The sequence below is a fragment of the Triturus cristatus genome, chromosome 4_2, assembly GCF_964204655.1.
Source record: "Triturus cristatus chromosome 4_2, aTriCri1.1, whole genome shotgun sequence".
NCBI classification, from domain to species: Eukaryota; Metazoa; Chordata; class Amphibia; order Caudata; family Salamandridae; genus Triturus; species Triturus cristatus.
Genome location: NC_140586.1, coordinates 76,794,434 through 77,082,791, shown reverse-complemented (window position 1 = coordinate 77,082,791; position 288,358 = coordinate 76,794,434).

Sequence of the window (288,358 nt, the reverse complement as noted above, 5' to 3'; positions counted from 1 at the left end):
GTAGTCACAGCGAGGTACGTAGTGACGTCGGTACGAATCGTACTTGCTGGGCCAGAAAACCCTGCTGAAATACGTACGGACGTCGCATACAAGCAGTTCCGGATCGGAATCGCGGGTATTTTTTTTGCTGTACGGTCTTTTGTACGATTCGTACAGAAAAAGGCTTTCTGTACGAATCGCACTTCCTAGGTTGTGGAATGAGTTTCCCTGGTACGAGTCGTACGGAGAAAACGCTCCGTACGACTATTCGTACTGCCTTTTTCTATGATTGGAATCGGCCCCCATGTGTTGAAATAGATATGAGATGTACTAAAATTATATGAAACACTTTAAAATAAACATGAACATTGATGGAATCAATATGATCTATTCCCAAATGCACATGACATGCTTTGAAATTAATATTAACCAACGTTGAAATAAATATCACCTACATTGAATTGATCATGATATATATTGAAATGATTATGACCCCTCTTCAAAGGAATATGACATGCATTGAAATAAATGTGGCTTATGCAGATATATGAATATGACATGCACTAAAAGTATGGCATGCACTGAAAGTAATATGACCTCTGATTTATAGAATATGGAATGTCAAAGGCAAGCCCGTCTTCAGCTGGCTGTTCCTGGACTGTGCCCAGCACAAGAAACTCTGGTTCGATCACCCCCCCCCCCCCCCCCCCCCCCCACGTACCCTGCAGCACTCATCTGGTCACTGAGCCCGGGACGCTGCTACCCCCGCTGCTGCCACGCCACACAACACAGTAGGAGCCTTCATCTGTACCCACCGAGGTTCACACATCCCACACAAGCAACACCAACACCCCCACCCAATACGTCATGCTTCAGCAAACCTTCAGCTCAGTACTCACTCCAAAGTCTTCCTGTTGCTCAGAGTAGATGGTAATCTTTGCAAACTACTACAAGAACACTGTCACTCCCCCCATAAATTGTTACAGCACTAAATCATAAAATATACAGTAGGTCAATGTTAAGATTTAAATTCATGTGCCAGACAAGCATTTAATTGTGTACCTATTCAAAAAGGTACTGGATGAGCACCATACAAACAACCTGCACAGGCTAATCTCGTCATGTGGGCCTCAGCCCTCTAAAGCTACCCATTCACTTGGCACATCATCACCATCCTAGTACTCCCCTTCCTCCACAATGACATCCTCTGTAAGTTGTATAATGACAGAAGGAGAGGTGATGGCTACAGTGACTGCATTTTGTGCCCTAGTAGTAGTAGATGTATTTTATGACACTCATGTGGTGGACAATACCAGGGCATGGGAGTCTTCAACTACTGTGAATGTAATGCATGTTGGAGCAGTGCTTACAGGCAGGGAGTCAGGCAGGCTGACTGTGGTTTGAGTGGCAGGTAATGGAGAGCTGAGTGGTAGTGTTTATTAAATGTCATGACACTAGCAACTCAGGACATGCAACGGATATGGCATTATCCTACAAATGTTATCTGAATATAAGCTATATTGAAGCAAAGTTTATTCTGCTACCACCTTCAAATGCAATGCCTAAAATGTCAAAGGAATGCCGCCTACAGACCCTGCCTCCCCTATTTGTCATGGGTGATATCTTCCCCAACAGTACACTGCTGGCATATGTTCTCATTCCTTATACCTTAAGGGAACATTACATATGGTGACTCCCAAGCATTGCACTGTGGCATGGCCTTTGTTTCTCATCTGGTTACCACATGTCTGATATACCTGCTAAATGCAACTATATATTTAGCACTTGGTAATCTTGCATCATGAATCCATCATAAGTGGGTATGTACCCCATGACATTAGTGTTCCGTAATGCACATATTTAATTGGAATTTGTTGGTTGGTGCAAGTACAGCCATTCTGCGTTATAATAAACAATATCATATATCCTAATCTTCTCTTGCTTCAGTCAACCTTAAATGCCCTCAATATTGGTAAGGCTTATCACGTTGTGAATGTGCACTTCCAAGGGAGTCAAGTTTAATACTGCTGCATCTCCCCCCTTAGTTGCAAGACTCTCAAGTCTACCTTTTAAGAGTAGGTTCTCTTCCAGGGGATCCTCATCAATCGTCATAAGCAGTTGAATATTCCCGCCCATGTGCGGGGACCCCGGAAAATATAGAAAAAATATATATGAAAACATATATATACAGCTCTACATATATACACATATCATTTTTTTCTAAAAACAAACAATGCTGCCTTACATACACCAACAGGCTAAGCAATGCTGTGAAAACTTGTCTTTGCACTTATACAAATACACCAGGAAGACAACAAAAGGCACTTGAACTGCTTTTAATGAACAGCAGAAAAGAGGTCCTGCAAAGAGAAAAAAAGGCAGGCATTGTTAGCCCATAGGCTGCATTTTAACTTTAATAGCTTAGAAACTGAAGCAAATGTAGAGAATCAAAAAACTGGCACCGTGCCTGTAAGGCAGCCATGACCCCTAGCTGCCCATCATGCCTCAGGGGGGACAGTTAGGTCAGTTGTTCTTTCCGGCTCCTTCAGTCAGGACCCTGGTTTATCAGCTCCACAGATGTTTAACTTTCCTGTCAGAAATTATATTCTTTTTCCACTTAAAACCCTTTTACATGGACATTTTACACCTTTTGGAGTATTCCTCTACCTTTTTTCAATAGTTTGGCATTTTTTATATCTCAGAAATGCCTTCTGTTGGAAATGGTCATCCCTAAACTTTTTGCCTTCCTCCTGTATTTTTTCTGACCTGTTTGTGTTGATTTTAGGACTCTGGGCACTTTACCACTGCTGATCAGTGCTAAAGTACATATGCTCTCCCTTTGTAAATATGACATGTGAATTGGTATATCCATGATTGGCTTATTTGGTTTACCTGTTAGTCCCTTGTAATGTGGCCTGTGGGTGCCCAGGGCTGGTAAACCAAATGCTGCTGGTGGGCCCTATGGTAGGGTGCGTTGTATGTGTAAGGTAGGACATGCTCTGATGTGTGTAGCATGTCCTGGTAGTAAATTACACCCAATTTCGTTTTTCACTACTGTAAGGCTACCTGTTCTCCATAGGCCAGAATGGGAGGTTTGGCTATTACATTCTATAGTCCTAACTGACCCATAGAACATGGTAGAAAAACGAATTTAGTATGCCTGAGCTCAGAATATTAAAATACATCTTTTAGTGAAGTTTATTTTTATATTCTGTGTTTGAAAATACCACTTTTAGAAAGTAGGTATTTTCTTGCCTAAGCCTTCCAGTGTGCTCTGCTGTTATGTGTATTGACTGTCTGGGTTTGGAGTGACAGGGCTGGGTAATTCCAGGAGACAGGGTGAGGTGTCCCAGTGGTGAATAGAGAGATCTGCATCTAGATGGGTGGGAGGAGTTGCACCTGGGATCTGAATAGGGCTGTGCCTTCCCTCACAATGCTGGCTCCACCTCCTATGGTGCGTCTGATGTCTCTGCCCTGCACCCTGAAAGAAAAGAAGCAGCCTGGTAAACAAAGTGCTCCAGGACTGAGCAGAACTGGTTCTGGCTGGGTTCAGTGACTTGTGACTCTTTAGAACAAAGACGTTTGGGGTATAAATATCGGTGCTGAAACCCCTACAATTTGTATTGCCCCTGGATCTCAAGGCCAACCTCTGTCCGTGGAACTGAAGAAAGCTGCAGGAGAGGACTGTCCTGCTGTTGTGTGCTGTTCCCTGGATTGGCCTGCAGTAGTTTTCATTAGACTGGAAAAAGGAGGGAAAAGGAGCTGTAAGAGAACTTTTTAATCTTGAACCTGCAATCACCCAAGGGCTAGAGAGAGTGCTAGCCCCCTGGCTGAAGTCTCAGGACCAGTAGACTTCATTTTGTCGCTAAAGCCTCAAAATTATCGCTAAAGCCTAAAAATCATCGCTACACTTACAGAGCGTAAAGAAAATCATCGCATCGCTGCCGCTGAAGGCTCGCTGGCCTGATCATCGCCCCGCACGTTTGCGGCCAGAAAATCATCGCTACAGCTGCTGAGCGTAAAGAAAATCGTCGCATCACTGCCGCTGAAGGCTCACTGGCCTGATCATCGCCCCGCACGTATGCGGCCAGAAAATAATCGCTACAGCTGCTGAGCGTCCGGAAAATCGTCGCATCGCTGCCGCTGAAGGCCCGCAGGCCTGATCATCGCCCCGCACGTTTGCGGCCCGAAAATCATCGCTACAGCTGCTGAGCGTCCGGAAAATCGTTGCACCGCTGCCGCTGAAGGCCCACTGGCCTGATCATTGCCCCGCATGTTTGCGGCCCAAAAATCATCGCTACAGTGGCTGAGCATCCGGAAAATCGTCGCTAACCCCCGTTAGCGATCGCCCGTGACCAAAGCGTGAGGAAAAACATTGCTAACCCGCCTGAGCGACATTTCTTGTGGATTATTTGACAACATCTCAGAACTGTGAGTAAAAAGGGTCGCAGAGACCATTGCCCTGAACTGAGCTTTACCTTCCCCATTTGAACTATTTTTGCAGCATCCAGAGAGAACTATTTTTTTGTACAGTATTGTGGTTTCCTCGTTATTTGGTCTTGTGATAAGCCTCTATATAAAGATAACTATTTTTTGATACACTACCTGTGTTGTGTCCCTTTGTAGTGTTCCTCACTGTATTTGCTGTGTATGATCTTCAACGCTTTACCCACTGCCTCTGAGATTAGCCTAACTGCTCGTGTTACGTTACCACAGGGTGGAGCAGGGGTTGTCAAGGGGGTGCAGCCCTTCACTCTGACTTAGAAAGAAGGGTCCCTGCTTGGACAGTGGCCATCCACTGCCAACCAGAGACCCCCATTTCTAACACCTTCCCTTTTTGATCCTTGTCCTTCCTGTGGCAAAAAGAAGGCCAAAACAGACTCCCACTCTGTCTGTATTCTGTCTGTATTCTTTGCCTTCCGGAATCTCATGTTCCTGAGACTTGCTAACATGGCCAGTCTTTATCAAGATGGACTGTCAAGGACAGAGAGAGTATTCACCTTTATGGCCTTTCTGAAAAAGGTAAAGTTTCTGCCTCTAGAGGCAGGTCTCCTGTGAGACAGAAGAAGAAGAATACAGCTGTCGAGAATACATCGGCTCGTTGACAAAGACTTCCAGACATAGAGGTATGTCATCAGCGACTAATCCTCCGCCATCCTCAACCGGGCGACGATCGACGTCGAGGAGTCGCTCTACGTTGGTGTGGGATTGCCCAACGTTGAGACACCGCTCTCCGTCATCGCCATCGGTACGGCGTTGGACGTCGAGGCGCAGCCCTCCGTTACCGTCAACCAGGCGGTGGTCACTGTTGAGGCATAGGTCATCTACGAGGTCCAAAAAGGATTCGACGTCAAAGCAGACCCCTCCATCGCAGCCATTGATGCTCGACGTCGAGGCCAAGATCATCGGCGACGTCAAGAGGAGATTCGACATTGAGACAGACTCCTTCATTGCAGTCCACAAGACGCCGCTCAATGTCGAGACCTAGATCAACGGCGTTGAGGGGTTCGACGTCGAGGAGGATTTCACCATCACCTACCTACACCTAGTACGACGTCGAGACTTGGTACTCCGTTGGATACTCCTCGTCCAACGTCGCAGCACAAGTCTCCATCGAAGGGACATCGGTCGACGTCCAAACACACACGACCGGTGTTGAGGCAGAGGTCTCCTTCATTGGATTTTTAGGTCTTAGTGGCACATAGTCGCTCGTCTTCGAGACATTGACAATTATCGTTGTCGTCACACCACTCGACCTCAAGGAGACGCCACTCCACGTCAAAAGACCACTCGGAATCTTCAGTGTCGGCTGCAGGATCCCTTCAAGTCATCCTGCACGTCGAGAAGCTCATCTTCTCTGCCTCCAGAACTGCTGGTACAGAAATCCACCCTGCAGATCACAGTTCCAGCTACACAACGAGAGGAAGAACACAGATCTCCCTCTGTTCACCTCTCTCCCAGGTGGCGTCTCCCGGATCATAATTGGCAGAAAGAGCCTTCAACACAGGTTCAACAGCCATTTAACTATTCAAGCCCTCTGCATGGATCCCCTCTGGCCCGGATGGTGCAGGCAGCTGACCGATCACCCACCACACCATCCAGGGGCCGCCAGAGGAACAAATATCCGCCATGTAAATCTGCTTCTCATGGACATCCTAGGAGATGAACATTACCCTTCTGGTCGTCCTCCTCGACCCACTCCTCCAAGAGGGATTATTCTCCCACTCTTACGGGCAGTCCACCCCACAGAGTGTCACCTGTTGATGACATCAAAACCTTCCATAATGTCCTAGCTAAAGGAGAACAAAAGCTACACATAGAGATGTCTGCACCACAGACATTTGCATCAGTTATATTTGAGACTCTGCATCAGAAGTCCGCATTGAGGCCTTTGCTACTACTAGTTCCTGGTCTTTTACTACCAGTCATGGACTTTTTACTCCAGCTACAATAAAAACAGCTCCAGCAAGGATCCTAAAGAAATACAGACCAGCAGAACAAGATCCCCTGTTCCTCAGGTCAGATCCTCCACCGGATTAGATGATTATTGCGGCCGCAAGGAAGACCCATGCGGTGGCTTCTTCGTCAACGGTCCCTCTGGACAAGGAGAGTATAGCCCAAGATTCTTGGGGGAGAAAAGCTTGCAGCTCTGCAGCAGCTTTTTTTAAGGTTTCCAGTGCAGCTGCTCTGTTGGGCCATTATGATAGAGCATTGTGGGACTCTCTAGAACGCTTCAAAGAAAAACTGCCCAAAGAAGACCATCAAGACTTTGGGGAGATTCTCCAAGAGGGAGCCCATGTGGCCAACCAAATGATCAGTGTGGCAGCTGATGGGGCATGTTTAGCTGCTCACTGGTATTCGCTTGGGGTATGCGCAAGAAGATCCTCTTGGTTGCGCCTTACAGCTTTGAAATCGGAGACCCAACAACGCATCCTGAATCTTCCGTTCTCTGGTAATTCATTGTTCGGTTCTTACACTGACGAGGAGATGGCCATGATGAAGTCTGATTTGGACACTCTAAAAGCTGTTGGTTTACAGAAAAAGAGTTCAGACGGCGGTACAGGCCTTGCAATCTATCAGAGGGTACAAGACCCATAATGGTCCCATAGGCAGTACCATCAGACCAAATCTCATTATCAGGGTTGTCGCTTTGCCAGAGGTAGAGGAGCACCCTGACAGTCCTCCTTAACTGCCAAGAACGCCGGCAAGCAATGAAAGTTCACTTCCTCTGTCGCCGTCACTCACTCCAGTGGGAGGAAGTATTTTCGGACATGTAAAAGAGTGGCGCGAAATATCAAACGATTGGTGGGTGCTGAATATACTTCAAAGTGGTTATACACGGGGCGTGGCCAAAATGGCGTCTTGTAGGACGTGCCTACCCATCGCTCCTGCCACAGGCCCAGGCCCGAGACCTTTAGCCCCATAGTACTTGCCCAAAATCCGAAGCGACACCACTTTCACTCACCCGGTGTTGTCCGGGGCTGCTCCGACCCCGAGTGCACCTCAGCAGAGCAGCGGGAGCCTGAGTTATGGAGCGCCGCGGGCCGGGGACCGCCGCGAGCCTTGGCGCTGCCGAAGTGCAGGGGCCTCCGCGGCCTGGAGGATGGGGGCAGTCCCAGCCGATTCTGGAGCGCCCGGGGAGCGCTGCGGAGCCCGAGACTGAGGGGGCGAGCCGCGCCGCTCGAAGCTGCCGCGGGAGGCGGTACATCTGCCGAAGAGACACCTGGGCAGTTCCTGGGCCCGACTGCGTGCCCGCATTCCCGGCGAGATCTGCTTTGCGTGGAGGCCGGCCCCCTCCCCCTCTTTGCATACGGTCACGTGGTGGCTGCTGGCTGGCTGGTGCAGCGCCAGGCCCAGAAATCGGAGGTTGCTGGGGTGCCTGCCCTCCGTAGCCGCAGTGGATCTGGAGTGAGCGGCGAAGACCTGGAAAGCCCTGGTGGTGTCCGCCGCAGCGGTGGACACGAAAGGAGGTGAGCGGGGGTAGTGCCGTGCTGCGGCGGAGGAGCCTGGTCCGCCGCGAGAAGGGTTGCCCGCCCAGACCTGAGCGACTGCGCACCCTTGACTAGCGGAGGGAAGGAGCTGTTTGAGTTTCGGAGGGACTGCATGTGATGAGGAGGCGCGGGCCGCGGACACACGGCTGCCATACTGTCTCTGAAGGGCCACACAGGTGGAGTGTGTGGCCTTGTCTGGAGATCCCGAATGCTTCCTGGTGCGGCCCGCTCCTGCCTGTGATCCTGAGCTGTGAGTGGCCAAGACTGTATCGCCTCCTGTGCGGAGTGGGGTCCTCGGCTGGGGCGTGCATCTGCTCTCTAGTGCCCTGTGTGGACCCTGTTCCCTCCTGCTGTTAAGAATTGTGAGCGCCCGCGACTGCATTGTCCGCTGTGCGGGGCGGAGGCCACTGGCTCACGACAAGATGGTGGCGGCCGCCAAACAACGCAAGGAGAGATCGGTGAAGGAGCTTCTTCTTAAGCCAGGGCCGGAGGGACCGGAGACACCACGGCCGAAGGGGTGCTCCCCATCGGCGAAGGGACAGTCTGGCGTTGATGGCCCAGTCACACAGAGTATCCTCGAATCCTTGTTTGCCACTCTCACTGTAGAATTCCACACGATGAAAAAGGAACTGTCGGCAGAGCTTTGTGAGCTTCGAAGAGACATTGACTCAGTGGGGGAGTGCGTAGATGACCTGGAGACCAGTACTGCAGCTAGAGATGAGGAGGTAACCCATCTTCAACAAGAAGTTCTCCGCCTCCGAGAACAGCAACTGGACCTCCAAGTGCACGCCGAGGATTTGAAGAACTGCTCCAGGTGGAATAACATCAGAATCCGGGTGATCCCGCAGGGCCTGGAGGGAGATGACATCGAGGGCTTTGTTGAAGACCTCTTCTGACATATCCTGGAAGCCCCTGCGGACCAACGGATCAAGCTGGACCGGACGCACCGAGTAGGGCCTCAACGGCCAGCCACAGCCCCGTCTCCTGACATTCTGACCTGTGTCCATAACTTTCAGCTGAAGAAGTGCCTCCTGCGAGAGGCTCGAGCGAATCATTCAGTGGAGTATCGCTCATGCCGGCCCCTCCTGTTCCAAGATCTGGCAGCTTCCACTCTGTAGAAGAGGTGGGAGTTCCGGCCCATCGCTGAATTTTTCTGCTCCAATGCGGTCCCTTACTATTGTGGGCACTCATTCCGGATCATTTTTAAATGGGACGGCAAGCTGAGACAGGTGCGTTCTCTCCAGGAGGCGAAATCCCTTCTCCATCTGCCGGACGTGGACGACACCCTCTCGGAGAAGGCAGTGTCCAAAGGGCCCAAGCAACAATGCAGGAAGATGGCGAAGAGTGGGGAGATCTCCTTCACGTGCCCGGCCAGATTCAGAGACCATGGCAGAGGAGCGCAGGGCAGTCCTGGACTCACTAACCAAGGACTCCCAGGCAGCAGACTGAGATCATGGGGTTTGACCTGTATGACTAGCTCATTGCCGGCATTGTATCGCCTTATTGTCCTGGGTCGGGGGGGGGGGTTGGGGCGGCGGGTGGTTCCTGCAGTCCGTCTTACGTTCCTCCATGGGGTTGAGAGCTCAGGACATTGGTAAACCTTTACAGTTTTTTACTCACTGTTTTAAGTTTGGGACTGTTTCGTTGGGGTTCCCTTCCTTCCTCTTCTGGCCCTGGCGACATGGGTTCCATCATCCAACTTTGGGCATGGGTGAGTGGCGCACATGTCATGGCAGATTCATGACTTCTCTGGGGATGGCTAATATAAAAGTAATATCCTTGAATGTCAAGGGACTCAACAATCCCGTTAAACGCAGAACCATTTTGTCATATTTGGAGGGATCTGACGCTCACATCTGTCTTTTACAGGAGACACGTCTTTTACTCGCAGACACACATAGGCTGTGTTCTAGAGCCTTCCCCCATCAGGTTTTCTCCTCTAGTACCACAAAAACAGCAGGAGTGGCCATCCTGGTTTCCAGCAAATTCCCTGGCCGCGTGGATGACAAACTGGTGGAGATACAGAGCAGGCTGCTGGCGTACTCCTTTACACTCGGCACTACCACTTTCTCAGTCGCCACTATCTATGTTCCCAATGATGGCCAAGAGGGGTTTCTGCGGGGTGCAATACATGATTTATCCGGCTTATCGGAGAGATCGATTATATTGGGGTGGGGGTTTTAATGTGGCCTTCGACGATTCACTTGATAGATCGGTACAGAGGTGGGGCCAGACCGGGACATTATCAGCCTCCGGGGTGCGTTTGGTAGAGGAGGCGGGGCTCACAGACACCTGGAGACTTTGTCACCTACAATCCAGGTAATACACTTTCTACTCACACTCACACAAGACCTACGCCGGATTGATTATATACTCACCTCTGACATGCTGACCCAGCAATTGCATTCTGCCGACATATCCCTGTACCCCCTGTTAGACCACTCTGCGGTACAAATCACGTTGACGTTTCGCCCTGATCGTTCCTCTCGCAGATTCTGACGCCTGTGCAAAACCATTCTTCAAAGCCCACTTGTGGTCCAACAGGTTGAGTCTTGCATCGCTACTTATCTCGCACTGAACGACACCCCTGAAACACAAGCGATGACCCTCTGGGAGGCTCTGAAGGCGGTGGTCCGGGGTGAGCTTCTGGGTATAGCAGCCGCGGATAATGAAGCTTGGCGTGAGAAGAGGGAACAGCTTACTGGGGAGGTGGCGGAGCTGGAGCGCATCCATCAGTGAACCGGGGCTCCTCTGGTTTGGAGACAACTCAAGGCAGCCCGGGCTCAGTTGGCAGGCCTTGATGTGGACAGGGCCGAGAATGCGGCCCTTCGGTTAAAACACGCATTTTTTTTGTGGGGGGCGACAGAAGTGGTAGGCTGTTGGCTGCTAAACTCCGTGCGCAGAGGCAGCGGTCATGTATCTCCGGGATTTTAGATCAGCAGGGACAGGTTCTTGACACCGACCAGGACATCGCGGACGCCTTTCGCTCCTTCTACGAGGCCCTGTATACAGCGCAGTCGCTATGCACCGAGGGTCTGGCACCCTGAGACGGCGAAACTCACGCAGCATCACGCTGACGAGCTAACTGCCCCCATAAGACTAGAAGAAGTTATCGCGCCCGTTTCTCGCTTGAAACCCCACAAATCCCCGGGGCCGGATGGCTTCTTTGCTGTCTTCTATAAGAAATTCTGCCCGGTCTTAGCTCCCATCTTGGTCCGGCTTTTCAATTCTATAGGACCGGAGGCGACTCTACCCTCCACCATGCTGGAGGCCTTGATCACAGTCATCCCCAAGCCCGGTAAGGATGGCCGTCTCTACTCCTCATTCCGTCCCATTTCACTCCTTAATGTCGACCTAAAAATATTCTGGCCCGGAGGCTCTCTTCTCATTTTCCCGGACTGATAGACCCTGATCAGTCTGGGTTTGTACCTGGCAGATGGTGCTCGGACAACACCAAATGGCTCCTCCATCTCGTAGACCGCTCTGAGCGATTCCCGGCGGAGCGAGTGATTTTCTCAGTCGACACCGAGAAAGCGTTCAACAGGGTCCACTGGCCCTATCTTCGCGCCACCCTATCTCGCTTTGGGCTTCCGGACCGGTTTATCCAGTGGGTGTTTTGCAGTTATGAGAACCCGGTCACTATGGTGCGAGTGAATTGAACCACCTCGAACTCCTTTCCTGTTCGCAGAGGGACGCGGCAGGGCTGCCCCCTGTCGCCACTCCTTTTTGCTCTTTATATGGAGCCTATGGCTCAGAGGATACGCTTGGACCCGTTCATCAGCGGCGCACAGTTTGGTGGGACGGAGCACAAGTTCAGCCTATACGCGGACGATGTGGTGGCCACTTTTGAGCGATCTCTTGAGTCCTTTCCGGCCTTGCTGGCAGAGCTCGACAGATTCGCCTCTGTCTCTGGGTTCAAGATAAACGTGCATAAGTCCCAAGCACTAGCCCTTGCACTAACACCCGACACGCTACAACTTCTGTAGAGATCCTACCCAATCCAATGGGCCTCCGAATCACTCCCTTACTTAGGGATACACATTGCAGCGACTATGGACTCTACTAAATCGCTGAACTACACACTCCTGCTCCGGCGTGTCCGGGAGTCTCTCTGGAAGTGGCGGCCACATGCACTGTCCTGGCTGGGCCGCATAGCTCAGTGAAAATAGTGATCTTACCCCAAATTTGGTATGCCTTCCATACATTACTAGTGGTCCGCCGACAGGGGTTCTCCACTCCTTGCAGCGGGACATGGAACGCTTTATCTGGCGGGACCAACGAGCTCGCATGAGTAGAGACTTGGCTTGGCGCAGCCCCGACGAGGGGGGTTTGGGGATACCGGATCTAGCTGTTTATTGGCGGGCGGCACAACTGAGGGCGCTGGTTGGATGGTCCCGCCCGGAGTCCGAAAACCACTGGCTCTTTATGGACCGCTCGTTGGCCGGTAGATCTCTCTGGGGTGTCCCCTTTTTAAAGCGAAATGGGAGGCCTCGCAATTTGTACCTTTCGGAGGTAACCCGTCCTGCTCTCTTAGCCTGGGATAGAGTCGCCACTAGCCGGGACTTAACCTCCTTCCCCTCTCCACTCACGCCTATAGTACACAACCCAGACTTTACACAGGGGTTGGATGATGCTGGGTTCCGTCGCTGGACGGAGGAGGCTAGCCGGTCTATTGGCCATTTTTTTGATCTTGAGGGCATCAGATCCTTTTTGGATATGCGCAGGGACCTGGGCTTACCCGAAACCGAGCGATACCTGTACCTGCAGATTCGGCTTTGGGTTCTCCAGGAAGAAGTGCGAGCGGGCGCGGAGAGGCACCTCACCTCCTTTGAGAAATGGCTCCTCACCTGGCACACGGACGCACACCTTACCTCGGACTTATATAAATTTGCGCGTCCTCCCCAGGGTGAGAAGAAAGCCCCAGGACAACTAAGATGGGAGAGGGAGTTAGGTAGAGAGTTGACACAGAAGGAATGGTCCGCAATATATTATAGAGCCCGCCATACTGCCCGCAACATAGCTTTCACTGAGACCGCCACTAAAGTGGCTTACTACTGGTATTTGACCCCTGAACGCTTGCACCGCGGCAACCCCACTCTGGAGAGCGTGCGGCTCTGTAGGTACTGTCATCCACATTCTTTGGGACTGTCCCCTGCTAGGAGACTATTGGCAGTAGACTTTAGACACCGTTGATTCCCACTTCGACACTTAAATCCCACGCTTCCCAGCGTACGTCCTCCTGGGCCTTCCTAACGCACTCACCTTCCCCCTTAAATCCAGACGGGGCAAACAGATGGCGTTAGCGTTGGGGGCGGCAGTCCAGAATATCCTCGCACACCACCGACACAACTTGGCTGGATTCATAGACTGTGGGGGATATTGGGGATGGAGAAAATGCCGCTTACTTTAGCTCGCCCGACAGCGTCTTTTCATGATCTCTGGGAACCATTCCTCACACTTCTCTCCTCCGAGTTCATAGCGCTCACATGCCCCAAATACCTCCCACTCCTACGACTTACAGACCCACCACGCTCACTCCCCACCGCCAACACCTAACAGCCCATGCCACTACTCTACTCCAGGCACATGCCTGACACCCATGATTCCGAGATTTCCACAGCCGAGAAGAGGGAAGGGAGGGAGGGGGGTTGGGGGTTCTTGTTGTGTTTCCCTGTTGTTGTCTCGCCATGCCACATATACAGTTCCATTGCCGGATTGCAATCCGATGAATATGAGGCACCCACTGGCCTGTTGCACTTGTTTTTGAAATGCAATAAAAGAAACTTTAAACAAACAAAAAATGGTTATACACTACGTTTTCGTGCTCCTCCAAAGTGCATCCCCCCAATGAAGTCAAGAGTTCACCAACTACCGCTGTTACGTTGGGAGGTATCCACTCTCCTACAAAAATTAGCCATAGAAACAGTTCTCTCATCACAGCGAGGAAAAGGGGTAAACTCTAGGTACTTCCTGGTGCAAAAGAAGGGTCAAAAAGAGAGTTTCAGGCCTATTCTGGACCTACATTTCCTACACAAAAGCATCCAAAAAGAAAAGTTTTGCATGCTGGCGCTCCATCAAATATATCCACAACTTCAAAAAGGGGATTGGATGTGCTTAATAGATCTCCAGGACGCTTACTTCTATGTCCCGATTGTACTACGGCACAGAAAGTTTCTGCGCTTCATAGTAGGCGCAAAACATTATCAATACAGAGTCCTACGGTTCGGCCTGAAATCTGCACCTCGAGCATTCACAAAATACATGGCAGTAGTAGCTGTGGCTTCACGTTGACAAGGTCTGTTCGTCTACCCATATCTCGATGACTGGCTTCTGAAGGGCTCATCTCCTCAAATGGTGAAAAACCACTATCGAATATGCCTGAACTTACTGCAATTCCTGGGCCTTCATGTGATCATGGAGGAACCAATTCATCAGCCCACTCAAAGAATTCACTGCCTGGGGGCTACTCTGGACTCCAGCATATGAAAAGTGTTTCCTTCGGAGGAGAGACTGTTTTCAATCCAGCAGAAGTGCAATCTCCTTCTTCAAGTTCATCAGCCCTCAGTTCGACAAATTGCATCACTTCTGGGGTCGATGGCATCTTGCATTTTTCTGGTTCCCAACTCCAGACTGAGAATGAGGCCTCTACGACAGGATTGGGAGACAAATGGGCTCAAACATCGGCATGATGGGAAGACAGGATTCTTCTCTCCCAGTCTGTGTAAGCATCCATTCTCTGGTGGACTCATTGAAGAAATCTCTTAGTGAGGATACCTTTCCACCAACCTCCTCCAACTCAATCCCTGATCACAGATGCCTCTCTTCAGGGTTGGGGAGCACACATAGGTCTTCTACAGACTCAGGGCACGTGGTCGAACAAAGAACAATCGTATCATATAAACATGTTGGAACTGCGAGCAGTACAACTAGCCCTCAAGGCTTTCTACCCATTGATACAATCAAAGTCAATTTTAGTACAAACGGACCACAATGTTCTATCCAAACAAGCAAGTGGGGGCTCACTCTCGCCCTCTGTTCCCGGAGGCTCAGGCGATCTCCTGGGGAAACAACTCTCTATCACAGCTGTCCAACTGCCAGGAGACCAGAATTCACTGGGGCATTCCCTGAGCCGCCACTGCTTTCCGCTTCTTCCTCTCATCCCAAAGGTAATAACCAAACTCACACGCTCCAGGATGAGAATGATTCTCATAGCACCAGACTGGCCACGGCAGTGGTGGTACCCGGACCTGCTACAACTCTCCGAGTGTCCAAACAGGAGGCTTCCGTGCAGCCCGGACCTTCTGTCCAAAATGAACGGGAGGATTCATCATTCCAACCTTCCCTCGCTAAACTTGGCAGCATGGCTCCTGAGGTCCTCCAGTACGGCCACTTAGAACTCCCTCAGGACTGTATGAACATTTTGAGGGAATCCAAAAGACCTTCCACCAGACATTCATATTCTTTTAAATGGAAAAGATTTTATTTGTGGTGTATAAGTAATGGTTTTCAGCCTACTAAGGGTCAAGAGGAGGTAGTTTTACCTTATCTCGTACATTTGACAAAATCTGGTCTAAAGTTTAACTCCATTAAGGTGCACTTGGCTGCCATTAGAGCCTACAGAAAGGCTCCAAATCGACCTTCTTTCTTACAGCTCCAGGTGGTTAAGGATTTCCTTCAGGGTTCAAAGAAAGTTTCCCCCCCGGTCAGGCTTCCCCCCCCCCCCCCCCCCCAAACCCCCCCTTGTTGATCCTGGTTCTTTCTAAACTGATGGGGCTCCGTTTGAACCTGTTCATAAGGAGACCCTTCAGCATCTCACATGAAAAGCTGCCTTTTTGGTGGCAATTACTTCAGCTTGTAGAGTAAGCGAAATTCAGGCGCTCTGTTCCAAAGAACCGAAGGTGGTGTCGGATTTCCATGTCAACCAAACGATCTCATTGCCTTCTTTTTTTCCCAATCCATCTATGCCAGCAGAAAAATCTCTTAATTCTCTTGATCTAAAGAGAGTTCTGAAATTCTACTTAGATAAATCCAAGACCATTAGAAAGTCTGATCAGTTATTTCTAAACAATGGTGCCATCAGAACAGGTTTCCAAGCCTCCAAGTGTTCCATCTCCAGATGGATAGTGTCTTGCATCAAGCTGGCATATCAATTGGCAAATAAATCCCTTCTGGGTTCTCCCAAAGCACATTCCACTAGGGGAAAGGCAGCCACAGTGGCTTTTCTACACAATGTACAGAAGGCTGAGATCTGCAAAGCAGCCACTTGGAAATCAGTACATACTTTCACGAGACACTATTGTCTCGATTCTGAATCCAGAGCAAATACTTAAGTGTGCTAAGCCTCCTTGTGGAATTTGTTTCAATGCTAAATTCACTCCAATTGGTTTCTTAATTTTGCTGTTTTTATACTTCTCATTTGCCCGTAGGAAGAGAGGATGGGCTTGCTACTTGATTTAAGTGCTTATGACTATTGATGAGGATCCCCTGGAATAGAAGGATAAGTTACTTACCTGTAATCCTAGTTCTCTTCCAGGGGTATCCTCATCAAAGTGATAAGCACTTGAATATACTGGGGTGGCGTGGTGAGCAACATAACGATGGATTAAACCCAGATCTGTGACTGGGGGTGAATGTTTTGCCAATGTGCAACATTCCGTCCATCATCTTGTGTGTTTTGCTGTTTGCCCTATGTGGGAAGGGTATGCCCAAACGTGGGTCCCGTGCTCACTACGCCACTGGAGTCAAGCTATCCTGGCTGAAGAGGGGTGAAACCCCGAAACCGGTCCTAGGATGCTTGAATCCGGTCCTGGGAAGACATGGCTTGGCAGTTCAGGCTGGATTGTTCCCATGAGGCACAGGGTCAAGACTGATTTAAATATGGCCATGTCTGAACTGGGGTGACGTGGTGAGCAAAATAACGATGGATTAAACCCAGAGCTGTGACTGGGGGTGAATGTTTTGCCAATGTGCAACATTCCGTCCATCATCTTGTGTGTTTTGCTGTTCGCCCTATGTGGGAAGGGTATGCCCAGACGGGGGTCCCGTGCTCACTACGCCACTGAGTCAAGCTATCCTGGCTGAAGAGGGGTGAAACCCCGAAACCGGTCCTAGGATGCTTGATTCCGGTCCAGGGAAGACATGGCTTGGCAGTTCAGGCTGGACTGTTCCCATGAGGCACAGGGTCAAGACTGATTTGCATATGGCCATGTCTGAACTGGGGTGGCGTGGTGAGCAAAATAACGATGGATTAAACCCAGATCTGTGACTGAGGGTGAATGTTTTGCCAATGTGCAACATTCTGTCCATCATCTTGTGTGTTTTGCTGTTTGCCCTATGTGGGAAGGGTATGCCCAAACGTGGGTCCCGTGCTCACTACGCCACTGGAGTCAAGCTATCCTGGCTGAAGAGGGGTGAAACCCCGAAACCGGTCCTAGGATGCTTGACTCCGGTCCAGGGAAGACATGGCTTGGCAGTTCAGGCTGGATTGTTCCCATGAGGCACAGGGTCAAGACTGATTTGCATATGGCCATGTCTGAACTGGGGTGACGTGGTGAGCAAAATAACGATGGATTAAACCCAGATCTGTGACTGGGGGTGAATGTTTTGCCAATGTGCAACATTCCGTCCATCATCTTGTGTGTTTTGCTGTTCGCCCTATGTGGGAAGGGTATGCCCAGACGGGGGTCCCGTGCTCACTACGCCTCTAGAGTCAAGCTATCCTGGGTGAAGAGGGGTGAAACCTCGAAACTGGTCCTAGGATGCTTGATTCCGGTCCAGGAAAGACATGGCTTGGCAGTTCAGACTGGACTGTTCCCATGAGGCACAGGGTCAAGACTGATTTGCATATGGCCATGTCTGAACTGGGGTGGCGTGGTGAGCAAACTAACGATGGATTAAACCCAGATCTGTGACTGGGGGTGAATGTTTTGCCAATGTGCAACATTCCGTCCATCATCTTATGTGTTTTGGTATCCCCATCAAAGTCATAAGCAACCCACCCACCTCCCCGGGCAAACGAGCCAAGATTGTCATCTCTTTGTACCCTGACCTCCGGGTCTCCGCAAAGAACAACTGACCTAACTGTCACCCCTGAGGCATGATGGTAAGCTAGGGGTCATGGCTGCCTTAAAGGCACAGTGCCACTTTTTTGATTCTCTACATTTGCTTTCAGTTTCTATGCTATTAAAGTTACAATGCAGCCTATGGGCTCACTATGCCTGCAGTTTTTCTCTTTTCAGGACTACTTTTCTGCTGTTCATTAAAAGCAGTTCAAGTGCCTTTTTTTGTCTTCCTGGTGTATTTGTATGAGTGCAAAGACAAGTTTTCACAGCATTGCTTAGTCTGTTGGTGTATGTAAGGCTGCATTGTTTGTATTTAGAAAAAATTGAAATATGTATATATATAGAGCTGTATTATATGTTTCATATATAATTTTTATATATTTTCCGAGGTCCCCGCGCATGGGCGTGAATATTCAAGTGCTTATCACTTTGATGAGGATACCCCTAGAAGAGAACTAGGATTACAAGTAAGTAACTTATCCTTCTAGGCACAAGGTTTGAGGTCTTTATACCTCTTCTTGCAATCTTCCTCTGGCCGGGTGTGAGAGGAGACCCCATTGACATTCTGGGTTATCTGCTGCCTGATCAGCCTTCCTACCTCAGTCATAAAAGTTTAGAGCAAAGGGTTCATGAGCCGGAACTTCTCTATCGCAACCTGTAGTTCTTTCACAATGAATCTGAAATTTCTCATGCGGTGAAATGCCATGGTAGGCAGATGGCTAGGTTCTAGGAATGGATGGCTGTTTCCAGCAAAGGACTCAAATGGATTGAAAATCCTTAAAATGGCTGCCAGGAGACGTACTGTTTGAAGCTGACTTTCACGAATGATGGATGCATCCAGTACGGTGCTGTGGTGACTCAGGGATGTAATCAGATGGCTTTTCTACACAGTGGCAGTGGAGCTGGCTAGCAAAAATGTCATGTCTTCTGAAGTTATTTCCTGGTTACATGGTATCTCCTTGCATATGAAATAATTCCGTCTGGTAATAAAGACTCGTAATTCAAGGTATGAAATGTATCAGCTGTGGTAATATTTCTCAGTGTTTCTGATCCTGTGGGACCTGAGGAAAGTCATAATTCTGGGGCTCGTTCTAAAATTTAGCAGGCCAAGTTGGAAATATCGGGTGTGGTATCAAGACTCCCGATGTGTGTCGCTCTCATAATCAAGGGCCTAGGGTGGGAAATGTGGTGCTTACAAATAGACTGCATGAGGAAGTTAAGCACGTGGGACAGTCACTTTGTGTTTGGATCTCATATGTTTGCAGCACTTAGTACCACTGGATAACGACATACAGTGCAGTGAAATTGACATGCATTGAGTGCACATGGATACAAACGTTAAACATTTGGAGCTCCTGGATATGCAATATGAGGCACTAAGACCTAATAAACATGCAGAGTGAAGAGATGGAATACATTTGCATACTATGTGAGAGATGAAAGAGGAGGAGTGAGGGATAATGAGTGAGCAGTGAAGAATGGAGGATAAGGAGTGAGAGATGAGAGGAAAGATGAGGAGTGAGGGATGATAGGTGAGTATTGAGCAGTGAGAGATACGTTATGAGGATGGTTGGGTGAAGGAGGAGGAGTGAGGGATAGGGAGTGATAGGTAAGGGTTAAGAATCAAAGAATGAGGGATGAGGAATCAGAGTCAATGAGGAAAGGATAAGGAGAGAGGAATGATGAGCAAAAGAGGAAAGATAGGAAATGAGAGTTGGCGAGTACGGAATGAGAACTGATAAGTGACTAAGCGTGATACCCTAAAACAAAGCTTTACTAAATGGCTATAAATCTTGTGCTTTTTAACCGATTTCTAGAAAACGTTGAGCTGGAAAATGCATCTGATTACCCAATTTGTATTAACATTTTCATTGAGGGATTGGAATCTCCCAATATTTCCCATATAAAGCAGGCGTCAGACCCTCAGTATGAGTGTCCTAGATGTGCCCTGTTACGCCAACGCCTAGGAGTTACCATTACCAGGGGTACTTCTAACTTCAACTACTAGTGTAGAGAGTGCTCATTGGGTCTTACTGCTGTTGTGTGGGTACACTTGTTGTAGGTTCGCTTGGCAATTAATGAACCGAAAACCGCGCAAAGTGATTTTCACTGTGAGGTAGGGGTGGCTTGGCATGGGAAAAGGTCCAGTGTTTTAAAACCCTCTAGCATGATATCCAATTCCATGGAAATGGGGCGTTTGCGTTACCTACGTGCTTCTTCGCGCCTAATTGGCGCGTTTTCCGCACTGCTCGAGCGTACCACCTCATCATGCCATGCGGATAGCGTGGGGCATCTTGTGGATTTCCATCACATGGTGATAGCACGTATAGCTAGTATAAGGGCAAGGTCCATGAAGCGAAGTTGAACTTTTTGGGTGCTTGTGCGCCTGTGAAGACCCAGTAGGCATTCAGTTATATTGTCACCAATCTGTAAGTGTGTAACCTCCCCCCGCGCATTACGAACCCCCGCCCAGTAATCACGAAGATGCGAGCAAGCCCACAGCATTTGAACGAAACCCACCTCCTCAGATCTACAACGGGGACAGCGGTGTTGGGTGTCCGGAAACATGCGGTGTAGTCGCTGCGTGGTTAAATAGGACCTGTGCAGCACCATACTTTGTATGAATTTAAATTTGGCGTTGCGGCACACTCATTTGGGGTGCTCCAGAATGCTTGCCCATGCCTTATCGGACAGTACACCATCAGTAGTTTCCACCCATTTCGTTCACAGGTCATTGAGTGGGACGGACGCCTGTGCCCGAATACCAATGTACAACCATTTGATAAGGTGACGTCCCTCCCTCAAATAATGTAGCGTGGAGACTAGTTCATTTGGCGGAGGATCTTGTCGCTGAGGAGCCCAAGTCTTTTTTACAAAGTGGGTTACAGTGCCATGTGTTAAGTAAAGGTGACCTGGTGCACCTGTGGCCTGCACAAGATTGTTGTGATCCAGGAGGGTGCCATCGCCGACCAAAGACCCAACCGTGTCCATGCCAACTTCCGACCAGGCTAGTAGTCTTGGACTCGTGAGCCTGCCACCAGGGGTTGGTAGCCCCAATAGTGGGATGTTTCCAGCGTAGTGAGGGAATTTTTCCTTTTGGGAACAATAGAGTGTGTAGTGACCCTCACTCTATGTCCCGGGCTGTATATACTATTTCATGCAGGTTCCTGCCCGCCATCCAATAAGATAACCATTGAAGCTGACAAGCATAATAGTAGGCCCTAATATCAGGTACCCCTAGTCCTCCCATATGTGGTTCCAACTGTAATTCTTTTAGGCTCACCCTGGGTTGCCCAGTCCCCCAGATAAGATCCAGCAATAAAGTGTTGAGGGTGCGAAATGTGGACTGAGGAACTAGTAGTTGTGTCATAATTCTTTATTAAGAAATTAAAAGGTATGTAATTTCCCAGAGGTATAATACAACATTATAGACCAATATTGGTCTAGCAAGATTACATGTATAACATAATATAAAATTTGCAAAAGAAGAAAAATTATATATAAGAAGAGAGAGGAAGTGAGAAATGGAATAAAGGACAGAAAGCTAATAATTGAAATAAGAGAATTGTGCATAATATGCAAAGAAATTTTAACTGATTATAATCATGAAAAACGTTCGACAAAATAAATTATGAAACGAATATATGTATTTAGAGCCACTAAATTAATACATGCATGAATATGTATTATGATGTATCTTAGGATGGTGCAAGATAATGAAGATTAATGAATAAATAGGTAGATATATAAATAGATAAGTAGATAGATAAATAGATAAAAAAGTAAATAGATGATTGGGAAAATTGGTGAGCAAAAGGGTAAATGAAAAAATGGAAGAATGAATAAATAGAGAAGTGAGAAGAAAAAAAAATCAAGTCATCTCGTTACTCAGGAGTAAGAAGGTAAGGATGGATAAAAGTAAAGAAGAGAGAAAACAAGGGGGAGAGGAAAATAGAGGGGGAAAAGAAAAGAGAAAGGAAAAGAGGAAGAAAAGACAGTAAGAGGAAAAGATTCAATAGTCTCGGAAAAAAGGGGTCCTCATTAGTTGAAATATTTCTTCTTGATCCTGTAGTTTATATATTACGCGTTTATGTGATTCCGTCTGAATCATTACGACCATCCAATCCTCCTTGGATGGAGGGTTAGGTGATTGCCATAATCTTAAGATACACATTTTGGCAGTAGAAAGTGCAGTATGTAGTACGATACTTCTAAGATCATGCAACAAAATATTAGTAGGTGTAAGGAAAAGTGTAAGAGGAATAGTTTCCTTTACCATTTCTCCTATTTGTGACCAGAAAGTTGAATAGAGGGACATTCACAGAATATGTGGAGAAGGTCACAATTGTTTCCAGAACATCTCCAACATTTAGATTTTGGTGACAATCCTCCTTGTAGCAACTTTGATGGTGTCCAGTGCCACCCATGCAAAGTTTTAAAAAGACAAAATTCCAGACGTGCTTCACGAGTTCCCTTGTCCAGAGTCTCCAATATTTCTGGCCAGGCCTCTTCGTCTATGGTAATATGTAGGTGTTCCTGCCATTTGTCGCGAAGAGCTTTAAGAAGTGGTTGTGAGTATAGGTGGTTAATTAGAGTACAATATAGTCCCGACATTACACCCTTATGTTGACCCCAAGTATGAAGATAATTCAATATCGGCAATGGTTCTATTGTCCAAGGAGAAGGACCAAGACATCTCCTCAGACAATGTTGAAGTTGTAAATACCTTGAAGCCTGATGTAAAGGAAGATCAAATTCTTCACGAAGAAGACCAAAGGATTTCAATTTACCGTTTATTACAATCTGATCTATCATCAGGATTCCTCTTGATCTATCAGTCCAGGAAAGCGCTCGTTCATTGATACTAATACTTTCATTCTTCCATATTGGGGCTTTAGAGAGCAAACAATGGGCAATCCCTAAAACGCAAAGCACATGTTGCCATGCTTGATATGTAGCATGGAGCACAGGGTGTGAAGGGGAAGTTCAAGGTTTACGAGTGCTGTATAAGAAATTAAGACCATCATCACATTCAAGTATTGAGTGATCTGTTATGATCCATTGTGGAGAGTCAGTCACACCTGGGAGTAAATAAGCCAATTGTGAGAGTTGTAAGGCTAAAGAGTAATGCTCCAACGATGGTAAACCTAAACCACCATGGGAGCGACGAGCCATCAGTTTAGCAGCAGATAAACAAGGATGCATAGTTCCCCAGATAAAAGACCGTATACAGGAAGTGTGCTTAAGGGTATTAAAATCTGAAGCATCCCTAAGACATAAGTAAAGCGAGGTAATGTGACCATTCTTACCGCCTGTATTCTTCCCCACATAGAGAAGCTCAAAAGTGACCATTTGGCAAACTCAGTTTCCATCTGCGCTATAAGAGGTGAAAGGTTGTCTGAAACTATCCCCTTTTAATTGAGACGATTTCCAGCAAAATAGATAACTATTTATTGAAGCTTTTGTGTTACAAGCAGAGATTGGGGGATCTTCACTTTTGTCCCAATCCACCTTATAGCCAGAAAGGCTGAAAACTCATTAATAAACACGAGTAAGTTTGATAAAGAATGGGAGCGATCCTTAAGAGTGAGAAGGATATAATCAGCATATAAGTATAATTTTGATACTCCTCCCGCTACAGGTATACCCCAAATCTGCGACGAATGGCGAATGAGAGAAGCAAGGGCTTCCATCTAATAAGAATAAGAGGGCAGATAATGAGCAGCCTTGGCGGGTGCCTCTTTGGATTGGAATGGGATCAGAGAGAAAACGTCCCCACTTGTCCTGGGCTGTGGGATTGTCATATAGTAAGTGAACCATAGAACTAAACTGATCTCCTACACCAAAGCGTTTCATATGGGCAAACAGATAACACCAGTCAATGCGATCAAACACTTTCTCTGCGTCGAGAGAGAGCTACAGTATCTTCCGTTAGTTCCCTTGCGGACCATAAAGTATGAGCTAATGTTCAGAAATGATTTCTGGATGAACAACCTGGGACAAAGCCAACCTGTGAATGGTGTATTAAGGAAGGAATAACTTTGCAGAGTCTCGCCGCAAGAATGCTTGCCAAAAGTTTAACATCGCCATTTATTAACGAAATAGAGTGATAACTACCACAAGCAAGCAGGTCTCTGTCCAGCTTGGGAATGACCGTGATTAATTCCTTATTAGAAATAGGACTAAGAGAAGAAGTCTGGACAGCTTCATGGAAAGCAGAATGAAGAGTGTCAATTGTTTCTTCCCCAGACCGTTTATAATAGTCCGCAGGGAACTGTCCTCACCTAGGGATTTATGATAAGGTAGTTTGGAGATGACTGCAGCTATCTCTTCCTTAGTGAGAACACTACTAAGTAATTGTCTGCCCTCATCTGTAAGACATGGAAGGTTAGTTTTAGTAAGGTATGTAGTTATTTGATCTTCAGTTGCTGGGTTTTCAGGAGTATAGAGTTTCTTATAAAAGGATACAAAAGTGTTTACTATTTCTTGCGATTTAGTGAGAATTTCACCCGATTCTGTACATATTTCTGGTATAGCCATAGAAGCTTTGCGTTGTTTAAGTAGTGCTGCGAGTAATCGTCCTTCTTTCTCGCCTTGTTCATATTGTCTACCTATTAGACGCTGAAGAGCATATTCTGGTTTGGAAGTATATATATTATTAAGTTTCATGTTAGCTTATTCTAGGCTTTTGCGATAAGTTAAGGTAGGGCACGAACTATATAGACGAGTAAGAGAAATAATTTGAGCCTCAAGTTCAACACGGCGTAGAGATGCTGATTTATTGCCCTCAGCTGTATCTCTCATTAATTGTCCTCGAATAGTTGCTTTTGCAGCTGCCCAGACTGTTCTAGAAGAAGAAACTGATGATTTATTATTAGTTAAGTATTCAGAAAGATGAGAACGTAATTGGGTTTTGCCTTGAGGCGAACGGTACCTTTGAATGTTCATGCGCCATGGTTTTCATCCTGGGGAGGTTAAGCCTACTACTGGGCGAGAAGAACTGGAGAATTATCAGAAACATCGGCTTCTAAAATATGGGATTCATTAGTAAGTGCTACTACTGAATGAGAAATAAAGTAATCTAGCCGGTATTGTGTGCCGTGAGCAGAGGAAAGAAAGGTATATTCTTGGTCTGCGGGATGACAGAGGCACCAGTGGTCTACTAGTCCATGATCCGTTATTATATCACCCAATAAAGCTCTGTCAGCAGCGTTACATCTGTCTAAGGGGCATTTTCTATCTCAAATCGCATCACTGGCCAAATTCCAGTCGCCATCAATGATATAACTGGATGTACCAATCTCTACAAGTAGATGATTTAGGTTAAGAAAGTAGGAGCGTTTAGCGCCTGTTGGGGCATATACTGAGCCAACACAGAAAACATTTTCCCTAATTTTTAGCTTAGCGAAAACGTATCTGCCCTCAGGGTCAATCCAGGTTTTAACGATTGAGAAAGGTAGGGATTTGTGTAAAAGTATAGCTACGCCACACTTCCCTGGCTGATTCGTCTCAGAAGGGGTTGTGTAGTCAATGAATAACTTTTCGACCAATTCTCGCTGTAACTTAGATGATTCCAGAGCATTGAGGTGAGTCTCCTGTAAGAGAGATATATCAGTTCCTTTCTTTTTTTTAGATAAGGGAGTATGTGTAAAGGATGGGAGGAAGAAGAGGGTGTGTTCAGTGCCATATGTGCGTTGGAAATATAAAGAGGTTGGTTTGAGAGAAAAAAGTAATGTAAGGAATAAGAGATGTTAAATTATAAAGGTGGGAAAGTGAAGGAGGAAATAAATTGCAGAAATAGAGGTTACATAAGTGTTGGGGAAATAAGAGAGAGGAAAACAGGAGATAGTATAAAATAAAAGAAGAGACCAAGTATGGGGAGGAGTAAAAGAAAGGAGAAAATATGAAGAAGGTAAATAAATTCCGAGTAAGGAGAGAAGTAAAGGGTAAGTAATTTCCTAGAAAATATAAGGAAAATAAAGGGTTGTGAAAATCACTTAAATATTATATATAGAAGTAAGCAATAGCAAGAAGAAGAAAAAAACAAGAGAGAATATAAAGGAAGAGTAGTAGATGTGCTGCACAGGATAATACAGCACTAATGAGATGGATCTGTTTACTGCGAGTCTAGACTTACGGGCTATTCGCGCCGTGGGAGCCCCATCCGGCAACAACGTCAGTGGTGAGGGGTGTATTCGTAAAATAATATTAATAGTATTCCAGTAATAATATAGAGTTCAGAATTCAGATTGAAGAAAGAGACATGGGATGAATATCATGAGTGTAAGAAAGATGTCAAGAAAAAAGAAAGGAAGAGAAGTAAAATGAGTGAGTAGGAAAGAGAGGTCAACTCAGAATGAAGTTGCCAAATGTATGGTACAGAGGGAAACTATGCATATTATAATAACATTAGTTAAATATTAACATATAGAATTATTATCACATTTAGGTATAATCATATCAAGGTAATGTCACCATTTAATTAAACAGTATAATAAGTAAATATTGAGACAATTAAATATGGAATATCATTATATATAAACAATGTAATAAGTACCAGTTAAACAAAGGAAAGGGGAATGAAAGATACCTATATAGGGTTGATAGAGGAGGGGCGTGATAATGCTTATAGTTAATATTAAATTATTATTTTTTAATTTATTTTTACAGATTTTATTGGGTCTTGAACAGTGATACAATAAAGGACTTCTGATTACAATTACAATGAGGCAAAATCCCTTGGCGTAGGTGTTCATTACTTCCTGTTGTGGACTGGGAAATCGCTTCAGTGGCCCAATTCCCACCCCCCGGCAACCCCCTGCATAGTGGTAAAACAGTATAGTTCTTTATTAATACACAGAGTTCGCTTCCATTGGTCCTTGTATTCTCTGTTCAACATCAACCCACCAACAACTAGCCCCCCACCCTCCCCTCCTCCCAGGCGTGTCACATATAATCAACCTCGTATTTTTTTACACCAGGGTTGTCCTATGCTTTCCTCTGCCGTCTGCCATTGTGGGTCTGTATTGCTGGGCTATCAGTTGGGGAGCAATTGAGCTAGTCTGCTCGAGCTAATATTCGGCAACCAACTGGATTTAGGGTGGGCTTCATTGTCGGGCCTCCTCCACTAGATTGTCGTCCCTCTCCCCATCCGGGTGCTTTAGGAGCTCCACTAATGCTACCCATGCCGTGGCTGTTTCCAATGTTTTCTCACTCCCCGTCCTTTTTTTGCTATTTGCAATCTGACTGCCCTCTCGCATTCTGCCCATTTAATCAATTATTTTTGCCATCTGGCTATGTTAGGGCCTCCTCTCTCTTTCCAGTGCCTGGTGATATCCCTTTTATCTAAAACCAGCCCCAGATCCAACAACTTACTTGTCACCTTGTTCCTGGCTGTGTGGGGGAACCAGCGCAGCTGGCAATACCCCGGTGTTACTACAATCTCTATCGGTCATGCTCGCCAAGACTGTGGTTACCCCTTCCCAGAAGCTTCCCAGGTTTGGGCAGTCCCAGAACATATGCGGGAATTCTGCCCCTTCCATATTGCAGTGCCAGCAAGTGGCTGTTTGCGTGGCAAAGTATTTATTAATCTTCCCCGGGGTGAGGTACGCTCTGTGCAAAACATAGAAATGCACCAATTGGAACCTAGCATTCCTAGTGCTCTTCCATGCTCTCTCCACTAGCTCCCCCATGCTTTTTCGGCATCCGCCTCCCATTTTTGACGCAAATCAGTCAGGGGTAATAGTGTTTCATGTATTTTGCATCTATAGAGGCATGTGACCACCTTTAACGGTGCCTGCCGATGTTACCATGTATTGGCACCCCGCTGACGTCTGGGGGTTCTGTGAGTCCCTCCCACCAGTGCTTCCAAATGGCCCCCGTGAGGGCTGAATGTAGTCGAAAATCCCCCCTGGTAGAGTGCATCTCTCATGGAGGTCATTAAATGAGATCATAGCGCTCTCTTCGTATAAATCTCCTAACGTGGATATTCCCATCTCCTCCCAGAACTCCAGTCTCCCCCGTGGGGTAGAGCCTCACACTAGTCAATGGGATTTCCAAGGCGTAGGGGCGCCTTAATCTGTGCTCATTGCAAGGTACTATTCCAGCATTTGCGCACTGTTTTGAATTCAGAGGGCACGGCGTGACCCAGTATAAAGAGCATCAGCAGCACCTGAGCTGGTAGGCTCAGGGTATCATCTCCCTGGTAGTCCATCCCCCTGAGTCGCCCCGCCACCCACTTTGTGAACCACTGCAGCTGCGCCGCAAGATAATAGGTCTTGAAGTCAGGTACAGCTAAGCCTCCCACCGCTCTTGGTCTCATAAAGGTGTTGAGCGCTATCCTCCGTCTGCCATTTCCCCATAAGAACCCCAAGATCATGGTTTTGTGCTGGGTAAATAGTCGTGCCGGTATCCAAACTGGTAACGCTCCACAGTAGTACAAAGGTCTTGGCAATGTCACCATTTTTAGGAGGGCGACGAGGCCAGCCACCGGAAGTGGAAGGGTCTCCCAGAAGTCGAAGATACTTTTGGTACCCCTTAGCGCTCTCCCTATGTTGCCTTCCAACAGATCCCCTTGTGCATGGTATATTTGTATGCCCAGGTATGTATAAATAATAATAAATCCATGACAGCTTTGTAACAATTGGTGTCAAAAAGGTAATCATGCATGTATGTAGTTGATAATCCTAATATCTATAATGAAAAATATAAACAACACCTATAGAAAAGAAAGAATATAAGCAAACAGGCTATGGAGAAAATGTAAGAATCTATAAGGGTATATAGATATTAACCTATAATATGAAAATTCCAATTGTTAAAACGTTTCATAGGATAGCAATAATGGTAATTATTATTAAATATTTTGTAAATAGCTATTATAACAATTGGACATTACTATATTTAAATACCAATATAGCATAAATAGATATATATTATCGCAATTAAATATCAAGACAATTGAATATTAAACAGTTAAATAGTTAATTAACAACATACTTATTAGTTAAGCTAAAGAGAAGGTGGAAAAAGTGTGAGGAGGAAGTGAGAGAGAAAGAGCATAGTAGTATTTATAATTCATAAAAATGATATCAAATGCATAACAATTATTCTGAAGTTCATATCTATAGTCAGTTATCTTTATGCTTTATTTGAAGTAAAAAGGCAGTTAAAAAAACTCTGAGGGTGAAGAAATATTAGCATATGTATATATCAGGAAATGCTGGAAGAGAAGTGTAGTATGAAAAAAGAGATTCTAAAAGAGATAGTTTCTAAGAGAGAAAGTAAAAGTTCAGATACTCATCTAGCCGTCGTCTTTGGAAGGCAAATGTGGCAGAAAATGTCCATCAATCCGACGATATAAAGAGATGATATATTTAACAAAAGATGAAAGCGTGTTCTTCTTAAATGGAGAAGGGAAAGGGCGCAAAAATAGGATTTAATTAGACAATGTCTCTTTTTGTTTTCCTTTCCCTTTTTTCGTATTCAGGAAACATTCTCCTCTGATGAAGAGGGTTTGAGTGGAGAGCGTGATTTGTCCCTGTCTCTTTCCTGTGTGAGAGTAGCTACTGTATGTAAAGCCTGTGCACGATCTCCCAAAGGACGGGTAGTTCGATCTAAGTCTCGACCTCGACTCTGAGACCGGCCTGGATTACAGCGAGGTCCACTTGTAGAAGCTGTTGTGTTGAAAAATGAGGGTTGAGATCCAGATGTTTGTGAGGACGTCATACATTCCATGTTCTGAGGAGAGAGATTGTCCAGGACGTTACCAAAGTCTTCTGGATTAAAGAACTCCTTGGAGATCCCATCTGGTAATTCGTAAACGTGCAGGTTCAAAGAGGCCATATTTGATATCGAGTTGATGTAGAAGTGGTCTTGAAGAAAGTAAATCTTTGTGTCGATCATTAGTTTCTTTGGAAAAATCCGATCTCATACCCTTTGTGTCGTAGAAAACAGACAATGAGCGTACGCGGTCATAGATTTTTCCCTGTTTTAAGTGGATCAATGCGATGAGCTATTTGCATTTCTAGTGGTGGATCAAAGGTAAGGCCTGTGATCTTTGGAAGAATTTCTCTGAGAAAAGATTTAGCATCTGGACCTTCTATCTTTTCTGGAAAGCCAAAATGACGAACATTATCTCGGCGATTTCTGTCTTCCAAGTCTACCACCTTACTCCTTAGGAAGATAAGTTCTTGATCTCGGTCCGGAATGGAGTCAAGGTGACTTTCTACTGCGCTCATCCAAGCAGTAAGATAATCCACCTTTATTTGGATTCCAGAAATATCTGTGCTTATGGATTTGGTTTCGGCTGTGAGTGCAGATATAGAGGTTTCCAAGCCATCTAGACGATGGCCTTATAGCAGATATTTCATGTAGGATTCGCTCCATGGTGGAATAAGTTGAGGATGTCATCATAGGGTTAGGTGCTTTATGAGCCAAAGAAGGTATACCACTTATATCCGTGTTGGAATGGCCTTGATTTAGAGCTTCTGAGAAGAGTAGCTGTTTAGTAGATTTTCCAGGTGTCTTACCGGACGGCATCCCCAGACTATCCGTGTCAGTTTTCTGGTATTTGCAGCAGTATGAGAAGGAGCCTTGGGACCGATAATCCCACCAAAGCAGCTGAGAGTAACAAAGAGAGTGACCCAACCAGTGAGAAATGTCACAGGATATAAAGAATCAAAGGCAACTATCTGGACTGCAGTAATAATTTTACCAGTAATAGGAATTGAGTAGATCAATAATTCAAGAGGAGCGAATAACAATGGAAGGCCAGCAACCAGTAGTCAGTATGTAGTCTAGGTGACTTGAAATATACTGTGATAATGATGATAGAAAATTCAGTATCGCTGCCTTGTATTTTAGATGTAATATGTTTCTGGATTAGAATTTCAGAGAAGAGGAATTATGACTATCCTAGGACAGCATTCACATCAAAAGAGCCAGTCAGGGTTATTTTCAGGTAGGCGGGCTCAAGTTTCACAGTTGAGACATGTCTCACTAAACCATATTCATAGTGCAGCAGTTCGTTATTACTCAGAAACTCTGTAGTCATACAGTAAAGGGTGGAATATATAGCATTAAGGAGTATCTCATAATTCAGGAAATGGGTTCATAGAAAAGACAGCTGAAAAACCACAAAGTGAGTGACAATGTCAATGTGGAAACGGATAAAGCTGCTTGAAGAGGCAGGTGTTGCTCCGTAGCTTTGGAATTAGAGAAAACTCAAAAGGCGTGCGGGTGTGGTGTACATCCCCTGAAGAAAAAATATGGGCGGCAGCTCCAGGAACCACTAAGCTGAAGCAAAATATTCCCCTTGTCTGACTGAGCTATATAGAAGAGAAGATAAGCATCTCAAAACAAATGTCCTTAAGAAATTGTTTGTCTCCATTTGGCCATAAGCATAAATTAGCAGTAAAGAGCATGAAATCGCCTCAGGAGCTTCCGCCTCACAATAACAGCGAGCCAAACTAAAACCCAAGTTGCTGTTTAGTGTGTTACTCAGATACTTCGCAGACGCTTTCAATGATACTATGCAATATTCACCTCAAATCCATATGAGATTAGATCTCATTGCCTAAAGAAAAAGCACAGGCGGCAGTGTCTCAGGTTATCAAACCGAAGCAGCGCTTTCCCCTCACCTGACTGAACCATTCAGAAGATAAAAGAGGTATCCCAAAGACGAGTGCTATCCTGGGAAAGCTCGTCCTCCCCTGGCCATCAAAATGAAGCAGCAGCAAGAAACACAGTCTGCTCAGGTGCTCCTGTCAGAAGGCAACCTCGTTCAAAGGTAGCGCAAACCGAGACAGGTCCGTCTCATCGACGCAGCAGCATTACGACAGGTTCCGGAAGCTCCTCTGCTTTCCATGTCTAGGGACCATTATGTAGTTCCAAGTTCATCACAACAGTATCTGCAGCTGTTCAGTTGACTTTTGCCAGAAGATTTGCCATCATTTTCCCTCCAGGGAGTACTTTGCATCATTGAGCTCCGGAATTAAGCAGCCAACTTGCTCCGTGGCCAGACCACGCCACCTCAAATGTGCATTCTAAAGGAAACATGAACTTTACTCCAGTATTGGATCTGTCATGGATTCACAAGCTTGAATCATTCTCCATCGTTGAGACGGGAGTACCCTTCGGAAGCAGTGCAATGATATACAGAGACTAGAAAGACCCTAGTCCCCTCATTTAAGTAACCTATCCTAGTCATTTTTAAAAAAGAGACTAAAGTTAATTTCCAATCGATCAGGTTGCCACACCCTCTACAACACTCCTGTGACAAGTTCCAGTCCCTCCGATTTTCTGCCACACGTCATGTGAGGGAGTCTCCAACTGAGCTCTGCTCAGTTCTGCCTGCTTGTTCCAGTGCTAACTGAGAGTTTTTCTCTTTATTTTTGTGTGTGTGACATATAACCTTTCACTTTACCACCTGCTTCAGATCTGACTTAAAAATGTCAGAACTAGCCAAGAAAGGTCTTTTTTGACCCTATGGGACTTTTGGCTAGAAAAATCTCTTTAGATGATCCACAGAAAGATGTACTGCTTTTACCCATCACTCAAAACCAAGGATTGTAAGGTATGTCATACCTTTTCATCTAAAACCCTAAAAGACAGAGAAGGGAGGTTTCTCTTGTGACTCCAGAAGCTTAAACCGGAAAAAAACCTTGTTTCTGATGATGGTAATGAATATTCTTCATCCGCCTCAAGAAAACTTAAAACAACAGAGAGAAAGAGACAGTTCAGAATCTCATTCTCTGCGTGAGCCTCCTAAAATAAATCTTTAAAAAAGACCCACCATGGGTCTCATAAGGGGAGAAGTCCATCTATGTCAGTCCAGGAGGAACAACTCAAGGGTCATAAGGAGCAAACTTTCTCTTCAAAAAGGTCTGAAAAATCCATGTCTGTGCCTTCTACGTCTATGACTCAAATTCTCCACAAGTTTAAAAAACTGCCGTCTGAGAGATTACTGAATCTATAGTGACTATCATATCACTTTCGTATGGAAGACATCAGTAGTGACTTTTTAAATGATCACAACATCTTCTCAACCTATAAGTCGAGATAGAAGCACTGGACGCGCATGTATTATTGCATCAGGATTGTATAATTATAAACATTACTTCTGCCATATCGTGGAAATCATAATTGCCCTGAAGAAGTTCTCCTGTGAGAACGAAATGCGTTAGCTGTGTTTTCTAAAATAAGAAGATTACAAATAAATAATAAAGAAGAATATTCAATTACTCGACGGATCCAATGTGGACTATTTGATTGTACTAAGTTGAAGTGGTGCAACCATGATATAAGTTTATCAGCCTATACTAGATAACTCCAGAAGGGAAAATTGGGCGGCAAAGGCCATCGTCAATGACGAACTACAAGCATTGGCTACACCCTGCCTCCTACAACATATCTCGGAGAGAGGATATCCAAGCAGTTCCACCAGTGGAAGGAAATAACAATGGAACAATGGATATTAGATCTCATTCAAGTTTGGGCACACATTGGAATTCATTCAAAAACTACCCCCGACCCTGCCTTAGAAGTCCACGCAAAAACATCTACAACTCCTCAAGCTGAAAGTCAAGACCATACTCAGAAAAGAGGCCATAGAATGAGTACCTGGAAGTCAGAAAGGGAAAGGTTTCTATTCCCATTTCTTCTTTGTCTGGAAGAAGTCAGGGGAGTGGCGACCAATCCTGGATCTGAGAAACCTAAACACCTACCTCAGAAAACAAGTGTTCCAGATGGTGACTCTTCAGGATATCCTGCAACTTCTAAAGCATATATGACAACAGTAGATCTCCAAGATGCATATGTTTATGCCCCATTCACCCACAGCACCAAACATATCTCAGATTCACAGTTGTGGTAGCCATTATTAGTTCAATCCCTCCTATTTGACCTCAAATCTGCCCCTCACATTTTCATAAAGTGCTGGGCACCATTAGCAGCTTTCCTGAGACAAAAGAAACGTCAAGTGTTTCTTTACCTCGACGAGTGGCGGGTTAAAGCACCTTCCCACCAGGCAGCAAAGAGGTCAACCACCAACTGCATCCACGCATTCAACAAGCTGGGCCTTACATTAAATCCACAAAAATCTACTCTCCAGCAATTCAAAAGGATAGCATTCTTAAAGGCTATCCTGGATACAGCAGGCAATGAGGCGTATCCCATGCCAGAAAGACAAATGAGATTGGTAACTCTGCTACAACTACTACAAAGAAAAAAGTCACTTTCCATTCACCTCTACAAGTGGGTGATGTCATCTTGCATGTCTCTAGTTCCATTCTGCCGCCTGTGGATGTGTCGGCTACAGGAAGAATCTGACATGGAGTGGCTTCAAATAACAGGCACTTTCGACCACCTCATCCAAATCACCCCAGGCATGATCACTGCCTTATTGTGATGACTCAAAGAATAAACATTTCATATAGGTCTGATCTTCATACCCCATGCTTCTCCATTGGGAACCACCACAGATGCTTCCTTAGAGGATTGAAGTGCTAATTGCAGGATCTGCATAACAGCACAAATAGGAACCCTCTCAGCTACTTCTGCACATCAATCTGTTCAAACTCAAGGCAGTACATATAGCCTTGCAAGCCTTTCTTCCCAGAATACAAAATTTGGCAGTGCTCCTCCTCACAGACACCACCATGGCCATGCACTACATCAACAAACAGGGTGGCACAAGACCTGTTATCCCAAGAAGCATAAAAGATTTGGGAATGGTCGATCCATCACAAAGTGCATCTGAGAACAGAACATGTCCCAGGGCAGTAACCTACAAAAATAGCCACACTTTTATGCAGCACTAGTACTTAGAGTTTACATTTGACAGTAATGCGGTAGTGGGGCAAGCGGTATTACAACATCTTTTCCAGTGAAGGTGAGCCATTGTAATGAGTTATTCCCACCATCCTCTACTAAATTACACACATTTTATATTGTTTCTTTATATATATGAATGGCTATATATCTATGTATATACAAATGTATTTTATCATTCCTATTCAAAATGTGCTATTCAACTGCTATTTAAGCTGGTTCATTAATGTGCGTCTATGAAAGATCCAATACTGGAGTAGGAAATTATGTTACTTACCTGAAACTGTAGTTCTCCAGTATTGGTATTTTTCATAGATTCACATGCGACCTACCCTCCTTCCCTGGGAGGCTTACCTTCTCTGTCATTTCACATTTATTTAAACTTGTGCTGTAAACATCTGAGGGACGGAAGCTTCTCAGAGGAATGTTCTAGTGGATGTGGCAACCTGGTTGGTTGAAACTCAAGTTTAGTCTCTTTTTTAAAAACGACTAGTAAATGTTACTAAACTGAGGGGCCTATGGCCTTTCTAGTCTATCTTTATCATTGAACTGCTTTCTAATGGTCCGTGGGACTCCCATCTTGATGATGGGGAATGATTCAAGCATGTGAATCTATGAAAAATGCCAATACTGGAGAACTACAGTTACAGGTAAGTAACCTAATTTCATAGTAATGGTAACCGGCTCATTATTATAAAGATTGTATGCTGCAGTGCAAATATATTTATTTTTATGAAGGTTGAAAGACACACGTTACTATTTTTTAAATGCATTTAAATTGCAATGCCCAACGGGCCCCACGAGGGGCTCAGTGCCAGAAACCTTTAAAGGACCACGTAAGGCAAGAAACATTTGACCCTAATTCTCATTATTGCTTAAGCTGTCAAGGTTCATAGTTCATGTCAAGGGGAACAATATATTAAACCTCATTAGGTACCGTTTAGACATTTTTTATCACCCAATTTACCACCCTACCCCCACTGCAACTTCACTAGCACTCTCCATCACAGCATCTTACTTTAAAGATCTCTGGCAAACATCCCCCTCGAGGGGCCCATTGGGCATCGCAGCGCCAGCCCAACAAGAGCTGCCCGATGATAAAGCATGACACCCTTCTGGGTGTTAGAGGGCTATTGCTTCTGATCCCCCCGATCCAGTTGATCAGCCATCTTTCCGACCAACAGCTTCCCTCTCTTCTTTTCTGCTTTGATGAGGAACTGCACACCTTTGTGGTATACGTTACTTTTAAGGAGCATGTGTGCTGGACCTGATAATTCGCTCCTTGTCCCTCCTTATTCTCCATGTAAAATTATTTTATTAAACTCTGCATCACATAAAGATATTTGCAAACTGAATCCACCTCTAGTTCAATCTTAACGATTTGAAAGGTGGATAAAAATGTTCTATTTTAGGTCTTATGCAAACATAGGACAAATAGTGAAAACTAAGTATACTTCATTTTTTAGACTGGTGCCAAATTTTATCGGGCCATAACACATACCATTTGCAGTGCTGTAAAAAAAAAAGGGCTCAGTGCATTTTTCTGCAAAATAATTTAACTGCACTGTGTATTACATAAATATTTATGCTAAATGAAGCAAACAGATTCGGAAATCATTGCATAAAGGTATGCTCTATCTCCTTATAAATCATTACACACATGTAATATCAGTTTTAACCTAGTAAACATTGATTGTAGATTAATCAGTTTATGATCAAATCTCTTTTTTATTGGCAGACAGAAAGGACAAACACTTATACAGCAAGCCACCTACAACCCAAACCGGGCCGAATGTGAGGTTTAGCTACATGCGGTCAAGATAATTCCAAGTTTAAGAAGCATTATCTGATAGAGACTTCTAGCTGCAGATTCCTTACCTTTGAAGTCCCCAGGCGTCAGGCTGGATCCAGAAACTTTTTCTGAGCAATACCTCTTGCGCGCAACGTCAGGTGGCTCCATTCAGCTCTGCGTGACATCGTTGGCGTCGGTTATGACGTCGTGTTGCCTATATAGTCGCCAACCAGGTGCGCAAACGTCAGTACTTTTCGTTTTTTTTATGCCAGAAGCGCAGAGCCATGAAGTGACTGATGTAAACGTGTGCAAAACTAGGGCCCTGAAAGGGGAGTAACCCTAGACCTACTACATCAGTCCCGCAAAGCGAGGAAGCATAGGTGGGGCTGTAAGTAATCTGTAGCTTGATAGAGTCTCTACCAGATAATGCGTTACCGAAGGTAAGTAACTTGTTCATCTGATAGAGACTTCTAGCTGCAGATTCCTTACTTTTGAATTAGATACCCGAGCCATACCATCCCGGCGGTGCGTTGCAGACTCATGACCTAGACTAAAAAGTCTTCCAGGATTGAACGGGCAAAGTGCCCGTCCCTGCGCACTTGACCATCAAGGCAATAATGTTTTGCGAACGTGTGCAGTGATGCCCATGTCGCTGCCTGACATATGTCTTGAACTGGGGCACCCCATGCCAAGGCCGTAGTTGCAGCCTTTCCCCTGGTGGAATGTGCCCTTAATCCCTCAGGGTGCTGCTTCTTCGCCAAGGCATAACAAATTTTAATGCAGAGAACAACCCACTGCCTTTCCCTTCTTTACTCCCACATACCCCATAAAGAGTTGGTCATCCAATCAGAACTCTTTTGTGCGGTCAAGGTAGAACGACAACACTCTTTTGGGTCCAGTCGATAGAGACACTCCTCTTCCTTAGAGGTATGTGGGGGAGCCAAGGAGGTGGGCAAAGTAATGGAGTGACCCAGATGGAATGGGGTCACAACCATAAGAATGATACCCTGGTTCGAAGCCCTGACTCATCTTGTGTGCAGGGCAGTAACTTCAGAATATGCAAGTCAAATGGACACGTCAGTTCCTTGAACTCTTTGGACAGGATGGAAATGAATGAATTCGTGGATTTCTCTGGGTGTCTAGTTTTAAAAAATGTATAGGTTTGCTAGGTTTCCCCAGGTGCCGGCAGAGCTAGGGTTCAAAATCCACAGCTAGGCACTTTGCAAAAAAAGGGTCAGTTTTCACTGTAATAATGTGGTGTGTCCATGTTGCGTTTTGGGGTGCTTCCTGTTGTGGGCACTAGGCCTACCCACACAAGTGAGGTACCATTTTTATCAGAAGACTTTGCGGAATGAGGGGTGGGTAGAACTTTATGGATCCACGCAGATTCCGGAACTTTCCATCACAGAAATGTAAGGAAAATGTGTTGTTTTGATAAAGTTTGAGATTTGCAAAGGATTCTGGATAACAGAACCTGGTGGGAGCCACTCTAGTCACCCCATCCTAGAATCCTCTGGGTGTCTAGTTTTCAAAAATGTTTAGATTTGCTAGGTTTCCCCAGGAGCTGGCAGAGCTAGGGTTCAAAATCTACAGATAGGCACTTTGCAAACAAGGGTCAATTTTCACTGTAAAGATGTGGTGTGTCCACGTTGCATTTTGGGCTGCTTCCTGTCGCGGGCACTAGGCCTACCCACACAAGTGAGGTACCATGTTTATCGGAAGACTTTGGGGAATGCTGAGTGGGTGCAATTCTGTGGATCCTCGCAGATTCTAGAACTTTCCATCACAGAAATGTGAGGAATATGTGCTTTTTGACAAAGTTTGAGGTTTGCAAGGGATTCTGGGTAACAGAACCTGGTGAGAGCTACTCAAGTCACCCCATCCTGGATTCCTCTGGGTGTCTAATTTTAAAAAATGTATAGGTTTGCTAGGTTTCCCTAGGTGCCGGCAGGGCTAGGGTTCAAAATCTACAGCTAGGCACTTTGCAAAAAAAGGTCAGTTTTCACTGTCAGTCAGTCAAAATATCTTTATTCGGCTGACTTGCAGCCATTAAAGAATGCATCATAAAAACCATTTAAAAACATGACTTAAAAATATGATACAGACAATGGATAATATACTGTAAAACAGTAGTAATTCATAGTTAGGATGTAATGGGAGTAATTCAATAAATTGGTATTTCTACAAAAAAGCTCTATAAGCAGGAAACAGTACATAATAGACTTCTTGGGGAACCCCCATCCCGTGGGCCATAAGATCCAAAAATGAGTCATTAAAACAGGACAAAAGGGATAATTTCCCAACAATGTTGCGCAAGTAAACGGCTGCAGAAATGTATCTGTAAATCATTAAACAAGTAAATTCATCATTTAAAAGCTTGAGAGGATATAAAGCTGGCCAGCACTTCCTAATGTTTAAACATTTTAAAAGAGGAATAATAAAATCACGCCTTGGCTTGATATAGAGTTGACAAAAGAACAAAAAATGAAGCGTACTGTGTAGACTTGGAATCACAAGGGCACAGATCCAGTTTAGCATCACAATACGCTTTGCGGGGATAAGAGACTAGAAAGTGCGAGATGCCAAATCTGAATCTGATTAGATAAAACAATTTAGCATGACTAAAATAAAAAGAGAGATAAGGCTCAACACCTGGAGAACGTACTAGAAGCGAATGTTCCGAGACTCTCTTTTTTACCATCTCTGGGTGCTCACTGGATGACTTTAAACAGGTCAAGAGATCCTTTTTCAGTTTGTTTTTTTGGATCTTGGCAATATTAGCTGGATTATAAAAACAATCCACCAGCCCCAATGACTAGCTGGTTTTTTTATGTAGCTGAGCGAAGGTATCTTCAGCATGTAATCAAGTTTAAGACAATCTAAAATAATCGCATGATTAAGGGCTGGCTCTTCCTTCGCCGAAATTGAATGCCACAGTAAAATTGGTGCAATTTGTATGCGAAAAGACAAAGGGGTCAAACCAAGTTCACCATGACAAACAGTGGCAGGAAGACTACTGGGGACTGTCAACAAGCGTCTCATGAAGTTATTCTCAAGTATTTAGAGAGGCTCCGGATTACAAGAGTCCCCTGCTCCAGCCCCATACAAAATAACAGAGCACGAACGAGCCTTATAAATATCAATTATTGTATTGATCAGTCTTGTGCCTAACTTCTTCGTGACTCTAAATACCGCCTCCGGGTTTTGGTTAAAACTACTGACCCTTGTTTCGACCAGGTGGTGCCAGATACTTTTCGGATCGAACGGGATTCCCAGGTACAAAAATGTTGGGACATAGGACAGCTTTTCATTGTTAATAAAGCATGATTTTAAAATGGTGGGGGATTTACCCACCACCATGGTATAGGATTTCGCTATGTTAGTCCTTAAATCCGGTTTGTTCATAAAATCATTAAACCTGGTCACTAACTTCTGTAGGCCCACACTGGTTCTAGACATTAGGACACAGTCATCGGCAAAAAGTAATGCTGGAAGATTTCTAGTGCCTATCTTGGGGGCATCCACGTTCCCATGGTTAAGATAGCTTTCTAAATCATTAATATACAGGCAAAATAAAAAGTGGGCAAGGACACAGCCTTGACGAACCCCACAATTCATTTTGATGGGAGCAGAGAGTTCCCCACCCACTCTGTACCTGACCCTCCCAGTCACATCTTGATGCATTTCGGCTACAAAATGGACTAAGGATGGTTCAATGCCCAGATCCAAAAAACATCCTATAATCTCCCTCTCTGCACCCAGTCAAAAGCTGAGGTAAGATCCATAAACTTGAGATAAAGAGATCAGGGCTTGGATATTGTGTACTTGCTTATGACCAGGTGCAGATTAAAACATTGTTCGATTGTTCCCAGGCCCCTCCTGAAGTCATATTGTACATCCAAAAACTTCCCGCTTTCGGTTACCCAGGACTCCAACCATTCTAATATGACCCTACCCATCAGTTTACAAGTACAGTCAAATAATGAGATGTGCCGCTAACATTTTGGGTCCGACCTATCCCCTTTTTAAAAATGGGAACTATTATTAAGGATCCCCATGATTTGGGTGGGGGGGGCATGGGATGCTATGCAACTTAAAATATTAGTCAACAGAGGGAGCCATAGGGCGGGGTTGGCCAAAAACAGATCGGCAGGGACGCCATCAGGGCCAGGTGCCTTATTCTTCACTGTTTGATTTAATGCCCTTTCAACATCATTGAGCGTTGGTTGAACCAGCTCTAAGGTCCCATCATTTAGGCTGGGGCAGTACTCATCATTGGCACTATATAGACTGGAGATGTGCTGTACCCACACATCAGGCATAATTGTGGTATCAATACTGCTATTATGGGAGCTTTGGAAGAAATCGGAGTTGACAGTTTACCAAAATAGTCTGGGATCTTTATTTTGACATGCTTACATGCAGTTGTTCCCAGGCCTCTTTTCTTATTTCCAATTTACGTCTCCCTAAAGCCTTTTTATATTCGTTTCGAAGATGTTTTACCGCTAAATCGTCCCGATTTTTTTTTTCAGTGCCTTCACAAGATTATTATGGGATTGTGAACAGTCACTGTTAAATCACTTACATTTTTTACGATGTCTTGATCAAGTCACTTTGTAAAGCAGCATTAATGGTCTCAGTTATTACGGCAAAAGCCTTTAACATGGATGGGGGATTTGCGTTATCTTCCAGGCACTCTAAGATTTGTCTCATATTAGTGATCAGAATCTGTTGAAGAACGGAATCTGGATCAACAGTAGACCACTTGCGCAATAGTCCCTTATTTATATTATAAATTATGGGGTGTAGTTTGTCTCCCCCTGAGGTAGTGCCAATTTGGGTCTCTAAATAAATGGCCAATGGAAAGTGATAACTGAAACAAACCTTAAGAATGGTACAAGCCACAGATTGGGGTTTAAAATATTCATAAAGGGTAATGAAATCAATTAGAGTGCCTTGACCTCTGCCCGTAAAGGAAATAAGATCCAGGCCTAATGGTTGAATGAGATCTACTGTGAAAAAACGAGATAATTTTGAGAGCAGCAAATTAAAAATGTTCCCACATGGGTTATGATAAAAGTGGCAACCACCATCCTTAGCCCCATCTAGTAAAGAACATGCAGACTGCTTTGATAAGGGACATAATGTGCAATTAAAATCACCCCCCCCAAAGAACAATAAAATCTGTATTTAGCTCCTGTATATATGTCTGCTTAGTGAGATCTCTAAATAGCAGTATTATTTGAGACAAAGTTATGATAAAAATGATCAACAAGCAGGGCCACATTCTGTTTCAAAAGAATAATTATTATTTGGAAGTGTGGTGAGTGGAGCTGGGTTTTACCTACTCTGCCTGACAGTGTTGTCGCTACCAAAGTTAATAAGCCACCCTTGAGATGGCCACCCAGTGCTACATTGGCCGGATTATGTATGCAGTTATAACCATTGATAACAGCTGTCTCTCTCGTCCAGGTTTCTTGGAGGCATATGATAGTATAATCTTTTATGAAATCAAGCCATGGGTCAGATTTCAGCTTGTTCGACAAGCCAGCAATATTCCAAAATAGGCTACCATGAACAATTATGCTATTATGACTGAGAGGTGCTCCCTCGTTACTTGTGTGTGCAAGTATTTCACAGTCGCCCTGGAATTTCTGAGCTATATAAGGGGACATCTAGTACTGCTCAACTGGTGAAATATTATCAGATTCCACCAATGCTATCCTTCTTGAATCAGAGAGGACAGGGCTGCCTACATGGGCCGGATCATTAAACACTGATTTAACAAACCCACCAGTACTACCCTCTGCATTTATCTTGTCTTGGTCACAGTTAATAGTCAAAGCAGTTCCCTGCGCCCTATAGTGCAGTCAATCCACATGGTCAAGAGGGGGAAAAACGATTAAAAGATGGAATAACAAAATTATGCAAAGCATTGCAAGTTATATGCTGTGACCTCTGCTCTATGGCTGAACTTGGTTTATAAAAATATCCAAGGGGTACCGCCATAATGGGCCACTGAGTGAACTAATGACCGATTTCAAAGTTGACAACAAAATCACCTAAGTCCGTTTTAGGTTGTCTGCCCACCCATGAGACTCGTTCAACATTATTTATGTTCCGGAATAAGGCTTCGCTATTCGGCAAGTCTGTGGCTTTTACTAGCCAGTGTACAGTTTTATTCCTTAACTGCAACTAGTCTTCCTCCTTATTGAATGTATGATGTTACAACTCAGTTTTTACATTGCCACATCCTTTCCGCTGCATTCTTTTACATCGCATTTTTAGAAACTACCTTTACAACGCATTCCATTACATCACATTATACCATTACAACGCATACCATTACATCACATTTAAGGTAAGTGTTGGATAGTGTAGGGGTAATTATTACTATTCTAACTCCAGTGAGTGCAACAAGGTAAGTGTTGGATAGTGTAGGGGTAATAATTACTATTCTAACTCCAATGAGTGCAACATTAGGGTAAGTGTTGGATAGTGTAGGGGTAAAAATTACTATTCTAACTCCACTGAGTGCAACAGTAGGGTAAGTGTCGGATAGTGTAAGGGTACTATGCGTTGTAATGGTATGCGTTGTAATGACTTGCGATGTAATGCCTGCGTTGTAGTGACATGCATTGTAATGACATGCGTTGTAGTGACATGCGAGGTAATGGCTGCGTGTTAATGACATGCAATGTAAAGGATGTTGCGATGTAATGCCTGCATTGTAAAGGTAGTGCGATGTAATGCTTGCGTTGTAAAGGTTGTTTCCCTCCTTATTGGGTGACAAAGGTGGTACGTTCTTGAGTACTATCACCAATTGAGTTGTTTCCTGTGGAAGGTGGAGAGTTCTATTGTGACTTTTCCTTGATTCAACGTGGTGACTGATTTAAGGGTTCTGGCATCATTTACCTCATTTACAATTGTTGAATGGCCTCCAACCTCAGCAGATGCTACATATGTTTGAGATTGAGAAGTGTGAGGTAAAGTATTAGTGTTAATAGCGGAGCAGAGAATTGAAGTCGGGTCCAAATCAGGGAGCGCTAACCTCAGGGGGGGCAGAGTATTGCGGCGCAGAGACAAAGATTCAGAGTCTGTTGCATTGTTAGACCCAGTGGTTATGCTGGAAAGGCTGGAGCCAATCAGAATTTTCAATGACATATCAATGCTATTAAGAATACTTTAAAAGGGTCAAGAAGGGATTTCACTACTGTTTCAAGAGAACTGAAAACCTGTGCATGCAACAGTAAGTCTCCATTGTCATAGAAACCTACATCAGCTTCCAAATCAGGAGCTCTTACTCTCTTCCTCGCGGTGGGCTCCAATGTTTTGTTCCAAGTTGCAGGTAGCAATACCTCTCTCTTTGATTTGTTACTTGCCCTTTCCTTTTTAATGGGGGGGGGCATAAGGTGTCAAGGGAGCAGTATTGGTATTAGGAGCTTCCGGATCGTTGGGTGTTATAACAACTGTGGGTGAAATGGAGCCCCTAGGTCGTTGACTCTGTAATGGGCTTACTGATTCTACTAGTGAGCTTGTGTGTAATGCCCGCTTTGTAGCTCCCAATCTCTCCTCCACACATTCGATCTCACTATTAATGGCCCCCATGGTGGTGGTAAGGAAGCTAGTAAGGGTGGAAGTTAGTGGACGGTCCTTAGCCGGAGGCATAGTTAATTTACGTTTCCCCATCCTCTTACCTGTGGTAACAAATACCCCACCAGGGGTCGAGCCTGTATCAACAAACCAAGAGACGGGGCCCAGCACAGCCTCGTACAGCCGCAGACGGGCCTGCCCTTGGCCCGGGCACAGCCCGGGTGCGCCTGCGTGCATCTTGCACTGCGGGAGCCCTCCTTCGCTTTTCTAGCACCTCCAGGCACGCAAAAATGATAAGGTCGGTGGCGGCAGGAAGACGGGTTGCAGGCCGGGTCTTGTGGTCCCCCAGCGGGCAGAGAACAACAGGTACGGGCATCCCACTGTAAAAATGTGGTGTGTCCACGTTGCGTTTTAGGCTATTTTCTGTCGCGGGCACTAGGCCTACCCGCACAAGTGAGGAACCATTTTTATCGAAAAACTTAGGGGAACACAAAATTGTAGAGCAACTGTTATTACCTATTGACTTTCGATGCATTTCTGCCTTCCAGATGGAAGACAGTGTGTAAAAAAGAAGTCACTTTGAAAAATGTCCTAAAATTTGCATGCTAGTATGGGTACCCACAATTTCGGAGATGTGCAAATAGCTACTGTTTCTAAACTCTATATTTTGTTCCCATTTCAGAAATACATAGGTGTCTTTGATATCTATTTTTCACTCTTTATATTTTACCAAATGAATTGCTATATACCCGGTACACAATGAAAAACCATTGCAAAACGCTGCTCAGTTATCAGCTCTGGGTTCCTCAGCTTTTTGGTGAACCTACAAGTCCTATATATCCCTACAACCAGACTCATCCAGCGTATGTAACAGTATATTGCTTTAAAAAATCTGTCATACTTAGAAGAAGTTACAGGTGAAAACGTTGGCACAAATGGCTGTTTTTTTTTATTCGTTTTCAATTTTTCTTGAAGGATCTATACAAATGACCCCTTGCTGAATTTAGAATTTTGTTTTCTTTTTAGAAATGTATAGTTTTTCGGGATCAATTATTGCTTTCACACCCATTTCTACCACTAACTGAAAGGAGGTTGAAAGCACAAAAAGTAGCAAAAATTGGCTATATCCCAATAAAATGCCAAAACTGTATAAAAAGTTTTGGTTTTTGACAAATGTCTGCCTGTCCCTGAAAGCTGGGAAGATGGTGATTTCAGCACCACAAACCCTTTGTTGACACCTATTGCAGGGAAAAAAACAGACACTTTCTTCAGCAGCACTTTTCCCCCATTTTTCAAAAAACAAAAACAAAATTTAGCTGTATATTGGTGGATTTCTGGGTCCCCTCCAGGGGAATCCACAAGCCCTGGGTACCTTTGAAATCCCCATGATGTTGGAAGAATAGGAAGCATATTTGGCGTGGATAACCTATATGGACAAAACGTTACAGGGGCCTAAGTACGAACTGCCCCTAATAGCCAAAAAAAGGCTTGGCACGGGGGGAGGGGGGGGGGGGGGGGGGAGTAAAGGCCTAACAGCAAAGGGGTTAGAAAACAATTTGAAAAATACAGAAATCTGCAAACGCAAAATCCAATCGTTCTTTTGCGCATGAGAACTGAAGATAATAAATCAGAGTGTCTGAAACATGGGCCATAGGAGTTATGTCCATCAAGTTTTTACTGCATATTTTCTGATAAGGGGCACCTACCCTAGTTGGGGCATCTAGGGGGCATACCAGGCACCATAGGGACAAGACTAGGGAGGACTGGGTTGGGTTATGGGAGGGATGGGTGGGTCCACTGGAGTAGTTGGTTCAGATTGAAGTGGGGGTGGGTCCACTGCCGTGGTAGGCTCAGACTGGGGGGGCGGCTGTAGTGAGGAGGGCTTGATGGAGAATAGGATGGACTTAGTTTTACCATTTTTGGGATGGTATAACCCTTAATGGTAGGTAAAGTAAAAAGGAGGGTCTAAGTTTGGGGGGGGTTCGGTGCTGGAGGTACTGGGCTAGTCGGGGAAGTGCGGGTTGGCGGAGGTTTTTGGGACTTGGGAGATCCGGAGGATTTACGGGTGGAGGGTTGTGGGCTTGGCTTGTTAGAGGGGGTGGGGCGGCAGGTTTAGAAGTCAGGGCTGGGGGGTGGGTTGCCTCTTCTTCTTGGGAGGGGGTTTTGATGGGTTGGTAGGGAAGAGGCCATGGCCACAAAGGGAGACTTTCTGAGCAGAGTGGGAAAAGGAGAGGAAAGGGTAGTTGTTGTGGAGGCAGAGAGTTGTGAGGTATGCAGAGTGGCTGTGGATGCATGCATGTCGTCTGCTAGTGTGTCTGTGGTAGCGAGTGTGTTGTCTGTCTCCTGAGTTTGTGTGTGTGGGTTTGCCCTTGTGTCTGTGTGCTGTGTGTGGCTGTTGAGGTGTGTGCATGTGTGTGTGTTTGCGTGTGCTTGGGTAGGGAGGGTAGTTGGGTCAGTGGATGGGAAAGAGGGAGGGGAGGGACTGCTGGAGCTGGGACACTGCTGTTGTCCTTGTGGAAGCCAGAGCCTGATTAGATCGGTGTTGGGCAGACATGTCAGAGTGAATGCCCTCCAGGAATTACATCATTTGTATCAAAAGAGTAGTATGTGCATGGAGGACATTCAGCACTGAAGTCTGCCCCACAGAGATCTGCCTCAGGATGTCAATGGCCTCCACACTGATGGTAGCTGGGGAGACAGGGGCAGGGGGTGAGGTGCCTGATGTGAAGGAGACGGGTCCCCTGCCATGGGACCAGCAACGGAGGGTGGAGATGGTAGTGGTGGTGGACTCCGATGTTGAGGAATCATCCCCTTTCTCCTCCACCACCAGGGAGTCATTACTGGAGCTTGAGTAGTTCTCAGATGTGGCAGATGTTGTTGCAGACCTGCCCTCCGTGTGACTCCTCACATCCTCCCTGCCAGTAGATCCATCCATGTCCGACTCCACACTGGACCCAGACTGGCAAACTGCACCCACTACATCCGTGGCACTGCCTCCTACGCTGGCTGGTGCTGATGCTGTGGACAAAAAACATATATGTCCTTGTGCAACAAAACTTGTGCTCATGTAAAGCGCTCTGATACCTTATATCTTCGGGTCTAGTTCGCGCTATATAAAACTCTAAAAATAAAAGTAAAAATAAGTCATCTGTATGTACTTGACACCTAGGCAACATCACAGATCCTCACAGTTCAAACAACTACTTCATTTTGACTAGTTCCATTATCTTTTGATACATTTACATACATGGAACTTGTCAGTCTGCAAGTTAACCATTGCTCCCTCACACATGATGTTAACTGTAACATTGTGTGTATCAACATCAAATGCCATCAGCACAATGTCAAATACGCCACTATGTAGCAGTTGATTTATTGTCTTTTGCCCCTGACTGTCTTGTGTCATGACATACCTGTCTTATCTCCTGCAAGGGAGTTCAAAGCTCAGAATGGGAATAGGATTCACACAATTTAATTTAGACATGGTATCCCTAGTCATCAAATTGGTAACCATTGGCTGTAATGTCACAGATCAAATGACATCCTTGTGAAACGTTAAGAATGCATACTCTTTCATGAGTCATGTCACTCAGATAACAGTCATTGTGCTAATTTGTCCTGTAACTCAGGTTCTCTACTGTTGGGTCACACATCAGGCACTTATTCAGGAGACACCAAGGTAGTAGGAATAGCTAGGGTGAGAGGCACATGGCCCGTTGTCTTGTGCCATCTATGCACAGTGTCATGAAGATGTAGTGCACAATGTAAACAGCTCACCAATTACAGATGTGAACAATGGTCAACATACTTCCAAGTCCGATGACTGCATCTTCACAGTGTTTCTGGTGGAACACCATGCCACTGGCCCGTCTGAGTGCATTGTCTGTACAGACTATCACTACTGAACCACCATCCTTCATGAGTCCAGTCAACACTGTGTACCAATGCTGTCTGGAATGCAGCAGTCCTCATTTGTAGGGACCAAGTCTGAATGTCCCTCACTTCCATTAGACATATTGCACACTTCTTACAGCTTAGATTGCTCTTCTTTTACATCTCATTTTGGTGACTTACTTCATATGATGCATATTTTACACTTCTGAGGCCGACAGTGATGCATCATACACATGGTTTACAAAGCTCCAAGTGTGTATAGTCAATAACATTTACACACATGGCAACTGTTGTGAAGGTGTATCTAACATCATACCTCACATTTTCAGCCATGTTTCAACCACTGACCACCTGTGTCTGACAATGAATGGCATGTGTTGTCACTGTTACAGAGTCAGACACATGGACTCACTCATTTGAATTGAGAGAATGAAATCTTCCACACAATCATGTAACAGGCCAGTGTGACAGATGACCAGAGTTAGCCAAACTCACAAAGGTCTCAATATTGATGTCACCTGCTCCAATAACAACATGCTTCACAGATTTGTGGAAACCACATTGAGAACAGGTCATACATTAGTGAATGTACTGGCACTTGTTGGTCAATTGCATTACTCCAGAAGGTTGCCTCCATGCACATGTTGTGAATTTTGGTGATGACATGAGCATGGCACTACTGTCACTTCACTGAACATAACTGACTCACATCTCTCTGATGAATGGGACATTATTGGGCATCGAATTAACCTTGTGCATGTGCATTTTACATAAAACTGATCAGTGGGTTTTGCTAACTTACAACCTGTAAAAGGGGCAGCAGGCCAAGGTACTGTAACATGCATGTTTAACAAAGTTGTGCGACATGGCACATACTCAGCCCCTCCTTGCTGCTGTCTATCTTTCAACTGGCCATACAGGTCAGGAAAGACCACCGCCAAGATGCAGAGTATGGGGGGGTCAGTGTTCGGCACCCGCCCCTCTTGCCTGGTCGTGACAGGCCGAGTTGGACTTCTGTGATCTTCTTGGTCCAGCCATGAATGTCCAGCCACCTCTTGCGGCAATGACGGACGCACCAAAGCTCCAACCCCACGGAGCGCGCATTCCGGGCGATGATCTTCCACAGCTCGGCCTTTTCATAGGGGTTGACCTGTAAGGATGACATGGTGAAAGAACCTTAGCTCACATTCAACATGTTTCTGAGTCAGACACCTGTACACATTAGTCAAGGTCAGTTTGGAAACAATGTTTAATGGGTAGGCATATGACATTCTGTGCAGTTGTCCAGGATTCAATAATGACTCACATGAGAACAGTGATAAGTTGTTTACACCAGTACACAGACTTCTACAGGACTGTACCACCCCAAAACAGTTATCTACACACTTTTACACTTACATAAATTAGTTTACATGCTTGCCAATGAGATTCCTAATGGTAGTGCAGCATGGTGATTGCACATGCCCAATGACAATGCAGTGTGATTAACACTCACCTGCTCATCTTGTTTGCCATAGAGCTGGCTGTACAGTGGCAGAAGGGTGTCCAACAGGGCCAGGTTTTCCTCCTCGCTGAAAGCTGGGGCCCTGTCTACTGTACGTGCCATAGTAGCCCCCCAAGGATGTGGTAACAGCAGCAGAAAGATGAAGAGGTGCAGGAATGATGCAGGTAGTGCAGGCAAGTGAAGTCTCTAGGGAACAGACAGACATATATCTAGAAGGCGGAGGTGGTCTTAAATCCCTGCAAAGCGAAAGGTTCGTGTCGGTCACATTATCCAAATCGGTCCAATGCACAACATTGCTTGCAGACGACATGCCTACGGCAACATTCAAAAACGTAACATCTGAAACGATTGCTTTGATACATTGGTGATGGTAGGTTACCCGGTTTCCACGCGATGGGGGCACGAACAGAAACTCACGTCGGTCACCATAACAACCAACAGCCAATCGCTGTGACCAAATTCGTTGGGATGCGGCCACCGCGTACTTTGAATACTCATCACGTCTTTCACCATAAAATCTAACAGCCAATGGGTTAAGATGTGGCTACCACGTCCTTTCAATAATCGTTCGGCAGGGCAGACACTAGCATAATTGATGTGTTTTTGTGCAGTATATGTGTGTAGACAGATTTTTCATGATGAGATTGACCTTTGAAAAAATATCTCACACTCCCATGAGGAGATAATCTTGAAGGGCACATGACACACTTTTTTTTAGGCTAATACCAACATTATGACAAATTTACTCCTTTTACCCTCCTAGGCTTGAACACTGTGCCAATGAGTTGTGGAGTATACACATGTGTTTACTTTACATGTTCACCTCTTTTGTGGACTGTGTGACCCAATGTGCATTCTGTTAGATTCCTGACTGTAAAAGTTGGGTGTGTGAAGTCATGGATAAAGCATTTAGATTTAAATGAGTAGACTGTGATATTAATAAGCCACACCAGCTTGTGATTGTTATTTGAATTACTAGTGTGTCTTTGTGTTCCAGACTTAAGTGGATGATGGGGTAATATATTGTACATCTACATTGTTCATGTTCTGTGTATGTGATTGGATGTGTTTGACAGACATGACAGTGTCCACACTGTGACAGTGGTGTGCATGATTCTTATTGTGATACACTGTGTGTATCATGTGTCCCACATATCTGGTCTTACATGATCCCATTGTGGGTACCTTTCAACTATGTAATTGTTGTCACAAACATATATATTGGATAATTTGATGAGGAGTTGTGGAGTATGTGATGCTTGATCACATGAACGGTGACAGACAGTAGAGACTTTTCACAGTACAGCACTCTAATTGCTGTGTCTGGCAAGGGTATTAATGCTGTGATTTGTATCTCGGGTTAGTCTTTTTCATAGAAATGTGTATTTCCAATGTTCTATACCTTCATTTGTGTTCAACATTAATGTTCAGTTTGTCTCAATGCAAATGCTTTGTACATTGTAAAGTGACTCCAACTCTGTTTACACCCTACATATAGGTATCGCAGACTACCACCAGTCTACAGGCCCTTTCCCGATCTCCAAATCATGGCGGAACGACATACCATCACCAGGCCAGTTATTGAGGAGTTGGCAGAGCAGTTGGCAGCGCATTTGCAGCCTCGACGTACATATCCTCTTGCGCTTACCCCCAAGGTGAAGGTGATTGCAGCCCTACATTTCTTTGCCACAGGGTCATTCCAGTATAGAGTGGTAACATCTGGTGGCATGTCCCGAACCATGTTTAGCCATGTCCTTCGCGAAGTGTTAGAGGCATTGCTACAGTACTTTGACCTGTACATTCAATTCCCAAAACCTGCAGAGTTGATAGAGATCAAGGGTGAATTTTTTGCCTTGCGACGAATAGCACAGGTCATTGGATCTATTGATGGCACACACATTGCTTTAATACCACCCAAGCAAATGAGCAGACATACCGCAACCGCAAACATTACAACTCTGTCAATGTCCAGGTGTTATGACTGACTGACATGTTGATATCCCACGTCTGCACACGTTTCCCTGGCTCTGTACATGATGCGTACATCATGAGGAACAGTGTCATCCCCGATTTGATGTCGCAGCTGCAACTAGACCGTGCCTGGCTTGTTGGTAGGTGACGTATGTTTATGTTGCAGTGTGTGTTGTTTGTATGTCAGATAGTGCTCTGTCAGACAGCTTAAGTCTTTTCTGTGTTCAATTTAGGAGACTCTGGATACCCCAACCAGCCTTGGTTTCTGACACCACTGCGTAAGCCTGTTACCCCTACAGAGGTTCCGTTTAATGAGGCCAATGGAAGGACCAGGCGTGTGGTGTAGCGGAATTTTGGCCTACTGAAAACCCGATTCGGCTGCCTGGACCACACAGGAGGAGCCCTTCAAAATGCCCCATCAAAGGTGTGTAAAATCATCACAGCTTGCTGAATGCTACACAACCTGGCTATAAGGGAGGAAATACCTCTGATACAGGATGACAGAGACCAGCATCCACCAGTGAGGGAGGATCCAGGACTGGGACATGTTGTCAGTGGTGAGGAGGAGGAGGACTTGGATTTGCGACATCAACTCATCCACAACTTTTTCACATGAGTGTAAGTATTCAATGAGAGGAAGTGAAAAACCCCAAATGTTTGCTTGTGTGTTGCTGGTGTACAATGTGTATGTATGCGTGTGAGTGTATGATAATTAACATGATTTTTTCAAATGAAATGGTTCAATTAAGTTTGTAGGTTTACAGGTACAATGCTAACATGAATCTTAGCTAGTGTTCACACAGACAAATTTGTGCTTTTGTTGAAAATCTCTTGTAAATTTGGCCAACATATTCATGTGTTCCTGACTCTGTTCTATGTTTCTCCTTACCAGGGTACTTTGCCTTGTCGTCTGCAGTCTTGTGACCACCCAGACCCATGATGTAGTGACATATTCCAACATTGAACTGTATTTGAATTCTCAGGCACGCACTTACTTCCGACCTGATGGTCGTCTTTTTTTCCTTTGTGCTTTTTGACACAGTGTGATGTGATCTTATTTTGTGTGAATGCGCCAGGTTGTGTCTGGAGAATAAACATGTGCTCCACATTGAGGTGTGCCTTGTCTTTTTTCAAATATCCAAATGTTAGGTACGAAACTAAACATGTTCCATGATGATCTGTTTTGCTGACAATGATTGTTGATTGTGCTTGCACATGGTGCTAGGTTTTTAGGTAATAGACTTCCATTGAATCTGTACCATGTCCTACAGGTTGTGTGATAACCTGGCTGTGTCTATCTATCATGCTGCGATAAGGTACATTTACTCACAAGCCAGTATTTAAATTTATGAAGGGATTTGTTACAAATGTTTTTGGCATTTCCTTGTTTGTGATTTTGGGCGTCATTACAATTAGTAGATTTGGGATTTAGATGTCACAACATAAGCTAGTATTTTGTGCAAAGTGATTTATTTTAGTGCATGACATTATGAAATCCTTCCACACCATGGTGGAGTGCGCAACAAAAACATAAAACACTTAGTGTAGATAGAAGTTGGCAGTGTTTGTAGATGAATTATTCCAAAGTAGATCCACAGTTATTTGAGTCCTTAGTCCAACTTAAACCCTCCATCCAATGTTCAATGACAGTCAACAAAGTGAACGCCTGGCACACAATGGAGGATATCAGGAGCAGGTTGTCACTTCCTGGGGGTGATGCATAGCCATCAGTCTCTCAAGGATTCTTCTTTGGACGACCATTTCCACGTTTTACGGGGGGGCACTCAGGTGCAGTCAGAGGCGGTGCAAGGGGCTCTCCGCCAGAGTCCACATCCCTCCCTGTGGTTGGTACAAATGTTGTGGGCACACAGGGAAGTGAGGACATGTTGGTGGCAATGTGGCGGAGGCAGTTGAGAATGTCCCTGTGCACTGTGGTCAAGTCATCAATTTTGGTCATGTACATGTCCATTTTTTCATAGTGGGCTGCCTGCTGCTGTTGCATGGTCCTGAGGATCCCAATGACCTGGCCAAAATCTCCGGGGCAACCCTCATATGCTTGGAGGATTCTGGATAGGTGTGGGTGTTCTTTATCAGCAGCCCCCGCTGCATGACGGCGCAGGTCCACATGTCCCCTTCCACCACCCCTACCCACCGAGGAGGCACAGTTGGTGTTGGCCCAGTCAACACTGAGCCTGCTTCCTCGTTGATAGGGATGATGTTGTCCACCAACTCCAGAGTGCCCTGTGTTGCTGAGCTGTCAGTGGTGGCTTGGGCTGCTGTGTCCGTCACGGTAGGGGACAGCTGGGTGTTGTCAGCTGATGCTGGAGTGGTCGCAAAGGATCCTGAGGTACTCGCTGCTGGTACTGTGGGGTGACCCACACCTCATGGGCCAGGTCGTTCTCTTCCAGGGGATACTCATCAATTGTCATAAGCACTGAATAATCCCCACGCACATGCGGGTACCCCGGAGCATATGCAAAAATACATATATATGTGTATGTTTAGCTAAAAAAAAGTACCTTCAAACATACATATATACATGTATACATATATAAACATGCAGCCTACCATAACTCAAATAGGCTAATATGCCAAAATTACATGGGTTTTTCATTAAAAAGAAAATAATTTCATATAACCTTTCCATAACAGGGAACACACACTCCTTTAGTGTTCCAACACAGCCCTTTATTTTCAGAGAAAATGACAAGTAATCTCAGGCAATTAGCCCATAGGCTGCATAGATGAAAAAACATCACAGTAATAAAACTGGCACCGTGCCTTCAAGACTTCCAAGAACCTGCAACCGTGCCTTTAAGACCTTCAGGAGCACCCTGCTCGCATCATGCACCACAGATGACAGTTCCGTCAGTCCTTTTTTCCGGCTCCTTCTGTGAGGATCCTGGAGCATTGAGCTCGTAAATGTTTGATTATTCCAGTCAGAAATTGGTTTATTTAGACTTTTCCTACCTTAGGCTTACCTCAGAGCGTGTCTGAATGTACTTGCAGGATGCAGGATGCCTGACACTAGGCACTGGTGTTTGACTTTACAACAAGTCCACTAATGGCCTTGTGCTCCACACACCAGTTCCCACTCTCAGGCATTTTGTTGTTACATTTGCACTCACTATCAGGTAAGCATACTTTGTGGTAGGCCTGTAGGGCTTGGTGGGAGGGGGAGTGTAAGGACCTGTTGGTAGTTGAGTAAAAGTCAGAGACCAGTGTCATGCATCCTTTTAGTACATTTTGAGACACTGTGGGCTAGCTTAGTTCCTGTTGTGCTGTGTGGGATGGGTGGGTACGTGTATGTTGGACAGGGCCTAAAGTGATTTGTAGCCATTAGAAATACTTCTATTCCAACCAAGCCCGGCTAACTCCTCTGAGACTATGGCTAACTGGCAGTGAGGGGAAGTGTACTAGCATGGACTCTAGCATTGGAGCATGGTGTTAAACTTGAATTCAAATCCCAACAAGGCCTGGTGCCCCAAACACCATGCAACAGTGTCAGCCATCTTGGTAGTGCACTTCCACTTACTGTCAGGTAGCCATAGGCCCAGATGAAGTGTTTGGGATGGTTGGTTGGAGGAGTGTTTGCCAAATACTCCAACTCCAATCAGGCTCTGTCCTACACACACTTTTCCACCCTGAGAAAACTGACCACATGGCTGTATGGTTCCATGACAGTGTTGGAAATGTATTATCAGGATGTGTGACACTTGAGCCTGGTGTCTGAGATGGGCACAAATAACATTAGTGCTTTGTTGTCCACACAACAGTCCCCAGTGGGAGCCATCTTGCTAGTACGCTTGCAAATACTATCAGATAAGCATAGTTCAAGGTGGTCTTGTTGTGCAGTTTGGAATGAATATTGTTTGCACTGATTCCATGTCCCATAAGGCCCTTTCCTCCACACACCTTCCTAGGTAGCCTAAACAGCACACCTATAACAATGCCTACCTCACAGTGAGTGGCAATGTACTATCAAGATGTCTGACACGGGTGGGTGTTGTCATGGTTGACCACAACTCCCACCATGGACTTGTGCTCCAGACACCAGTCGCCAGTGTCAGCCATCTTTGCAGCACATTGCCACTCACTGTCAGGAAAGCAGAGTCCCAGGTTAGATATTGGGGATGGGTAAGAAGTTGTGTGTCTGACAGAGCCTGATTGTAGTTGTAGTCACAGCAAACACTGCTTCTCCCAGCCATGACAGACAAGCTCATCTGGGCCAATGGCTACCTGACAGTGACTAGAGGTGTACTAACAAGATGCCTAACATAGTTGCATGGTGTTTGGTGCACAGGACCTTGATGTAAGTTGACTTCAAGATCAACACCAGTCACCAATGTCAGCCACCTTGCCAGTACACTTCCCCTCACTGTTAGGTACGCATAGGCACAGAGGGGTTAGCAGGGCTTTTTGGGAGGATGAGTATTTGCAATGGCTAGAACTCCCATCATGCCTTGTCCCCCACACACTTTCCCACCTAGCACCAAAAGCCTACATGTAACTCAGCTTCCCTGACAATGAGTGGGAATGTACTTGCAAGATGTCTGTCACTGATGACTGGTGCCCATTTGTCCACAACTCCCAGCAGGGCGTAGTAGTCCAGACACCAGTTCACAGTGTCAGCCATTTTGTAAGTACATTTCCACTCTCTATCAGGTAAGAATGGTTCCTGGGTGTCTGTACTAGGCGGAGGAGTATTTGCACTGACTTCAGTTCCCATAATGCCCTGTCCTCCACACAGCTTGCCAGGCAGCCCATACAGCACACCTGTAACTATGCAGTCCCTGAGAGTTGTCGGAAACGTACTGGCAAGATGGCTGACCCTGGGACCTGGTGTTTGTGGCACAGGGCCATGATGGTATTTGCCTTCAAGTTCAATATCAAGTTCAATATCAGGCAGCAGTGTCAGCCATCTTGCAAGTAAACTTCCTGACACTGTCAGGTAACCCTAGGCCCAGATGAGCTATTTGGGATGGGTGTGAGGAGGAGTGTTTACTGTCACTGCAACTCCTATCAGGCCTGCACCCCCCCCACCTTCCCACACAGCTCATACAGCACACCAAAGAGAGTGATGTCCTGACAATGAGGGGTAGTGAACTCTCAAGATATCTGACAGGGGTGCCTGTTGTCTGAGTTGACCACAACTCCCATCATGACATTGTGCTCCAAACAGCAGTTTCCAGTGTCAGCCATCTTGACAGTAAATTTCCAGTCACCGTCAGGGACAGCATAGTCCCAGTTATGCTGTTTGAGCTGGGTGGGAAGGTGGGTGTAGGCACGGGCCTGATGGGAGTTGTGGTTACAGCAAACACTCCCTTTCCCAGGCAGTCCAACCAGATCACCAGGGAGAGTGCTGTCCTGACAATGTGGGAAGTGTACATTCAAGATGTCTGACAATGGTGCCTGCTGTTTGAGTTGAGTACAACTCCCATGGAGGCCTTGTGCTCCAAACACCATGCAGCAGTGTCAACCATCTTGCCAGTACATTTCCACTCACTGTCGTGCAAGCATGGTTCCAGGTGGGCCTGTTGGTCTGTGTGGGAGTAGACGTGTTTGCTGTGACTACAACTCCCATCAGGCCTGTGCCCACACCCACCTTCCCAGCCATCTCAACCAGCTTACCTGTGACTCAGCATTCCTGAGAGTGTATGTAACTGTGCTGGCAAGATAGCTGATGCTGGTGCCTGTTGTTTGGCGCACAAAGCTTTGCTGTGAATTTGTAAAGAGTATGTACATGGTAGGAATTTAATCAATTTGAATTTTCATTGCAGGTATGTTGTTAGTCAGTATGGCATACATATCACCTGCTCATTTACTCTACTATTTAGAAAGTTTGAAAACAGTCATTTGTTTCACTGTATCCTTTACAGTGATGTCTATGGTTGGTTAATTGGTAACAATATTGGAATGTGCAGAAAGTACCCGTGGAAGGATGTCACAAACCTTCTCCTCCCAGGAAGTGTTGTGCCCGGGTGGTGCAGGAGGGCCATCACACTCTGCTGGCTCTGGGCGTGTTCTCTGCCCATCAGTTATTTACCCTCCTTCGCACATCGTAGTAACTGTTCCTGATACCATCAATTGTGCGCGGGCAAGGTGCTTGAGCATTCACCTTGTTGTCTATCCTGTTCCACATCCTATTTCTCTGGGATAGGGGGGGTCTGTTGGACCTGGTTCCCAAATAACTGTGGCTCTACTCTAAGTATTTCATGTACAAGTACTTCCAACTCTTATCTGTGAACCTTTGCTGCTTCCTTGGGGCCATGGTGGGGGTGAGTGTGAATGTGAGATGACTGTGAAGGAGAGGGTGAGTGTGAATATAAAAAGGAGTGTTTGTGTAAGATTTTTTTGTTTAAATAAAATCTGTGCAAGTTGTGAGGTGGGTGAAGTGTGAGGCAGAGAGCAGGGAATGTGGACAAACTTCTGATACCTGGCAGCAGGTGTGTTAGAGCAAAGGATCATGGTCATGTGTTTAGCCCTTTATATAGGTGGATTGGTGGGTGTGGCTAATTTGTTTTTTATTTAGCATTGCTAATGCTTGTTTATACTGTTTTTGAGATTTTCCACTTGCAATTTGTAACACAGACACAATTCAGTAACTGCATCGGATACATTGTCATCTGTTCGTGGGAAGTCTGATTCCTAACAGAAATACTAATCTTCAGAGTTTCCGAACGAGTCGGTCGCATCAGGCTTGTTTCCGGACGATTTGCCTGGAGAGATTGCGTTCTGAACGATTTGTTGGGATTTAACAAGCATTGCATTGTGATCCGTCGTTCGGTCGGCTTGCGTCGGGTTGTTCGGGAAGCATTCCGGAACCGATTCGCTAGGAATGCTTTCATAACAAAATCTTAATCGCCCCCTTAGTCAGTGTTAGAAGTGGGGGGGAACGGAAGGGCACGGCGTGCCCCTACTTTCAAAAATTATGCTAGTCCGTTCCCCTACTTCTTGATTTAAAAAAAGCGTCCCGGGACTGCCCTAATTCAGGCCCGGTTCTAGTAAGGGCTTGAAGGCAGGCGCGAAACGCCATGGGGCTCAAAGTGCTTCAAAGCCCGGGCGCGCACACACAGACAGTTTCAGAGATTATCGCAGCCGTACCTGAGTACTTCACAGGTCTTTAAAAGACCATTTACATGTTAACGAGGCTTTGTTTATTTTTTCACCCCTTCATCTCCAACAGGGGCATGGCGAAGGCGACACATCCTTTCTTTGGCCGCGGTAACCTTTGCCTACTGTCCTGCTGCGGGGATATTCTTTTTCTATGCAGCGCAGGAGAAAAGAAGTTTGTTTATTTTGATTCACCTTTCCCAACCCCTGCAGTTGCTTATCACTACAGGCTGCGACACTAAGATTGACTAATGGAGTAGGTAGGAGAATGTGTCACTATTTGTTTTTCTTTTTAAATTCTGCACAGGCGCAGCAGGACATGTACTTCGTGTGTGCTTCATTTAATCCGTTTTTATCATTATCATGGCTGATGCAGGACAACAATAGGACAATAAAAAAATGCCCAGATAACGCTGGGTATTAATGATCCTGCTGGAGAGCAATCATTTCTCTGTTAGTAGTTAAGTGCAGATGAACTGTATTTTATGTGGAAGCTCAGTGGGTTACTGTCATTGTGACAATGATCCTTGTGTTACTTGCAGTTCAGAAGTTACAATCCTAACATAGGACAGTGACCAATGAACAGTCATCAAAGAGCTGCATGCAAACCTGAATGATATAGTTAGAACTTCGCGTTTTTTTGTTTTGTGATATAGTTAGAACTTCCCCAGGCTTTCATTATTCTAATGTTGCTAAAATGAGTATCTTTGGGCAGATATACATTTTTATCAGTAAAGCCAACCCCTAACCACTGGAGTACTCTTTAAATCCTGAGTTTGTGCTTCTCCAGACCAAACCCTCTTAAAATAACTGCCCACCAGTATGGATGACATGTGATTCATACACCTTGTAATCCTCATTGGCTTATGTGACATTCCCTGTAGGCTGATTTACATACTTGTATGATTCGTTGTCTCTGTATAATGTGTGCGTGGTGTAAAGTACTGACACACACTACACTGATCTGAGTAGCGCTACACAACAAATGAAATGCATATGAGAGAGGGGCTACATAAAGATGAGGGGCACTGTTGGAGGGTGGCAGTGAGGGAATCCGAGGAGGAGGTAGTGGGAGTGGCTATGGAGCGATGAGGGACACTGTTGGAGGGTGGCAGTGAGGGAATCTGAGGAAGAGGTCATGGGGGGGAGGGGGGAGCTAGGGAGAGATATGGGGCACTGCTGGAGGATGGTAGTGAGGGATTCTGAGGAGAAGGTCATGAGGGGGAGGGGCTACAGCGAAATGAGGGGCACTGGTGGAGGGTGGCAGTGAGGGAATCCGAGGATGAGGTCATGAGGGGGAGGGGCTATGGGGAGATGAGGAGCACTTGTGGCGTATGGCAGTGATTATTGGTGTGGCGCCAAAAAAGACTTTCGCATCAGCGCTAAAGCCGGCCTTGTCATGGCCTTTCGCCTTTCTGTTTTTGTTTATTTAATTAGCAGTCGGGTCATAAGGGCTACTGTGGAACATACTTTAAAGTGTGTGCTAATTATATTTACTGCTATATTCAATGTTTTAAGTTTGAAGGTGATTTTACTAATGTTTTTACCGGGAAAAATTAAAGTGGAGCCCGATGGTGCCTGATATGGGGCTGGGGCCCAAGGTCAGCTGTGAGATAAGGTGCACTGGAGAGGAGTAGTGGATAATCAAGCCTGTAAGGGAGTGCGTTGCGGAGTCTGGGGTCAGGTGGAGGTAGCAATGAAGAGGGATCCTCCATGAAGGCTCGAACAGAGGGAGCCCAAGTAGTGTCACTTGCCTGATACTACCACCTCAGAAACCTCCTCTTCCCATCAAAGGAAAATTACATAGAAAAAACAGTTTTTGAGAGTGATAATATTTAGAAAGAGATTTGGAAAAGAGTGCGATTTACTGGGCCTTGTAAGACTAAGAAGAGATAAAGGAGGGCCCGGAGGATTTGCAGTCTGGGTGTTGCTACTCCCAAGATAATTTTGAAAAAAAAAACTATAGGGTCAAATACTGCATTTTATTTTCAACACCCCATTTTTACACAAATTCTCTCCAAAGCCATTACTGTGCCAAGACAACATCCCCAGGAGTTGACCACATTTTTTTTCAAGATGCACAATATGTTCCTCCCATAAGTAAATATTTACCTCCACTTTGCCAAGGCCTGTGTTTTTTCCTGCTTGCTCACATGTTATCTCACTCAGGCTCACTACCCCCATTATTCATTCTCATTCACTTTCCCTTTTACTCAAAATTGCTCACTTGCACTCACTCTTCAACATTCGGTATCACATTCTCACTCACTCAGTCTCACCACTTTTTCCTACTCTGATTACCTCATTCTAACTTACAGTTTCACTTACTCTACGTGACTCCTTCTCACTCACTTTCTCTCACTATCATCGACATACACTCTTTCACTCATGCTCAGTGACATTCAGGCACTCAATCATTCACACCCACATTTACTTACTCGCACTCATTCTTCTTTGCAGGACACTTGAATACATATGTGCTATACTATGTTTGAGCAGCTAGCTGGCTGACATGAATAAGAATTATTTATTTATCTCACTTGTAAAGCGCACTCTCACCTAACAGGCATCCTGGCGCTGACAATCAAGAGTGCACAATTTGTGGATAAGAAGGAGCCCTTGTGGGTTTCCGTGAGTCAGATCAGATTCTCTTGAGTTCCTTTGTCTCTGAGCCCTGCTTAACACATGTGTACAGGAGGAGCTCTGTATTCATGTCCTCAATGTTTGAGACAAAAAATACTCATTGATTCCTGAACGAGAGTAAAAGCGTTAAGGTAACATGTCGTTCCTGCTTATATTTTGCATGCTTTACATAATCCTGCATTCCCTATGAGTATTTGCTTTTCCCAGAATGTTGTTACTTTTTTTCAGGCACTGCATAATTTGAAATGAGTCACATCCAGGTGCTTATAATGGGGCAGAATTGGGTTGTAGGTGAAGACAGTGCGAGTTTCACTCAGTGGGGCAGAAGGGTGTTCGGTGGGGATAGGATGTGGCATTATGGCCAGAGCTACCAAATTTGGAACTGGGGAACCTGGTTCAGCCTTCATGCCTTGTCCATCAGACCACTCCTGAGGGAGCACCCATGATAGACTTTAGAAGGCCCCACTAGACCTTAGAAGCCCTGGTCTCTTAGCACCAGCAGGTGAACCCTACCGGTGGCCAGTTGGGTAAACTTGAAGCCCTGTCCACCACAATTCATACCCAGGTTCACCACCAGTCTTGCGGGCAGGTCTACAAAGCAGCACACCCTAGAGCAGCAGTGGCTTTGTCACGCAGTAGTTTTCCTGCAATAATAAAAGTCTCCCACACAACCCCCACAGTTTTTGACGCATTCATAGATTTACAAGGACTTGTAATCCTGGGAATGCGGCAAAATCTTGCGCTGCCCCAGAAGATGCATTACTAGGAGAAATATCTTTATTTCTCCTTGCTTTTTCCTCTTTCAAACTGTGCTTTATTCTGCAGCCCACATAGAAAGATGAAAAAGCCTCTCAAGATTGTTTTTGTACAGGAAGGTGCCCCTTCCTGCACAAAAACAATCCTGCATGCAAAGGAGGCACCCTTGCACCATGGGGCAAGTGTGCCTGCGTTGAAGCTAGGCTGTCGCAATGGCGCCAGTGCAGGGGGAAAAGACCGGAATGCACCATAATGGATAAATACGGCACATTCCCGCCCTTTCCCTGTGACGCAGGGCAGCGCAGCAAAGTAACTTGCTGTGCTGCCCTGCGCCACCATTCCCATAAATATGTCCCTAAGCTCACAAATAGTAAATTGACCACACTAATTATCTGTGTAAGAGCATGTATTGATAAACACAATGAGCCACTGACCTTTTTCTTGGACCTTGTTGAGTTGCCAAGCACAGCAGCAGATCTAATCTTAGATACCTTACTTGCATGCTTAGAGAGACACGGTTTTACTGATGAGTATTTAAAAAGTCATTTGGTTCAGCTTGTAACAGATGGTGCTTCAAATATGATAGGTAGGAAATCCGGTGTGGCAACTCTTCTGAAACTGAAATATCCACAGTTGAGTGTATGGCACTGTGCTAACCACAAGCTGGAGCTTGCTGTGGGTGATGTTTGTAAAGAAGTCGCAGGCATTAATCAGCTCAAATTTTTTTTTGATAAACTATATACCACCTACCATGCCTCTCCGAAAAATCAGAGAGAGCTTGGGGAATGTGCTCTGGAGGTAGAAGTAAGACTTCTGGCAATTGGAAAGGTGCTAGATGTACGTTGGGTGTCCTCAAGTGAAAGATCTGTGAGAGCTGTTTGGAATAACTACAAAGGACTTATTAAACATTTCATGGAATCTTCCAAAGACTCAACGAGGAGTGACATTGAGCAGAGGAAATATGCTGATTTAAACAGTTTATTAACCTCCCTGGTGTTTGTTGAAAATATGGGCATTTTATATGATGTTCTCACAGAATTGGGTGACTTATCCAGAAGGCTGCAGCGGCGTGATATGACCATATATGAGGCCGATCGTTCAATACAGATGCAGATTTTAGTGTTTGAATCAATGGCTGATGCACCTGGGCCCTTTGTTTGCTACAACTGCATTAGATGCTGCTGAACGGATGCAGTTTGCTGGTGTAGGACTGCAACAGAACAAAGGCTGTGTTAGCATCAATAGGGCACAGTTCTTTAGGAGCTTAGCAAATAACCTGCGAAAAAGGATGACAATGTCTAATGCATCAAATGTTTCTAGATGCACAACCACAAACAATGATGAAATAGAATACAAAGAGTTAGTACATAGAATGAAACTCCTACAACCAGTTTATTGGCCAGATCCAGTAGACATCTTATACGGTGAGGGAGAATTACAAAACCTTTGTAGCAGGTTGCATGTATTTGATACCAGGTAGTACATCCTTGGTTTCAGAGAGTACAAACAAAATAAAAATTGCATCTCTGAAAGCCTGAAACCATTAATGCACATTATAAACACCTTTTGTACCTCAACTGCTGAATGTGAACGGGGCTTTAGTGTAATGAATGATGTGCTCACACCACTGCGGAACAGAATATCAATCAATCGTCTGTCTTCTACAATGTTCATAAATATCGTGGGGCCACCTGTCATAGAATTTAAACCTGAATTTTATGTTCAGAAATGGTTAGAAAAAGGGAGGAGAAGTACAGATGAAAGAAACTGCATGGCTCGGAGACAAATGGCTTATGATTCCACTTATAAGCGTATTTGGAATATTCTGTGATTGGAAACATGTCCCACATTGTAAATGAATTTAATATAAACAACTTATATATTAAACCTCAAATAAACATGTTTATTGATTCTTTGAATTAAATAACGTTATAAGCTGTAACTGGTCAGTGAAATGCCAAACGTTCAAAAATTAGTATGTTTTGCTATTTCTAGCCACACCTCCGACTCCGCCCACTAATCCAATCCTTGGGTTATTCCCGCCCCCTGAGTCTCCGCCCACAGTTCCCCTACTTTTTTTTCCCCACTTCGACCACTGCCCTTAGTATACATTTATTTAGCATCCCATGCACCATGAAAAGGTCCTGTGTCTATGAATTTAATAAAGCTAAACCATCTTGAATTATCATCATTATAGACACTGCTGCAGTGGAACAAATTTCCTCTGGAACCCTCTACCTTGGGGGTCAAGGTTTGGCAGCAGAGCAGGAGCGAAGTCAGGAGGGTCAAGGTCATGAGGATTGGAGTCCAACAGTCAATGTATACTTTTTATTTTTAAACTCTTCCTCTTCCAAAAGAAATATCATCAAGGACAAATGTAGCTAGTAAATCTGCCCTGGCTTAGTTAATTGATAGCAATTTAAATCAAGCATAATCTCGAGGAATTCTTAGGTCAGTCCCGTGATTACTCTGACCGGAATTACACAAGTAACTAACCACTTATTAATAAGTGCTACATAAATGGTTAATAGTGGTATACCTCGTATGGATAGATACATCATACATTATTGCGGTGCATGCATTTCTACAAACTATTTTTAAACAGAGCATGCGAAAGTAAAAAACCTGCCTCCAAATTATAGTTTTTCTCTTAAACATTTGTGAAGTGCCAAACTGAGTGTCTTTGTTAACTTGATGCCATTTTCATCAAGGTATTAGGCTCCAGCTAGCTGTTAGTCAGGATGAGGAATACGTTAGCACCTTGACACCTCCTGGTAATTGTGTGCACTAAATAAATTCCTTTAACATAACATAACATGAGAGTCGAACAAAAGGAGAGTTGATTGCCCTCTGAGAAAGTAATTCATTTGGGCCCAGGTAGAATTGAAAATAAGAGACCTCCCTCGCCCACTTCAAGTCCCTGCTCTAAACCCATAACACACAAATTGTGGGTATCACAGAATGTTTCTCTGTGTCAGCAAATTGCACTGTTTGGCATATTTCACTGGAATCTGTTTATATCCTGTATCCTTGAACATGAACGATTTTACCTTAAATGTTATATCTTACCAACAGATTGCATTATGGGAAGGCGACCTAAGAGCCTGGATGACTAAAAGGGAAGTAAGGAAAAAGGAAGCAGTGGGAATAAGGGAAATGGCAGAAACATTAGACACAGGTAGAAATCTGGTTCGTGTTAGGGTGACAGTGAGACAGTTCAGGGACTGAGACGCACGTTGTGGCACACTGTCACAGAGAGTAATGTACTCCAGACAATGCCTGTGGAAGCCATGAGACTGCCACTCTCCCTTATTGACTCTACAAAGTCTACAATAAGGCAATTCATGCAGTCTCCTATTGTTTGGACGTTTACCAGAGAGATCCTAGGAGAGAATGAGGCTGGTTGATGGAATTCTTCATTTCCCTAGATGCTTGGACTTCATTTAGCACTCAACACCCAGAAGAGATCCATGGCAGAAAGCTAAGACTGGATGTACCATATTTTGCCTTCCAGCTGTATAGTGTTGTCTTTCACCGTTTCTATAGTGATTTCCTACCTCTTATCGCTGTCCTAAACTGTTGTGCCTATAAAGCCAATGGTTGTGATTCTGAGATGTTTGGATGTGAGAAGGGTGTTTTTGGTGGTCTTGTCAGCTATTGGTGTTGAGTGCTAGTGTAGTGTGTGATGCCTCGAAGCTGTGCTCCATTCTTGATGCAGTGACATGTGAGTGTGTTTTACTTATATGGTGGAAAGCATACAAGAGTGAGGATAGATTTAGAGACAGCATATACAAACCAGTCAGGGTTAAGGCATTAAATACACTGATGTTTTGGGTATTGAAAAAGCTAGGACTTCATTGCCCATCTGAAATGCAAGTGGCAGTTCATAGATCTGATTTTCTGTGGCAATTTATTCCATAATTTGCATGTCTGTATTGTATAAGAAATACCTCCTATGTGACTTTTATGGTATCTGCAGTGGGGTTATTCCTGATCTGACTTTTTTTATTTGGTGTTATTTCAGTTGTAGGAAGCTACCTCCTTGCCCGTAGACTGCCCAATGCTCTCTGTAAAGGGTTTTCTAAGACATTTCCAGTGGCCACAGGTAACTAATGTAGTGCCCTGATAGCAAGAGTAATATGCTCTTGTCTATTTAGGTTGAGGGTTTGCACAACTGCTGCATACTGAATTATTTGTGGCTTGGCAAACTATTTGCTAGCATGTCCAATGTGGGGTCAGTTTGCATAATCCAATCTTGATATCACCAAATGCCAGTGATGTCTCCTATGCGAGACAGCAAAGTAGAGGTAGATGTATTTTAGAATTTTCATCACATAGAATGAGTCTCTCTTCACTTTGTTGATTTGGGATTGAAATGGCAGGGTAGCGTCCACAATCACTCCAAGGTTGTTTATTTCCTTCAAAGTGGTTGGTGACTTTACGATTTTCTGGTGCTAGAAATATATTGGGCTATAGTTTTGCCACAATCCACATGCTTTTTCTGTTTTTGAAAAGTCAGGTGTGAAATGTTTATCTAGCATCCATTTTACCACAGCCCATAGGCCTTTGCTTAGTCTTGAAGATTTGACGTGTAAGGGTTATTCAAGTTTTAGGATGATCCGAGTATCATTAGTGTAGTTGTTGCAGGTGAGTTTCAAAGATTTCATTAGTACAAGAAAAGAAGCTAAGTAGATGCTGAAGAGCAATGATGAGGTAGTGGAGACCTGTGGAACACCTACTGAACTAATGTCAGGTAAAGAATTGGAAGGCAGTAATGAGATAATCTGTGACCTGTCTTTAAAAAAGCACGTTATCCAGCTGAGGGATGTATCCTGCATTTCAGAGTTGTAGAGCCCATTTCATAGTAGCAGGTGTTCACCAGTGTTGAAGGCTGATGCTAGCTCAAGTAGCAGTAGTGAACTAACCCAATTGTTATCGACAGAGTATTTAGTAACCCTGGGCGGAGTACATGGGGTGCCACTACGCTGTGTTCCAAGGAGTTAAAAAAAATCAGTGGAACTCCGCTCCACCCTCCCCAAATAAAAACCAGAAAAAATTCACTTACCTGCTCTAGCTTCTCCGGGCTGCCCTCCTCCTCGCCGTCCTTGTACTCGCCGGTCGTAAATCACTCCATTGTACGTCTTGCAAGGACTGCACGCGTACATTTATGCGCAGTCCTCGAAAGACGTACAACTTAGAGGTTTGTGACCGGCAAGGAGGAGAGAACACGGCGAGGAGGGCAGCCCGGAGATGCCATAGCAGTGATTTATTTTCTGTTTTTGTGGGCGTGCACAGGGGCTAACTCCGCTCTGCTGTGGAGTTGGAGTTTTGCCAGAACTCCGTGTTCCCAACGGAGCACGGAGTTCGCCACCCGGGCTTAGTATTTATGGTGATCCTAAGTGGAGACTAGTGCTGATTCTGAGCTTCTTAATAGACTAAATCCATTATGTCTATGACAGTAGACCTTAAATATGTATCCTGGAAAATGCTGTCACTGTCGACGTTCACATTGATGAGAAGGGTCAGTGCAATCTAGCTTTTACCATGAAAAGGCACTTTTTTATAGTTTCTTAAAGACAGTAATACTAATAACCAACCCCAAGTTGAGTTCATAGGTACAGTCAGTTACACCAAAATTAACCAATAATATGGGGTTATATGTTTTTTCCAAACAACTGTATATACCACTGTGGCAGAGATCACTTAATATAATGGGCATTTGTTGATACAGATGTGGCAAGGACAGATCAAATGTTGATGACTTTTGATCAGCAAAAGAAAAACCACCACCTTTCTAACAAGAGGATGCCGGTAGCCATCGCTTTCTGTAACGCCAAAACAAACTGTTCTCTTTGTATAAGGGTACCAATTTTATACATTTGCATATGGGCCACATGGAACACCAAACAAGCTTTCACTTGGACTTAAAAAGCAAACAAGAGAATCAGTAGTGAGGCAAAACAGTGCTTTGCAGCCCATTTCAGCAAGTCGAAGTGGATATTTTTCCAGTATTGGGGTAACTTTCATAGATTCACATGCTTGAATCATTCCCCGTCGTCGAAGTGGGAGTCCCACGGTAATATACATAAAGCAGTAATTGAAGAACTTCATAGGCTACCATGGAGGCATCCATGCATTTAATAGCCTATCTACCTCCTTTTTTTTTTTACAAAGGCCCAAACATGAACACAACCAATCAGAACCTAGCACCCTCTTGAACCTTTCCCAAGAGAGGCTGAGTCCCTCAGATTTTCACAGCATGTCGTGTGTGAATGGAGTCTCCCATTGCTCTGCTCAGTTTCTTCTACAATTCCTCAGATAAGTCTCATTTTGATTTCTGAAGGACAATGTCTGATAGGAAAGGACTATTTCGACCCTGTAAATCCTGTGGGAAAAAACGGGTTCACAAGTATTGTATCAATTGCCTTTATCCCAATCATGAGGCAAAACAATGTAAATTCTGCCGCACCTTTTCTTCCAAGACTCTCAGAGATAGAGAAGGCAGACTTTTGATTTGGCTAGTGAAGACTCAAGGAGCGTCTTCTGATGAGGAGAGCGACACTTCCTCTAAATACCACAAGAAGCCCAGGTCACCTGGAGTTTAGCCTGAGGAGGTAAAGAAACACCTGAAAACCTCACATTTGACCAAAGAAGCTCAAAAAAAGGAGAAAGAACCCACAGTCTCCTCAGAGCTAGTCATTCCTCATCATTCTGGGACTTCTAAGGAAAGATTGAATGCTTCCAAGCATAAATCCAGCCTTAGATCCTTGTCAGCGCCAGTTTCACCATCGACGCCACAAGAAGCCCAGGTCACCTGGAGTTTAGCCTGAGGAGGTAAAGAAACTCCTGAAAACCTCACATTTGACCAAAGAAGCTCAAAAAAAGGAGAAAGAACCTACAGTCTCCTCAGAGCTAGTCATTCCTCATCATTCCGGGACTTCTAAGGAAAGATTGAATCCTTCCAAGCATAAATCCAGCCTTAGATCCTTGTCAGCGTCAGTTTCACCATCGACACCAGTCTCTTCAACTACACCGACGACGACGACCCTCTCGTCGTCGAGGCCGTCGACGGCTCCTAGGACGTCGACTGTGAGCATCAAAGCACCAATATTGTCGACATTATCTTTACAATTGATGAAGGCCTCAGCGTCGAGGTTGTCATTGTCGACGCCTGTGGCGGCAACATCTTCACCGTCGATGACTGCTCCATCGGAGATAAAAGTTCCACTGTCGACGAAGGCCCTAACGTTGACTAGCACACTGTTGACGAGCACACTGTCGACAAGCACACCGTCGACATTGTCAATGATTTTGCCTTCGGCAGGGAAATCAGTGTCGCTGACGATCCCTTCGTCGACGGGCCCGTCAACAACTATTCCACAGATGCAATCCACACCATTCAGATCGTCCAGAGAATCGTTGGTGTCTGGTTTTAAATCACCAGGCAAGATTTTGCTCTTGCTTCCAAGTCATCTTCCAGACACAGAAGAAACGGATTAGGATGATAGTCCCTTTGGGACTGCTCATAGTCCTTCTGAACTCAATGTTAAGTGTCAAGAAGAGGTTGAGGACTATTATGACGAGGAGCAGTGCTACCAACACTATCCTGTTCCTCCTACTCAATATCAGCATTTTAGATATAATGTTGATCCACCAAGGCAAGAATCTGCTCAATTACCATCCTCTTTAATTCAGGACTTACAGGCTATGCTCACGGATTATAGGAAAAGATTTCCGCCACAGAAAGAACACACTACTGAGCCACCGCCTCCATCGGCACCACCTGTAATACCACTTACACCTGCACTGCCTCCTCCTGCTACTCCTAGGATAACGCCACATCCCATCATCCCTGTTCCTCCTAGAGAGGATCCAACCTCTTTGGAAGAAGATCCTGAAGAGGGTGAGATTCATGATCCCCCTCCACCTACTGATGAATGGGATACATATATTTCGCCTCCACCGTCTCCTTCTCCTTGTCATCCTTCTGACTCACCTCCTGAGGACATTGGAGGATTTCATAATCTAATGGACAGGGCTACATCAAGATTCCATCTACCTACAATAGTCAAGCAATCAGATTGTTTCCTTTATGACTTTAAAGAACAATCAAGGAAATCTATAAGATCTATACCCATTATAGACCAAATTTGGCAAGAAGGGCTTAATATAATGAAAACACCGACTGCTTTGGTGCCTGTATTGCCAAGACTAGATAAAAAAATAAAGGGCGCCTGAGGATTCCCCCGCTTGCTTAACAGGCCATCCCAAACCAGATTTGGTGATCTCCCAAGCGGCTCAGAGATGATCAAAGATTCCTTCCACCCCCATCACGTCTCCACCGGACAAGGAAGGGCGCCATTTGGATTCCATCAGTAAGAGATTCTTGTCCATCTCCGCTATCTCCATCAGGGCTGCCAATGCTCTAGCTATTCTGGGCCGCTACCATCGGCAGATGTGGTGCGACATCGGAGCCATGATAGATGTTATACTGGTCAAAAATAAACAGGAATTCCGTAAGATTTTGGCTGAAGGAGAGCGCACAGCGGGAAATTATAGACTGTGCTATGGACATAGCAACAACTGGTTTTCGCAACAAGCCGGTGCAGCTGTTTTAAGGCGCCAAGGATAGCTTAGAGCAACCTCCTTCAGAGGTGCAATCAAAAGTATTGGACATGGCTTACGATGGGGAAAGTCTATTTGGTAAACCTCTAGACAAAGCTCTACTTGCCATAAAGAAGGATACAGACACAGCCAAAGATTTAGGTCCCCTACAATATCGTAAAGTGCCCTTTTGGGGTGCACAAAGATGTGGATTTTCAGGCTATTGAAGCTCTTTTCAGCGCACCCGGTCTTATCAATCCTTTCAGCCGCAGTATCGTCAGGGTTACCAACAGCAATCCTATCGGCAGCCAACTACAGCTGGTGTCTCCAGGCAAGGCTGACGCAGGAAACCAGCCTCACAATCACGCGACTCAGTTCGCAAACAGTAACCTTGTCAGGATACTAGTTACTATTCCTTCCCCCTCCAGTCGGTGAAAACATTTCCCATTTTATCCATAAATGGCGCCATATTACAACGGACAAATGGGTCCTAGATCTCATATCTTATGGTCACACTCTGTAATTCATCAAGCGCTCACCAAACACTCCACCCAAGGGATTGCACACCCCTCGTCTTCACTTACTAAAACAACAAGCGAAAAATATTCTACGGAAAGGGGCAATAGAAAGGGTTCCGGTAGCACAAAGAAGAAAAGGCTTCTATTCCCACTTCTTCCTGATACGCAAAAAATCGGGAGAATGGAGACCCATTTTAGACGTCAGATGTCTGAACAAATTCCTCAGAAATCAAACCTTCAGAATGGTTACACTCTCTGACATCCTTCAACATCTCAACAGCGAGGACTACATGACATCGCTGGATCTAGAGGAGGCATATTTCCACGTTCCTATACATCCCAAACACAGAAAATGTCTCCGTTTTACAGTAGCTGGTACCCACTAGCAGTTCGAGTCCTACCTTTCGGCCTCAAATCTACTCTGTGGATCTTTACTAAGTTTCTGGCCCCAGTAGCAGCTGCATTACGGAATCGGGGTCACCAAGTATTTGCATATTTAGACGATTGGCTCCTGAAAGCACCATTGGCTTCTCTATGGCTGCAGCTACAAAAGATTGTATGGATCTATTCTGCTGATTAGGCCTGTTTATAAACCAACGAAAATCATCAGTGTTCCCAAGCCAGACATTGGTTTTCCTAGGGGCAAACTTGGATACCATTCGCAGCAAAGCTTTCCTCTCACAAGAAAGACAGGAACGGTTGCAAACCTTGGCTCTCAAGCTTTCAAAAAGAAAGTACACTTCTGTGACGACATACAAATCTCTGCTGGGCATGCTTTCCTCCGCTATCGACCTAGTGCCACTAGCTCTTCTTCACATAAGACCTTTGCAAGAGGAACTACAGCGTCAATGGATTCAAACTACGGGATCCTTTGACGACGTGATAACGCATGAGCGAGGCGTTCATATGATGGACTTTGAAGTTACATCTCTCGAAGGGCCTTTCATTTCTGCCCCTGATCCCAAAATTCATAATCACCACCGATGCGTCCATGGAAGGCTGGGGAGGTCACCTCCAAGACATTCAGATTCAGGGAAAATGGTCCTCTTCACAGCGTCAGATGCAAATCAACAGGCTAGAGTTGAATGCCATTTTTCTCTCCCTGCAAGCTTTCCTCCCTCTGATAGAAGGTTCATTAGTGTTAGTTCGGACAGACAATACCACATAAGCATGTTTTATATCAACAAATAAGGAGAGACAAAATCTCTGACTCTTTCGCAGGACGCTCAACAGCTTTGGAGCTGGCTGGCACTTCACAGAATATCCCTTAGAGCGGAACATGGGCCAGGGCTTCGGAATACTCCTGCAGACACCCTCAGCAGGACCAAAGACAACTGCCACGAGTGGGAGCTCTAACAAGACCAACTGGACAGGATCTTCTCTCATTGGGGGAAACCAGCGCTGGACCTGTTTGCGACTCAAAACAACTCCAAATGCTGGTTCTTCGCAAGCAGATTCCCTCTCCCAAACTCTCGGGGGAATGCCCTTTCAATGCAATGATCAGGAATTTATGCTTACCCCTTTCCTCCCATTCCGCTGATACCCAATGTCCTGACAACGAAGAAATTGGAACACTGCCGGCTTCTTCTGATAGCCCCCAGATGGCCCAGGAAGTACTGTTTCATGGAGCTTCTCCTCCTCCCGGAAGCCCAGCCCATCCGTCTATTACCGACACCAAACCTGTTAACCACGAACCAGGGTCAAATGTGTCACCCGGATCCAACATCTCTTCGCTTGCTTGCATGGCTCCTGAATTCTTTGAATTTAAGGATTTGGCAATTGCACAAGAGTGTAAAGACAGTATCGCCAGATCTCGTTCAGAGAGCACAAACAAAATGTAGCGATTAAAATGGAAACAATTCTGCTTTTGGTGTCTCTAAAGCAAGGTGCATCTGTACTTTTCATCTCCATAACAAATACTATTGTACTTACTGTCTTTGGCTAAAACTGGGCTGGTATATTCTTCAATCAAAGTTCACCTCGCAGCTGTCTCCCGATATAGTCGCTCACCAAAACATCTATCTCTTTGCTCTACCAGAGTTGTACAACAATTCATGAAAGGTTTATTTCGTACTTATCCACCTGTTCAAGCCCTGCCCCCTGAGTGGCACTTGAACGTAGTCCTATCCCAATTGATGAAGCAAACCTTTTGAGCCCATCCATAGGGCGGATATCAAGTATCTGACGTGAAAAGTAGCTCTCTTGCTTGCCCTAACATCAACTAGAAGAGTTAGTGAAACACAAGCTTTCATCATAAAACAGCCTATTCTTCATTTTACATATTAAATGGTTTTCCTCAGGACGAATCCCAAATTCATCCCTAAGGTTCCATCATAATTTCATTTAAACAAACCTGTCATTCTCTGGACTTTCTTCCCGGATCCTTCTACACCTGCGGAAAGAGCACTGCACACTCTAGACATCAAAAGATGCCTTAAAATCCATCTGCAAAAGACTAAATCTGTGCACAAGACAGATCCATTGTTTGTAGCGCATGGACAAGGTCGTCAGGGCACTGCAGTGTTTAAAACCACCATTGCAAGATGGATAGCAGCCACAATTCAATTTTGCCATGATAAGGCAGGCAAGCCTTTGTCGAGAACAGAAAAAGCTCACTCCACAAGGGCAGTCTCTACATCGGCTGCCTTGTTCGCTGGAATTCCACTTGAAAAAATTTGCAAACGTGGAAAACAATGCATACGTTCATGAAGCACTACTGCCTGGAATCAGCTCAACGTGCTGACACAGCAGTGGACAAGCGGTTCCACGTCATTTTTTTCAGTAAGATGTGCCTCTTTAATTAGAGGATTTTTTCTTTCCTATTATCAGTATTGATTTGTTTTAAAAAAAAATGTGTATCCTTATTAGTTATAAGTTAGTATACTGTTCAATTTGACTAAGAGATGTCTTATTTTGCATGTCAATACCTTTACATGCATCTGCTGTTACACCAGCACTTTCGTAGGATTATACTTTTGGGTATATATTTTGAAATATTATTGGCACTACCCACCATCCACTAGTAGTACTTATTTGTCATACATTACTGCTTGCTATTCTGATTTAAGCATGTGAATCTATGAATGATACCTCAGTACTGGATAAGAAATAAGTTACTTACCTGTAACTGCAGTTATCCAGTATTGGTTTCTTTCATAGATTCACATGCAACCTACCCTCCTCCCCGCAGAAGCTCTCCTTACCTTCCAGTATTACTATACACACATGAACTGGAAAATCTGATGGACGCAGCCTCTCTTGAAGAAGGTTCTAGGAGGTGCTAGGTGCTGATTGGTTGTGTTCAAGTTTGGCCCTTTTTTTAAAAAAAGGAGGTAAATAGGCTATTAAATGCATGGATGCCTCCATGATAGCATATTAAGTTCTTTAATTACTGCTTTGTGTATATTACCTTGGGACTCCCACTTCGACAAAGGGGGAATGAGTCAAGCATGTGAATCTATGAAAGATACCAATACTGGATAACTGCAGTTACAGGTAAGTAACTTATTTCTTTTCAGAGGTGTATGTGCTACTTTGTTCTGTAGCCTTTCAGAAACCTTAATACCATTTATTTCTGATGTAAAGTACCAGACTTCCAATTAGATGATTGAGAGTGATTCTAGCAAACAAAATTTATGTATAAAGCATGTCTGAACTTTTAGACTTGCAGAAAGATGGACTTTCAATGATCTTTATTTCAATCAGAAAGGGTATACATGTAAGCAATAGTTGATGCTGCTGTAAATAAACTGGATGTTGTCTCTGTAAAGCAATCACACCCAGAATCCCTTCTGTTTCTCCTTATAGGTATTGGTTATAGAAGCAGAGTGGGCTTTTGCAAACAAGATTTACATTGCTGTGGGATATCTAGATTCACAAACTCCACATGTTTAAGATCTAGACCGTGAAGCTGACAAATGCTGTGTCATGGAGTCGGAGTTGTTCTTCATGCCTGGACAGGAATTCCTGATGAGCATCAAAGGTAAGTGGTCTTTCAAAACTGGTGTATGATCTGTGTACCATTACTTCTGCTGCCACACAGGAGGCTATTGACTGTGCACAGCTCACTATATTTTGTGCATTGCCCCCAGAATGAGGGAAATGGAGGAAACCATGAACAAATGTTTTGTACCTCGTAAACCGCTTCTCCACCTAATCCCCGTTGCCAACATGTGTTGAACTGCTATTTCCTGTTCTCTTTGGTTCCACTGGCAGCACCCAAGGCTTGTGGGTGAGAAGCATGTTGTTTCATTGGCACTTTTTTGGTTTGGGAATTGGAATTTCTAGGATTTATCCTGTGTGGGTAAGGCAGTTAATCACTGCTGTCCCAGGGCCACAGTATGATTGCATTCCAATTGAAATGGCCAAGTACTTCCCTTTAGCACTTCACTCTCTCAGGGTGCTTAACTTAGGAGGTACAAAATGCGTAGTAACTCAGAATAGTGTGTAACACGTTGTATGGGACTTAAGATAATAGTTATCTTTAACTCCAGTTCTCCTATACTTATCGTGTTTCCAAGCAGGTAACTAAATGGATGATTACCTCTCTACGCGCTGGATGCTCTTCTGATATGTATGCACTGAATAACAACTCTCAATAAAATTAATAAATAAATGATGCATATGTAAATCAGAAAACGTGTAAACTGCCCAAACTGTCCAGTTTGTTTCAGCAAGGGTGTATGAAGGTTTACCTTGTGTGCAAAAAACGTTTTCAATTAAAGAAATATAAAATAGGAACATTTTTCAATTTTTCTTATCTTGGCCTTGCGTTTTGTGAGCAGTGAGTACGTTTAGAAATGTAAGTTAACTTTGTCTGAATAGCATCCAGGTGTGCATATGTATAAAGACAGATATGTAGTTCAAAGGGAAGGTGTGTGAATACCTCACAGTCACAAACTGTCTAATGCACGTGTAATTCTCTGTGAATCTGCAAACGGGTTCGTGCATCCCCTGGGCAGTTCAGGGGGAGGAGTGTCTTGCAGCGCACTGCACAGAGTGCATCGCTGACCATGTAGTGGACTGCAGAATCCGGGGACATAAAGGAATAGCACCACTGGTAATATGAACCGTCAGTGCCACATTAGAGCATCGCTCTCTGCACATTCTTTGCTGGGCTTCTACCAGAAGATGTAGGTGGTGTGATCGAAAGAAATGTGCATGCTTAAGTGGACAACATAATGTTTTTATGGAAACGTTTTGCCACCCCTCCATTAACTAGACTTGTATATACGGTATAAAGAATTCGCAAATTTATTTAGCCTTTCATGGTCTAAAAGGCCATTATGTACAGGTTTTCTTTAAGGCAAATCATTTATGGGCAAATTTTTCCTTCGGATGGGTGTGCGGGGTGAATATTACATTTCCAGTTAGAGAATTTGTTTGGATGCTTCTCTTTTTAGTATAAATATTCATAAATCACTAGCAGAAGGCTGGCGTAGGGAATATTCTAAGGGAAATGCTAGGGAATGATCGTCCTACTTCACTCGTGAGCTTCCCCTTTTCGCACCTTCTTCTGAATTAGGGGCTCCGAAAGAGCTGTATCTGTAGACATTAGGGATACTGTCGGCCAGAATTGAGGCGCACTGGCAGAATAGTGTATGGAAATCAGTACTGTTGTGCTGTAGGCAATGATTGAGGTGCGTTGACAGAAATATGTAGAAATTTCAGTGCTGCAGCAACAGGAGTGTTGGTAAGTCAGGATCACAAAGCTCTGGACAATCTGTTTACAGATTCCAGGACTAAAATACATGTGACTACTGCAGGATTAAGTCACACTGCTTGATTAGTCAGTTGCTGTACGGGAATTATAGGAGGTGCTGTAGGTCAACAATAAGGTGCATTTGCTGAGCTGTATGTGGGTCCCTATACTGGTGTGGTAGGAGACACAGCAGTTCTTCACTGAGGCACATTGGAAGTGCCATGTGTGTATTCCTGTACTGTAAAGCCATCAGGTCTGGAGCAGTGTGCATTGTGAGTCAGTATGTGAGATGCCACCACTGGAATAGGCGAGGTTGCTCAGATCAAGGTTAAAGTATTCTAAGCCAGGTATGTGTGTGTGTGTGAGAGAGTACCAATCCTGGAATTTCAAGGGTATGCTGTAGGTCAGAAGTAGCATGCTCTGGCAAAGCAGTGTGCTACATGCCAGTATGCAGCATTAGTGGATAGTGCAAATCAGCATCAAGATGTGCTGACAGACTTGTCTTTGGCTTCCAGTCTTGGATTACCAGGAGCTGTTTTAGGTCAGGATTTATATGCACTGACAAAACTGTGTGTGGGTCTCAGTACTGGAATAGAGTGGCTGATGTAGATCAATGTTGTAGTAACCTGGCAATGCCATGTCTGGGTCCCACTACTGGCAGGAGATGCTGTAGGTAATGGTCGACTTCAAATGAAAGACAGTGGATCTAGCTACTGGATAGCAGTGGTGCTGTGGGCTATAACTAAGGTACACAGAACTGCCATATGCCTAACTGACTATACTGTGGCAACTTGAGCAACTGAAGTTTACTTTTAATTTGTACTATAAAAACTACTAGAAGTGTATATCCAACATGCTTTATGAGGACGCCCGCTATTTGATTGGACAAACTTTTTATTCTGTTTTGTGGCCAATTACGACTGAACCGTTTCCTCCACCGTCCCATTTCCAGGATCTTTTTTGAGGCTTTTATTAGCGTTCGAAAAAGCACACATTACAATGCCCTGCTGTTCTGTTGGATGCTCCTACCACCGGGGCAATTTGCTTTCCTGCCTTGCTCTTTGGCGCCGGGTTCGTGCTAATGTTGCGTGCCCAGAATTCAGAGCTCTAGTGTTTCGGGGCCAAACCAGCCACTGTCTGCTCAGCCTCCATGGTAACACTGCAGTGAAATAGACGTGAACAGCTGGCACTAAGGGGATCCATTTTTATTTTGGGGAGGGAAGGACTTTGCTTAGTCACACTTTGCCAACACTTTATAACCAGCTTTGGCTAGCTTAGCAACAGCAGCAGTCAAGCTATTATTTACAAAAAAGCCCATAGATTCTGTTAAAGTTGAGACCGATTCACTGATAATAGCGTAAAATTACTAAATGACATATCGTAAATAATCCTCAAAACATCTTCAAAGTTCTAGTATTGTTGACATGCATCACTCGGGTTGTAGGGTTTCTCAAGGCGCAGAGTTCACTTGATGGGTATTATGTACACATTTTTTATAACAGCAGAGGAAGATAAAGCAGCGGTCCGTGGACTATTGGAGGCCTCTGCTAGTGTTTTACACTATAATACATTGCAAGACTCAAAATTAAATCTTGTGACTTTTTTTCTTTAAGGCTGTAAACATGAACTGAACATTTTTGCGCTGGAGTCTCCATTTGGTGTATGAGCTTCCAGGGGCCATTTCAAGTCATGTTTATTGCCTCCAGGAAAACCTCGGGAGTGTAAAGACATGAGAAGGTTTCATGTTCCAAAAATATATAGATTTTATCTTCATTGTCAGGCGACCTTCTAAAAAGGAAAATGGAAGAGCTCGCTGAATTTGAAGTGGAGCTCAGTACGCATAGACATACCATGAACACAGTCTGCGCCGCACGCAGGTCAGAAGCAGAACTGTAGATATTTTAAGGATTGTGTGAGAGCTACTGACAATACAGAAGCCTGCTAAAATATTGGGCATATATTTGGGGGAGACACCCAACATGTAATTCATGTTGTTAACTGCATCACAAGAGTGTTACATTTCTGACAAATAAATCTGTCATTTGTAAAATATTAGATTGCATTTTTCAAACTTTACAACTTAGACGCTGCATGACCATATATATTTCTTATGGGTTCTAGTATTTCTCCAGTATTGCATCTTTCATAGATTCAAATGCTTAAATCTTCCCCATTGTAACGGTGGAAGTCCCACAGTAACAATGAAAATAAGCAGTGTTATACCTAAGCATTGAAAACCCAGAGAGAAGCCAAGTGACATTGGTAACTAATTCACATTGTTTTATTAGAACCAAACTTCAACCAATTAGATCCCAGACCCTGAGGCACTCTTCCCCTGCAGAGCCACCACACATCAGATTTCTAACCGAACGTCATTTGTAAGGGAGTCTCCCTGAGCTCTGTTCAGTCTCAGTGCTTTTTTCTCAACTTTTGACCCTTTCGTTCTTTCAGGAGTGATATTTTGACCTTCAGGCTATTCAAAGGTAACAGCTTTGGGCTCTTTTTCCTGGTTAACACCATATCAGAGGGATCTAAGAAGAGGCTTTTCAGGCCCTGCACATCTTGTGGGAAACCAAGAATATTTTCTGAGGCCTTAATTGTTTTACACCATCACCATAAATCTAAGAAGTGCAAACATTGCAGAACATTTTCCCACTAAGACCCTACAGGATCAGGAAGCCAGGCTACTTCTTTGGCATCAGAAGTAAAATACCCATTCTGACTCACATTTGGAGGATGTCATTCTCCATCGCGATAGAAGCGGAAAAATTAGGGCTCCACCTCATATGAGAAAGATACCAAGAAAGCAAGATCTAACAACAAGAACTCTGTGACAGAACAATTTGTGAGTAGAGAACCCTCTAGTCCATTCTCATCTCACAAAAAACTTCTTCCTCCTCAACTGTACCTGTAGCCCCTTTTAAGGAGCCATCTTTGAAGTAAATTTGTCCGTCAACATACCCTTCACCGAAAATCATTTTGTCGATGGCTGACGTGTTGACTGGGAAATCTTCGACACAGATCTCACCCACCTTGTCGGTGACGACTACAGGGTCAGTAACTCTGATGACGACCAGAACAACAATGTCTTCCTCGTCGACAAAGAAACTAACAACGACATGACCGTCAACGACAGTACCATTGACCGGAACATTCACTTCGACGTAGATGAAACTATTGCTCTCATACCTACGAAGATGTCTGTTTTTTCCTTGTTGTCGGCGCAGTCGTCAATGAGTCCTTTGACAGCCTATAGGAGACAATTCTAATATTAGAAGAATGAATTCATGCAGCTTTACAACCAGTATCTGAAAGAAACAGTTAATTATAGATTCCTTACCATAGAATTACCCCCGGGCGTCAAGACTGAATCTGGAAAGTTTTTTCATCAGCAGTACCTCTGTGCTTCGGAGGGTAGCGTTGGTCAGCTCCGCGTCTGTCGTTGGCGTCGTGGTCGCTGGAATGATGTTGCCGTAGATACTTACATGCCGCCCTCACGCGCTGACGTCAGTTCTTTCTTTTTCTGCGCCAGCCAGTGCAGATCCGGAGAGAGTGGTACCTCCAGTCACTTTTTGACTGAACTTTTTGAGCGACTTTTGTCTACATCTTTTTGAGTCAACGACTCCTGGTGCACGTAGAGATGCCCCGCTTCAAGGCTTGCGGATCCTGTTCCTGACTGATGTCGGTTACAGATCCACACCGTGTGTGCCTCTTTTGTCCGGAGCGCTACCACGACCCCAAGTCGTGCTCTGACTGCTGGTCCATGGCTCCGAAGTCTTTGCGGGAGCGGTCCCGAAAGCTTCTTGAGTGTCGGCAGTCGACTCCACACATTGTTTGAGGTCCCGGTCGCGAGGGAGGTTGAAGGACCTGTCGCGGAGCCATCACCATTCTTCTAAGTCTTCGCACTCGGGGTCAGGTAAGTCGAAGCATAAGAAGTCATCAAAGAAGCATCATCGCTCTTCGACTTCTCCCCATCAGTCGGCTGACGGGACGAGGAATGTGGGCGGTGCCCCTCCTGCGGCTCCGTGTGCAGAGTCTGAAGAGTCGACTCCGGGTTTCCCTCCCTTCCCGTGACCCGGAACCACTCCTGCCCAGCTTTGTAAGTTCTACGAGGTGATGCATGGCATCTTTGGGCAGCCGGAACCCGCCGGCGCACCTTCGGGCCCTGCAGACTCAGTTGGGGGGCCTATGCCTTCTCCGCTGGCGACTCTGGCCCCGAAGCCGCAGACTCCCTTGGATCCAGGCGTGGATCCGGATCGGTGGCGGTTGACCTTATTACGCCTCCACCGGCGACGCTTTTCGTTGCGAATGGAGTTGCGGTCTGTTGTACACCTTTCCTCCTATACCACTTCTGCCCAGAGTGCTGAAGAATATCAAGCGCGACCGGTCCCAAGTCATTCTTGTGGCTCCGGATTGGGCACGAAGAGTCTGGTATCCCGAGCTGCTCAACATGGCCATAGATCCTCCGACCAGACTGCCTCTTCGGGAGGATCTTCTGTTGCCGCTGCGGAGGACGGTCCTCCACCTGAACCTGTCCAGCCTCGATCTCCTTGCGTGGCGATTGAGTGGCAGCAGTTGACGTCATTTGACTTGCCTCCCGAAGTATGTAATGTAATCTTGGCAGGCAGGCGTCCCTCCACCAAGACGGAACATGCCTGCTGATGGAACAAATTTGTGGCATGGTGCACAGCAAAGGCTGTGGATCCCATTTCTGCCCCTCTTTCTAAGGTTCTCTTGTTCCTCCTTTCTTTGTCCCTGCAGGGCTCTGCTCTGGGCACTATCAAGGGCTATCTTTCGGTCATTTCTGCCTTTCTAAGGCATCCTGATCAGCCTTCTCTCTTCAAGTCAGAGCTCTCAGCGCCAGGAAGCCGCTTGGCCACAGTGCGCTTTACTAAATACTCTTTTCATTCATTCATTCATTCAAGTCCCTGGTTGTAAATCGTTTCTTAAAAGGCATAACTCATCTCTTTCCTCCTATTCGCTTCTTTATGCCTCAGTGGGACTTGAATCTGGTCTTGCCTTATTTGATGGGCGCTCTCTTTGAGCCGCTTTACAACTGTCCTCTAAGACTTTTAACTCTTAAAACTGCATTCTTAGTAGCCATCACATCTGCCAGAAGAGTGAGTGAGCTCCAGACTCTTTCATCAGAACCTCCTTTTCTGGCTGTACATCCGGACAAAGTGGGGAACAACCTTTACAACGCAACTTTTACAACGCACTACCTTTACAACGCATTTTTTACAACGCATAATCCATTACAACGCATGACATTACAACGCATGACACTACAACGCATTTTTAAAAACTACCTTTACAACGCATTCCATTACAACGCATACTACCATTACAACGCATACCATTACAACGCATAATATTACACTACACTATCCAACACTTACCCTACTGTTGCACCCCCTGGAGTTAGAATAGTAATTTTTACCCCTATACTATCCAACACTTACCCTACTGTTGCACCCCCTGGAGTTAGAATAGTAATTTTTACCCCTATACTATCCAACACTTACCCTACTGTTGCACCCCCTGAAGTTAGAATAGTAATTTTTACCCCTATACTATCCAACACTTACCCTACTGTTGCACCCCCTGGAGTTAGAATAGTAATTTTTACCCCTATACTATCCAACACTTACCCTACTGTTGCACCCCCTGGAGTTAGAATAGTAATTTTTACCCCTATACTATCCAACACTTACCCTACTGTTGCACCCCCTGGAGTTAGAATAGTAATTTTTACCCCTATACTATCCAACACTTACCCTACTGTTGCACCCCCTGGAGTTAGAATAGTAATTTTTACCCCTATACTATCCAACACTTACCCTACTGTTGCACCCCCTGGAGTTAGAATAGTAATTTTTACCCCTATACTATCCAACACTTACCCTACTGTTGCACCCCCTGGAGTTAGAATAGTAAATTTTACCCCTATACTATCCAACACTTACCCCACTGTTGCACCCCCTGGAGTTAGAATAGTAATTTTTACCCCTATACTATCCAACACTTACCCTACTGTTGCACCCCCTGGAGTTAGAAAAGTAACTTTTACCCCTATACTATCTAATACTTACCTTAAATGTAATTTAATATTATGCGTTGTAATGGTATGCGTTGTAAAGGTAGTATGCGTTGTAATGGAAATGCGTTGTAAAGGTATTTTTTAAAAATGCGTTGTAGTGTCATGCGTTGTAATGTCATGCGTTGTAATGGATTATGCGTTGTAAAAAATGCGTTGTAAGTGCATGCGTTGTAAAAGTGTGCGTTGTAACGTCATACATCCGGACAAAGTTGTCCTATGAACTCTTCCATCCTTTCTTCCCAAGGTGGTCACTTCTTTTCACATCGGGCAAACCATCACTTTGCCCACCTTCTTTCCGCCTCCGCACCCTTCTGAAGAGGAAGAGAGTCTCCACCGTCTAGACCCAAAACGTGCGCTTTACTTCTATCTGGATGGCACGAAATAGTTCCGGGTGGATGACCAACTCTTTGTTGGCTACGTGGGCGCCATGAAAGGTCGGGCCGTACACAAGCGGACCATCTCTAGATGGGTTGTTTTGTGTATCAAAGCCTGCTATTCCTTAGCGAAAAAGTAGCCTCCAGTGGTGTGATCTCGGTTCGCAGACCCACCTCCGGGGTTGGTATTGCTGGGGTATCTATTCTAAAGTAGGGAATCTATAACTAGCTGTTTCTTTCAGATGAACAAGTTACTTTCCTTCGGTAACGATATAGCTGTAAGAAACATAGGTTAGTTATAGATTCCTTACTGCCCCACCCATCCTCCCCGTTCTGTGAACTGACGTTTAGGGTTAAGGACATCCTTTCAGGGCCCTAGTTTTGTGCACCAGTGGTCAGTGTCTTGCATGGCTCTGCGTTTCTGGCACGGAAAGTCGTGTACAGAACTGACGTCAGCGCGCGGGGGGGCATCTAAGTAGCTACTGCGACATCATCTGCGACATCATCCCAGCAACTACGACGCCAACGATGGATGCGGGGTTGACCCACGCCACCTTCTGACACGCAGAGGTACTGCTGACGAAAAAACTTTCGGTATCCAGTCTGACGCATGGGGGTAATTCTAAGGTAAGGAATCTATAAGTAACCTATGTTTCTTACAGATATAGCGTTACTGAAGGTAAGTAACTTGTTCTACAGGCAAAGTGTCTCCTCTGCCCCTTGTGCATCTCCTTGAGATGGAAGAGTCTGATGATGAGGGGCCATTTAGGCCAGCGTATAGTCCCACTCAGTTAAACGTCAAATGCCAAGATACTGATGACAATGACCCTGGTAGGGACACAGCCACCTATTTGGAAGGGGAGTTTTCTTTTCAAGACAGACAATAAACATGCTGCTCACCGCAATGACTGTTTTTGAAGAACATTAACCATACGAAGTACAGTATGAGGAACATCATGGCTCACATGAAGACACTATATCTGAAAGAAACACGTTAGTTAGATTCCTCACCTTAGAATATCCCCAGGCGTCAGGCTGGATCCGGAAAGATTTTTGTAGCAATACCCCTTGCGCGTCGCTAGGCGTCGCCTGCGGCTCCGCGCCCGTCGTTGGCGTCATGCACCGGAATGACGTCGTCGGAGTACTTAGACGCTGCCCTCGCGCGCTGACGTCAGTTCGTCTTTTTTCCGCGCCAGACAGCGCCGATCCGGGAAGAGCTTACCCCTTAGTCAATTTTTGACTAAACGTTTTGACTCTTTTTGGTCTTCTGTCGACTCGACTCTGGTGCCGGTAGGATGCCTGGGTTTAAAGCCTGTGACTCCTGTCATCGACTGATGTCGGTGACGGACCACCATCGCCGGTACTTTTACTGCCTGGGGGCCGACCACGTCGCTGGGTAGTGCCCCGATTGTCAGCCCTTGACCTCGAAGGCTAGGCGGGAGCGGTCACGTAAGCTTCTCGAGCTTCGGCACTCGGCTTCGCGCCGTTCACGGTCCTGGTCCAGGAGGAGGTCCAAGGACCGGTCGCGGAGCCGCAGTCACCATCATCGCTCGTCGGGCTCGAAGTCTTCGGGTTAGTCGAAGCGATCAAAGAAGTCCAAGAGGCGACACCGCTCTTCGGACTCCCGTCGCCGGTCGCGCGACTCAGCTGAGGGTCAGGGTGGTCCCACCCCCGCGGCTCTGTCGGAGCCGCAGGAGCCGCGTCCATCTCCATACCCGCCGGTGCCTGGGACTGACGTGACTCCGGCGGAGGTCAGTGCCTTCATCTCAGCCATGAGGGGCCTGGCTCTGCCGGCGCGCCTTCGGGCCCCGCGGGCACGACTGGGCGCCCTCGCGTGCCGGCGGCTCCGGCCCCGCCGCCACCACGACGCCTCCTCCGCCGGCGCCGACACCGGTTCCACCGTCTCCGGACGACGCCGTTCCCCGGTTTAGCCCCTGTCCGGACCCGACGCCGGCGTGGCGCCGCCCGGCACCGCACCCGACGCCGATGGATGAGCGTTTCATCTACCATCCAGCTCCGATCATTCCTCCTGTTTATCAGGAATCGGATGACGGGGGTGACTGGGAGGGTCTGAGGACCCTATGGCCCTCCAGGGCCAACTTTCGCAGGACTGGGCAGACGAACTGGGGGATGCCAGTGGTCTGGACACTTCACCGGACGCTGGTTTCATCTCTCCTCCAACTGTGGCTTCGGAGGAAGGTGCAGCTTTTTCAGTGGTGCTGCGCAAGGCGGCCGAAGCCCTGAGGCTCGAGTTGCCTGCTGTGGCCATGAGGACTAATATCCTCACAGAGGTGCTTCAACCGTCAGCAAACTCCACAGAGCCTCTGCTGCAGTTCAATGAGGCCCTCATCGACGTTCTGCAGGGCACTTGGTCCAAGCCCTCCACAGTTCCTCCTGTGGATCGGAACGTGGCCCGGGGCCACCGCCCTGCTCCGGGAGACCCCAGTTTCCTGTCCCAACACCCCACCCCCGAGAGCCTGGTTATCCAGGCCTCCACTTCCCAATCCTCCTTCCCGTCCGCTCCTCCGGATCGGGAATCCAAGAGACTGGAACAGTTCGGAAAGAAACTGTTCTCTTCCCTGAGTTTGGGCCTGCGGACTTTGAACACCGCTTGCCTCTTGGACCGTTTCTCCCACTCTCTGTGGGATGCGGTGGAGGACGTGCTGCCCCTGTGTCCGGAGGAGGCCCGGACACGTCTCTCCCAGGCATTTGCTGACGGGTGAGATGCAGCGCGACATGCCATACGGTGTGGAATTGACACCACGGACTCGCTGGGTAGGGCGATTTCCACCACAGTGGCGCTCCGGTGCCACGCCTGCTTGAGGTCCACGTCTTTTTCAGGGGATGTCCAGAGTACCCTCATGGATATGCCCTTTGATGGCGCTCGCCTTTTTGGTGAGAAGGCGGATAGTGCGCTGGCTCGTTTTAAGGACTCCCGGGCTACGGCCACGTCCTTGGGTCTCTCGGCCCCACGGCCGCAATCTTCGCCTTTCGCCCCTTTCGCGGCCAAGGAAGGGGCACCTCCTCACGTCCGCCTAGCCACCGGCCGCAGAACCAACCTGCACGCGGTTGCGGACGTGGGTTCTGCTGTGGCGGTACTAGAGGACAACGCGGTCCGTCCACATTCACCCCGGCAGCATCCGCCTCAAAGCCCTCCTAGTCCGAGCTTTCAGGCCCATTCCACGCCAGTGGGCGGCAGAGTTTGCCATCACCTGCTCCACTGGCGCTCCATCACTTCGGACAGGAGGGTGCTGCAAATCGTCCGAAGGGGCTACTCCCTCCCCTTCGAGACGACCCCTTCAGCCATGCTACCGCAGTGCCACCGTATATCGGAGGATCACTTGAATCTTCTGCGGGAGGAAGTTACGGCCCTCTTGGCCAAAGAGGCCGTCAAGCACGTTCCTGGTCCAAAAGTAGGCAGCGGTTGCTATTCCCACTACTTTCTGGTTCCCAAGAAGGGCAAAGGGGGCCTACGCCCTATCTTGGACCTCAGGAGCGTTAACACCTTCCTCCGGAAGGAACGGTTTAAGATGCTAACTTTAGCTCAGGTTCTGGCTGCCCTCGACCCTGGAGACTGGATGGTAGCGTTGGACTTGCAGGACGCCTATTTTCACATCCCCGTCCTGCCGGCCCACCGGCGTTACCTGCGGTTCACGGTGGGTCAGGAGCACTTTCAGTTCACCGTGCTCCCCTTCGGCCTCACCAGTGCCCCTCGGGTGTTCACGAAAGTGATGGCAGTGGTCGCAGCTCATCTGCGCAGATCGGGGGTTCCAGTCTTCCCCTATCTCGACGACTGGCTGTTGAAGGCGGGCTCGCCCCAGCAAGTAGTCTCCCACCTCCAGACTACGGCTGACCTCCTGCATTTGCTGGGGTTCTCCATCAACGTGCCAAAGTCACACCTGAGACCCTCCCAGAAGCTCCTCTTCATCGGAACGGTTCTCATTTCGGCGCAGTTCAGGGCTTATCCTCCGGAACAGCGGGTCCAGGATATTCAGGCTCTGATTCTCATCTTTCGGCCTCTATCCTGGGTTTTGGTCAGGTTGATGCTGCGGCTTCTGGGGCTGATGGCCTCCTGCATCCTGTTGGTGCATTACGCCAGGTGGCGAATGCGGGCTCTGCAGTGGGACCTGAAGTTTCAGTGGGCCCAGCATCGAGGCAACCTGTCCGACCATGTCTTGATCTCGGAGGGCACTGTGAAACAGTTGCAGTGGTGGCTCATGGACCGCAATTGGGTCAGCGGCAGATGCCTCTCCCTACCCCAACCGGAGCACGTAGTAGTGACGGACGCGTCCCTCCTGGGATGGGGGGCCATATGGGAGAGGCGGAGATCAGAGCACTCTGGTCTCTGGCGGAGGCTCAACTCCATATCAACCTTTTGGAGCTGAGAGCGATCCGGCTTGCACTGAAAGCCTTCCTTCCCTCTGTTCGGGGAAGTGTCGTGCAGGTGTTCACGGACAACACCACCGCCATGTGGTATTGCAACAAACAGGGCGGGGTGGGGTCGTGGACCCTTTGTCAGGAGGCTCTGCGCCTCTGGACATGGCTGGAACACCAGGGCATCACCCTGGTGGTTCAACATCTGGCGGGCTCTCTGAACGCCAGAGCAGACAAACTCAGCCGCCGGTGCATGATGGATCACGAATGGCATCTGAACTCGGACGTGGCGCAAGGTCTCTTTCGGCAGTGGGTAGTGCCTTGGGTAGATCTATTGGCCACCGAAGAGAACGCGCAATGTCAGCAGTTCTGCGCATTAGAATTTCCAAGGCAGCACTCGCTCGGAGACGCTTTTCGTCGCGAGTGGAGTTGCAGTCTGTTGTACGCCTTTCCGCCTATACCACTTCTGCCCAGAGTGCTCAAGAAGATCAGACGTGACCGGGCCCAAGTTATCTTAGTGGCTCCGGATTGGGCACGAAGGTTCTGGTATCCCAAGCTACTCAGTATGTCAATCGATCCCCCGATACGACTGCCTCTTCAGGCGGACCTTCTGTCGCAGCAGCAGGGGACAGTCCTCCACCCGAACCTGTCCAGCCTCCACCTCAATGCGTGGAGATTGAGCGGCGGCAGTTGATGCCATTTGACTTGCCTCCTGAAGTCTGTGATGTCATTCTGGCAGCCAGGCGTCCCTCCACAAAGACGGTATACGCCTGCCGGTGGAACAAATTTGTGGCATGGTGCACAGCAAAGGCTGTGGATCCCCTTTCCGCCCCTCTTTCTGAGGTTCTCCTCTTTCTTCTTTCTTTGGCCCAGCAGGGCTCTGCTTTGGGCACCTTGAAAGGTTATCTTGCTGCAATCTCTGCCTTGTTACGGCTTCCTGATCAGCCTTCTCTTTTCAAGTCCCCTGTTGTTTCCCGTTTTCTCAAAGGCATTACTCACATGTTCCCTCCTATCCCCTTCGTAAAGCCTCAGTGGGACTTGAATCTTGTTCTGACCTTTCTGATGTGCGCTCCTTTTGAGCCTCTTCACAATTGTCCCATTCGTCTTCTGACCCTGAAAACTGCTTTCCTGGTAGCTATCACCTCGGCTAGACGGGTGAGTGAGCTCCAGGCTCTGTCATCTAAGCCTCCCTTTCTTTCTTTTCATCCGGACAAGGTTGTCCTCCAGACTCGTCCTTCTTTTCTACCAAAAGTGGTGACCCCCTTTCACATCGGGCAATCTGTCACGTTGCCCACCTTCTTTCCGCCTCCGCATCCTTCAAAAGAGGAAGAGAGACTCCACCGTCTGGACCCAAAACGGCGCTGTCCTTTTATTTGGACCGCACCAAACAGTTCCGGGTGAACAACCAACTTTTTGTTGGATACGTAGGCGCTAAGAAGGGGAAAGCGGTACACAAACGGACCATCTCTCGGTGGGTCGTGTTGTGTATTAAACGTTGTTACTCCTTGGCAAAAAAGGACCATCCTGTTGGGTTGAGGGCCCATTCCACCCGGGCCATAGCGGCGACTACTGCCCTGGGCCGGGGAGTTCCTTTGCAGGACATCTGTCAGGCGGCGACGTGGGCTTCACTGCACACGTTTGCCAAGCACTATTGCCTGGACAGCCAAGTTCGGAGAGATGGCTACTTTGGCCGTTCTGTTCTCCAGGACTTTCTGGTGTGATCTTGGTTCGCAGACCCACCACCGGGGTTGGTATTGCTGGGGTATCTATTCTAAGGTGAGGAATCTAACTACTGTGTTTCTTTCAGATGAACAAGTTACTTACCTTCGGTAACGATGGATCTGTAAGAAACATTAGTTAGTTAGATTCCTCACCGACCCACCCATCCTTCCTGTTCTGCGAACTGACATCTAGGGTTAAGGCTATCCTTTTCAGGGCCCTAGATTTTTTGGCACCAGTGTCGGTCTCTTGCATGGCTCTGCGTTCCTGGTGCGGAAAGCTATGTACAAGAACTGACGTCAGCGCGCGAGGGCGGCGACTAAGTACTCCTACGACGTCATTCCGGCGCACGACGCCAACGACAGATGCGGAGCCGCAGACGACGCCTAGCGACGCGCAAGGGGTATTGCTACAAAAATCTTTCCGGATCCAGCCTGACGCCTGGGGATATTCTAAGGTGAGGAATCTAACTAACTAATGTTTCTTACAGATACATCGTTACTGAAGGTAAGTAACTTGTTCTTCAGTACCTATATCACTGGTAACTGATTTATGCCACATGTTGAACAGCTATTATAGAAGGTTCCCTAAAGCAAATGCTCCAGTACAACATACTTCATGGTGTTCTGAAACTCGAGATGCAGTGTCTCTTCCTAAAAAATCCTTTGGGTCCACAAACACAAAAAGATAAACGAGTTTTGCCTCCCATTACAATATGAGATGGCTATATTGAAAGTGATATGGAGGAACAGCCGAAAAAAGGTGAAATTCCTCAGTACCCTACAGGTTCAAGCTAGGACTGGGATGATTATAAAGCTCCTTCGTCTGCTTGCCTGCACCATCACCTGCTAACTGCCCTCCAGGTGACATAGGAGGTTTTCATGAGCTCTTGGAGCAGTCTTCTAAGCGATTTGATTTGCTTTTACCAGTGAAACAGATTGAATGCTTCATGAACGACTTTAAAGAGTCAGGTCAAAAATTGATTTGCTCGAATCCCATTGTAGATTACATTTGAGAGGAAGCATTGAAGCTCATGAAGGCCCCAGCTTCGGTGGCAGCTGTTGTTCCTCGGCTGGATAAAAAGTATAATGCGCTGGAAAATTTACCTACATCGTGTCATATAGGTTATCCATGCCTTGACTCAGTTGTTATGCAGGCAGCCCAAAAGGTGGTCCAGAAACCCTTCCACCCCATGTTCAGCTCCTCTGGATAACAAGGGTAGACAGCTAGAAAATATTGGTAAGAGCTTTTCAACTATGACGGCAGCTTCTATCAGAGCATCCAGTACGCTAGCCATCTTAGAAAGATATGTCAGAAAAATGTTTTCTAACATATCAGCACTCCTACAATTTTTGCCGGAGGATAAGAGGAAAGAAGCTAAAGAAATTTGTCACAAAGGTGAGAGAGCTTCCTTTGAAATTACTGACACAGCATAGGATCTCTCCTCAATAGCTTTTCAACCAGAAGTACAGGCAAATCTATTAGATATGCCTTTTGAGGGAGAGAATCTGTTTGAGAAACATGTTGATGATGCCCTTCAATCTATCAAGACAGACATTGATACAATAAGTTCTCTGGGTACGTTGCAACAACCTTTTGGAAGAGGCATAGGAAGAGGTCAATTTACGCCCTAAACATTTTATCTAAAATATAGATACCAGCCCTACTCCCATCCGGGGTATCGTCCTCAATATGAATAACAAAAGCAGTATAGGGCCACCTCAGTGTCTTTATATTTAAGACCACACTCGCACATAGACGTCTTTCGACTGGGAAAAACCCCAAGACGCCTCCAGGCACCAGTGACAGCTTGCATGTACTAACGACCTCAGTCTCTCATCAGTGGAATCTAGGAAAACACCTTTACAACTTTTACAATCAGTGGAAGGGCATCTCATCAGACAAATAGATGTTAAACAACCTGGAATTTGTTCAGTAGCCTTCCAAATACACTCATCGCAAGAGGGCTCATCAGCATCTGTCTCACTTATCTCCAAGGATGCGATAGAAGAAGTTCCGTTAATACATCGCAACAGGGGCTTCTATTCCAACATTTTCCTTATCAAAAAGAAGTGAGGAAAATGGAGATAGATGATGGATTTAAGGCTGTTGAACAAATACATAAAGATGCAATGTTTCAGAATGCTATCTTTACAGGGGAATTTACAACTGTTAAACACAAGGGATTATAAAATATCTTTGGATCTCCTAGATGCATACTTTCATATCCCCATTCATGTGAAAGAAACATCAGAAATTTTTGAGGTTCGAGGTGACAGGGTGCCATTAACAATTCAAAGTTCTTTCCTTTGAACAGCGTTCGGCTCCCAGAATCTTCACAAAATGCATGGCCCCTTGGAGGCTTTCTTGAGCAGAAATTTTCATCAGGTGTTCCCATACCTGGTCGACTGGGTTATCAAGGGTCCCACCTTCACATCAGCAAGAAGATTTACTTGGACTTGTCTTCAGTTATTCAAACTTTAGGTCTAGAGCTGAACAAGTCATCCTTGAATCCATCCAGATCAGTAGTTTTCCCTAGGGAAATTCTGGATACGAATGTCTCCAAGATATACCCAACTAAGGAAATAATTAAATGCATTAAAGCAATAACAGGTTCCCTCTCAAGAAAAAAGTTCACTTCTGTTCCGACGTTCAAGTCACGTTGGGAATGATGTCATCTTGCATTCTGTTAATCCCAAATTGCCATCTGCACAAGAGCAGTTGGATGCACAATGGGATCAGGGCCACGGAACTTTCAAAGACACAATCACAGGTACTCTAATTATGAAACTAGTGATGGCTATGTGAGGAAAAATAGAAAACATCTCTCTGGGCCTATCATTCATTCCTGTGTAGTTCCATATTTCGTATTGACAACAGATGCTTCCATAGAGGGTTGAAAAGCTCATCTTGGGAAGAGGTGTGGCGCAGCAGCCAGGGTAACTGATCCGGGGGCTCACGGTTCGATCCCTGGCACCGGTGGCAGATCAGCCCAGCACCATGTGACTCTGGGCAATAGCTCGCTTAATCTTCACGACGCCCCCCAGCGCCTTGACACCCTTGGGTAGTTGTTCGCGCTTTACAAATACTGGACATTTACATTTACCTTTATGACCTAGAAATTCATGGAAAATGGTCTTCTTAAGAGATAAAGAGGCATATCAGTCTTCTAGAATTAATTAAAGGTGGTCTTCTAAGGCCTCCAGTCTTTTTGTCCCAAAATACGCAATTCCTCTGACGAACAATACCATAACCATCTTCTATCTCACCAAGCAGGTGGGAACAAAATCAAAGGTTTTGTCTTCTCAAGCCCAGCAAATATCGGAATGGTTGATTGCTCACAACATTTCACTACAAGTGGAACGTGTTCCTGGGGTGGAGAATGAACGCGCATATTCCGTGAGCAGGAATGCAAAACAGTGCCACGAATGGGAGCTATATCAGCAACATTTATTCCACGTTTTCCACCTAGATCTATTTGCAACTCTACACAACAAGAAATGCAAGATGTATGCAAGCATGTTTCCTCAGAAAAAGTCTTGGGGAAATGCATTTCTACAAGCTTTGACAAGAATTTTCACGTATACTTTCCTTCCCTTTCCCCTGATTCCAAAAGTTGTTTGAAAAATGAAACAAGAGCCATGCCGCAACATGACAATAATGGTTCACATAGCGTCTTCTACTATCAGAGTGTCCACACATTCAGTTCAAACCTACGAAGAGGCTCCCATTCATGAGCAAAGGTCAGATTGTTCACCCACAAATACAGTCGCTAAGCTTGTCAGCTTGGCTTCTCACAACAATTAATTTGGATCAATGAACATATCAAAAGATTGTAAGACAATTCTTCCTCAGTCTTGTGCGGATGCCACAAGGACATGGAGGAGATTTTGGTTTTGTTGTGTCATTATCGATTTGCATCAACTTACAATCTCTCCAGAGCATATACTATCTTACTTACTCCACCTGGCGAAATCAGGTCTAGCTCATTCCTCCATAAAAGTTCATCTGGTACCTATTTCAAGATTTCGGAGACAAAGAAGGGAAGTCCCAGGTCTTGGGACTTTTCTATGGCCCCTTGCCAACCCCAGTCTGCCTTCTGCCCCTTTCCAGTCTTTTCCTGGTCGAGCATGTGGTTCCCACAGACCACGTGGGACAGACAGACAGAGATTGAGCTTGCCCACCGCCCCTTGACAGCTGCAGCCTAAGTCCCATTAGAATGTCCTCCGACCATAATGGCCATTCAGTGGGGGACAATATATTTTATCATCTGAAAGAGACAGTTAGTTATAGATTCCTTACCTTAGAATTACCCCCAGGAATCAGAATGGATTCGGATATTTTTTTTGAAGTAGTACGCACCGGTGGGTGGCGTCAGTCGACTTCGCGTCTGTCGTCTGTGTCGTGGTCATCGGGATGACGTTGCGGTGCCTACTTAGACGCCACCCCTGCGGGCTGACGTCAGTTCTTTCTTTTTCTGCGCCAGTGTAGCGCAGATCTGGAGAGAGCTACCCCTTAGTCACTCTTTCACTAACCTTTTTTCGACATTTTGTCAACTTCTTTTGTCGAGTCTTTGACTTCTGGTGCGTGAGGGATGTCCCAACACCAGACCAGGTCCAAGCCTTGAGACTCCTGTCACAAGCGGATGTCTGTGACGGATCCGCCCCTCGGGTGCCTGGAGTGCGACCACGAACATAAGTCGTGCTCCGACTGCTGGGCCATGAATCCAAAGTCTTTGAGGGAGCAGCCCCAAAAGCTATTGGAGTCCCGGTAGTCAGCTCCACGTCGTTCCCATTCCTGGTCTTCTTCAAGAGGAAGGTCTCAAGACCGCTCGTGGAGCCACAACACCTCGTCGCGCTCTAAGTCTTCGAAGTCCTCGGGTAAGTTCAAGAAGAAGAAGGCGAAGAAGCACTGGCGTTCTTGACCTTCTTCCAGTCAATCGGTTGACGCGAGACCCGGATCGTCGTCCCTCTAAGACGCCCTCTCCGGTGCCTACTTCAGGGACGACTCCGCGCTTCCTTCGTTTCCGAGAGCCGGAGCATCCCCTGCCGAACTCTGAAAGTTTTACAAGGCCCTCCACCTCCTTTTTGGGTAGTGCGCCATCTGGCACTGCGGAGTCAGTCAGGGTTTCTGGGCCTTCGATACTGGCAGCTTGGGCCCCAGCGCCGGAGGGCCCCCAGGGATCCGGATCAACGCCAGTCAATCTTACTTGACCTTCCCCACTGCCGATCCCGATGACGGCCGTGCCCCCGGCCGGCGCCGTCCCCATCCTCACCCCCGAGCTGGGCAGACATTGATCGATGTCGGACCCAACGCCGGAGGGTACTGTTCATCCCTGGTGTTCCCTATCACCCAGAAATTGGTGATGAGGAGTAATAGGGGTTGTTGGACCCTTTTGCAGACCAGCTTGAAGAGCCGGACTGGAGAGAGGACCTAGGTGACGCCAGTGGTGGGGACACTTCTCCAGACCTTGGCATACTTTCTCCCCCTACTTTGGCTACAGAGTAGGGAGTGTCCTGCGCTGTGGTAGTGCAAAGGGCAGCCAAGGTCTTGAGCCTGGAGCTCCCTTCAGTGGCAGTCAGGTCTAACCTCCTGACAGAGGTGCTACAGCCTGCTGCAACCTCCTTTGAACCCCTTCTGTCCTTTAACGAAGCCCTCACTGACGTCCTCCTGGGCACTCGGTCCAGGCCCAGCACAGGGGCTCCTGTGGAAAGGACGACTGCCCGCCGCCATCGCCCAGCCCCGGTTGACCCAGTTTTCCTCACCCAACACCCTTCCCCCGAGAGCTTGGTGGTCCTAGCCTCTTCTTCCAAGGGCGTATTCCCTTTTGCTCCTCCACTTAGGGAATCAAAGAAGGTGGATCATCTTGGGAAGCGCATGTTCTCTTCCTACAGCTTGGCACTGCGGTCAGTGAATACCGAGTGCTTCTTGGGTTGATACTCCCATACTATCTGGGATACCGTTGCGCAAGTGCTGCCTCAGTACCCGGAGGCGGCCCGAGCCGTTCTCTCCCAGGTAGTGGCAGATGGGAGAGACGCAGCCAAATTCACGATTCGATGTGGACTGGATACCACCGACTCACTAGGTAGAACGATTGCCACTTCGGTGGCCCTTAGGCGCTACGCCTGGTTGAGGACATCTGGCTTTTCAGGGGAATTCCTTCCAACTTTGCTGGACATGCTCTTTGATGGCCGTCGTCTTTTTGGCGACAAAGCAGACTCTTTGCTGGAGCGCTTTAATGATTTTTGGGTTACGGGCAGATCCTTGGGCTTCGCTGCGTCTTCTCGCCCACTCCAGTCTACTTTTCGCCCCTTTCGTGGCTGGTTTACTCAAGCTGCCCAGCCTCTGCATGGCCGCAGAACTGGGACCCAGCAATCTCGCAGGTCTGGGAGCCAGCGGGCAGGCCAATCCACCCACCCTCCGTCGCAGCCTCCAAACCCTCCTAGTCCAACATTTCAGGCCGATCAACGGCCAGTGGGCGGAAGGATTCCCCATCACCTCCCTCACTGGGAATCCATCATGTCAGACAGAAGGGTTTTGCAAACAGTCCAAAGGGGCTACTCCCTCTCCTTCAAGACTACCCTTCCCTCCATGCCACATGTAATGTTGCATACCTCTACGAAAACCATATAAACCTGCCGTTGGAGAAAGTTCGTAGCATGGTGTACAGGCAGACAAGTTAACCTTCTTTCTACACCACTTTCACAGGTTCTATTATTTATTATTGGTTTGGCCCAGAAAGGCTTTGCTTTTGGCACCTTGAAAGGCTGTCTTTCATCCATCTTAGCTTTCCTGCTGTTGCCAGATCAGCCATCCCTGTTCAGGTTCCCTACTGGTCATAGGTTTTTGAATGGTCTCCAACACACGTCCCTCCTGAACCCTCTATTATGCCACAGTTGGACATTAATTTAGTTCTCACATTTCTAATCTGCTCTCCTTTTGAGCCATTGCACAACTGTCCTAGCAGGCTCCTTACTATAAACAAACCTTTCTAGTGGCAATAACATTTGCCCGGAGGGTCGGGGGTACATCACAGTACCATTACAGCGCAAGTTGTTACAACGACTTGCTCTAGGGGGCGCTCTAATCTAAGGAATAGTATAATTTACTATTCCAACACCTTCCCTACTGTTGCACAAATGTAGTTGGAATAGTAAATTATACTATTCCTAAGTCCAACGCGCCCCCTAAAGCAAGTCGTTGTAACGACTTGCGTTGTAATGGTACTGCGATGTAACAACGTGGTCGTTCCAACAACCGCGTTGTAATTGCATGCGTTGTAAATGCATGGATGCAACAAGCTATATTCGGGTCGGTGAGCTACAGGCATTGTCATGTCAGCCTCTGTACCTTACCATCTACCAAGACAAGTTGGTTTTTCGGACTAAAGTATCCTTCCTAGCAAAGGTGGTATCTTCCTTTCGTGTAGGCTAGTCCATCACTCTGCCTACTTTTGACACTTTGCCCCACCCCTCTAAAGAAGAGGAGAGACTCCATCAGTGGTACCCATAAAGAGTGTTGTTGTTCTACCCTGACCACACAAAAGAGTTCCTGACGGACAATCAACTCTTTCAGGGGTACATCAGAGTCAAAAAGGGAAAGGCAGGGGTGGAAATTGACCATCTCACAATGAATAGTGCTGTACATCACAATCTGCTACGCATTGGCCAAAATGCAACCTCCTGAAGGTTTACAAGCCTATTCCAGCAGAGCCAAGGCTGCGCTCACTACATTATGTTGCAGGGTACTTTTCCTGAATATCTGTCAGGCAGTAATGTTGGCTTCCCAGCACACCTTTACAAAACCCTACTACCTGGATTGTCAGGTCTGCCAAAGCAAACTCTTTGCCTGTTCGGTCTTTCAGGGCGTCCTAGTTTAATCTGTGTCGCATCCCCACCTCTGAGGAGGTTTTGCTTAGGTATCTATTAAAATATAAGGAATTTGTGAGTAGAAGGCTCTATCAGCGGAACAAGTTACTTACCTTCGGGAACAACTTGTCTGATAGAGACTCTATCTAGCTGCAGATTTCTTACCGACCCACTCTGCAAACGGCTGTTCACTCTAAAGGGCGCTAGTTTCACGCACTAGTGTTCAGTGTTCTTTGTGACTCTACACTTCTAGCATGGAAAGTTAAAAAAAAAACTGATGTCAGTGTGCTGGGTTGGCACCTACATAGACATCGCGAACATCACTTCTGCCGCGGATGATGCAGAGCCAAACAATGCCACCTACTGGCACATTGGGGATACTGCTCAATAAACATTGCAGGATCCAGTCTGATTCCTCTGGTTTATTCTAAGGTATGGAATCTGTGGCTAGATAGTGTCTCTACCAGATAAGGTGTTACCGAAGATAAGCAACTTTTTCTTTACTTACAAGAGGAACGGCATTCATCTGCTAAGAGATATTTTTCAAGATGGAAATTGGTTATTGAAGTTAGATCTAAAGATGAAGATTCCAGTGCCTTGAATTTGGTGTAAGATCAGTCCTATGGTGTTTTACAAAAGTATTGTGATTAAAGATATTAAGACTAGTAGTAACACTTTTGAGGGAGATAGGTGTACGTTTAATAATTTACCTAGATGACATTCTATTTATGAATCGGGACAAGATGGAGCTGGAGAGTCATTTGATGTTAGTCAGGACACTCTTAGGTTTCATAGTCAATTTGCACAAATCTATATTGGTACACTGCCAGAAACTAGAGTTTCTAGTTTTCAAAATGGATACATTAAAAGTGCAATTATAGTTGCACGATTGGAAGATAAAGAAAAGAAAACAAGAGATACAATATATGTTGAAGATAAAGGAGGTTACTTTGGGGTATTTGGCCAGGATAATAGGTTTACTATCATCTTCAATACCAGCCATTTTCCTAGGTCCTCTTCATTACAGAGCTTTGCAATGTCTGAAGACTTGTGGTTTAGCAAAGGAATTATGGTATGAAGATAAGATAACGGTGACAGAGCAAGCAAAAGAGATAATGACTTGCCAGCTAGAAAATTTAGAGGCATAGAATGGGAAAGAGTGATATTTGTGGGTGAGTACAGATTAAATTATAGAAGTGGAAATGAGCAAAACTGGCTGGGGAGCAAGATTTCAGGAACAGGTAGGAAATGAAAGCAGGAAGAGAGAGAAGAACACAAATATTTTCCAGATGAAGGCTGGATTCTTTGCGATTCGTATTTTCAAGAAGAAAGTGAAGAGTTTTTCAGTTTTGTTAAGGATGGACAATGTAGCTGCAGTAACTTATTTCAACAAATTGGGGGGCAGTAGATCAACAAGATTGATTGAGGTGGCCAAGGAAATGTTGCATTTTTGTTTGGAACACAAAGTAGAGTTTAGTGCACAGTATTTACCTATCTGGTATCTAGTAGATTATAACAATTGACCCTTTAGAAAGGAGTATTTTCAGGCAAATCAGAGTGTTTGGAGGCCATTGGAGGCGGGTCTGTTTCCATCCAGGTTAAGTAATCAATTGACGAGTCAAACCCAGATGCGTATGCAATAGATGCTTTCAGTCAAGTTTAGAAAGAAATGAAAGGGTAGGCTTTTCCTTCCTTCTGCATGATTCAGAGATTATTAATTCAGATAATGCTCCAATGTTGTCAGGTGGTGTTGGTGACACCTTTTTGGCCCAGTCAAGTGAGGTTCCCACCAGTGTTATATATGGCTATAGAGGAGCCAGTTATTATTCAGGCATGCAAAGGTCTTTTGGTAGGAGCAGAAGTTGAGCAACACCAACTAATAAAGTCAGTTTCACCCATCCTTTTTGTTTAGAAAATATCAGTGGATCTGGACATTGTAAGTATTTTTCAGGAGTGGCTGCGGAGCTTCTCATTGCATCATGGGCATCAGGAACTATAAAAAGATACAATAGTTGCGTGGAAAGTATTTGGATCCTGTGGAAGCTGATAAAGTTATGCTACTGAATTTTCTGTCAGATCTGTTAAAGAAAGGATTATCTTACAGAACCATAAACTGTTATTGATTGGCAATTACAGCTGGTCACTGTTGCAGGGAGGGATTTAAATTGGCAAAAGTAAAATGGTGTGAAAAGTGATAAAAGGATTGCACTTGAGGAGCCACCAAGAGTAGAGTACAGTACTTTGTTGGATATGGATATGGATTTGAAATTATTTCAGGGTTGGCCAGTGAAATTTCTTTTGAGTTTAAGAAATTTATCATGGAAGCTAGCAACGTTGTTTTGTGTAATATAAAGTAATGTAGTATCAGATGTAACGTTTTTAGACGTGCAGAATAGGTTTTTTCAACTAAAGGAAGTGTATTTTGAGATTTGGAGAAGAACAAAGACAATGTTGCAAAAAAACTTTAATACAACCTTTCATAATCATCCAAAATTACGTGTGGTATGTTGCATTAAGGAAAACTAAAAGAGAGTGCTTCAAAATAGAACATATGGCGAGAATCATTTGCTAATTTTGTTATGTAAAGAAGGCTGTATCTTTGGCAAAAAATGCTAGATGGTTGAAGTCTATTATACAAATGGCAGGAGTGGATGTGGGGGAATTTAAAACTCATTCTGTCAGAGGAGCAGTGGCAAGTAAGGTTTTCCTAGCAGGGAGAAAATTAAAAGACATTCTAAAGGCAGCAGTATGGCCAAATGCAGGTGTTATGAAGAAATGTTAAGTTAAACCTGTGAAGCATGAATGGTGTTTAGCTTTGGAAAGATTTAAGCATGCATGATGCTAGTCACCAGTCTTGACATAAAATGGCAATTCAACAAGGCTTAAGTGACAGGAGAATTGGGATTTTTTTGAAGACTAGGAGGCTAGCATTATCCCTCCACTAATCCAAGGAGGGATTTATGTTTTTTAGGTATAATAAATTTGGTGTCGGTCATCAAAAACATGAGGAATAAGTTAACAATTTTATATTTGAATTTTTCAGTGAATTAGTTGTTGAGGCTAAAAGTTGGAGAAGATGTTGAGATATGCAAGATTTAAAAGTTTTAATGGAAGTTTGTTGCAGTCTTTGCAGCATAGAAAATAGGAAGAGCAGGAGGTGATGGAGATCCTTATAGTGTTTAAGTGTTATGTTGTTTATTTTGTTGTGTTCATTGAGGTCTAACGTTCTTGAAAGAGCAGGAGAGTAGAAAAAAAGATATATATGCTTACTGCTAGCCTTCTAGTCTTTAGTAAAATCCACATTCATCTGAAACACGTTGGGAATAGATTCCTTATTTTAGGATTGCCCCCAGGCGTCAGACTGGATCCGGAAAGTTTTTTCATCAGCAGTACCTCTGCGCGTCGAAAGGTAGCGTCAGTCGGTTCCGCGTCCGTCATTGGCATCGTGGTCGCGGGTATGACGTCGCGGCAGCTACTTAGACGCGGCCCTAGCGTGCTGACGTCAGTTTTTTATTTTTCCGCGCCAGCCAGCGCAGACCTGGAGAGAGCAGTACCTCCAGTCACATTTTGACTGAACTTTTTGGCGACTTTTGTCGACGTCTTTTTTGGGTCCTGTACCCGATTGATGTCGGTTACGGATCCGCACCGCGTGTGCCTCTTTTGCCTGGAGCGCGACCATGACCCCAACTCTTGCTCCGCCTGTCGGTCCATGGCTCCGAAGGCTTTGCGGGAGCCGTCCCGAAAGCTTCTTGAGTGCCGGCAGTCAGCTCCGCGCCGTTCGAGGTCCCGGTCGTGAGGGAGCTAGATTGGCACCCAGAGGATGAGGAGGAGGACTGGGAGGGGTCAAGTGACCCTCTGACTGATCAGCTAGAATCTGAACAGGACTGGAGAGAGGAACTGGGGGATGCCAGTGGTCTAGACACCTCCCCTGACCTTGGTATGTAGTCTCCTCCTACCGTGGCTACGGAGGAGGGAGCGCCATACGGAGTGGTGTTGCGTAGGGCAGCCGAGGCTCTCATCCTCGAGCTTCCTACGGTGGCGGTCAGGGCTAACCTCCTGACAGGTGCTTCAGCCGGCTGCGAGCTCTTCGGAGCCCCTGCTGCCGTTTAATGAGGCCCTTACCGACGTCCTTTTGGGCACATGGTCCAGGCCCTACACGGGGGCTCCCGTGGACAGGATGATTGCCCGACGCCACCGCCCGGCTCCGGGCTACCCACTTTCCTCTCCCAACACCCCGAAGAGCTTGGTGGTCGAAGCCTCCACTTCCAAGAGCGCATTCCGTACCGCTGCACCGGAAAGGGAATCCAAGAAGCTGGATCATCTTAGAAAGAAGATGTTCTCTTCCACCAGCTTGGGACTGCGTTTGGTAAACACCGCATGTCTATTGGGCCGTTATTCCCACTCCGTGTAGGATACAGTGGTGTAGGTGCTGCCTCAGTGTCTGGAGGAGTCCCGGACAGTGCCCTCCCAGGCTATTGCCACTGGGAGGGATGAGGTGAAGTTTACCATCCGTTGTGGGCTGGATACCGCCGACTCTCTGGGCAGGATGATTTCCACGTCAGTAGCCCTTCGTCGCTACGCCTGGATGAGATCGACTGGCTTTTTGGGGGATGTCAAGGATACCCTCATGGACATGCCCTTTGATGGCCGTCGCATTTTTGGCGACAAAGCGGACAACGCTTATGAAATATAGGTATAGGAATTGTAAGAGAAGTTGTTATGTGAATGTTTTTAAACTACTATGAATGAGGAATAACTTTTAATGTAATGAATTTATTTTTAATAAAACATGTTTTGTAAATATAAAGGTGTATAATTGTTAATTTTAGTTTCTGTTATTAATACGGTGCAGTGCATTAGGACCAATATTAGAGTGGGTGCTAAAAGATAAGAGATAGACTCTAATCTACTATTGGTGGAGATAACATTGCATACTTTCGCTGGGGGACAATTTATTTAACTTGTGAAGAGTACCCTATTCCCTTGGTCAGAACATGGGGTCTCTCTCTATTGTTTAAATACATGTTATTACTCCCACCACTTTCTGGTACCCAAGAAGGACAAGGGCCTGCGTGCTATCTTGGATCTCAGGAACATCAACCGCGTCCTCCGGAAGGAGAAGTTTAAGATGTTGAAGCTCGCTCAGGTCTTGTCTGCCCTCGACCCTGGAGACTGGATGGTCGCGTTGGACTTGCAGGACGCTTATTTTTACATCCCCGTCCTGCCGGCCCACCGCCTTTACCTGCGGTTCATGGTAGGCCACAAGCACTTTCAGTTTACCGTGCTCCCCTTTGGCCTTACCTTTGCCCCTCGGGTGTTCACGAAAGTGATGGCGGTGGTCGCAGCTCATCTGCGCAGATCGGGGGTCTTCCCTTATCTCGACGACTGGCTGTTCAAGGCTGGCTCGCCCCAGGCAGTCGTCTTTCACCTCCAGACTACGGCCAACCTCTTGCATTCGCTGGGGTTGTCCATCAATGTGCAGAAGTCACCTGATGCCCTCTCATCGGAGCGGTTCTGGGCACAACACGGTTCGGGTTTATCCTCCCGAACAGCGAGTCCAGGATATTCGGGCTATGATTCCGATCTTTCAGCCTCTATCCCGGGTTTCAGTCAGGATGACCCTGAGGCTGCTGGGCCTCATAGCCTCCTACATCCTGCTGGTCGATCATGCCAGGTGGCATATGCGGGCTCTGCAGTGGGACCTGAAGCTCCAGTGGGCGCAGCATCAGGGGAATCTGCCCGATTGCCTCCAGATCTCGGAGGGCACTGCACAGCAATTGCAGTGGTGGCTCACGAACCAGGATTGGGTCAACGGCAGATCCCTCTCCCTTCCCCAACCAGAACACACAGTTGTAAAAGACGCCTCCCTTCTGGTATGGGACGGTCACATGGGAGAGGCGGAGATCAGAGTCCTCTGGTCTCCGGCGGAATCCAGGCACCATATCAACCTTCTGGAGCTCCGGGCGATCCGTCTTACACTCAAGGCATTCCTTCCCTCAGTTCGGGGAAGAGTAGTGCAGGTGTTCACGGACAATACCACCCCCATGTGGTACTGCAACAAGCTGGGCGGGGTCGTGGACACTATGTCAGGAGGCCCGTCCGCCTCTGGACATGGCTGGAACATCAGGGCATATCCCTGGTGGTTCAACACTTGGCAGGTTCCCTGAATGCCAGGGCGGACGAACTCAGCCGCAGGTGCATGATGGATCATGAATGGCGTCTTCACTCGGAGATGGTGGAAGGTCTCTTTCGACAGTGAGGGGAGCCTTGGTTAGATCTATTCGCCACCGAAGACAACGCTCAATGTCAGCTATTCTGCACTTTGGAATTTCCAAGGCGGCACTCACTAGGTGACTCTTTTTGTCGCAAGTGGAGTTGCGGTCTGTTGTACGTCTTTCCGCCTATACCACTTCTGCCCAGAGTGCTGAAGAAGATCAGGCGTGACCGGGCACAAGTCATCCTTGTTGCCCTGGATTGGGCACGAAGAGTCTGGTATCCTGAGCTGCTCAACATGGCCATAGATCCTCTGACCCGTCTGCCTCTTCGGAAGGATCTTCTGTCGCAACAGCAGGGGATGGCCCTCCACCTAAACCTGTCCAGCCTCCACCTCCTTGCGTGGAGATTGAGCGGCGGCAGTTGACGTCATTTGACCTGCTTCCCGAAGTTTGTGATGTAATCTTGGCAGCCAGGCTTCCCTCCCCTAAGACGGTATACGCCTGACAGTGGATCAAATTTGTGGCATGGTGCACAGCATAGGCTGTGGATCCCCTTTCTGCCCGTTTTTCTGAGGTTCTCTTGTTTCTCCTTTCTTTAGCCCAGCAGGGCTCGGCTTTGGGCACTATCAAGGGCTATCTTTCGGCCATCTCTGCCTTCCTTCGGCTTCCAGATCAGCATTCTCTTTTCAAGTCCCCGGTTGTTAATCGTTTCTTGAAAGGCATAACTCATCTCTTTCCTCCTATTCCCTTCGTTATGCTTCAGTTGGACTTGAATCTAGTCTTAACCTATTTATGTGCTCTCCATTTGAGCCGCTTCACAACTGTCCTTTGAGGCTTCTGACGCTTAAAACTGCATTCCTGGTAGCCATCACATCTGCCAGAAGAGTGTGTGAGCTCCAGGCCCTTTCCTCCAAGCTTCCTTTTCTGTCTGTCCATCTGGACAAGGTGGTTCTCAAGACTTGTGCATCCTTCAGGCCCAAGGTAGTCACTGCCTTTCATATCGGGCAGACCATCACTTTGCCCACCTTCTTTTCGCTTTCGCATCCTTCGAAAGAGGAGGAGAGGCTCCACCGTCTGGACCCAAAACGTGCGCTTTCCTTTTATCTGGATCACACCAAACAGTTCCGGGTGAATGACCATTTCTTTGTTGGCTACGTGGGTGCCAAGAAAGGTTGGGCGGTACACAAGTGGCCTATCTCCCGATGGGTCGTTTTGTGTATCAAAGCCTGTTATTCTCTGGCAAAGAAGGAGCCTCCAGTGGGGCTGCTTGCCCATTCCACCGGTGCGACGGCAGCAACCCCTGCTTTGGGATGGGGAGTTCCTCTAAATGACATCTGTCAAGCAGCTACGTGGGCTTCATTGCACACATTTATCAAACACTACTGCCTTGACAGTCAAGTTCGGAGAGACGTCTTCTTTGGCCGTTCTGTTCTCCAGGACTTTCTGGTGTGGTCTTGGTTCGCAGACCCTCCTCTGGGGTTGGTATTGCTGGGGTATCTATTCTAAGGTAAGGAATCTATAACTAACATGTTTCTTTCAGATGAACAAGTTACTTACCTTCGGTAACGATATATCTGTAAGAGTAAGAAACATTAGTTAGTTATATATTCCTTTCCGCCCCACCCATCCTCCCCATTCTGCGTACTGATTTCTAGGGTTAAGGATATCCTTTCAGGGCCCTAGTTTTGTGCACCAGTGGTCAGTGTCTTGCATGGCTCTGCGTTTCTGGCACAGAAAGTCGTTTACAAAACAGACGTTCGCGCGTGAGGGTGGCGTCTGTAGGAGAGTAGGGTCTGCTTTCTATGTTCACCCCCACTTTTTGCTTTTGCTTCACTGGTTTTCGACTTAGATATGGCTTTGGGCCTGCCAATCAGACCCACAGCCCAGCTGTTCTCTCTCTAAATTCATACTATGTACTTTAGGTGCATAACCCAATTGGTAAGGATCACCTTATTGGCCCCTGTATAGTGTACCTTAGGTACCCAGGGCATAGGTGTACCCTAGGCCTACCAGGGGCTGCAGCATGTATTATGCCACCCCTGGCTGGCCTTCCATTATGACACAACTGGCTGATCACTCAGCTGGGGCAAGGTCGTGTAATCACCCCTTGCTTAGGTGTAGTATTCCTATACCTACCTTATATATAGACACATGTGTACCTATCAGCCACTCCTATGGCAGGCCTTAACAATCCTGGAGGCAGAGTGCTTGGTAACATGTGAGATGGTGCTATAGCAGGAGCTGAGCCTGTCTGCAGCTTTCGGAACCATGTCCTTATGGCTGTTCTATGATATAGCCTACCATATACTCTTAAAGTACCTTATAATCTTAAACGGTTATGGTAACTATGGTTTGGCTTTATCAAAACATGTCGTGTAAGGTGTCTAACACTTTGGAATAATACCCCCATACCATTTCTGGCAATGAGGATATTATTCCTCCCTTCTAGAGGGAGAAGACATGTTGAAACCTACTTACCCGGTTAAAGTTAACCAGAGCCCCAGCATCACAAAATGGATGCTGCTGCCACAGACACAAGTCTGACCTCCTGCTGCTGGGAGTCCTTCCAGCGAGGGAGGCTTGGACAATAGGTTTCCTGCCTTGGGAGGTGCGAGCACCACCCCAGACAGGACTTAGTGTATTGGGGCAGGGAGGGATGAAAGAAACTAGACACTGCCTGGGGCACACAAGGTGTCCCATGCATAGTCCAGTTCAAACCGGCGCTGGGGCACTCCAGCCCCAGCTCTGGCGCGAAACTGGACAAAGGAAAGGGGGTGTAACCACTCCCCTTCCTGGTCCCACCCATAAGAGGGACCTTGCAGGTAGCCCAGACCACTAGCTCAGTATATCAGTCGGTAGCTGAGCCCTGCAGAAATTAGAATATCCTGAATCTGCAACTTGAACAGAAACTCTGGACCTTCGACATTCGACCTCAGGAAGAAGACTGAAGAATCTCCCTTGTGGCCAAGGAGTGACCACCCTGGGTAACCAGGCACCATCCAGCGACCGCTGCTTGCTTTGCGACTGATCCTACGAGGGACGACTGCAGAGACTGACCAGCGCCGCGACTTCCAGACACCTCTGAACCAGATCCCCCTCTACAGCGAAGCTGAGACCCGTGAAGGCGACGAGGTATGTGGGACCGGCGACTTGGGAAAAGTGGCTAGTAACTGACTAGCGCGACTTCTGAGGCTTCCTCGAGGCTGTGCTTGGGGAAATGAGAAGCCCCCATCCCGAGCACCATCTGCAAAGAAGATCAGCTCCCCACACTTCGCGTGTTCTGCGTGGGGCCCTTCTGCACCTGAGTTGCTCGACGTGTTGTCCGGTTGCTGGCTCGTTGGCTAGTGACCTCTGTGACAACGAACCTTTGATTTCACCTTGCTGGTCCGGCTCCTCCAGACTGGCACTCGCTCCTCTGTGAAAGAGAAGCACCCCAGACCTTCCTGGTCTGCACCAGAAGCAAGTCCTCCATTCTGCGTGGGTTCCGTTTGCCAAGGCTTGTTGGGTCCTGACTCGACATCGACGCCGCCGACAGCAAGAGCCTTCGTGGGACAGCTCGCCTCCTGGTCCTGGTCGTCCTCGACGTCGCCTGGTACCCGTGGCTGCTGCGACAAGCTTCACCTCTTCACCTGCATCTGCACGACAACGCCTGGTTCCTTCCTGGTTCCTTCCCGGCTCCTGGCTGGTGACCTAGACTCTGTTCCTTCTGCTTGCAGGTATCCTTCCTTCTTGATTCCATCCTTGGGATCCACCGGACACTCTTCACTGACTGCCTGTCAGCAACTTTCCTTCAGGCATCCATAGGAGTCAACGACGAAACCCGACGCGAGTTCACACCTATGCACCCGCAGCCCGTGGGCAAGGTAACTTGAGTACTCCGGTGCTCACAAGGGTATTGACTATCCTAGGGTCTAGTTTCCAAGTCTCGAACTCCTTGCTATTCCAGAAGTGTCCTAAAACTGTTAATTTCTAATAACTACTATTTCTATCGACTTTTACGCATTACGCGTGAGTGACGCATCTTCACCCCTATGCACCCGCAGCCTGTGGGCTAGGTAACTTGGGTACTCCGATGCTCATCAGGATAGTGACTATCCTAGTGTCTAGTTTTCAAGTCTCAACTTCCTAGCTACTCCGGAAGTGTCCTAAATCTACCATTTTCTAAACTGTACTATTGCTATTGACTTTTACGCATTACGCGTGAGTGTTTCCACTCTGCACCTGAATCCCGTGGGCCTCCCACTTCCTAACCTTTGGTAGTATAGTGTAGCCCCAGCGATTCCCTAGGCCTAGGCCTATCCTGTGTTCGTGACAGTGGTTATTATACCACTTACTTAGTATATGGTTTGCGTGGCCCCTAGGGCCTAACTGTATTACTTACCTGTGTGACTTAATGTATGCTTAAATAAGACTGTGTTGTACTTACCTCGAATCTCATAAAGAGTGCTGAGGGTTTGACTAGAATAAATACATTCTATTTTTATATATATCTGTTGTGGTGTCCTTTCATTTGGTATTCAAGGGATTACAAATGGTATAACAGCTGGCTTCACATGCCATACAGAGTTTAGCCTAAGACTGCTCTTGTCCATGCTACCACTAGGATAGCTGGTCTATAAGGTTGACTTTACAACCAATCACTATAAGGGTTGTTTGGACTGATACAAGGTGTACACTAGAATTAGTGACATCATATATCAGGCCAACTTCTCACATTGGTGAGCAGCGGTTGGGATCTGAGCTTGCTGTTGTTAATACCATTGTAATCTTGAGATACTAAATTGAAAGATCACATAGATATTGTTAGGTACATATAACATAGATTATAAATACTTAAGTCCTACTGGACTTAGTTGTTGTAGGTTGAAGGGCCTAGCACACCCTGACTACAACTACTAGAGAGGTTTAGTAGATACAACTAGTGTAGGTAGGTGCACACACCACACCCTCACTAGATCATGTCTCTGAGAGGAGATCAAGTTGTTTCTCTCTCAGGAGGGGTAGATCCTAGAAAGATCCCCTCTAGATATGATACCCTAACTTTTCAGGAGATGAGACAATTGTGTACCTCCAGAAAGTTAAAACAGGGTTCAAACCCTACCCTCATTCAACTAGTGGAGATCTTAGAGAAGTATGATGCTCAGAGAGCCTCCCAGGTTAATACCCTAGGTACAGGTGAGGGTCTACCCACTACAGATGAGTCAGAAGGGACTTCAGAAGATGAGGTAGACAGCCAGGTCCAAGTTGGGAGACTTAGCCAGGCTAACTTAAGCCTACATGGGAGTCTGACTGGGGTCCCCCCATTCAGACCCTCAAGTGGACTTAACCAGAGAAGTAGGAGAGGAAGATCCCCTTCAAGGGAATCTATCCACTCCCATGTCTCTAATAGCTCCAATGCCTCTTCTCACAGGGGAATGACTTCCCCACAGAGAATAGAGCATCAGGCCAGAATGAGGGAAGCCAATCTGAGGATTGAGAGGGAAGAACTTGCCCTTGCCAAAGAGAAGCTTGCTCTGGCCAGAGAGCAGAAGTTAAGTGGGTTAGATCCCACTGGTGGCAGCAAGATCCCCAAGGATAGAGACAGGACCTATGATAATAGAAACCTGAGCAAGATTGTCCGTCCCTACAAGTGTGGGGATGACATCCACAAATGGATAACTGCTTTGGAGAGAGCCTGCAAAGTACAGCAGGTCCCCCAGAGTCAGTGGGCAGCTATCTTGTGGCTCTCCTTCTCTGAGAAAGGTAGAGACAAGCTCCTCACAGTTAGTGATGAGGATGCTGACAATTACACTGTCATGAAAAGTGCTCTGATTGATGGGTTTGGCCTAACCACTGAACAATACAGGTTGTTGTTCAGGGATACCCAGAAGACACAGACTCAGGACTGGACTGACTTTGTCGATTGTGCCACTAAGGCTTTGGAAGGCTGGTTATTGGTTAGTAAGGTTAAGGACTATACAGGATTGTATACTTTGAGCATGAGAGAACAATTCCTTAATAACTGTCAAAACCAGCTGCTGCATCAGCACTTGATTGACTCTGACCTAACTTCTCCCCAGGAATTGGGAAAGAAGGCAGATAGGTGGGTCAGGACTAGAGTTAAGCAGAAAAACCAGAACCAGGGCGGTGATCAGAAAAAGGCAGACCAGAAGGGTAATGATCAGAAACAAAAAGACCAGAAGTCTTCACCAGGCCCCCAAAAGGCTCAGGGGGAGGGTGGTTCCAAAAAGGATAAGAAGAAAGATGGCCAAAAGAAACCATGGTGCAACTATTGTAAGTCAAACTCACATTGGTTTAGTGAGTGCACCAAAAAGGATAAGCCCCCAGCCACCATTGCCCCTAAGGCAACTGTACCCCCTAGTCCAGCTGTAAGTGGTGGGTCCCCGCAAAAGGGTGTAGTAGGGTTAACCCTGGGAACTGAGGAGGATTCTGGCCTAGTTAGGATACCTACTCAGGCTGTTCTGATCTGTGATGGGGACATAGCTTTGTCCTCTACTGTGGGTCCCAGTAACCTGGGCAAGAACAGACATCAATCATAGAATGGCTCAGGCCTACAGGGACACTGGGGCTAGTGTCACAATGGTGACACCTGCCTTTGTGGACCCTGGACAGATCATGCTAGGTGAGAACTACCTAGTGACCAACGCTAGCAATGCCACTACTTCCCATAGTGTGGCAATTGTTAACTTCTCCTGGGGAGGGGTAACTGGCCTCAAGAAAGTTGTGGTAAGTTCAGACCTTCCTGTAGAGTGTCTGTTGGGAAATGACCTTGAAACTTCAGTTTGGTCTGAAGTGGAGTATAGGACCCATGCAGAAATGCCGGGGATAGATGCACATGTCCTTGCTGTGACCAGGTCACAGGCCAAAAAGTGTAACACTGAACAAGTGCTGGATCCTGGGACAATGGACCAGACACAAACCAAGAGAAAGAGCAGTAGGGTAAAGGCTGTGCCTTCCCCCCTGCCTCAGGTGGTGGATCAGCCCTCACAGGAGGATGATTCTGAGAGCCCTGAAGGAACTGTCCTAGAAGAACTGGAACCTGATCAGGTTGAGTTTCTTGGTACAGGGGGCCCTTCAAGGGCAGATCTGAGGCAGGCACAATTAGACTGTCCTTCTCTTGAACCCCTCAGACAGCAGGCTGCTGCTGAGGCTGCAGGGAATGCTCAAGGTACCCATAGAGTGTATTGGGATTAAGGGCTACTGTACTCAGAGGCTAGAGACCCCAAGCCTGGTGCATCCAGGAGGTTGGTCATACCATTGAGTTTCAGAGGCTTCCTTCTTACCTTGGCCCATGATATTCCCCTTGCAGGACACTTAGGCCAGAACAAGACTTGGGACAGACTTGTCCCTCACTTTCACTGACCTCACATGTCAGAAGATACCAAGGAGTTTTGACGCACCTGTGTCACCTGCCAAGCCAGTGGCAAATCAGGTGGCACCACAAAGGCCCCCCTCATACCACTACCTGTGGTGGGGGTTCCCTTTGAGAGAGTGGGGATAGACATTGTAGGACCAATGGACCCCCAAACAGCATCTGGGCACAGATTCATACTGGTGATAGTGGACCATGCCACCAGGTATCCAGAAGCTGTACCCCTAAGGACCACAACAGCTCCTGTTGTGGCAAGGGCCCTACTTGGAGTATTCTCCAGAGTGGGCTTTCCAAAGGAGGTTATTTCTGACAGAGGTGCCAACTTCATGTCAGGATATTTGACTGCAATGTGGAAGGAGTGTGGTGTTAACTACAAATTCACTACACCCTATCACCCACAGTGCAATGGGCTTGTGGAGAGATTCAACAAAACACTCAAAGGGATGATAAAAGGTTTACCAGACAAGCTTAGGCGAAGATGGGACATCCTTTTACCCTGCCTTCTGTTTACTTACAGAGAGGTCCCACAAAAGGGGGTTGGCTACAGCCCTTTTGAGCTTTTGTTTGGGCATCCTGTAAGGGGACCCCTGTGTTTAGTAAGGGAAGGATGGGAGAGACCTCCCAGACAACCCAAACTGGACATAGTGGATTATGTACTTGGCCTCCGCTCCAGGATGGCAGAGTATATGAAGAAGGCTTCTAAAAACCTTGAGGCAAGCCAAGAACTCCAAAAAGCTTGGCATGACCAAAAGGCTGTGCTGACTGTGTACCAGCCAGGGTAGAAAGTGTGGGTGTTGGAGCCAGTGGCTCCAGCAGCACTCCAAGGCAAATGGTCTGGACCCCACACTATCGTTGAGAAAAAGGGAGAAGTCACCTACTTGGTGGACCTTGGGACTCCCAGAAGCCCCCACAGTGATGAGTACAGGCCCCAGCTAGGCCCGCAAATACAAGGGTTCGCCCTCCTATGTACGAAAACTAGAAGGAAGTTGGCACGGAAACTGCAAATACAAAGACAGAGTTTATTAACCCTTAAGGGTGGTCCTACAACCTACACAACACTCTTCAGTATTGCATAGAGTAGCACACAGAACTTGCGTACACGGTCCCCTTTTATACACAACAGAGGGGCTCATAAGTAGGTGGGTACAACATAGAGCAAAATTCATTACCCTTTATGGACATTTTCGATACAGGATCAATATATGGGCGGAGTTAACAATTTCCTGAGCCCGCGAAAACATGGTCAAACAAGGACTAACTGATAACAGATGTGGTCAAGTCTGGGCATGCGCCAGACGGACGGAGGAGCTATTTATAGACTGTTACTAGGCAGATTACAAGAGCAACTAGCGAAAAGGTAGGACTCTTCTCGTGCAAAGCACGTGGAGACATGGCAATACAAAATGGAGTCCGGACATTGGTCAACATAAGACAAGAAATACGTTTTGACTGTAGAGAATTCATGTCTTCAGTGAATGCTTAATCGTATCGCTGTTTTAGTTTTCAACAGACGACCCTTTTAGCATTTACTGAAGACATTCGGCTTATTAGGATAATCATCATATATGTCAATTTCCATCATCTCTTCCACCTCCTTGTTTAAGTTTTTCTGATAGGTTACATTGGCAATAGCTTTCTTATCAGGAATACAAAATGACACGCATAAAGAACAGACTAAGGGACCACACTGAACACAGATGCAGCAGGAAAACAGAACTGCTACAATAATACAGAGACCAGTTAAGACTTTCCATCCCCATGTACTGATCAATGCCCAAAACCATCCAGAAAAGGTCCAAGTGCCATTTTCTGTATGAATCTCAGCTGCGATTTTATGCAATTTATTAATAGCGTTATAGACTGATGGCGTGTGGTCAGGAATAAATACACAACAACTACTTCCGATAATCCTACATGCTCCACCTCTGTCTGCTAACATAACATCTAATACCATACGATTCTGTAACGCAACAATTCTAGTGATTTGCAATTCTTCCGTAAGATTCCCAAGAGCAGCAACAGCTTGGTTCGTTACAGCCTCTACAACTCTTGTTAATCGTCGAACCTTCCTACTATTTAGGGCAGCTCCAACAAAGAAAAACAATCCTAAGTTAAAATCAACATACTGCTGTAAGCTAGTGTCGGTTTGGTCAACATCATCAATAGATAGAGTACGTTTATACCTATTTACAGTTACATTGTTCAATAACTTCAAGTCTTTATGATAGGATGCAGGTGCTAAGAATACAGGGGGTAATAGGAACGCTACATAACATACTCCGGACCAACCGGCGGGTAAGCGATAATGAAATGAATGAAAATGAAATGAAAATAAATTTATTGAGCGCGATTGCTGCCCGGGGGCGTCCAAGCGCTAAGTTGTACTGAGGCGGAGTGACCAGGAGCGGAAGGATTAAGACACGAAGGATTTAGCAAACAGTAGTGTCTTCAGGTATTTCCGGAATGAAAGCAGATTTGGATTAGATCGGAGTGAGAGGGGAAGGGCGTTCCAAAGTTTGGCAGTGTTTAGAGAGAACAGCCTGCCACCCGACCTGGCTCTCTTCACTCTGGGAACAACAGCCAGGAAGGCTTCCATCGACCTAAGATTCCTGTTTGGATGATAGGGGATGACAAGGTCGTTGTTAATGGGTGGGCCTGTTTTCCAAAAGGCGTGATGTGCCATGCATAACGCCTTGAATGCTACTCTATGCCTCACTGGCAGCCAGTGGAGACTCTTCAGGGCCGGTCTGGCTGACTGGGATCGTGGAATCTGTAGCAGGGTGCGTGCTGCACAGTTTTGCACGATCTGTAATTTCCGGAGGGTCATTTCGGGAGCCCCCACATACAGGGCATTGTTCGAGTCCAGACGAGACTGAATGAGGCCCTGTACCGCCACCTTTCTAGCTTCTAGCGGTAGAAGTGGAAGGATCTTTCTAAGAATTCTTAGTAGGCCAAAGCATGTGGCGGACAGCTTCATGGCCTGGTTGGTAAATGAGAGTTTGTTATCCAGCCACACTCCTAGGCTTTTAACACTTTCCTTGGGGGTGGGAGGGGGACCCAGAGTACAGGGCCATAGAGAGGTGAAAGGTACTGGGGAGGTTGGGCCTAGGAGCATTAGCTCCGTCTTGTCCCCATTCAGTTTTAGGGAGGAGGAGGTCATCCATCCCTTGACATCCTCTAAGCATTTTAGCAGATCTGCCGGGCGTTGCCTGTTATTGCCCGCGGCCAATGAGACCACTAGTTGCGTGTCGTCGGCGTATGACACAATTTTGATGCCATACGGTTCGACGACACCCGCCAGCGGCCTCATGTATACGTTGAACAGCACAGGGCTCAGGGAAGAGCCCTGTGGTACTCCGCAGCTGAGGGTTTTCCTAGAGGACATTGTCTCGCCATCAAAGATCCGAAAGGATCTCTCAGACAGGAAAGACTCAAACCACCTTAGTGCGTCGCCAGATACTCCGATGTCATGGAGGCGGTTCAGCAAGGTGTTATAGCTGACCGTATCGAATGCGGCACTTAGATCAAGGAGGATCACTGCCACTGATCCCCCCTGATCCAGTACCCTTCGAGATTCTTCTGTGACTGCTAGCAAGGCGGTTTCAGTACCGTGCTTCGGTCTGAAGCCTGTCTGCGATGTGTGTAGCAGAGAATGGTTCTCTAGGAACTGAACGAGTTGGGCGTTTATAAACTTCTCCAGAACCTTGCTGACCCAAGGGAGGAGTGAGATGGGGCGGTAGCTCGCAAGATCATCGGGATCTAGGCTAGGTTTTTTTAGCAGCGCCCGCACCATGGCTTGCTTCCATGTCGTGGGGACTACGCATGCAGAGATGGACGAGTTGAGAAGTTCCAGTATTATTGGCAAGGTGGTTTTAGATGCCTGCAGCAGGACATCTGGGGGAGCAGGGTCACATGGGGAGCCTGATTTAACTTGGCGTGCCACCTTGTCTAAGGTGTCGAGATCCAAAAGAGGGAAGTGCTCAAGGGAGGGCTGCTCGGGGGGAAGGTGCGGTCTGGGAAGAGGTGAGGCAGTCGCGTCCCGGTTTGTGGCTACTGTTGGGAATGTAGAGTAGATTTTTACGACTTTGTCATGGAAAAAGTTAGCAAGCTCATTACATTGGTCCTGGGTTTTATTAGGCGGGGTTGCTGTATTGGGGCTGGTGCATAGCTTTATTATACTAAAGATTTCCTTAGGCTTAGATTTAGCTTCAAGAATTTTATCAGAGTAGTAGGTTGCCTGGGCGAGCCTAATTCCTTTTTTGTAAGCTTTGATCGCCTCTTTGTAGGCGGCCTTTTTGTCCGGAAGGAAGTCTAGTCGCCAGGCTCTCTCTTGTTGCCTGCAACGGCGTTTTAGTTCCCTCAGGGAGTCGGAGAACCAGGGTGCAGATTTGTGTGCTTTCTTTGAGGAAGATCTGCGAAGAGGGAGGATCGAATCCAGTGAATTTGTAATCCAGTCTACAAAATTTCTATTTGCCACATTAGGGTCTGGGCAGGGTAGTGGACGAGTAGCGTCCAGATTGTGTGACCAGGCATCCAAGGGGAGCTTTTTCCAATTTCTTCTAGTAGTGACTTGGAGTGGCAACTGGGGGACTTTTTGTGTGGTCCAGGTAAACGGGACCAGAAAGTGGTCTGACCATGGGATGGGGATAGGTAGGTCGGCCGTCAGACCCGGGCAGTTGCTGAATATGGGGTCCAGTAAATTGCCCTTTTCGTGAGTTGGAGCTAACACCAGCTGGGACATTTGAAGAGCTCCAAGGTCCTCTGTTAGTTCTTTAGCGAGTTGGTCTGAGGGGGAGTTGAAGTGGAAATTAAGGTCCCCTAGGACCGTGTGGTTGGCCGAAGCCATAATTCTTTCTGCTATAATCTCTGGAAGAGATCTGTGGAACATTTTTGGTTGTTCTGGGGGGCGATAAATAAGGGTGCCGGAAAAAGAGCTATTAGCATTCATCTCAATGCAGAATGCTATGCTCTCACACTCAGGAATGGTTTCTGTTGAGGTGCGGCATTGGTACTGGGTCTTCAATATGATCGCCAGACCTCCCCCTCTCCCTTCCGATCTGTCTAACCGGACAATGTGATACCCTGAAGGTAGAGCTAGTACTACGTCTGGCTCAGAGTGCGCAGTGAGCCACGTCTCCGTCAGGAAAAGTGCGTCTGGTTTTTGTTCCTCTAGCAGCATAGCAATCTGCGTGCTATGTTTGGGTAGGGAGCGGCAATTTAGGGCAAACATGCGGTATGTTTGTGCTAAAATAGACGTAGAGGGGTGGCGGAAGGAATATTTACAGAGCAGGCATTGAGTAGGAAGCTCTGTAGGGGCGTAGATATGGGTACAGTGAGCACCAACTCCACTGCCTATGCTACGAAGGGCCGCCGAGGAATACGTCCTGACCAGAAGAGTGTGGGGATCAGGGTTTATGGCCCCTGGCCCCGTCTGGTCGCGGACGGGCGCAGACGGGCTTGCCTTAGGCGCGCCTTCGGCGCGCAAACGTCGCGCCCGCTGCGCTCGTCCGCTGCGCTTCCGACCGAGACACATGATATATAGTCGGTCGTCAGGGCGTTGGAGGGGGCGTGGCCAGCAGAGGGGGCGTGTCTCGTGACGCGCCTCGCCCTCGTGAGTTGGCGAGTAAATTCAAGGGTGTCGTTGCAGCGTGAGTCCGCTGTTCAGGGGGCCAAAAGTGCAAGTGGAAAGGTATTTAAAATCACAGTATCACAACAATTTTAAAAAGATAATGTCCTAGCACTCCCGGCTTCCGCCTCAGGAGTCCGATGTTAAATGCGACGCCCGGGCATTTGGCGCGCTATTTATACCGCTTGGTGAGGGGGCGTGGCCAGCAGAGGGGGCGTGTCTCGTGACGCGCCTCGCCCTCGTGAGTTGGCGAGTAAATTCAAGGGTGTCGTTGCAGCGTGAGTCCGCTGTTCAGGGGGCCAAAAGTGCAAGTGGAAAGGTATTTAAAATCACAGTATCACAACAATTTTAAAAAGATAATGTCCTAGCACTCCCGGCTTCCGCCTCAGGAGTCCGATGTTAAATGCGACGCCCGGGCATTTGGCGCGCTATTTATACCGCTTGGTGAGGGGGCGTGGCCAGCAGAGGGGGCGTGTCTCGTGACGCGCCTCGCCCTCGTGAGTTGGCGAGTAAATTCAAGGGTGTCGTTGCAGCGTGAGTCCGCTGTTCAGGGGGCCAAAAGTGCAAGTGGAAAGGTATTTAAAATCACAGTATCACAACAATTTTAAAAAGATAATGTCCTAGCACTCCCGGCTTCCGCCTCAGGAGTCCGATGTTAAATGCGACGCCCGGGCATTTGGCGCGCTATTTATACCGCTTGGTGAGGGGGCGTGGCCAGCAGAGGGGGCGTGTCTCGTGACGCGCCTCGCCCTCGTGAGTTGGCGAGTAAATTCAAGGGTGTCGTTGCAGCGTGAGTCCGCTGTTCAGGGGGCCAAAAGTGCAAGTGGAAAGGTATTTAAAATCACAGTATCACAACAATTTTAAAAAGATAATGTCCTAGCACTCCCGGCTTCCCCCTCAGGAGTCCGATGTTAAAATGATAATAACCTTTATTCCCACATACGAAGTACGTATTGTGGGAAGCTAAGAAAGTACTATTATTTAATTTATCTATATTCAAAACAATATTACAATCACTAACACCAACAGGAATATGACCGATACTCTGGACACACAGGTCCGCTTGAGCTTGCGCCACTTGAATTACAAATTTCTCATTTCCAACGATGTCTCTGGTGTTCGTGAAGATGTAGGGGGTTGATTCATTATCTGGTCGATATTCTTCCCACTCCCATATTGTCCCATTAGCGTGTGGATAGCCTTCTTTATCTTGATGACATTCCTTATTAAGTCTAAAAATTAATCGTCCCACTGTAGGTTTCCGTGTGGCAAAAAGCAAAGTATACCATGCTCTACAAGAGCCATTATGAGAGAAAGGAAGAGGTATAAACGGCGTTCCTCCTTTCTTCTGATGAGCTGGCATCATACCACATATCCAACAGTTCGTAGCATTTGTGGCAACATGGGTATGATGCAACATCTGGATAAAAGTATTATTCAAATAAGACCGACGATGCTTCAATTCTTGATACGGAAGGGCGTAAAAGTAGTGCTCCTCAGGCACTGGAGTAGTCAAAACAAGCAACTCACGGGCAGGAGTCACATCCTCAACAAACCACGTGGTTATACCAACAATAGCTACAATGATAATAAAACTTGTCGCACAAAAAATCTTCTTCTTCTCCATTTTGTAGTAAAAGTCAATCTCTTCCTGAAACTAAAAGGTTGTCAGAACTCTTCCCCTTAGGCAGCCGTTGATTTCTTCACCAGCGGGCCAAGACGAGTGTCACTACACTAATGCAGGGCTGATCCCCCCCCCTTGCCTCATTGGCTCTCCGTTTCACTAACCTAAGGGCCGTTCTGACAACGTGTCCTGATACTAGAAAAAAAAATCACTTCCTCAGTCTGAGATGATATCTTCTTGCTCCAGGAATCGCTTGGTCCGGGAAGAGCTCCTCAGTATCGTTCGGTTCCACAGCACGGCCTTTCTCTGCAGTCAGGATTTCTCGATGGTCGGTCAATACAGCAGGCTCCACTAATCCAGATGGCACTTTACGACAGTGCAGGGAGTGGATCCAGTTCTTCCGATTGGAGACTCGCACAGCTGTCCTCGTTGCGAGCAAGACTTGCTCAGGACCAACCCATCTCGGCTCCAGACTGTTCGTCCTTTCAAACACCTTGAGCATAACATAGTCTCCAGGCCGGAGATTATGTCCTTCACCTGTGGACCGATCAGGGAGCGCTTCTCGAACCTGTTGATGAATAGAAACCAAATTATCAGTTAACTGTGCCAGATAATCATTCATCATTACACAAGGTACATCATACACTGACTTCGGTTTCGGTGGACCCCAAATATTCATTGGGCGTCCGAACACGATCTCATATGGCGTGAGACCAGTCCGAGAATGCGGTATCGATCTAATTGACAATAATGCCAGCGGTAAAGCATCTGGCCAAGTCAAAGAAGTTGAAGCTTGGATCTTAGCGATCTTAAGCTTCAAAGTACCGTTATATTTCTCAACCAATCCCAGAGACTGAGGGTGAAACACTGCATGAAATTTCTGGGTAATTCCCAGTCCTTTCAGAACATACTTGATAACGTCTGCTATAAAATGAGGTCCGTTATCACTCCACAACAATCTACAAACACCATATCGAGGGAAGAACTCCTTCAATAGCATCTTGGCTGTAGTCATTGCAGTATTGTCTTTCGTAGGGTATGCCTCAACCCACTTACTGAAGGCACAAACCACTACTAGAACATACTTCAGATTGTTACAGCGTTCAAGCTGAATGTAATCCATCTGCAAAACCTCAAAGGGTGCAGTAGGTGTTGCAAATCCTCCTGCTGGAGTTCGTGTACCCTTTCCTGGGTTAAACTTTAGGCAAATCATGCAAGTCTGCACTACCCTCTTTGCCGTGCTAGCGATCTCCGGATGCTCCCAAACTCGTGTGAGTAATTTTACAATTGCGGAAGCTCCGACATGTGCTAGTCCATGTGCCACCTGAACCATAGGTTGTACGAATGCTGTGGGTAACTTCCATTTATCCATCTGCTTATTTCTCCAACACCCTTCATCATCCAATTCTCCATCATTGGACCATTGCTCCCGTTCCTTATCGGAAACGGTCCTCTGTATCTCTAGCACTTCTCTCCTAGCATCGTGCCATCTTTCTGCCTGTGACTTCACAACATACATTGCAGTAGAGTCAGGCTGCATCGCAGTCTCTCGTGCCACCCGGTCTGCCAAAGCATTCCCTTCTACAACTTTATCAACCACCTTTTTATGGTCACTACATTTAACTATAGCAATCTTCTTTGGGTATGTTAATGCAGTCAAAAGGTTGTGAACTAACTCTCCATACATTATCTGTGCTCCATGCGACGTTAGAAACCCTCTCTCCTTCCAGAGTAGGCCAAAATCGTGCGCTACTCCGAAGGCATAGCGGCTATCTGTATAAACATTCACACACAATCCTGTACTGAGCTCACATGCTCGTGTTAATGCTATCAGTTCCGCTGCTTGAGCTGATTTCTGTGGTATGCGTGCTGTCTCCACTATTGTTTGTAATGTGGTAATTGCATACGCTGCTGAAGTCGTACAATCTGGTAGCTTCAGGCATGATCCGTCCACCCATAGTTCTCCATCTACATCTGTAAAGGGCGTATCCTGGAGATCAATACGACCCTTTGTCTGTTCCTCAGTCACGAGAATACAGTCATGTGCTTTGTGCGCTTCAGACTGAGTTTCCGGGAATGGCAACAATGTGGCTGGATTTAACGTTGCACACCTCTTCAACGTAATATGAGGAGCCAGAAGCGTCAATTCATATCCCGTTAAACGAGCACTGGTCAAATGCTGCGTCTTTGTCTGATTAAGCAGGGCATCAACAGCATGGGGAACTAATACCAACAGCTTATGAGATAACACAATTCCCTCGCTTTGGCGTATTGACACAGCTGTCGCCGCAACCGAGCGAAAACAACCAGGCAATGCTCGGGCAACAGGATCAAGTACGGCTGAAAAATATGCACAAGGGCGCTGCTTGTCGCCGTGCATCTGCACTAAAACTGTTAATGCACATCCATCTCTCTAATGTACATAGAATGTAAAGGGCTTCGTATAATCAGGGGTACCTAACACTGGTGCTGAACAAAGGGCTTGTCGCAATTGCTGAAAGGCAATTTCACAACCATTTGACCAGGGAAGAGGAATTGGGGTATCTTTTGTCAAAAGTGCTAACAATGGTTTAACTATATATGAAAACCCCAATATCCACTGCCTACAAAAAGAAGCAAGACCCAAAAATGCACGCACGTCCTTCTGTGTGGAAGGTACTGGCGTGTCCAAAATTGCTTGAATACGATCTGGTGTGAGTGCACGCCCCTCCTTAGACAAAAGGTGACCCAAGTAAGTCACCTTTGGTCTACAGAATTGCAATTTCTTCTTCGACACTTTGTGATTGTGAGATGCCAAAAAGGAAAGCAAGGATAACGTGCACTTCTCACATAGCTCAGGAGTGTCGGCCACCAACAAGATGTCGTCGACATATTGTATAAGGGCTACACCATCAGGCAGAACAAAGGAATCCAATTGTCTTTTCAATGCTTGACTGTAAATGCTAGGACTCTCTGTATAACCCTGAGGGACTCTACAAAATCTATAAGACCGATTATTCAAAGTGAAGCCGAAAAGGTACCGGCTATCAGGAAGAATAGGAATCGAAAAGAAAGCATTTTTCAAATCGATAACCGAGAATGTGGTCGCCGTTGGCGGGACCAGAGTAAGCAACGTCGTAATATCAGAAACCACTGGATACTGAGGTATCACTATCTTATTCACCTCCCGTAAGTCAATAATAAAACAATAAACCCTAGTATCAGTATCTTTCTTCAAAATGGGTAGAATAGGACTGTTGCAGACGTTGTATGGAACTTCCTCCACTACTCCCACTTTAATCAAATCCTGCACAATCTGTATGAGTGCCTCCTCCCCCTCCTGGGAAATACGATATTGAGGGAGGCGTGGTAACATAGCACCCTCCTTGACACTAATGTGCACAGGCGGAATCACCATCTGTCCCACATCAGTATCCGAAGTGGCCCACAAAGCACGAGGGAGAGAAGCTAATACAGTATCCTCTGCAACCACACACATCCGTTCTGCCATGGGGTGATTATCATTTAATATCACACGTACTCCAGTAGGGGAGCAGCGGATCGTAGCTCTGAAGTGCTTAAGTATATCAAGACCCATAATGTTGTCAGGCGTGTTCGGAGCAAGCAAAAACGGACAGGGTGCAGAAAGTTGGTCAACATGAAATGCAAGGGGTTGGGATAGAGGGCTTCGAGAGAGTGTACCATCAAATCCTACCGATGTAACCATTAAGCCAGATGGGGGAGCCCTCGGAACCAATTGTTTGGACAGCGCACTGCGAGTAGCTCCTGTATCAACTAGGAACCGATCAGTAGAACCCAAAACATTTGCTGTAACATAAGGACCCCTCTGATCAACCGGCACTTCAACTGATTCCAACCCCCACCCAACGCAATCCTATGCATGCTGCGAATCATGGTACCCAGGGCGATCATTCCCAGACATTTGATACTGATTTTGCCGATCAAATACATTAGGTCTATCTCGTTGCTGCACGTTAGGCTCAAATCGAGCACGATCATTAGAATTACCTCTGAAATTCGAAAACCCCCCTCTACCTCTCGGCGGTCCCTGACCACGTCCCTGACGAGATGCATATAATACCGCACAATCCCTGGCCCATTGACCCAACTGTTTGCAATACGCACATTGATTTCTATTAACATCCGACCGACCCGAAGGGGAACCATAAAATCCTCCTCTACCTCTCTCAACACCCCGACGAGGCGGACCATACACTTGCGCTAACATCACCTTAGTTTTCAAATCTTTCGATTTCTTCTCCTCATGACCCTTCGCTTCTTGTTCCTGACGCTCATAATACTGAGCCATAGTCAGGAGGGATGCCGGAGACGAGGTGGACCAAGAGCTTTCACTCGCTTTTAATCGAGCTGCTATTCCCGGTAATAAATTCGCCACATATTTATCAACAAAAAGATGTCGACCCGTATCATCCGTAAGTGACTGACCACTGAAATCATGAAATGTTTCCTCAAAGCGCGTAAAGAAGTCTGAAACTGATTCATCAACCTTCTGTTTACACGAGGCTAACATATTCCAGTCAATCTTTTTAGGGGGGATAATCGTTTTCAATTTAGTCAAGATAGCAGCAGGAAGATCTAAAATAAGCTGGTGCGGTTTTTGCGCGGGCTTTCTCTCCCTATCCTCATCCTCTATCTCAGCCCATTTGGCCTTAAAAACGGCTTGATCATCCACCTTCCGCACAGATCGCCACATATCCGGTGGTAAAATGAGCCCAAAGAACAAATCTATATCTGCTAAAGTCATAGTACAAGAATTCAAGGCCCCTTCGACCTCTTCATAAAAGGCCGCTGGATTCTTGCGGGGGTCAGGCAATGCATTCTTCAATGCCATAACATCAGTCCTATGCCAGGGAGTATAAACCCAATTATACACGAAATATCCCCTAGCATCGGGGGAAGACATGTCTGAACTAGTTCCCGCTCCTTTAGGAGGAACATACAAAGGTGCCGCCTCTCGCATCGGTTTAGCAGGCACTAGTTCAATCTTATCTGACTGAAGGATAGCCGACTGTTTCCCGCCGACATGTGGATTCGATTGCTCCTCCTCCCCTGTCTTTTGGCGCGCTTTCTCTTTGAGTTCAAACGCCGCGTCCCGCAATGCAAACAGCCGTCGAACCGCATCGGGTACCTTAGAGGGAGAAAAGACACCGTTACGTAATGCTTTAGAATCTAATACTATATCATCAGGCTCAAAAACATCAGAATATTTCCGGAAGGCAGTAACCACTTCGTCAGAAAAAGTTTCAGCAAAATATAACTTTTCCCTATCCTGCCAACTTTCCAAAGATGCCAATAATTCAGTAAGAGATAGCTTGCCTTTAAGCGCACGAAAAGAAATTTTCCGAAGCTCACCCATACGATCAGTTGATAACATGGACCGCGTGTCTACCTTATCCGAAACCGATCCAGAATCCTGTGACCTCGGGGCAGACGCGCCAACATAAGGGGGCGGAGAGCGATCTAATAAATAAAAATCATCTTCAAGATTAGTAAGGACAGGATAAAGTGGCTGGTGGACAGCATATTGACCCGATACTTGCAACCTACGCTCTTTCTCTTGTCTCTTCGCCAGTTCTCTTTCCTCCCGACGCTTCGCTTCCTGCGCTCTCACATGATCATTTTTCCGTTGCTCTTTATCAATCAGCGCTTTCTCACGTTTCTCCCGCTCACGCACTTCCTTCACCCATAACCGTACACATTCAAACATGTCTTGCCTAGCACGCCGTTTACACATACACTGTTCCACATACTCAATCTTACGCATATCAAACGATCCATACAAAGGCCATCGTAACTCAGGATCCTTTTTGGTGTATTTCCTCCACACTGTGCTGTACATTATAGAGGAAAGACCATGCTTCACATACATATCCCTATTAGGAGTCCCCTCCGGGGGGGCTGGAGCAGGGTCCTCAAGATTTAACCGGTTTCCAAAGCAGCAGCACCACTTACGGAGTGCGCTAAAAGCAGGCATGCTCAAAAATAATGCAAAATATGCAGTATTATCAAAAATGGCACTTAAACGTTGCGCTGTTCAAATTTAAACAACTCCGGAGAAATATCTCCACATTACCTGCCTATATGTGTTGCAACGCATATATTCCTACAGTAATCAACACAAAATATGACCGGTCATCACAAATCAAGCTCAAATAGCCAACCCAGGCTTCAAAACTCGGAGCAAGTACCGTACAACGGTTCTTACCAATCAAGAGCGTCCAGATTCCAACTGCCAAGTTCCAAAATTCGCCAAAACGGCTATCACACGGCAAACCGACAGAAGAGGTCTCAGTCGAGGACCGGCGCCACCCAGATGGTCAACTCGGAAGGGAAGGAAGAAAAACCTCGGGATGCCAGGACTAAAAGACGCCGCTGGCAGTGATCACATCCCCGGCCAAATTCCTCACCTTCGTCACGACCAGTCCTTCGAGCATCCGAGTCGCCGATGAGCCCCACGTGACGGGCGCCAATTGATGAGTACAGGCCCCAGCTAGGCCCGCAAATACAAGGGTTCTCCCTCCTATGTACGAAAACTAGAAGGAAGTTGGCACGGAAACTGCAAATACAAAGACAGAGTTTATTAACCCTTAAGGGTGGTCCTACAACCTACACAACACTCTTCAGTATTGCATAGAGTAGCACACAGAACTTGCGTACACGGTCCCCTTTTATACACAACAGAGGGGCTCATAAGTAGGTGGGTACAACATAGAGCAAAATTCATTACCATTTATGGACATTTTCGATACAGGATCAATATAAGGGCGGAGTTAACAATTTCCTGAGCCCGCGAAAACATGGTCAAACAAGGACTAACTGATAACAGATGTGGTCAAGTCTGGGCATGCGCCAGACGGACAAAGGAGCTATTTATAGACTGTTACTAGGCAGATTACAAGAGCAACTAGCGAAAAGGTAGGACTCTTCTCGTGCAAAGCACGTGGAGACATGGCAATACACAATGGAGTCCGGACATTGGTCAACATAAGACAAGAAATACGTTTTGACTGTAGAGAATTCATGTCTTCAGTGAATGCTTAATCATATCGCTGTTTTAGTTTTCAACAACAGGGTGCTTCATGTCAACAGATTGAAGGCATATGTTGACAGGGCAGACATGGGCTTACTCATGGCTACAGATGAGGGGCAGGAGGAAGAGAGTGACCCTCTCCCAGACCTGTTGACTCAGAACCCTGATGATGGCTCAGTTGATGGTGTGGTCTTTTCTGACAGCCTCACTGATCATCAGCAAAAGGACTGCAGACAAGTTCTGCAATCCTACAGACATATGTTCTCTCTGACCCCAAGTCAGACAAACTGGTGCACCCATGAGGTGGACACTGGTGACAGTCTGCCTGTGAAGAGTAAAATCTACAGGCAACCTGACCATGTCAGGGACTGCATAAAAGTTGAGGTACAAAAGATGTTGGAGCTGGGAGTCATTGAACCTTCAGAGAGCCCTTGGGCTAGTCCTGTAGTTCTTGTGCCAAAACCTCACACCCAAGATGGTAAGAGAGAGATGAGGTTTTGCATGGATTACAGAGGTAGCAATGCTGTTACTAGGACAGATGCCCACCCAATACCTAGGGCAGATGAGCTCATTGACAGATTGGCAGCTGCCAAGTTTTTGAGTACATTTGACCTGACAGCAGGCTACTGGCAAATCAGACTAGCTGAGAATGCAAAGGCCAAAACTGCTTTCTCGACCCCAGGAGGACATTATCAATTTGTGGTAATGCCCTTTGGTTTGAAGAATGCACCTGCCACTTTCCAAAGGTTGGCGAATCAAGTCCTTACAGGTCTGGATGACTACTGTGCAGCTTATCTTGATGATATTGCTGTCTTTAGCTCCACCTGGGAGGATCACCTGGTCCACCTGAGGAATGTTTTAGAGGGCCTGCAAAAGGCAGGCCTCACTATCAAGTGCCAAATAGGGCAGAGCAAGGTTGTATACCTGGGCCACCTAGTTGGTGGGGGTCAGGTTCAATCACTGGAGAGCAAGATCCAGACCATAAAGGACTGGACTCCTCCAACTACCCAGACTCAGGTCAGAGCTTTCTTGGGTCTGACTGGGTACTACAGAAAGTTTGTTAAGAACTATGGGTCCATTGTGACACCACTTAATGACTTGACCTCTAAGAAGATGCCAAAGAAAGTTCAGTGGACAGTAAGCTGTCAAAAAGTATTTGATGACCTGAAGCAGGCCATGTGCAGTGCACCTATTCTGAAAAGTCCAGACTACTCCAAAGAGTTCATAGTCCAGACAGATGCTTCTGAGTTGGGGGTGGGAGCTGTTCTTTCACAACTGAATGAAGATGGTCAAGACCAGCCCATTGCTTTTATTAGTAGAAGGCTGACCCCTAGAGAGAAACGTTGGTCAGCTATTGAGAGGGAGGCCTTTGCTGTGGTTTGGGCCCTGAAGAACCTGAGGCCATACTTGTTTGGCACTCACTTCAAGATTCAGACAGACCATAAGCCCCTCTTGTGGCTAAATCAGATGAAGGGTGAAAAGCCCAAACTGCTTAGGTGGTCCATTTCCCTACAGGGGATGGACTTCACAGTGGAACATAGACCTGGGACTGACCATGCCAATGCAGATGGACTCTCCAGATATTTCCACTTAGAACATGAAGACTCAACTGGTCAAGGTTAGTTTAATGTCCCTAAGTTTGGGGGGGGGGGTTGTGTAGGAGAGTAGGGTCTGCTTTCTATGTTCACCCCCACTTTTTGCTTTTGCTTCACTGGTTTTCGACTTAGATGTGGCTGTGGGCCTGCCAATCAGACCCACAGCCCAGCTGTTCTCTCTCTAAATTCATACTATGTACTTTAGGTGCATAACCCAATTGGTAAGGATCACCTTATTGGCCCCTGTATCGTGTACCTTAGGTACCCAGGGCATAGGTGTACCCTAGGCCTACCAGGGGCTGCAGCATGTATTATGCAACCCCTGGCTGGCCTTCCATTATGACACAACTGGCTGATCACTCAGCTGGGGCAAGGTCGTGTAATCACCCCTTGCTTAGGTGTAGTGTTCCTATACCTACCTTATATATAGACACATGTGTACTTATCAGCCACTCCTATGGCAGGCCTTAACAATCCTGGAGGCAGAGTGCTTGATAACATGTGAGATGGTGCTCTAGCATGAACTGAGCCTGTCTGCAGCTTTCGGAACCATGTCCTTATAGCTGTTCTATGATATAACTTACCATATACTCTTAAAATACCTTATAATCTTAAACGGTTATGGTAACTATGGTTTGGTTTTATCAAAACATGTTGTGTAAGGTGTCTAACACTTTGGAATAATACCCCCATACCATTTCTGGCAATGAGGATATTATTCCTCCCTTCTAGAGGGAGAAGACATGTTGAAACCTACTTACCCGGTTAAAGTTAACCAGAGCCCCAGCATCACAAAATGGATGCTGCTGCCACAGACACAAGTCTGACCTCCTGCTGCTGGGAGTCCTTCCAGCGAGGGAGGCTTGGACAATAGGTTTCCTGCCTTGGGAGGTGCGAGCACCACCCCAGACAGGACTTAGTGTATTGGGGCAGGGAAGGATGAAAGAAACTAGACACTGCCTGGGGCACACAAGTTGTCCCATGCATAGTCCAGTTCAAACCGGCGCTGGGGCACTCCAGCCCCAGCTCTGGCGCGAAACTGGACAAAGGAAAGGGGGTGTAACCACTCCCCTTCCTGGTCCCACCCATAGGAGGAACCTTGCAGGTAGCCCAGCCCACTAGCCCAGTATATCAGTAGGTAGCTGAGCCCTGCTAAATTAGATTAACCTGAATCTGCAACTTGAACAGAAACTCTGGACCTTCGACATTCGACCTCAGGAAGAAGACTGAAGAAATCTCCCTTGTGGCCAAGGAGTGACCACCCTGGGCAACCAGGCACCATCCAGCGACCGCTGCTTGCTTTGCGACTGATCCTACGAGGGACGACTGCAGGGACTGACCAGCGCCGAGACTTCCAGACACCTCTGACCCAGATTCACATCTACACCGAAGCTGAGACCCGTGGAGGTGACGAGGGACGTGGGACCGGCGACTTGGGAAAAGTGGCTAGTAACTGACTAGCGCGACTTCTGAGGCTTCCTCGAGGCTGTGCTTGGGGAATTGAGAAGCCCCCATCCCGAGCACCATCTGCAAAGAAGATTAGCTCCCCACACTTCACGTGTTCTTCGTGGTGCCCTTCTGCACCTGAGTTGCTCGACGTGTTGTCCGGTTGCTGGCCCGTTGGCTAGTGACCTCTGCGACGACGAACATCTTGCTGGTCTGGCTCCTCCAGACTGGCACCCGCTCCTCTGTGAAAGAGAAGCACCCCAGACCTTCCTGGTCTGCTCCAGAAGCAAGTCCTCCATTCTGCGTGGGTTCCGCTTGCCTGGGCTTGTTGGGTCCTGACTCGACATCGACGCCGCCGACAGCAAGAGCCTTTGTGGGACAGCTCACCTCCTGGTCCTGGTCGTCCTTGACGCCTCCTGGTAATTGTGGCTGCTGCGACAAGCTTCACCTCTTCACCTGCATCTTCACGACACCGCCTGGTTCCTTCCTGGTTCCTTCCCGGCTCCTGGCTGGTGACCTAGACTCTGTCCCTTCTGCTTGCAGGTATCCTTCCTTCTTGATTCCATCCTTGGGATCCACCGGACACTCTTCACTGACTGCCTGTCATCAACTTTCCTTCAGGCATCCATAGGAGTCAACGACGAAACCCGACGCAAGTTCACACCTATGCACCCGCAGCCCGTGGGTACTCCGGTGCTCACAAGTGTATTGACTATCCTAGGGTCTAGTTTCCGAGTCTCGACTTCCTAGCTATTTCAGAAGTGTCCTAAAACTGTTAAATTCTAACAACTTCTATTTCTATCGACTTTTACGCATTACGCGTGAGTGTTTCCACTCTGCACCTGAATCCCGTGGGCCTCCCACTTCCTAACCTTTGGTAGTATAGTGTAGCCCCAGTGATTCCCTAGGCCTAGCCTATCCTGTGTTCGTGACAGTGGTTCTTATACCACTTACTTAGTATATGGTTTGCGTGGCCCCTAGGGCCTAACTTTATTACTTACCTGTGTGACTTGATGTATGCTTAAATAAGACTGTGTTGTACTTACCTCGAATCTCATAAAGAGTGCTGAGGGTTTGACTAGAATAAATACATTCTATTTTTATATATATCTGTTGTGGTGTCCTTTCGTTTGGTATTCAAGGGATTACATATGGTATAACAGCTGGCTTCACATGCCATACAGAGTTTAGCCTAAGACTGCTCTTGTCCATGCTACCACTAGGATAGCTGGTCTATAAGGTTGACTTTACAACCTATCACCATAAGGGTTGTTTGGACTGATACAAGGTGTACACTAGAACTAGTGACATCATATATCAGGCCAACTTCTAACAATAGCAACATACATCCGTTGTGAGGCAGGATACAAAACACATGTAAGTGCACAGAACTGGGAGATCCAGCATGTAGGATGCTAGGTTATACTATATTTGTGTGAGAGAAACTGCATAGCACAGAGAGAGACCTCACATAACAGGCAGAGGTACATGGCATACTTCCGGCAATCACCTAGTACAGTGTAATATATCACAAATGAGGGAAGTTTGCTTAATACTTTGCAGGGCTTTAAGTGGAATGGGTCGTGCCTGTGGTCATCTCCAGCAGTAAATAAAAGGTGACAATAAAACCCCATATTAGTGGCCTGAACCTTAAAAGCAAAAACATTAAACTTTCTCTCGACAATGGGCTCAAAAGCTTGTCGACGAGCGACCTCTGAAGTACTCATGACTCTATGGGAAGGTGTGGGAAGGAGAAACACCGTACGTATGTCACTCACCCAGTGGCCAACAAGCTGTGGCCTGTCCGTAACGCGGAAGCACAGAAACTACAACAAATAACTTATTTAAAATTTGAAGTGTATACGTGTATTCCTTATTCTTTTCACCCTCTACATCCCTCTTGTTGTACCTTTCTGCTGCAAATGACTGGTCTTCAGCGCCAGGATGATCAGCCAGAGTGGCTGCTTGCGCAGTACAAACTTGGCACATTGCTGTGTTTTGGAATAGTACTGCAAAAAGGTTGACCATTTGGGAAGAGTTTTCACCTATTCCTGGAGCAGTACCTTTGGTGGGTGCAGACATTGATCGCTTCACACCTCTCAACTCACCCGCTGTTGATGCATGTCGCCTGCTACTGGCATCTCCCCATCTGCTCACTCACCTGCTTAAGCTTCTCCCTCGCAGAGGAGATCAAGATCTGAGCTCCCGCTGGTACAGTTATTCCCCATTTGTATTTCTCCTCTATTTCATGAGCATTGCTTGACTGTTCTTATTCACCATTCTGGCTGTCTTCCGGTTGAAATAGAGCTGGCAGAAGAGTTAGTCACCCTTTTCACTGAGTGAGCATTGTTTGCCTTGTGCTGGTATTCCCCATTTCAGCAGGCTCCCATCTGAACGGGAGCTGACTTGTGCTGTTATTCCCCATCCACCTTCCTCTCGCTACCCCAACCTGACCTGCACATAAGTCATCTCCACCTTCCCTGGACAGGAAACAGAAGTCTGGAATGTTTCTGATGTTTCACAGGGAGGAGACTGATTATAAGGGAAACAGGGAAGTGGGCAAACTGGCTATGGAATTTGTGGATCTGTATGACCCAGAGGATAGTTGGACCTACAGAACTGTGCTATTTGCTTAGGGGGTATCTCATCTATGATCTCATCGAAGCACCATTTGCTTGAAAATGCACCATTCGTCCACTCTTTTTTCAAAGTTTTCTCTGGGGGAAAACCCCCCCGAACCGCCCGTACATTGTTCAGGCTCGCTGGCTACAGTCACTCGCTCACCACAGTGCAGTACGACAATTATTTTATGCCCCACCACTTTCAAATGTCACCAGCCACCACTGGTCAACCAAGAACGAGGGAGGAGCCATCTCCAGCCTACACTTGCTACAGCAAGCAGATTAAATGTCCTAAGGAAAGTTTGTTAAAAATGGATTAAAAAGGGAAGATGTGATAGACCCCCAAAATGGCCTTTGCAATATGACCCTGTAACCCGATAGAGCTGCAATGGAAACATTTAACATAACAAAACATCCCTCAGTCAGATAAACGGGAATTATGTTTTTTAATGGATTTTACAATCCGTGAGGAGATTATTTCATGTTTCCTAGAGACAGTCCTACTCATCAGAGATTTTAATCTCTGCTGTAGATTATGCTTCTGAGTAGTAATGATCACAACTCAGTTCTCCATTGACTGATGCCAGGATTTTGTTTAGGTGCACCTTATGGAGCTCTTCAAATATGATAGTTGTTAAATTCAATACCCATAAGTATGCTGAATTTTTTGCCCTATTTGGTGCTGATGCTTCTTTTGGTGGTGGTATGTACCTGAGACATCCTTTAATTTTGTCTGGTAGTCTTGCTATGAAAGACAGTAAGGATAGAGGCCCTAGGAATCAAAATTCTTGAACTTGAGTCTTATTTCATAACCTTTCTTTTGTAACTTTCCTATTTATTCCTTGCCCCTTTTCTTATATTTTCTTCTTCACCTGACTCTGCCCCCTCATCCGCTTTTTAGTCCATCCCATAGTTGGATCCTTTTGACTAGAGTAGAATGTTAGAGACTGTTGGCCGTTGGTGATGTAAAACCTCTTTCCTGTGGGACACTTTTGAGCAATGTGTTCCAGAGGTACTTCATCAGCGAAATAAAGAAAACTGTTTTGTGTTAGTCAAGCAAGCACTTTATCCTCTCATCTGCGTCCAATCAATATGTTGCGTTTGAGTGTTGTGTAGAAATGTCTCTGTGCTTGATAGGCTATGCAAGGACGTCTTGATGATCTAACAGACATCCAAAATAAAAGCCAGAGGTGAAAAAGACAAAATAAAAGAAAGTGTCATAGATACCCTTAACACGGTGCAAAAGAACGACCCCAGCAACACCCATTTCACGCCCCTTTAACACAGAAAACTGTGTTAAAGAGAACTTTATTTACAAGTCGCCATTAAGCCAAAAAAAAGTGGCTCAGTGAAAATCAGAGACCTTTTGGGAGGCAACGTTGCACTTTTCAAGCAGATGCAAAGGGAGGGGGTATGTAGCGCAAATCTTCACTGATGGCTTTTGTACACTGTAAAGTGTAAATCCTTTGAGATGAGTCAATAGGATGCATTGTGTCAGGAACAAATACTTGTGGTAATTGAAATGTCATGTGATCACTGTTGTGTCAGTGCTATGATATACGACTAATCAAGAAGTGTTAAAAAACCATTGATATTGATTTTCTGGAAGCTATGTCTGTATTAATCTTAACACATTTTCAGCCCAATACGTAGGAGGCTGATGCTATGTGATCCGATGTAAAACATGTTAGTAGGGCGGGTAAAATTTAATTTCCCAAAGTCAAATAAGACTGATTTTGACTCCAGAACTGCTTCACGCTTAATTCCCACTATTTCACCCCAGAAATAAAAACATTTCTACCATATAAAATTGATTTGTGATAAATATAAGTCCATTCATTCAAAAAATGACTCTTCAAATATACCAATTGGTGTCTTAAAGATGAACTAATTCTTACGAGAAGAATTGTTCTGACGAAAAAAATTGATTAATGAGAAATATACTAACATTGTTCTGAGGAAAAATATATTTTTAAAAAGTGATTCACAAATTTAAATCTCGTCGGAAATCTCACCCAATATGCATAGTAGTGATTAATAAGAGTTTCCATATTTAATCTAGCAGTGGGCGCATAATTCCCTTCCATCGGTGGAGTTTGCAGAGGTTTGTCCAAGTTCCGCTTGGAAAACGGAATTCCGGAAAAACTCTGCCAGCAGCCGCTTGGTGGAGTTTTTTCTCACGCACGGCACGACTAACGTGAAGTTGGCGAGCAAGAATTTGTGTTCCCTAGCGTGCTTTTCATGTGCTAAAATGCCTCCCTGCAAGATTTCTTAGCACAGTCGGTCGCGGCAGATCTAAACCGTTTGCTTTGAGAAAGCTGCTGCTCAAGTAGAAAATCTACTTGTGTGGCAAAAAGAGGTAGCGCTCTTTGCTGCGCCGTGTGGTGCTGTTCACGCTGAATTTCCAGTGCGGAACAAGCTCTTGCCGCTAAAAATCAGCGCGAGCACTGCTACTTGCTGAATTCCACCCGCTTTTTGAACTCTGTGGAATCTCGCTGAATTTTTATGTAACTCTGTGGAATTTCACAGAGTAAACTCCACGAGTTCTGCCCACCGCTAATTTTATCCTGATTGATGCTTTGCAGCTCAACATGTAAAATAAGTATATGCCTCCCCATGCTGTTTCCCATTACAGATTGTTCTGTGGTTTCTGAGGGAAGATGTAGAAGTTCATCTGGTTGCTTCGACAGAGGCGTCCTCATGGGTTAATATGTAATGCTATTGCTTTTTACCTTTTGTCTCCTTCGGTCCTAGTCTCAGATCATAGCACTGTGTTGTTTTAAACTGTAATCAGGTAATATTATGTTTGACTATCTGGCTCCATTCCACCTGGACACCCTAGCCGGCTTCCTTTAACAAACTAATTTGTTTTATCACACAGTGCTTAATTTGTGCCAGTGCTTTCCGATGCTCAGCACCGGCACTTATTTCACAGGGCCGGGACTATACATTTCTTCACTTGCGGTCGAATTGCCTGATAACTGTTCAAAATAAAAATAATTTGCTGGCCGTTGATGGGGTAGAATTACACTATTTCATCTTGTGTGATTGGGAGATCAGAGAAGTCCGAAGGTCTGAAAGAAAGAATATGTTACTCAAAATGAAGGCCTGTGATATGCAATCTGACAGAGTGCAACACGACTGTGCCTCCTACTGGAGAAACGAAAGGTGAAGACGAGTGTACAGGACTGGCAGTCTGGCAGCTTATAGAACGGTTCTAAGCCTCGCTAATATTCGATATCAGGGATGTAAAGTACACCCATGCAGCCTACATAGTGCGTGGGTGGGAGGACCGGGGTGGGCCCTCTAATCCTGAGGGGGCCCCTTCGAGTTGTGTGTGTAGTTGGGGCATGGCTTTTACACGGTTTTTATAACTGACAGTGCTGTGTGCAGTAGACTAGTAGTGTCGAGCTGCCAAAAGGCTGAAAATGAAAAACAAAAATAGCATATTGAACGAAAGGGGAGCATGCCCCTTCAGCGACTGAATAGAACTGAATAGAACGGTCCTGTCACTGGACTCATATTAGGAGTTACGAGGCTGGTCAGTCAGTGGCAGAGGAAACACTCCTTATTTACAGTACCAGCCCACTTGGGACCACCTGCCACCCGCCATAACCCGTAGGTTCTGCAATAACCAATTTTTCTTGTTTGAACAGGCCACTGGAATCGATGCCATGACTCTGGATGTGAACCGTAAAGTAATATCAGTGCTTACTTTGAGCCGGTGGCTGCAGGTGGGGCCACCAGCACTTATTTTTGGGCACTAGCACTTATGGTTCCTATACACTTTGACTAAAGACAAGAGAGAGAAAAACACAAAAGGGGTGACAAAGAAAAAGATTGAACAGTGACAAAGGGTGGAAGCAGAGATGACGAAGAACGTGCAGGAGTGAGAAAGAGGGGCACGGAGTGTCTGGAGGTGGGTTAAATGTGCATGAAGGGCGCTCAAGCCTACACAGTCTTGGTCTATGGCATCACAATGTCCTGCAGTGCCGGTGCCGGCACTTAATATTTTACAAATTATTAGTGCATTATGAGAGACGATGCTTTGAATTTCGGATGTTGAACTAGTTGGACTAAGGTATCAACTTGCAACAGTTTGTAATGCAAAGTCTGAGGCTGGAAACGTAGGGCTTGACTTAGGATTGACGGACAGGAGTCTCCATCATAAACGTGATAGAGTACCCTTACCGCCAAAAGTTATTTTGATGGCCTGGCGAAATAGAGGCAGTCAGAGTGAAGGCATCAGACCACCATTATATTTAGGGTGAACATTTTGATGTCCTTTTTTTCTGTCTGTCACAAACAGAAAAAAATGACCCCACACCCAAGAGAAACCTCCTTTGACAGTGACTCCCGTGAAGGTACAGAGTGCACCATAGTAGCGGTGGTGATCTCTAGATGTGATGGGTGGGAGTCTGGCCAGGATGACGGAGGTAATGGTCTCTCCCACCGAGACGGGTGGTGGCATGCCTGGCCTGCCCACCATGCCTTAAATCAGGGCTATAGTGTCCAGTGAGCCATAGCGCCCCAGGACTGTCTGTGTAGTGGTCAGTACTATCGGGGAAAAAATAAAAAATAAATCTTCCCTTTTTGACGTTTCCACTAGTTGTGTATGACTCAGTCACCTTATTTGAACCTATATTTTATTATTGAGCAATATTACTATTTCCTCTGGCATTACTCCCATAAAGTTGTAGACTGTGCAGCTGATTAAATAATATATTCATAACCCATTGTAACATAAAAGTGTCCAAATTAATAAGGCAAAAGCTATCGGACCAAAAATAGTCACTTAACCATTTTGTCAGGGGTGCATTTTCATTCTGTAGGTACCAAGGCAATACCCAGTATTCAGGACAAGATCCACGTCCAGATAGTTAAATAACCTGTTTTCCTCTTATTCTATGCAGAATCCTCCTGCAGATTTTATTTTCCACTTTTCCGCTGCTGCTTTGATTTTTGTACCATTCATCTTTTTCTTCCTTAATCTTGCCTTTTCTTTATTCTTCATTTTTCCTCCTCCTTTCTTTCCTTATCTGTTTCTTCATCTTTTTTCTCCTTGCTGTATTTTTTTTTATATATTTCCCTTTCTCCCTTGATGGCTTTAGATAACTATTTTTGCTTTACATCGTTCCTTCATGTACTTTCATTATCTATCCCCTTTCCTTTATTTTTTGTTTCGTCGTTTTTTTGACTTGGTCTTATTTTGTATCACCCGCCCATCTCCCTGTTCTGTCTTTCCTTCATTTCCTTATTTCTGCTTCTTTGTATTACCTTTTTTATTTTTCACTTTTTTCTCCATTTAACCTCTTATTTAATTATCCCTTCATTCTTTCTTGAGCCGTTGTCTTTCTTCTTGTCGTTGCTTCTCTTTCTCTTTTCCCTTATTCTGTCTTTGTTTCCTTCTTTTTGCTTGTCTTGAGTTCTTTCTGTCATTCCTACTATGCTTCTTTCTTTCCTTATTGCTCGTTATTTTTTGTTTCTGCCTCTTAAATGTATTTCCCCTTTCTTACCTCCTTGGATACATTTTTCATCCCCTTTCCTCAGGTAGTATTTCCTTCTTTGATACATTAATTTGTCATTTCGTTATTTTCTAATCTATTTTGATCCATCTTTTTTTCATTCCATCACTATTTTCTCTTTTTCTCCTTCATCATTGTCTCGAGCCCATTTGATTTTCCCTCCCACATCAGTTTCCCTTTCGTATTTAAAAAGTTCCTGTTTCCCACAACATTTTTCTGTCCTCCTCTCTACATTTCCCTTTTTTACATTCACCGTCTCGTCTCATACTACGTTTCCTGTCCCAGCTTCCATTTGCAGGTACCGCTCACATTTTCTCTGTCTGTGTACTATATCTCTCGTCTGTTTTCAATTCTCACTCCCTTCTTAAGCTTCAAACCTCATCTCCATTTCTACTTGCCATATTTCTTCACAACTCTGTCGTCACTTTCCTCTGCCTTATTCCCTTGTCTTTCGTCCCACATTCCGCTCTTCCCAGTATCTTGGTTCTTCAGTCACTCACTTCTAGTCCCTCTTTCCCCAATATCTTTTGTTTTTCCCCCGCATACACGCTCCTACATCCATCCTACTCTCCCGTTTCCACTCGATCCGTCTCTCTCTTGGCTCTCTTCTCTCCTCTTCCCACTTTTCCTTTCCCCCATGCGCTTTCAGCTCCCCACCCCCTCCGTTTTTTCTCTCTTTTATGTTTCCTATCCATGTCCCTCATTTGATCTCCATTTCATATGCTCCTTCACTCCGCCCCCCATCCGTGCTGTGGCACAGTGCGCGCTCCGACACCGGAGAGGGAACACGATGTACCTTCTCACATCCTCTCGACGGTTCTCGACAGCAGAGAGGGGCGGGCCGGTGCCAGCTCACGGCAATCAGTCACAGATGTGCAAGGCGGAGGTCTGATTCACGTTCCTGAGCCTCTTAAATCTTCTCCCACATGCTGCAGATCATCCTGATGCACAGCCAGGGCATCCGAGGGCACCAGCGCATCGTGGGAGTAGGTTTAAGTGCCCGCAGGACGGCATACAGGTTTTGTAAGTTAAAATTCTGGGAATCTGAGACCGCCACTTTAGCTTGTTGCATGAACCCAATTCAGCGTCACTGGATGGACCAATGAAAGCCAGAGCCACTGAAATTATGCGGCAGGGGAGGACCACATTATGCGTGTTGGAAACTAAATTACGCAACAAGAGAGGCAAATTAATTATGAGCAGCACATTTTGAAGCAGTGTTACTTCACTAATTTGGCATTGTTAACGTAGCACTGTACGGACAAAGAGTTCACTTCATTAGTGTGAGTTTAACACCCTATTCAGCACCTGAAAGGTGACCTGCTTATCAACGAAAGGCTTAACACTACGCGGCAACATGTGGTATTGCTTTTAGTAACGTTTGATCCATTTGCGCTAAAAATCAAAATTTTATGTTGCAGCAGATGATGGATTATTTGCCAAATGAGGCACATCCATAATTATGCGGAAAACACATCTGCTGCATATTTGCATTATTCCATTAGCCCTAATCATAGCCTACAAGGCGCTCTGTTCCCAAGAACTATATATACCAATCAGCCAACAGATCCATAAAACAAATTCTAAGATGACCCCTTCATTTTGTGTAATGCCACACTTATGGCTACACCCTTGCGTTGGAATACTCAGGATTTCAACTAACATATTAAGGCAAATGTCCCAAACCATCGCTTTCCCAATACACGGTAAACCCACTCATAAATAGTATAGTCAATACATTACTTTCATGAGCAGAGGTACCCTCAGAATGGAAAATCGCAGCAGTCAAGCCCCTCCAGAAAAAAACAGTTGGTGGATCCTACCACCCTCTCTAAACTACAGCCCATTTCCCTACTACCCTGTCTCAGTAAAATTACCGAAAGAATAGTCAATAGTCAACTTAGGACATTTTTAGAAACCACTAACATCCTATCTCCAACTCAATCAGGCTTTAGGCCATTACACTCCACAGAATCCTCTCTTTTACATACTGCGGAAAGCCTTAAATCCGCCTTGGACGAAGGGAAAAATGCAGTTCTGATTTTGTTAGATCTATCAGCTGCGTATGATACCATCTCTCATGAGATCTTGCTACACCGCCTCAACGTGTGTGGCATTTCGCATCTGGCTTTGGCCTGGCTCAAGTCATTTTTGACAGGCTGTCAGCAAGTAACCGTGCTCGGACCGTATCAGTCAGCCATGAAACCTCTGCACATAGGTGTCCCGCAGGGATCTATATTGAGTCCAGTACTGTTCAACATCTATATGGCCCAACTTATAGAACTGATATCATCATTCAACATCAATACCACATCTTATGCAGACGACACTCAGCTGATTCTAACATTAGATAAACAATCTACCAATGCTGAAGTAAACTTCCAACATTGTCTCACATAGGTCTTCCATTGGATGAAGCAGAATCACCTGAAGTGCAATTCGGAAAAGACTGAAATTATGCTCTTCTGCAAAGCAGACCCTTTTATCCCCGGGCGCTGGTGGCCACTCAATAACTCTCTGTCACCTAAAACGGCAGAGGTAGCAAACAATCTTGGGGTAAAATTTCTATCAGTGGCAGGGAAGTGTTTTCAACTGATTAATTCCCTGAAAAAGTTTTTTGACCTTCTCTCAGTCACCGCAAGAAAGACCGTTACAGCAGCTCTAATAACTTCTAGGTTTGACTACTGCAATAGCCCCTATGCAGGCACCAATAAAACTATCCTAAAAAAAATCAGGCCGTTCAACCCGCAGCAGCCCGCCTGGTACTCAGGCTGCCTTGTTGCTCCTCTGCATCTGCAGCTTTAAAAACGTTGCATTGGTTACCTATGCACAAAAGAGTGCTATTTAAGATACTTGTCATCACTTTCAGAGCTTTTAGGGACACTGGACACTTGTACCTAAGATCTAGATTCTTGCCCTATATCACTGCACGTACTCTTAGATCTACCTCAGCCTATCTCTTAAAACCTGCCTCCTTCAAACTTAAAACTAGAGGAGGTAGATCAGTAACTGTCCTAGGTGCAAAAGCATGGAATTCACTCCCCAGTCAACATCGTCCCATTCAATCTGAAGCTTCATTCAGGAAATCCCTAAAAACATGGATTTTCGGAGCCCCTGACTCTCTATGCTTCTAACTTATTTCCAGTTCCCCCCAGGCAACTCGGACTACACTGTACCTTTTCTTTCTCCTATGTCTGCACAGCGCCAAGATGCTCCTTTTGTAGTGATAGTCGCGCTTTAGAAATTCTGTTTACAATACAGGACAATACAATACACCAGCAGAAGCCATTTAATTCTCGGCTTACTGAACATTATTACAGATAAGCGGACCAGGACAGTGATGTCTAGGTAATAAGGATCCTCTGGTAACATGCTATTTCCTGCTAAGTGTATAATATTTGCCTAAAAAGTCTGCTAGCAGTGTAGCACTCACCAGGGCAAGTTTCTTTTTTTTTTGCAGCTTTATATAGTGCGGACTGACCCGAAGGTATTGGAGCGCTTTACATGAGCACCAGTTACATTACACAAGTCACTTTTTTGGGGGGGATAGGGATATTAAGGGATTTGCCCAGAATCACAGTATACTGAGCAAATGCTGAAACTCAAACCTGGTTTCCTAGTTCCAAAGTCAGCAGCTCTTGCCACAATGCTACACCCTCTCCCCTTTCTCTTTTACAGTTTCATTTGAAGATTCCACCAGCCTCTTTGAAGCGGTTGGTAAACCAGTGCAAGGCACTCTACATGTCAGTCTCATTATGCTCAGTCTTCATGCATCAAGTGGATCGTGTATGTATGTATGTATGTATATTTGTATATGGCCCCTCTATAGTGCAAACGCAGCCAGAAGCCAGCGGAGCATTGTAAAGGGTCAAAGACAGGCATAAGGTAAACAAGTGATAGGATCTATTGCTAGGTTATGGATAGTCAATGCATTATGTGCAGTAGCGTTCTTTATAGAGGTGAGTCTTTAAAGAACACTACTTTAAAGAAGAACACTTTCCTAAATGTGAGCGGCATTGGGGTGGTCCTGAATTCAGAGATGTTGGTACTGATTCTGGGTGCATAGATGGAAAAAGTCTGGCCCTTTTAGGGAACTACATTACTTGGAATAGCATGCCTGATGCCTTGTAAGACCGGTTAACATTGCCATGCAGGGACTTGGATGAATAAGCTACATGCCTGGGGGGTGGGGGAGGGTGGGTATTGGGAAGGAGGAGGTTTTTTTTCTTCTCGTTGTTGGGTGTTACAGGTTAATAATGGAACAGAACGCTGAGGGGATGCGCGTCTACTAAGGGAGTAGAGTCTGACAAGCCCGAGGACCCTGAACTGCACTAGGTGAATCACCAATTCCTTGCACTAGAGCAAGACCACTGCCTCCTGGGGGGAATCGGCTCGAGATTAGTATGTATGGATGTAGACGGCTATTTGTTGGAATCGATTTGTAAGTTTAGGCTTATCTCTGTAATGCTATTGATTTCTTTATTACAAATTAACAAAAAATCTTTAAAAAAAAAAAGATGAAAAAAGCCTGCTACTTTGTTTGGTTTTTCTCTTTTACACTTCTGAGTCTGCAATATGATGGTGTCTTGGATGCGGGTGGGGTGAGAACCACGAGAAACGGTGAGTTTGTCTGCAAGATAGGCAGGGGAGGCAGTCGTGGTACCTTTGTAAATGAATCAGCTGGTTTTGAAGATGGTGTTGTCTGGCAATGGAAGCCAATTAAGTTACATCAGGAGTAAAGTCATCACATTTCTTAAGCCCCTGGTTGAGACGTTATGTGGGGTGTAGGATGCCCCTAAGGGATGCCAGTGTGTAGTCAGGAAGACAATGGAACAGGATGTTATCACCATCCAGAAGTGAGAGGACAAGGGCATGAACAGCAGTTCTGAAGTCGCTTTCTAGAAGAAATAGTTTCACTTTCTTTAGAAGAGCGAGTTGGAACCAGGCTGTCTTTGTGTTTTTTGTCAAATTGTACCTTGAGGGTGAGGTTGATGTCCAGGGTAAATCAAAAATGTCCTGTGTGATTCTGACTTGGCATTCAGTGAAAGGTGTGGATCAAAGCCGTCACGTTTCATGTCATTCAGCCAGGTTTATACTGTTTAGGTCTCGCGAGCCAAAGGCTCGAAGAGACATTTTATATGTGGGCTCCCAAAAGTGCTACCAGGCCGGCCTAGAGCTACAGTGCATGTGAGCGGGCGCGTGCGCCGCGTTTACTCTCACATTCGCGATCACTTTCACTTTCGTGCGGCCGCTTAGCTGCGTAGATCCAGCCTCCTCTGCCGGCACACCCACTATTTGGCTCGTATGAGCATACAATTATTCATTTTAGCGCAGTATAATTTTCAATTACATTAAAGAATCATTATGAATGCAACATGTTTTTTCTATGAATGTTAACATGATTCCATGATTAGTATTTGCAGAGGCTTTAGTCCTATTTCTATCTGTACTTCTAACCTTCCTTACGTTCATGTACGCTTGACGTGATTACACCCGGGTTCTTAGAAGATTGTGAGACACCTTTAGTACGCCAATTTGGTAAGTTTATTTTGTCACGGTCTTGCAGAAAATACACTGCAGTAGACAATGTTCTTATGCACGTTTCCTCTTTTCAGTATGCAACGTGATTCACGAGGAGACAAGATATCAAGTTCCGGTCTTACGTACTATTAAGCGTTCTCTGGCCAACTTACATTTTCGGTAAGCCTTGAGTTATATTTTTTGCACACATCGGATCATTTTTATTGATTATGGTTATGGTACAGACGGGACTCATGAGCGTTTTCTCCTTGTCCTTTTCAGTATAACGGTCAGCAGGCAAACAGGGGAACGGCCATTAATTTTCACTAGTACTTTGGGTTTACTAGTGCCTACCTATATTCTGCATACCACTAATTAATTGGTAAGCTTTACATAGTATTTACTCTTGGTTTGTGTTTAAGCAATGGTATGGCGGTAGCTAGTGTGCTTATGAACGTTGTATATTCTTTGTATTATATAGGGTTCCTTGGTTGTACCAGTCGCTCCGAGTTACGGGGCAGTTAACATATGCGCACGGGCAGTGGACCCGACTAGAGTTTTTTCGTACATTGCAGTGGAGGTACAGAGTTTAGTCGTTTCCTGGGGATTTACTAATTGCATTTTTAGGTCTCGCTGCTTAGATCCAGCCTCCTCTGCCGGCACACCCACTATTTTCATTGAATCACCTTCAACGCCACTTGTTGCTTCTTACTTTCCTGCCCTTTCTCCTCTACCTTCCTCTCTTTTTAATCTGCCTTCACCGTATATTCTTTGCTCTCCTCCCTTCCTTCTTTACAACCTTCCTTACTTTTTTCATCCTTCCTTCATCCGCTTTCTCGTCTATGCCTTCCATTCTTAACCTTCCTTATTTTCCCTACTTACCTACTTTACTTCATTCCTTTTTATAACTTACGTATCGCCCCTGCCTGCATTTTTTTCTGTGCCATGCTCCTTTTCTTACCTCTTGTCCATGCTGACAAAGTTCCTATGTCTTCTCATTCTCTCTTCTCCCCATTAGTTTCTTAAGCTCTCCTTCCTTCATGCCAATTTATCGTCCTTACTTGCTCCTGTGGTATTTGTTTCTCTATCGTTGCCTTTCGCGATCCTCTCTTCCTCGCTTCCTTCCTCCTGTACCCTTTGTGCTTTGTTCTGATTGGGTAAGTTGTGTCCTCTACTACTCCCTGATGCTCCCGGGACTGTTTCTCACCTCACTCCCATTTAGTTATTTAATTATTTGTGCAGCAGGAATGTGCTTTTGGGCAGCTTGAGTCATTGTTTGTGCTTCATGCACTATTATTTTTTTATTTATTGTAATTTCATTTAACCATTCTAATATGGGCATCTGCTCTGTTAGAAATGCAAACTAAAACCGGCCGTTTGCATCGAGACCCATGCACAGGTATTTGCACACTAATGAACACACATCATGAGACACTGACTGCCATCTTGGAATGGGTTTTATTTAATAAAAAACACAATTCCAAGATTGCCAGCCGGGCTTGAGCATGCTTCTTGATGCAGGCAAATAGCGAGCGAACCTATCACGGAGGGAAACACGAATGTTAATCAGAAGCCCCGAAAATGTCACTGTCGTGTTTTCTCATTGTGTAATAAAGAAACGCCAAGAAGAGCCATAGGGATGAGCAATGTGAGTCTTTGACGATATCTGGCGATGCAAACTGGGGCGAACGATGAAATATTATCCTTAAAAGGATTGGCTTTAATGTTATGAGATATGATTCACTGCAGACGTTCACGCATATAAAAAGTGATATTTTCAGGCAGCTTATATCAGCGCCGAAATGTCAAGTCAGAGCTTCTTTTGTGTACCTCCTCTGGATCTTTCATGCTCCTATATTTAAATTACTCACTCCTGCGCTCTCTCTTTCTGTTGTCTTTTTTCTCATCTAGCCAGTCCTCCTCTTCACTAGGTTTCCTACTTATGTTCCACTTTCATTTTCATTGACCGCCATTGTCTCTGTGCCACAAAATGACTACTCCCCCATGTTTTCCCACTGCTCCTCTACATATTGTTCTGTTTTGCTCCTGAAGCAGGCATACACCAAGGCTTCTTGGCGCTAAGGGATATTTAACAGTACAACAGACTTTACTCACCCCCTCTAAACATTACTAAAAAGCCAGATTTTCAGAGTGTGCTCACTTCTGCCCGGAATTCCTAATTTCACAGCGGAAACTCAGGGTTTCGTTTTTAATCTTCAGCAACTCCACACCTATCGAGTTACTGGTACACCTGGCACTATCATGGGTGGGGTGGGGAGGGTCAAAGTTACCAGTTATATATATGGGCACTAGTAATGAGAAGACTGCCACCCTATAAGATTTTAGTTTACCGAACTTAAGACCAGGGATGGAAAACATCACCTCATTTTAGAAGGCTAAACTATGGGTTATTCCATATTTAAACCTGTGGCATGTATAACTCTGTGTGCCAAGTTCATGGCTTTCAGGCACACGTATTTTATGAATGGATGCCAGAGGAATTTACGAAGCAAGGCTAATATATTGTCATCGTTTTCAGGCCCACAATCAGGTCGATTGCTGCATCTTTGAACCAACTGTAGTTTTCTTTTAGATCTCGCTCAGACGAAGCCAAGTACATGTTATTTCCATAATCTAACTGTGACTAAACTCAGGCCTTTACGGCCACAGTATGAAATGCAGGTTAAGGCAGGACAGGATTATTTCAAACATTTAGAGATAGAAAAAAATGTGCTTTTAACATTAATTACCTGGACATCAAAGGAAAATGTATGAAAATATGAACAGCCAGATTTTGTACAGATTTAGATGGAGTTTTTGTTTTTTACATTGACGCGGGTCAAATAGTGTTGCATCCTGGTGAATATTCCAGGATAGTCGAGAGAATTTGGTGAGATTTAATTTTCCTGTGTCAAAAATCACCATGCACCACAGAATCAAAGCGACTTCGGGGCAGGTGGGTCATTAAATACAGATCGCGCCACTTGTCCTCATAGCCGCCTACGGCAGCAGCATACCTAAACAAGCATTTGCAATGCAATAGTTCTCGCATTTGCAAAAGTTTAAGCTATTGGCATTGTTCATGACAATGCCTTTTTTATCTATTTTATAAAACAAACACATAAATAAATGCCATTATCATTTACAATGCCAATAGCTAGTGTTGCATTATTATTAGCAATGCGAACTGCTCACACTTTTATAATGCGAGACCTATTGCATTGCAAATGCTTGTTTTGTTTGTTGTTCTTGGGCAAGACTCAGTAGTGTACCTTGACTGCCAAGTTGGTTTTAATGAAGATTTGTGTGGCTTGTACAGCGAAAGCTCATTGCATGGACAACGATTCACCAAAATGGCAGGAGTACAGAGTGTTACGTAACACAGCTTTTGACAAATAGTGACATCAGAGATTTTTCCTGCTGCCTCGCCATTGAACATTTATCAGATTGCTATTTGCTGCTGAGCGGCAAGGGAAAGGCAAAGAGTGGAAATGACAGAAAGAAAGCAGGACTCTTAAGATCCTTGTTAATTTTCTGTTCCTGTCAGCTCCACAATGATTCCTGTGACCAAGAGTAGCAAGTGGAGTATCACGGCTACCAAATGGCCAGACAGGGACAGCAACTACTACGTCTGGCGATCAGTAATTGGGGCCCTTAAATCATTGACTTGGTGCCTCAAAACACAAACCCGTATGAGGTCTTCTTTGTTCTCGCAGAATGAGACCATAGTTGCTCCCTTCCTGCACTGACATCAAAGAAGCAGTCAAAGCATTTTATGTGTGGATTAAGAAATGAAAGATTTGTTCGAAGCTGAAACAGACTCTTTCAAATACCTGTCCTAAAAGCACCTGGTTTTAATAAGACCAGCCTAAAAAAGCCTATTCCTAAGAAAAGGACTAACAATACCTCGTGGCCTTTATTAGTCAGCAGAATATGGCCATGCAGCATAACTTTACCACTACTAAGAAAGAATGCTACACTACTGCTTGTCTTTAAATACCTTCAGGTGATAACTGAGACTTCCTTCACAGTTTTACTATTATTTAAAACTCGGTACTCTAGTAGCATACTCCAAGAACTAGTTCGTGGGTTTCCTCTTCCTCACAGCACCATGCACTTTGTCTTGTGGTATGAGACTAGAATCACAATTCTGGTTTCTATGCCAGTGCACATCTTATGACCCACTCAAAAACGGTTGCATTCTAGGATATCGAGCACAGGAATATTGTGATACCTTACACATCCAAGGAACAGCTACAAAGATGATTGTATCCATGCAGCACCAGTATGATCGTCAACAAAGGCAGCTTACGTTCTGAAGTTTTGATGTCGGCTCTGAATTACAGCACCATCACACAGTGTCTGTTCAATAGTTGTGCACTTTCATCAGGTAGTCTTCTACCACAGGAGCTGTAAGATTTCAACCTTTAGCTCAACTAGAGTGAGAGATCTCCCGTCTTAGTTTAATGTAAGTTTCATATATTGCACATAAATGTACAAGTTCTAGAAAAATGTTTGAGGTGTTTCATTCCTCAAAATATTCTAGTCTGTCTCACATTCACAACAAAGCAGCTAGGAAGACATTTTAAAAACATCTACATCAGTAACAGATAATCATAAGTAAACGCTGCATGTACTGGATGTGGAGTGGGTATGCTGTCAGAATCTCCACCCAATCATTCCTCACAAAAATGATGCACCTGGAGCAGCTGATTTGGGGTTTGCACTTTATCCAGACCCGAAAAAAAAATTCTGAAACAGTGGCAGTATCTGCTTCCACTTCTTCCTAGTAGGGAAGAAATTACTGAAGAAAGGGTACCGATCCATTCTGTACTTAAAGATAGCAAGCAAGCGGGTCAAAAGGAAAAAACAATCAGGATGCTTTCAATTCACCAAATGTTTCCGCAACTAGAAAGCAGACTGTATGTGCTCTAAAGATCTTTGAGACACCTGCCTTCTTCTAAATTCTCATCACCAGAAATTACAGGATTTATAACATATTCAGGGTAAGAAATTCACATTACTAACACAATGTCCTTCATTTTAGTCTACAGTGTGCACCCTGCCTTATCCAAATATACGACAGTGGTGGTTGATCACTTATGTAGGATGAGCATTTACATGCAACACTATTTGTATGACTTACTCCTCAATGCAACCCCCTACTACAAGGCACTTCAGAATTTTCACAGAAAATGCACATCCTCCTGGATGTGTGTCTTCAAGTTATTTTTGACGGGTAAACCGCTATTCTAGTCCAAACAATACAATTTCTAGAAAATAATTGTATAAACAAGGGACACAAAAGTATATCTGTCAGAGCAGAGACTGTCTTCTGTTCTGCAGAAGTGTGAAACGTATGGTCAACTTCAGGACCTCTAATGAACCAAATATCCTTACTAGTGATATCACCATCCTCCTCTTTTGTTTATTTCTCCTTGTATATCTCTACACACGAAACCTTTGTGGAAGGATCCAGAGGGCTAATAAAGGCAGAGGTTGAAGAATTGGGTGAACATGGTAAATATTTCTCTGTAGGTCCCTCACATCGTCATGCTAGAAGAGCATGCTCAGTGGGGAACTATTACAGAAAACCATGACTAATTCACACAATTGTAACAGATGTTTCAGTGATAGGATGAACAATCTGACTAGATGTGGGTCCTGAATTTTGTACAGGGAAGATCATTATACCTTAATATTTAGCCTTAATATAGAGGACATGTATTCATAGGTAAGTATGTATAGAGATTCTATACCTAACTCAACATATATGTACCTTGAAGATACCTATATCTTTAAGATACATAGATGTAGAGTTAAGAATAGTAAATCTATACTCTCATGTATACATATACCTTTTGAGATTTTTATCCTCAACATTTTGGCTACAGTATTAAGGTACAAAGATATTTCCTACTCGATATTTGTTAGAAATAGAGGTCTCAAGTTGGCAGTGGTTTGCACCCTGTCCAAGTAAGGACCCTTCCTTCTTGTCAGGGTAAGTGGATTACACAGTTAAGATAACCCCTGCTCACCCCCTTGGTAGCTTGGCACGAGCAGTCAGAATTATCTCAGAGGCAATGTGTAAAGCATTAGTACACAAAGTAACACAGTGAAAAACAATACAACTTGACACCACACCAGTTAAGAAAAATAACAAATCTTTATCTGATCAAAACATGAACAAAACGATAAAAATCCATCATACACAAGTAAAGATATCACTTTTAAAAGGTTCAAAACAGTTCAGTCAATAGGAAACTATGGCTACTTAACATTTTTTTTTTTTTAATTCTTTTTATTGGCATTTATTATTACAGTTGTTACACATTTGTATTTATCCGCATTAACATGATACATTTATGTCCGATCAGCTAGTATCATTATAGGCATTTACAATTACTTCAAGTTCCTGTAGATGCTGTATGCGCTATAGCAGATGTTTGCCAAGTAAAGAACAAACCGGGGGGGGGTGGGGGAATCAAACTAGGGGTCGTCATGGAGTTTTAGGTGGTACAGCCAGACTAGGGCACGCATGGTCCCTCAAGTAACTAAGTGCATCTCCCTACGGAGAATATGAGTGTGCAGGCGGGCGCGCGGTATAGGTGAATGGGTCGTGGTGGTGAGGGCGGGAGCCCAGCAGTCCCCGGATGGGTGTGTGTGAGAAGTTGGCCTGATGTATGATGTCACTAGTTCTAGTGTACACCTTATATCAGTCCAAATACCCTTATGGTGATTGGTTGTAAAGTCAACCTTATAGACCAGCTATCCTAGTGGTAGCATGGACAAGAGCAGTCTTAGGCTAAACTCTGAATGGCATGTGAAGCCAGCTGTGATACCATATATAATCCCTTGAATACCAAATGAAAGGACACCACAACAGATATATATATAAAATAAAGTGTATTTATTCTAAGCAAACCCTCAGCACTCTTTATGAGATTAGAGGTAAGTACAACACAGTCTTATTTAAGCATACATTAAGTCACACAGGTAAGTAATACAGTTAGGCCCTAGGGGCCACGCAAACCATATACTAAGTAAGTGGTATAAGAACCACTGTCACGGAAATAGAATAGGCCTAGGCCTAGGGAATCGCTGGGGCTACACTACACTAGCGTTAGTTAGGAAGTGGGAGGCCCACGGGATTCGTGTGCAGAGTGGAAACACTCACGCGTAATGCGTAAAAGTCAATAGCAATAGTACAGTTTAGAAAATGGTAGATTTAGGACACTTCCGGAGTAGCTAGGAAGTTGAGACTTGAAAACTAGACACTAGGATAGTCACTATCCTGATGAGCACCGGAGTACCCAAGTTACCTAGCCCACAGGCTGCGGGTGCATAGGGGTGAAGATGCGTCGTTTTCGTCGTCGACTCCTATGGATGCCTGAAGAAAGATGCTGACAGGCAGTCAGTGAAGAGTGTCCGGTGGATCCCAAGGCTGGGATCAAGAAGAGAGGAAACCTGCAAGCAGAAGGGACAGAGTCAAGGTCACTAGCCAGTGACCACGTGGAACCAGGAAGGAACCAGGCAATGTCGTGAAGATTGCAGGTGAAGGTGAAGCTTGTCGCTGCAGCCAGGAGGACCAGGAAGCGTCGAGGACGACCAGGACCAGGAGGCGAGCTGTCCCACGAAGGCTCTTGCTGTCGGCGGCGTCGAAGTTGGACTAGGACTCACCAAGCCTTGGCAAGCGGAACCCACGAAGAACGAAGGACTTGCTTCTGGTGCAGACCAGGAAGGTCTGGGGTGCTTCTTCTTTGCAGAGAAGCGGGAGCCAGTCTGGAGGAGCCAAACCAGCGCAGAAGATTTCAGGGTGCGTCGTCACAGAGGCCACTAGCCAGCGGGCAAGCAACCGGACAGACGCGGCAAGCAGGAAAATGCTGAAGGGCCCCACGCAGGACTCGTGGAGTGTGGGGGGCTGATCTTCGGTGCAGATGGTGCTTGGGGTTGGGGCTTCTCAATCCCCGGTGCACAACTTCGAGGGTACCTCAGAAGCTGCGCTGTAAGTTACTAGCCACTTTTTCCAGGTAGCCGGTTCCACGTCGCTCGTCGCCTCCACGGATCTCAGCTCTGCTGCAGATGTGGATGAGGGTCGGAGAAGTCTGGAAGTCAAGGCTCTGGTCGGGCTCTGCAGTCGGTTCCTCGTAGAACGGTCGCAAAGCAAAGGGTAGTCTCTTGATGGTGCCTGTTTGCACAGGGTAGCCACTCCTTGGCTACAAGGGAGATTCTTCAGTCTTCTTCTTTCGTCGAATGTCGAAGGTCCAGAGTTTCTGTTCAGTTTTGCAGGTTCAGGATAATCTAAAGTCTTGAGGCCCAACTCCCACTCTTATACTAATCTGGGGGGCTGGGATACCTGCTAGGTCACGCCTTATGGGTGGGACCTGGGAGGGGGTGGTTACACCCACTTCCCTTTGTCCAGTTTCGCGCCAGAGCTGGGGCTGGAGTGCCCCAGCGCCGGTTTGAACTGGACTATGCAAGGAACACCTTGTGTGCCCCAGGCATGTCTCATTCCTTTCAGCCCACCCTGCCCCAATACACTAAAGGCTGTCTGGGGAGGTGCTAGCACCTCCCCAAGCAGGAAACCTATTGTCCAGGCCTCCCTGGCTGGGATCACTCCCAGCTGCAGGAGGTCAGACTTGTGTCGTGGCAGCAGCATCCATTTTGTGATGCTGAGGCTTTGGTCAGAGGCTAACAGTTGAAGTATGATTTTAACATGTCTTTCCCTCTAGAAGGGGGGAATAATATTCTCATGTCCAGAAATGGCATGGGGGTATTATTCCACAGTGTTAGACACCTTACACGACATGTTTCGATAAAGCCAAACCATAGTTACCATAACCGTCTAAGATTATAAGGCACTTTAAGAGTATATGGTAGGCTATATCATAGAACAGCTATAAGGACAAGGTTCCGAAAGCTGCAGACAGGCTCAGCTCATGCTAGAGCACCATCTCACATGTTACCAAGCACTCTGCCTCCAGGATTGTCAAGGCCTGCCATAGGAGTGACTGATAGGTACACATGTGTCTATATGTAAGTTAGGTATAGGAATACTCAATCAATCAATCAATGACACTTATAGAGCGCGCTACATACCCGTAGGGTCTCAAGGCGCTGGGGGGGGGGGGGGGGTGCCGCTACTGCTCGAACAGCCAGGTCTTCAGCTTCTTCCTGAAGGAGAGGTGGTCTTGGGTCAGGCGCAGGTCGGTCGGGAGGGAGTTCCAGGTCTTGGCGGCCAGGTAGGAGAAGGACCTTCCTCCTGTAGTCGCTCTTCGGATGCGGGGGACGGCGGCGAGGGCGTGGTTGGCTGATCGAAGGTGGCGTTTGGGAGCGTAGAAGTTGATCCGGCTGTTGAGGTAGCTCGGGCCTTGGTCGTGTAGGGCTTTGTGTGCGTGGGTGAGGAGGCGGAAGGTGATTCTTTTGTTGACGGGGAGCCAGTGAAGGTCTCTCAGGTGTCCGGTGATGTGGCTGGTTCGTGGGATGTCGAGGATGAGTCTGGCTGAGGCATTCTGGATCCGCTGGAGTCTCTTCTGGATCTTGGCGGTGGTACCGGCGTAGAGGGCGTTGCCGTAGTCCAGTCGGCTGGTGACGAGGGCCTGGGTGACGGTCTTCCTGGTCTCGGTGGGGATCCACCAGAAGATCTTCCGTAGCATGCGTAGGATGTTGAAGCACGCCGAGGAGACGTTGTTGACTTGCCTGGTCATGGAGAGGGAGGAGTCCAGGATGAAGCCCAGGTTGCGTGCATGGTCTGTCGGTTTGGGTGCGGCGCCCAGGGCGGGAGGCCACCAGGAGTCGTCCCAGGCGGAGGGTGAAGAGCCCAGGATGAGGACCTCCGTCTTGTCAGAGTTCAGTTTCAGGCGGCTGGTCGCCATCCACTCGGCTACCTCTTTCATCCCTTCGTGCAGGTTGGCTCTGGCGGAGGCGGCGTCGTTGGTCAGGGAGAGGATCAGCTGGGTGTCGTCGGCGTAGGAGATTATGCTGAGGTTGTGTTTGCGTACGATGGCCGCGAGGGGGCTCATGTAGACGTTGAAGAGGGTGGGGCTCAGAGATGATCCTTGAGGGACGCCGCAGATGACTTCGGAGGCCTCTGACTTGTACGGTGGTAGGCGGACTCTCTGTGTTCTTCCGTCGAGGAAGGAGATGATCCATTCCAGCGCCTTGTCCTGGATTCCGATGTTGCTGAGGCGCTGTACTAGGGTGCGGTGGCAGACCGTGTCGAATGCCGCGGAGAGGTCTAGGAGGATGAGGGCCGCTGTTTCTCCATTGTCCATCAGGGCTCGGATGTCATCGGTGGCGGCGATGAGGGCGGTCTTGGTGCTGTGATTGGCTCGGAAGCCGGACTGTGAGGGGTCGAGGGATCCGTTCGTCTCGAGGAAGGCGGCCATCTGCTTGTTGACGGTCTTCTCGATGACTTTCGCAGGGAACGGGAGGAGCGAGATGGGGCGGTAGTTCTTGAGTTCGGTGGGGTCCGCTGTTGGTTTCTTGAGCAGAGCGGTGAGTTCGGCGTGTTTCCAGCTCTCAGGGAAGGTGGCGGTGTCGAAGGATGTGTTGATGATGTCTCGCAGGTGGGGTGCGATGACAGCGTCGGCCTTGTTGAAGACGTGGTGAGGGCAGGGGTCGGTCGGTGATCCGGAGTGGATGGAGTTCATCGTGCGGATGGTGTCTTCGGTGCTGATCGGGGTCCAGGCGTGGAGGGTGGTGGTGGGGGGTGGTTGTTCGGTCATGGTGTGCGTTGGTTGGTTGTTGAAGCTGTTGTGTATGTCCGCGATCTTGTTGTGGAAGTATGAAGCGAGGGAGTTACAGAGGTCTTGCGATGGGGTGATGTCGTTGTTTCCTGTGCTGGGGTTGGAAAGCTCTTTCACGATGTTGAAGAGTTCCTTGCAGTTGTGTGCGTTGTTGTCCAACCGGTCCTTGAATGCTGTTTTCTTGGCGGCGCGGATCAGCTGGTGGTGCTTCCGGGTGGCAAGCTTGAAGGAGGTCCTGTTGTCCGGTGTAGGTTCCCTTCTCCAGACTTTCTCGAGGGCACGGCAGTTCTTCTTGGAGCTCTTGAGTTCGTCGGTGAACCACGGGGCTTTCTTGCTGCCGGGTCTGCTGGGCGGGGTCCTCAGAGGGGCGAGTTCGTCCGCGCAGTTGCTGATCCACTTCGTGAGGTTGTCGGCGGCCTGGCTGGGGTTCGCTGAGCTGGCAGGAGGGTGCTGGCTCAGGGAGGTGGCGAGCTGGTCTGCTGTGATCTTGTTCCAGCTTCTGCGGGCGGCCTGTTGCTGGTGGTGGTGGGTCGTCGTTCTCTTGAAGGTGAAGTGGACGCAGCTGTGGTCCGTCCATTGAAGCTCTGTGGCGTGGCTGAAGGCGATGTCTGTGCTGGAAGAGAAGACTGCGTCGAGTGTGTGTCCGGCGAGGTGGGTGGGGGTGGACACCAGTTGCTTGAGTCCAAGATTGGCGAAGTTGTCGAGCAGGGTGCTGGTGTTGCGGTCGTTGTTGTTCTCCAGGTGGAAATTGAGGTCCCCCAGGAGGATGTAGTCAGCGGAGGGGAGGGCATGCGGGCTGACGAAGTCGGCGATGTCCTCGCTGAATTGTGTGCGTGGTCCAGGGGGTCGGTAGATCAGGGTGCCTCTGAGGGTGGTGTTCGGGTTGGTGTGGATCTGGAAATGCAGGTGTTCGGCGCTGGTCAGGGTGTTGTCGGTGTTGGTCGTGAGACGGATGGTGTTCCTGTGGATGATGGCGATGCCTCCTCCCATCTGGTTGGCGTTGCGATCCCTCCGGATGATCTTGTAGCCCTCTGGGATAGCGATGGCGATGTCGGGAGCTGAAGAGGCGTTCATCCAGGTCTCCGTGAGGAAGGCCACGTCAGGGGCTGTGGCGTCTAGAAGGTTCCAGAGTTCGATGGCGTGTCTGTGGACGGAGCGGGTGTTGAGCAGGATTCACTTGAGGTGGGTGCTGCTGGTGTTCGACTTGGCGGGTGCTGGAGCGAGGCAGGTCCGGATGCAGGTGAACTTGCAGGCGTGGCAGCTGAAGGGTCCGTGGGTGCGTCGTGGTGTGGCTTGATGGCATTCTGGGAGTCGGCCGGTGTTGAGTGCGATGAGGGTGGCGGCGGAGTACATCAGGCGGGTCGGTCGGGGCCTTCGGGGGCCAGGGGTCCTGGCGCTGGTCGCGATCCGGTCGCGGACGGGCGCAGACGGGCTTACCTTTGGCGCGCCTTCGGCGCACAATCGGCGCGCCCGCTGCGCGTGACCGCTGCGCATTCGCACGGTCGCCATACTACACCTAAGCAAGGGGTGATTACACGACCTTGCCCCAGCTGAGTGATCAGCCAGTTGTGTCAAAATGGAAGGCCAGGCCAGGGGTGGCATAATACATGCTGCAGCCCCTGGTAGGCCTAGGGTACACCTATGCCCTGGGTACCTAGGGTACACTGTACAGGGGCCAATAAGGTGATCCTATCCAAATGGGTTATGCACCTAAAGTACATAGTATTAATTTAGAGAGAGAACAGCAGGGCTGTGGGTCTGATTAGCAGGCCCACAGCCACATCTAAGTCGAAAACCAGTAAAGCAAAAGCAAAAAGTGGGGGTGAACATAGAAAGCAGACCCTACTCTCCTACACAACCCCCCCCCAAACTTAGGGACATTAAACTAACCTTGACCAGTTGAGTCTTCATGTTCTAAGTGGAAATATCTGGAGAGTCCATCTGCATTGGCATGGTCAGTCCCAGGTCTATGTTCCACTGTGAAGTCCATCCCCTGTAGGGAAATGGACCACCTAAGAAGTTTGGGATTTTCACCCTTCATCTGATTTAGCCACAAGAGGGGCTTATGGTCTGTCTGAATCTTGAAGTGAGTGCCAAACAAGTATGGCCTCAGCTTCTTCAGGGCCCAAACCACAGCAAAGGCCTCCCTCTCAATAGCTGACCAACGTTTCTCTCTAGGGGTCAGCCTTCTACTTATAAAAGCAATGGGCTGGTCTTGACCATCTACATTCAGTTGTGAAAGAACAGCTCCCACACCTAACTCAGAAGCATCTGTCTGGACAATGAACTCTTTGGAGTAGTCTGGATCTTTCAGAATAGGTGCACTGCACATGGCCTGCTTCAGGTCATCAAATGCTTTTTGACAGCTTACTGTCCACTGAACTTTCTTTGGCATCTTCTTGGAGGTCAAGTCATTAAGTGGTGTCACTATGGACCCATAATTCTTAACAAACTTTCTGTAGTACCCAGTCAGGCCCAAGAAAGCTCTGACCTGAGTCTGGGTAGTTGGAGGAGCCCAGTCCTTTATGGTCTGGATCTTGCTCTCCAGTGGTTGAACCTGACCCCCACCAACTAGGTGGCCCAGGTATACAACCTTGCTCTGCCCTATCTGGCACTTAGTGGCCTTGATAGTGAGGCCTGCCTTTTGCAGGGCCTCTAAAACATTCCTCAGGTGGACCAGGTGATCCTCCCAGGTGGAGCTAAAGACAGCAATATCATCAAGATAAGCTGCACAATAATCATCCAACCCAGTAAGGACTTGATTCACCAACCTTTGGAAAGTGGCAGGTGCATTCTTCAAACCAAAGGGCATTACCACAAATTGATAATGTCCTCCTGGGGTCGAGAAAGCAGTTTTGGCCTTTGCACTCTCAGCTAGTCTGATTTGCCAGTAGCCTGCTGTTAGGTCAAATGTGCTCAAAAACTTAGCAGCTGCCAGTCTGTCAATGAGCTCATCTGCCCTAGGTATTGGGTGGGCATCTGTCCTAGTGACAGCATTGAGACCTCTGTAATCCACGCAAAACCTCATCTCTCTCTTACCATCTTGGGTGTGAGGTTTTGGCACAAGGACTACAGGACTAGCCCAAGGGCTCTCTGAAGGTTCAATGACTCCCAGCTCCAACATCTTTTGTACCTCAACTTTTATGCAGTCCCTGACATGGTCAGGTTGCCTGTAGATTTTACTCTTCACAGGCAGACTGTCACCAGTGTCCACCTCATGGGTGCACCAGTTTGTCTGACTTGGGGTCAGAGAGAACATATGTCTGTAGGATTGCAGAACCTGTCTGCAGTCCTGTTGCTGATGGACAGTGAGGCTGTCAGAAAAGACCACACCATCAACTGAGCCATCATCAGGGTTCTGAGTCAACAGGTCTGGGAGAGGGTCACTCTCTTCCTCCTGCCCCTCATCTGTAGCCATGAGTAGCCCCATGTCTGCCCTGTCAACATATGCCTTCAATCTGTTGACATGAAGCACCCTGTGGGGGCTTCTGGGAGTCCCAAGGTCCACCAAGTAGGTGACTTCTCCCTTTTTCTCAACAATAGTGTGGGGTCCAGACCATTTGTCTTGGAGTGCTGCTGGGGCCACTGGCTCCAACACCCACACTTTCTGTCCTGGCTGGTAAACAGTCAGCACAGCCTTTTGGTCATGCCAAGCTTTTTGGAGTTCTTGGCTTGCCTCAAGGTTTTTAGAAGCCTTCTTCATATACTCTGCCATCCTGGAGCGGAGACCAAGTACATAATCCACTATGTCTAGTTTGGGTTGTCTGAGAGGCCTCTCCCATCCTTCCTTCACCAAACACAGGGGTCCTCTTACAGGATGCCCAAACAAAAGCTCAAAAGGGCTGTAGCCAACCCACTTTTGTGGGACCTCTCTGTAAGCAAACAGAAGGCAGGGTAAAAGGATGTCCCATCTTCGCCTAAGCTTGTCTGGTAATCCTTTTATCATTCCCTTTAGGGTCTTGTTGAATCTCTCAACAAGCCCATTGCACTGTGGGTGATAGGGTGTGGTGAACTTATAGTTAACCCCACACTCCTTCCACATTGCAGTCAAGTATCCTGACATAAAGTTAGTACCTCTGTCAGAAATGACCTCCTTTGGAAAGCCCACTCTGGAGAATACTCCAAGCAGGGCCCTTGCCACAACAGGAGCTGTTGTGGTCCTCAGGGGAATTGCTTCTGGGTACCTGGTGGCATGGTCCACTATCACCAGTATGAATCTGTGCCCAGATGCTATTTGTGGGTCCATTGGTCCTACAATATCTATGCCCACTCTTTCAAAGGGGACCCCCACCACAGGTAGTGGTATGAGGGGGGCCTTCGTGGTGCCACCTGATTTGCCACTGGCTTGGCAGGTGACACAGGAGCGACAAAACTCCTTAGTATCCTCTGACATATGGGGCCAGTGAAAGTGAGGGACAAGCCTGTCCCAAGTCTTGTTCTGGCCTAAATGTCCTGCAAGGGGAATATCATGGGCCAAGGTTAGAAGGAAGTCTCTGAACTTCAGTGGTATGACCAACCTCCTGGATGCACCAGGCTTGGGGTCTCTAGCCTCTGAATACAGTAGCCCTTCATCCCAATACACTCTATGGGTACCTTGAGCATTCCCTGCAGCCTCAGCAGCAGCCAGCTGTCTGAGGGGTTCAAGAGAGGGGCAGTCTAATTGAGCCTGCCTCAGATCTGCCCTTGAAGGAACCCCCTGTCCCAAGAAACTCAACCTGATCAGGTTCAAGTTCTTCTAGGACAGTTCCTTCAGGGCTCTCAGAATCATCCTCCTGGGAGGGCTGATCCACCACCTGAGGCAGGGGGGAAGGCACAGCCTTAACCCTACTGCTCTTTCTCTTGGGTTGTGACTGGTCCATAGTTTCAGGATCCAGCACTTGTTCAGTGGTGCACTTTTTGGCCTGTGACCTGGTCACAGCAAGGACATGTGCATCTATCCCCAGCATTTCTGCATGGGTCCTATACTCCACCTCAGACCAAACTGAAGTTTCAAGATCATTGCCCAGTAAACACTCTACAGGAAGGTCTGAACTAACAACAACTTTCTTGAGGCCAGTTACCCCTCCCCAGGAGAAGTTAACAATAGCCACACTATGGGAGGTAGTGGCATTGCTAGCGTTGGTCACTAGGTAATTCTCACCTAGTATGATCTGTCCAGGGTCCACAAAGGCAGGTGTCACCATTGTGACACTAGCCCCAGTGTCCCTGTAGGCCTGAGCCATTCTTTGGTTGATAAAAGGTGTCTGTCTGTACTTGCCCAGGTTACTGGGGCCTACAGTAGAGGACAAAGCTAAGTCCCCATCACAGATCAGAACAGCCTGAGTAGGTACTCTGACTAGGCCAGAATCCTCCTCAGTTCCCAGGGTTAACCCTACTACACCCTTTTGCTGGGAACCACCACTTACAGCTGAACTAGGGGGTACAGTTGCCTTAGGGGCAATGGTGGCTGGGGGCTTATCCTTTTTGGTGCATTCACTAAACCAATGTGAGTTGGACTTACAATAGTTGCACCATGGTTTCTTTTGGCCATCTTTCTTTTTATCCTTTTTGGAACCACCCTCCCCCTGAGCCTTTTGGGGGCCTGGTGAAGACTTCTGGTCTTTTTGTTTCTGCTCATTACCCTTCTGGTCTGCCTTTTTCTGATCACCGCCCTGGTTCTTGTTTTTCTGCTTAACTCTAGTCCTGACCCATCTATCTGCCTTCTTTCCCAATTCTTGGGGAGAAGTCAGATCAGAATCAATCAGGTGTTGATGCAATAGCTGGTTTTGACAGTTGTTAAGTATTTGTTCTCTCATGATCAAATTATACAATCCTGTATAGTCCTTAACCTTACTTCCCATTAGCCAGCCTTCCAGAGCCTTAGAGGCACAATCTACAAAGTCAGTCCAGTCCTGAGTCTGTGTCTTCTGGGTATCCCTGAACAACAACCTGTATTGTTCAGTGGTTAGGCCAAACCCATCAATCAGAGCACTCTTCAGGACAGTGTAATTATCTGCATCCTCATCACTAACTGTGAGGAGCTTGTCTCTTCCTTTCTCAGAGAAGGAGAGCCACAAGATAGCTGCCCACTGACTTTGGGGTACCTGCTGTACTTTGCAAGCTCTCTCCAAAGCAGTTATCCATTTGTGGATGTCATCCCCACACTTGTAGGGAGGGACAATCTTGCTCAGGTTTCTATTATCATAGTGCCTGTCTCTATCTCTAGGAATGTTGCTGCCACCAGTGGGTTCTAACCCACTTAACTTTTGTTCTCTAGCCAGAGCAAGCTTCTCTTTGGCAAGGGCAAGTTCTTCCCTCTGAATCCTCAGATTAGCCTCCCTCATTCTGGCTGCATGCTCCTTTCTCTCAGGTGAAGTCATTCCCCTGTGAGAGGAAGCATTAGAGATGCTAGAGACATGGGAGTGGATGGATTCCCTTGAAGGGGATCTGTCCCTCCTGCTTCTCTGTGTAAGCCTACTTGTGGGTCTGTATGGGAGGACCCCATGCAAACTCCCATGTAAACTTAGGTTAGCCTGGCTAAGTCTTCCTACTTGGCCCTGGCTGTCTACCTCTCCATCTGAAGCCCCATCTGACTCCTCTGTGGTGGGTAGACCCTCCTCTGTGCCTAGGGCACCTGCCTGAGATGCCCTAAGAGCATCATACTCCTCTAGGAGTTGTCTTAACTGAAGGAGGGTAGGGTTTGCACCCTGTTTTATTCCTCTGGAGGTACACAAGTGTCTCATCTCCTGGAATGTTAAGGTATCATATCTAGAGGGGATCTTTTGCAGACCTGATCCTCCTGAGAGAGCATCTACTTGATCTCCTCTCAGAGACATGATCTAGTGAGGGTGTGGTGTGTGCACCTACCTACACTAGTTGTATCTACTAAACCTCTCTAGTAGTTGTAGTCAGGGTGTGTTACTCCCTTCAACCTACAACTACAAAGTCCAGTAGGACTTAAGTACAATAATCTATGTTATATGTACCTAGACAATATCTGTGTGATCTTTCAATTCAGTATCTCAAGATTACAATGGTATTACAACAGCAAGCTCAGATCCCAACCGCTGCTCACCAATGTGAGAAGTTGGCCTGATGTATGATGTCACTAGTTCTAGTGTACACCTTATATCAGTCCAAATACCCTTATGGTGATTGGTTGTAAAGTCAACCTTATAGACCAGCTATCCTAGTGGTAGCATGGACAAGAGCAGTCTTAGGCTAAACTCTGAATGGCATGTGAAGCCAGCTGTGATACCATATATAATCCCTTGAATACCAAATGAAAGGACACCACAACAGATATATATATAAAATAAAGTGTATTTATTCTAAGCAAACCCTCAGCACTCTTTATGAGATTAGAGGTAAGTACAACACAGTCTTATTTAAGCATACATTAAGTCACACAGGTAAGTAATACAGTTAGGCCCTAGGGGCCACGCAAACCATATACTAAGTAAGTGGTATAAGAACCACTGTCACGGAAATAGAATAGGCCTAGGCCTAGGGAATAGCTGGGGCTACACTACACTAGCGTTAGTTAGGAAGTGGGAGGCCCACGGGATTCGTGTGCAGATTGGAAACACTCACGCGTAATGCGTAAAAGTCAATACCAATAGTACAGTTTAGAAAACTGTAGATTTAGGACACTTCCGGAGTAGCTAGGAAGTTGAGACTTGAAAACTAGACACTAGGATAGTCACTATCCTGATGAGCACCGGAGTACCCAAGTTACCTATCCCACAGGCTGCGGGTGCATAGGGGTGAAGATGCGTCGTTTTCGTCGTCGACTCCTATGGATGCCTGAAGAAAGATGCTGACAGGCAGTCAGTGAAGAGTGTCCGGTGGATCCCAAGGCTGGGATCAAGAAGAGAGGAAACCTGCAAGCAGAAGGGACAGAGTCAAGGTCACTAGCCAGTGACCACGTGGAACCAGGAAGGAACCAGGCGATGTCGTGAAGATTGCAGGTGAAGGTGAAGCTTGTCGCTGCAGCCAGGAGGACCAGGAAGCGTCGAGGACGACCAGGACCAGGAGGCGAGCTGTCCCACGAAGGCTCTTGCTGTCGGCGGCGTCGAAGTTGGACTAGGACTCACCAAGCCTTGGCAAGCGGAACCCACGAAGAACGAAGGACTTGCTTCTGGTGCAGACCAGGAAGGTCTGGGGTGCTTCTTCTTTGCAGAGAAGCGGGAGCCAGTCTGGAGGAGCCAAACCAGCGCAGAAGATTTCAGGGTGCGTCGTCACAGAGGCCACTAGCCAGCGGGCAAGCAACCGGACAGACGCGGCAAGCAGGAAAATGCTGAAGGGCCCCACGCAGGACTCGTGGAGTGTGGGGGGCTGATCTTCGGTGCAGATGGTGCTTGGGGTTGGGGCTTCTCAATCCCCGGTGCACAACTTCGAGGGTACCTCAGAAGCTGCGCTGTAAGTTACTAGCCACTTTTTCCAGGTAGCCGGTCCCACGTCGCTCGTCGCCTCCACGGATCTCAGCTCTGCTGCAGATGTGGATGAGGGTCGGAGAAGTCTGGAAGTCAAGGCTCTGGTCGGGCTCTGCAGTCGGTTCCTCGTAGAACGGTCGCAAAGCAAAGGGTAGTCTCTTGATGGTGCCTGTTTGCACAGGGTAGCCACTCCTTGGCTACAAGGGAGATTCTTCAGTCTTCTTCTTTCGTCGAATGTCGAAGGTCCAGAGTTTCTGTTCAGTTTTGCAGGTTCAGGATAATCTAAAGTCTTGAGGCCCAACTCCCACTCTTATACTAATCTGGGGGGCTGGGATACCTGCTAGGTCACGCCTTATGGGTGGGACCTGGGAGGGGGTGGTTACACCCACTTCCCTTTGTCCAGTTTCGCGCCAGAGCTGGGGCTGGAGTGCCCCAGCGCCGGTTTGAACTGGACTATGCAAGGAACACCTTGTGTGCCCCAGGCATGTCTCATTCCTTTCAGCCCACCCTGCCCCAATACACTAAAGGCTGTCTGGGGAGGTGCTAGCACCTCCCCAAGCAGGAAACCTATTGTCCAGGCCTCCCTGGCTGGGATCACTCCCAGCTGCAGGAGGTCAGACTTGTGTCGTGGCAGCAGCATCCATTTTGTGATGCTGAGGCTTTGGTCAGAGGCTAACAGTTGAAGTATGATTTTAACATGTCTTTCCCTCTAGAAGGGGGGAATAATATTCTCATGTCCAGAAATGGCATGGGGGTATTATTCCACAGTGTTAGACACCTTACACGACATGTTTCGATAAAGCCAAACCATAGTTACCATAACCGTCTAAGATTATAAGGCACTTTAAGAGTATATGGTAGGCTATATCATAGAACAGCTATAAGGACAAGGTTCCGAAAGCTGCAGACAGGCTCAGCTCATGCTAGAGCACCATCTCACATGTTACCAAGCACTCTGCCTCCAGCATTGTCAAGGCCTGCCATAGGAGTGACTGATAGGTACACATGTGTCTATATGTAAGTTAGGTATAGGAATACTACACCTAAGCAAGGGGTGATTACACGACCTTGCCCCAGCTGAGTGATCAGCCAGTTGTGTCAAAATGGAAGGCCAGGCCAGGGGTGGCATAATACATGCTGCAGCCCCTGGTAGGCCTAGGGTACACCTATGCCCTGGGTACCTAGGGTACACTGTACAGGGGCCAATAAGGTGATCCTATCCAAATGGGTTATGCACCTAAAGTACATAGTATTAATTTAGAGAGAGAACAGCAGGGCTGTGGGTCTGATTAGCAGGCCCACAGCCACATCTAAGTCGAAAACCAGTAAAGCAAAAGCAAAAAGTGGGGGTGAACATAGAAAGCAGACCCTACTCTCCTACACAACCCCCCCCCCCCCAAACTTAGGGACATTAAACTAACCTTGACCAGTTGAGTCTTCATGTTCTAAGTGGAAATATCTGGAGAGTCCATCTGCATTGGCATGGTCAGTCCCAGGTCTATGTTCCACTGTGAAGTCCATCCCCTGTAGGGAAATGGACCACCTAAGAAGTTTGGGATTTTCACCCTTCATCTGATTTAGCCACAAGAGGGGCTTATGGTCTGTCTGAATCTTGAAGTGAGTGCCAAACAAGTATGGCCTCAGCTTCTTCAGGGCCCAAACCACAGCAAAGGCCTCCCTCTCAATAGCTGACCAACGTTTCTCTCTAGGGGTCAGCCTTCTACTTATAAAAGCAATGGGCTGGTCTTGACCATCTACATTCAGTTGTGAAAGAACAGCTCCCACACCTAACTCAGAAGCATCTGTCTGGACAATGAACTCTTTGGAGTAGTCTGGACTTTTCAGAATAGGTGCACTGCACATGGCCTGCTTCAGGTCATCAAATGCTTTTTGACAGCTTACTGTCCACTGAACTTTCTTTGGCATCTTCTTGGAGGTCAAGTCATTAAGTGGTGTCACTATGGACCCATAATTCTTAACAAACTTTCTGTAGTACCCAGTCAGGCCCAAGAAAGCTCTGACCTGAGTCTGGGTAGTTGGAGGAGCCCAGTCCTTTATGGTCTGGATCTTGCTCTCCAGTGGTTGAACCTGACCCCCACCAACTAGGTGGCCCAGGTATACAACCTTGCTCTGCCCTATCTGGCACTTAGTGGCCTTGATAGTGAGGCCTGCCTTTTGCAGGGCCTCTAAAACATTCCTCAGGTGGACCAGGTGATCCTCCCAGGTGGAGCTAAAGACAGCAATATCATCAAGATAAGCTGCACAATAATCATCCAACCCAGTAAGGACTTGATTCACCAACCTTTGGAAAGTGGCAGGTGCATTCTTCAAACCAAAGGGCATTACCACAAATTGATAATGTCCTCCTGGGGTCGAGAAAGCAGTTTTGGCCTTTGCACTCTCAGCTAGTCTGATTTGCCAGTAGCCTGCTGTTAGGTCAAATGTGCTCAAAAACTTAGCAGCTGCCAGTCTGTCAATGAGCTCATCTGCCCTAGGTATTGGGTGGGCATCTGTCCTAGTGACAGCATTGAGACCTCTGTAATCCACGCAAAACCTCATCTCTCTCTTACCATCTTGGGTGTGAGGTACTTTTGGCACAAGGACTACAGGACTAGCCCAAGGGCTCTCTGAAGGTTCAATGACTCCCAGCTCCAACATCTTTTGTACCTCAACTTTTATGCAGTCCCTGACATGGTCAGGTTGCCTGTAGATTTTACTCTTCACAGGCAGACTGTCACCAGTGTCCACCTCATGGGTGCACCAGTTTGTCTGACTTGGGGTCAGATAGAACATATGTCTGTAGGATTGCAGAACCTGTCTGCAGTCCTGTTGCTGATGGACAGTGAGGCTGTCAGAAAAGACCACACCATCAACTGAGCCATCATCAGGGTTCTGAGTCAACAGGTCTGGGAGAGGGTCACTCTCTTCCTCCTGCCCCTCATCTGTAGCCATGAGTAGCCCCATGTCTGCCCTGTCAACATATGCCTTCAATCTGTTGACATGAAGCACCCTGTGGGGGCTTCTGGGAGTCCCAAGGCCCACCAAGTAGGTGACTTCTCCCTTTTTCTCAACAATAGTGTGGGGTCCAGACCATTTGTCTTGGAGTGCTGCTGGGGCCACTGGCTCCAACACCCACACTTTCTGTCCTGGCTGGTAAACAGTCAGCACAGCCTTTTGGTCATGCCAAGCTTTTTGGAGTTCTTGGCTTGCCTCAAGGTTTTTAGAAGCCTTCTTCATATACTCTGCCATCCTGGAGCGGAGACCAAGTACATAATTCACTATGTCTACTTTGGGTTGTCTGAGAGGCCTCTCCCATCCTTCCTTCACCAAACACAGGGGTCCTCTTACAGGATGCCCAAACAAAAGCTCAAAAGGGCTGTAGCCAACCCACTTTTGTGGGACCTCTCTGTAAGCAAACAGAAGGCAGGGTAAAAGGATGTCCCATCTTCGCCTAAGCTTGTCTGGTAATCCTTTTATCATTCCCTTTAGGGTCTTGTTGAATCTCTCAACAAGCCCATTGCACTGTGGGTGATAGGGTGTGGTGAACTTATAGTTAACCCCACACTCCTTCCACATTGCAGTCAAGTATCCTGACATAAAGTTAGTACCTCTGTCAGAAATGACCTCCTTTGGAAAGCCCACTCTGGAGAATACTCCAAGCAGGGCCCTTGCCACAACAGGAGCTGTTGTGGTCCTCAGGGGAATTGCTTCTGGGTACCTGGTGGCATGGTCCACTATCACCAGTATGAATCTGTGCCCAGATGCTATTTGTGGGTCCATTGGTCCTACAATATCTATGCCCACTCTTTCAAAGGGGACCCCCACCACAGGTAGTGGTATGAGGGGGGCCTTCGTGGTGCCACCTGATTTGCCACTGGCTTGGCAGGTGACACAGGAGCGACAAAACTCCTTAGTATCCTCTGACATATGGGGCCAGTGAAAGTGAGGGACAAGCCTGTCCCAAGTCTTGTTCTGGCCTAAATGTCCTGCAAGGGGAATATCATGGGCCAAGGTTAGAAGGAAGTCTCTGAACTTCAGTGGTATGACCAACCTCCTGGATGCACCAGGCTTGGGGTCTCTAGCCTCTGAATACAGTAGCCCTTCATCCCAATACACTCTATGGGTACCTTGAGCATTCCCTGCAGCCTCAGCAGCAGCCAGCTGTCTGAGGGGTTCAAGAGAGGGGCAGTCTAATTGAGCCTGCCTCAGATCTGCCCTTGAAGGAACCCCCTGTCCCAAGAAACTCAACCTGATCAGGTTCAAGTTCTTCTAGGACAGTTCCTTCAGGGCTCTCAGAATCATCCTCCTGGGAGGGCTGATCCACCACCTGAGGCAGGGGGGAAGGCACAGCCTTAACCCTACTGCTCTTTCTCTTGGGTTGTGACTGGTCCATAGTTTCAGGATCCAGCACTTGTTCAGTGGTGCACTTTTTGGCCTGTGACCTGGTCACAGCAAGGACATGTGCATCTATCCCCAGCATTTCTGCATGGGTCCTATACTCCACCTCAGACCAAACTGAAGTTTCAAGATCATTGCCCAGTAAACACTCTACAGGAAGGTCTGAACTAACAACAACTTTCTTGAGGCCAGTTACCCCTCCCCAGGAGAAGTTAACAATAGCCACACTATGGGAGGTAGTGGCATTGCTAGCGTTGGTCACTAGGTAATTCTCACCTAGTATGATCTGTCCAGGGTCCACAAAGGCAGGTGTCACCATTGTGACACTAGCCCCAGTGTCCCTGTAGGCCTGAGCCATTCTTTGGTTGATAAAAGGTGTCTGTCTGTACTTGCCCAGGTTACTGGGGCCTACAGTAGAGGACAAAGCTAAGTCCCCATCACAGATCAGAACAGCCTGAGTAGGTACTCTGACTAGGCCAGAATCCTCCTCAGTTCCCAGGGTTAACCCTACTACACCCTTTTGCTGGGAACCACCACTTACAGCTGAACTAGGGGGTACAGTTGCCTTAGGGGCAATGGTGGCTGGGGGCTTATCCTTTTTGGTGCATTCACTAAACCAATGTGAGTTGGACTTACAATAGTTGCACCATGGTTTCTTTTGGCCATCTTTCTTTTTATCCTTTTTGGAACCACCCTCCCCCTGAGCCTTTTGGGGGCCTGGTGAAGACTTCTGGTCTTTTTGTTTCTGCTCATTACCCTTCTGGTCTGCCTTTTTCTGATCACCGCCCTGGTTCTTGTTTTTCTGCTTAACTCTAGTCCTGACCCATCTATCTGCCTTCTTTCCCAATTCTTGGGGAGAAGTCAGATCAGAATCAATCAGGTGTTGATGCAATAGCTGGTTTTGACAGTTGTTAAGTATTTGTTCTCTCATGATCAAATTATACAATCCTGTATAGTCCTTAACCTTACTTCCCATTAGCCAGCCTTCCAGAGCCTTAGAGGCACAATCTACAAAGTCAGTCCAGTCCTGAGTCTGTGTCTTCTGGGTATCCCTGAACAACAACCTGTATTGTTCAGTGGTTAGGCCAAACCCATCAATCAGAGCACTCTTCAGGACAGTGTAATTATCTGCATCCTCATCACTAACTGTGAGGAGCTTGTCTCTTCCTTTCTCAGAGAAGGAGAGCCACAAGATAGCTGCCCACTGACTTTGGGGTACCTGCTGTACTTTGCAAGCTCTCTCCAAAGCAGTTATCCATTTGTGGATGTCATCCCCACACTTGTAGGGAGGGACAATCTTGCTCAGGTTTCTATTATCATAGTGCCTGTCTCTATCTCTAGGAATGTTGCTGCCACCAGTGGGTTCTAACCCACTTAACTTTTGTTCTCTAGCCAGAGCAAGCTTCTCTTTGGCAAGGGCAAGTTCTTCCCTCTGAATCCTCAGATTAGCCTCCCTCATTCTGGCTGCATGCTCCTTTCTCTCAGGTGAAGTCATTCCCCTGTGAGAGGAAGCATTAGAGATGCTAGAGACATGGGAGTGGATGGATTCCCTTGAAGGGGATCTGTCCCTCCTGCTTCTCTGTGTAAGCCTACTTGTGGGTCTGTATGGGAGGACCCCATGCAAACTCCCATGTAAACTTAGGTTAGCCTGGCTAAGTCTTCCTACTTGGCCCTGGCTGTCTACCTCTCCATCTGAAGCCCCATCTGACTCCTCTGTGGTGGGTAGACCCTCCTCTGTGCCTAGGGCACCTGCCTGAGATGCCCTAAGAGCATCATACTCCTCTAGGAGTTGTCTTAACTGAAGGAGGGTAGGGTTTGCACCCTGTTTTATTCCTCTGGAGGTACACAAGTGTCTCATCTCCTGGAATGTTAAGGTATCATATCTAGAGGGGATCTTTTGCAGACCTGATCCTCCTGAGAGAGCATCTACTTGATCTCCTCTCAGAGACATGATCTAGTGAGGGTGTGGTGTGTGCACCTACCTACACTAGTTGTATCTACTAAACCTCTCTAGTAGTTGTAGTCAGGGTGTGTTACTCCCTTCAACCTACAACTACAAAGTCCAGTAGGACTTAAGTACAATAATCTATGTTATATGTACCTAGACAATATCTGTGTGATCTTTCAATTCAGTATCTCAAGATTACAATGGTATTACAACAGCAAGCTCAGATCCCAACCGCTGCTCACCAATGTGAGAAGTTGGCCTGATGTATGATGTCACTAGTTCTAGTGTACACCTTATATCAGTCCAAATACCCTTATGGTGATTGGTTGTAAAGTCAACCTTATAGACCAGCTATCCTAGTGGTAGCATGGACAAGAGCAGTCTTAGGCTAAACTCTGAATGGCATGTGAAGCCAGCTGTGATACCATATATAATCCCTTGAATACCAAATGAAAGGACACCACAACAGATATATATATAAAATAAAGTGTATTTATTCTAAGCAAACCCTCAGCACTCTTTATGAGATTAGAGGTAAGTACAACACAGTCTTATTTAAGCATACATTAAGTCACACAGGTAAGTAATACAGTTAGGCCCTAGGGGCCACGCAAACCATATACTAAGTAAGTGGTATAAGAACCACTGTCACGGAAATAGAATAGGCCTAGGCCTAGGGAATAGCTGGGGCTACACTACACTAGCGTTAGTTAGGAAGTGGGAGGCCCACGGGATTCGTGTGCAGATTGGAAACACTCACGCGTAATGCGTAAAAGTCAATACCAATAGTACAGTTTAGAAAACTGTAGATTTAGGACACTTCCGGAGTAGCTAGGAAGTTGAGACTTGAAAACTAGACACTAGGATAGTCACTATCCTGATGAGCACCGGAGTACCCAAGTTACCTAGCCCACAGGCTGCGGGTGCATAGGGGTGAAGATGCGTCGTTTTCGTCGTCGACTCCTATGGATGCCTGAAGAAAGATGCTGACAGGCAGTCAGTGAAGAGTGTCCGGTGGATCCCAAGGCTGGGATCAAGAAGAGAGGAAACCTGCAAGCAGAAGGGACAGAGTCAAGGTCACTAGCCAGTGACCACGTGGAACCAGGAAGGAACCAGGCGATGTCGTGAAGATTGCAGGTGAAGGTGAAGCTTGTCGCTGCAGCCAGGAGGACCAGGAAGCGTCGAGGACGACCAGGACCAGGAGGCGAGCTGTCCCACGAAGGCTCTTGCTGTCGGCGGCGTCGAAGTTGGACTAGGACTCACCAAGCCTTGGCAAGCGGAACCCACGAAGAACGAAGGACTTGCTTCTGGTGCAGACCAGGAAGGTCTGGGGTGCTTCTTCTTTGCAGAGAAGCGGGAGCCAGTCTGGAGGAGCCAAACCAGCGCAGAAGATTTCAGGGTGCGTCGTCACAGAGGCCACTAGCCAGCGGGCAAGCAACCGGACAGACGCGGCAAGCAGGAAAATGCTGAAGGGCCCCACGCAGGACTCGTGGAGTGTGGGGGGCTGATCTTCGGTGCAGATGGTGCTTGGGGTTGGGGCTTCTCAATCCCCGGTGCACAACTTCGAGGGTACCTCAGAAGCTGCGCTGTAAGTTACTAGCCACTTTTTCCAGGTAGCCGGTCCCACGTCGCTCGTCGCCTCCACGGATCTCAGCTCTGCTGCAGATGTGGATGAGGGTCGGAGAAGTCTGGAAGTCAAGGCTCTGGTCGGGCTCTGCAGTCGGTTCCTCGTAGAACGGTCGCAAAGCAAAGGGTAGTCTCTTGATGGTGCCTGTTTGCACAGGGTAGCCACTCCTTGGCTACAAGGGAGATTCTTCAGTCTTCTTCTTTCGTCGAATGTCGAAGGTCCAGAGTTTCTGTTCAGTTTTGCAGGTTCAGGATAATCTAAAGTCTTGAGGCCCAACTCCCACTCTTATACTAATCTGGGGGGCTGGGATACCTGCTAGGTCACGCCTTATGGGTGGGACCTGGGAGGGGGTGGTTACACCCACTTCCCTTTGTCCAGTTTCGCGCCAGAGCTGGGGCTGGAGTGCCCCAGCGCCGGTTTGAACTGGACTATGCAAGGAACACCTTGTGTGCCCCAGGCATGTCTCATTCCTTTCAGCCCACCCTGCCCCAATACACTAAAGGCTGTCTGGGGAGGTGCTAGCACCTCCCCAAGCAGGAAACCTATTGTCCAGGCCTCCCTGGCTGGGATCACTCCCAGCTGCAGGAGGTCAGACTTGTGTCGTGGCAGCAGCATCCATTTTGTGATGCTGAGGCTTTGGTCAGAGGCTAACAGTTGAAGTATGATTTTAACATGTCTTTCCCTCTAGAAGGGGGGAATAATATTCTCATGTCCAGAAATGGCATGGGGGTATTATTCCACAGTGTTAGACACCTTACACGACATGTTTCGATAAAGCCAAACCATAGTTACCATAACCGTCTAAGATTATAAGGCACTTTAAGAGTATATGGTAGGCTATATCATAGAACAGCTATAAGGACAAGGTTCCGAAAGCTGCAGACAGGCTCAGCTCATGCTAGAGCACCATCTCACATGTTACCAAGCACTCTGCCTCCAGCATTGTCAAGGCCTGCCATAGGAGTGACTGATAGGTACACATGTGTCTATATGTAAGTTAGGTATAGGAATACTACACCTAAGCAAGGGGTGATTACACGACCTTGCCCCAGCTGAGTGATCAGCCAGTTGTGTCAAAATGGAAGGCCAGGCCAGGGGTGGCATAATACATGCTGCAGCCCCTGGTAGGCCTAGGGTACACCTATGCCCTGGGTACCTAGGGTACACTGTACAGGGGCCAATAAGGTGATCCTATCCAAATGGGTTATGCACCTAAAGTACATAGTATTAATTTAGAGAGAGAACAGCAGGGCTGTGGGTCTGATTAGCAGGCCCACAGCCACATCTAAGTCGAAAACCAGTAAAGCAAAAGCAAAAAGTGGGGGTGAACATAGAAAGCAGACCCTACTCTCCTACACAACCCCCCCCCCCCCAAACTTAGGGACATTAAACTAACCTTGACCAGTTGAGTCTTCATGTTCTAAGTGGAAATATCTGGAGAGTCCATCTGCATTGGCATGGTCAGTCCCAGGTCTATGTTCCACTGTGAAGTCCATCCCCTGTAGGGAAATGGACCACCTAAGAAGTTTGGGATTTTCACCCTTCATCTGATTTAGCCACAAGAGGGGCTTATGGTCTGTCTGAATCTTGAAGTGAGTGCCAAACAAGTATGGCCTCAGCTTCTTCAGGGCCCAAACCACAGCAAAGGCCTCCCTCTCAATAGCTGACCAACGTTTCTCTCTAGGGGTCAGCCTTCTACTTATAAAAGCAATGGGCTGGTCTTGACCATCTACATTCAGTTGTGAAAGAACAGCTCCCACACCTAACTCAGAAGCATCTGTCTGGACAATGAACTCTTTGGAGTAGTCTGGACTTTTCAGAATAGGTGCACTGCACATGGCCTGCTTCAGGTCATCAAATGCTTTTTGACAGCTTACTGTCCACTGAACTTTCTTTGGCATCTTCTTGGAGGTCAAGTCATTAAGTGGTGTCACTATGGACCCATAATTCTTAACAAACTTTCTGTAGTACCCAGTCAGGCCCAAGAAAGCTCTGACCTGAGTCTGGGTAGTTGGAGGAGCCCAGTCCTTTATGGTCTGGATCTTGCTCTCCAGTGGTTGAACCTGACCCCCACCAACTAGGTGGCCCAGGTATACAACCTTGCTCTGCCCTATCTGGCACTTAGTGGCCTTGATAGTGAGGCCTGCCTTTTGCAGGGCCTCTAAAACATTCCTCAGGTGGACCAGGTGATCCTCCCAGGTGGAGCTAAAGACAGCAATATCATCAAGATAAGCTGCACAATAATCATCCAACCCAGTAAGGACTTGATTCACCAACCTTTGGAAAGTGGCAGGTGCATTCTTCAAACCAAAGGGCATTACCACAAATTGATAATGTCCTCCTGGGGTCGAGAAAGCAGTTTTGGCCTTTGCACTCTCAGCTAGTCTGATTTGCCAGTAGCCTGCTGTTAGGTCAAATGTGCTCAAAAACTTAGCAGCTGCCAGTCTGTCAATGAGCTCATCTGCCCTAGGTATTGGGTGGGCATCTGTCCTAGTGACAGCATTGAGACCTCTGTAATCCACGCAAAACCTCATCTCTCTCTTACCATCTTGGGTGTGAGGTACTTTTGGCACAAGGACTACAGGACTAGCCCAAGGGCTCTCTGAAGGTTCAATGACTCCCAGCTCCAACATCTTTTGTACCTCAACTTTTATGCAGTCCCTGACATGGTCAGGTTGCCTGTAGATTTTACTCTTCACAGGCAGACTGTCACCAGTGTCCACCTCATGGGTGCACCAGTTTGTCTGACTTGGGGTCAGATAGAACATATGTCTGTAGGATTGCAGAACCTGTCTGCAGTCCTGTTGCTGATGGACAGTGAGGCTGTCAGAAAAGACCACACCATCAACTGAGCCATCATCAGGGTTCTGAGTCAACAGGTCTGGGAGAGGGTCACTCTCTTCCTCCTGCCCCTCATCTGTAGCCATGAGTAGCCCCATGTCTGCCCTGTCAACATATGCCTTCAATCTGTTGACATGAAGCACCCTGTGGGGGCTTCTGGGAGTCCCAAGGCCCACCAAGTAGGTGACTTCTCCCTTTTTCTCAACAATAGTGTGGGGTCCAGACCATTTGTCTTGGAGTGCTGCTGGGGCCACTGGCTCCAACACCCACACTTTCTGTCCTGGCTGGTAAACAGTCAGCACAGCCTTTTGGTCATGCCAAGCTTTTTGGAGTTCTTGGCTTGCCTCAAGGTTTTTAGAAGCCTTCTTCATATACTCTGCCATCCTGGAGCGGAGACCAAGTACATAATTCACTATGTCTACTTTGGGTTGTCTGAGAGGCCTCTCCCATCCTTCCTTCACCAAACACAGGGGTCCTCTTACAGGATGCCCAAACAAAAGCTCAAAAGGGCTGTAGCCAACCCACTTTTGTGGGACCTCTCTGTAAGCAAACAGAAGGCAGGGTAAAAGGATGTCCCATCTTCGCCTAAGCTTGTCTGGTAATCCTTTTATCATTCCCTTTAGGGTCTTGTTGAATCTCTCAACAAGCCCATTGCACTGTGGGTGATAGGGTGTGGTGAACTTATAGTTAACCCCACACTCCTTCCACATTGCAGTCAAGTATCCTGACATAAAGTTAGTACCTCTGTCAGAAATGACCTCCTTTGGAAAGCCCACTCTGGAGAATACTCCAAGCAGGGCCCTTGCCACAACAGGAGCTGTTGTGGTCCTCAGGGGAATTGCTTCTGGGTACCTGGTGGCATGGTCCACTATCACCAGTATGAATCTGTGCCCAGATGCTATTTGTGGGTCCATTGGTCCTACAATATCTATGCCCACTCTTTCAAAGGGGACCCCCACCACAGGTAGTGGTATGAGGGGGGCCTTCGTGGTGCCACCTGATTTGCCACTGGCTTGGCAGGTGACACAGGAGCGACAAAACTCCTTAGTATCCTCTGACATATGGGGCCAGTGAAAGTGAGGGACAAGCCTGTCCCAAGTCTTGTTCTGGCCTAAATGTCCTGCAAGGGGAATATCATGGGCCAAGGTTAGAAGGAAGTCTCTGAACTTCAGTGGTATGACCAACCTCCTGGATGCACCAGGCTTGGGGTCTCTAGCCTCTGAATACAGTAGCCCTTCATCCCAATACACTCTATGGGTACCTTGAGCATTCCCTGCAGCCTCAGCAGCAGCCAGCTGTCTGAGGGGTTCAAGAGAGGGGCAGTCTAATTGAGCCTGCCTCAGATCTGCCCTTGAAGGAACCCCCTGTCCCAAGAAACTCAACCTGATCAGGTTCAAGTTCTTCTAGGACAGTTCCTTCAGGGCTCTCAGAATCATCCTCCTGGGAGGGCTGATCCACCACCTGAGGCAGGGGGGAAGGCACAGCCTTAACCCTACTGCTCTTTCTCTTGGGTTGTGACTGGTCCATAGTTTCAGGATCCAGCACTTGTTCAGTGGTGCACTTTTTGGCCTGTGACCTGGTCACAGCAAGGACATGTGCATCTATCCCCAGCATTTCTGCATGGGTCCTATACTCCACCTCAGACCAAACTGAAGTTTCAAGATCATTGCCCAGTAAACACTCTACAGGAAGGTCTGAACTAACAACAACTTTCTTGAGGCCAGTTACCCCTCCCCAGGAGAAGTTAACAATAGCCACACTATGGGAGGTAGTGGCATTGCTAGCGTTGGTCACTAGGTAATTCTCACCTAGTATGATCTGTCCAGGGTCCACAAAGGCAGGTGTCACCATTGTGACACTAGCCCCAGTGTCCCTGTAGGCCTGAGCCATTCTTTGGTTGATAAAAGGTGTCTGTCTGTACTTGCCCAGGTTACTGGGGCCTACAGTAGAGGACAAAGCTAAGTCCCCATCACAGATCAGAACAGCCTGAGTAGGTACTCTGACTAGGCCAGAATCCTCCTCAGTTCCCAGGGTTAACCCTACTACACCCTTTTGCTGGGAACCACCACTTACAGCTGAACTAGGGGGTACAGTTGCCTTAGGGGCAATGGTGGCTGGGGGCTTATCCTTTTTGGTGCATTCACTAAACCAATGTGAGTTGGACTTACAATAGTTGCACCATGGTTTCTTTTGGCCATCTTTCTTTTTATCCTTTTTGGAACCACCCTCCCCCTGAGCCTTTTGGGGGCCTGGTGAAGACTTCTGGTCTTTTTGTTTCTGCTCATTACCCTTCTGGTCTGCCTTTTTCTGATCACCGCCCTGGTTCTTGTTTTTCTGCTTAACTCTAGTCCTGACCCATCTATCTGCCTTCTTTCCCAATTCTTGGGGAGAAGTCAGATCAGAATCAATCAGGTGTTGATGCAATAGCTGGTTTTGACAGTTGTTAAGTATTTGTTCTCTCATGATCAAATTATACAATCCTGTATAGTCCTTAACCTTACTTCCCATTAGCCAGCCTTCCAGAGCCTTAGAGGCACAATCTACAAAGTCAGTCCAGTCCTGAGTCTGTGTCTTCTGGGTATCCCTGAACAACAACCTGTATTGTTCAGTGGTTAGGCCAAACCCATCAATCAGAGCACTCTTCAGGACAGTGTAATTATCTGCATCCTCATCACTAACTGTGAGGAGCTTGTCTCTTCCTTTCTCAGAGAAGGAGAGCCACAAGATAGCTGCCCACTGACTTTGGGGTACCTGCTGTACTTTGCAAGCTCTCTCCAAAGCAGTTATCCATTTGTGGATGTCATCCCCACACTTGTAGGGAGGGACAATCTTGCTCAGGTTTCTATTATCATAGTGCCTGTCTCTATCTCTAGGAATGTTGCTGCCACCAGTGGGTTCTAACCCACTTAACTTTTGTTCTCTAGCCAGAGCAAGCTTCTCTTTGGCAAGGGCAAGTTCTTCCCTCTGAATCCTCAGATTAGCCTCCCTCATTCTGGCTGCATGCTCCTTTCTCTCAGGTGAAGTCATTCCCCTGTGAGAGGAAGCATTAGAGATGCTAGAGACATGGGAGTGGATGGATTCCCTTGAAGGGGATCTGTCCCTCCTGCTTCTCTGTGTAAGCCTACTTGTGGGTCTGTATGGGAGGACCCCATGCAAACTCCCATGTAAACTTAGGTTAGCCTGGCTAAGTCTTCCTACTTGGCCCTGGCTGTCTACCTCTCCATCTGAAGCCCCATCTGACTCCTCTGTGGTGGGTAGACCCTCCTCTGTGCCTAGGGCACCTGCCTGAGATGCCCTAAGAGCATCATACTCCTCTAGGAGTTGTCTTAACTGAAGGAGGGTAGGGTTTGCACCCTGTTTTATTCCTCTGGAGGTACACAAGTGTCTCATCTCCTGGAATGTTAAGGTATCATATCTAGAGGGGATCTTTTGCAGACCTGATCCTCCTGAGAGAGCATCTACTTGATCTCCTCTCAGAGACATGATCTAGTGAGGGTGTGGTGTGTGCACCTACCTACACTAGTTGTATCTACTAAACCTCTCTAGTAGTTGTAGTCAGGGTGTGTTACTCCCTTCAACCTACAACTACAAAGTCCAGTAGGACTTAAGTACAATAATCTATGTTATATGTACCTAGACAATATCTGTGTGATCTTTCAATTCAGTATCTCAAGATTACAATGGTATTACAACAGCAAGCTCAGATCCCAACCGCTGCTCACCAATGTGAGAAGTTGGCCTGATGTATGATGTCACTAGTTCTAGTGTACACCTTATATCAGTCCAAATACCCTTATGGTGATTGGTTGTAAAGTCAACCTTATAGACCAGCTATCCTAGTGGTAGCATGGACAAGAGCAGTCTTAGGCTAAACTCTGAATGGCATGTGAAGCCAGCTGTGATACCATATATAATCCCTTGAATACCAAATGAAAGGACACCACAACAGATATATATATAAAATAAAGTGTATTTATTCTAAGCAAACCCTCAGCACTCTTTATGAGATTAGAGGTAAGTACAACACAGTCTTATTTAAGCATACATTAAGTCACACAGGTAAGTAATACAGTTAGGCCCTAGGGGCCACGCAAACCATATACTAAGTAAGTGGTATAAGAACCACTGTCACGGAAATAGAATAGGCCTAGGCCTAGGGAATAGCTGGGGCTACACTACACTAGCGTTAGTTAGGAAGTGGGAGGCCCACGGGATTCGTGTGCAGATTGGAAACACTCACGCGTAATGCGTAAAAGTCAATACCAATAGTACAGTTTAGAAAACTGTAGATTTAGGACACTTCCGGAGTAGCTAGGAAGTTGAGACTTGAAAACTAGACACTAGGATAGTCACTATCCTGATGAGCACCGGAGTACCCAAGTTACCTAGCCCACAGGCTGCGGGTGCATAGGGGTGAAGATGCGTCGTTTTCGTCGTCGACTCCTATGGATGCCTGAAGAAAGATGCTGACAGGCAGTCAGTGAAGAGTGTCCGGTGGATCCCAAGGCTGGGATCAAGAAGAGAGGAAACCTGCAAGCAGAAGGGACAGAGTCAAGGTCACTAGCCAGTGACCACGTGGAACCAGGAAGGAACCAGGCGATGTCGTGAAGATTGCAGGTGAAGGTGAAGCTTGTCGCTGCAGCCAGGAGGACCAGGAAGCGTCGAGGACGACCAGGACCAGGAGGCGAGCTGTCCCACGAAGGCTCTTGCTGTCGGCGGCGTCGAAGTTGGACTAGGACTCACCAAGCCTTGGCAAGCGGAACCCACGAAGAACGAAGGACTTGCTTCTGGTGCAGACCAGGAAGGTCTGGGGTGCTTCTTCTTTGCAGAGAAGCGGGAGCCAGTCTGGAGGAGCCAAACCAGCGCAGAAGATTTCAGGGTGCGTCGTCACAGAGGCCACTAGCCAGCGGGCAAGCAACCGGACAGACGCGGCAAGCAGGAAAATGCTGAAGGGCCCCACGCAGGACTCGTGGAGTGTGGGGGGCTGATCTTCGGTGCAGATGGTGCTTGGGGTTGGGGCTTCTCAATCCCCGGTGCACAACTTCGAGGGTACCTCAGAAGCTGCGCTGTAAGTTACTAGCCACTTTTTCCAGGTAGCCGGTCCCACGTCGCTCGTCGCCTCCACGGATCTCAGCTCTGCTGCAGATGTGGATGAGGGTCGGAGAAGTCTGGAAGTCAAGGCTCTGGTCGGGCTCTGCAGTCGGTTCCTCGTAGAACGGTCGCAAAGCAAAGGGTAGTCTCTTGATGGTGCCTGTTTGCACAGGGTAGCCACTCCTTGGCTACAAGGGAGATTCTTCAGTCTTCTTCTTTCGTCGAATGTCGAAGGTCCAGAGTTTCTGTTCAGTTTTGCAGGTTCAGGATAATCTAAAGTCTTGAGGCCCAACTCCCACTCTTATACTAATCTGGGGGGCTGGGATACCTGCTAGGTCACGCCTTATGGGTGGGACCTGGGAGGGGGTGGTTACACCCACTTCCCTTTGTCCAGTTTCGCGCCAGAGCTGGGGCTGGAGTGCCCCAGCGCCGGTTTGAACTGGACTATGCAAGGAACACCTTGTGTGCCCCAGGCATGTCTCATTCCTTTCAGCCCACCCTGCCCCAATACACTAAAGGCTGTCTGGGGAGGTGCTAGCACCTCCCCAAGCAGGAAACCTATTGTCCAGGCCTCCCTGGCTGGGATCACTCCCAGCTGCAGGAGGTCAGACTTGTGTCGTGGCAGCAGCATCCATTTTGTGATGCTGAGGCTTTGGTCAGAGGCTAACAGTTGAAGTATGATTTTAACATGTCTTTCCCTCTAGAAGGGGGGAATAATATTCTCATGTCCAGAAATGGCATGGGGGTATTATTCCACAGTGTTAGACACCTTACACGACATGTTTCGATAAAGCCAAACCATAGTTACCATAACCGTCTAAGATTATAAGGCACTTTAAGAGTATATGGTAGGCTATATCATAGAACAGCTATAAGGACAAGGTTCCGAAAGCTGCAGACAGGCTCAGCTCATGCTAGAGCACCATCTCACATGTTACCAAGCACTCTGCCTCCAGCATTGTCAAGGCCTGCCATAGGAGTGACTGATAGGTACACATGTGTCTATATGTAAGTTAGGTATAGGAATACTACACCTAAGCAAGGGGTGATTACACGACCTTGCCCCAGCTGAGTGATCAGCCAGTTGTGTCAAAATGGAAGGCCAGGCCAGGGGTGGCATAATACATGCTGCAGCCCCTGGTAGGCCTAGGGTACACCTATGCCCTGGGTACCTAGGGTACACTGTACAGGGGCCAATAAGGTGATCCTATCCAAATGGGTTATGCACCTAAAGTACATAGTATTAATTTAGAGAGAGAACAGCAGGGCTGTGGGTCTGATTAGCAGGCCCACAGCCACATCTAAGTCGAAAACCAGTAAAGCAAAAGCAAAAAGTGGGGGTGAACATAGAAAGCAGACCCTACTCTCCTACACAACCCCCCCCCCCCCAAACTTAGGGACATTAAACTAACCTTGACCAGTTGAGTCTTCATGTTCTAAGTGGAAATATCTGGAGAGTCCATCTGCATTGGCATGGTCAGTCCCAGGTCTATGTTCCACTGTGAAGTCCATCCCCTGTAGGGAAATGGACCACCTAAGAAGTTTGGGATTTTCACCCTTCATCTGATTTAGCCACAAGAGGGGCTTATGGTCTGTCTGAATCTTGAAGTGAGTGCCAAACAAGTATGGCCTCAGCTTCTTCAGGGCCCAAACCACAGCAAAGGCCTCCCTCTCAATAGCTGACCAACGTTTCTCTCTAGGGGTCAGCCTTCTACTTATAAAAGCAATGGGCTGGTCTTGACCATCTACATTCAGTTGTGAAAGAACAGCTCCCACACCTAACTCAGAAGCATCTGTCTGGACAATGAACTCTTTGGAGTAGTCTGGACTTTTCAGAATAGGTGCACTGCACATGGCCTGCTTCAGGTCATCAAATGCTTTTTGACAGCTTACTGTCCACTGAACTTTCTTTGGCATCTTCTTGGAGGTCAAGTCATTAAGTGGTGTCACTATGGACCCATAATTCTTAACAAACTTTCTGTAGTACCCAGTCAGGCCCAAGAAAGCTCTGACCTGAGTCTGGGTAGTTGGAGGAGCCCAGTCCTTTATGGTCTGGATCTTGCTCTCCAGTGGTTGAACCTGACCCCCACCAACTAGGTGGCCCAGGTATACAACCTTGCTCTGCCCTATCTGGCACTTAGTGGCCTTGATAGTGAGGCCTGCCTTTTGCAGGGCCTCTAAAACATTCCTCAGGTGGACCAGGTGATCCTCCCAGGTGGAGCTAAAGACAGCAATATCATCAAGATAAGCTGCACAATAATCATCCAACCCAGTAAGGACTTGATTCACCAACCTTTGGAAAGTGGCAGGTGCATTCTTCAAACCAAAGGGCATTACCACAAATTGATAATGTCCTCCTGGGGTCGAGAAAGCAGTTTTGGCCTTTGCACTCTCAGCTAGTCTGATTTGCCAGTAGCCTGCTGTTAGGTCAAATGTGCTCAAAAACTTAGCAGCTGCCAGTCTGTCAATGAGCTCATCTGCCCTAGGTATTGGGTGGGCATCTGTCCTAGTGACAGCATTGAGACCTCTGTAATCCACGCAAAACCTCATCTCTCTCTTACCATCTTGGGTGTGAGGTACTTTTGGCACAAGGACTACAGGACTAGCCCAAGGGCTCTCTGAAGGTTCAATGACTCCCAGCTCCAACATCTTTTGTACCTCAACTTTTATGCAGTCCCTGACATGGTCAGGTTGCCTGTAGATTTTACTCTTCACAGGCAGACTGTCACCAGTGTCCACCTCATGGGTGCACCAGTTTGTCTGACTTGGGGTCAGATAGAACATATGTCTGTAGGATTGCAGAACCTGTCTGCAGTCCTGTTGCTGATGGACAGTGAGGCTGTCAGAAAAGACCACACCATCAACTGAGCCATCATCAGGGTTCTGAGTCAACAGGTCTGGGAGAGGGTCACTCTCTTCCTCCTGCCCCTCATCTGTAGCCATGAGTAGCCCCATGTCTGCCCTGTCAACATATGCCTTCAATCTGTTGACATGAAGCACCCTGTGGGGGCTTCTGGGAGTCCCAAGGCCCACCAAGTAGGTGACTTCTCCCTTTTTCTCAACAATAGTGTGGGGTCCAGACCATTTGTCTTGGAGTGCTGCTGGGGCCACTGGCTCCAACACCCACACTTTCTGTCCTGGCTGGTAAACAGTCAGCACAGCCTTTTGGTCATGCCAAGCTTTTTGGAGTTCTTGGCTTGCCTCAAGGTTTTTAGAAGCCTTCTTCATATACTCTGCCATCCTGGAGCGGAGACCAAGTACATAATTCACTATGTCTACTTTGGGTTGTCTGAGAGGCCTCTCCCATCCTTCCTTCACCAAACACAGGGGTCCTCTTACAGGATGCCCAAACAAAAGCTCAAAAGGGCTGTAGCCAACCCACTTTTGTGGGACCTCTCTGTAAGCAAACAGAAGGCAGGGTAAAAGGATGTCCCATCTTCGCCTAAGCTTGTCTGGTAATCCTTTTATCATTCCCTTTAGGGTCTTGTTGAATCTCTCAACAAGCCCATTGCACTGTGGGTGATAGGGTGTGGTGAACTTATAGTTAACCCCACACTCCTTCCACATTGCAGTCAAGTATCCTGACATAAAGTTAGTACCTCTGTCAGAAATGACCTCCTTTGGAAAGCCCACTCTGGAGAATACTCCAAGCAGGGCCCTTGCCACAACAGGAGCTGTTGTGGTCCTCAGGGGAATTGCTTCTGGGTACCTGGTGGCATGGTCCACTATCACCAGTATGAATCTGTGCCCAGATGCTTTTTGTGGGTCCATTGGTCCTACAATATCTATGCCCACTCTTTCAAAGGGGACCCCCACCACAGGTAGTGGTATGAGGGGGGCCTTCGTGGTGCCACCTGATTTGCCACTGGCTTGGCAGGTGACACAGGAGCGACAAAACTCCTTAGTATCCTCTGACATATGGGGCCAGTGAAAGTGAGGGACAAGCCTGTCCCAAGTCTTGTTCTGGCCTAAATGTCCTGCAAGGGGAATATCATGGGCCAAGGTTAGAAGGAAGCCTCTGAACTTCAGTGGTATGACCAACCTCCTGGATGCACCAGGCTTGGGGTCTCTAGCCTCTGAATACAGTAGCCCTTCATCCCAATACACTCTATGGGTACCTTGAGCATTCCCTGCAGCCTCAGCAGCAGCCAGCTGTCTGAGGGGTTCAAGAGAGGGGCAGTCTAATTGAGCCTGCCTCAGATCTGCCCTTGAAGGTCCCCCTGTCCCAAGAAACTCAACCTGATCAGGTTCAAGTTCTTCTAGGACAGTTCCTTCAGGGCTCTCAGAATCATCCTCCTGGGAGGGCTGATCCACCACCTGAGGCAGGGGGGAAGGCACAGCCTTAACCCTACTGCTCTTTCTCTTGGGTTGTGACTGGTCCATAGTTTCAGGATCCAGCACTTGTTCAGTGGTGCACTTTTTGGCCTGTGACCTGGTCACAGCAAGGACATGTGCATCTATCCCCAGCATTTCTGCATGGGTCCTATACTCCACCTCAGACCAAACTGAAGTTTCAAGATCATTGCCCAGTAAACACTCTACAGGAAGGTCTGAACTAACAACAACTTTCTTGAGGCCAGTTACCCCTCCCCAGGAGAAGTTAACAATAGCCACACTATGGGAGGTAGTGGCATTGCTAGCGTTGGTCACTAGGTAATTCTCACCTAGTATGATCTGTCCAGGGTCCACAAAGGCAGGTGTCACCATTGTGACACTAGCCCCAGTGTCCCTGTAGGCCTGAGCCATTCTTTGGTTGATAAAAGGTGTCTGTCTGTACTTGCCCAGGTTACTGGGGCCTACAGTAGAGGACAAAGCTAAGTCCCCATCACAGATCAGAACAGCCTGAGTAGGTACTCTGACTAGGCCAGAATCCTCCTCAGTTCCCAGGGTTAACCCTACTACACCCTTTTGCTGGGAACCACCACTTACAGCTGAACTAGGGGGTACAGTTGCCTTAGGGGCAATGGTGGCTGGGGGCTTATCCTTTTTGGTGCATTCACTAAACCAATGTGAGTTGGACTTACAATAGTTGCACCATGGTTTCTTTTGGCCATCTTTCTTTTTATCCGTTTTGGAACCACCCTCCCCCTGAGCCTTTTGGGGGCCTGGTGAAGACTTCTGGTCTTTTTGTTTCTGCTCATTACCCTTCTGGTCTGCCTTTTTCTGATCACCGCCCTGGTTCTTGTTTTTCTGCTTAACTCTGGTCCTGACCCATCTATCTGCCTTCTTTCCCAATTCTTGGGGAGAAGTCAGATCAGAATCAATCAGGTGTTGATGCAATAGCTGGTTTTGACAGTTGTTAAGTATTTGTTCTCTCATGATCAAATTATACAATCCTGTATAGTCCTTAACCTTACTTCCCATTAGCCAGCCTTCCAGAGCCTTAGTGGCACAATCTACAAAGTCAGTCCAGTCCTGAGTCTGTGTCTTCTGGGTATCCCTGAACAACAACCTGTATTGTTCAGTGGTTAGGCCAAACCCATCAATCAGAGCACTCTTCAGGACAGTGTAATTATCTGCATCCTCATCACTAACTGTGAGGAGCTTGTCTCTTCCTTTCTCAGAGAAGGAGAGCCACAAGATAGCTGCCCACTGACTTTGGGGTACCTGCTGTACTTTGCAAGCTCTCTCCAAAGCAGTTATCCATTTGTGGATGTCATCCCCACACTTGTAGGGAGGGACAATCTTGCTCAGGTTTCTATTATCATAGTGCCTGTCTCTATCTCTAGGAATGTTGCTGCCACCAGTGGGTTCTAACCCACTTAACTTTTGTTCTCTAGCCAGAGCAAGCTTCTCTTTGGCAAGGGCAAGTTCTTCCCTCTGAATCCTCAGATTAGCCTCCCTCATTCTGGCTGCATGCTCCTTTCTCTCAGGTGAAGTCATTCCCCTGTGAGAGGAAGCATTAGAGATGCTAGAGACATGGGAGTGGATGGATTCCCTTGAAGGGGATCTGTCCCTCCTGCTTCTCTGTGTAAGCCTACTTGTGGGTCTGTATGGGGGGACCCCATGCAAACTCCCATGTAAACTTAGGTTAGCCTGGCTAAGTCTTCCTACTTGGCCCTGGCTGTCTACCTCTCCATCTGAAGCCCCATCTGACTCCTCTGTGGTGGGTAGACCCTCCTCTGTGCCTAGGGCACCTGCCTGAGATGCCCTAAGAGCATCATACTCCTCTAGGAGTTGTCTTAACTGAAGGAGGGTTAGGGTTTGCACCCTGTTTTATTCCTCTGGAGGTACACAAGTGTCTCATCTCCTGGAATGTTAAGGTATCATATCTAGAGGGGATCTTTTGCAGACCTGATCCTCCTGAGAGAGCATCTACTTGATCTCCTCTCAGAGACATGATCTAGTGAGGGTATGGTGTGTGCACCTACCTACACTAGTTGTATCTACTAAACCTCTCTAGTAGTTGTAGTCAGGGTGTGTTACTCCCTTCAACCTACAACTACAAAGTCCAGTAGGACTTAAGTATAATAATCTATGTTATATGTACCTAGACAATATCTGTGTGATCTTTCAATTCAGTATCTCAAGATTACAATGGTATTACAACAGCAAGCTCAAATCCCAACCGCTGCTCACCAATGTGAGAAGTTGGCCTGATGTATGATGTCACTAGTTCTAGTGTACACCTTATATCAGTCCAAATACCCTTATGGTGATTGGTTGTAAAGTCAACCTTATAGACCAGCTATCCTAGTGGTAGCATGGACAAGAGCAGTCTTAGGCTAAACTCTGAATGGCATGTGAAGCCAGCTGTGATACCATATATAATCCCTTGAATACCAAATGAAAGGACACCACAACAGATATATATATAAAATAAAGTGTATTTATTCTAAGCAAACCCTCAGCACTCTTTATGAGATTAGAGGTAAGTACAACACAGTCTTATTTAAGCATACATTAAGTCACACAGGTAAGTAATACAGTTAGGCCCTAGGGGCCACGCAAACCATATACTTAGTAAGTGGTATAAGAACCACTGTCACGGAAATAGAATAGGCCTAGGCCTAGGTAATCGCTGGGGCTACACTACACTAGCGTTAGTTAGGAAGTGGGAGGCCCACGGGATTCGTGTGCAGAGTGGAAACACTCACGCGTAATGCGTAAAAGTCAATAGCAATAGTACAGTTTAGAAAACGGTAGATTTAGGACACTTCCGGAGTAGCTAGGAAGTTGAGACTTGAAAACTAGACACTAGGATAGTCACTATCCTGATGAGCACCGGAGTACCCAAGTTACCTAGCCCACAGGCTGCGGGTGCATAGGGGTGAAGATGCGTCGTTTTCGTCGTCGACTCCTATGGATGCCTGAAGAAAGATGCTGACAGGCAGTCAGTGAAGAGTGTCCGGTGGATCCCAAGGCTGGGATCAAGAAGAGAGGAAACCTGCAAGCAGAAGGGACAGAGTCAAGGTCACTAGCCAGTGACCACGTGGAACCAGGAAGGAACCAGGCGATGTCGTGAAGATTGCAGGTGAAGGTGAAGCTTGTCGCTGCAGCCAGGAGGACCAGGAAGCGTCGAGGACGACCAGGACCAGGAGGCGAGCTGTCCCACGAAGGCTCTTGCTGTCGGCGGCGTCGAAGTTGGACTAGGACTCACCAAGCCTTGGCAAGCGGAACCCACGAAGAACGAAGGACTTGCTTCTGGTGCAGACCAGGAAGGTCTGGGGTGCTTCTTCTTTGCAGAGAAGCGGGAGCCAGTCTGGAGGAGCCAAACCAGCGCAGAAGATTTCAGGGTGCGTCGTCACAGAGGCCACTAGCCAGCGGGCAAGCAACCGGACAGACGCGGCAAGCAGGAAAATGCTGAAGGGCCCCACGCAGGACTCGTGGAGTGTGGGGGGCTGATCTTCGGTGCAGATGGTGCTTGGGGTTGGGGCTTCTCAATCCCCGGTGCACAACTTCGAGGGTACCTCAGAAGCTGCGCTGTAAGTTACTAGCCACTTTTTCCAGGTAGCCGGTCCCACGTCGCTCGTCGCCTCCACGGATCTCAGCTCTGCTGCAGATGTGGATGAGGGTCGGAGAAGTCTGGAAGTCAAGGCTCTGGTCGGGCTCTGCAGTCGGTTCCTCGTAGAACGGTCGCAAAGCAAAGGGTAGTCTCTTGATGGTGCCTGTTTGCACAGGGTAGCCACTCCTTGGCTACAAGGGAGATTCTTCAGTCTTCTTCTTTCGTCGAATGTCGAAGGTCCAGAGTTTCTGTTCAGTTTTGCAGGTTCAGGATAATCTAAAGTCTTGAGGCCCAACTCCCACTCTTATACTAATCTGGGGGGCTGAGATACCTGCTAGGTCACGCCTTATGGGTGGGACCTGGGAGGGGGTGGTTACACCCACTTCCCTTTGTCCAGTTTCGCGCCAGAGCTGGGGCTGGAGTGCCCCAGCGCCGGTTTGAACTGGACTATGCAAGGAACACCTTGTGTGCCCCAGGCATGTCTCATTCCTTTCAGCCCACCCTGCCCCAATACACTAAAGGCTGTCTGGGGAGGTGCTAGCACCTCCCCAAGCAGGAAACCTATTGTCCAGGCCTCCCTGGCTGGGATCACTCCCAGCTGCAGGAGGTCAGACTTGTGTCGTGGCAGCAGCATCCATTTTGTGATGCTGAGGCTTTGGTCAGAGGCTAACAGTTGAAGTATGATTTTAACATGTCTTTCCCTCTAGAAGGGGGGAATAATATTCTCATGTCCAGAAATGGCATGGGGGTATTATTCCACAGTGTTAGACACCTTACACGACATGTTTCGATAAAGCCAAACCATACCTACCATAACCGTCTAAGATTATAAGGCACTTTAAGAGTATATGGTAGGCTATATCATAGAACAGCTATAAGGACAAGGTTCCGAAAGCTGCAGACAGGCTCAGCTCATGCTAGAGCACCATCTCACATGTTACCAAGCACTCTGCCTCCAGGATTGTCAAGGCCTGCCATAGGAGTGACTGATAGGTACACATGTGTCTATATGTAAGTTAGGTATAGGAATACTACACCTAAGCAAGGGGTGATTACACGACCTTGCCCCAGCTGAGTGATCAGCCAGTTGTGTCAAAATGGAAGGCCAGGCCAGGGGTGGCATAATACATGCTGCAGCCCCTGGTAGGCCTAGGGTACACCTATGCCCTGGGTACCTAGGGTACACTGTACAGGGGCCAATAAGGTGATCCTATCCAAATGGGTTATGCACCTAAAGTACATAGTATTAATTTAGAGAGAGAACAGCAGGGCTGTGGGTCTGATTAGCAGGCCCACAGCCACATCTAAGTCGAAAACCAGTAAAGCAAAAGCAAAAAGTGGGGGTGAACATAGAAAGCAGACCCTACTCTCCTACAGTGTGCATTACCAGGAGGGGGCTCCAACTGTGTGGGCTTGCACCGTAGACTGCTGTGTGGCGTTGGGGGTTGTCGCACTCGTGATCGTGTCATCCTGGGACTGAGACTGTTTGAATTGGTGTAGCAGAAGCGCCCATTCCAGGGATATTGAGGTTTTTCGTATGCCTTTCGCTTCCTCCTCCCGCAAGGCATCCTCCTCAGCTGCAGCCCATTTGAGCACCGCCCCCTCCCATGCTGCAATCGGGGGGCCTGAAGGGGAGCGTCAATGCATAGCTATGCAGCGTTTAGCCAGTAGGTGCGCTAAGGAGACAAAACGTATGGGCACTTTGTGATGTTTCCTCCGGCCGATTATTCCCAGCGCGCAACACTCCCATGTGGCCAGATGGGGGAGTCCGGTAAGATCGCGGAGTGTCGTGTGGATAGATGACCAGTAGGTCTGGATATCCGGACAGGCCCAAAACATATGGTGGAAATCTGCACCTTGCGCCTGACAGCGAGGGCAAAGGAAAGTTGTATCAGGATAAAAACGCTGCAGGCGTGTTGGTGTCAAGTAGGCCCTATGCAGAATGTAAAATTGTATATTCTTGAAACGGGCATTCCGGGACACTTTTTTGGGGAATTCGAGTGCCCTTTCCCACTCATTATCATGGAATGCCCACCCACCTCCCCTTCCCAGAGAGTCCGAAGGGGTTCTAGTAATGGAGGTGTCAATTCCCTAATTGATTTATACAGCCATGTGGTGAGGTGGCGGCCCGCTCCCAATCGTAATATCGTGTGGAGGACTGGGTGTGTGGGGGGCTCCCCTAGTGTAAGATCGTAGTACGGTCAGTAGTGGCTGAGGAGTTGACGGTGCCGCAGAAATTGACCTGGGGGAGGTCATAGTCGTCAATAAGTTGTTGGAATGGTCTAAGTTGTCCCTCTTCGAATAGTATTTCTGCTTCGGTGACATCCCTGGATGTCCATTCCCGGAGCATGGCAGGAGTAAAGAATTGGGTGTTTTTAGGCCAGCCCACCAGTGGCAGCAGCGGTGTATACGGGGGTCGGTCTGGTGTCATGAGGTGTATGCGCTGGATACATTTCCGGGCTACTTCCACCTGGAGGGGGCAGGTCCCTATGGGACGGGATCCCGGTATGAGTAGGCGGCGCAGTTCCGGTGTCGCCACCCGGCCCGCGACTGTGTATGTTTCGGACGTGTACCTGTCAGCCGTCCAGTAGTAGAGCTATTGAAGCTGCGCCGCCAAGAAATAGGCCTCGAATGATGGGGCTCCAAGGCCCCCTTGTGTCGTAGGTAGTTTTATTTTTGCCAGTGCGATCCTGTGTCGGCCTTTGCCCCATATCAGGGAGCCAAGAAGTGCGTCTAAATCTTTAAAGCAGGAACGGGGCGGAATTACTGGAAGGTTGGTAAAATAATAAAGTAGTCGTGGAACCAAACTAATTTTTGCGAGAGCCACTCGGCCAATCGGGGCCAGCGGGAGATTCCACCAAAACCAGATGATGGATCGTATACTGGCGAGTGCCCTACGATGGTTACCCTCGAAGATGTCGGTGGGTGAATGATATAGGCGAATCCCCAGATAGCGAGGGGCCTCCGTGGTCCAGCTTATTTTCTGGTCACCAATCCAGACCTCCTGAGGGGTAGCGTTCGGATGTAGGGGGTACACCGTAGATTTATCCCAGTTCACCTTCAGGCCCGAGGCATCGGCAAATTCGGTCAAGGCGGTCCCTAGTAGAGTGAAATCTGCTGCGATGTCCCGTATATACAGGAGAAGGTCATCGGCATACAGTGATACACAGTGTGTGGTATCTGCAAGCGGGATGCCCCAGCCCTGTCCCTCCCGGCGGAGACGGATAGCTAAAGGTTCAACAGCCAGCGCGAATAACAGGGATGGGAGGGGGCAACCCTGTCGTGTACCCCTATGTATCGCGAACTCCGGGGAGACGTGGCGTCCAATGCGGATTCAGGAAGTGAGTTTAGTATATAGAAGGTGGGTGTAAGCTATGAGTTTGGGACCAAGACCAGCCCGCTGGAGAACCGGGAGCAGGTAGTGCCACGTTAGGGTGTCGAAAGCCTTTTCGAGGTCCAAGACCAGGCACGCCGCTCTGGGAAAGCGATCGCCAATCTGATCCTGGATGTGAAAAAGACGGCGTATGTTCTGCGAGGTATTCCTGCCCGGGACAAATCCGCACTGGTCTGGATGCACCAGCGGACGCACGATTTGGGAGTATCTCTCCGCCAGTATTTTCCCCAAGATTTTACAATCGGCTGTGAGAAGTGTTTTAAGCCGATAAGAGGCTAAAAGTTGGGGGTCACGGTTGGGCTTCGGGAACGTTACGATCACCGACTCTCTCATGGACCTGGGCAGTTCGCCGGTTTGCAGTGCTGTGTCCAGCACTGTCAATAAACGGGGGGTCAGCTGGGAGGCGAAGGTGGCGTAGTACTCCAGCGGAAACCCGTCCAAGCCTGGGGCTTTGTTGCGGGCCAGGGCACGTATGGCATGTGTAATCTCAGAGGTTTGTATCTTCGCATCTAGGTCTGTCTTATCTGCGTCAGATATCTGGGGAAGAGGGAGGGGGTCCAGGAAGTGATTGACTGCCTCTTGACTCCATGACAGAGGGCCACTGTAAACCGCTGAATAATATTGATGGAACGCCTGAAGGATCTCGTCCTGGGATTGTACCAGGGTGCCATGATAATTAATTATTGACGTGATGGGCTGCACCTCCGTGTCTTGTTTAGCTAGCCACGCTAATAGTGTGCCCGTTTTGTCGCAATCTTTATGCATTCGGGTCGCGTAGGCCCGAAAGTTGTAACGCCGTAGGTCCGCGCATGCTACCTGGTACTCTGATTTAGCATGGGCGAGTTGTGTCACCGCCGCCACCGATTGGTCGGTGGTCTTTGTGGCATTAGCGAGCCACTTTTCCGCTTTGTCGAGGGCCTGCTCCAGGGTACGTTTCGCCCCGGCTCTCTGTTGAATGCATTCCCCTCTGGCCACCACCTTAAAGCTGTCCCATTCAACTAGGATTGAGGATGCGGTCCCCGAGTTGTGGGTAAAGTATTCTTGAATACTACGTCTCTGCCCGTGCGTGAAGACTGGGTCCGTCAGACAATCTCGTGATAGGCGCCATGTGGGGACAGGGGGATGTGGGGGTCTCCATTGAAGGCTTAAAAGATGTGCATCATGATCGGAGACGATCCTACCTAGGTAATCTGTGTGACATACCTGCGGGAGTAGTGTTGCTGTACATAGGAAACGGTTCAGCCTGACTCGTAGGTTGTGGGGGACGGAGTAGAAGGAGTACATACGCGTTTGAGGGTGGTGTAGTCTCCATGCGTCCGTGAGTGACCAGTGTGCGACCCATGTCGTGAATCTCTCTATTTGTCTGTCAGTGGGGGAATGCGGGAGAGGGGGGTAGGAACGGTCCAGTCCTGGGTCCAGAATACAATTATAGTCCCCCCCGAGTATCCAGGGTACGTGTGTGAATTGGGCTAGGGTTTTCGTGAGTCTGTCCCAGAATTTGTCTTGTTCAACGTTCGGGCATATATGCTTCCCAGTAGGACGGCCTGACCATCCAAAAGTCCCTCCAATAGGGCAAATCTGCCCTCCCCGTCCACCACCCGTCTGAGCTCCCGGAACGGAGTTCCTGGACGAACCCAGATCAGCGCCCCGCAGGCAAATGATGATTAAGTTGTCGCACATATAAGGCCGCGCCACTTTGCGTGCACCCTGCCCGCTTCCGCTACATTAAGGTGGGTTTCCTGTAAGAAAAGGATGGACGCTTTCTGGCGCTTCGCGTAGGCATAGATCGTGTAACGTTTGCGTGAGGTGTGGATGCCGCGTGCATTTAGTGTGAGTATGTTAACGTCTGCATTTTTCGCTAACGTCGCCATGTGTAGTGTATGTTGTGTGTGGGTCGGGTGAGATGCCCGCCAGAGTGGTCGGTAGATGGTCTCCTAGGGATTCGCTGCGCCTTCGAAGAATAGAGGAGAGATGAACCTGGCCACTCAAGTGTTCGGCTGTGTGGGTGTGGGGGTCCATGACGAAATGGGACATATATGAACTGGGATACAAACAGCGTGCAAGGGTTCGGGAAACAGTCCCAATGCAAAGGACTCATCGTTCGAGAGACGGTGTGTCCAAACTCCCTCCCGTAACACTGGGGGGGGGAACCTGCTCTATATGATGGAGGGTGGCGACATGCAAATGCGAGGCCGCGCGTCTAACGGGCATGTAGAAGGATCATTTCGCGTCACTTGCAGAGTATTAAACTCTTCGTTCTCAACAGTGGGCACATAATGGACATTACTCATAAGGATACAGTTAGATAGTCTGTTGTACGGGGCTGAGTCACGGTGAGGAGGGAAAGGCTTGTCCATCCAGTAGCCCTTCTGCCGTTTGTGGGGTGACCTTGGGGGGCGGCACCGAGCCAGCCCCCGAAGTGGTGTCATCGCTGTCATTTTCGACTTCCGATGAAAAGATGTGTGGAGGACGATCAATGGATTCCGAACGTTGGGTGGAGCGCAGATCGATTACCGCTTGTAACGCTTCGCGCCTCTCCTTCATGATCAGTTCTAGATCCGGCGAGTCGTGGGTGCCGGACGCCGTATTCAGCTCGGTGTTGCGGAGCTTCATAGGGCGCTTTCTAGCACGGAAAGTTTTGAGAGGTGAGCCACTTTTGGGGTGAGCGTCGGGTGTCTGCGTGCAGTGTTGGTCCGCCCAGTCATGTGCCGCCTCTGCGGTCGTGAAGAAAATGGAGGAGCCCTTGTGGAGGATCTTGAGGCGAGCCGGAAAGAGTAAGGCTTATTGAATGTTGTTTTCACGCAGTCTCCGCTTCACGTCTAGGAAGGATAATCTTTGTTGCTGCACCGCTCGGGCATAGTCCGGAAAGATCATTATCTGTTTGTTCTCTATCCGGAGCGGCGCTGCTTGCCGCGCCGCCCGGAGTACTGCGTCGCGATCCCGGAAGTGGAGGAATTTAGCGAGTAGTGGTCTGGGGGCCGACCCAGGTATGGGTTTTCGGGCAGGCACCCTATGGGCTCGTTAAATTGAAAAAAACGCTGTTCGGTCTGCTGCTGGGGTGAAGGATTTGAGCCATGTGTTCATATAGTCTATGGGGTTTGCCCCCTCGATGCCCTCCGGCAGTCCCAGCACTCTGATGGTGCAGCGTCTCGAGCGGCCCTCTAAGTCCTGTGCTCGTTCCTCCACCGCAGATAAGCGAGTGAGAATTCCTTGGAGTGTCGTCTGGTGTTCTTTTAATGTAGGCTGTATTTCCTCCAATGTCCGTTCCTCCGTCCTCACCCGATCAGCAAGTTTACGGTGACCTCCGTCGTGAGCGTACCGAGTCGCTCTTCCATCGATATTCGGGACAGTTCAATGGCGGCAAGGACTTTGTCCAATTTGTCCGAGATTGAGAGGTCTGATGAGGGCGCAGTAGTAGAGGACCATGTGGAGGTTTTCGGCATATTTTCCAGGGCAGTTTCCGGTACGGCATTGTGCTGCGTAGGCCTTGGTTTCCCCATCTTCGTCTTGTGTGGGAGAGGAGGGCCGCCACCACCGGACGGGACCTGCAGGTCCCCGAAGGTGCAGTGCTTCAGCGGATGCGATAAGCAGGGGCTCTGTGTTGTCAGCGAACGACGTGGGCACATCCCCGCAAAGAGGCAGTCCTTGAAGTATGCTGGTTCCCACTTCCCGCCAGGGAGCCCGAGCAGGGAGCGGTGCGAGACGATCCAGGTGCGGGGAGTGCCTCCGCCAGGGATGGAGGACAGCGGGTGATGTGCTCTGGTCGTTAGGCCACCCTCTCGAGACTCGCTCTCTCAGTGGTACCAGTGAAGCAGATACACAGCGTAGGTTCACCGATGGCACTCTAGTGGGCGGATGGCGTGCCTCAAGCAGACCCAGGGACCTCGGTCGCCACCTCCGCACAGCTTGGGCCCTCGTGAAGAACTTGCGTTAGAACCAGGTGTCACATGGGCATCCACGTTGGGGTCAGGCAAAGGATGTTTTCGGCCGGTGATGGGGCCTGAAATCGCGGCGCCCCCCCAACAGTTATAGTTGCTCCCGCCCCCCCACTAAGTGCCGATCACACTGGGTACCTTAAGCGCTCCGTGTGGAGTCACAGCCTACCGGGTGCCGACTCCCTCCAGTGGTGTAATCCGCCGCGTCGGTCCGCCCTGGCCCCCGGTGTCGCCCAAGGGCGCTCCGCTGTGTCTCCTTCTGGGGGCCCACCGACGCGGTGTGTGTGGAAATCAAAGCCCCCGCTGTGGGTAGTCGGTGCACTCAGGCAGCCATGCGGAGGTCAGGCAATGTCCCACGCGCCTGCCTGAGAAGGCCCGGGTCCTCCGCCGATGCTTGATGCTGCCCTGCAGCCCCCCCAAACGCCAACCGCAGCGGGCACCTCAGATATCCAGTAAGGGGGGGGCCCTCCGAGTCCGCTCCAAATCCTCACCGGGCACCCGATGCGCCGGATGGTGAGCGCCGCAAGGGCGCCGGTCCTCGCCCGCTTCACAGTCCTCTACCGAATCACCAGAGGCCCGAGGTGTCCGGACGCCGCGCTAGTCGGGCGATGGCTACTTCACGTTTATGGCAAAGTACCTGGGATGTGTCAAAACCAAAGATGAAAACATGCGCCGGAGGAGATGAGGCCCTGTAAAACAAAGCAATGTGTTGATTCCTCATTCGCAAGGGAGGTGATGCGACCAATTCCGCACTGCTATAGGTTGTGATGCGTCGATTCTTTGCTGCGGTGCAGAGGAGGTGATGCTTTGAATGCTTGCTGTCAGGGAAGGTGATGCATCGATTCCTTACTGCGAGGAAAGGTGATGCGTCAAACTCTAGGCACGTGGCCTTGGTTCCTTACTGCTGGACAACGTCGGTGAAGACTTGGCGCACAGGTGCAGTACGTGGAAAATCCAGGCACGTTGGGGGGTCAATGCGGCGGCTGCAAAACAGGCACTGTGTCGATCCTCCCAGCCACGAGCAGGTAGTGCATCCAATCTTCAGCCTCACAGCAGGTCCTGCATCGGAGCCTGAGCTGGTGTCTCGGATGTCAGAGACACGGTGCTCGGGGCTCCGACTGCGGTGATCTTAGAGCTGCACGACAGGCGCTGCGTTGATTCTTCTGCCACACCGCAGTGATGCGTTGGTTTTTCATCCGCACAGCAAGATTGTGGCGGGAAAAACAGGTGCTGAAGACCCGTATGTGGATTTTCTTCTTTTCTTCCATCAGAAGCCACCTACAAGGGCCCAGAACTGAAATTGGCACCACTTGGCAGGTCAGAACTCCCAGCAGAGGAGTTCAGGGGTGGCAGGTGAAATCTTTGATGACCCTGAGACTTCTTAGCAGGAGAAAAGCACACACAAGCCCTTGGGGAATCTTGTCAAGCAGGATAGAAAAGCGTAGTCCAGTCCTTATACTGTCCAAGACAGAAGCAGCAAGCAGCAGGCCAGCACAACAGTTCCCCTCCCACATCTCCTTCAGCTCTTCTTCTTATCATAATCTCCTCTTGGTCCAGAAGTGTTAAACAAATCTGGAATTATAGCTCCAGTACTTATACCAGTTTCTGCCTTTGAAGTAGACAAACTTCAATGGATAGTCTTTTTAGTGTTCAAGGCCCTGCCTTGTCCTGACCTGGCTCCAGACTCAGTACGGGGGGGTGGAGGCAACTTTGTGTGAGGATAGGCACAGCCCTATACAGGTGTCGATGACAACCCACAAAGCCTCAGTTCCTTACTGCTGGGCAACATCAGTGAAGGCTTTGCGCACAGGTTCGGTGAGTGGAAAATCCAGGCACGCTAGGGGTCGATGGGGCCGCAGCAAAACAGGCAGTGTGTCAATCCTTCCTGCCGCGAGCAGGTTATGCATCGAATCTTCAGCCGCACAGCAGGGCCTGCATCTGAGTCTGGGGGGGGTGTCTCGGATCTAGGAGACACAGTGCACAGGACTCAGGATGCGCCGATCTTGGAGACACATGGCAGGCGCTGCATTGATTCTTCTGCCGCACAGCTGCAATGCATTGGTTTTTCAAACGCATGGCAAGCTTATGACAGGAAAAACAGGTGCTTACGACCGGTGTGTGGACTTACTTCTTTTCTTGCATCTGAAGCCACCTCCAAGGGCCCAGAACTGAAATTGGCACGACTTAGCAGGTCCCAGCAGAGTATTTCTGGGGTGGCAGGTGAAATCTTTGATGGCTCTGAGAGTTCTTAGCAGGAGGCAAGCACACACAAGCCCTTGAATAACCTTGGCAAGCAGGATACAAAAGCAAAGTCCAGTCTTTTTACTGTCCTTGACAGAAGCAGCAAGCAGCAGCACAACACAGCAACAAGCAGAGTGGCAGTTCCCCTCCCATAACTTTTCAAGCTCTTCTTTTTGGCAGAATCTCCTGTTGGTCCAGAAGTGTTCTAAAAATGTGGGATCATAGCTCCAGTACTTATACTAGTTTCTGCTGTTGAAGTAGACAAACTTCAAAGGATAGTCTTTGTAGTGCTCAAGGCCCTGCCTTGCCCTGATCTGTCTGAAGACGCACCACAGGGGACTGGAGACGGCTTTGTGTGAGGATAGGCAGAGCCCTATTCAGGTGTCAGTGACTAACCCATCAGCCTGATGAGGGTCCATCATGATATGCAGGGCACACCTCAGCTTCATTAAAATATGTACTTTTACATTCTGAGTTCAGTGAGCCCAAACTCCAAATCTCTATCTCTTCCCAATGGAAAGTTACACTTGTAAGATGTTACAAGACAGCTCCAATGATAAACTATGGGAGAGATAGTCCTAGCAATAGTGAAAAATTAAATTGGCAGCATTTCACAATCAGGACATTTAAACCCACACCAACACATGTCCTACCTTTCACATATACCGCACCATGCCCATGGGGCTACCTTGGAACTACCTTAAGGGTGCCTTACACGTAGTAAAAGGGAAGGTTTGGGTGATCGACATGGCAGTTAAAAACTGCAAACACCGACAGTGCAGTGGAGGGTCTGAGACATGTTTGCAGGGCTACTAGTTTAGGTGGCCAAATCAGTGCTGCAGGCCCACTAGTAGCATTTGAATTACTGGCCCTAGGAAAAAACTGTGCACTTTACTAGGGACTTACCAGTTATTCAAATATGCCAATTATGGATCACCAATCAAAGCCACAATTTACACAGGGAGCACTTGCACTTTAGCACTGATCAGTAGTGGTAAAGTGCTCAAAGTTCTAAAATCAGCAAAAACTAAATGCAGCAGTGGGGGGGCATGGCTTGCAGCCGAGCAAAATGGCGGCTTGCTAGCGAGGCTCCGATCCCTCGCCAACTATCCTGCAATAATCCGGATGCCTAAGTGGCAAACCTTCAGTACTGAAGCGGTTCACCGGCCCCTGATTCCATCGGCGTCCGCAGCGGACTGACAGCGGCCCGAGAATCGGCACTACGGGGCGGAATCGGGCAGCAACAGCGGATACCCCGGAGAACATGGCGGTGTTCGCCTGATCATCAGAGGAGGATCCGGGATCCGTGCGGAGGCTCATTGACATCCCCTGCCCTCCGGAGAAGTGAAGGTGCCATGAGCAGGATGAGGAGCGACTCGCGATTCAGCTCCTGGGTGCTCCGTTAACTTAGCAGCGGACCAGCAGAGGCGCAAGAGGGAGCGGGGACTATGCAGGGCCGAAATCGAGACCCCGGCGCCAGAGGCCTACAGGACCTGCAACGCAGGCGCTGTGCACACTGTCCCCGGAATCGTTGGTCATCACTTGGTGGGCTGGGCGCTCGTCTCTGGCACCGGCGAGGAAATTTGACACTGCGTTCTGTGACTGCATGCGACGGTTCGCAGAGGCTGCAGTCTGTAAGGGGACCCTCTGGGGAGACCGTCAGGCCTAGTGGAGTATAAACACAGCTGTGCACCGGTGTGCATGGGGAGGCGGTACTGCTGCATGAAGCGCCGGCTGAATCCTGGGGACTGGCTTAGCACCTGGGGGGACGGAAGAGCCGGAACAGCAGCCCATTAGCCAGGAGGAAATCCAGCCAAGAGTGCAAGAGAGGAGATACTCTGATAGGCCTAATTTACCCGGGAATAAAGGTTGCGCATTCGCCCCACTATGCCCCACACTAGCCACCAGGGGTGGCTGCGAGTCCCTGAGTGTCCGCGGGGGGGAATCTGTTTTGCAAGAGAAGCCAGGAAGACGAGAAGTGCCCAGGGAGCCCGGGTCCGGAATGAGGAAAACCCGACAGGCCGCTAGTGGGACAGAAATCCCCGCTGGGCAGGCGGCGGGGAATACCGGGACTGGTCTCGGGAGGCCTAGGCGACTCGCCACAACATTGCCAGAACATGGCGAGCAGAAACAGGGTTAAAACGTCGGCCCAAAATAAACTGGCCAAATTTGCCTGGAACAAAACAGGGGAGGGGCAGGACACGACACAACAGGAAGCCCCAAACACACAAAACAACCCCCAACCGCAACAGGACCTCATGCTCCAGGACATAATGGAAGCGATCACTGAGGTGTGTACCTCCTTGGAGACCCGCATTGATTCGGTGAACATAGAAGTGTCCCTCATCCGGGCAGATCTTCGTAAAATGGACACCAAGGTGAAAGACCTGGATGAAACCACGACCGAATTGCGGAAAGACACTTCCCAGCTCCAACAACAAGTGTGCAAACTTCAGGAACAACACACCGCGATGGAGAAACAGCTGGATGAGTATGAAGGCAGGGCACGTAGGAACAACATACACATCCTTGGGGTACGAGAACTAGCGGAGGGTTCAGCAGCGGACCTCTTTGTGGAAGAACTGGTCCAGAAGCACCTGCAGCCTAAACGACTTTCGAGTTATTTCTCCATCGAGAGGGCCCATCGAGTCCCGGGAGGGCGACCAAAACCGGGAGCCCCCCCACGGCCACTGATCGCCCGTGTCTTCAACTACAGGGACCGTGTCATGATACATCAAACGGCGCGGGCTAATCCTCCGATTAAAGTGGAAAACAGTATGGTTACATTCTTCCCTGATTTCACGGCCATGGTTCAGGCCCAGCACCGCATTTTCAAACGTTGAAAAAGGAGCTGCGAGACAGAGAGGTGAAGTACGCCATGCTCTTCCCAGCAAAACTTTGCGTTGAATCAGGCGGCAAGACATGGTTCTTCTCCACACCGGACGATGCTTGGGACTGGTTGGAAGGATGGCGCAGAGTTGAAAGACCACGCAGAGACTGTAATAACAGTCACAGATCAAGTAGATCCACCCAGGGGTCTGAGCTAAGCGAAGATTCGTCCCAGATGGGGTTGGGAGAGACAACACGCAGCTGATCAGAAGAATTTCTGAGCTGGGACAACTATGTACTGGTCGCAGATAAGTGAATTAGAACTGGCTGAGTTGTCAGAGGGGTCCCCGGAACATTCTCTTGCCTAATGGGGTTGCTCGCTCAAGACTTGGGGTATTTACTGTCTGCCTCAAGGGACAAGTGCAGGGTTAAGCCCTATTATTCAGGGAGCCGGATGTGACCCATTTGGCGTAACAATATAACATATACTGTTAGCTTAAGGCGGGGGAGGATGGGCTGACTACCAGCACCCACTAGTAGTTTGGCCAGAGCAGGGGGGTAAGGCTGCACCCACGTTCCCTCTTCTATGATGGGTGGGGCGACAGGCAGTCTTCCTTTTTTGGGAGTGGGTAGTTGTAGATCCACTGGCAGGGAGGGGCGTGGTTGGGGTGCATTCCGCAATTAGTGTGCAGGGGAGGAGGGAAGGGGTTTGTTGGTATTGGGGTCCACAGTTCCTAAACGTTGTATTTGTTGCTCCGGCAAAACAGTCAGACATATATGCAGAGGAAGCGAAAAAGGTACGCAGAGTCAAATGGGTATACACATTGGGACAAAAGTGTTAAAATACACATGGACAGACAATTGGGGCAGATATATTGGGGTCACAGGTTTATGGGAAGGGACCACACTGACGCTCATATACGTGCCACTTGGCCTCCAGAGCGAAACATTTAAAGATATGGGCTCGCTCCTTCTCTCAATCCCAGAAGGTCTCCTGGCAGTGGGGGGTGACTTTAACGCAGTAGCCTTGGGCACCCTGGACCGCCACCCTCCTCGCAAGATTGGGCCTTCTTATCAATGGCTGCCTGACTTCATGGAGGCGCTGGGGTTGGTAGATGGGTGGCAAACATACAACCCAAACAGAATCCAACATACCTTTCACTCCGGAGCCCACCATAGTCTCTCCCGCATAGATTATATTGTAGTTCCGGCCTCTCAAGTGACTAATATCCTAGAAATTAAACACTTAGCAAGAGGAATCTCCGATCATTCCCCGGTATGGACGCAGATAGTTCTCAGCCAGGTAAGGGTGGGGAGAATTGCCCCTATAAACCTATGGTACCTACAAAATCCTTGGGCCCGCAAGGCACTACTGGAATCTATAGACAATTATTTCCGGGAAAACGAAGGGTCGGTGGACTCCCCTCAGACCCTATGGGAGGCATTTAAATCAGTCATCCGTGGTCAGGCACTGTCACAAATTGCTGGGACGAGAAAAGAAAGACAGAAAGAACTTGTAGAAGCAGAGAATGACATCCTCCAACTGGAGGAAGAGCTAGAAGCTGAGGTAAAGTACGAAAAACTCCACACTCTGCAACTTGAGCAAGACGACTACAAAGCTTTGGCTACGGACAGGGCTAAAAGTCAAGGGAGGGAAAAGCCGGGTAGAATATAGGACCTGGGAGGCAAAGCAGATAAATTGATCGCGTGGCTCGACAAGAAGGAATGGGCTAGTAGGCTGGTACCGGAGCTCATAGACGCTGACGGTAAATCCCTGACTGACCCACAAGACATTGTAAATCACGTCGCAACTCACTACCGCGCTGTATACTGCAGCACTGCTCCATTCCCTGAGGAGGACTTCCGGGCTCCATTACAAGATCTAACGCTTCCTTCCCTGTTGGAGGACGAACGTCACTTTCTGGAGGGGGAATTGACGAACGACGAAATAGCACAAGCCATTAGGTCCTTGCACTCAGGAAAAGCCCTTGGCCCCAATGGCATCCCCATTGAGCTGTACAAACCTAAACCTGACAAACTAGCCCCATATTTGCGGGCCATGTTCGAAGAAAGTAGGGATCTGGGTATCCTGCCAATGGATCAAAGAGTTGCCACATTAATCACTACTCACAAAGAGGGCAAGCCGAAGACTGACTGTGCCTCTTATAGGCCGATTTCCCTACTCAACGCAGAGCCCAAAATCCTCGCCAAGCTCCTCGCAAATCGCCTGATCATGGTGATCGGCGGCTTGGTCCACCCTGATCAGTCAGGGTTCATGCCGCACCGAAATACCGCCTTGAACTTGCGCAGGGTACATTGGGTGTTGGGGAGAGCAGCCACAATTCAAGAAGCAGCAATAATCGTATCGTTGGATGTGACCATGGCATACAATACTATCGAATGGCCGTATCTCTTCGCAGTCCTTGCAAAACTGGGATTAGGCCAGAGCTTCACTCAGTGGGTGCGGCTCCTATATTCGGAACCCCTTGCACAAGTTGTTGTTAACAATTAGAAATCTGACGTGTTCGGCCTGGGCCGAGGGACCCGCCAGAGCTGCCCTCTCTCCCCTCTTGTATTCGCCCTTGCACTGGAGCTGCTCGCAGCGTGGATCAGCAAAGACCCAGTGATACAAGGTCTGCATTGGTCCCCCGACTGGGAGGACCGTATTTCTCTATACCCAGATGAAATACTGCTGTATTTAGCCTCCCCGAAAGCATCACTCATTGCAGTTCTGGACATCCTGTTGATATTTGGGAGATACTCTGGGTTTTCCATTAACTAGAATAAGTCCCTCCTACACGTCCTCAAAGGCGACCCACCTGTCCCGCCACGGGGCTGCCCCGTCCAAATCAGCACAATAGGCTTTACTTACCTGGGTATTTTTATTTCCCTGAATCAGACACTCCATTTCAATCGCAACCTTATTCCACCACTGCAAAGGTTGAAACTCGACATTGCCATCTGGAAAGCACTCCTGCTCTCACTTCTCGGTAAAGCAGCCCTCTTTAAAATGATGTCCCTGCCATGCTTTCTATACGCACTTCAGAACTCCCTGGACCCTGTTCCGGTGTTGTACTTCAAAGAAATCGAGGGCTTGCAACATGACTTATTATGGGACAGGAAGCCCTGGATAGCCTTTGCCAAACTCACACTAAATTGGTACGACGGGGGAATCAGTCTCCCTGATATCAAAAAATACTATTGGGCAGCTCCCCTTGGGGCTGTTAACCATGGCACTTATGGCCGCCCAGACGATCCGGAATATGCCATGGACAGGTGGCTCCTACCAGGAGGGAACTACAATAGGGCACTCTACTGGAAACCCAAACTTGACTCCCTCACTGGGCCGACCAAACATTCGGTCCAAGTGTGGCATACTGCAAATAAGTCGCTGGGGTGGGACCAAACACTCACGCTGGCCACCCCCCTATGGGACTTGGAGAAGTTGGGCAACTTGTGGAGGACAAAAAGGTTCGAGAAATGGGACCTCATTAGGATTTCACAGATCAATGATATCTGGGTGAAAGGCGATGTGATAACATTCGCCTCCTTGCAACAACAGCATGACCTAGCAGACTCAGAATGCTTTAGATACACACAGATTCACCACGCACTTCAGTCGCATATCCTGACAGGCTCTTCCCCCCGGAATCCTCTCCACTTGAAGATCGACTGCTAGACAGTCACGTGCCCTAAAAAACTATATCTTTAACTTACAAGAAACTAATCAATAATATGGCAGATCCTCTCCACCCGCTCCGAGAAAAATGGGTATGGGACGGCATCGAGCTAGATGATGAGGAGTGGCAAGCGGCAGTGTCCTCCCCGAGGGTGGTGGCAATCTCGGCTAGACTCCGGTTAGTACAAGTCAATATTCTCCACAGAGTGTATATCACAGGACCCGGTTTGATGCGTATGGATAGAGCTGAGAGAGGAGACTGTAAACGACAATGTGGGCATGTGGGCACGTTTATGTACATAATATGGGAATGCGACCACATACAAACATATTGGCGTAAAATACAAAACATCCTCAATGAAGTGCTCACGTCTGGCCTCCGTCCGGAGGCACGGAGGTGCCTTCTCAACGTGTGAGAACCTACAGACCTCAACAACTATGCAAAACAATGGGTCACTCTGGGACTAATGCTAGCAAAAAGGAATATTGCGCAATTGTGGGGAGCCCCACATCCACCTAGAGTAGAGGCATGGGAAGCAGACCTAGACTGGTGGATGCATAGAGAAAAGACTGTATATGTGGCACGAGGCTGCCCTAGGAAGTGGTCACGGGTATGGAACCCCTGGAATGCCTACCGAGCAAATATCCGCAACCCACCGCATAGTATTGATCTGGACGAGCCTCCTACTCCATAAAATGTTTTCCCAATGTACTCTTAGGCGGGTGAATATTTACTTAATAAATAGAAATATAAAAAGATTAAAATAAATGCAGCACACAGACTAATAAAGGAAGATGATGGATTAATCTGTTGCAGGGCTCGAAAAATCTGAAAAATGGTACTAGTCCTGCAGGTCTAGTACCTTGAAAAATCTCCTCAACCTAACAGTAACCTACTTGACCTCCGTCTGTGACAAGATAATACGATTTAAAGGCATCTTTATTGCTCATTTGCTTTGTGAGCAATAAAAAGGCCTTTAAATCTTGTTATCTTGTCACATTTTCTCCGTTTTCAAAGACAGAGGACAAAAGTTAGTATGTTTTCCTACTTGCCAGAAAGGGCGAGTAGGACCTAAAAATAGATCGACCTCATGAAATTTACCTCGCAAATGCGAGCGGTCGAGTGGATTTATCGAGCCCTGTGTTGGAATATGGACTTTCTACTCTTGAAGAAAAAACATATTATAATGTTAAATGCATATGACAAATACCTACAAATATTATATTAAATAAAATAAAAAAGAATTTTCAAACAAATAAATATGTTTAATTAGAAAATATTTAGAAACAAAAACATTAATTATTACATAAATTTACTTTTTTTATTTCCTACCCTATAACACCACACAATTCACAACCCATGTCTAAACATTTTTTAAATGTACTTCCTTAATTAACATAATTAATTACCAATTTATTAATTAAAAAACAAGTTAAAACTCATAAATATTAACTTCCCACACTTTACCCCTTTAATCCCCACAATCCACAGATAAAATTAAACTGTAAAAAAATGAATTACACAATTAAAACTTATTTTCAATAAAAACAAATAGTATTTAACAACTAATTATAAAGTAAGTAAAATGAATTCACTCCCCACACTGTACCCCTATTAAAGTAAAACCAACACCCCTAAAAATATAAACACATACCCTAATTACATATCAATTAATTAAGGAATATTAATGCTCAACTAATTGTTAATTAATTAAACATAAATTACTTCCCACCCTTTACCCCTCCAAACCCTACAACCCACACCAAGAATTAATTTCACAATTTCCATATTTAATTTTCAATTAACTAATTGATATTAACGATCAACTAATTATAAATCAATTAAACACAAATTACTTCCGACCCTTTACCACTAGAAACACCACAACCCGCACCTAAATTAATTATACAATTTCAATTAATGAATATAAATTAACAACGAATTATTAATTAATCAGAAATTACTTCCCACCCTTTACCCCTATAAACCCCACAACCCACACCTAAAAAAAAAGATACAATTATCATAATTAATTGCCAATTAATTAATTAATATTAATTAACAACCAATTGATAATTAATTACAAATAAATTACTTCCCACCCTTTACTTCAATAAAACCCACAACCCGCACCTAAAAAAAGTATACAATTACCATGATTAATTGCTAATTCATTAATATTAATTAACAACCAATTGATAATTACAAATAAATTACTTCCCACAATTAACACTATAAACACTCAATTAAATAAATATTAATAAATAAAAAATAACCATTAATTTATTATAATTAAATTACTTCCCACCCTATTCCCCTATAAACCCACAACCCGCGACTGAACTAAAAAACACAAAATTTACTTAAAATAACATAGATAAATACAAAAAATGGAACACATATATTAAAAAACAGACAATACTTATACAAAAAAAATACAACACATACATTTAAAATATAAACTAAAATGCATAACACTAAATATAAAATCGATATTTTAAATAACTATATTTTTGCAAACGATATTATTAACTTCTATACTTTTGAAAACGATATTTCTTACCTTAAATTCAATATTCTTGACCACTATATTATTGCTGTCGATATTTCTGTTTGACTTCATTTCCAACTCTATATTTGTGTAAGTCGAAATTTCCAACTCAATATTCTGTCTGAATACCCCATGAACATGGCATCAAAAGCAGTCTGGCATGCCTCAGTCCAGATCACCTGACGTGGCTGCTTTCTGGAAGTCACCTCAGTCAAGGAGGCAATTATGGTGCCATACCCCTGAACAAACCTGTGGTAGTACACGGTGAGACCTAAGCAGGCTCTCACCTCTGTCTGGGTCTTGTGGGGGTACCCAAGCCAGAATGGTGTCAATCTTGGGTTTGTAGGGGTGCCACCTGGCCGCTTCCTACCTGCTGCCCTGGGTACACCACAGACCCCTGCACTATCTGGCACTTACTGGTCTTGATAGTGAGGACTCCCTTCTGCAGGGCCTTCAACACTTCCCGAGGTGGTGCAAGTGATATTCCCAGCTGGAACTGAACACTGCAGTGTCATCCTGGTAGGTGGCGCTGAAACCCTCCAACCCTACCAGGACTTGGTTGACCAACCTCTGAAAGGTTGCAGGGGTGTCGTTCAAACCAAAGGGCATAACCCAAAGCTGGTAGTGCCCCTCTGGCATTCAGAATGCAGGCCTCTCCTGTGCCCCCTTGGTCAAGGCAATATGCCAGTACCCAGACATCAGATCAACCATACTGAGGAATTTGGCAGCTCCCAGGCGATCAATGAGCTCATCAGCTTGGAGCATGGGGTGTGCGTCAGTCTTAGTGACAGCATTGAGCCTATGGTAGTCCATACACAACCACAGTTCTGGAGTGACTCCTGCACAGCCGCTTTGGGAACCAAGACCACTGGGCTAGACCAAGGACTGTGGTAGGGCTCAACCACCCCTAAAGCTAAACATCTTGGACACCACCTCCTTGATACTAGCCTTCACTCTGTCTGTCAACCTGTAAATCTTGTGCTTCACAGGTGGACTGTCCCCAGTGTCAATATTGTGCGTGCACCAATGGGTGACACCTGGGGTGAATGAGAACAGAGTGGCAAACTGTCCCAGCAACTGGTGACAGTCACTCTGCTGCTCCAGGGTCGGTGTAGGGGAGAGGACCAGGCCTTCCACTGACCCATGCAGGAGGTCAGGGAGAGTTTCGCTATCCTCTTTCACGCCATCATCAGTAGCCAAGAGCATGGTTAATTCAGACCTCTCAAAGTGGGGTTTGAGGTGGCTAATTTGCAGAACCCTCAACGGGTTCATAGAAGCCCGCAAGTCCTCCAGTGGTGTCATCACCTTTGTGCTCCTTCACCTAGTAGGGGCCAGACCAGTTGTCTTGTAGAGCATGGGGCTCTACTGGCTCCACCACCCACACCTTCTGACCAAGCTGAAACTCAACCAGAGTGGTATTCTGGTCATACCAGTGTTTCATGTCCTCCTGGCCTGCCTCCAGTGAGTTTCCTGATGCGGCTGTCTGGTTCTGTAAGGCCAGAATGTATCTAAATACATCCTGGAGGGACTTCTAAGGAGCTTCCTCCCAGCCCTCCTGGACTGAGAGGTCCTCTCACAGGATGCCCGTACAACAGCAAAAAGGGGCAAAGTCAACCCCTTTCTGTGGTACCTCCCTGTAGGCAAATAAAAGGCATGGCAACAGGACGTCCCACTTAGACCTCATGGGTTCTGATAGACCCCCAATCATGCCTTTGAGGGTATGGTGGAATCTCTCAACCAACCCATTACTTTGAGGGTGGTAAGAAGTGGTGAATTTGTAGTTTACCCCACTCTCCTTCCACATGGCCTTCATGTACAGCAACATGAAATGGATACCCCGGTCAAATACCACCTCCTTGGGGAAACCCACACGGGTAAAGATCCCCATCAATGCCCGGGCCACAGCGGGCGCTGTCACTGTCCTAAGAGGGATAGCTTGCAGGTACCGGGTGGCATGGTTCACCAAGACTAGGATAAACCTGTTGCTCATGGCTGTCAGTAGGGTTCAGGGTCCCCACAATGTCAATGCCCACCCGTTCAAAAGGGGTACTCACAACAGGAAATGGTTGGAGTGGAGCATTACACTTCCCTCCCACTCTTGCCACTTGCCTGGCAAGTTTGGCAAGACCTGCAAAATGTATCAGACTGCGTTTGCATTTGTGGCCAGTAAAAGTGGGTGACAATCCTGTCAAAGGTCTTGCCCTGCCCCAAATGTTCTGCCAAAGGCACGTCATAAGCCACACCCAGTGGGAAGATTCTGAAGTGCAGGGGTACCACCAGCACATGGACTGCCACAGGCTCAGCAACCTTAGGCTCAGTACAGAGGAACCATGTTCCCAGTAAATTAGATGCTCCCTTGCGTCTTTGCCAGCTGCCTGGACCTCTGCCTGCTGCCTCAGACCCACTAGAGTAGGGCATGTCTTCTGCACCGCTTGTTACCTGAGCTGCCTTTGAGACAGCTCAGGCAAGTCTTCCAGTTCAGCTACCTCTTTCTCTGTAGGTACCGGGGCATCCCCCTCAGGACCCCCCTCCTCTTCTCAGACCATGGGAATTTCAGGAGCTTCCTCTTCCCAGCAGACACCTGGGCCACTGTTTCAGGTTCCTGGTTCTCTTGATTACTGTGGACTGCCAGGGACCTTGTGGTCACGCAGGTCCGCTCAGCTAACCCCAATATCGCCAAGTGCGACCTGAGCTCTACCTGCTTCCAAGCAGAATGCTCCAGGTCGTCCCCCAGCAGTAAGTCCACAAGCATGGATGGGCTCGCAGCTACTCACAAGGAACCTGAGACCCCCTCCCACCCCCACTCAAAGGGAACCTGAACCACTTTACAGAAGCGCTCACTGTTGTCTACTGCCACAACTTGGTGAAATACATTAGGGACTACCTGCTCCTCAGACACCAGGTGACACCTGACAGTAGTCACACTGGCTCCTGTGTCTCTCAGAGCCTCTACATTCTGTCCATGGATGGTCACCCACTGCCTGTACCTCTTAGTGTTATCAGGCATTAGATTTCTCTGGACCATCTCACTGTCCCCAACTGAGACAAGGATGATCTTAGCTGGATCCCCACACCCTCCTGGAACCAAGTACTCCCCGAACGCTACTCTTGCCATCACCCATGACTGCCCACCGGTGGGGGGCTGTGCCCGCTTGGGACACTTGGGGTCCCTCTCATGTGACCCTCCTGATCACATGCACAACACTTCCTGGGACCCCTTTCTCCGGGCTTTCCTGAAGACTTCCATGGTTTCTTACTACCCGGGGGACAGGAATCTTTACCCTGGGAACTAGTTTGGGGCCCTTTAGAGAACTCCTGCTGTTTACTCTTGTACTCCCCACTCCTCATATTGGGACCCTGCCCACCCCAACTTCTTTTGAACCCTGGTGCAGAGCCAGCGGTTCGACTCCTTAGCAAGCTGCCTGGGGTCAGGCAGCTTTCTGCCAATAAAATGCTGACGCAGCTCTGGAAAACAATGATTGGACAAGTTCTTCCATGTAATCAAATTGTAGAGTCCCTGATAATCTGTTATCTCACTGACCTTCACCCAGCCATTCAGTGCTCTGCAGTAAGAATCAACAAACTCACCCATGTTTGAGATGCAAGCTTCTCGCTATCCCTAAACTTTTCCTGTAACGCTCTGGGGTGAGGCCATACCTCCTGACCAGGATATCCTTCTGGAGCTTCTCTTGATGCTGCATTGTGAGTCTCTGTAGCTCTATATCATGCCTCCTGGCCTCACGCTTGTCCTCCAGCTCCTCTGGGGACAGACCTCCAAATGCGTCAAAACCAAAGATGAAAACACGCGCCAGAGGAGATGAGGCCATAGGAAAACAAATCGATGCATTGATTCCTTACATGCAGGGAGGGATGCAACCAATTTCGTACTGCCAGAGGAGGTGATGCGTTAATTCCTTTCTGCAGTGCAGAGGAGGTGAATCGTTGATTTCTTACTGTCAGGGAAGGTGATGAATCGATTTATTACTGCAAGGAGAGGTAATGTGTTGAACTATAGACAGACGGCCTCAGTTCCTTTCTGCTGGACAACTTCGGTGAAGGCTTGGAGCACATGTGTGGTGTGGGGGTCGATGCGGCGGCTGCAAAACAGGCCCTGTGTCAATCCTTCCAGCCGTGAGCAGGTGAAACATTGAACTTTGAGCCAGCACAGCAGGTACTGCGTCGAGTCTGAGCTGGTGTCTCGGATGTTGGAGACATGGTGCTCAGGGCTCGGGCTGCGGCAATCTTAGAGCTGCACGACAGGTGTTGCATTGATTCTTCTGCCGCACTGCAGCAATGCATTGGTTTTTCAACCGCACAGCAAGCTTGCTGAAGACCGGTGTGTGGATTTTCTTCTTTTCTTGCATCACAAGCCACCTCCAAGGGCCCAGAACTGAAATTGGCACCACTTGACATGTCAGAACTCCCAGCAGAGGAGTTATGGGGCCGCAGGTGAAATCTCTGATGAACCTGAGACTTCTTAGCAGGAGACAAGCACACACAAGCCCTTGGAGAACCTTGGCAAGCAGGATACAAAAGCGAAGTCCAGCCCTTTTACTGTCCAAGACAGAAGCAGCAAGCAGCAGGCCAGTAAAACACAGCAACAAGGAGAGTGGCAGTTCCCCTTCCACATCTTCTTCAGCTCTCCTTCTTGGCAGAATCTCCTCTTGGTCCAGAAGTGGTCTAAAAATCTGGAATCATAGCTCCAGTACTTATACCAGTTTCTGCCTTTGAAGTAGGCAAACTTCAAAAGATACTCTTGGTAGTGCTCAAGGTCCTGCCTTGCCTGACCTGGCTCCAGACACATTACAGTGGGGTGGAGACAGTTTTGTGTGAGGACAGGCACAGCCCTATTCAGGTGTAAGTGACAACTTCTCCCACCACTCTCAGGGAGACCATCAGCCTGGTGATGGGTCATCAGAATATGCAGGGCACACCTCAGCTCCCTTTCTGTGACCGTCTAGAGTGAATGCACAAATAGCCCAATTGTCAGTCTAAACCAGATGTTGATTCCACAGGTAGGCAGAGACACAGAATGGTAAAGCAAGAAAATGGCTACTTTCTAAAACCAACGTCACTAAAAAGATGTATTTTTAAATTCTGAGGTCAGGGAGCCCAAACTCCAAATCTCTAGCTCTACCCAATGGAAAGTTACACTTGAAAGATGTTACAAGGCAGTTCCAATGATAACCTATGAGAGAGATATTTCTTGCAATAGCGAAAAACTAAATTGGCAGTATTTTACTATCAGGACCTGTAAACCACACCAAAACATGTCCTACCTTTCACATACACTGCACCCTGCCTATGGGGCTACCTTGGGCCTACCTTAGGGGTACCTTACATGTAGTAAAAGGGAAGGTTTGGGCTTGGCAAGTGGGTGCACTTGCCATGGTGACATGACAGTTAAAATCTGTATTCACAGACACTGCAGTGGCAGACCTGAGACATGTTTGCAGAGCTTCTAATGTGGGTGGCACAATCAGTGCTGCAGGCTCACTAGTAGCATTTCAATTACAGGCCCTACGCACACACAGTGCACTTTACTAGGGACTTTCCACTAAATCAAATATGCCAATCATGACTCACCAATCATAATCACAATTTACACCAGAAGCACTTGCACTTTAACACTTATCAGCAGTGTTAAAGTGCCCAGAGTTCTAAAACGAAAGATATGCAGCACACAGTCAAAAACAGGAGGTCAGAAACAAAAAAGACAGGAGAAAAACACTGCAAAGATCCTTGAATGGCAGGAGTCCTAAATTTCTTGACAGTCTCATTCAAAGGTACAATCCTACGCGCAACCTGCGATCTGCTCACATGCATCTTTTATCCACTCCCTCATTTAAACTGAACCGTTTCAGTGGAACGAGGTTCGCCGTACTAGGCCCCAGATACTGGAACTTCCTGCCTTTCGAAATTGGATCTTGCACAGATCTTATGAGCTTTCGGAGGCTCCTCAAGACATGGCTGTTTAGACAGGCATATGAGTAAAGTCACAGGGCTCGGCACCCCTTAGAGCAGCGCCATGAAACCAACCCGGTGTATGTGCGCTTTGCAAGTAATATTTAACATAACATAACACGGCAGGTCTAACAATATTCTAGACTACAATTATCTGACTTTAAAAGATCTCTGGTGTTTCAAGGAATAATAATATCTGCTCAACATCTGGAACTGTGAGCCTCACATCCGGCAATCAAGTAATTACTCCTATCCTTGAAGACAAATTTAATTCTGATTCAAACTGAGCCTGTTCAGCGAACAAGGAGGGATAATATATAGGACCATCTTGAAAGGAAGTATTGGCTGCTAGCGTGAAGCCCGTACCCGGCAGTACACTTCAGAAATTCAACTTCTGAAAGCAGCTGCTCAAAAAATCTTTTCGAAGAAGACCACAAATCGTTAATCAGTGACAAGATCATGAAAGAAATCTACAGGCTTCCAGTATATCCACAACTGGCAGACCTTGCTAAAAAATAATCCTTTCATAAATCTTGTTGAGGGATTTTCTCTGTGTCTTTCCTCGGTTCCCACCTCTGATTCCACAAGTCATTCTCAAGGTGAAGGCCAGAATAATTACCATCGCTCAAATGCTGCTTGGCCATTGGTGTTTCCTGACCCATTTTACCTCTCCTTGACACATCCTGAGTTGGCTGTGTAATCGAGATATGTCCTGAATAAATGGAAGCTCGTGTCACCTTAGTATCGTTGAAATGAACTTCCTACTCCTAAGTGCCTGTTTGGCCAAAACTGCTTTGCTCCTAAATTTGTAAGGATTTTCTTCTTCATTTAATTAGCAAGATTAAAGAGATATTGAGACAATCCACAAAAAAGTACTATAATTTCATATGGAAGCGTTCTGCATTTGGTGTCTTCAAAAAACAAAAACATGCCAATATAGATATTTTGTTCCTGAATATGTATTTTTTCAGTATTAATGCATTTAGTGTTCATTACTGTTAACAGAAAATGCAATTCTGTGTCATCTTTCTTGGCAATTCCAAGGATGTAATAGTTTTTAGCAGGTTTAAAAATTAATATTTTTTCTGTTGGAAAGGAAATATACACAGACCTATCACAATTATTTTGGCCTCTTTCGAACAAATTCACAATTCAGACCTGCAGCATTTTTGCTGTAAGATGTATTTTCTATTAAATACAACATCAGTCAGGAGGATCAGTAAAATTGACACACTGTGTTCCCAAGAATGTTAAATATTTTACCACAATATCAAGTATACTCTTAGAACTCACTCTACCTTTCTTCCAAGGTAGTGATAGTTTTCCACTGAAACTAGACAACATCTGTTCCATACGTCTTCCCATATGCTTTTGTTCCACAAACAGTGTACTCTTCATAATCTATATGTTTATGTCACATTTGATCACCGCACATCTCTGAATCCACTGACAACCATGCAAAGGATACAATGCTGGTCAGTAGTACAACCAAGGAAAGGAAAATGGGACCCAAGAGAGAAATGGGTTTACCTTAAAGTGGCAGTGCAGTTTCCTAAGTTTGGGTTTAGCTTTCTGGTTTGCTCCCCAGTATTAAATGTTTTTTTAGATATAACTGGGAAAAGAATATAAAACTATGTTGGTATCATATCCTAATTTGATTTCTAAAGCTAAGATTGACATTAGGTACTCATTTTCCATTACCCTTTTTTGTATTGAAAAAGTGTTCTGAGATCCCTGAAATGAGAGGGATATCGAATGCTTTTGAATTCAATGTCTACTCCCATTACATGTTACTATTCCTTTTCTACAGGGGGGGGGGGGGCAAAAAACAGACATCGGGGAAGGACAGCTTCATTCACAGTGAGAGTGAGACGGTAGAACCGTCACAGTATCTGGAATGGAATGGAGCAAGGCCCCACACATTGGGAATGGCAGATCATTAATGCAATATGGTGTGATGCACCATATTGGTGTGATATTTCCAGTGCACCCTGATGTTTCTATCAGTGAAAAGAAGATTTGGATTGAAAGATAATGTGGATTGCTGCTGGTACTGTAGCTAGTGTTCAGTAAATTTAGGTTTCGGCAGTGTTTAGGATCAAGACAGTACCATTTGGTGGTAATGTGAGGCTAGGGGTAGCCAAATGCAGCAAAGAAGTCTGTTGCTGTCAGAAAATAGATGCCCTTAAAAGCCGATGAACATGTGACTGGGGTCAGACTGTGTATGGAGAGGAGAGAGAAGGGGGCTCATGGTGAACTGTTTGGAATTATGATGAGAAAGGGGGCAGAATGAACTAGGGCAATGCTCGAAACAGCAGGGTTAATTTACTTGTTAGTGCAGTGGTTCCCAAACTGTGTGCCGTGGCTCCCTGGGGAGCCGCCAAACCTAGCCAGGGGAGCCCTGCACCATGCACTTTAATGCATTTGATGTTGAAGGGTCTGTTGGCTTTAGTAAAACTAATTAGACTTAAACGCATGATGTCGATGATTTGTAAGTGACATGCCTAAAGCTGTAAACGTAGTGCTTAGTTAGTGCAATGATGACTCACTCTTTTTTTTTACCTCTCCTGATCATTCCCTTTGTCTCCCTCACACTCACTGGCTGACAGAACCATGTTTTCAGTGGAAATATCACTGCAGGGTTTTTATGTCATGTTATGTTATGTAATGTTACACTTTCACCTTAAGAGGTCACCTGATGCTAAGTGTAGCACTTAATGGATTATAATCAGACATTAGGTTACTGAAAACAATCATATTCTTGTTGGAAAAAGTACGTTTTTGGCTTGTTTATTAAATGATTTACAAGGCTAGAGGAAGAATATTCCATAGTTTGGGTCCTAAGTAAGTGTCTAAAAGGCAAGAATTACTGCATGCAATGTTATGTTGAAGTGCCTTCTAGCCACTGAAGTCAATGCAAATTTTAGCAAGATAGCATTACTGAAAATGTGCCATAAAAAAATTGCATTGCATGGACGCAGCTACATTTTGAAGACTGTGACCTGAGGGTTAAGCAAGAGAGTATGCTGTTCCTATGGGGGAAGGGGGAAGGAATGTGACAGGCCAAGAAAGATATGTCAGTTACAAAGAGGTGCTAGATAAGACAAAGACAGTGCATGTTTTTACAGGGATAGCTCCAATAAGGAGCAAGGGCCCTCACACACCCCCAAGGGTGTCATGCTTCATCATAGGGCAGCTCCTGGTTGGGCCAGCGCTGCCCAACGGGCCCCACAGGGGGGCTCTTTGCCAGAGGTCTAATCAGTTTGTCTTCATGAAGCTAAAATATGTTATAGAGGGAGCCTATGTGTAGGGAGTAGGAATGGGACAGTGTGTGTGTGGTTAAAAATGGCTACTGGTTTCTCCAAAGATAATTTATTTGCATTGTTACTGGGCCATGAGTAAAACACCGACTAAGGAGTCGTAGACTGAGGAGGGAAAATTATACCCGCTTCAGTTTATTGAATGAGTGAGTTGTGCAGATTCAGTCCGTTTGGATCTAGGCATTTCTTCAGGACCTATATATCCTCATCTACTCAAAGGGGGCGGCGTGTAACGAGTCCAAAAAATAGGGGAGTCGCGTTCCCCTCAAGTCGGGATTCAACAGTTGTCCTAATGGTTTGTGAAAACAAGAGGTATATTATACCTTCTGGAAAATGGTGCACCTAAATGGGGGAAGTGATTCTACCCCAACAGGGAACAGGCCGGGCTGCTCACTGGCGTTGCGAGAGAGACCAACTAGTGAGGGACCTACCCATAGCACACTGTCCCGAGGTCCTTAGGGTCAAATAATTGCAAACTTGTAAAGCATGCTACTTGCTACTTAAATAAAAGCAAGAAATTACAATAGCTAGGATTGTTGAAACGTGTTGTGGGTTGGATAGAAGTGTTGCGTGTCCACACTTACCTGCAGGACCATGATATTGAATCCAGTTCTGCTTCTGGGGTCCTGGCAGGAGTGGCTTCAAACAGTTCGGTGCCTGCTCAATCTTTGAGTTCAGCTTCTCTGAGAGTAGGAGAGGGGAAGAGCCATTGATCACTAGCAATTACATGTCCTTCCTGGGCAAGCAGGGCTTTCACTTGTTTGAAGACCTCTAGAAGGCTTTTAAAGACTTACATTTGGTCCAGGTTTTTATGTTCTGCACTGTAATTCCAAGATGAAGGAAACGTGTAATTTTCTCTCTCTGTTGGTACTCTATTTAAGGACGGCCTTCTCTTTGTTGCACTGTGTCACAACGTAGCTGCAGTATTTTCAGGAGCGTTCTAGCCCCATCAGTCTTGTAGCTTTGTCCCAGATTTTTTTCCTTGGAGAACTGGATCAGTCTTCATTCTGATTGCATTTGCAGCTTCCCTCTTCTCTTACTGTGAGGAAGGGACTAGTTTATTGATAGATTATGAATTGTTAGTAAAAATAAAGTAAATTCCACGCTGTAAGAATCGCCGTCAGCAATAGCATTTGTACATTAAAAGAAGAGGGAGCAGTGTCACCTCCCTCCACTCCACAAGTAGAGAGACTTCAGTTTGTAGCCACCTGTGACCTCTTGGTAGTAAAAGAGAAAATGAGTAATAATGCAGTTTTATTCATGAAGACTTCCATGTAAAATTGTGTGCCTGACAGTATCGATTGAAAGTGATAATGTGAGCAGAATTAGGCCTCCTACACTACCATCATCTGTCAATAAGATGAAAAAGCCCATAATGCCTGTTGCCTCTGTTGTTATACTGTGATAGAAAACCCGCTTGATAATGATCCAGTACTTTATTGTCTTATTTTCCAGAATACGAAAAAAGATATTCATGAGACAGGTTCAAAGAAACCATTGACTAGTTATTTCTCGATTCTTGTTCTTCTCTTTGACTTTGCTTAGGGCCCTATAATACAGTTAAACTGGAAATCTTATGATTAGCTAGCACATAGGCAAAACAGTAAATGTAAACAAATGTGTCTCTTGTTTAGGAGCACATACATTTCTGTTCTGATGTGAAACATATGGCTACTGGTCCCAAAATGCCTGCAGATTTGGGGTCACAAATATGAAGAGCATGGTGCTCCTAGTAAGATATGCGGGGAGGATGATGGGGTGAGAGTGCCATCTCCGTCTCAATTTAGTATGGCAGACAAAATGTTGTGTTCTGCCAGGAAAAGTCTTACAGTTTTCCAAGACCAACCACTATCAAAGCACTTGGTTAGAGATCACATACTTACCAGCTTAGAACCTCTCTTTAGAATTGTTTAGATGCTTTGAGATGCCTGTGTCAGGCCAACAACATGACAGTGATGATGGCGTTGAAAATGAGTCAGAAACTCATTCTAGCCTCACGAATCTGATCAGGGAATTTATCGGCATCTCCAGAATTGCGGTGTATTGGATACTTTTCTAGATGATGACATTTCATATCCTTCTGGCCCTTCTACTGAAGAATGAAGTTCTTTCACAATTGTCTTCAGAAAGACTCGTGAGGTTTTAGAACTTCCATTTGCATAGATTAAAGCCAACGTGATGGAAATATTTCAGCCATCTGCTACAGAGGCGGATCTTCTGTTCTAATCGAATGAAGCACTGTTGGATCCTACCTTGCCTGCATGGAGGAAGTTGTGTTTGACTAAGACAGTGAATAGATAGGTTGTCAGCGAGTATCAATTGTTTCCTTGGATTCTAACTTCCTTTCAGTTCATTTGTCTCCTGAATGCCTACCAATCCATTCTTCTTAGGCTAAACTCAATGCAAATTATTTTCCTACTGTGTCTCCAAATAGCGAATCAAAGCATCTAGATGCAATGGAGTACAGGTTTTTTTTCAGCAGGAAGTCTGACCATTCGTACATCCAATGCCCCATGCATGCTTGCACACTATACTCGTGTTTTTATGAAAAAAGGCTGAGTTGGAAACTATCAGCCTTTCAGATTATTTTAAAGATCAGTTCACACTGTTAATGAAAGATGGGCAAAAAAGGCTAAAGAAATAATGAAAATGGAACGGGATAAAGAAGAAACAGTTGCTGCATCATGAAAAGTGGTACTCCTTGATAGATGCATTCAACAAGATTTTAGGGAATTGATAGGCGTACCTTATTGACATGCCACTCGAGGGTGAAAGATTTACTTAATTAAAAAGCACATTTCTCTCCGGATCAATTTAAACAGAGCATAGGAGCTTCAAGGGTTTGGGGTTTGGCATCCCCAGTGGATTACTTCTACCAGCAATGTGAGAAATATCTCCGGGTAATCCGGAGGTTAGTACTCCAGGCAAAGGCAAACTTCAAAGCCTTTCCTTACACATCAACAGTTTTATCCCCATTTTCTTCCCTAGCTGAGCACATCAACAACACCACTCTTAAGAAGTTTTCCAAAATTCCCAACCTTCTGCAGACTGGATGGATGGAAGTGTTTCTGCATAAATTGCAGTGCATAATCTCATACCAATTGCTCTTGCGTTTATGGGAAAACCACCACCAGTTGCACAGTCAGAGACCTTGCTCCTTGCTTCTTTCCTCACAGAGCAACATATTGATAACAGGGATTCAGTTTCTACTATACAAAGGTGTCAGAGAGGGTGTTCCTCTTGTGAAAAGAGTTAAGGGGTGTTACTTCTGTTACATTCTTGTACTAAAAAAGATGGGGGCTTGAGCTTAGCCACTGGTGTTCGTTTTTGTGTCTTACTCGCTAGCCCTCACTTTTCAAATCACCCCTGATGATCCAAAAGGTTTACATTGTAAAGCCCCTCCTACTCCCTTTTAATGCCTCAATTAGACCGTAATTTGGTTCTTAACTTTTTGATAGCTTGGCCTTTGGAGCCTTTTCACAGTTGTACTGTAAGACTGTTAACACTGAAGATGTTTTTCCTGATTCTATTGTGTCAACTTGTAATTTTGCAGATTTGGAGAGGAATAACTTGGTCCTCTCTGTGCACTTTCACAACCATTATTGTTTTGTTTTGCAATTTAGAGAAAGAGTAATTTAGTTAGAGCAGGATTTTTTTTCTAAGTGTTTTAGCTCCACCATACCCACCTCCTTTAAACAAAATATTTGTATGGAAATCATTTTTGGATGAGGCATCTATGAAAAGAAGCATCCATCAGAAGAACTGATTACATACTGTCAATAATGCTACTTTTGTTTGATACCCTGTCTTCTTGCAGATTGCACATCATCTGGCCATCTAGTTGTTCTGAGGGAAGAAAAGATCATGAAGGTTCATGCTAATATGTGCTAAAGATCTGTTATTGTTTTTGTGTTTAAGCTCTCTGCTATTCTTTCCTTCTTGCCCCTGTAGAGCTCGAAAAAAGGGATGTTAACTGACATCCATGTGTGGCGTGGTGCATTTTGTGGATCCCTGTCATCCTGTCTGGAGGTTGTGCAGATCCATGTCTAGGGTCCCTGTGGTGAATCCTAGTGCCTTCAGGGAGCTTTTCTAAATCCAGTCTGGCACCTGGAAATGGAGGCAGTGTGCCGCCTGAAGGGCTGAGACGGCTCTAATAGCACGGTGGTGTGCTGCGGAACGACTCGAGCCACCTGCTGAGCTCCGGAGCTGTGAGTGTGGGCTGCAGGGGCACTAATATTCTGGCTAAGCGCAAGATGGCAGCCGCCAGGGGACGAGTCCTGTGACGGCTCCATGAGGTGCGTTAGAGGCTGCTGGGAGCCATTACCGTCTGACGGTTCCTGTCTCCTATGTCCGAGCGGCGCCCTGGGGGACCAACTGATCCTACTGGACTGAGACTCGGGACGCACGCCGTGACGGGAGTTGCCCAGCGGGACGGGCGGTCACGAGGCGGACCTGAGCAGGGAGGAGCACTGAGACGACCCAAGCTGCATGGTGCAGACTAAGCAGTGGTGCAGCTATAATATTGGGGGCGCCAGCAGATAATACACGGGCGGAGGTGCTCTAACAGAGACCGCCTGACAAATAGCTGGGTACAATAATGGGTGGAGGGACTTGTTCCTTGGCAAGCATTGTCTGATGAACTGGAGGTATTCGAGTTGCTGGTGCAGCAGTTGGCCCGAACGACTGCTGTGAGTAAATACCAGGTAAATAGGGGTCACATTCACAAAAGATACTGCGCTGGCTTTGGCAGTCCGAAAACGACAACTGGAGGCCTGTGGCGACGGGAAGCAGTAGGTGGCCATAGCCAATCAGCAGAACGCCTGCGAGTGGAGAATGCTGGTGGCAGTGACGGTGCTACTGAATCAGGCTTGCTGGAAACTGTGCCGGAGGTTGCTGTGACCTCAAGGGGACATAGACCGGCAAGCAACACCGTTAAGGATTAGAGGTTGGCTGCTGCATTGAGTGCGTTTTTTTAGATCCAAGATGTGGAATACGGATAAACAACAGTTGCGCCTAACCTTCGAATCTAAGAAGCCGTCCAAGTCTCACCAGCAGGCTGCGTTGGATTCAGAGCAGGAACTCTCAGATAAAACTCCTACGGCTCTGGAGGCGACATTAATGGCAATGCAAACCAGCTTTCAATCAATAGATGGCAAAATCAATGCCCTAAACATGCACATGGAGCAGTTTGCCACTAGGCTGGATATGCAGGGGGCACGAATAGGTGAGGCGGAACAGCAGATATCCACAGCAGAAGACACTCTGAAGTCTGTTGCCTCAAAAAGCCTGGACATGGAGAAAGTTCTTGCAGTGATTCAGGCAAAGAATGAAGATCTTGAAGTGATATCTAGTCGTAATAATCTCTGCATTATTGGGCTGCCCAAATCTACCAACATGGCCAAAATGGAGGTCTATATCGAAAAAATGATCTCGGAGATATTCGGTCCAGAGAACCTCTCTAAGGTAATGCTGGTGGAGCGCGCGCACAGATTGCTGGTGGCACGCCCCGTCCCTGGGGCCCCACCATGGCCTGTGATTGCCCGTCTTCTTAACAATCGAGATAGGGACACGATACTCTGCATGGAAAGAGAGAAAACAAAAATTACATATGAAGGAAATGCGATCGAGTTTTACCCTGACTTCACGGCTACAGTCCAATCGGCAAGGCGGGAATTCATCCCTGTAAAGAAGAAACTGCAAGCCGAGAAGATTCCCTACGCAGTGTTATCTCTGGCCTGTCTACAAGTGGAGTTGAATGGCAAGCAGAATCTTCTCATGAACCCGAAGAGTGCTATGGATTTTGTAAAAACGTGGCAGCAGAAACGGAAATCTTTAGAAGCACCAATGTTGGATGTTGAGTTATTTATTGTGTACGCAGGGGTGGGTAAGAAAGGAGGTGAGATGTTGGCATTACTGGAAACATTGACTGGAATATATCTTGTTGTTGTTAAGCCAGGCCTATTTGTAATTTCACTTAGCAAAACGCATTACGGGTACCTTTGTGAGGCAAAAGCAGAGTCCAATGGCTGACTGGCGACCTGCTCAGGTGTGAGTCTAAACTGATTTGTCATTAAATTATCCTCAATGCTGGCGAGGTCTGTTGGAAATCTCGCATATGTGGGTGCAGGTTGTGGTGTTATGTGCATGCTCGGCCACCTCCCTTTATCACCGGGAGGAAGTGTCTGGAGCCTGAGACCCCCCCCAATCGGGTGCACCCCAATGTATATTTGGGTTTGTTGTGTAGGGTATGGCTTTGGCCAGTTGGGAAGGCTAAAGTGGGTTGGGGTGGAGTGGGGCGGTTTGTTTGTGTTGAAACCACAGTACATGTTATTTCTAAGTCTGAATGCTGGTCTGTTTGGCTGGGAGAAGCAGATAAGCTGTCGAGGTATACAGGACAAAGCTATGAATGACATCGAAGGGCGGTGTACTTAAGATGATAACATGGAACGTAAGGGGCCTCAACAATTCAAGGAAGATAAGACAGGTCTTTGTATATCTAGATAGACATGCTATAAACGTAGCTTTGTTGCAGGAGACACATTTGACCAAACACACCAAATCTTCACATTGAGAGTGATGAGCAAAGCAGGCTTGTCATGGTGCAGGGCTCTCTGGGAGGGTCATTAATTGCTTTGGTTAACAGTTACGGGCCAAATGTGGATGATCCGGCTTATTATAGTGATGTGTGTAGACATTTGCATGCATTGGGTCCATTGCAAATCATTTGGAGAGGGGATTTGAATATCTATCTGGACCCAGGGATAGACAGATCGGCGGCTACTGACTGGCATGGCAAGCTCGCCGCGAGCACTGTAAAAGAGATCATGAGACTGATTGACGCTGGAGGGTGAGGAATCCAGGGATAAAAGAGGGTACTTTCATATCTGCTGTTCACAACTCCTGGTCCAGACTGGACTATTGGTTGATATCTGGCACGGTTGGTTCCTTGTTATAGAATGTGGCGCATATAAAGAAAACGTTGTCTGCTCATGCGCCGGTGACGTTGGCTTTCGCTGTACCGACATATTTTTTAGGCCTCCTTTCCAATGGCGCTTGCAACCTGAGGCCCTGACTGACCAGGTTTTCCGCACCACCATTGGTGCTGCCATTATAATTTTTTTAAAGAGATTGCAGGGATGGTTCAGAACTCGGGGACTCTATGGGAGGCTTTTAAAGAACCAATCATATGCAAATCAGCCTTCGTGCTTCTCCGACAAGTACAGTCCAGCCCAAACGTCCGGGCCAGTTCTCATCCCAGTGGGAACACAACCAACCCATTTCATAGCCAGTGGCCACAGAGACTTCTGTTGTTCAGTGCTTAATTTGTGAGAGTAAGTGCTGGGGCCCCAAAGATTTGGTGCTACCGAGTTTTGGGGTACCAGACACCAAGAGTCCAAAGTCTTGATTCCACTTTATGCCTCTTTCATCCAACATCATACAATCTATGCCCCTTTACTTCAATTTCTTTCAAACCCTCAATCAAACAGCATTTTCACCTCTAGGGGTATCTGGGCGCAGTGTCTCCATCAAAGAACCAGTTCTTGAGTGTCTTTCTGAAGTCTGCCAGTGAGGGGGCTGTGGAGAGCTGGAGAGAGATGTCGTTCCAGGTCTTGACAGCGATATAGGAGAAGGAGCGCCCACTGCACCGCACAGTTTCTCAGTTTTTCTCTTACTTCTTCATTCCCCATTTTCCTTTTTCTTGCTCTGGGCAAAGTCTGGTGAGGAAAATAATTGCCAGTCCCCAAAAATGAGTGCAGATGGGCCCCATCTGCAACAATCAGCTCAATTTAAGCACTGCTGCCATGTATCCTTTTCTCAATGTGAGCTGTGTTTTGGAACTTCAGAGGTAAAATAACCAGCAGTCATCTGTGAAAGGTTGTGCAGTGAGGTAAGATCCTCTTTGGGAGAGTTAATCTAAGTTTGGCAGGCCTATGACCCATTTTTATTCTAAGCTCCACTGTTTTGACAGAGACTATCTTGCAGATGAAGGGCCCGTAGGCTGGAACTCCCTGTCAGATCTAATCCTTAACGATTCCAGCTCGCCCTCCACCTGCTGTTGGTCTGCAAAGTCTTGGCGCCTTTCTTTGTGCAGTTGGCTCAGTTTTTGGAGCGTTCTTCCCTTGTTCTTGGATCCTTCCTCCCTGTCTGTTCTTTCTCTCATTTCAGCAGTGTGGTTGAAAGTCTGATGTAGATTATTCCATGGCTGAATGTCAAGCATCTCCACGTGTTGAATCAGACACCATCCCGCACGCACTCTATTTGTTTCTGTTGTATATGGCGGTATTCTGAACTTCTATGATCCAGGCCAATGCTTCATCTTGGCCAGCATTCTTCTTATTTTTGGAAGTCGAACACAGACTACAAGTCTAAAGTGGCCAAGTAGGCTGTCTGGTTTGGCCACTTCCTTCCAGAATGAGCTGCAGTGTGAGCTTCCCTGTGTTCCTGTAATGCGTGGTTCCAAGCTACAGTTACTTTAACTGTTTGGCTAAATACAAATTTTCAATAGGTTTAAGAGAGGACTAGGGAAAGGAAATGGAAGAGACTGGGTTGTTTGGATGAAATAATAGAAATGCATGGCATGTGTAGTTTGTGCATATGGTTTTGCATTTGACATGGGGGGGGTTAGAGAGGGTAAGCCTTCATTAAAGCGCTGCCACCCAAAGCTTAGATTCACTATAACAGTGGTTCCCAAACTTTTGACTCCTGAGGACCCCCATTGAGTCACCACTGGAAGCCGGGGACCCCCAAGCAATTTGTAGGATTTAAATTTCAAACATTAAAACAGTAATAAAAAAAATAAACACACGTGTGCACCAAAAACAAATACTCAAATTACTAAGGATTTTAGGGGCATATTTACAAGTCCCTATCGCCATGGGAACGTCACTTTTTGCGATGTTCCTGTGGCAGTAGGGGCTTCGCCTTATTTACAAGGCAGCGTTAAGCCACTTATTGTGGCTTAACGCTGCCTTATATATAAGGCCCCCTTTCACGCAATGCTTAGCATGAAAATGGTGGGCAGTGGGAGTTGCAGTGGGCGTTTCACTCAAACACCTATTGATTTTGACGCTGCCCTCTATTTACAAGGTCAGCTAAAATAGAAGACCGCACCAAAATTAAGACAATGAAAAACCTGGTCTTTACTTGGAGAAATGCGGAGGAATGCCTTATTTCTCCTCGTTTTTGCTTTGATTGTTTATGTTCAGGAAGGTGACCCTTTCTGCACATAAACAATCTTTAATAAAAAATGACGTTTTGTAACTTCCATGTGTGCTGCATTAGGCAGCATACAGAGAAGTAACAAAACAGCATTACAAAATTGTTCATGTGCAGGAAGTGGGAACATAGCAGCATCAGGATAATGATAGACTGGGAATAAACATATGTTGCTAACTTTTACCATGCAGTTTGCAAGCAGCTCTTTGATGACAGTTTTTTGGACACTGCTAGATTACGATTGTCCCTTATGAATTGCACAGTGACAAAAGAATCTCTGTGACAAAATCAGTAACCCACTGACCTATGCACATAAAATACTGTTTTTAAAAGTGCATTGTACACGTTCTTTGCAGTAGGCATATTAACATGTGTCACATTAGATAAGTCAAAGCTGCCACTGGACAAAACTCTCATCTCTCTCCAGCAGGTACATTAATCACTCGCCTTTTCTTGACACTTTTATAGTTGCTTGAAAACTGCTAATTTCACATGGAACTTTGCAGTGCTTTTAAAACTGCTGCCTGCGGACCCCCTGGGAATGTGCCACGGACCCCTGGGGGTCCTCGGACCCCAGTTTGGGAAACACTGCACTATAATATGTGTTCATATATGCATGTATGTCTTTGAATCTATAAAGCTCAAATCTAGCTACTGATCTGTGTGTGGGATATTTGACGACGATTCACAATCATGAGCAAGAGGAGACAGAAGGAGCAAGTTCTTCTCTCCATTCATCGGCCAAGATTTGCTTGGATTTCTTACCAGTGGTAGATGAGTTGCTTCTTTCAGATGTCAGTTTGCAGCTTCTTTCTGAAGTGTTAAACTGAAAGAGCGAGTTTCATCATGGTTGGGATATTGTTCCACAGCTTGGGTGGTTAACTTCAGAAAGCAAGTTTCCAGATTTTTTCTTTTTGGCACTTCTTGATTTCCATTCTGGTGATGTTGAGGCTTTATGTGTTGCTTTGGATCCTGAGATGGAAACTTCCACTCACAAGTAATTGGATTGTTAGTTGTAACTACAAGGGCCAGCCTTTCCTCAGACAGTGCCCAGGACAAAACTAAATTTGGCACCCCTCCCGATCCTCCTTCCCTTTCCCATCTGCCCCCTCCCATTGGTGATCATAGTGGGGGCCATTTTGTACTCACAAGTTATGTACTGACTGAATACCTCATAGCAGTGACCAGCCTGTTAACACACACATTTCCCCTTATCCCCTCTCCTTAATCACCTATTCAGTAACTAAATTGGAGGTGACAGTCCATGGAAGGAGGTGAGGGAGAAGGAAGGGGGAGTGGGAGAAAGATAATTACAGGGAGACCAACAAAAGTAAAGAACACAAGATTTTAGAGGCAGCCTGAAGGTAACATACTGAAAGGCGGCCTGGAATAAAAGCATTTTTCAAGGCAGCTCGGATGTTAAGCTACATATGTGCCCTGCTAACTTGAGGGCCTAGACGCAACTCTCCCTTGCCAAAAGCTGGCCCTGGTACCTACCTATTCTGATGGGTACTTCTAAGTGTAGATTCCTTACCTTGTGAATGCCTCCAGGCACCACATTGGTTCCAGCAAATGTTCTCAATAATTTGCTCGTATGTCAGTATGTGGTGTCGTGTGGCTCTGCGTTGGATCTGTCCTGCCCCAGATGTGACGTTGGGGCCCCCACATAGGTGGAGCACAGGTGTTTAGAGGGTTGGTGGAAAATCAGGCAGTGGTTGATGTAGGCTGGTCCTTGATTGTTTAGTGCGTTGTAGGCATGGGTCAAAATCTTAAATTGCTGGCTTTTGTGGACTGGGAGCAAGTGGAGTTTCTTTAGGTGTGGGGTGATGTGGGTCTGTTTGCGGAGGTCGAGGACGAGTCTGGCCGCTGAGTTCTGTATGGTCTGCAGTCTCTTCAGGAGGTGTGTGGTAATTTCGGCATAGAGTGTGTTGCTGTAGTCCAGGCGGCTAGTGAAGGGGTCTTGAGTGACCGTGCGTCTGGTGGTGACTGGGAGCCATTTGAAGATCTTTTGGAGAATGCAAACAGTGAGGAAGTAGGCAGAGGAGACAACATTGATCTGATTTTTCATTGTGAGTTTGCTGTCCAGGATCATGCTGAGGTTCTAGGCATGGTCTGCCAGAGTGGGTGAGGGTCCAAGTTCAGCATGCCAACAGGAGTTGTTCCACGGAGATGTGATGTTCCTGAAGATCAGTACTTCTGTTCTATCCATGTTGAGTTTAAGGCAGTTGTTTTGCATCCAGTCAACGAAGCTGGTCATGCGCAGGCGGAAGTTGGCCCTTGTGGTGGATGGGATTTCAAATAAAGAGAGGATGAGCTGAGCTGGGTGTTGTCTGTGTAAGAGATGAAGTTCAGTCCATGGATTCTGACGATGTTTGCCAGGAGGACAATGTTGGTTATACCTGTTCACCTCTGCCAAGAATGCACAATGTCAGCAGTTGTGCACGCTGGAGTTTCCAAGGCAGCTTGGAGATGCTTTCGTCTTGAGTGGAGCTCCGGCCTCCTGTACGCCTTTCCTCAGTACCACTCCTGCCCAGAGGTCTCAAGAAGAACAAGAACAGCCAGGGCCAAGTCATTCTTGTGGCTCTGAATTGGACCCGGAGAGTCTGCTATCCCGAGCATGAGCATTGGTACTCGTATCAGGCTGCTTCTTTGGAAGAATCATCCTCTATCACAGTAGCAGCAGGGCAGGGCTTTGCACCTGAACCTGAAAATTCTTCACCTTCAAACGTAGCGTTTGAGCAGTGACAGTTGGCAGCTTTCGACTTTCAGCCTGAAGTCTGCATTATTATCTTTGCAGCCAGGAGTCCCTCCACCAAGATGGTGTACGCCTGATGTGGAGCAAGTTCGTGGCATGGTGTGCAGATAAACATGTTGACCCTCTATCCGCACCCGTCCCAGTTTCTCTTGTTTATTTTGACCTTAGCCCAGCAGTGCTCGACTTTGGACACATTGAATGGTTATCATTCTGCCATTTCGGCATTTGTGTGATAGCCAGATCAGTCATCCATTTTCAGATACCCTATTGTACATAGGTTCCTGAAAGGTCTCCAGCATGGGTTCCCACCAGCGCCTTTTATTCTGCCCCAGTGGGATCTCAACCTGGTTCCTACTTTCCTGATGTATGCTCCCTTTGAGCCACTCCACAACTATCCACTCAGGCTTCTAACCTATAGCTAGCACTTGTGAGTTCCGGTTGGACGATCAATTCCTTGTGGGGTATCCGTAGTCAAGAAAGAGACGTCGGTGCAGAAGCAGACCATCTGCAATGGATATTTCTCAGCATCAAATCTGCTACACATTGACCAAAAAGCATCCGTGACTGTTTGCACACTCACTTTACCAGTGTCAAAGCTGTCACCACTTTGTTGGATTGCAGAGTTTCTGTCCTGGATATTTGTCAGGCAGCAATATGGGCTTCTGTACACATGTTTACAAAGCACTACTGCCTAGACAGTCAGGTCCGGCGTGACGGTCACTTTGCCCGTTTGGTGCTACAAAAATTTCTAGTTTAATCCGTATTGCAGCCCCACTTCCGGGGAGGTATTGCTTGGGGATGTATTCTAAGGTAAGGAATCTGCAGCTAGAAGTCTTTATCAGATGAACAAGTTACTTACCTTCAGTAACACCTTATTTGACTCTTTCTAGCCATAAATTCCTTACTGACCCACCCATCTTCCCCGCTGTGCAAACAGATTATGAATGAAAGGCTATTCCCCTTTAAAGGCCTCTAGTTTGACGTACCAGTAGTCGGTGTTCTTCATGGTTCTGTGCTTCTGGTGTGGAAAGTCATGAAAAGAAACTGACGTCAGCGCGCTGGGGTGGCTCCTATATAGGCACCACACACGTCACTTCTGGTGTGTATGGCATCGGCGACATCAAGTGGTGCCAAGCAACACCACCTACTGGCATGCAGGGGTACTGCTCACGACAAAGATTTGGATCCAGTCTGACACTTGGGGATTATTCTAAGGTAAGGAATGGGGAATGGGGAGAGGAGTTGGCCTTACGGCTAGGGTGGTCGACCTTGAATCTGGGGAACTGGCTTCAAGTCTCAGCAATGACGCTGAACATCCTGTGATTCTGGGCAAATCACTTAATCTCCCTGTGCCTAACAAAAAATGAATGTGTCCTCATGTAATGCAACTGGTGCTATCTACAGCGCTCTGATACCCGATTCGGGCAAAGTTTGTGCTATATAAAACTCTGTAAAATAAATTTAATAAAAAAAGGAATCTGCAGCTAGATAGAGTCTCTACCAGATAAGGTCTTACCAAAGGTAAGTAACTTGTTCATCTGGGATCTGGTCTGTTTGCTAATAGACAAGCAGCTTTGGAAAGAAATCTGTTCATACACACATCAGTAGCTATAGGCGCTAGGCAAGTCCATCTGAATTAAATGCAGTCAAATTATTTGTTCCATGTTGTACTATGTCAATCAGATCAGCATCAGTAATGTTTTCCCTCTATTGCCAATCTGATAATTGTGTTACATTCATTTTGGCAATTAATGTTGTCTGTAGGTCTATAGTGAATGTAAATGTCATGCATGTGGTATGCTGGGGATTGTTTCGTTCAAAAACATAATTTCTATAGGAATCATGCATGCTCTGAAGAGAGATTCTATATCTTTTGTCAATGCTTACTTTGTAAAACAATGTGTGCAGGGGCACAAAGTTCTGCACAGAAGCTCATGGTCTGCACCACAGAATGTCGGCCAAGGCTCCATAGTTGTTATTCTACCTCATCATTCCTCTTTAATCCACCACCAGACACACCCCCTGCCGCTTAATTTCACTTGTGCAGACTCCTGTTCTATCCATTTATTACAGTTGTTTTCAGTCTTTGTGCTCCTCTTTCTTTTCCGCTTGTGTGTTTTTCATGTCATGGCTCTGGGTCAAAGTCTGATTAATAAGTGCCAGTGGGTCCCACCTGCAACTACCCGCTCAGATTAGGCACAGCCTTTAATTTGTCAAAATGTCTGACCCCAAATACTTTTCTCATTTATATTTTCTTTCCAATATGCCTAACATTGGATTGCAAGTGAATCAATCAACTGTGCAGAATAAATGAACCTATGATTGGTGACCAGGATCATCTTAAGCTTTTCTGGTTCTTGGGTTTAATAAAAACAGATTGGGAAAGCTTAGTATTACTATTAAAATCAGATAACCTTTTTCTGAAAACTTCTGGGACTAGTTATGGGAGAGGTCCTACTATGCTCCCACTGTGTATAATTATATATTTCTTGGGGTCTATTTGTAATGATGACCATGATGATGAAAACAAAGCAGTTCTTGGGTATTTTCTACATTTTAATACAGATCTTTGTGATCTAATGAGGCATTAGAGCTCATCTCTGACATCGGTGGTTTAACAGGATTTATCTCCCATGAATTTGCAAAGTTATAGGAATTATATTGTAAATCTGGGGATATTTTCAACATATTGGGGATTGAATAATTTCTTCTTAAGCCACATTTTGATAAGAAACCTTTTCCCAAACAACACCATCCTGCACAGGAGTCTCAATCTTCTCTAACCTTGACAACTGGCTGTTGAAGGCGGGTTCATCCCAAACAGTCGTCATCCACCTCCAGACCACGGAAAACCTTTTGCATTGCTGGGGTTCAATATCAAAATGCTAAAGTAACACTTAACTCATTTTTCATTTCATAACTTTATTCGATCTAATTTAAAACATAGATCATTAAAGTATATATTATTAAAAAGTAGTAAAAACAGTGCCATTATGCTCAGTACAATACAAAATCAGCCCCCCACAGCAGTAAAAATATAAAAAGGATCTGTGCAAATTCCGCAATTCAATGGCTGTTATTTATACAATAAATATAATAAGAAGACTTTATGCTACACTACACATTCCCAGTTGTCCCATGAGGAAGTAATTAATATAACAGAGCCCGTCATCCTATGTTCACGAGAACAAATACATTTAGGCTAAGCATTAGCATTGATCTCCAATTCTAATAAATGTCTCCTGCGCTTACAAGCCCATAAAAATGAGCCTACGCAGAAACATACAAAGGGATCATGTTGCTTCTTCAGATAGAACATGGCCACGCGGCACTGCTTAAAACCATGGTGTATTAAAAGAGGTTTAACATATCTGGCTCTCTGATCCTTATATAAATGGCAAAAAAAAGAAGAGGTGGAGGTCAGACTGAGGTGATAGGTTGTCGCAAGGGCAGGTTGTAAGATCACTATACGCATATTGTTTATGAGGAAAACCCAGCATCAGTGGGATTAGATTTAAGCTGAACCTTACAAGGATAAATCTATGCTGTGGGTTCCTTCCCGAATTCAAATAGGAGTACACTAAACTCCAATTGGGTGAGTCCAAGATTATGTGTTTCTGCCATAACAATGTTTTTCCACAGGGGCCAACAGTCACTGAATAATTGTCAGCCTCCTCTCTAACAGTGAGGGGCTTACCAGTTCCTTTGTTAGAAAAGGAGAGTCACAGGATAGCTGCCCACTGCCCTTGAGGGACCTTCTGAACTTTACAGGCCCTCTCTAAAGCAGTGTTCCATTTCTGGATGTCATCCCACTCCTTGTAAGGAGGGACTATCCTGCTCAGGTTCCTACTATCAAAAAGGTTTTCCCTGACTCTAGGGACACTAGGACTGCCACCATGGGACTCTAGTCCCAGCTTTATCCTAGCTCTTTGGACTTTCAGGCCCTCCCTGTCAAGGGCCAACTGGTCTTGCCTGAATTGGAAAACAACCTTCTCAAGTTTGATCAGGTGGTATTACCTCTCCAAGTAGTCCTCTCTCCTAGAGATTGAGGTCCCTATGGAACGTCCGGAAGCAATGGACTCAGCAGAGGGAGACCTAAATCGCCTCTGTCTGCTCTGAAGCCTCCCAGATTAAATAAATGGAGACCTACTTCTAGGGACACCCACTGTACTAGTCCCTGGATCAGAGTTCATCAAGGTGGAGTCTTCAGACTCCTCTTGATCATGCTCAGAATTAAGGCAACTGGGGGTTACCCCTCCTGTCCCATCCTCTGGAGTATCCCCACCCACTTTGTCCTGATCTTACCCTGCCAAGTTTCTGGAGATCATCTAGGGTAAGCAGCTCTAAGAGATGCTTAGTGGTTGGATTGCTACCTGTCTTTAAATCCACTGTATCTTGAAGACTGGAGTACACTAGCATCCCACACTAAAGACATGGTTACTAGGTGTGGTGTGGTGTTGCACCTACCTAACCTAGTGTAAACTAAACTCTCTAAGGATGGAGAAAGGGTTGTGCTAGTCCCTTAACTAGCCAACCCCAAATTCAGCAGAACGTACTTATTTTAAACTGCATTATCTGAGCCTAATGTTAGTGATGGTTTTTTAATGAATCCACACCAAGATTAGCTAGTAAAACAATGCAGGCTTGAATCCCAACCACTGTAGACCAATGTAGGAGACTGACTTAGTATATGGTGCTCACTTATTATGTGAGTATTGCACCCTGTGCTAATCCAGACAGCCCTTACAGGGATTTTAGTGGTCTTAGACAACCTTGGAAAGCTCTCTAAGGTAGCTGTGGAGAGTAGCCTTCAGGCTGTCCAGAAGGAGTGTAAAGCAGCTTAATTTTACCAGATCTTAATCTTATTGGTATAGGTTAATGGAAAAAGAACCACACAGTGTATTAATGAAAATAGGTATTCATTATCAGACTCTCACTAACACACATTGATATCTTCTACCAGGAGATCTACCACAATGCACATAATACTATGCAATAAAAACAGGTAAGTAGCACGAATAAACAGTGGTCGCCCAGGGGGAGACCAAACCATATACTAAAATAGAAGGATGCGAATCACGACTCAAGACTGTACCGAGAAGACGTAGAAGTGTTGGGGACCCAAGGAACCACCCTCGGTAAGTACCCAGGAACCCCATGGAGGCTGTGTGCCGTGTGGAAACACGACTGCGTACTCAATTCAAGTCAACGGGTAAGTCGTGGTTGCAACTTTAAAGAAGAAGGACCCTTCCCAGTGGACCCTGAAGAAACCCCATCGAAGACAGAAGGTTGGAGAGCCACCCCTCCCATGCATACCCTGGGAACCAGGATACCTACACTAGGGAAGCCGGATGCATAGGTGTGAAGTAGCGTCGGAAACCGCTGTCAAACTCAATGGAGGACTTCAGTAGAATGTAGCTGTTGAAGAAGGTGAAAGTGTCCGGTGGAACACAAAGGTGTATTTCAGTTGAGAAGTACCTGCAAGCAGAGGGTACAGAGTCTATGCCACTCAGGAGTGACCAGGAGGCACAGGAGATGAATGCCCACAAATTTCAAGTGATGCAGGAGAGTTGACGATAACCTTGGAGCTGCAGCTGTTTGAACCAAGGTGATGCTGTGGAAGACCAGGAGCCGTTCACGAGTTGTCCCATGCTGGATGACGAGAATTGAAGGGTCGGTGTCCGTTGGGAGCCCCAACAAGCCTTGGCAACCGCAAACAACGTGGCAAGCAAAAAAGGTGCAGAGTTAGGACCAGCGAGTTCAAAGTGACTAACCACCAGCAGGAGAGTCAGATAGGCCCAGAGCAATCAGGGGAACCCACTGGAGTCAAAGCAGACCCTCAAGAGGACCCACAGGCACAAGAGTCGCAAGAGGAGCTCTATCAGTTCACCAAAGATGCAGGCCCACGGTGCAAAAGTTGCAGTGAGGACAAAGATCTTGTTTGTAGGAGTTGCTTGAGGCTAGAGCTTTTTGGAGCGGAAGATTTCTGGTGAAGAGAGCCAACAAGCCTTGGCAATGGCAAGTTGACATGGTGCACAGGGGTTTGGTTCCTGCCGTTCCGACAAGGGGTACTGCCCTCAAGCTCGGTGAGAAGACAGTGCAGGCCTCGAGTGAGTTGTCGAACCACCACCTGTGTTGCTTAGCCTTTGGAGTCCGTGGGAGCCCAGGAGCAGCAGACCAGTCAGCTTGGTTGCTGTGCCTGCAGATGCAGGAAAGTGACACCTTCACTTCAAGGGAGATTCTTTCAGGTGTCTTGAATGTCCACAGGCCTTGGAAGAATTCTGTATGGAGCACAGGCACGGACTTTATAGCAGACCAGCAGGACGCCGAGACTAGGAGCAGCAGGAGTCTTCCCAGTTGCAGTCTCGGTGCCCAGAGCAAAGTTCAGCGAAGTCCAGAATGCCCAGACAGTTGAAGATGAAGTGGTGTCTTGATCTGAATCTTATTCCACGACGTATCTATGGACTCACCCACAGGTAAGCCATTAAGGACCCTAAGGAAAGGATTGGGACGATTCAGGGGTCCCACCCAGAGGAGGAGCCAGACAGTGGGGAGGATACTCCCATGTCCTTTGTCCAGTTTCCCAACAGAGCAGGAGGCAGCGGCTCCCTGAACTGGTTTGAACTGGAGTATGCAAAGAGGGCACCAAATGTGCCCTTCCAGCAGTCTCACTGGCGCTGGCAAGTACCCCCACCCTGCCCCAATACACTAAACCCTGTCTGAGAGATGGTCACACCTCCCTATGACAGGATATCTGTTGTTCTGCCTTCCCCTGCTCAAGCTTGGCTCAGCAGCAGGAGGGCAGAAACTTGTGGTCGTCGGCAGCAGCCCTAGCTTGCTGTCCGGTTCTGGAAGACTGTTACCTGGAGCACTGAGGGCCTCCTGGAGGAGTTTTACAGTGCGGGTATGATTCCAACATGTTTGATACCAAACATGACAGGGTTCGTTACAGCCAGTTTAGAGATGGTCATCACATAGTGACGCGTGGCCACTCTATATGTCGTAATGGCTGATGCACTTACAACGCGGGAGAAAGGACTCTGAAGGTTGTAAGGGTGCCCTGCTCGTGCAGGGGCACCCTTGCACTTAGAACAGAGCATGCTGCCATTAGGATGACTTATAGGTTTTAAGTGTAGTGGCCTTAGATATAGGAAAACATATATATGTCGTAAGTGGTGCTAGCAACAGCTTACATAGGCTGCATTGGTAGGCCTGGCGTCACAATTTGAGTTTATTCTCATGGGTATCATAATACATGCTTCAGCCCATGGGAGACTCCTGGTGTTCCTATGCCTTGGGTACCTGGATACCATATACTAGGGACTTAGAAGGGTACACCAGTAGCCAATCTGGAGTGTACCTAAGAACTTACCATGTCCAATTTAGGGGAGAAAGCACAGAGGGCTGGAGGTCCTAGTTAGCAGGATCCCATCCAGACTAGTCAGAAACAGCCTAACACCAGGCAAAAAGTGGGGGTAACCATAAAAGCAGTTCCTACTTTCCTACACAGTATTTCTGCTGTATTTGACACAATAAATCATTTTACGCTAATAATGACCTTTAAGGAATGCATGGGCATAGATGGCACTATTCTCAATTGGTTTGCCTCCCGTCTGTCAAACTGATCTCAGCAGATCAAAATCAACATCTGTCTCTTAAGTCAAGTAGCTTTAACTCAGGGGTTTCGCAAGTCTCTGTTCTGGCCACACACTCTTCAGCCTATACATTGAAACATTGAGACTCATACTGAAGAAATCTGGATCTAAAATCATCATTATGCGATGATATACATGTTTATATCCAGATTTCCTATGCTAATGATGTCTCATATCATGCACGAAATCCAAAGTCTCTGCAAGGCTGGATATCTACCCACCATTTAGTTTCATGCATGTTTTGGCATTTTGTTTAACAGTACATTTTAACTTAAAAGAACCCCCAACCTCCCACCCACCTCGCTAATCACAATGTACAGGTTAATATTTTAACATTCGTGTTAAATCTCTGCAAATTTCTTAGCAAAACTTTATAAATTGCAGATATGGCACAAGTCTGAGCAGTGTGGGTCGTGATCATTTTTCTAATGGGGGTCAGGGTTCTAGAGCTTACTTCCCACCTTCCCGGCTACAGAACCCAATACCTCACCTGTAGATATCGGAATCTTTCATCTTTTGTGATCCAATATTAGTCTTTTAATTGCAGGAAATATTTAATTTGACCTTTATAAAAGAGGTCTCCCTGCTTGTCACACCTACTTTCTCTCCTATGTTTAAGTCTTTATCTTTCATGCCTGGAGTGAAATCTGCATTATGTAGAAGGCGTGCGTGAGATGGCAGATAACCCTTATCCCCAAGGAGTCCCAAACCATTAGTGTGACTCTGATTACAGGTGAGCTATAGAGTTGTAGATCTCTTTGTGCCTTAGTTAGCCAGGCCACTTACCATGACCCACCAGCGTATGTTCAAAGTAGTACTATTCTAACTGGGTTTCCATTCCGAAGCACTCCAGTAGGCCTCTTAAGTGAGCTGCTTGAAAATATTTCAATAGCAGTACTTAGCCCCATTTTTTGGTGGTTGGGTTCCGTCTCTGCAAATCAGTTTCACTCTTTTTACCTTCAAAATGTAGTTCAGGCATAGGTTTAGTAAGATCTGAATGTCACTTCTCAGGTATTAGTGGATTAGATATAGTAATTTTAATAGAACTGACATTTGGTGTGACTGCCAATCAAGGAATTCTGTTCACTATGCAGATGGTCTTTGTCACATTCCTAGCTATTGTTTCAGACAGGGATTTAGCTATGATTTCTCTAGGGTACTCCATATTCTTTAAGCCCACATCAATGGTGTATTGGATTGTATTGGGTGCATCAATGACGTCTGTGTGTTAAGGTTTAGTCCCTCCAACTTCTTCAGATTAAATTGGAATCCCAAGACTGATTGGTAGTATTTAAATTCCTACAGTACTGCTGGGATGGATTTCTCCGTGCTAGCCAAGTCGAACATAATGTCGTCATCAAAGGCGGTGGCTTTGAACAGGTCAACTTTACTCCCATAATATCAGGGTTGTCCCTCCCTCACTCTCTGCAGGAAGGGTTGGCGGACTAAGGCAAACAAGAAAATGGCCAGGGACAACCCTAGCTTGTTCCTCTTCCGATGTGGAATGTTTTCAGTCAGTCTACCTTTCATAACAATTTTGGCACCCAGGTGTTGGTAATGTGATTTTATGCCCTGCATAATGCGAGGCGCAAGAGCTATCCTTTCTAGGATGTCTATCATGAAGGTCAAAAGTGTCAAGAGACAATAAGATCATACCACATCGATGATATGGACAAGTTTCTTTATAGCAGGTTATTATGCAGTAGATGCATCCCATTTGGTTATGGTAGATCAAGTCCAGGAGCAGATGCCAGAATTCCAGCAAAGGACTTGGGATCTAGGTTCACAGTAGGACTGTCATATAATGAGGTATTTGCAGATTAAACTGGTGTGGGTTTCTGTCATAGATTGGATTAAAGAGGGCTGGAGGGGCGTGGCCTGCAGCCGATGGGGATGGACACGAGCTGAAGAGCTCCGACCGCCGCATCCCCGTATTAAATCCTCCTGACCCCCAGACACGACAGGAAAAGCCAAGATCTGCCTCGAGGGGCTCCGGAATGTGCCTGCACTCAGCGGCAGGCACTGAAGCACCGGGGACGGCCCCATTGGGAGAAAGTTGGAGCGTTTCTGTCCGACCGGGCAGACCTGAGCACAAGATGGCGGCCGTGATCTGACTGCCGCGGCTGCGACTGAATTGTAGGACTGATAACAAGGCGAGCCCGGGCTGCGACACCTGCGCTGGTCGGCAGAGCCCTGCGGGGTGCTACGGAGGAGGTGTGAGAGCGGTACGCAACTCGATCTGGAGAGTCCCTGACTGTGGGGGCCTTTTGCTGGCCGGCCGGACGGACCCGCACACAAGATGGCGGCCGAGATATGACTGCCGCGACTGCAGTTGACTTGCAGGTCCGACATTAAGGCAAGTCCAGACTGCGACACCTGCGCTGGTCGGCAGAGCCCTGCGGGGTGATGCGGAGGTGTTGTGGGAGCGGCACGCAACCAGATCTGGAGTGTGCCTGATGGTGGGGGCCTTTTCCTGGCCGGCGGACCCGCGCACAAGATGGCAGCCTCAATATGACTGCCGTAACTGCGGCTGACTTGCAGGACTGACATTAAGGCAAGTCCAGGCTGCGACACCTGCGCTGGTCGGCGGAGCCCTGCGGGGTGCTGCCGAGGTGTTGTGTGAGCTGCACGCAACTAGATCTGGAGTGTGCCTGACTGTGGGGGGCTTTTGGGGAGGTCGCGGCACCAGCGACATAATGGCGCCCATGCTGTGTGAACACTGAGGAGTCCATCGCGGTAGCCAGGATTGCAGAAGGGGCGGACCCCATTCGACCTCCTTGGTGTCCCTGCAGCCCTGTGTGTACTGATGTGGTGCGGAGATATGCTGAGACATCCTATCGGGCACTAATACTGATGAGGCGTGGAGCCGAGTGCAAGATGGTGCCCACCTGGTGAATGGCGCAACAGCTCCTTCGACGCACAGTGGCCTGCAGAGTACTTGGCCGGTGAAGTGGCAAACACTTTTGTGCCTTAACGGAGGAGAGAGCAGCGGGATCAAGCTGCGTCCCACGGATAGGCATTGCTTGCCCGGCCTCCGATGAACTCATATCCTTTTTTTTTTTTTTTTAAACTTTATGTATTGGATTTTGCATCAAAACAATACAATCACACAGTTATCATAATCAAACTTCGGTGATGAACTCATATCCTTCGTGCGCCAGGGCCGTATGAGCCCCCGCAGAGGGTAGTGCCGCAAATACCGGACTGTCTGCGCCTGCCTTACCTACAGTGAGCCTACCGCAGTGAGTACTCTCGCCAACCCCTGGAGTGCGAAACAGCGGCGGGGAGACTGCATGTAGAGTACCTTCGGCTGGAGGGGGTGAGGGCAAATCGGCGCCTGTGCCCTGACTGGCTTAACGGAGAGGGGCAACCCGACGGAGCTCACACGATGAAGTGTCTGCCACCAAAAGGCCTCGACCCTTCAAACACAGGCGTGAAGCGAGGGGTGCCTGAGCACTGACTATGAGACGGATAGCCTGCCCTTTACAGATCCTACCGAGAGGAGGCTGAAGAGAGTGGCTGGGATGAGCTGACGCGGACAAACGCCGGGGAACACTAGCAGGACATGCAGACTGCTGGGCGGTGTTTACTTCAGTGAGACCGCTCGGCTCACAACACTGGCAGTGCAGGAGGTTGCCAGAGGCGAAAACTTCGTTTTGCAGGCGAGCTAGGGGATTGCGACGGGTCGGAGGCCGCCTGGCGGAATTGGTGCCGTTCAGACGCACTGCCCACGGAGGACACCGAGCTCGGTCAAACGCCACACCAGCACGTAATGTCTTGAAGATGGGGAGAACGCAAAAGAAGCGGGGGTTCCCTATCCTTAGTGTGGACGCCCCAGGTCCTCTCTCAGATGAGGAAGACAAATCACCCGAAACAAGTGGAGACCTGACCTCCCGGAAAACTACACTGGTTGACATCATGCAAGCCATAACGGCCTCCAAAGAGGTGCTGGAAGGGAAAATAGATGCTATTGGCACGGAGTTCAGTCTGCTAAAGGACGACCATCGCAAGCTCAAAGACAGAGTGTCCAGCAATGAAAAGAAAATGAGCGGCCTACCGGAATCTGTCCACGAGATGCATCGATCCCTTGCTGTCCTGCAAACTAAGGTGAAAACCCTAGCAATGCGTGCCGAGGACAGCGAAGGGAGATCGCGACGGAACAATATCCGCGTCATCGGGATTCCAGAAAAATCAGAAGGGACAAATATGGTCCGCTACCTGGAGGACTGGCTCTGCTCTGAAGTGGCTCTAACAGGTCTGTCCCCCTTTTACGCCCTGGAGCGGGTTCACAGAGTTCCAGCTAAGCCACCAAAACCAGGGGCCACTCCCCGACGTATTGTGGCTAGACTTTTGCATTTTCAGGACAGAGACCACATTTTGCAGTGTGCCCACCAAAAACACGATCTGCGCATCGACAATAATAATGTCATGATATTCTCAGGTTTCACGAGGGAGGTACAGCGCAGCAGAGCATCCTTCGCTGCTGTCAAGGCTAAACTACATAAATTGAACCTGTCCTATGCAATGCTCTTTCCCGCCCGACTCCGGGTGGCAGACCCGGCGGGAGCATGTTTTTCAATACGCTACAGGAAGTTTGGGACTTGCTTGAAGCTCATAGCTTGACAGAATATCATGCCTAAGCTTCAGGGACCCCGCAGCAAAGCCCTCGCGGCCATAGGGTAGGATCCAAAGCCCCTTCTCTCAGGGAGCTTAGCCGTGAGCATCATAAAGCACTGCAGTCCGTGGTATCGCACAGTCAAAATAGCGCTGGTTCCTCTCCGAGTGGCAGCGGACGCCGTACTGGCAGATCGGAGACCTCGGGTGTTCCATTCCAATGCACAACACAATTGATTGACCCAGAGGGCAGATATGTAGTGGTGACGGGGAGATTGGACGGTAGAGACCTTACGCTGGGTAGTATATATGCGCCCAATGTGGTAAACAGACATAATATCGAATTCAAAATATCGATAGGACAGAATATCGAGTTCTTAATATAGAATGGACAGAATATTGAATTGCCAAAATATAGTGGTGAAGAATATCGAAAATAAGGTAAGAAATTAAATATCGATTTAAATAATATAGAAGTAAGTAATATCGACAGTCATAATATAGTTGTTAAAAATATCGATTTTTTTTATAGTGTTTTAAGTGTTAGTATATGTGTTACAAGTATGTATAAATTTTGGAATGTATGTTTGAATATTTTTAAAGTAATGAATTTTATGTTATTTAATTTTTGTGTAATTTAATTCCGTAGCGGGTTGTGGGTTTATAGGGGATTAGGGTGGGAAGTAATTTAACTATAGTAAATTAAGTAATAATTTTTAGGAATTATTAATTATTTTTAATTTAATTTTGCGTTTTACTTCTGTAGCGGGTTGTGGGTTTATAGGGGAATAGGGTGGGAAGTAATTTAATTGTTATTAGGTAATTATTGATTGGTATTGAAAATTAATTGGTTGTTGATTAATTATTAATTGGTAAATAATTAGTATTAATTGGTAATTAATTAGTATTAATTATTTAATTGATAATTATGTTAATTGTATTAATTTATTATTTGTAGCGGGTTGTGGGTTTATAGGGGAATATGGTGGGAATTAATTTAATTGTAAATAATTAATTATTGAAATAATTTTTGTATATTGCTAAATAATTTATTCTTAATTAATTATTAATTGGTATTAATTTTATTTATTAATTTTTGGTATTGAAAATTAATTGGTTGTTAATTATTAATAGGTTATTAATTAAAAAAACATTGGTATTTATAATAAATTAATTATTAAACATTGTGTGATTGGTAATTAATTTTAATCTTTTTATTTGGTATTAATAATTTATTTATTTTTAATAAAATATTAAATTATTATTTTCCCTACTATTGCACTCACTGGAGTGGGAATAGTAATTTTTACCCCTATGCTATCCAACGCTTTCCCTACTATTGCACTCACTGGAGTGGGAATAATAATTTTTACCCCTACGGTATCCAACGCTTACCCTAGAGTTGCACTCACTGGAGTGCGAATAGTAAATTTTACCCTCCCGCTATCCAACGCTTTCCCTACTGTTGCACTCTCTGGAGTGGGAATAGTAATTTTTACCCCTACGCTATCCAACGCTTTCCCTACTGTTGCACTCTTTGGAGTGGGAATAGTAATTTTTACCCCTACGCTATCCAACGCTTTCCCTACTGTTGCACTCTCTGGAGTGGGTATAGTAATTTTTACCCCTACGCTATCCAACGCTTTCCCTACTGTTGCACTCTTTCGAGTGGGAATAGTAATTTTTACCCCTACGCCATCTGACATTTTCCCTACTGTTGCACTCACTGGAGTGGGAATAGTAATTTTTACCCTCCCGCTATCCAACGCTTTCCCTACTGTTGCACTCTCTGGAGTGGGAATAGTAATTTTTACCCCTACGCTATCCATCGCTTACCCTACAGTTGCACTTACTGGAGTGGTAATAGTAATTTTTACCCCTACGCTATCCAACGCTTTCCCGACTGTTGCACTCTCTGGAGTGGGAATAGTAATTTTTACCCCTACGCTATCCAATGCTTTCCCTACTGTTGAACTCACTGGAGTGGGAATAGTAAATTTTACCCTCTCGCTATCCAATGCTTTCCCTACTGTTGCACTCTCTGGAGTGTGAATATGAATATTTACCCCTACGCTATCCAATGCTTTCCCTATTATTACACTGTCTGGAGTGGGAATACTAATTTTTACCCTCCCGCTATCCATCGCTTTCTCTACTGTTGCACTCTCTGGAGTGGGAATAGTAATTTTTACCCTCCCGCTATCCAACGTTTTCTCTACTATTGCACTTACTGGAGTGGTAATAGTAAATTTTACCCGCCCGCTATCCTACGCAAAAAATATTGCATTTTTTAAATAAATATTACGTTAATATATATGTATTATTATTATTTTTTTACTTACATTATTTATTTATTAATTTTAAAGTAATTTAATTATTTTTAAGTATGTTTCAGTTAATTATATGTTTTATTTCATTAATTTTACATTAATTTTAAGACATTTAAAAAAATTCGATATTGTGACTAACTATATTTTTTACATCAATATTTAGGATTCTATATTTTTGTACTTACCTGTTTGGAGATAGGGCTTCGATATTTTGGCATTCTATATTTTTCCTTCGATATTTTGGCAATTCGATATTCTTCTTCTCGATATTTCGTCAGTGATCCGCCCAATGTGGACCAGCCTGCCTTCTTCTCCCTATTATCAGAGAGGTTGGCGACTGTCCTCACGGGATCCATTTTGCTGAGGGGCGACTTCAATTGCACCGCTGACGTTAACCTTGACTGCTCCCACCCCCCACTCCCTAATGCGCCTGCACACAAACTGGCAGAATCACAACGCAATTGGCAACAAAAATGGGGCTTAATCGACACCTGACTGGCGCAGCACCCCAATGCCCGAGATTACTCCTTCTTTTCGGCCCTCCACAAATTGCATGTTAGGCTGGATGTCATTCTGTGTTCACCTGATGTTCATGAGGGGGCCATTCTGTGTTCACCTGATGTTCTTGAGCGGGCTGGTTGCAGCGAATACCTCACCAGGACGCTCTCCGACCACAATCCTGTTCTTGTGCAGCTGCAATGGTCACGCGCACACCCAAAAATCCCTACCTGGCGCTGGCGCCCAGAGGCCCTAGACGACCAGGCTTTCCGCACTACTATAGGGTCAGCTATCACTAACTACTTCCAAGACAACGGGGGTACGGCTACATCCTCACTCATGGAGTGGGACGCCTGCAAAGCAGTCCTTAAGGGGAAGTGCATATCTGAGTTGGTTGGGGTTTGGAAGGTTCTCCTCCAGGATATAAAGAGGGAAGACGAGCGCCTGCGTACCCTGGAAAAAGACAGACCTGAAAACCCAGGCAACAACAACAGTTACTAGAGGCTAGAGAGGCAGTAGCTACACAGGTAGAGTGCCTGCGGTGCTTCGATTACAAAACCTACATCACTTGGGCACACTCGGAGAGAGATAAATCGGGGGCCCTCCTGGCTTGGTTGGCAAACCCGGCCAGACGTGGGTCAGTTATACTTGGGATTAGAGACCAGAATGAGGTAGCTAGATATGACCAGCAGGGAATTAACAACCTGTTTTGGGAATATTATACTGAGCTCTATCGGAGCCAGTTGTGCTCAACAAATGAAGAACTGCCGGAGTTCGAGCAGGAGGTTGATCTAACTGCACTGGATGAGGATACGGCAATCTCGCTGGGACGAGAGATCGAAGTAAGAGAGGTGCGTGGAGATATCAAGAGTATGGTCTGCAATAAAACCCCAGGCACTGATGGTCTCCCGATAGAATTTTACCTCGCATACATCGACCCCCCAGCCCCCAAACTTGTCCAATTATATAATGACACCAAGAAAATGGGCAAACTACCTGTCTCAACTAGAGAAGCGATCATCATTCCTTTGCTAAAGCCGGGCAAGCAGTCATGGGATACAACTGTGTATTGACACGTATCCATGCTCAATCTCTAAAATATTAAGTAAAATTCTAGCCTCCCAATTGCTCCCTCACATGACCACTCTAATACACTATGACCAATCTGGGTTCATCCCCACTAGAAACACAGCGCTCAATATCAGAAGGCTCATGCGAATCCTGGAAGTGGATACTTACCACGTGGATGCCGGTACGATCTTTGCAGTGGACATAGAAAAAGCCTTAGACAGCCTGGAGTGGGCCTTCCTGTTCCATGTGGTGCGAAAAATGGGGCTCAGACCTAGCTTCTTGAGTTGGACGGCTCTCTTATACGCTGACTCCACCGCCAGAATTAAAACTGGGGGGCTATTCTCTGACGCTTGCAGGGTGGGGCGGGGCACGGGTGTCCCCTCTGTTGTTTGCCGTGGCGATGGAACCTTTAGCAGCGCATGCCAGATTGGGGCGGGCATATCACTGGCTTGACGTACATGTGCAGGTCATCATATTGCATTATATGCTGACAACCTTTTGCTTTTCCTTGCTGACTCGGGGACGGCACTCTTGGGGGCGAAAAACCTGCTCCATGCCCTCTGCAGGGTAACAGGATTAAAGGTGAACTGGTCGAAATCTTGTCTATTCCCGGCGCGTAGAGATAGAATAGGTCTGCAGCACACAGAGGGCGTGAACTGGAAAGACAGATGTCCACCCTACCTGGGCACACATATCTATCACAAGAAGGAAGACGTTCTTGAGGGTAATATTGGAAAGGTGATCAGGGGGGCAAAAGCTAACTTTGAATTCTGGAGTTCTTTGCCGTTGTTCGTAGCTGGCCGTGTGGCCCTACTAAAAATGGTAACCCTCCCGAGGCTCCTATATTACTTCGGGACCTTACCGATCTGGATCCCGGCAACATACTTCAAGCAGCTCCGTTCCATGATCACAGCTTTCCTATGGGGTAAGGGCAGATGCAGGGTAGCGCTTAGCACACTCATGCGACCAAGAGTGGAGGGCGGGCTAGCGGTCCCAGACTACGAGATCTATTACTTAGCAGCCCAATATCAATTGCTCCCTTAATGGGTGGCAAGGGCCACTTGGGGGGGAAGAAGAGCCCAGGGAGGACTTTAGGCCTTTGTTGTTGTTGTCCCTCATCATACTGCGACTCCTGGTCAACACCACAACCCTCACCCTGGAACTTACCACAGCACGAAAATGCTGGAGCAGATATTTACAGAGAGCCTCTATTAAGTGCCCATACGCGCCGGAAATACCATTGATAATGTGCAGGGCCCTCCTACATGGTGGCAATTGGCAGAGAATGGAGACTTGGGCGCAGCGGGGGCTGACTATACTGGGGGACCTTTATGAGGAGGGAGCCATGATCCCGTTTAATGATCTGCAAACCCGCTATAACTTACCAGGGGGTAATTTCCAACAATACACAATGCAAAAAGAACTATTGATGGACAGAATGTAGAACATTGTCATACATTCACCCCAGTACAGAGATCTGGGCCTAAATCCATCGTTTTTTGGGTCACCATGCCATTCCAGTTTGGATCCAGCCATATGCAAATCAGTCTTGACTCTGCTCCCAATGGGAACAGTCCAGCCCAAACTGCCAGGCCAGGTCCTCCGTGGACTGGAAACAAGCATCCTAGGACCCGTTTCGGGGTTTCACCCCCCTTCAGCCAGGATAGCTTGATTCCAGTGGCATGGAGAGCACGGGACTCACGTCTGAGACAAATGCAAAAAGAACTATTGGTGGACAGAATGCAAAACAATGTCATACATTCACCCCAGTACAGAGATCTGGGCCTAAATCCATCGTTTTTTTGCTCACCATGCCATTCCAGTTTGGACCCAGCCATATGCAAATCAGTATTGATCCTGCTCCCAATAGGAACAGTCCAGCCCGAACTACCAGGCAAGGTCCTCCCTGGACTGGAAACAAGCATCCTAGGACCCGTTTCGGGGTTTCACCCCTCTTCAGCCAGGATAGCTTGATTCCAGTGGCATGGAGAGCACGGGACTCACGTCTGAGCATACCCGTCCCACTCGGGGTGACAAATGCAAAAAGAACTATTGATGGACAGAATGCAGAACAATGTCATACATTCACCCCAGTACAGAGATCGGGGTCTAAATCCATCATTTTTTTGCTCATCATGCCATTCCAGTTTGGACCCAGCCATATGCAAATCAGTCTTGACCCTGCTCCCAATGGGAACAGTCCAGCCTGAACTGCCAGGCCAGTTCCTCCCTGGACTGGAAACAAGCATCCTATGACCCGTTTCGGGGCTTCACCCCTCTTCAGCCATGATAGCTTGATTGCAGTGGCATGGAGAGCACGGGACTCACGTCTGAGCATACCCATCCCACTCGGGGTGACAAATGCAAAAAGAACTATTGATGGACAGAATGCAGAACAATGTCATACATTCACCCCAGTACAGAGATCTGGGCCTAAGTCCATCAATTGTGTCTGTCTTTTGCTTTCTCGCCCTAAGTGCGCCAGGTATGCCCAGACGTGGGTCCTGGGCTCACTGTGCCACTGGAATCATGCTATCCTGGCTGAAGAGGGGTGAAACCCCAAAACCGGTCCTAGCATGCTTGTTTCCGGTCCAGGGAGGACCTGGCTTGGCAGTTCGGGCTGAACTGTTCCCATGAGCCACAGAGTCAAGACTGATTTGCATATGACCAGGTCTAACCTGGGGTGGCATGTGGAGCAAAAGAATGATGGATTTAACCCAGATCTCTTGACTGGGGGTGAATGTTTTGATTTGTTCTGCATTCCGTCCATCAGTTGTGTGTCTTTTGCTTCCTACAGTACACAGCCCTTACTGCGGCCATCAGAAAGCACTGGGGTGGGGGACTTACAGAACCACCAACTTCCATGTGCTGCCAATACGTAGTGTTGGCAGCAGGCACTTTTAAAGCAGTGACGTGTCGCTATAGACGCATGACGCTGGAATCCTTACCCCCCCGTCTGCCCTGAAGCTCAAATGGTAAAATGATATAGGGGAGGACATCCCAGATAAGGTGTGGGGAGAGCTAGTGGAGAGAGCCTGGAAGAGCACAAGGAATGCGCAATTTCAATTAGTGCACTTCCATATTTTACACAGAACATATCTTACCCCAGCAAAACTACATGAATATTTCACGGCCCAGCCAGCGACCTGTCCGAGATGTAATGCTGAAAGCGCAGATTTTAAATACATGCCATGGGACTGTTCGTTCCTTGACAGTTATTGGGAGGATATAACAGCACTACTGTCAGACCTCACTGATAGAGAACTAGAAACAACCATGGCTCACTGTATCTTACACTGGTTTCCCCATACATCAAAAAACAAAATCACTAGTAAATTTTTAGATTTGGGTCTGCTCCTGGCCAAGAGAAACATCACCACACATTGGAAGGCGAAACAGGGACCCAGCATCGTAAAGTGGAAAGCAGAATTCCTAAAATGGGCCAAGTGTGAGGGAGTGATTAGGTTACAAATAGCGAACCGCACGGGGAGTGACACGGCCCTAGAAAGGGCGAGAGCTTGGGAAGCGCTAGTTGTAGCACTCAAATCCCCCGAAGAGGATGCAGATGACTCGTCTGTAGGTGACCCTGTGGCAGCCATGGTCTAACGTATAGGTAGCTCTACGCCCACCTCTCTCTGTAACGTCATGGATGGAAGTGGCGCTAAACACACAATCCTGATGACACTCAGCTGCAGCTGCCTCCCATTCAGATAAGTCGCCCCAATGAGATAACAGTTTTTCTGACATCTTGCAGTCAGCACTTAAGTGACACGCCTGGAGGGGTGGGGAGGGAGAAAGGGTGGGGGGTCAGTTGGGGATGGGAATTTCTAATGGTTGACAAATACTTACTGTAATGATTGTAAGCTTTGCCCGGGAATTTGACATGGACATCCTATGGCGCTATAACTGTACCTTAAAATAACCTGATTTAAACTGGGACTTTGCTAACTTTAAGGGGTATGTAACCGAAACCCCTTTTCTTTTTATCCATTGTGTATTTTCCTTTTTGGATGTATGGAAAATCAATAAAACTTTGTTTAAAAAAATAAATTGGATTAAAGAGGGCTGTGAGATCATAATATTTATCATCATCATCATCATTAATCTTTATTAGGTTTAAAAAACCATAAAAGATAAACAGTTAAAGAAATAAGCATCCATACAAGAACAATGCCACAAGTTCAATGGGCAATTCATAACAATCCTTATGTTCATATTCAAAACTCATTATATCTAAAAACTATACTCATAATAATTTAATGTTTTTAAAACAAGTAGATACCTTTTTCAAATTCCTGGCATTGAAAGAATAAAAAATAAAAAAAAAATAGAGGGGACCGGGAGAGAAAAAAGAAATGGTTATATTACCAAGCTGGGTATGAAATTACATAGGGCCAGGCAATTAAGAAAGATGGCGTAACAATTCATGTTCGGGTCTGAACATAGCTTAAAGGGCGAATGCAATATAGTCCCACAGGAAGTTGTAGTACCTTTTGAAGTGTAGCCAAAATCACTACAGATACTATATTAAAATGTTAAACCTTTCTTTGTACGTACTAGGTTAACAGAGAATAAAAATCTACTAACACTAAAAACAATTTTCTGTGTGGTATCACTTTTTAAGATCCTGGTCGCATCAGAACATGATCTAGTTCCCAAATTCCGGCATAGTGGTTGTATCCATTTGCTCCTGGGAGCACCATAGGCTAGGCAGAAAAAAGTATGTGGGAGTCATTTTCTGCAGTGTTAGGTTGGCAGAGCAAACAATTATCGACATTTGGCTCACCCTTTTTGCTGCCCCACTTAGCTGTAGTGGCACGAACTAACAGAATACCATACCGAGGTTTCATGTACAAAGATTTTGCTAGTTGGGGTTTCATCCAAATATGGTTCAAATAACGGAAGAGGTTTTATTAAAATGAACTGATGGGTCAGCCTACCATTTGCAGCACTTTGGGAAAGGCTATTTTGGATGTACCCCCAGAAAGTACTTTTGAGCATTTTCTTCACAGATGGGATCATTAAAGAAGGTGTTTCTCAAAGATGTTTCAGCCCCAATTTGCAAAGCCATGTAGGTTCGTGTTTAGACCATGGTAAGGATAACATTTTATCTAGATCTAAGATCTCTTCTAGTCCTTCTCTGTACTCAGTTAGTTCCGGGGTGGTCCATAGACGCACCCAAGATAACAATGATCTTCGAATAGCTTGGTTGTCTAGGCGTCTAATGTTTGGATCAATAGTAATGGGAATCATCGGTGTTCTTACAGGAAGGGCTAGTAGGTCTCTGAAAAACTTGTTTTCTTCCCTCACAAGTGTATGCTTACATGAAGCCCTCCATAATTCGGCTCCATATAGGGCAGCCGATTGGGCTCTGTGTTTGTAGACTTCTACAGCGGGGGAAACAGCTATAGCAATGCTGTTCTTGTGTTTCTTTTGTATCAGGGCTACATTTTGTGTCAAAATGTATTTACTTTTATGCAATTGGGCAAACCAAGTTAAATTTGTTTCTAGTATAATGCCTAAATAGCTAAAGTGGACACACCCTCTAACCTCTGTCCTGAGAGGGTAATATTCTTCTTGAATAATTTGTGTGGTTTCACTGCCATATATTTTGTTCTAGTGGAGTTTATTTCTAAACCTTTTGTAACATAGTAATTACTAAACATGTTTAACAAACTTTGAAGGCCTTTTGGCGTTTGTGAAACTAAAATGGTATAATCGGCAAATAAAAGAGACGGAACAGGAACCCCTCCTAACTTAGGAGAGTCATGGGTGCATCCTAGAAAATATTTGGGCACATCATTCACAAATAATGAGAAAAGGGTGGTTGCCAGCACGCAACCCTGCCTGACACCCCTCCTTAGGGGGATTGCGTTTGATAATTCTCCCCTTGGTCCCCACCTAACTTTGACAAATTTGTCTTCATGTAGTCTCATTATTTGGATAAGTAGGTCCTCAGGTACACCTTGGGTTTTTAAAGACTTCCAAAGCAAATTTCGGGGAATCAAATCAAAAGCCGCCTTCAAGTCAATAAAAGCTATGTATAAATTGCCTATCTTAAAAACTGTGTATTTCCAACCAGAGCAGAGAAGTCTAAAAACCTGAACAACTATGCTTGTCCTGGCTCTAAACCCAGCCTGGTATTGTGTTAAAATGTTGTTACTCTCTATCCAATCATTTAATTTTGCTAGAAGCTATCTTGCATAAATCTTTTGTATTGTATCTATAAGACTTATGGGACGATAATTTGCTGGGACTTGACGCACCCCTTTTTAAAAATTGGAATGTTTTCGGCCCCCTTCCAAGATTCCAGCAGTGGCACTCCTGCCGCCACAACATTACATAAGAGATTGATGTACAGGCCCCATACTGTTTTGTTGTGTTTTAATAAGTCCCCTGAAATTCTGTCAGGGCTTGGAGCTTTCCCAGGCTTGACCGCTTCTGTGGATGCCAGCGTTTCCTATATACTAAATTGTAGGGTATGATTTTGTACCATTTTAGTAGGTGTAAGGTTGAATTGTATGTCACTATGATGTAAATTTACTGTTTCACTTGTTGTCTCCGCATAGAGTTTCGTGAAATGATTCACCCAGGTGCTTGCATCCAAAAAATGGTTGATGCAACTTTTCCCTACTTTGTTTCCTTTAGCTAAGAGATTCCAAAAGCCCGAATGGTCCTTAGTCTTAGCAGCTAGTATCAGATCAGACCATATACTGTCATCCCATTCTCTCTTTGTGTCTATTAGTAACGTTTTGTATCTCAGCCTTTTGTCTCTCAATACCCTTATGTTGTTAGATTTGGCTGCCATTATCAATTCTGTCTTAGCTTTCCGGCAAGCCCTATTGTACCACTGATTGAGACAACCAGAAGGCTCTGGTTTCCCAGCCTCATCACCTCTAACTGGTTTGGTCATAATCAGTTTTAATTTTCCTACCATGATTTGGTGTAAATTAACTATAGGAATTTCTCCAGAGGCAGGTCTGTAAAGGGGAGAAAGACTTCTGTAAAGGTATTATAAATCCTAGTCATAATCTCAACATTGCCCACTATTACTGGCCATTTCAATGATGTTCGGTTGTTGCTGATTATGGGTTGGATAGAGGGAGGGTCATTATCACAGTTCTTCCTAGGCGAGGGATCGATAAAAGAACCATCTATTGTTAGGCATAGTGGGCGATGGTCACTATCTTCTCTGGCTTCAATTACAAAGTCCTGCAAGCTGGCCAAGGAATTTAATGAAACCAAAATGAAATCAATGTTACTCTTCGAGGTCCCCCTAATGAATGTGGGAGCACTAGGCCTGTCGGAAGGAAACCTGCTATTACACGCCCTTAATCCCTGTCCTGCAATCAGGGGAATCAGCTGTGCGCTAGCTACTATGCACGGAACTACCGAACCTGCTTCTAGCAAGGGTATATTGTTTGCCGTGTCCTCATCTTCAAAGAGATTCCCTAATCCTACAATAGGTTCCAATATTCTATCGAAATCGCCAACTATGGTTATTGTGGCAAAGGGATCAATGGAAAACGTGTCTAACAGCTCTATAACTTGATATTCTTTGCTCACGGAGCTTGGTCTATTGTAAACATTTAATATATATCATTCTGTTTTATCTTTGGTGAGTATCTTTATCCCCAGAATATCTTGGAAAGCTATACTCAGTTTTGATATCTCTATGCCAAGAGTAATTCTAACCCATGTGACTAAACTCCCAGAGGGTCTACCTCTAACTGAGGGTGTCACATAGACATTGAAGGTTTTAAACCCCAATTTGTGTGGAGTTATGAGTGATCCTGTTTCTTGTAGCAGGCAAATTTCGCTAGAGTTAATATACTCTTGCCATTCTAGGTCTTTAAGTTTCTGCTTCAGACCTGCTATATTCCATGATAGCAAACATATTTGGCAAGATTGAATCAACACTTTCCGCATTTTATTGCTATCTTGGACGGGCTCAATCCCTCTGTCTTACCTGTCTATATGTGTAGTGGCCGAAGGGGCTAATGGTGGGCTAACACTGTATTTGATGTAAGAGCCTTCCCTTTGGTTATGTGACTGGAGCGACATTGACTGTCAATTGACTGCCTCCAAGTTGTTATATGGTTCCTTAAAATTGGAGTATCGGCTGGGAGTAACATTATTAGAGTTGCTCCCTTTTAATGTTTCCCCGGGATTATATGTCCTGAATCTCACCGGACTGGAATGGTGTGGCCCTGTTCTTAAGTCAAGGGCAATTAGCCCATCTTCTATATCTTTTTTTCTCAAAATAAGGAGCACAGTATCATGGGTTGAGTTTTTATTTGTTAAACGTTCTGCCCCCAATAAGTCTGAGTGTATTATGGATAGACAGTCACGTTTATGCCGAACCCAGTGTACGATTTTGTTCTTCAGGGAATCTTCATTCTCCCTATTGGAGGAAAGGGTGAGTTTGGGAATATTAGTCATAAAGACCCTCCAGCCAAGCTTTCTATGTGAGCTGTTGTCTGGCCTGAATTCCCCCTGGCGGAGGGTTGCATCGCTCATGTGTGGCATGCCTAGGTACTTCAGTTCCCTTTATCCTTTAGTTTTTCCCGTGCTGTTCCATACAGTAGCCACTCCACCCTCCATGCAGATAGAATGTTCACTTTTGTAGATGATATCTCTCTGTCCTCTTGGTCTCCCTGGATTCACATTCTTCATGATTGTCTCTCTTAAATTGGGTCTTGGTCTAATGTCCCAGCTCTTATCCACCCTTTTTATCATATTAGGCATAACTAGTCTCGGACCTTCTGGATAACGACCATCTCTTTGTTCTGCCAGATTCCCCTTTATCTTATGAATATCATAGTCGGTCTGTTTATTTGTTTTTGGAGGGTAAATGGCAGGCTGGTTTGTCCCATGGCTTGAGCTAGATTTGTCTGAGTTCACATTTTTATTGCAGGTAGTTAAGTTTGCTACTGTTGCCTCCAAATTAGCAACCTCTTGGGTTAAAGCATCTACTTTGGTTAATAGGTCCGAGATCAACTGTGAATCAAAATCAGTGGGTAAACCGTTAAGATGTGCCACACGCATTTGAGGAGGTGGGTGTGGATTTTCAAGTGATTTCCCAGATGTTCCAAGGGAATAATGAGCAGTGCGCGATTGCGTAATGATTGTAGGGAGCAATGTCAGCACATCAGCAGTCTGTGTCGATCCCATGTGCTAAAGCTAGAGGTGAATATCTATTCGAACACTCTACCGATGTCAATAGTTCTACTTTAATCTCCTTGTTGATTGCGTTAGGAACGTGGTGACTCTGGCTACTGTGTTCCTCTTGCGATCGGGGGATATCTGAAGTGTGAGGGTGGTGCTCAATTATGGCCCTTGAATTCCCTTTAGTGGTGGAGTTTTCTATCTGGGAGTTTGTTGTTTTTTTTTCTATAGAATGCAGTGATCTTCTCTTTGTCCTTTCTATTTGGATTTCATTTACTATAGAACATTGATTCAACTTCTTCTATTAAGTCATCTATTTCAGCTATAGCACAATGTCATGCAGCGCTCTTTCTTATGTTAGATAATTTTCCTTTTGCTAGTCCCTTTGTTGCCTTACGTTTTCCCATTTTACCAGTACCAGGGTTTAGACAGGATGCTAACCAAATTTAAAGAGCAACAATAATCTTAAATATGACCCTTTGTCTTATTCTTTTGTTATTATTTCAATTGCAGGTCAAGCAGAAAAAATTGTTTGAAAAAGAGCAAATTTCGAGCACAGATGGCCTAAAAGGGGAAACACCTCAGCAAAAACAGATTGTGCCGCTATATCGCAATTTGTTATTGTGAGTCCGTTATTTGTGCAGGAGTACTTGTCAGTGTTCATTCAATCTTTTTGAATAATTGGTATTGGCTGAGTTTTGATCGTTAGTAGGACAAACAATAAAACAGACATACAAGTTCTTTAAAGTCAAGCAAGGGGGGCACTCCTCTTACCCCAAACCATTGCTAATCATGGCACCAGATGAAAAGGGGGTAGCCCTGCCCTGCCTCTTCCTGTCAATGACACGCAAGGATGGGCCCGCCCTTGGCCCGTGCGCGCCCCGCACTGCGGGAGACCTGGCCGACTTAAAAGCGCCTCCTGGCGCAAAGTGGGTACATTGGCAGCGTCCTTGCCACAAGGCTACCTGGGAGCTGTAGTCCCTGCTCCTTGGCAATGGTGAAGGCTGACGGTTTCTACCCCCGGGCACCATGGAGACGTAGTCGGATGATTGAGCGCTCTTGCTCCCTGCATCCTGATAACAGCGGCTATTCTGCCCCCAGGCACCGTGGAGACGTTGGCGGGTTTTCGAGCACTCTTTCTCACTGCTGCCTGATGACAAACGGCTACGTGCAACAATGCCGACTTAAAAGCGCCTCCTGGCGCGAAGCGGGTCCGTCGGCAGCGTCCTTGCCGCAAGGCTACCTGGGAGCTGTAGTCCCTCCTCCCGGGCAGTGGTGAAAGCTGGCGGTTTCTGCCCCCAGGCACCGTGGAGACGTTGTTGGGTGAGTGAGCGCTCTTGCTCCCTGCAGCCTGATAACGTCTATTCTGCCCCCACGCACCGTGGAGACGTTGGCGGGTTTTCAAGCATTCTTGCTCACTGCTGCCTGATGACAAACGGCTACGTGCGACTATGGGCTCCCTATTATTTATCAGTTTCATGAGCTCACCGGCTGGCCACTTGTAGGTACCCGCAATATTACCTTCCATGTGATATTTAGCTTTTAATCAATTTAGAAGGTAATGGGCCCTTCTAATTCTGTAGCTCTGAATTTAGCTATTATGGGTATGAGTTTCTTCCAGATCCTTTGGGATAATGTGGTGTTGTATCTAGCTTCTGCTTGTTGCAGCTCTTGACTGTGTTTATTTCTATTTGTCTCTCGCCTTTCTTGATCCTAGATGCCTAAGCAATAACTTTGCTCTAAACTTCAGTTTAACTCACTGCTAATCTCCCCTCCTGCCTGAGTTCTTTATAGGTAGGCCTTAAACCATATGACTATGTTAATTCTCTTCCAGGGGATACTCATCAATAGTCGTAAGCACTGAATAGAACCACTCAGGTGTGGGGATCCCGGATCACATATCAAATACAGTACATATATGTATGTTATGTATGTGCTTAAAAGTGTGAAGTATTCCAAAACATACATATGTAGGTGTATCAAACCGTACATTTACATGCATCCTACTAAAAATTAGGCTAAAATGCCAATATTGCATTGAATATTTGATTAAAAAACCCATATACATTAGGCATTTCTGTAAATTATAACATTCGCACTTTAAACTTCAGAACCTAGCCATTATTTGAAAGGAAAAGGGCAAGGCAATAGAAGGCATTGCAAGTCAATAGGCTGCATTGAAAACCAAAACCACAACAGAGTAAACTGGCGCTTTGCCTTTAAGACCTCCAAGACCTCCCTAATCCCCTTATGCTCCACAGGTGACAGTTAGGTCGGTTCTTTTTTCCTGCTCCTTCTGTGAGGATCCTGGAGCACTTGGCTCTTCACTTTTGGCAGTTCTGTCAAAAATGTTTTGTCCAGAAACTGAATTGTTTGCTTTCATTCAACCGTTTTAAGTACCTGCTGTACTTTTAGCCATTTTCTGACTAAATTGAAATATTTTTAGTCAGGAAATGCCATCTTTATTTAACAAATCCCCTTCATGTGGCCAAAACGATGGCAAGATCCGATCCACACTCTGTCTGCATTGAATGTTTGCCATCTTCTCATCACCCAGAGACTCATTACCACAGTCAGCAGTTTTCCAGAAGACCGTTGCGAGACAAGAGGGAAGATCAGACTGCATGCTTTGCAAGAGAGAGGGGAAGAACGAAGAAAAGACAACAAAAACACAGTTTTCCATCGCCGTCCACATGTAGTTGGTCGATGTCACTGGAAATACCTGTGTTTTCCCCATCTAATTCACGGTCTACATCGAAGCGGCCATCTCAGCATGCAGCGACGTCGAAGCATCCAGCAGTGGAAAGATCCAGCTTCAACCCCGTTGACGAAGAGGAGGTTGACTTTGAGGCTGTATACTTCGATGTCAGGTAACGAAGTGAACATCTCACCGTCATGCTGTTCGACGGCCCACAAGAGATCGATGTCGAAAAAACCCTCAACGCACGGCTCAACGATAAAAACCTTGCCGTCATGCCAACGGTCAACGTTGACTTTGCTAATTTCTGATACGATGTCATGAACCTAGCTATCACCCCACCGGTCTACGTTGGCACTACAAATCGCTGACTCTCCTTCAAGGCGACGCCGGTCGACGTCGAGACTCTTGCCGTCACACCACAGTTCGACGCTGACTAAGACACAACTAACCTCTGGCTTGCCAGCAAAAAACACATGGCGACAGTCCAATTCCAGAGCCTCACCAACATCAAGACCTTCCTCGACGTTGAGGAATGTAGTGTCTGGTACTGCAAAGTTTCAAAGACGTAAATCGACATTGAGATCCAAACTGTCAACATCGAGGAGCAGCGCAGCTCTGCCTCTTCTGGACTCAGAATTGTGCAGATGGCTCTGGAAGGATCTCCAACCCTGGAGAAAGAGGATACACCCATCAGCCTCTCACCACAACAGTTATAAGTGTAAAAGAGTGGAGAGTGCCACGGCAGAGTCCAGGTTCGAAGTCCTCACAGACCTACTCCCCTTCTAGGGTCTCAGCTGGTACTCCTCTCCTCCGAAGACTACCGCAAAGTCTCTACTAACATTTCCAAGAAGAACACGATTACCTTCTGCAAGGAGATGTCGATCCAGTATGCCTCTCAGGCGAACACCATCTAGATCTCCCCGGTCTCATTCATCTAGATCTCAGAGACGCAGGCATAGATCTCCCTCATGGTCCACAGACACCTCTCGTTCCTCTGTAAGAGATTATTCACTAATTCTAACAGCTACCCCTCCAGCAAGGATAACCCCCGTGCACGACATTATCACCTTAACGAGGTCATGATCAGAGTTGTCACGAAATTAAATATTGAGCTGCCTGTTCCAACCACATCGGCTTCTGTGATATTTGAAACATTAAATCACATGACATCATCAAGGCCGATGCTTCCGCTGGTCCCTCGTTTGTTAGAGCCAGCCATGAGACATTCCTAATGCCAGCGTCATTGGGGTCCGCACCTTCACTCATTACAAAAAGTATAAAGCGCCAGATCAGTATCCTATTTTTCTTAGAGTCGACCCACCACCTGATTCTGTTATAGTCGCAGTGGCTAAAAAGCGCATCCAGTGGTGTCTTCATCTACAGTGCCCTCCGATAAAGAAAGTAAGCATATGGACTCACTTATAAAGAAAGTGTGCAAGACCTACGCCTCCTACATGAAGGTTGCCAGCACCTTAGCACTGTTAGGGAGGTATGGCAGAGCGCTATGGAACTCCCTGCCCTGGTTTACTGAAAAGGGAAGTGTTCACTGACAGAATATCGATGTCAGAAATATAGATAGTAAAAACTCTCGATGAAAAAATATAGAATGCAAAAATATCGACTCCCTATACCTAAATAGGTAAGTACAAAAATATCAGGAAAAAAATAGCGATGTTAAAAATATAGTTGTACAAAATATCGATTTTTATATATACATAAAATAAATATTAAATATGTTAAATATTAAAATTAATTTTAAAAAAATAAAATAGATTTAACATACATTTTAACAAATAAACTTAATTTAAAAGAAATTTAGACACACATACATAATAATCTATATATATACATATTACTTTAAAACAATTAATAAACTATTAATTTTGAATTATTTTATAATTTTAAAACTATATATAATAACATAAATCGATTTTAAACAAAACATTCCATGATAAATTAAAACATTGAACTATTTAGAAATCTTTAAACTTAAATTTACCACTCAAGTTAGTGCAACAGTAGGGTAAGTGTTGGATTGCGTAGGGGTGAAAATTACTATTCCCAGTCCAATGAGTGCAACAGTAGGGAAAGTGTTGGATAGTGGAGGGGTAGAATTTTGTATTCCCACTCCAATGAGTGCAACAGTAGGGAAAGTATTGGATTTTGTAGGGGTAAAAATTACTATTCCCACTCCAGTGAGTGCAACAGTAGTGAAAGTGTTGGATAGCGGAGGGGTAAAACTTACTATTTCCACTCCAGTGAGTACAACAGTAGGGAAAATGTTCGACAGCGGAGAGGTAAAACTTACTATTCCCACTCCAGTGAGTGTAACAGCAGGAAACGTGTTGGATAGCAGAGGGTTAAAAATTACTGTTCCGGTGGCTGGGCAAGATGGCCGAACGGACGTAATCCGTCTCAGCTCCTGGGCTACGCTGACACTCCGGACCCAAAATCTAGTATCCACATCTCCCAAATGGTATTTTCCAGCTTCATTTGCGAGGGACAGTGTACGGAATTACGGGAAACGATCACATATTTCTTCACCAGGAATGTGCCTGAAGCCACCTCCGTGTTCAATAACTGTGGCGCCTTCAAGGCGGTTTTTAGAGGCCGCTGTATTGCTCTTAACTCTGAGTTGAGCAAACGACTGACCAAAGAATGAGTAGCTCTGGAAGCCGAACTGCCTCAGTGGAAATGGCCCATAAAAACAAACCCACCAGAGTGACCCTTTGCACGCTCACTGCATTGAGGGGAAAGCTTAGAGCCATATATAACAATCGGGCGGAGTATACTCTTCAGAAACTCCGTCACCTTTCCTATTCACAAGGCAATAAGATAGGTAGACATTTAGCTCGGCAGTTGAAGGACAAGCGAGAGTTGGAATATATAGGTGGCATACGGGAGGGACAGGGGGAGCTGACTCATAACGACGCTGGGAAAGCTGATATTTTCGGTGCTTTTTACGGACACCTATATAAGGGGGAATCACGGGATTTAGAGGCACAATGTAAATATTTGCGGTCACTACAGCTCCCCCAGGTCTCCCAGGACTGGAATGATAGGCTTACGGCTCCCATAACGGCCCGGGAAGTGGCTCTAGCTATCAACTCCCTCAAATCTCAGAAAGTCCCAGGTCCCGACGGATATACAGCCCAATTTTACAAAACTTTCGCTCCTGATCTCCTGCTCCATCTTACCCACCTTTTAAATGCAATGGCAGAGGCAGGTATGATTACTCCCTCGATGGGGGAAGCTGTGATCACAGTTATTCCAAAACCAGGGAAGAATCCACAGTTGTGCGCTTCATACCGCCCTATCGCCCTTCACAATTTGGATGCGAAATTGTACTCCTCTATCCTCGTGGCCCGAATGAACGATCTTATGCCAATTCTCATCCACCCAGACCAGTCTGGATTTATCACAGGCCGCCAAACTCATGATAATACCAGACGCATCATCCATCTAATCGAAAAGTCTAATAAGAAACAGATACCGGCAGTGCTAGTGGGGTTAGACGCCGAGAAGGCACTCGATAGAGTGGATTGGGCGTTTCTTTTTACTACACTCACATCCTTTGGGTTTACAGATAAATGTATTAATATGGTAGGGGCTAACCATGTCCAACCCCGCTCAAGAGAGCAGGTAAATGGGATTTTGTCGGCTCACTTTCTCTTGACTAGGGGTACCTGCCAGGGGTGCCCCTTGTCACCGCTCTTGTTCGCCCTCAGTAAAGAGCCGCTGGCCTTGGTCATCCGCGCCGCACCAGAGATTAAGGGCATCCCCTTTAGTGGGGAAATGCACAAGATATCATTTTTCGGGGACGATGTGCTCTTGTCACTCAGGGAACCGGCCACCTCTCTCCCTGCGCTGCAAACGGAAGTCACACGCTTTGAAGCGGTGGCTGGCTTCAAGGTGAATATAGACAAATCCTACATTCTTAACCTCACGGTCCCTGCTGCCGAAGTTGAGGAACTCTGGACCTACACTCAACTCCAATGGACTACATGGCCTCTCCAATATCTGGGAGTTCAATTGACGCCCCTGGTAGAGGAGCTATACAGAGCTAACTTCCCACCCTCTCTCTTGAAGCTGCAAGCTGATCTTACACGACGGAAGCCGCTCTTTATCTCCTGGCGTGGCCGCATTCATGCGGTTTAAATGACAGCGCTTCCTAAACTCTTGTATCTTTTTCAGGCTCTCCCTGTCGAACTAGACAAGGATTTTCACCCTAATTTAAAATCTATGGTTCTGCGGTTTGTTTGGCAGGGAGGACGTGCGCGGTTTTCCTTCTCAATCTTGAGGAGGCCACGGGGGGAGGGAGGGGCGGGCCTCCTGGACTTTGGCCTTTATTATAAGGCAGCTCAATTACGTGTGGTTACAGAATGGGCCAAGAGGGAGTCGGAGAAGCATTGGCTTCATATGGACAGGGCGGTGGCAAGGAGGACGGTCTGAGACCTCATTTGGAGACCCAAGAGGGAAAGACCAGAGAATGCCTACATCAGCACGTCTACTCGAACTACCCTAAAAGTGTGGGACTCTTTATCACGTAACGACCAGTGGACCATGTTACCGTCACCTTACACACCCATCCACTTTAATCCGGCCTTCCCTCCAGCCGTACAGGAAGGACCCTTTGATCAGTGGAGGGAGGGGGGCTGCAGAGCGCTGATACACCTCTTTCAGAATTATGATATCCTCACCTTTGACAGCTGCTTGAGGGACTGTGGGTTGGGACCTGCTGAATATTATCATTACTTTCAATTGAAACATTGGGCGCTTACACCCCACATTTATGAAGCAGCCACTCTCACCCTTACGAACTTTGAAAAATATGTGCAGACTGTAGATTCTATGAAAGGAGTGATTTCGTATCTGTATAACTATCTTCTCACCTCTATGCACGCCCCGAGGCCCCGATACATGCACATGTGGGAGGGTATCCTACAACGTGACATTCAGGATAGAGAATGGGTGGGGCTCTGGTCAGATATCACGAAATTCAACCATTCCATAGAACTAAGAGAGGCCCATCTAAAAACGATGATGGACTGGTATCTATACCCTACCAAGATCAAAAAGATGTTTTCTGAGTCGTCTGGTTTGTGTTGGAGGGGCTGTGGGCTACTAGGCGATTTTCAACATATCTGGTGAGACTGTCCAGTGATACGACCCTTCTGGGAAGAAATACTTGCACAACTCAGAGACATGCTGGGGTACCCTATTCCGACCTCCATGGCAGGCATTCTACTCGGTCTTCGCGACCCCTCCCTCAAACATCAAACTAAGGCTGATAAGGCCATTATGTGGACCTGCATTGGGGCTGCGAAAGTAGCAATAGCGGCTGCCTGGAAGAAGAAGGAGGCCCCCGCTATCTCGTTATGGCATTCTAGACTTTGGAAACTACTGTGCCTAGAACGGATGGCCGATATTTTCAGGGATGACTATAAGAACTTTGAATATGGATGGGGGCCACAGGTGGTTTTCCTTACAAAGGGATTACCATCAGCCGTTTGTCCTGCATCAGTCAGAGATATGCATCTTTTTCAATGGTAATCTTCTCGATGATACCATGATTTGAAACTTAGCTGCACTAGGGTAGCCGCCACCAGTACTGGTTTGGGTAGGGGGGTTGGGAGGGGGGGTTGTTCTTCCTAATTTCTAGGAGTCATTTGTTTAGACTTGCTTCCTCTGAGAGGCACCTTCCCTGTTGGAAGGTTTTGGGTTCACACCGCCACAAACGAAAGGCAGACGAATGGTGGTATGTTTTACCGCAATGCAGACCTACTTCCCGCCCTTGCTTTTGGAGACACTGTACTTACTCCTTTAGGTTGCCAGGGATTCGGCGGGGGGTACACAACTAGCACCGTACATCACCTTTGGGTCTGTTTAAACTGTCAGGTCTTTTTCGTTTATCCAGATGTACCGTTTGCCAGTTTGCTTTGTAAGGCATGATAAAATGCTAATAAACATACTTTTGACAAAAAAAAAAATACTGTTCCCACTCCAATGAGTGCAACAGTAGGTAAAGTGTGAGGTTCCGGGAGAAGATGGCGGCCGGTCGATGAGTCCGGTCGGGAGCTCCGTGCCGCTGTGACAGAATGCAGCCACATGCGGTTGAAGTAAACCTGGGAAGGTGCTGCTCTTAAATCCGAGGAATGCTACCGCTGTAACGGGGAGCTTGTTGAAGTATTTTGCTTCCCCTCCACCTGTTTTCTAACGTTGTTATCTCGCTTTGCCTCAGATCGAGCTGGGTCTACTGCCTCCCTACTTTTGAGGAGCGGTAAAAGAAGCATTTGCTACACTGCTGAGGCTACCTCCGAGCACCACGATTCCCCCTTCTCCACTACTTACTTGGGGGTAGCGGCGGGAGTGCGGGCTTGTTAAGGCATGGTGGCCGTTCTCGAGGGCTCTATCTCTGCCTGGGTGTTCTTCGAGGTAGGTCAGGCTGAGGCCGGATTACGATCAGCTGTGCGGTGTTCATCCATCCGTGGCTCTGCATTCCAGGCTTACTCCGGTTGGTGGGAGGCGGCCTCTCTGGCTCAGAGAAACTGCAGGAGAGCTATGAGCCGGATCTCAGTGTTTACTCGGGGGAAAGGGGAAAGAGATTCTTCGAGGGGTTGTTTTGCATTTTCGCCTGTTTCTGAAAAGCATATAAATAAATCGCCCCCCCAGATTCTCCACGGTGTATATCGAATCCAAGAGCTGGAAGTAGACTCTCTGAAGGAGTTGGAGTTAAACACCACAAGAGTTAAGGTATTAGAGAGATCCTACTTCTGGCGCAAGCAACACATGAATCGGGTAAGCAGGCTCTTTGCGGCAAAGTTGGAGGGGGTACAAATAAATACAAATACAAATAAAGCAGAGAGTATATTTGAGAATACTACCCTCCCCCCTGCTGTTGAGGGGCTGGTTAACCCCAATAAAGTGTTACATTCTGACTTGCTTTACTCCCGGAAGGAAGGGGGGAGGTCCAATTAGTAGATCAGGGTATTGTTGGAAAGCCCCCCTTGCCAGAGAGAGGGGCAGGCACAAGCAGTGAGGCGAAAGGGGGATCCTCTTACTGTTTAAGGAACAGGCAGTTTCTTAATACAAGCGTACCCTCAGTGGTAAATCAGCCTGTTATTCCACGTATTACTAAAAGAATCTCCCGTAAAGCCCCGAATTTACAGGCAAATAAATCAAGTCACAAAAAAGGGCTCCTAGGGGATAATGTGGAATTAGGGGTAGGGGGTAAAGCTCCCAAAGTAAAGATTACTCCCTCTTTAAGGTCATACTTCAGGGTTCAAGATCGTGGGCAAAACCGAGAAATAAATAAAGACCCGAGAAACCAGGTCAATCCTAGGTTAGGAATGGAAAATCCTTCAATTACGGTTGTGCCAGAAGGCTTGACAGAAGGCTTAGCAGGGGAGGTTGTTGATCACTCTGTCCTGACCTCGGTTCAAAATCAATCTCCAACCTCAATTCCAATCCTAATTCAGACCCAAAGTCCGGCCCTCAGCCCAGTACAGAGTCCGGTTACAATTACACCTATTAGTCCAGCTAAAAGCCCACTTGAAAATTCAAATGTACCCCAAGACAAATTTCGAAGCAGCACTGATGTCTTGCTGGAAAAGGTGCTGGACGAAATTAAATCAAGGTTTGAAATATCTGAGGGGAACCAAAATAAGATTCAGGAAAAATGTGAGTTGCTCGACGCCAAGCTAAATGCATTGAGTGAGAGAGTTTCTTCAATGGAAGCAGAAATTGAAGGTTTAAGTAAAAAAGTGGAAACAACACAAAAGGAAATTAGAACCCTAAAGGCAAAGAATAAAAGCATTCACGAAAAACTGGAAGCGTTAGAGAACCAGTCTAGAAGATGCAACCTCAGACTTCTCAATGTTCCAGAATGGCGAGAAGGTTCAGAAATAAAGAAATTTATAATCTCACTTCTAGAGGAGCAGTTTCCTTGGAGTAAAACACTTGCACTGGAAGATGACATTCAACGGGTGCATAGGGACCCTTATGGAAAAATTAAGGAGAGGAAAAACCCAAGGAAGATTCTAATAAATTTCAGGACCTACACTATTAAAGAGAAAATCCTAAGTGAGGCTTTGAAAAGGGGCTCATATAATAAAGATGACTGGTCCTTTAAATTTCGCTCAGACATTGCAAAGGTAATGCAAGATAGGCAGTGGGAGCTAGGACAGATGATGCCAGAACTGAAGTCTCTTGGAGCAACTGTCCAGATGAAATTTCCTGCTTCCCTCAGGATCATGTGGAGAAATAAGATGTTCAATATCAGAGACCCCAAAGAAGTTGAAATCTTCTTAGATCAAATGCGTGAACAGGCTCAGAAATAGTGGTAGCCATAGGTTCAGACACAGGTACAATATCAGTATATAACAGTATACCTTGCGGAAGTGAGTAGCAGCATACTCTCAGAAACGTTTTATTTTCTGGCACGGAGCTCAAAGTGGGCTAGTAGTAAAGCCCAAAAGAAGAAAGGGAGGCTTCTCCAAGGGGGGGGCAACAGCCTTTTTTTCTTATAATAGCTGTTTAAATTATTCACTGGAAAGAAGAGTAGAAAAAGGAAAAAAGGGGAATGCACGGTGGTTGGGAACAAATTAAAAAATGGTCCTCAGCAAAATGTATGTTATAAAAGGAAGGGGGAAATCGGGGTGACGCGTAGGGGCTGGGGAAGTACCCAAAAAGGTAGAAAGAGATGAAAAAGTACTTAAAATATGTAAAAATAACTTCATGGAACGTTAATGGCTTACGTACAAAGAGCAGGCGAAGGAGGATTTTTGAGTATCTGAAATCAATCGACAGCGAAATAATAATCTTACAGGAAACCCATCCATTGAGAAAAGAGTGGGAAGAAATCATGAAAACACTCCACTGGGTTGACTCTTACATATGTACAAATCAAGAGTGCGTTATTAAGGGGGTGGCCATCTTATTAAAAAAATCCTTGAAAGCAAGAATAGTAACAACAGAAACTGATCCAAAGGGAAGGTGGGCAATAGCCAAAATTAGTATACTTAGCGAATTCTTCACGGTGGTAGGCTATTATGGTCCAAACGTAGACGATCCCACCCCACTCCAATCGCTATACTCAATTGATCACGGCTACAAGTCCAATGATCGTAGGCGGGGACTTTAATATCATTCTAGACCCGAAAGTGGATCGGTATCCCAGGGGGGGACTGAATAATCTTCCTAAGATGAGAGAATGGTTAGGAATCTATAAAAAGGATCTGAGTTTAATTGACATCTGGAAAGAAAAGGGAGATAAGCAGCTTAAGTATACCTTTAGGAATAAGAAATTAGGAATTCAATCAAGAATTGATTACTTCCTAATAGATGCAGGGCTATTAGAAAAAATCCAAATAGTGGTCCATCTCCCAGCCCATCTCTCGGATCATTCGGCAGTTCAGATCACCCTATATCTGAAAGATGATATGATAGCACCTAGATGGACGATTGACCGTACAATTTTACTGGACCCCCTAATTACTGACCAGCTTAAACAAGAGACAGACTTATATTTTGAGAATAACAGTGAGGGCGCCTCACCCCAATTCATATGGGATGCATATAAGGCGGTGATAAGGGGAAAGATCTTTGGCTTAGCTATATTTAAATCCAAGGGGCTCAAGAATGAGATTCAGAAGTTGGAGGGTAACTTCAAAGCACTTGACCAGCAGATATTTGCGGATAGACCAACTCCCACGACTCAGGATTTAGAGCTTGAAAGATCAAAGCAAAAAGAAATGTTAGCTGAACTACTGGAAGACCGAATCAGAGAGAAATGGGAGTGTAGCAAATTGGCCCACTATGAATATGGGGAAGGCTGTGGAAAAATGCTAGCCTGGAAAACCAAAACGGATCGAGTGAGAAATAAAATTGACAGCATAGACCCACGTAATACATCCCAGAATGGATCAGAGGAGGCTGTAATAAAACAGGAATTCACCGCCTTCTTCACAGACCTCTACATGGAAGACTGTAACCCTACTACCAGGGAAATAAAAAACTTTTTAGACGCGCAAATCATCCCTAGTCTCCCGCTGGAAGAGAAGGAAAAGCTAAATGCAGAAATATCAAGGCATGAGGTAGACGGTGTTATAAAAAATCTAAAAAGAGGCAAGGCGGCAGGTCCGGACACCCTCCCAAATGAGTTCTATATAAAATTGGAAAATATTTTGGTCCCCCCCTAACGGCACTCTTTAATAAAATCATTTTGCATAAGGGTAAAATTCCAGAGGCATGGAAAGATGCAACAATTTCCATCCTGTTAAAACCAGGAAAAAAAAACAAAAAGTGTGAGTCATACCGCCCAATATCTATTTTGAACTGTGATTATAAGATCTTCACTCAAATCATGGCAAAAGACTAGGGAGAATCGCAGGGATGCTGATAAACTCCAATCAAAAGGGCTTTTTGACAGGAAGACACCTACAGGATTTGACGCATGAATTGATCGGAACAATAGATATTGCTATTAGCGAAAGGTTGCCCCTATCAATAATCACCATTGACGCAGCTAAAGCGTTCGATAGAGTGAACTGGACATACTTAAGTGAGGTATTAAAGAAGTTTAACCTAGGAGATAATATTCTGAATATGGTAACTAATATTTATGATTCTCCAAAAGCAAAAATATTAATTAATGGTAAACTCACTGAGAATATCCAGATAAAGAGAGGCACTCGCCAGGGGTGTCCCCTTTCTCCGCTGCTCTTTGACTTCTACATCGAGCCGGTGGCAGAAAGTCTTAGGATGCATCCATTAATCCCTCCGTTTTGTTATCAAAGTTGGCATAAAAAAGCAGCTCTTTATGCTGACGATCTTATGATTTTTACGTCAGATTTAAAAGAAGCCCAATGTGCATTAGAAGAGACCCTATTCAATTTTGGGAAAATTTCGGGATACCAGATAAACCAGGCCAAAACTGAGATCATGTCCTGGAACGAGGCCTTTTCGAGTCCTTACTGTAAGGATAAAATCAGATACTTGGGTATCGATTTAGTTAAAAACCTGGATAAAATATCCCACATTAACATCCATAGAATAGAGGTTGAGGTGAAAAAGCTGCTGAAAGTATGGAGTGGTCTTCCATTAACGATTCTGGGTAAATCGAACATTGTTAAAATGTCAGTCCTGCCGAAGTTTACTTTTATTTTTGGTGCTATCCCGTTGGAATTTAAAAGGGAAACTATAAAGAAAATCCAGGGAGAGCTGTCGAGCTTTATCTGGTCCTCAAAAAGAATCGCCTGGAATAAAATTAGGAGAAGGAAAGAACAAGGGGGGCTTGCCAGTCCTGACCTCCTGGAGTATTGCAGAGCCTTTCAATTTAAATCTTGTAGGACTTTGTTAGGCCCATATGCACATTACCCAATATTTCTACAGATAATGACAAATAACACAAGCCACTTTTTATACAAGTTCGGTCACCCGAAATACTTCAAAAAAATAAAACTGAAGGTCTTGAAGTCTGCCGCTAAGTTGTGGTATTGTGTAAGATCTACTTTAGATATTCCTCTTTTTAGTGACAAAGCCCCGATCTGGGATTCGCCAAGTACACCAGAATGCCTTAAGGACACTCTTGCGTTTCCCCTAAGATCAGCAGGAATAATAAAATGGGGGCAATTGTTGTTTCGGAATAAAATACTGGACTGGGAGATACTAGTTGAAATCAAGAATATCCCATTATCAAAATTTAAATACTATCAACTATTAAGCTGGGCAAAGTCACTAAAAGAAAACAGAAAGGGGAACCTTCCTTTAGAAATGAAGATGCTGGAGAAGGATCCCTTTAAGAAAGAAATATCGCATTGGTATTGGGCCCTTATTGCAGCTGGGGAGGAAGTCTTCCGGATCCCAGAGAGAATATGGGGGAAAGATCTGCCGACCCTGGATACGAATAATCTATGGCAAGTATCAATGAGCAAAGGCTGGTCTATTGTAACTTCTGCTGCATTAAAAAGAAACCACTTATTTACCACGCATAGGGCCTTATGTAGGTAAATTACATTTACCGATTCTTAAATACTGAATTTTACCGATTCGGTATTTATGAATCGGTAAATGTAATGTAGGTAAAAAAATACCGATTCGGTAAGTGTCGGTATTTTAGAATCGGTATTTACCGATTCGGTAATGGTAACCTGTATCTCATTGATTCCTATGGGCCAGGAGGCCCATAGGAATCAATGGGAAGCCAGTTACCATTACCGAATCGGTAAATACCGAATCGGTAATGGGGGGAGCTCAATCAAGGGTGGCAGGGTGTCACATTGACACCCTGTTGCACCCCTGATTCCTGCATGTGTGCACATGTGGCACACATACATGCCCTGAGGGCATGTGTGTCTGCCACATTGCACACATCTAAGGGCCAAATAATGCATTTACAGAGACATTCGTCATTTACCACCAACTTTCAGTTGGTGGTAAATAACGAATCCCCACACCCACCACACACTCCCCCTACATCTCATTTCTGTATTCGGTATTTACCGAATCGGTAAAATTACCGATTCGGTAATTTTACCGATTCGGTAAATTACCGAATACAGAAATGATCCCCCTACATCTCAAAAGCCTAAATACCAGTCGGTAACGGTATATTTACCGAACATCGGCCGTTACCGACCGGTATTGGGCTACCTACTTATGGCCCATAGAGCGTATTGGACGCCGAAGAAGTTATCTAAATTTAATGGGGCAGCAGTGAAGAGTTGTCCGAAATGTGGACTGCAGAATGCAGATGACCTGCACATGTTCCGGCAGTGCCCCAATCCCGATTCTGTAAATTACCGAATACAGAAATGATCCCCCTACATCTCAAAAGCCTAAATACCGGTCAGTAACGGTATATTTACCGAAAATCGGCCGTTACCGACCGGTATTGGGCTACCTACTTATGGCCCATAGAGCGTATTGGACGCCGAAGAAGTTATCTAAATTTAATGGGGCAGCAGTGAAGAGTTGTCCGAAATGTGGACTGCAGAATGCAGATGACCTGCACATGTTCCGGCAGTGCCCCAATCTCGATGGTTTCTGGACAGATGTGGGTAAGACTTTAGAAGAGGCAGTGGGAAGACAGCTAACTGTAAGTACTGATTTAGTTATCTTTGGGGTGACGGACGTAAATGTGGTAGGAAGCGTAACTAAGGCTCAGGAAAATTTGGTTTTTTTATTGATGCTCTTGGCCAGGAGAGAGGTGTGTATAAAATGGCTACCCCTCCACTCCATAGGGAATGGCTATCCTCAGTTTTAAAAGTGTACAATTTTGATTAAAAAAAGAAACCATTCTCTAAGAGATATAAATTTTGGGCGATATGGGAAAAGCTGCATATGGGTTGACTCTATCAATCGATTAAGCTTTGACACCTACCTTGCTAGAAGGTATGGTATCCTATTTTGAAATTTGGCCACTAAGTCTGATGATTATGTGTGAGTAACACAATATTGATGAAGGCTTCAAAGAGTAGCCAGAATGGCTAGCTCCCCCCCCCGCCCCTCCCCCCCCCCATCCTATAAGAAACCTTCTTCTAAAGTATGTGGAAGTAAGGGGTTCCTATTCTCTCTGAAATTCTAGGAAAAAAAGCAACTTTGCCAGGAAGGCACAAGTGGTATAAAGAGAAAGGACTCCGAGATCTCCTTTACTTTCAGGGTTACACAACGAGGACAAAAAAAAAAAACAGTAGGTAAAGTGTTGGATAGCAGAGAGATAAAACTTACTCTTCCCACTCCAGTCAGTGCAACAGCAGGAAAAGTGTTGGATTGATTAGGGGTAAAAATTACTATTCCCACTCCAATCAGTGCAACAGTAGGGAAAGTGTTGGATAGCGGAGGGGTTAAACTTACTATTCCCACTCAAGTGAGTGCAAAAGTAGGGAAAGTGTGGGATAGTGGCAGGATAAGATTTACTATTCCCACTCCAATCAGTGCAACAATAGGGGAAGTGTTGGGTAGCGGAGGGGTAAATCTTACTATTCCCACTCAAGTGAGCGCAACAGTAGGGAAAGTGTTGGATAGTGTCAGGATAAAATTTACTACTCCCACTCCAATCAGTGCAACAGTAGGGAAAGTGTTGGATAGCGGAGGGGTAAAACTTACTTTTCCCACGCCAGTGAGTGCAACAGTAGGGAAAGTGTTGGATAGTGGCAGGATAAAATTTACTATTCCCACTCCAATCAGTGCAACAGTAGGGGAAGTGTTGGGTTGCAGAGGGGTAAATCTTACTATTCCCACTCAAGTGAGTGCAACAGTAGGGAAAGTGTTGGATAGTGTCAGGATAAAATTTACTACTCCCACTCCAATCAGTGCAACAGTAGGGAAAGTGTTGGATAGCGGACAGGTAAAAATTACTATTCCCATTCAAGTGAGTGCAACAGTAGGGAAAGTGTCATATAGTAGCAGGATAAAATTTACTATTCCCACTCCAATCAGTGCAGCAGTATGGAAAGTGTTGGATAGCGGAGGAGTAATACTTACTGTTCCCACTCCCGTGAGTGCAACAATAGGGATAGTATTGGATAGTGGCAAGATACATTTTACTATTCCCACTCCAATCAGTGCAACAGTAGGGAAAGTGTTGGATAGCAGAGGGGTAAAACTTACTATTCCCACTCAAGTGAGTGTAACAGTAGGGAAAGTGTCGGATAGTGACAGGATACAATTTCCTATTCCCACTCCAATCAGTGCAGCAGCAGGGAAAGTGTTGGATAGCGGAGGGGTAACACTTACCGTTCCCACTCAAGTGAGTGCAACAGTAGGGAAAGTGTTGGATAGTGTCAGGATAAAATGTACTACTCCCACTCCAATCAGTGCAACAGTAGGGAAAGTGTTGGATAGCGGACAGGTAAAACTTACTATTCCCATTCAAGTGAGTGCAACAGTAGGGAAAGTGTCATATAGTAGCAGGATAAAATTTACTATTCCCACTCCAATCAGTGCAGCAGTATGGAAAGTGTTGGATAGCGGAGGAGTAATACTTACTGTTCCCACTCCCGTGAGTGCAACAATAGGGAAAGTATTGGATAGTGGCAAGATACATTTTACTATTCCCACTCCAATCAGTGCAACAGTAGGGAAAGTGTTGGATAGCAGAGGGGTAAAACTTACTATTCCCACTCAAGTGAGTGTAACAGTAGGGAAAGTGTCGGATAGGGACAGGATACAATTTCCTATTCCCACTCCAATCAGTGCAGCAGCAGGGAAAGTGTTGGATAGCGGAGGGGTAACACTTACCGTTCCCACTCCAGTGAGTGCAACAGTAGGTAAAGTGTTGGATAGTGACAAGATACATTTTACTATTCCCACTCCAATCAGTGCAACAGTAGGGAAAATGTTGCAAAGGGGTAACAATTAATATTCTCACTCCAGTCAGTTTAAAAGAAAAAACAAACAAAATATTAACAACAAAAATATTTAAAAAACAAATAAATAAAAACATATATAATTATATTACAAATTAAAATACAAAATATTTAATATTACAAATTTAAAAAAAACATATTATAATGTTAAATGCATATGACAAATACCTATGAATATTATATTAAATAAATGAAAAAATTATTTTCAAACAAAGAATTATTTTTAATTAGAAATTATTTAGAATCAAAAACATTAATTATTACAGAATTCTTTTTTTATTTCCTACGCTATAACACCTCACAATTCACAACTCACATCTAATTTGTTTTAAATACTTACATAATTAACATATTAATTACCAATTAATTATATATTATTAATTAAAAACAAATTAAAAGTCATAAAAATGAATAAACTTCCCACACTTTGCCCCTATAATCCCCACAAACCACTGGTAAAATGTAACTTTAAACAAATTAATGACACAATTAAAACTTATTTTCAACTAAAAAACTAATAGTATATAAAAACGAATTATAAAGTAAGTAAAATTAATTTACTTCCCACCCATTACCCCTAAAAGAGTCAAACCCACACACAAAAAATATAAACAACTATCCTAATCAAATATCAATTCATTAATTAACATTAATAATCAACCAATTATTAATTAAAAAAACATAAATTACTTTCCATGCTTTACCCCCATAAACTCCATAACCCACACCTAAAATTACTTACACAAAGTCCATATTTATTTTCTATTAATTAATCAATGTTAATTAAGAACTAATTCTTAAATAATTACAAATAAATTACTTCACACCCTTTACCCCATTAACCCCACAGCCAACACCTAACAAAATCACACAACTCCCATAGTTAATTATCAATTAATTAGTTAATTTAAATCAACAACGAAATACTAATTAAACATAAATTACTTCCCACCCTTTACCCGTATAACCCCACAACCCGCACCTAAACTTAATTACACAATTACCATAATTAATTATTAATTAATTAGTTCATATCAATTAACAACTAATTATCAATTGATTTTGCAGAAATTACTTCCCACCCTTTACCCCTATAAACCCCACAACCTGCACCTAAAATTAATTACAATTTCCATAATTAATTTTCAATTAATTAATATAAATCAATAACTAATTACTTCCCACACTTTACCCCTATAAACCCCACAACTCACACCCAAATAAAGTACACAATTACCATATTTAATTATCAATTAATTTTTTAATAATAATTAACAACCAATTAATAATTAAGTACAAATAAATTACTTCCCAAAATTAACACTATAAAATTAAATAAATAAAAAATAATCATTAATTTATTATAATTAAATTACTTTCCACCCTATTCCCCTATAAACCAACAACCCACCACGGTACTAAAAAACGCAAATGTAATTAAAATAAAATCAATAACTACTAAAAATGTAACACATATATTAAAAAACATTAAAAATACTTATACAAAAAACATACATCACATACATTTAAAATATAAACTAAAATACATAACACTAATCAACAAATCGATATTTTAAACAACTATATTTATGCAAACAATATTAATGACTTACATATTTTTAGAAACAAAATTTCTTACCCTATATTCGATATTCTTGACCACGATATTCTTGCTGTCGATATTGCTGAATCACGATATTTCCAACTCAATATTTGTGTAAGTCGACATTTCGGACTCAATATTCTGTCTCAACACCAAAGGGAAGATCTGCAAGATTTTCAGGAGATTTTCCAGGAGGGCGGATTGGTGGCAAACCAAGTAATCGGTGCAGCAGCTGATGCATCAGACCTTGCAGACCACGGCTACTCACACGGCATCTATGTAAGGTGTTCCTGCTGGCTACGGCTTACCTAGCTTAAACCTGAGGCTCAGCACAGAATTTTAATTCTACCTTTCACTGGGAACCACATTGATTGGTACTCATGTGGACGATGAAATGGCGAAGATGAAGTCTGACCTAGATACCCTAAAAGCATTGGGTGTGGAGAAACTCAAGGACTTCCAGCGCAAATATGCCCCTACTATTGTCGCCATACCAGCAGAAAGTTCAAGTCTCTGACTGGGCAACGCAGCAGTAACACCAGGCCAGGTCACAATACCATCTGCGCCGGTCAGCCTGAATAAGGAGAGCTCCACTTCCATGGGCCTCCGCTGCTAAAACACCAGCAAAACACTGAACGTCTGCTTCCCCCTTCTCCGTTTCCCACTCCGGTGGGGGAAGTGTTCTCACACACCTGGACGAGTGGCGCAGCGTAACAAAAGTCATATAGATGCTCAATATTGTACAGAATGGCTACTCCATCAGGTTCAATTCTCCTACCTCTGTTCCACCCCCAGAACGTCTGGTTATCAACAATACTTGCTGCAAGCAGAAGTAGCCACTCTGCTACAAAAAAGCCATCAAAAAGGTTCCCGCTTTTTAACATGGCTAGGAATATACTCCTGTTATTTCCTGGTACAAAAAAAGATACTTGGGTGCCGATCACGATCCGGCAAAAACCGGGTACGAACCGTCGGACGGAGCATAATCTCCGTCCGACGCGTACCCGGTCGTCAATTTTTACAAACAAGGAATTACGATTCGCACGGGTACACCAGTACCGTACGAATCGTAAATAAGCCCGACCGACCAAAAAAAACCTACCAATGCGATCCGGAAAAGCGCCGACCTGACGTCGGGACGCTCGCAGCCAGCCATTCACGACCCAGGAATCACGATTCGCACCGACGTCACCCCGCACTGTGAATATTTTGCGGCAGCCAAAAACTGCCGGGAAATCAGGACGACGCGAACAAGGACCACTAGTACGCGACGGACAGACGACGACGCGAACAAGGAGGACCAGTACGCGACGGACAGACATGGACCCGAACCTACGAGTCATCCCTGCCCTCATAGCAGTCCACCTCCTCTACAGGTTACGACGCAGACGCCGCAGAAGGTCAGAATAACTAAGGGAGGGGGGAAAGTGGGGTGGGGTGGGGGTGGCACGACCAGGGCAGGCCACAAAACAACCACATAAGTCACACACCACACATGGCCTGGACATACCTGACTCCCATGCCCTGGTCACCACGAGGGGGTGGGGGCGTGTCCTGATAAGCCAGCGACCGCCACAACGGAAGTCCTTCACCACGCGAACCGGCAACACAACCAGACAGGTACGTCCCGTACCCACGCCTGAAGAGCGTGGGTACGAGTCGTACCACGCCCACACACACGTCACCCCAACAATGGCGGGACGGATCGTACCCACGTGGCAAAGGCCTGGGTACGGCCCGCACAAGCATCACATAGCGTGGGGACGGATATGTACGGACCCTACCCCCACCCCGTATGCATGGAGCGTACCCCCACCCCAACAGTGTAAGTACGACCCGTACCCCCACCCGCGTATGCATGGAGCTTACCCCTCATGCCAACAGTGGAAGTACGACCCGTATCCCCACCCGCGTATGCAAGGATCGTACCCCCCACCCCAACAGTGTAAGTACAACCCGTACCCCCACCCGCGGACTCACGGACCGTACCCCCACCCCAACAGTGTAAGTAAGACCCTTACCCCCACCCGCGTATGCAAGGAGCGTACCCCCCACCCCAACAGTGTAAGTACGACCCGTACCCCCACCCGCTGACTCACGGACCGTACCCCCACCCCAACAGTGTAAGTACAACCCGTACCCTCACCCGCGTATGCAAGGAGCGTACCCCCACCCCAACAGTGTAAGTACGACCCGTACCCCCACCCGCGTAAGCATGGAGCGTACCCCCCACCCCAACAGTGTAAGTACGACCCGTACCCCCACCCGCGGACTCACGGACCGTACCCCCACCCCAACAGTGTAAGTACGACCCGTACCCTCACCCGCGTATGCAAGGAGCGTACCCCCCACCCCAACAGTGTAAGTACGACCCGTACCCCCACCCGCGGACTCACGGACCGTACCCCCCATGCCAACAGTGTAAGTACGACTCGAACCCTCACCCGCGTATGCAAGGAGCGTACCCCCCACCCCAACAGTGTAAGTACGACCCGTACCCCCACCTACGGACTCACGGACCGTACCCCCCATGCCAACAGTGTAAGTACGACTCGAACCCTCACCCGCGTATGCAAGGAGCGTACCCCCCACCCCAACAGTGTAAGTACGACCCGTACCCCCACCCGCGGACTCACGGACCGTACCCCCCATGCCAACAGTGTAAGTACGACTCAAACCCTCACCCGCGTATGCAAGGAGCGTACCCCCCACCCCAACAGTGTAAGTACGACCCGTACCCCCACCCGCGGACTCACGGACCGTACCCCCACCACACCAGTGTAACTAGACTCGTACCCTCACCTCGAATGCATGGAGCGCACCCCCACCGTGTATGTTCCAAGCGTACATATCCAGAAATAGGAGGTGTGTGTGCAGAGTCCACCCAGCAGTGCCCAGAGGCAGGAGGGGTGTGTGCCTATCACTCCCAGCAGTGCCCTGAGACAGGAGGGGTGTGTGCAGAGTCCTCCCAGCAGTGCCCAGAGACAGGAGGGGTGGGTGTGGAGTCCTCCCAGCAGTGCCCAGACACAGGAGGGGTGGGTGCAGAGTCCTCCCAGCAGTGCCCAGAGACAGGAGGGGTGGGTGTGGAGTCCTCCCAGCAGTGCCCAGACACAGGAGGGGTGGGTGCAGAGTCCTCCCAGCAGTGCCCAGAGACAGGAGGGGTGTGTGCCTATCACTCCCAGCAGTGCCCAGAGACAGGAGGGGTGTGTGCCTATCACTCCCAGCAGTGCCCAGAGACAGGAGGTGTGTGTGCAGAGTCCACCCAGCAGTGCCCAGAGGCAGGAGGGGTGTGTGCCTATCACTCCCAGCAGTGCCCAGAGACAGGAGGGGTGTGTGCCTATCACTCCCAGCAGTGCCCAGAGACAGGAGGTGTGTGTGCAGAGTCCTCCCAGCAGTGCCCAGAGACAGGAGGGGTGTGTGCAGAGTCCTCCCAGCAGTGCCCAGAGACAGGAGGGGTGTGTGCCTATCACTCCCAGCAGTGCCCAGAGACAGGAGGTGTGTGTGCAGAGTCCACCCAGCAGTACCCAGAGGCAGGAGGGGTGTGTGCCTATCACTCCCAGCAGTGCCCAGAGACAGGAGGGGTGTGTGCCTATCACTCCCAGCAGTGCCCAGAGACAGGAGGTGTGTGTGCAGAGTCCTCCCAGCAGTGCCCAGAGACAGGAGGGGTGTGTGCAGAGTCCTCCCAGCAGTGCCCAGACACAGGAGGGGTGGGTGTGGAGTCCTCCCAGCAGTGCCCAGACACAGGAGGGGTGGCTGTGGAGTCCTCCCAGCAGTGCCCAGACACAGGAGGGGTGGGTGCAGAGTCCTCCCAGCAGTGCCCAGAGACAGGAGGGGTGTGTGCCTATCACTCCCAGCAGTGCCCAGAGACAGGAGGTGTGTGTGCAGAGTCCACCCAGCAGTGCCCAGAGGCAGGAGGGGTGTGTGCCTATCACTCCCAGCAGTGCCCAGAGACAGGAGGGGTGTGTGCCTATCACTCCCAGCAGTGCCCAGAGACAGGAGGGGTGTGTGCCTATCACTCCCAGCAGTGCCCAGAGACAGGAGGTGTGTGTGCAGAGTCCTCCCAGCAGTGCCCAGAGACAGGAGGGGTGTGTGCAGAGTCCTCCCAGCAGTGCCCAGACACAGGAGGGGTGGGTGTGGAGTCCTCCCAGCAGTGCCCAGAGACAGGAGGGGTGTGTGCCTATCACTCCCAGCAGTGCCCAGACACAGGAGGGGGGTGTGCCTATCACTCCCAGCAGTGCCCAGAGACAGGAGGTGTGTGTGCAGAGTCCACCCAGCAGTGCCCAGAGGCAGGAGGGGTGTGTGCCTATCACTCCCAGCAGTGCCCAGAGACAGGAGTGGTGGGTGCAGAGTCCTCCCAGCAGTGCCCAGAGACAGGAGGGGTGGGTGCAGAGTCCTCCCAGCAGTGCCCAGACACAGGAGGGGTGGGTGTGGAGTCCTCCCAGCAGTGCCCAGAGACAGGAGGGGTGTAACACATGTGTGTGAGGCCGGAATTACCCACATCCATACTGCCTACAAGGGAACATGTCCCCATGAACTCATGTCAACAGACTCCACACACAAGTACAGTGATCACCAAGGATGCCACGATTGTTGCAGGTGGAGACATGGCCATGCATGCATGGCCAAAGTAGAAGGGCTCCGTCACACACACAGCTCATGTAGACACTGCTCTGCGCTAAACATTGGGAACACCCTGCAGGGAAGAAATCTGGGTACACAGAGGAAGGAATACACCCTGGGACAATTGCACCATGCAGTAACTGCTTACGTGACCAAAGGAAGTTAGCCAACACCTTGTGATGGCACACAGATCCCAGGGTCCCCCCAATGAGCAGAACACTACTACATATCCCACACACCCAAACCCTTAAACACCACCCAAAACCATGTAGCAGCCCCACCAACACCAATACCACCATAGCAGTAGTGTGATAATGAAAACAAAATTAAGCTTTATTCAGCATGAGCACAATGTCCGTGGATCGCAGGCAGTTCAATATTCACAAAGCCCATAGGGCAGTCAATGATTCACAGCTGGATGGGGGACACAGTGGGATGCGTGTCCCCTACCTTGCCTGCTCAGTCAAATGGCATCGTCTTCCATACTGGTGAGGGCATCAGGGGGGGGGGGGAAGCACCAGGCACCGCAGGGACATCAGGGCAAAGGGGCGGCGTTGTGGGTGCAGGGATGGAGGACTCAACCACAGGGGGTGTGTCATGGCCAAAGGCGGAGGCCAGGATGGCACTACACACCTTAGCAAGGTCCTCCAGGGACTCCCCTGCACCCGAAGGGACCTCAGGCCCCAAGGAGGGGGGGGGTCAGAGGGATGGGTCGCAGCGCCACCGGGGGAGGGTGGAGACAGGGGGGGAGATTCAACCACCCTAACCGAGGACTTCCTTGACTGCTTGCGTGGTTGTGTAACTGTGGGGCTCAGGGACAGAGCGGCCATGAAGGAGTCCTTGGGGGAGATGTGGCCAGGAGAGCTGAGGGGAGGGGATTTGGAGGGAGTGGACTGGGTGGAATGCGGACTCCCACTATGGCTGCGTGTCACACGTTTGCCCCCCGACCCAGTGGGTGTGCCTACCTCACCCTGTGTGTGCGTGTCAGGAGGAGTGCGGTGGACCTTCCCTGCTGGTGTGGTGCCTGTGTCTGTTGATGTGGGTGCATGCCGACGTCTGGGTGTACGTGGGACAGGCATGGGAGTGGGAAGTGTGGATGGGGCAGGGGTAGGTGGGGGGAGGTCGCGCTGCAGGAGACCCACTGCTGCAGTCAGTGTGGAGTCTATGGACCTCAGCAAGTTGCGTTGGTCAGCCTGCGATGAATGAATGCCCTCCAAGAATGCCTCGATGTTGGTGAGGGTTTTCCCGTGGGCATGGAGGACATTAAGGATCGCAGCCTGACCAACCTGCAGTTGCCGCTGGATGTCCACAGACTCAGCATTGGCGGCAGCAGTGGAGACAGGGGCAGGGGGTGCGGTGCCTGGCCGGAAGGAGACATGCGGTGACCGGGCACGCTGGGAAGGGACACGAGCAAGTGGGAGGCGGCTGATGGGAACTGAGGGGGCGGTGCGAGGTGTTGTTCTGCTGTCAGCTGCTGGTGCAGCCACCGCCCACTCGGAGACATCCTCCTCGGACCTGTCAGCTTCGTATTCTGACGTGCCAGTCGACAGGTCCTCGGCCGCACTATCCTCCACCTCTGTCCCACTCGATGTGCCAGCCCCGATGTCACGGCTGGCACTGGTGCTCGGTCCCTCCGCCTTGCCTGTGTCCATGTCTCCCTCTGTGTCCCCCGACGATGCTGTGGGCAGGGTGGAGAGACAGAAATTAATCAGACAGCTGTACACATCAGTCACATGAGTCCAATCGACATAGGTAACACTGCATAGCCTGAAAAGGAAGATCCCTAACATCTACTAAACAAGGTACCGATGTAGGGCATGAAACACACAGTTGGTTGAGCCACCATGCCACTGAAATACCATGGAGAGCATGAGACAATAGCTAAAGACAGGAAACGGAGTCTGACATAGCACCCAGGCCCTGGGGACAATCCAGCACTGCATCTGCACCACACAGCGTTGGCGAAAATACCGATGACCAGGGACCATATCCATGAACTTGAGACACATGCTGCATAGGTAATGCTGAAAACATGCCCAACATGACTCGGTCACTGCACCTTGCGTGTGTGTCCAGAAACATCACACACTGCCCAGACCCAGCAAGTAGAAATCAGGATTTGACACATAGGCATTGCCCGCCCCAACAAACCCCTACACGAGGCAAATTGTTGAGACACAGGTGGCACCAACATCTCATAGTCTGGGTGATAAACACAGGGGCAGGCAAAATGCAAGATTGGACGCCAAACAGCCAAGGTGCGCCTGTACAAATAATGAGGTACCAGTGCCCATCCTCAGATGAGTATAACAAGACACACAGGCACTGGCAACTGTGAGTATGAAGAAGGACAATCAGGTCAGGCTGCACAGTGGACACCTGTACAAAATAGCACGTCTATATACATGGTGACAGGGGACAATGGCACAGAGCACAACCTACGCTGTAGACACTGAGAGTGTCCACGTTTATGATGACACATACACCACTGAGGAAAAGGTGCCCCAGGGGACAGTAGTGGGCACACAACTACATGCTACTGAATGGTAATGACTGCAACACACGTCACCATCCCTGCACTATGCGTATCGCACACTCATGCACATCATGTCACAGGCCACTACATAGGACATGCGCGCTGTAAGGCATGACACATGAGAGACCAACTCCCATGTCTGGAGTCAGCATCAGTGCCAACTGACATGGAACCCACATGCAGTGAACTTGACAGTGCACAGGCAAGGTCCCACAACCTGTTACACACCACCCCCACACATGATGCTACAGTCATTGTTCTCGTGGACAAAGCGCCAGCCTACATTACCTTGTGAAGGAGTGACTACACACAGACCAGGGAACACATTGCAAGGAGGGGAAGGGTGGCAGGGGCGCAGCGCTATACTGGGGCAAACAGGATCTGCACAGCACCTTTAAACCCTGCCAGTGAATTCATGCTACTGTGCCCTTACAAATGCCGGTGACACACAACAAACACACATGTACCTACCCCCTTCCGGCTGCTGCATCGCCTGTAAGCGCCTCTCCAGGTCTGGAAAGACCACCGGCAGCACACGCCTGTGGAGGTGGCTCAGACGGCGCCGGCCGCGGTTCTTGTGGCTCTCAGGTGAGTCCCCCAGCAGGAGCCGTGCAATCCTCCGCGTCCAGCACCGGATATCCTGCCAGCGTTTCCTCACCTGGGGCAGGCTCCGCCTCCGACCATCCACACCCCTCACGGCACTGACGGCGGTCTGCCAGATCTGCTCCTTGGCAGTGGCGCCTACCTGTGAGGAAGAACAAGTGACACCACATCAATACACCAGCCACATGTCACAGAGAGACATATGAGTACAAATTAGCTGGTTACAACAAGGCATGTCATGAAGTCAACGCATTGCACCTTTGTCATAGGGACATCATCCCCTGGTGAGGGAAAAAGCAGTACGTGCCATAGTGGGTACACAGGTGGAATGATGGCAATGTCACAATCAATGATCAAGGCTCACACTGTGCATCACACCCACCCCTCCTGTCTCAGGGCACTGCTGTGAGGACTCCACACCCACCCCTCCTGTCTCAGGGCACTGCTGTTAGTGATAGGCCCCCACCCCTCCTGTCTCAGGGCACTGCTGTTAGTGATAGGCCCCCACCCCTCCTGTCTTAGGGCACTGCTGTTAGTGATAGGCCCCCACCCCTCCTGTCTCAGGGCACTGCTGTTAGTGATAGGCCCCCACCCCTCCTGTCTCAGGGCACTGCTGTTAGTGATAGGCCCCCACCCCTCCTGTCTCAGGGCACTGCTGTTAGTGATAGGCCCCCACCCCTCCTGTCTCAGGGCACTGCTGGGAGGACTCTGCATCCACCCCTCCTGTCTCAGGGCACTGCTGTTAGTGATAGGCCCCCACCCCTCCTGTCTCAGGGCACTGCTGTTAGTGATAGGCCCCCACCCCTCCTGTCTCAGGGCACTGCTGGGAGGACTCTGCATCCACCCCTCCTGTCTCAGGGCACTGCTGTTAGTGATAGGCCCCCACCCCTCCTGTCTCAGGGCACTGCTGTTAGTGATAGGCCCCCACCCCTCCTGTCTCAGGGCACTGCTGTTAGTGATAGGCACACACCCCTCCTGTCTCAGGGCACTGCTGGGAGACATCAGGCACCCCCCCCTGGGACCCCCCCGACAGTACATGGCATGTGTGTCACACCAGGACACAATGCCTGAAGTCACAGTCACAACATAGGGACAGTCTGTGCCAGTGGCCTATGCACTCACCTGATACCCTGGTCGCCCATACAGCATGGAGTACTGTGGGAGGATCACATCCAGCAGAGCCATGTTCTCCTCCAGGGTGAATGGCTGTGTCCTCTCCACAGCCCTTGACATGGTTCCAGGGAATCAGTAGCAGCAGCTGGGTCGACGAATGCAAAGATGTGCAGGCAAGTACTCCCTCATGGGACCTGGCTGCCTTATATGTGCCCTTCTGCCCAGTCTCATGCACAGGAGTACAGAGTGATTGGTCACTCACATTTGCATCCTATGTTTCCACCAATCCCTTCAAACCTAGCAGTCTGTGGGTTCTCTATCGGTTTCATTCTCCTGCATGATGTCAGCCCCACAAACACATTGCAACAAAGTAGAAGAATTCCAACTGACTTCTGCTGTGTACCTTCCAGAACAATTTCGAAATTTGAACTTGGTCTCCATGACAACCAGCATGCATGTAGGCCTTAATACTTGTCCCCTATGTAATTTGGAGCATCACACACAGGTACGGTGCGTTTCGGGGCCCTAGGGCACCCCAAATGCATGGCAACGGCCCGTACATGCATGCCTACGTTCACTATCACTATGGGTGTCCTCGCGTATGCGTACTCGTAGTGGTACGGGCCGTACACTCGCATGTACGCTCACTATCACTACGAGTACGCATACGCGTGCAGACCCATAGTGATAGTGAGCGTAGATGCGTGTGTACGGTCCGTACCACTACGAGTACGCATACGCGTGCAGACCCATAGTGATAGTGAGCGTAGATGCGTGTGTACGGTCCGTACCACTACGAGTACGCATACGCGTGCAGACCCATAGTGATAGTGAGCGTAGATGCGTGTGTACGGTCCGTACCACTACGAGTACGCATACGCGTGCAGACCCATAGTGATAGTGAGCGTAGATGCGTGTGTACGGTCCGTACCACTACGAGTACGCATACGCGTGCAGACCCATAGTGATAGTGAGCGTAGATGCGTGTGTACGGTCCGTACCACTACGAGTACGCATACGCGTGCAGACCCATAGTGATAGTGAGCGTAGATGCGTGTGTACGGTCCGTACCACTACGAGTACGCATACGCGTGCAGACCCATAGTGATAGTGAGCGTAGATGCGTGTGTATGGTCCGTACCACTACGGGTACGCATACGCGAGGACACCCATAGTGATAGGGCCGTACACACGCATCTACGCTCACTATCACTATGGGTCTGCACGCGTATGCGTACTCGTAGTGGTACCGACCGTACACACGCATCTACGCTCACTATCACTATGGGTCTGCACGCGTATGCGTACTCGTAGTGGTACGGACCGTACACACGCATCTACGCTCACTATCACTATGGGTCTGCACGCGTATGCGTACTCGTAGTGGTACGGACCGTACAAATGCCTGTACGCTCGCCATCACGATGGGTACACATACGGCAGCACTCCCACAGTGATTTGGGAACATACACAGGCCCTCTTAGCAGCAGTACAGCGGTTTTTACACATCACAGTGGTGATAGGCGACACACAGGTAGGAATAGGGCGGACATACTTGTCCATGGATGGACATACTTGTCCATGGATGGACATACTTGTCCAGGAATGGACATCAAGGCATCGTCTGTGCATTACTACATGTGTGGGGCACAGGTGTGACAGGCTGTGATGTGGAACATGACTCCTGAGTGGAGAAGGCACCAGATGTATGATGAGATGTGTATAGGTGTACTGTGTGACGGTGCAATGTGTGCCAGGCATGCCCTTGACTCCTTTGACATGTGTGCATGTCGTACTGCGCACTTGGGGTGAGCGTCACTGGCATGGCACGGACACCAACACACGGAAGTGTCCCATGATGCCCGGTACAGGGGTTATGACACATGACTTGTCACTACCCACAGTGCACAATGTGACTATGTCATTTATGTGTGCGGGATTTCCATCAGGTTGATGTTGTAGCACCCTCAAAAGCTGCAGCCGTTGCAGCAACCAACATGTGTCTGTGTGTAGATTGTCATTGCACACTGTTCCGCACACCATGCCACATGTGTTATCGGATGTGAGGTGCACATGTATGCATGGGACACGGAGTAGCGTGACAAGGCCATGTCAGCATCCTCACAAGGAATGTGTGGTGAGTCATGACATGTGCACCTTCATGGCAAGGTGTGTGGGCAGGCCTAGTGTAATGTCATGTGACCTGCGGCTCCGGTGTTCCGCTACCAGTCTCTGCAATCGGCATCCTACTTCTGCTGATGTGTGGGTGTATGTCACTCCTGTCTTGCGTCTGGCTGTTCACTTGCACTGGGACACAGCTATTCCCATGGCGTGGCATGGGGAGGTTCTCAATCTCCGTGTGTAGCTGGGTCTTGGAAGGAGTGTCACCTTGCATCCATACGTGTCCTGGGCATGTAGCACATACCTGACTCCCTATGTAGCATGTGTGTATTGCCAGATTTACATGTGCTCAGTAGACATGAGTTGTTGTCGTAGTGCACTCACTCTTCCTTGTCACTTCCAAATTACTGCAGAGCGCCGCCTCTTGCCCGAAGAATTCCAGACTTGGCTGCCATGCAGGAGAATGACAGGATCCGGCTCTACCGCTTCACCCAACCGTTGATTCTGGAGCTGACGGCGAGACTGGCACCACACCTGCAACCGCAGCACAGGTATCCTACGGCACTGACACCCCAGCTGAAGGTAATGGCTGCCCTACATTTTCTTGCCACGGGTACCTTCCAAAATACCATAGCTCATGTTGGTGGCATGTCCCAGAGCATGTTCAGCGGTGTGCTGCATGATTTCTTGGAGGCCATGTTGATTCACCTGGATGACTTCATCAAGTTCCCAACCCCTGAACAGATGACTGAGGTCAAGCGTGGATTCTATGCCCTGGGAGAGATGCCCCATGTCATTGGGTCCATAGATGGGACACATGTAGCTTTGGTACCACCACACGCACGGGAGGTGGCGTACCGCAATCGGAAGCACTACCACTCCATCAATGCCCTTGTGGTGTGTCTGTCCAACATGGTGATTTCACATGTCTGTGCTCGTTTTCCAGGATCAGCACATGATGCCTACATCATGAGGCGTAGCGGGATGCCTGATATGATGATGCAGCTGCGCAACGAACGGGCATGTGTTGTTGGTGGGTACAGTCTGTCTGTCCTGTATTCTGTATAGCCTACCAGCACGACCGCTTCACCACTTCTAACGATGTCCATGTGCTTCCCATGTAGGGGACGCTGGCTATCCCAACATGCCTTGGCTGCTGACACCTCTCCGCAACCCCATCACGCCGGCCCAGCTCCGCTACAACACCGCCCATGGCCGGACAAGGCGAGTGATAGAGAGGACGTTTGGCATGCTGAAGAGCCGATTCCGGTGCCTCCACAAGACCGGCGGTGCACTCCCTTATGCCCCGGCGAAGGTCTGCAAGATCTTCATGGTCTGCTGCATGCTGCACAACATGGCAGTTGAAAGAGCTGTGCCACTCATCCTGAATCAACATGACGAGGACCATCCACCCGTGGAGGACGAAGGGCTTGGCAATGGGGCTAGTGATGTGGAGGATGTGGAGCCGCAAGAGGACATCCGGACTCGGCTCATACGCGACTTCTTTGCTTAGTGGTGAGTACCAGTGTCTGAGTGTGCACGCATTGGTCCCCGTGTGGCATGCGTTGTGATGTGTGTCTCCACCTGCATGTATGGCACGTGAGTCAGAGGTGTGTGTGGGTGTGTCACTGGAGTGATGGTGGCAGTGATGGTAGTATTTCCCCAGTCACAATGATGACCTAGCATGTTGTCATCCATACATGTGTCGAGTAAATGCACATGCAAGTGGCGGTGTTATTTGTGGCTGACTTCTTGTGTGTCTCTCTTCCCCAGGTACCTGCGCATGCCGTTTGCTGGTTGCATTGTTGTGCCACTGCTATTCCTCATGGACATGACATCGTGGGCTGACTCAGCGTTACAGGCACAGACACGTTTGGAAGTCTCCATGGGGTAAGGGATGCATCTGGGGTGTATTGGTTGTGGCAGTTGTTCACGATGTATGCACACTGCCCCTGTCGATGTGTTGTTCCTCTGCAGCCATGTCGCATCCCCATGGGACACGACATGCAGCTGTGTACACCTGAATAGATGGTCTGCCTGGTTGACAGTCATCAGTGATGGGATAGTGGATTGTGATGATGGCATCAATGTGTGTGACACTGCCCTCGGACACATACGGTTAGCATTGGCTTGACATGGTGTGGGACTTCCACATCAGCGGATCTATGGTGTATGGCAGGCTCTCCGTGTGCAGCTGTGGGTATTTAGCTGTTAGCCGACGCTTGTGTGCCAGTACCATGGCTATCACGCATTTGTGCTGCAGAAGGGGGGTGCCAGTGTTGGACACACATGTCACTCCACATGATGTGTTCATGTGTACTTCGAGTTGCCTCTGCAATCCCGAATACATGACTAATAAAGGTGTCCCTATGCCTCCAAGGTGCCTCTTCTCAGTCAATGCTGGTGTGTTGGCACGGTGCATCCTGCATGTCTGGCATGGTATTCCCTGATTGTGGCTATGTGTCAATGTGTCGAGTGGCAAGATGCAAGCTGTGTGTGTGGGCTGAGACTGTGTATTGGGCATGATGTCCATGACTGCGTGGGTATTGTGACATGTGCCATCCCCATACATCCAACGTTGGCCAGGCCCCCATTCTCTGCATCCACCGGACTCAAGCTTGCAGGACATGGTTCTGCCACCTGTCTACACATACCTGGGTGCCCCCCAGGACACTGGACTGGATCCCTGACCTCTGCGCATGACTGTTGGTGTACTCAATGTGTGTGTAAGCACGGTTGTTCGGTCACCCCCTCAGCTGGTTGTGCCCATCACGGGTGTGTATGGTGCTCCATGTCTGTCTTGCCTAATACACTGTGACCCATGTGTCCTGTGCCAGAGTCAGGCCCCAGGGTGTGGATGGTTGAAGAGAAAAGATGACTCAGGCATGTTTAGACTTTACAAGACACATGTTAGGTAATAATGCTACCAGCAGGCATCTACTCTTCATAGTGTGATTTATTATTGGGGGGGGGGGGGGACAAAGTGAGGGGCTTTCCGGGATTATGGAATCCAAAGTTCAGTAGGGGAGTTGGTGTCCTTGCCATTGGAAATCCTCAGAGTCCATGCCACAGTCTTTGTCAACATTGGTCAGCCAGTGACCAGCAGGGCCATGTGGCAGAGAATGTCTCTTGATGCTGTGATGCTGTTGCTCCAGTGGGCCAGGTGCCAGGCCAGGTGTCCTGGGAGATGGTGATGTAGCAGCCACCCTCACGGTCCTTTCCGTGGACGACCCGGCCTCCTGCGGGGAACCTCACCAGCAGGCCGTGACGACGTCTGGGATGCTCCGTCGGATGTTTCCTCCTCCTCCTCCTGATCCCTCCCTGTGGGTGGTGATGTTCTCCGCCTTCTGGCACAGGGAGGGTCGGCCATGGTGTCGGCCATCCGACGGAGTGTAGCGTGAATCCCCTGGAATGCCGTCACTTGCTCAGCCTGTCTGTCCTCCATCCTCCGTTGGTGTACCAGTAGACAGGCAATTAGCTCCGCATGTTGCTGGGCCTGCTGGGCCTTGATCCCCTCGAGGACGGACACAACCTGGGCCATGCCCGTGGTGTCCTGCCGGTATGAGTCCAGGATGTTACGGACATGGGAAAATACCGGATCCCCAGCCAACTGGTCAGGCTCGCGGCTCCGCCGTCCTCCACTCCCACCACCCCTGCCCACTTGCACCTGGCCTGCACTTGTGGGCACATGGGGTCTCCGGGACCCCTGAGGGGTGGCATTGGCGTTGTCGCCTGCCTCCTCCTGGGTGCCCGGGACACCGTGTCCCTCCTGGCGAGCCTGGCTGCATTGTGGTGTTGGGGCAGGGATCCTGGGTGTCTCCTGGGATGTGGCAGGAGTGGGGGTGGTGGTTGGCACAGTTGTACCTGACGCAGGTGCTGCAGGTGGTTGGACACCAGAGGGGCCAGGTTGGTCGGGGTCGTCCGCAGAGTGGTGAGAGTGGTCGCTGCCGGTGGGATCGGGCTCCTGCAGATCCGGGTCCTGTGAGTGTTCCCCCCCAGTGTTGGGGGGTGCACCACGACGTTGACCTGTGTGTGAGAGAGACAATGTTAATTTTGGTCCATGCAACATCCATAATTCATCCGTTTCAAAGTTGGCACATTTCCTCTTGGAATTAGGATCGGTCTTGCATTCCACTCACAGTGCACTTGTGCATGGGTGTGTCCCTTGGGCACCACTTTGGCCCCTTTAACTATGTGTGGCACAGTCTTACTTGCTGCGTCAAGTGTGACTGCAGTCAGCAGTGGAGTGGGCAGGTGTGGCGAGCCATGCATTGGCGCCTTCCGTGTAGCACTGTACATGTGCACATGGAGTGGATCCACACACTTATATGATCCAGGTAGCTGTTGTTGTGCTCGTGAACAGGTTGTGACATGGCCCTGTGTTTTGCCATGGTGAAGAGGGGGGGTTCTGGCACTGGCCACCCTTGTCTACATGCACGCAGTCTACCTGCTGACGAGCAGACATTCACACACGCAACACGGCTGATTAGCTCTCCCTGTGTCTCGCTCCCTCTGTGTCCCCCTCTCCCTCCCTCCGTGTGTCAGCCTCCTCCCTCTGTCCGTCTCCCTCCCTCTCTGTCCCCCTCTCCCTCCCTCTCTGTCCCCCTCTCCCTCCCTCTCTGTCGCCTTCTCCCTCCCTCTGTGTCCCCCTCTCCCTCCCTCCGTGTGTCAGCCTCCTCCCTCTGTCCGTCTCCCTCCCTCTCTGTCCCCCTCTCCCTCCCTCTCTGTCCCCCTCTCCCTCCCTCTCTGTCGCCTTCTCCCTCCCTCTGTGTCCCCCTCTCCCTCCCTCCGTGTGTCAGCCTCCTCCCTCTGTCCGTCTCCCTCCCTCTCTGTCCCCCTCTCCCTCCCTCTCTGTCCCCCTCTCCCTCCCTCTCTGTCGCCTTCTCCCTCCCTCTGTGTCCCCCTCTCCCTCCCTCCTTGTGTCAGCCTCCTCCCTCTGTCCGTCTCCCTCCCTCTCTGTCCCCCTCTCCCTCCCTCTCTGTCCCCCTCTCCCTCCCTCTCTGTCGCCTTCCCCCTCCCTCTGTGTCCCCCTCTCCCTCCCTCCGTGTGTCAGCCTCCTCCCTCTGTCCGTCTCCCTCCCTCTCTGTCCCCCTCTCCCTCCCTCTCTGTCCCCCTCTCCCTCCCTCTGTGTCCCCCTCTCCCTCCCTCCGTGTGTCACCCTCTGTCACCTCGGCCCAGCTTCCTGGGCACACACTGTTAGCAGATCTTTGAGTGGCCCTTGGCTTGTTGATGTGAGTTTGTTCCTGATCTCCAGGCACCCATTGGGTGTGATGTGTGTCTGTGCGCTGCTGCTGTGGTGGTTTGTGCTGCCACTCTTTCACAATGTTGGCTGTTCATTAGCTGCTGTCATGTGCAAAACAGTGCCTTCACCCCCATGTGTTGATGCAAGGCGTCCGCCATTTGCTGGCAAGTCATTCCTGTGTTGGGACACACTGTCTGTCTGGCTGTGACCTAGGCCATATGGGTAGAGTGAATTGTTGTCTGCTTCTGAGTTGCACTATGTGCGTTTTGGGGCTCAGCCTCCCGCCATCCGGGTTACCGTGTCATGTGTTATTGTCTTCTGTGGCCTGTGACTTGACATTGTCCAGCTGGGTGCATGGGGCATGGTGGCAGCAGTGGCATGTGCGTGCTCATGGAGTGTGGTTGAGTCATGCGATGGCTTGTGGTGGTTGCGTGCCTGTTAGTGATGTTGGTTGTGGATGCCATTTCCCCCATGTGAGGTGCGTTGTTTGTGTACTCACCCGGGTCTCGGAGTCCTTCTAATCCTTCGACTGCCTCCACCGGCAGTATGGCCATCACCCTCTCCTCCCAGGGATGGTAGTGTACGGGTCTGCGGGAGGGCCCTCCTCCTGTGGCGTTGGCCTGGTCGTGTTCATCCTGCCTCTTGGCTCGGACCCTCCTCCGCAGATCGTACCACCTGTTCTGGCATTCCTGCCTGGTCCGTCTGGTGTCCGCAACAGCATTCACAGCATCGACGATGGTCTGCCACATGGCTGTTTTTGCTGCCTGGCTGGTGTTTCTGACCAATGTTCCAAAGATCTGTGGCTCGACTCTGAGGATTTGATCAACAAGAACCTCCAACTCTCGGTTACTGAACTTTGGATTCTTGGTAGTGGGCATGATGAGGGGTGTGGATGGTGGGGGGGGTGTGGATGGTGGGGGTGGTGTGTGGATGGTTGTGGGTGTGTGGGTGTGGTTGTGCAGGTGCGTGTGTGTGTGAATGTGATGAGGGTGTGTTTGTGAAGGTGGTTGTGTGAAGGTGTGCAAGTGTAAGGTGTAGTAAAGGTTGAGGTCTGGTGCTGTGGGTTGTCTGTGGGGTCTGGCAGCAGTGGGTCTGTTGCAAAGGCTCATGGTTTGTGTGTGTGGGCCCTTTTTATTGGTCCATTGGTGGGTGTGGCTGTGTTTGAATTGTGGGTGGGTTGGTTATAAGGAGTGGTGGTGTATTGGGCCTCTGTTTGTTTTTGGCAGTTGCAGGTCAGTGAAGGTGTTGTTTTAGTGTTTTTTGGCCATGTTTAGTGGCTTTGTGCCATTCGAATGGTGTATTGTTGTGTTGTTTTGTTTTGTCCTGGTTGTGTCCGTGCGTTTTTAGCGTGTGTACGGTGTGTACATGGGCCATTTGGTTGTACGGTGCTGTCCTTGTGTGTGGCTTGGTACGACTCGTACATGCGGTTGTGATGTTGGGGCCTGGGGTGCGCTCCGTAGTTAGGAGGTTGTGTTGGGGGTAGGACTCGAACGTACTGGGATGTACATACACGGTGGTTCGACACGTACAGTGGTGGGGGTAGGACTCGAACGTACTGGGTACACGGTGGTACGACACGTACAGGGGTGGGGGTAGGACTCGAACGTACTGGGATGTACATACACGGTGGTTCGACACGTACAGGGGTGGGGGTAGGACTCGAACGTACTGGGTACACGGTGGTACGACACGTACAGGGGTGGGGGTAGGACTCGAACGTACTGGGATGTACATACACGGTGGTTCGACACGTACAGGGGTGGGGGTAGGACTCGAACGTACTGGGTACACGGTGGTACGACACGTACAGGGGTGGGGGTAGGACTCGAACGTACTGGGGTGGGGGTACACGGTGGTAGGACACGTACAGGGGTGGGGGTACGACTGGAACGTACTGGGGTGGGGGTACACGGGGGTAGGACACGTACAGGGGTGGGGGTACGCCTGGAACGTACTGGGGTGTGGGTACACGGGGGTAGGACACGTACAGGGGTGGGGGTACGACTGGAACGTACTGGGGTGTGGGTACACGGTGGTACGACACGTACAGGGGTGGGGGTAGGACTCGAACGTACTGGGTACACAGTGGTACGACACGTACAGGGGTGGGGGTAGGACTCGAACGTACTGGGGTGGGGGTACACGGTGGGACGACACGTACAGGGGCGGGGGTACGACTGGAACGTACTGGGGTGGGGGTACACGGTGGTACGACACGTACAGGGGTGGGGGTACGAC